The sequence below is a fragment of the Squalius cephalus genome (assembly GCF_949319135.1).
Source record: "Squalius cephalus genome assembly, chromosome: 3".
Taxonomy (NCBI): domain Eukaryota; kingdom Metazoa; phylum Chordata; class Actinopteri; order Cypriniformes; family Leuciscidae; genus Squalius; species Squalius cephalus.
In genome coordinates, this window is record NC_137124.1 from 12,559,174 (window position 1) to 12,840,921 (window position 281,748).

The 281,748-nt window shown below is 36.6% G+C and overlaps 6 protein-coding genes across 19 annotated transcripts in view; 3 read left to right on the top strand and 3 right to left on the bottom strand.

Moving 5' to 3' along the window:
* Positions 1-994: 994 nt before the first annotated feature.
* htatip2 (HIV-1 Tat interactive protein 2) lies at positions 995-37,953 on the bottom strand. Of its 2 annotated transcripts, none has more exons than XM_079867825.1 (6): positions 37,884-37,953; positions 2,672-2,855; positions 2,381-2,488; positions 1,837-1,974; positions 1,642-1,703; positions 995-1,483 (listed from the first exon to the last, which is right to left on the bottom strand). In XM_079867825.1, the coding sequence occupies exons 1-6, from the start codon at positions 37,928-37,930 to the stop codon at positions 1,264-1,266; spliced, it is 759 nt and encodes a 252-aa protein (XP_079723951.1). In that variant the 5' UTR covers positions 37,931-37,953; the 3' UTR covers positions 995-1,263. The 2 variants fall into 2 exon arrangements, with proteins under 2 accessions (XP_079723951.1, XP_079723950.1); XM_079867824.1 differs by lacking the exon at positions 37,884-37,953 and adding an exon at positions 3,528-3,770.
* dbx1a (developing brain homeobox 1a) lies at positions 35,975-39,239 on the top strand. The gene is made up of 4 exons (XM_079867821.1): positions 35,975-36,424; positions 36,531-36,632; positions 37,909-38,111; positions 38,562-39,239. The coding sequence occupies exons 1-4, from the start codon at positions 36,076-36,078 to the stop codon at positions 38,865-38,867; spliced, it is 960 nt and encodes a 319-aa protein (XP_079723947.1). The 5' UTR covers positions 35,975-36,075; the 3' UTR covers positions 38,868-39,239.
* A 4,524-nt stretch (positions 39,240-43,763) lies between these two features.
* nav2a (neuron navigator 2a) lies at positions 43,764-237,694 on the bottom strand. Of its 5 annotated transcripts, XM_079866105.1 has the most exons (39): positions 140,355-140,938; positions 114,227-114,344; positions 111,259-111,311; positions 101,774-101,846; positions 100,416-100,638; positions 99,806-99,859; positions 96,599-96,732; positions 90,542-91,670; positions 89,008-89,120; positions 88,244-88,352; positions 86,677-87,060; positions 79,913-80,035; positions 70,738-70,867; positions 69,379-69,679; positions 67,666-68,362; positions 65,926-66,342; positions 64,330-64,395; positions 63,544-63,594; positions 62,339-62,496; positions 61,939-62,118; positions 59,444-59,496; positions 57,631-57,654; positions 57,186-57,260; positions 53,976-54,059; positions 53,742-53,865; positions 53,275-53,435; positions 50,239-50,411; positions 49,995-50,148; positions 49,735-49,897; positions 49,522-49,622; positions 49,341-49,436; positions 48,735-48,903; positions 48,393-48,628; positions 48,032-48,186; positions 47,262-47,333; positions 46,826-47,022; positions 46,593-46,711; positions 46,267-46,467; positions 43,764-45,276 (listed from the first exon to the last, which is right to left on the bottom strand). In XM_079866105.1, exons 1-39 carry the CDS (start codon positions 140,511-140,513, stop codon positions 45,151-45,153), a joined length of 7,155 nt encoding a protein of 2,384 aa, XP_079722231.1. In that variant the 5' UTR covers positions 140,514-140,938; the 3' UTR covers positions 43,764-45,150. The 5 variants fall into 5 exon arrangements, with proteins under 5 accessions (XP_079722231.1, XP_079722230.1, XP_079722232.1 ...); XM_079866104.1 differs by lacking the exons at positions 99,806-99,859; positions 140,355-140,938 and adding an exon at positions 237,172-237,694; XM_079866106.1 differs by lacking the exons at positions 99,806-99,859; positions 100,416-100,638; positions 101,774-101,846; ... (1 more) ...; positions 114,227-114,344; positions 140,355-140,938 and adding an exon at positions 98,528-98,556.
* Positions 237,695-240,089: 2,395 nt separating this feature from the next.
* On the top strand, positions 240,090-254,550 carry e2f8 (E2F transcription factor 8). Of its 3 annotated transcripts, none has more exons than XM_079867819.1 (14): positions 240,090-240,434; positions 241,436-241,526; positions 241,675-241,926; positions 242,042-242,198; positions 242,296-242,607; positions 243,917-244,081; positions 246,196-246,333; positions 246,990-247,193; positions 248,009-248,093; positions 248,177-248,639; positions 251,053-251,370; positions 251,489-251,624; positions 252,209-252,531; positions 253,752-254,550. In XM_079867819.1, exons 2-14 carry the CDS (start codon positions 241,443-241,445, stop codon positions 253,899-253,901), a joined length of 2,787 nt encoding a protein of 928 aa, XP_079723945.1. In that variant the 5' UTR covers positions 240,090-240,434; positions 241,436-241,442; the 3' UTR covers positions 253,902-254,550. The 3 variants fall into 3 exon arrangements, with proteins under 3 accessions (XP_079723945.1, XP_079723943.1, XP_079723944.1); XM_079867817.1 differs by lacking the exon at positions 240,090-240,434 and adding an exon at positions 241,236-241,345; XM_079867818.1 differs by lacking the exon at positions 240,090-240,434 and adding an exon at positions 241,236-241,345 and having other exon boundaries at positions 243,920-244,081.
* A 3,417-nt stretch (positions 254,551-257,967) lies between these two features.
* Positions 257,968-269,109, top strand: csrp3 (cysteine and glycine-rich protein 3 (cardiac LIM protein)). 7 transcript variants are annotated; one of them, XR_013820719.1, is made up of 8 exons: positions 257,993-258,106; positions 258,945-259,076; positions 261,170-261,338; positions 262,278-262,407; positions 262,523-262,575; positions 262,644-262,737; positions 263,930-264,380; positions 264,556-265,315. XR_013820719.1 is itself a non-coding variant. In XM_079867828.1 (7 exons), the coding sequence occupies exons 2-6, from the start codon at positions 258,965-258,967 to the stop codon at positions 262,705-262,707; spliced, it is 528 nt and encodes a 175-aa protein (XP_079723954.1). In that variant the 5' UTR covers positions 257,993-258,106; positions 258,945-258,964; the 3' UTR covers positions 262,708-262,737; positions 263,930-265,315. The 7 variants fall into 7 exon arrangements, 5 of the variants coding, with proteins under 5 accessions (XP_079723953.1, XP_079723954.1, XP_079723955.1 ...); XR_013820720.1 differs by lacking the exon at positions 262,523-262,575; XM_079867828.1 differs by having other exon boundaries at positions 263,930-265,315.
* Positions 264,948-281,748, bottom strand: part of zdhhc13 (zDHHC palmitoyltransferase 13) — a 17,386-nt gene continuing 585 nt past the window's right edge. Inside the window, exons 2-17 of the mRNA XM_079867820.1 lie at positions 281,277-281,488; positions 279,999-280,121; positions 278,687-278,764; positions 278,306-278,450; positions 278,123-278,187; positions 277,310-277,472; positions 274,390-274,515; positions 273,087-273,220; positions 271,541-271,641; positions 271,038-271,162; positions 270,603-270,665; positions 270,230-270,323; positions 270,047-270,130; positions 269,055-269,212; positions 267,139-267,236; positions 264,948-265,940 (exon numbers count right to left, since the gene is read on the bottom strand). Coding sequence (XP_079723946.1) covers positions 265,796-265,940; positions 267,139-267,236; positions 269,055-269,212; positions 270,047-270,130; positions 270,230-270,323; positions 270,603-270,665; positions 271,038-271,162; positions 271,541-271,641; positions 273,087-273,220; positions 274,390-274,515; positions 277,310-277,472; positions 278,123-278,187; positions 278,306-278,450; positions 278,687-278,764; positions 279,999-280,121; positions 281,277-281,488 — 1,914 coding nt within the window. The 3' untranslated portion in view covers positions 264,948-265,795. The remainder of the gene's footprint in view (positions 265,941-267,138; positions 267,237-269,054; positions 269,213-270,046; positions 270,131-270,229; positions 270,324-270,602; positions 270,666-271,037; positions 271,163-271,540; positions 271,642-273,086; positions 273,221-274,389; positions 274,516-277,309; positions 277,473-278,122; positions 278,188-278,305; positions 278,451-278,686; positions 278,765-279,998; positions 280,122-281,276; positions 281,489-281,748) is intronic.

Here is a 281,748-nt window from a genome sequence, read left to right on the forward strand (position 1 = left end):
AAACTTTGGACTCAGTTGACTTCACATTGTATTATAATTAATATTGTAAGGCTTATAAAAATATAACAATATAATATTTTTATTTTAAGGCTTGTGCTTAAATTGTGCACTAACTTTTGTTTATTTCTTCACATTTTGTGTGTAAATTTTTAACTGATAAGTTAGACAAGAAGGAAAAGCATCAAGTGTCAAGCACACGTGAACTCTTTTATTGTGGTTTAAAATAATCTCAGAATCACAAAGTGAAAAATAATAATAAAAATGTATTAAAAATTGGATCATGGGTTAATAAATAGCAGCTGAAGTTGCCACGTTCAAAAACAGATGTTCTGAATGCAACTAAACTGTATCTGAACAGCTCGTACAGTATGTATAATGCTGTGTCGTACGTTTAATGTCAATCTAAATGCTTGTGAAGTTGTGACTATTAGGGCAAATTATGTTTCATCATGACTAGTGTTGGGTAAGTTACTCTAAAAAGTCATTAATTACTAACTACTAATTACATTTTCAACAGTGTAATCAGATTACTTTACTAATTCCTCTCTCTAAAAAATAATTGCATTACTTATTACTTCCCATATCAACCTGGACCAGTTGAACAACACAAGGATAGACATGAAACAGCTCTTTTAACTCTTTCAAATAAATAATATAAAATTGCAGAAATTATTCTTGTATTTTAACATATTTAAAGGGAGGTTTGATTAAAAACATACATGTTAACAGTAGACAACGTTAAATGTTGATGCGAAATCCAATATTGCTTATGTAGAATTGTTCTATAGTCTATAAAGTACACCAGAAGTAACTAATTAAGCTACTAAGAGTAATCCCTTACTTTACTTTTCACTGGAAAAGTAGTTAAATTACAGTAATTAATTAGTAATGCATTACACCCAAAACTGATCATGACCAACTAAAGTTGAATGTTTTAATCCACTTTTCAGACACAACACACAAAATAATATTAATATATACACAATAGTTGTGATCAAGTATGAATATAATTTATTTTTTCAAGATCCATATACAATTAAATAACAAAAAAAAAAAAAGCACCAGAATCCAAAGCGAATCATAGAAAAGCACATATAACCCTTATTTAGAACAAAGTAGTACTCAACAGTTTTAAATATGTCTTTAAAACACTCAATATGATAATAGAATCCAAGTAAACTGCATTAAAATAATATTTTGGCTTATCTTGCTCACGAATCATGCCAGAATTGCACTTAATTTAAAAATGTGGAAAGGAAAGTGTTATTTTTTGTCTCCAATGTTACCAAGATTGTATATGGCCTTGTTTTCAAGAATTTCCACTTTCTGCTCTCCATCTTGGAGCGTGTTGACAAGCATAGCTCTAGCGACTGATGTGATGGGGATGGACATCGCGGTAGGGAAAACGGAGGAGAACGCACCAAGAAATGTGCGGGCCATCCACTCAGCCGGCCTGCTCTCCTGTCTTTCCACTAGGAGCACCCTAGAAATAAACAAGCAAATATGAGCAACAGAACAAATGATGATTTAAAAATATCTGAACAAGCAGATTTGCACAACATACACAAATATGTATGACCTAAGAAATCACAACAGATTTTAATTCAGAAATTCAGGAACAAAAAAAATAGTAGGACTCACGCTGGTCGGTAGATGGAGAAACGCTCAAAGCCGAGGTCTCCAATTTCTGCTTCAACCTGTCCCTGTAAACACACCAGTGTTACTGCATTGTTCAGTACTTGGATTGAAGTACATTAAAACACAAGATTGTGCTTCTTTAGCCACTAAAAAAGCAAACAAATCTAGGCTGACATGTTGCATTGGGTGTTATAATACCTTAGTTTTCAGGTAGAGAAAGCTGCTGGTTTTATCGGCACCTTTGGAGGATTCTAGGTGAAAATGGGAACAACCTCCTGCTTTGGCAAGTTCTGCGGACTTGAGGACGTAGTCATGATCCACACGAAAAAACCCTTCCTGTAGCCCAATTAAAAATGGAATAAGTAACGTTATTTATCATGAAATTAGCCAAATTTACCACAGGAAAGGAACATGAAATGAACTTGCATTGATACAAAAAAATTATTTTCATGATCTATCACCACAACATTTTTTCTTTTGTCAAATCAACTTAGATCATTTATGTGGTTCAGAAGTTTTTGAGAATTCTATAGAGAAACAGAAAGTTGTGTTTTTCATCTTTACTTACATTGCCAATTTTCAGGTTTTATTCCTAATAATGATCTTTGTTATTATACAAAAGTTTGCTTGTTTAAGAATTACAGCTGAAACAGACCCTAATTTCATGCATTATCAACTAAGGTTCTGGAGAAAAGTCCTTCATGCATTAATACAGTCCATAAAGATGCCATCTGAAACATACAGCTCCTGCTTTGGCTTTGGTTGTTCCTAGACAGCAGTATCCCACATCATGTCCCTGAAAAGCCTCAGCGTACTCCTCCAACTTCTCAAAATCAACCACCTTTTGCACCTGAAGAGAAGAGAAGGCGGCTAATGAATGGTGAGATCCGAATCCATGATAATGTTTACAAAATGACACCAAATGTCATCTGCAAACACAAAGTCTTGTCCCAGATCTTTTATTACGCAATACAATGGTATTCTTTTTGGACTACTGTACATAAACAGAACATTCCCAAACTTGGCACGTTACCAAATGTTCATAGGCTTTATCCTCAAAGGTTAACTGCCTTCGTCCAATGAGAGTGATCTTGGAGAAGATGTTGCGCTCCACTATTTCTTTCAAGAGCGCCTTCCCAGTCTCGCCAGAAGAGCCGAGAATGAAGCACGTTCTGTTCTTCTGCCGGTAATTCTCTTCCATTGCTTTCAGATCCATTCTGTAATGAAGAAATGATTGCATAACCGCTTGAATCTCGCAACATCACAATGACACTGCAAAAATTGCACGTGTGAACTAGAATGAACAGATTTGCTATAAGTTATAATAATTGCTTCGTGAGACAAGGAAGTTGTTCCTCAAAGTGAAATTCGATCAGCAACTCGTTTTTTGTTTTGCTAGTGATATTTGTACAGCAGTTTCAGCAGGGGTGTGGTAAATAAGTTACCTGAATAATAAAGCTGAGAAATATTAATAGCAACTGTGCTGAAATACATATATTATCTGAGAACTCTGAAGCCAGACAGAGAGCTTATTTCATGCATGCAATTTATTTATATTTTCTATTATTGTTCATTACTATCGTTATTTTTCATCATTTTATTGCAATTTTGTTGTTGTTGTTGTTTTTGCACATGCTCTTTATTATTATTACTATCTCTGTTTTGACTATGTTAATGACACAATAATGAAGAAAGAAATGGCATTCTTATTATAAGGTGTGGTTCAATCGGCTACTATATGAGCGAGAATCAGAAAGATCACGCACTGCAGAAAAATATTGGAAATGCAATCAGTACAAAGCAACAATATTGCACCAAAGCAACCAGTATTGCATAGTAACATAATCTAGTTTAGAAGTGATAGTAGTAGTCCGTAATGAACACTTTACCTGGGGATCTCGACAGTCTCTGAATTCTCCAGATACTGAAAAACAGCCGCGAGGGCCACAACAAAAAAAGTGAAGAAGCTTAAGGCTTTACCCCAGTTAAACTGAAGTATATTCATACCAGGCTCGATAAACAGAGGATACACTCATAGGATACACTGAAGCTTCTTCCTTATTACGTTCCCGTTTCACACGGCGCATGCGCAGAACGCGTACATACACAGCATTCAGAGAGCGCTGCAACTGTTTTAAAACGGAAATGCACGAGGACGACTGGACACGAGCGAGACAATTACTTAAAGGGATAGTTCACCTAAAAAAATTGATTCTGTCATTAATTACTCACCCTTATGTCGTTCCAAACTCGTAAGACTTTCGTTCATTTTCGGAACACAAATGAAGATCTTTTTGATGAAATCTGAGAGCTTTTTCTGTGCCTCCATTGACAGCCACGCAACCACCACTTTGATGCTTCAAAAAGTCCATGAAGAGATTGAAAAACTAATCCATATGAATTGAGCGGTTTAGTCTAAATTTTATTAAGAGACACGATCGCTTTATATGATGAACAGATTGAATTTAGGCTTTTTATTGAACTCCTCCTATATTTTTCCTGCAGATGGAACAAATCAAAAAATTGTGTAAACATTAAAATAATGCAAAGAGTTCAAGTAAATAAAAGAATGACAGTATATTATGTAGGTATTATGTTGATTACACATTAAGTCAATAAAATCAATAATTAGGAGTCCAAGTGGTACAAGTGAATGACACCTAATTGCTATTGTTAGTTTTATTCATATAAAATTCATTATTATTATTTTTATATCTGTCAAGGAATACTATGACAAATTTATTTTACATTTTTAAATCACTTATTTTCATATTTACATTTCATATATCACAATTGAAATTTTATTTCTCTTTATTGCAACTTTATCTCTCAATGTGACATTTTTTTTATTTTAATGTTTATCATCTCACAATTAATTTTTTAAAATACTTTTAATACTTACTAACAGTATTTTTTACTAAAACATTAAAAACATTTTACTCATAAAGAAATATATTTTAACAAAATAATTAATGCATTCATTGATAATTAATACATTTGGGGTATATTTAAAAAGTAAAATAACAATATAAAAATAAAATAAAAAGTTTGAAATGTCATATCACTGATTTAAGAAGAAGTTGTATTTTTCATGGAATGCTGGCACACATGTTGAGATCACATAATCAGAAAGATTATACTCACTTTATCACCTTGAATCAAATCATTTATTTCTACAATGCAATCTGTAACCGACACGCTTCTGTGTGATGCCCTCTCCTCACCAGTAGGTGTCAGTATAAGTTTACGATCATTGTCTCGGAGCTCTATTGGGGCCTCTCTTGCCTGCCACTATTATGTTTTGATGGTGAAACAAAAAATGCTTGTCTCCTTCTGTTCAATCTTTTATTTGTGCTTCATGTCTGTAAAGCTGTGGAAAGGCTTTCCTACCAGAAAGCACAATTCAAACATGCACATTCTGCAATATTACTAGGGAAGTGTGATTCAAGTCCTTAAATGGAGTAGCCTAACACCAATACATGCATTTCAAAACTGCATCATACAGTGTCATTAAACATATCAAAATTGTGAATGAGAACATTTTCCTTTATAGCTAACAAGGCCACACCATATGTGCCAATGCTTTAAAGCAGACTGTATTGTCTGTGCACAAGACTCCAACTGTTTAAATTCCACCTCTTGTTCAAACGTTTGTTGGCCGCTAGTATGAATAGACCCATATGTCAGCTGACAATCCTGCTCTTTCAGATGTTACCGAACAAATGTAGTGGAGATTTAAAGGCTATGCATATCAGCTTTCATTATTCCTTCTTTAAATCTTTAAGAAAAACAGAAAATAGCTCTACAGATAGAATCATGTTTTTTGCACGAGTTTGTCATGTTTAATAAACCATATTTGAATGCAGCCATTTCACTCTAAGAAAACAAGGTTCAATGGGGTTTATAGGGTTCTTGGCTCAGTTTTAAAGAACCATTTATGCCAAAAAGGTTATCTGTAAGGAGAAATGTCTTAAACATTATGATACTTTCCTGTTTATTGGGTTATTTCATTTTTTTCCTACTGATAAAGTACACTAAGCTGTCACTGGGGTGTTACCCTTTCAAAAGGTACACCTATTAGTACCTAAATGGTAGCCTGAATGAGAACCTTTTTAAAGGGTAACGTCAGTGACAGCTTTTGTACCATCTTTTCTGAGAGTGCATGTTTAATTCAAATAATGTAATAAAATTAAAACTGAATTAAAATGAATTCATTTTAAACTAAATCCATAATGATCCCATGGTTCCAAAAGGTTCTATACACTGTAAAAAAAATGTATGACAACATATGTTTTTACATTGTTTTAACTCATCAAAATAAGGTAAGTTATACAAGTTTCAACTAATTTTTGAAGAAAGTTGAAAGTAATTTAAGTTGAAATGACTCAAACATCCAAGTTGATTGTACTGAAATTTAAATCTTTTCACGTGTATTTAAAGCGCCTGACAGAACCTTCTATAGAACCTTTTCTTCTAAGAATGAGTTTGTTCAGCAACTATACTTGTAGAACTAAATGACTGTAGAGTACAAGTAAGGAAGTGTTATTCAGAAAGCAACCCACAGTGCATCTGGATCTGCTCATGCAATGAATGAATTTTCCCTGCTGATTTTTTTAACTTAAAGCCTCTCTCTGAAAAGCTGCTCTTTTTCTATTATTGAGCTTAAACCAATCTCGTCGTGGAGAGGGAAGAATGACAAAATGCGTCATGAAGGAATCCACATCCCCCTTGCAGCTTAAGACAAAAGACTTGGTCCTGACAGTAACAGGGCGACCGCGGTGAGCCCCAGAGATGCCAGCGGAGTATAGTCTGTTAATTACCACTGAGTGGAATCAAAATGGCTTCCTATTGTCCAGTCCTGGTGGGGGTTTGTGGCAGCCTGCGGAGGAGAGATGGCTTTGTGCAGGCCGCTGTCAAACACACATGTTGAGTCATTGTGGGCTGACTTCGATCAGATGAACGTATGTAGGAAATGCGATTGAGGCCATGCTGGGGTTCAGGGGAGGGTTGTCATTCACAGTGTCATTAAAAACACTTTTTACAGCCACACTTTTAAATGTCAAAACAGCTTGATATGACTTGAAGTCTTGAAGTCATGCATTTTACTTCTGATTATAACTCAGCAAAACCAGATCTTTCACTACACAGATCGCAGGCGGTAAAGGTTAAGCTTATCAAGCTATCAAGTTTTGTTGAAACTTTCAAAAATATTTTCACTGACACCTTTCTGTACAGGTGACACATTGCATGGCTCATTCAAAAAGGTTAAAGAAACTCAGGAGTGCCAAACATGTAATATTTACAAAAAAATCTATATATGAAGAGTTCAGATGCAAAAGCCTCTAAGTGCCATCTGAAATTTTCTTCTAGAATGATCATTTTTATCAAGCTCGTATAATTAAGTTCAGTAGTTTCACTTAAATGACAATTAATAGGTCATTTTCATTGCTATTTAAGTGAAATTAAATACTTAAATATACAAGCTTGTTAAAAATGATCATTCAAGAAGAAAATTTCAGATGGCACTTAGAGGCTTTTGCATCTGAACTCTTCATATATATATATTGCATTTTTTGTAAATATTTTGGTTTATATATATATATATATATATATAAACTTTGTTGTCAAAATATTTTTCTTACAAATATTTTGTAATTTCAATTTATTCAAATCTCAACAGAAAGTTTGAAAATGTATTATTCAATGGGTAAAAAACACGTACATAAATACAAAATAAAATGGAAAATTAGGTCTATAGGTTTTTGTATGCTTTGTTGTTCAAAAAAAAAAAAATTCCCCTTATTTTAAATATATTACAATTGAAATTAGAATCGTTGAAAAAAACGTAAAGCGTTGTAAAAACATAAAGCGCAGCAAGTGAAAATTTCTTAGTATTTAGTATGTCCCTCTTTTGTTTTAATGATAGCAGCACTTGAGCTGCATAAATTTGTGTAAAACCTAGTGATGTAGAAATGAGTGACCTACAGTGCTATGCATAAGTTTAGACACCCATGCTAAAGTTGACTAAAAAGAGGAATAAAAAATCATCTTTTGGAAATTGACCTTAATGCCTTAATTAAAAAAAATTAGGAGAAATCCAACCTTTAAGGACACCAATTTTCTTTGTGAATGAATAATGTATCGTAAATAAATAAATGTTCTTCCTTAAAATACAGGGTGCATAAGTTTGGACACCCCTATGTTAAATTCCCATAGAGGCAGGCAGATTTTTATTTTTAAAGGCCAGTTACTTCATGGATCCAGGATACTATGCATCCTGATAAAGTTCCCTCGGCCTTTGGAATTAAAATAGCCCCACATCATCACATAGCCTTCACCATACCTAGAGATTGGCATGGTTTTATTTCAGTTAGCCTAATAGCTGGTTTGATTTGCATTGAGAGATGATCTTATGGAAAGTACTCCATGCCAATCTCTAGGTATGGTGAAGGCTATGTGATGATGTGGGGCTATTTTAATTCCAAAGGCCAAGGGAACTTTATCAAGATGCATAGTATCCTAAAATAAAAATAAAAAAAAATACTTAAAAATAAAAATCTGCCTGCCTCTATGGGAATTTAACATAGGGGTGTCCAAACTTATGCACCCTGTATTTTAAGGAAGAACATTTATTTATTTACGATACATTATTCATTCACAAAGAAAATTGGTGTCCTTAAAGGTTGGATTTTTCCTCATTTCTTTAATTACGGCATTAAGGTCAATTTCCAAAATATGATTTTTTATTCCTCTTTTTAGTCAACATTAGCATGGGTGTCTAAAGTTATGCATAGCACTGTATATGTCTTATTCATGTAAATTCATAACATTCATTAGTTTAAAATATTTCAAAACCCCAAAATCTTGTTTATTTCCAGGTTTAAATTAGATTTTAAATCCAAAATATCTATCTCAGACTTATGGACAGAACTGTACATTAAATACCATAATATCCAATGTACCCTTTTCACACAAAAAAAGCCTCCTATACTGTGCTCCAACTAAAAACTAGATGTCTAATCCAGAATACACAGAAACAGGAGGCCTAATGCCCCACTGTAGTGCAATATGTCCCATATCCTGGCCAATTGAAACATGCGCACTGACACAGAGGGCTTAGCCAGCAGAGCCACTGACTCTTGAGTGTGATGCTAATGATGGCCATTAATGGAGCCTGACAGCACAATCTGCTCCTCATTGTAGCACCTTAGCAGGATCTGCAGCTTGCGAGGGGCCAAAGAGGAGGCGGGCGGCTTGGGACGCCAGGACGAATCAAGTGGCAAGTGGTTGCGCGGGGACGGGGAGGTTTCAGGAACAGAACCGGGGACCTGGCACAGAGGGACTGCGGATTGCAGGCCGATCCCAGCTGATCCCCGGGTGAGGATTATCTTAATTAGACCTCAATAGCCTTTATAGTCAAATGCAACTGTCAGTTACTGTCAAAAAAGGACTGTCCAATAATGTGGGCCTAATTCTTCAGTAGTCCCAGAGGTGCAGGCATCACAGGCTTCACAATCCCAGAGCTGAACAGGAGCGACATCATTAGACTTGACTCTTTTGCCTTGTTATATTTTTCATTTGCATGTCAGATAATCTTAACAACGACTGGCCTGGTCACCCTATGACCCATATCAGACTAAAACCTGCAAGGGATCTTAATGTATTTGTCAAAATGAGAAATGTTTCCTATATAGAATAATGGTAAAACATGGTTCATTGTTAGTTAGTTAACTAAACAAATGAGACCCTATTGTAAAGTTTGCACAATGTTTAATTGATGCCATTTAAATGCATCATATTTTAGTCCACGCTATACAACACTAATTTATTATATCACACGAAAAAATAATCGTAAGGAGAAGAAATTATTAAATGAGCATTTGATCATTTTAGTAAAATGAACTAATTTCCTTACATTTATCCTTATTCTTAATTGTATCATCTATTATTCATATGGACATCTATCTATATATATATATATAAGTGAATATATGGCTCTTTTAGAACAGTTTTTGTGCAGTCAATTACATAACTATACTTTACCATAAGTCATTAAATAGATAACTTAGAACTTAGTTTAGGTACTCATGTACTAAAAACTGAAAGGTTTTTGAAAAGTTTCACGTACAGACGACAACATTGTCAAAACGATCCACGTTCACACTGATCCACGAAAACGACTAAAAACGCTGTATTATTCATGCCAGGCCAGTAGTTGGCGACGTCACTTTGTAAAGAAACACTATGTGCCTATAGACTAGACATGTGATGTGCATGACGTCACCGTTTTCACAAATTCACGTTTTTGTAGTTTACACTGAGACGATATAGGTATCGTTTTCAAAAAATGGCATTTTGAAACCCGTTTTCAAAAGTTTGCCTTTTGTCGTGTAAATGAACAGCCAAATGCATAAAAAGCTTCCCGTTTTTAGTTGAAAACGGTGTCGTGTAAACGCCCCCCTGAGTCCCTGGCAGAGCGGCCGACCCAGGCTTAGTATCAATGCGGCTCAGCTCGGCTTTGTGGCCCAAATGCCATCAGCTAAGCTGGTCTCAGACCTGCTTTAACCAGGCTTCCTGCCAGCTCATCCAAAACAATGGCGTAATTAAATGAACAAACAGATTAGATCAGCCCAACACAGAGGGAGATGGGATCGTAGATCAGGCCCCTGCCATGGACACAGCAGGATCACATAATACTTGGAAATGCATTAGCACATCTGTCCGGCCTGCTGTGTAAAGCACAGATACGTTAGCTTACAATGGGAGGAGACAGGTGAAGTGTATTACAGCACAGGGCTGGACATATTTTCTTGTAGGTTCGGCTTCATCAACTGAATTTCCACTGAGTTATTTTCTTCAGTGATGGGGGAGGTACTGAAAACTGTCTGTCTAAAAGAAAGTTTACACAGTTAATTGAAGAAATTACTTACACATGATGACTTAAAAATGTAGAGAGAACGTCATACATATGCATAACGTGCAAATGAATCAAATAGGAATCGAGAGACCTGAGATCCCATTGAGCACTATTCAGGAATGGAGGCTGAATAATACATGGCATTTAATGTGCAAAACAAGCTATTTCTTTAAAAACAGGTTCTTTCACGGTCATTTGTAGACTTAGCAGTATTTTAGGTTTGAGCTTGCTGTGGTTCTTTGGAGAAAAGTTGTTTATGTTACATCAGATCTTCAGTTCTGTTACCGGAAAAGTGAAGCTCGGTAGGTTCTTTGAAACACCAGCAAATACTGTTTAGTAAACTATAACGCTGACTTTTTTCTCAATCGCTTTGGCACATTTGTGCAAAACTGTCACAACTGTTTGCTGGAACATCAGAACTCTATTGCATGTCTGCTAAATGTAGTAACTCACCCAAAACATTTAATTCATGCTTCAAAACCTAGTTATTGTGATGGTACACTGGCCAATGGCACCCAAATAAAAAGTGTTTTTGTCATCGTGTGAGCCACACTGGTCAAGGTGTTTAGATGTTTTGGTTTTTTTACCATGGAAATATTTGTTATATACAAATGTTTTTTTCAAAAAATATTTTTGACTGACTGCATACAATACAAGAATGTCTATCTGAATGTTCTTGTTTGTCACACTGAGCTTTTTAGATACAGTTTTCAACAGCAGGTACAAATTTACTTCGAAAAGTCTGTACACAAAAATAAAAAATATATAATTTATTTATACAGTACATTCATTTTTGCACAAATGTGTTACATGTAAACTGAAAATGTACAGTTGCTTGTTCATTTTTACACACTCTATTATGTCTTCCCTGAACACCAGCACACTATTCTTCCTATTGCTCTTCCATGACAAGCAACTGTGAATTTTCAGTTCTACAAAAATAAATGTACTGAATAAAAAAAATGATTTCTACAGTAATGCTGTACCTGCTGCTGTTTATGGTTGTGATGTTCAAAAATGGTAGTGATTGTGCTGGGCAAACTCCATATGATTACAAACTTTGAACGATCTTTGTTAATCTTTGTATGATCTTCTCATGTCCTCCTGAGGGTTAGGTTTACGGTGGACCGTCATACAAATCATGTTTTTTCTCCAAAAGTCAGATTGAATGAATTCATCTGAAATCACCACCTTGTACAGTACTTACTGTACGAATTCTCATCTGGTTGAAATATACAGAAAACTGATATATAGATGGATGGATGGATGGATGATGTTTTTGGTTTAAAAAAATTATAATAATAAAATGAAATGAAATGAAATAATGAAATAATAAATAAAATTAAATAAAATTAAATAAAATTAAATTAAATTCAGAGAAGTGTAGAATCAACCGTACACTGTTTTATTCTCATCATGGTTTGGGTGATTCCCAGATTTTCCCAAGAGAAAAACTATGTACTGTGTCTTTTGTTTTCTATATCAAATACCATAATAATAGAAAGCTTCTTAGAGGATATCTATGTTTGGTTTAGGTTTTCTCCATCAGTCCTGTTTGCAGACTTCAAATCTCCCTTTTGTTGCACGTCTGGACTATCCTAATGACTCCTTTGAACTGCCGATGTTCTCTGAGGTACAGCTTTGTGTGCAACTCAACCTCTCGTCTGGAAACGTGCTAAGTCGCTAACCTCTACACTCTTTCCCACATCAGATTTGAGCATGAATGGCATCTTAGTTTTCCTTAATACAAAATGTAAGCGTTATTACTGCCTTGCACTGATCTTATCACAATGTCTTCAGCCAAGTATGTTCAAAATTCATACTCAACAAACCTTATAAGAAGGAATTAAGGAAGATTGTTTCAGAATCTGCATCTCTCGCAGTGTCCTCTCAGCAAGACCTGGGCTTTAAAAGCCTCATTAAGAAGATCCAAAGTAGCCCAGAGTGTGGACTCTGAACCAAGCCGAGGATCATATCAGACCCACCACAGAACTGAGAAATCTCCCTGCCAATGAGCAAACACAACTACAAATGGCCCAGACTGCTAGCACAATGCCACAGTGAAAGGAGCCAAATTAGCTGGAGGCTAACAACAATTTACCAACACCTGTATTAGTGTGCTTGCTCGGCAGGGAGCTGAGCTGAACAAGCGCTAATCCCTATAAACCCTACAGGACCCCTCCTACCAAATCAGCATTTGCATCTTCTCCATTTATTGGTTGATGAGGAACCTCTAGCCCAGAAGGTTTGCTGGGATTGGGAACATTTCATTCCTCCACACTCACACTCTCGCTGCCTGGGTGGTTCGATGATTATCTCCAGCCCGTGTTGGTGAGAGCGAGGGCCGTGTGTGTGTTAGAGATTAGCAGGCATTAGAATGACTGTGTGCTACTACATTCTCTCACCCCCCATGACTGCACCTAATTGGAGAGGTGGAGAAGATGGGCAAGTCATTAGGCCCGAGCTGTTTGCTTAGGAGTTGACCGACTGTGATACAAGTCTCACTATGGTTTCTGTTCTCCGGTTCTTTTCAGAGAGGATGATAGAGGGATGCCACAACAAGAATGGGATGGGAAACTTCGAACAAATCTTGTTTGAATTGATTGAATCTTCGAATCAGATAAAAAGAGGAAGATGCTGGGGCCATTCAGTCCAAAAGAGTAGCCTATACATGAATTCATTTGGCAAACACTTTTATTATTTTAGTATTTACTGTATAAGCCTACCGTAATTTGGAAGAAAGTTGTGATTTCAGTAATCTCTGTGAGATCTGCTTGGTTCACCCAAACGTTTTAGTTGGATGTTCATCTGATGTTATACTTGTTACTTGTGTTCTGTGAACATTCTGAAACGTTCCTATAGTGTTTGTACGAGGATCAAATCGAATGAAAAATGACAAATCTGTCATCATTAATTCCATTAATAAAAAAAATTGCTGTCTTTAAAAGGATGAAGGATGCACTTTTTAATAATGAAAGTAAATGGGAACCGAGACTGTCAAGCTACTATAAGGACAAAAAATCAGCATAAAAACATCATTTACGTAATGTGCACTATATTCCACATGAATGTTTGCGGTTCTAGATGGGAATTTTTCAGTGAAAATAATAGTTATTCTCTACAAATCTTCCATTATACAGTAAGTTTGATTGACATACAGGGTTTTTAAAGACATGTGATTGAATAAAAACATATTGGAGATCATAAAAAGTTCTGTAGTTAGTGATCACTGATTTGGTAAGATAACATTGGACCCCATTAGCTTTTATTGTATGGACAATATTTTTTCTAAATATCTCCTTTTGTGTTCCACAGAAGAAAGAAAGTCATACAGGTTTGGAAAGACATGAGTGTGTATAAATGAAGACAGAATTTTCAGCAATCTAATACTGAGAAGATACAAAGAGCATGCAAGGGTCTTACTTTGACAGATAGTACATGCAAACTGCATATACTGTAAGCTACACTACTATTTAAAAGATTGGGGTCAGTACGAGTTTAACAATTAATACTTTTATTCAGCAAAGATGACTTAAATTGATCAAAAGTAACAGTAAATACATTTATAAAGTTTAAAAAGATTTGTATTTCAAATAAATGCTGTTTTTTCAAACTTTCTATCCATCAAAGGATGAATAAAACAAAAAGTATAATGGTTTCCACAAAAATGTTCAACATTGATAATATTCAGAAATCAGCATATTAGCATAATTTCTGAAGGATCATGTGACACTGAAGACTGGAGTAATGATGCTGAAAATTCAGCTTTGCATCACAGGAAAAAAAAAGTACATTTTAAAATATATTCAAATAGAAAACTATTATTCTTCACTGCATTTCAGCCTATACTGAGAGGATTTCTTCCATGCAAGTGGAGGGTAAAAAAACGTGCTGAATCTTTTATACAAGATATGACGGCATTCACATGTTCTTCAAGGTTTCCCCTTTCACTTACTGTACATCATCTGGACACTGATATGCTACTGATATTAAAAGTGAACCTGAGAAAAACTGTCAGTCCACACGCTTTCATCTTTCACGTGCTGTCTGCATTGTTGACATCAGTGTCCCAAACCTTCAAGATCCCCATCCTCACGGGAGCTCAAAAGGCCCGACAGTGCAGTTTAGTCTGATTTTGATTTTAAGTGAGCATCAGATCAGATGTCAATGTCTATTCCCACAGGCTGCAACCCTGTCAGATACCCCTCTGTGCCAATTAGTCGAGAGAAAGGACGGAGACAAGGACAGAAGCTGCACTGCTGGGCCACTAAAGCCCCTCTGGTGCAGGGGCTAATGGCTAATCAGAGACGGACTTACTGTCTTCATAGTGGCTGGATTTGCTAAGTCCTTTTGGGGATATCTGTCCTGGGAGACCGCAAGCGTGGAACATGGTGAGGTGCTAAATGGTGGCTGTTGAATCCAATATTGGCCTGATCTGAGGAGAGAGCGCCCAGAATTTTGACAGAACAAGTAAATATGCTGTATATACAGACAAGGCATTATAAGCATCCTTCAACTTTATGATTTTAATGTACAAAAAGTTAATATCTTAATGGCCCTACAAGTTCGAAAATATTTGGAAAATATTTTACCTTTTTAAAAATATTTTAAATATGAGGGAATATATTGGTAACAATTTACAATAAGGTTGCATTAGTTAACTTAACATGAACTAATAATGAACTGTACTTATACAGCATTTATTAATCTTTGTTAATGCTAATTTCAGAATTTACTAATGCATTATTGAAATCAAAAGTTGTATTTGTTAACATTAGTTAATGCGTTAACAAAGAAAAAAAAAAAATACTGTACTAAATGTATTGCTCATTGTTAGTTCATGTTAGTTAATACATTCAACTTTAAAAAAACTGGAAAACTGGGGGGAAAACATTGACAAAAAAGGCAATGTTTTATGCAAAAATATGCTTATAGAAAAACAAAAAGCTCACAGGAAAAAGCATAATACTGACTACAACATAATCAAATATGAATATTTTATTTGTTCTCTCTTGTTTTTGCATTTGTTCTTTTTTTTCTTGCATAATTTCTTTGCATGAAAGCCTGGTCAGAAATTATGTCTGCACAATTCGGCATGTTTCACTGCATTATCACAACACTGTAAAAAAAAAAAATATTTTCATGATTTGTTATCACAACATTTTTTCTTTAGTCAAATCAACTTAGATAATTTATGTGGTTCAGATAACATACTATTTTGAGTTTCTGTTGATTAAGCCAATTTCCTTCATTGTATTAACTCAATATTTCATTTCAATTAACTAAAAATTTTAAGTTAATAATTATTTTAAGTTAAACCAACAACAATTGTTTACAGTGAAATAAACTCCAAGCCCACATGCAATATGTTTACAAAATCTTTAACCCATTTTTAATAATATATGAATAAAGGGTGGAGATGTACACTTTTGGCCACTACTGTATGTGTATATTATTATAATACATTTATGTATTATATCAATTTGCAGAGAGCCAGCAGAGGTATGTAGAAGTATTAAAATATATATATATATATATATATATATATATATACACACACACACAAACATACTGTCATCAGTCACTCAGGCTCTGTTGGCTGTCATAAAATGAATATGATTCTGTGTCAGATTGGGAAACATTTAATCTTCCTTTGAAACAGAGGTGATGATGTTGAGCTAATAAAGGGTGTTTATTATAACCTGTCATGACAAGGAAACACTAACCATGACGGATGACCCATACGGACTCACACAGACTCACAGACACACACACACACACACACACACACAGACACAGTCCTCTGATCTCAGTATTATTGATCGTTTCATTATGTCTTTTTGCTTTTTCTGTGACGGCCATTCAATCTTCGCTGTCATCTTCTATTGAACCCTGCACTTGGGGAGGAGCGGGATGGAAAGTGATGGGTAAAAACGGGACACAGAGCCGGGGTGCCGGCGGTCGGGGGGAGCGGGACACCGTCTGTCGCTGCCATCGTGGTTGTATATGAGTGTGTATTCGAAAAATGGGTAGAGCAGGTGGTGTGACTAAGCAGAGCCTGGCGCAAATGGGCCGTGTGTGTGTGTTGAGCGATGAGACGGGGGTGTCACCTCTTGCTCTTCCGAATAGAGAGGCCCATCACACCCACCCAACTGTTTGGCATTCAGAAGTGTCCACCTCTTTTTTTGCCTCTCTCCTTTCTTTTAGTCCTCCCTTTCTTGCCTTCATAATGCATTGTTAACAAAACAGTTTACCAGGCTTGGCTGGTACATTATCCAGCGGGCCTCTGGAGACGCTGTGATTTAGGCAAATGGATTCAGAGAGAGGAGTGGCCGTGGAGTCTTAACAAAACGCCACATGAGTCGAGACTGAATCTTCTCTCTTCTTCCCTATTTAGTCTCCTCCATATATTAAATAGCAATTAGGCTCTCTATGTGTGCAGTGTGCTGAAGGGAGCAGAGACACTATGATCTCACTGCATATGCATGAATGAGCCATACTGATCACCTCACATCATCTCCTCTGAGCATTATGAGACTTATATTGGCTTTCATAGAGGGCAGAGGTGGATCATTTCTTTAAATACCAATTTCTCTGGTTCAGCCCAGTGTATGGAATTAAAAATAATGCGTAAGGTAGTCAATGAGATGTTAAACTAGTAAGAGTGGACTTTGGCCTCTATCTGACGTAATTGTTTTAAGTGATTAAATCTCTATAATTTTATTATACTAATGAAAAATTGCACTTTTTATTTATTTATTACTGCCCTAAGCTATTTTACATTGAAGATATTTATATATTTTCCAAAAGACAAAATAATAATTGAATTTACCATTTGAATTTATCAACAGTGATGGAATATATCTAAATATATGTAATGTGGAAAAGCTTACGACAGTACTGAATAAAAAAAAACAGTATAAGAAACTAAATACATACATACATACATACATACAAACACACACACACACACACACACACACACACACACACACACACACACACACACACACACACACACACACATATATATATTCACACATAATACACATAAATACATACCCAGACACACACGTTGTGTTTTCATGTTTTATGGGGACTTTCTATAGACATTATGAATTTTTTACTGCACAAACTGCATAATCTATCCCATAACACTAACCCTAGCCATCACAGAAAACTGTTTGCATTTTTACACTTTCAGAAAACATTACTTAGTATGATTTATAAGCCATTTTCCTCTCTCTCTCTCACACACACACACACACACAAATACACACACACACACACAATATAGATAACATACATTATATACACAACAGGCATATACAAAACTAAGTAATGAAGGTGGATTTAGAATAAAAAGTGTGTTCTCAGAAATGTCAAAAATGTCAAGTTAGGGTAAATTGTCACAAATTTATCAAATGTAATACATTCACAAAATTTTTAATATTTGTTGGTTTTATATTTCTACCCCATATTTGTCAGGTTTTCTGAGATTTTCTGTTGGTTTTCATGGACTTTATGTTAGTTTCATCGTCACGGTCTTCATTTGAGTTCTGTCATCATCGTCATTAGTTCAGTTCTATCACCTGTGTGTTGTTAATTAGTCTATCATCTTGATTTCCATCACCTGTTATTAGTCATTATCTTCTGTGTATTTAAGTTCCTGTCTTTCACCAGTCTATGGTCGGTCAATGTTTGAGCATCAGCTCACTGTGTTGTTCCTGTTCTTTGTATTTTGCCTTTTGAATATTAAACCTTTGAATTTAGCATCCACCTGTTTGCCTCCATCCACCCTGAGCGTTACAATATTGTGTGACAATACAACTTTTGTTATCAGAAAAAAAAGCTTTTTTTGCCAAAACTTTTAGGTATATGCCTATAAAGAAATTGGCTTAAATAAACCTACAGTATTCACAGGAGTAAAAGTGTGACTAAAGTTTTTTGGGGGGGGGGGTTAACTGCAGTTTTTTTAACTGCACACTGATGCATTTCAGGACATATAGCCTTCTTTAAAGTGTGTCAGAAACCTGGCAAAACAGATACATACCAAGTTCTGTCATGAAACTCTAGATGGCACAGACTGATCCTAGATGGCGCAGTCCTTAACTCAACCTGCTTGCAATCATATCTTTCTCTATAGGGCACAGCTGATTGGTTCCTGCATATCAGTAGCCAATGAGCTCGCAGCTCAACCTTCATATATTTGGTCAGCATTTGCTGTAGCGGTAGCGCGCTTTCAGAAATCCTCCACCTTCCCCAGCTCCACCTGTATAGATCTGCTACGGGTAATTCATGTATGCTATATTAGGGGCTTTCACACCAGGTAGTTCTAGGAACTAGACACCAGGGTGGTTCCCCGAGAACTAATGGTTCCCTTAGGAACACTGTCTGGTTGCATTCGCACCGTCAGTAGGAACTCTGAGTAACCCACGCTTTTTGTTGTTGGGACATTTATTTTTGACGGTGCGGCGGACGCCAGCCAGAGCCTGGGCACACAGTTATTCGCATTCTCCGTGTTCATTAGTTTACGATCTGTCTAACAGTCCTGTCTAATACGATAGATAGAACTGTTGTACATAGAAAGTAGAGAGTATATGAAAAGGTATTAGCGTATGCCGTGTGGTTGACGTCCAATGTTGCTAGCAGAGCAGAAATACATGGTCATGTTTCTCTTGGTCTCCTCAAAGTTGTGTTGGATTTTCTCCTCAGCGTAAAAGTTAAGAGGCCCATCTATCACTGTTTCTCATGTTCGTAGAGTTAGTTTCTGGAGTAAATATATAGACTTTAATCTGTGTGTTTACACAGCTTTTTTATTATTTTTTTAAATGGCGGGTACTGGTGTTTCGTGTTTGTTTGGCCAATCAGCAAACACTAATGTCACTGGTACTCTGAAGTAGGAGCTAAATAAGTTCCTCCAAAAAGAGTTCCTAGAACTAAAATCATTCCTAGTTTCTGTGGTGCGAACACGACAAAAAAAACGGGTACTTCTGCTTATAGTTCTAGGAACAGAACATGACAGAAATGATTACAAACTAAACAAAAAATACCTTAAGGAGCCATTCTGAGCATTAAAAATGTTGATTCAGTCGCATTAAATGATATTTCTGACTACATCAAAACCAGTTCATTTAAATGTTACCACATGATTTAAGTTACCTGTTAATGCATTTAGAGCAAAGTTTGTTACTTTAAAAAACAAACTCAACCAGTCCACGTTCTTGAGACAAACATGTACCGGTAATGCTTATAAAGCAGAACTAGTCATGTACAGAGATGTCATAAAAAGTCTTTTAAAATGGCAGGCACAAAACCCTTGAAGACCGACAATGCCTCCAACTGAGCTGCCACCCTCGGCGGACACACTTCACCATAGCCACTGTGCTTTCCACTTCAGTGTGACCTTTTACAATATCATCTCTCTCTGAAGATCTCACTGTGAGGAAAAGGGGCAGACCTAAAGACCGGTGCCGACCCGAGGTGAAAACGGGCATCTTGTCCTGATAAATCATGCCGTAATGAGCCCTTCATTGTGCCTGGCATTGTGCTCCAGCACTCCCGCAGTCTGCCACCTTTTGCCTGTTAAGCTGACAGGAATAATGAACTGGCTGCTTTGAACTGGCCTCACAATATTGACTGGTTGCACACAGCAGATGTCTCCAGCTAAAGCAACTGGTAAATGCACATTAGGTTAACAAAAGGGGCCTTTGCTTTTAGGGGGTGGGAGGTGCGGCCACTGGGGGTGTGTTAAAGTTTTTTTGCAGGGGGTGCTGGGGAGATCGGGGCGTAGGTGCAGTCAACAGACAGACAGGGAGCTTCATTTTAAAACAATTCATTTGTCAAAGTGGCCATTCAGAGCGGCCTCTGCTTTGTGCGACTGAAGCGTTTGTGGGTGTGTGCCGGGCTAAAAGCGGGTGACTGAAGGGAGAAGGAGATGCCAGCATGCAGCACACATGCTAATCCACAAACTTTCGCTTTTCCTGCATTTTGTGAGAACAGCGATTTGCTCTCCTTATTACCATCAAAATTAGAAAGACTGATAAAACATATAGGTTTCAGTAAACCCTTAAAAGGAGGACACTTTGCAGGCAGGATTCGTTACATTATCCTGGATGTTTTAACCAAATAATGTGACCTCAATGGCATTATAATATCCACTAATTTGCTGGACTATAGTATATACAGGATATATCATCAAAAAACATGCACCACTGAAATCTTATTTCACAAATCAGCATCCATTTTTTTGCTACAATAAACTGAATTGTGTTAAAATTATATATAAGATTGCTTCTAAATTAAAGAAATTGTTAGGTAACACTTTACAATAAGGTTTCATTGGTTAACATTAGTTATTAGGTAACATGACCTATAAATGAACAATTCTTCTACAGCATTTATTAATCTTAGCTAATGTTAATCTCAACATTTACTAATACATTTTTAAGATTAAAATGTTTAATTAATGCATTGTGAACTAAACTGAAGAACATTTTTATGAACTAACAATAACAAAGGTTAATAAATTCTGCAAAATATATTCACTAATTGTTAGTTCAAGTTAGTTAATGCATTACAATATGTGTTACTGTTAATAGTCTACTTGACATTTGAAACTAAATAATGCAAAACTGACAATGTGATAATATAATCCATTTTACTATAGAATAAAAAACATGCATCCAAAAACTCATTTTTTCTCAAGGGTATTTAACATTTAGCTTAAAAGCCATGAAAATAATAGAGAAAGCATTGCCAAAAAACATAACATAGAATATTTTAGAGGTGAAAATAGTCTTTCTTAAACATAAAAGTTCCATTAATGCACTTCTAAGCAACTCAACTTTGCAAACTGAAAAACACATGGCATGAAACTAAATGTGACTTTATGCTATCGATTTGTAGGTACCGATACATAAAAAATACATAAATAGGATGTGAAAGCCAAGAACCACTTTAGTAAAAAATCATATTCATTACATACAATTACATTCACTATCGTCCTAATAATGACTATTACCTATCATTACTACATATCATTATCATTAATATGATTTTTAACACAGAGGCTGAAAGCGCTGGTGTCTGCGTGGAGAAAGCCTGATTTAAAGCGTGACCGTGGTAATGGTGCAGTAATAGGCCGTGACTAAACACGCTCACGGGTACCAGCTCAGACACACAGAGAGGCTCACTGCAGCGAGAGGGCTACGGCAGGCCAGCGCTGATTAGCATATAATTGCTGCCATTGTATTTGACATGGAGAATTAAGAACCAGCCTGGTGGCAAGATGTCCATTCGTCCCGAGAACAGGGAACACGACATATGGAGAGGGGACTGAGGCGACTGCACTCTAAAAAGTGCATACTGAGAGTTGTTTACACGTTTTCTACCCGATCTGGGCATTCAAAATGATTTTGTTGGTTAAACCATATGGATTCTGATTGAATTCTGCTTTATTTTTGGGTGAATGTGATTTCACCAAGAACAGCATGATCCTGGAACAACATTCCAATCAACCAATCAGATTTAAGAGACAAGTGTACAGTTTAGTCTTAGAGACAGAATTAAGTGCTTCAGGGTTATTCACCTATCATTTCCCTCTGATTTTACTGATAAGTTATGGGAAGGACAACACATTCGGACAGGAATGTCCAAGATCAACAAAATATGTTAATCCAGGAAAATATCTTACTTGGCAAAATCACGGTGACCATGTTTTTGACAGGAATAAAACCAGTTCATGTATCTTTTACATAAAAACACATTTAGTTAAAGTACAGTCTCAGTTATGCAAGGAATAAATAAAAACATTCATTCAGTTCAATAAAGTATTCCTAGGTACAGATTTAGTAAATATATTAATAAATGTAAAATTAAATTATACATAATTGAGGGTGATACACTATGAAGATGGTTAAAATTTGGAGTTTGGTTAAAAAAAAAAAGTAAAAATGCACATAATGCATATATGAATGCATATAAATAAGTAAAGTTTTGTTTCGATGAACCAGAACTGTGAACTGTGAGACCTTCAGATCACAAACCATGAATTTGAGTTTATAAATATTTGATAAGATTATAACTATCTGCTTCTTGAGACGATATAAATGATAATTCAGCTCCCTCCCCTCTCTCTCTCTCTCACACACACACACACACACACACACTTTTCAACAGTTTCTTTTAAAATCTAAATCTCTTTTAAATCGCACATTTCTTTCTTTCGCTCTTGTCTCGCTGACTCTTTTCGCTGACCCGACTCAAAGGGAGAGAAGCTAGGTCTTTCCCTCCTTTACGTTCCTCTCATGCGACAGCTGAGCGAGCGAGTGTGTGGAAAAAAAGAGAAAGAGAGGGAGAGAGAAATACAGCCCGGCACTGAATGACCTGACCACTGGTGACAAAGCAGGATTGGTCACGCTGGCTTGTGAGTAATGGGGCAAAGAGAAATGCTTGTGTGTGTGTGTGTGTGTGTGTGTGTGTGTGTGTGTAGCTGGTGGTGTGTAATGATTCGCTTGCTTTGACACAGTTAAACCGGTTCAATCTCAACACCAGATGTAACTCAACTGAGAGGAATCAAGCCATTTGCACAGGTGTATTAAACTTTCTCTCACTGTCATCTGTCAAAACTGGATAATCGCAATATTATCAGAATTTCAAGGGACGCCAAATGTTTGCACACATGTATGCATGTAGACGGAATAATACTCAAGAAATAGATTCACGGTTCAGTTTGAGAGATCATATTAATGAAAAAATATTATTACAAAATCATTCAATGTCATTCAGACATTACAGTACTCCCAAAATTCACAAGCAATAAGTGTGAAAACTGTGTAACAGAAGAATGCAGCCTTGATGAGCATAAAACACAAGAGATGCAAACAATATGAACATTTTGGCCAATATGGTAACCAATTATTATTTATATTTTTAAAGGGGATAGCCAATATTAGATATCAATATACATTTTGTGAGAGTGATTACACAAAAAAAGATGCCTATGTGACGTTGTTAAAATTGTACAGGTTCAGAGTAAACATTTAACTTCATTTGTATTTAACAATAAAGTGGGGTCCATGTTCATCTGGCTATAATTTAATGGCTATTTTACTTATAAGGCCGATACCAATAATGCTAAAAAGTCACATGCACCCCTAGATGCACTCTTAGAAGAAAAGGTTCTATATAGAACCTTAAAAGGTTCTGTCAGGCGCTTCATTTATAGAACCTTTTAGGGGTTCCCATCATGGATTTTGTTTTGATTAATTTATTTTATGAATTAAACAGCTCATAAACATTATTTTTTTCACAAAAAATAAATAAATAACCTGTTAAACATGAAAGTATTAAGCAATCATTTATAAAGAACCTTTTTGGAATAAAGAGTTCTTTAAAACTGAGTCAAGAACCCTAGGGTTCTATATAGAAGCCCATTCAACTTTTTTTGTTCAAAGAGTGTCGTTTACTATGTTCAAAATGAACTTAAATTACAATCAGGAAGTGTTTTGCTACACACAATCAGCTTATTTTTATGAATTTAGGCTCTGTTTAGTAATGAGCATATATATGTATTGTGTAAATGTGAGGGAGGTCACATTCTCCACGGACTTCCTTTGAGATAAGCGGCACATAGCAGGATTGTTATTCTCTCTCTTTGTCCTCAGCGACACCACAAGGGTTCAGGAAGGCACATGAGGGCCTGTCACAGGTAGAGCAGAATAGGGATGGCTCCTCTAAAATAACCCTTGCCCCCATGCTTGATTGCCCCCTTATTGACACTCACTCTCAAGTCCACAATAGCGGTCCTCAGACGCTGCTGAATAGACTTACCCCTGACGGCCCGCCTCCCAGCCACTCTCTCCCTAATCCAATCCCCCAACCTGCACGATACAGCCAAAGATGTCCCAGAGACCCCTTGTTCTTCTGTGCTTTGAGGATTGAGCCTATCTGACTTATGAAAGTAAAGCGACATGCACACAAACTGTGATTAGTTATTTCTTTAAAGGCATGTTTCATTCAAAAGGATGTTCTGAGACCAATGTTTTTCAAATCATTATGTACAGTAGGAAGACCTTTGACAGTTTGAGAACAAAATGTTTAACCCTCTGCTACTGTTCGCGTGTCAAAAAGGACCACATTTCTTTTCAATTAAATGATTGTACTATATTTTAGTTTGATAATATTTTATCTATTTAATTATTTTATTGATTTATTTAATTTGGTATTTTTTGGTACTTAATTATATTTATGCAGTAGTTATAATCCATTTATTCACTTTTTGAGCATGGACTTGAAAATTTCAAGTTTGGTCTCTTTTTAAAAACGACACGTGGCAGATGATTGCTGAGGTGAAAAAAAGTTTAAAAAAAGTGAACTTGAAAAATGCACAAAAATACCATTTTCAATTTTTATATGAAATATGTATTTTCCTCTATAAATATGTTACTCTAAAACTGTGAGAAAATCAAAGCCATAAATCTAAACAAGCTGTGTTCCAAATTTGAGGTTGATATCTCAAAAAAGACTTTGTTTGGGCGCAGTACCGAACGTTTCCAATAGATGAAATTCGTCTCCCATTCATTTCAAAGTGGTAATTTTTGACTGCGAACAATACAAGCGTGACCATTTAACCTTTTGAATCATGTCCATGATATATTTTTTGTGTGCGTTTACAAGTTTCGTACCATTCCGATGAAGTCAAAAATTTAAAAAAACATACAAACAACTAAACATAAAAAATGTGGTCAAAAATGACGAACAGCACCAGAAGGTTAAGAGATGACCATAAAATACACCGAGGAGGAAATGTAGAAGATGCATTCTTTAAATTTCCATCCTCAACTCCTAGTTACAGTTCTGGGTCATCTGCATTCTATCACTAAAGGTTTGGAAAAAACAGACTAACGGTGAAAAATATGGCTAAGAAATTAAGGGATTTTTACACCAAACATGAAACGAAGTGGTAGGAGTTCTGTTCAATGCTCTACTTAGACATTACAGGCCACTTACAGTATAGTTACAATTCATAAATATACAGCGCATGCTTAAAACTGCATTCATTTTTAACTGCATTTCAATTAAATTCATAAGTGCAGTGCATGCAAGCTTAAAATAAACAGAACATTATTGTCCGCTGGTGTGGACAGGCACTAATATAGTTATCTTTATAGTTGTCATTCTTGATGTGAACGGGCCTTTACACTGATGGAAGTGCCTGAGCTAGATTTCGAAACCAGAATATCATAAGGACTTAAAAACTCTTAGAATACCCTAACACCCTGGCCACCCTCAACCCCCTTAACTTAAAAATAAAGGTTCCAAAAGGGAGTTTTCGCAGTGATGCTATAGAAGACAGTTTTTGGTTCCCTAAAGAACCTTCCAGTAAACAGTTCTTAAAAGAACCTAGTGTGAAGAACATTAAAAAAATCGAAAGAAACTTTTCACACTATAAATAACCTTGTATGAATGCATGCAATGGAAAGGTTTCATGGATGTTAAAGGTTCTTCATGGAACCATTGATGCCAATATAGAAGCTTTACTTTTAAAAGTGGCTAGACTGTCCAAAATCTGCAGACTGGCTCTGACTTTTGGCAATTATCACCGACTCACAAATCTGGGCAGATATATTTACATGTTTATACATTTACATGTTCAGGTAAGTTTGCTTAAAACCCAACAGTTTATTGGGTGAGGGCACTATTTTTGCACTTTACCCCAATTTCATTCCGCATGTAAACACCTTTATCCTGCCTACATTTTGGCACCAAAATTAGTGAAAAAAAGATTATTTCAAATTATCAGAATTTTAGAAGGATCAGAAGTGATCAGCATATTGTTGCATGTTAACGCACTCAACAGATGTAAGATGCAACTGTCCTACTCTCAGCATCTTGGAATTTTCAATTAGAAGAAGAGGCAAGAAGAACGTTTGCAGTGTCTGTGCTGAATAAAGCCCAACTTCAAATCCATTTTAGCACACTTGTGCAGCACTAAAGCCTGAGAGAGTGTGCATAGAGGTAATGACTGGCTTTAATTAGAAACTTCACTTTCCCATCATGCTCTTCTCCTCCAGATTAACCCCTGAACAATTCCAATCAACAACCTCAGTCTGATGAGGGCCACAATTGACTTGCATGTTGGAAATCCTCTACTCACACTCCTGGTGTCAGTGAAGGGATCCCATTAGACACAATGATGGTGTGCTCTATAATGGGAGAGAGAAGCCAATTTAAAGCCGTCTTCTTTGTCTAATCAGGACCGGCTCACTGTCATTAGTTTCCACTTGAGGGAGAGTCTGTGTGGAAGAATGGCCGGAGTCAGCTGAGGACTCCTCAGGGCTCTGTGTCAGTCTAATGAACTGAGGTTCTTTGTGGCTGTGTTGGGTTTATTATTGGGTTCAGAGGCCAGGGAAAAAGGAGAGTGCTTCAAGAAAAAGGGTTGGCTGGCCAACTGCTCTAAAAACCCCTCCAGTGCTGCTGTTTACATAAGATCTCGCTACTATTACAGCTAGAAGCCACTGGACAAACACAGATCAGCTTTGTGAATAATTATATTAGGTTTTGCCGAATATAAATATCAATATCATTAATTATTTTGTCGATCATTTCATGTTTCTATAAATTTAAAGCATGAACTTCTACATTAAAGGGATAGTTCACCCAAAAAGGAAAATTCTGTCAGCATTTACTCACCCTCAAGTTGTTCCAAACAAAAAAACAAAGGAAGATATTTTGAAGAATGTTTGTAACCAAACAGTTGTGGAGCACCATTGACTTTCATAGTGTTTTCTTCCCATATTATGGAAGTCAATGGTGACAATCAACTGTTTGGTTACAAACATTCTTCAAAATATCTTCCTTTGTTCCTTTCCTTCCTTTTATACAGGTTTGGAACAACTTGAGGGTGAGTAAATGATGACAGAATTTTCATTTTTGGGTGAACTATCCCAACTTCCTGCATTTGTGATTTCAAAATAAATGCTCTCATGTGTAGTAGTAAACCCAAGACACACCTTTTCATGGTATTTTGAGGTATTTCTATGACTATTGCACTTTTGGACCCATGGACATTTAGAAAAATAAATACTCTCACTAGCTATTTAATTTATCCACCAACAATGTCCAAAAGTGTATATATATACTCTAATGTTTTTAAAAGAAGTCTTTTCTGCTCACCAAGGCTGCATTTATTTGATTATTTTGATTATTTTTATTTCAGGATTCTTTGATGAATAGAAAGTTCAAAAGAACAGCATCAAGTTTTTTTTAAAGTTTTTTTTTTTTTTTTTATCAAGTAAATGCAGCCTTGGTGAGCAGAAGAGACTTCTTTTAAAAACATGAAGAATCTTACCGATCTAAAAACTTTTGACCAATTTGTCAAATTTTGAGGTTAGTTTTTATTATTATAATTTTATAATGTTTTTGAAGGAAGTCTCTTATACTCATCAAGGCTGCATTTATTTGTAAAAATCAGTACAACGCTACTAAAATAAAGGTTATTGTTATCGTTATTGTTGAAACTGTGAATGTGCTTTTTTTTTTTTTTAACCAGGATTTTATAATGAATAGAAAGTTCCAAAGAACAGCATTTCTTTGAAATTGGAATAATTTGTAACATTATAAATGTCTTTACTGTTACTTTTGATCAATTTAATGCATCCTTGCTGAATACAAGTATTAATTTCTTTTAAAAACCAAACAAATTTGTGATGGAGATAATGGTGGTGCAAAATGACATTTTAACTTTTTAAAACAATTATAAACTGGCAAACTTTTTTTGCAGGGTAGCATTGTTTATTTTAAATAAAATCAAATAATATCTTTTGCATAATTTAACAAAATTACAGCTCAATTGGAAAATAAATCAAATAAAATTCTGCTCACAAGTGACCTTAATTTTTTGTCGTTTTCGTCACATTCACTAAATAAATAAAAAAATAAAAAAACATTATCAGGGTCAAAATTGCTGTGACAGTCATCATTTTTGTCATCAGTTTATGTGTTTTTCAAAACAAAAAATAAAAATAAATAAATCTGATAAAAATAAATCCCTGGGACATTAAAGCACCCAAGTTGAATATATGCCACGTCAGATGCAGATTGTGTGCCGCTTTTGCTGTGTAAAATGACATAAAGACATATCTGTGTCAAAACATCATGCTGAAGGGAAATCTGCATTCAATCAAGTAAGGTTATAAGTGCAAAGAAACAGAAAGCTCACACCACTCATGCATGCAGGTCTGCACTAAGAAAATCATTTAAAACATGCTTTCATTATAAGAACTGCAATCTAAAAGTGCTCAAAGATGCAGGTTTACAAAGTTTACAAAGGCAATGTGTGTAGCATGTGAGCGCAACAGGTTGTTCTTGTGTAGCACCATTCATCTCCACAGAGAGGCTGTTCTCAATCCTCTCAGTAAATGTGTGAGAACACGCAATGGCCTCAGACGTATTAGAGAATAATTACACTTGCGCTCTGATGCACTGCCATTCAGGCGGGCCGGACAATATTTCAGGGATTAGAAATGTCAGTGCCACGGGCATCTTCAGAGAAATCAGAGGCACCAGGCTCACATTCTTATGCAAAAGGAGGGAAGTGTTTGGATACTTTGATACAACCCCAGGATCCCCCCACGCCACACACACACACACACACACACACACACATACACAGCCTTTAAAATCTGTTCAATGAGGCTGAATACACAAAGAACAGGGAGACAGATGCTCTGTTGAAAGAATCTGCTAGAAATATCATGAGAAAATCATCACTATTACTACAGCTCATTCTTGAGTTGAGGACTTGTGAGAGCTCGTAACACTGTTTAAATGACACCTACTAATGGGATATTTCTCCCAAAAATTAATTCTGTAAATGGTGACAGAATTTTCATATTTGGATGAACTATCCTTCGGGATGTTGAGAGGTGGTGAGAGGTAATATTTTTCTAAACAATAAATAAAATTAAAATCTGGAACACGGGGGTGGCTCTTTTGACTTGGGCCAGTAGGCAACCACCTAACAACCACTCAAAACATCCTAGCATTGTGTTGCAAATTTAGCATTCTTCAGAATAAAAATCTGTTCAAATAATACATTTTTTTTTTTTTTTGGACATATGGACAGGTAGTGGTTGAAATGGGTACTGCAGTCCAAATTAAAATGATCGAAATCTCACGCTTTCTCAATCTCAGTATTTGAACTTAGCATGTTTCCTAAATCTCTGTAAATATTGTGGTATTTTTATGCTTTAGTACACCAAAAAATGACATACAGCACTTTTAAGTATCATGACTATTTTGCCAGAAATCAGATCGTTTAGCATGAAGAAATATTGTTTGCATGGCTTTGGTAAACTGTAATGTTTCTAACAGGCGATCACATCATGAAGTGGTGCAACAGTGCTCTGGCTGGTCCAATGAGAACTCTGGATACACCTCGTAAAGTTAACTAAGTTTGCCTCTCAGACTGAACTGTGACACAACAATCAGATGGCCTGTCTCAGATCAGGGTCGCTCCCTCTCTTTTGCTTCCAAACTTCTGTGCATTTCAAGCTCCATGAAATCTCCTTTCCTGTGTTTTTAGAGATGCCAATGGGAAAGTATTTGGGGTGATTTGAGGTCCAGGAGGTGTTGATTTGGGGAGATTCAGTTCTTTGAATTGGTTCAAAGTGGATAAAAAAAGCCCAGAAAGAGACATTAGAGCAGATATGTCAGAAATTGGAAAACAAAAACAATTAAGCGACTTACTGTATGGAGTGAGTCACAATAACAACCAAATAATTCAACATTCATGAACTGTCTCTAGAGCCAGACATGTTTAGCTCTGAACAAAATACATGGTCCAAAATCAACATCCCAAGTGCTCTTAAGTGACATATGCATGTCAGAAATGTCTGACTTTGGCCCGGGTAAAACCTATTTGAAAGAAAAACAAGAGTTCATCCCTTATTCATGATGATATGTGTGTAGGCCAGGTTTTCTTTCTGACTAGAGGACAGTAAAAATTAAGGTCAACAAAGAACTTTTTTTTTTTTTACACTTTAAACATATTAGGCCTATCCGATATAAACATATGGTAATGATCAGGGATGGTCTTTTAACCCTTGAATCATTTAGGCCAATGACTAAAGCGATGCGTAACCAGATCAGTCAATATAAACTTATGTCAGTGCACATGACCAGTTTCATGAACATGAATGAAGGTTGAGCTTTAAAGCAGGCAGAGCTTTGGTCACACTTGGTTCCTGCCATCGGGGGGCTGCCCACTGCTGTGCCCGAGTGCAAAGTCAGTCAGAGCTCATTAGTACCGTTTGCCTGACTAAAGTACCGTTTGCCTGACTAAAGTACCTGCCCAGGAATCTGATTCAGTGCGATGACCGCAGGGTTCATTACGGCTCACAGCTTTTAACCTGAAATTGCCGGTATCCTGGTTCAAGAGTTCATATCCTCTTCCATTCAAAAAAAGAAAAAAAGAAAACAAAACAAAATAAAAAATATATATAATTTTATAGATAATTTGAAAATAGACTGGCACTTTTATTATCTTGTGGTGCATGTAAATTAAAGTTGATGGCAGATACAGAAAGAATATCTGAAGCTCACTACTTGTAGTGCTATCTTGAAAATTTACTTCATTAAAAAATGTACTTCATTATTAAAATATAGATAGACAGTCAGATAGATAGATAGATAGATAGATAGATAGATAGATAGATTCAGAAAATGCTAAATGATATACTATTAAAGCAACACCAAGGAACTTTTCCTCTTCGGTCGCCCTACAGGTTGGAAGCGGAATTGTCCATTACCGCTGTCGTAAATAATTTCACCGCCCGCAGCTACTGTCGCACGCACGCTCGCTGTTTATCCAGCACCGGCTTTGGAATGAACGATGTCCACAGACAAGGTAGAGTATGTTGCATGATTTCATGAAAGTATGATGTATTGCGACATCAGAAACAAAGAAAAACGAAATAATGACTATTGTAACGCCTGACGTAAAGCAAGCCAAATTTGTAGTTTTCTTATGTCTCATTCGAACTACAGAAACGCGACCCAGTTTGGCAAACTTGCATGGTGTGGTTATAGCAGATATAGGGCTGCAAAGCGAATCCAGAAGTGCCTTTCACCCTGTTACGACTTGATGAACCACTGATACGATTTTGGAAACATTATTTTAAGGTAAAAAATGTTCCTTAGTGTTGCTTTAAGCAGGTATATATTACCTACACCAAACCTTATAAGAGAGGAAGACAAGCACACAATCACAAAAACACTGAAAAGGCAACGTTTTCCTGCTGTTATGCTAATGCGTCAGAGCTTCAGTGAGAATTATATGTGAATTAAATGAGGTTTTCTGGGGGGGTTTTCCTCTAGAAGGTAAAGCAGGGGAGATTAAGGCACTGTGGCCGTCAGTGCTCTGTGGCTGTGACAAAACGCAGACTGACATAAGTACCACACTCGCTCAAAATCCGATTACGCGCACAGAAACGTGTCAGCGCAGAGCGGGCAACAGGCACTGGAGACCCTCTGTCCTCCACTTAAATGACTTTCTATTCCTCCTGGGCCTCATCCATACTGACACATCCACACAAACATTACCACCTACATGGACACACTTCACGAGATAAAATCACAAACTGTTTGAAATGTTTGAAATGAATATGGCAAATGCAGTCTTTTAAATCAATCCTCCAGTTATTCTGCTAAGACACTATAGATATATACATTAGAGGAGAATAAAATATGAATTGCTGAAACCACATTGATCAAGCACATTCAGGTGAAACTCGAAAAATTAGAATATCGTGCAAAAGTTCATTTATTTCAGTAATTCAACTTAAAAGGTGAAATGAATGTATTATATAGACTCATTACATGCAAAGTGAGATATTTCAAGCCTTTATTTGTTATAATTTTGATGATTATGGCTTACAGCTAATGAAAATTTTGAGCTGTAAACCATAATCATGAGTTTATGAGTCTATATAATATATTAGTTTCACCTTTTAAGTTGAATTACTGAAATAAATGAACTTTTGCACGATATTCAAATTTTTCGGGTTTCGCCTGTATGCATTACTTGTGAAAAGATAATTTTCAGTCAAAAAAGGTGTGGTAGCCACTTATAAAATATGTGTTTCTGTGCTTTCTGAGTTGGTCAAATTTATGTTGTTGCATGATGTCAAAAGTAAATCAAAGTCAAACTCTATCAGGGACATTTTGTCATCAACGAGCAATTAAATTTGCATTCAGTCATGGACAAAAGTTATGCACAAAAGATCTGCCTCAGAGAAGGCCTAAACTGTCACTGAAATTTAAAAACTGGCCTGTAGAACAGTGAATAGCTTGGCTTGTTCCTGTTTTTGAGTCTGGAGAACAATAACTCCATGTTAAGAGGATTATAACAGCACCTGTTATGCACCCAGCCAAATAGGAGGGACATCTGAATTTAATAGTCTCAGAAAAATTGTCTCTGCCGTCCCAGTCCTTTCTTCATCTAAACCTGCAGACACGTCGAACGATGACAACCAATGGAGGGTTCAAGACTGAAGGGCAAAGAAAAAACGCTAATCCCCGCTGTGACCAAACGCGGTTTGGCTGCCTGACATATCAAAGAACAGGTGGACCGAGACCAGGCCTTCTAAAGGCTTTGTTCAATGGATGTGTGCTTTTTGTAGGGTTATGTTAAATGCAGAGTTAATATCGATTTAATGCTTGTCAGCACTTCTATATATTTTTCTAGTAATGCAAATCCGCTGAACGTTTCGAAAAATCATGCTTTGGCAGAAATGGCCCATATATCATCTGATTATCTGTGATATATGAAGCATGTATACAACATATGTATCTTAACATTTTATTTCAAAGAACTGAAATTCTACTTCTCCTGCTGGATTTAAAATGGATAACTAAACGGATTTTCTGGAAGACTTCCTGTTTGTCTAAGCCAATGTTTTAACTTCACTAATAAAAAGTGAGTAAACAGTTAACCACCTGCCAGACCCAACACCCAGTAAACTATCCCAAAAGAACCCTTCATGCATGTGTAATATATTTACTCAGCCCTTCTCTTAACTAGGCAATATTGATGCCAGATAATGCGTGAGTTAATCTATTTAGTATATTGTTGTGAAATAAGGGGACTGTGTAAAGAACCTATAGACGGCACCGTAACTGCTCATCTTTCAAGTGTGCACTTAAGTCGAGGTGTTCCGGAGGGGGATAATATCTTGGAAATGTGCATTTAATGGGTTTAATCAAATCCCACCAGCTGTTTTTAGCCTTTGCGAAAAGAAAAAAAATGTGCCAAGCTTCCACAGCTATTAGAAATTAGCTTCGGTCATCGAGACTAAGCCATGTTTCCAGCTAACCATCTGCTAGCCCGCAACAATAGAAGGATTTTCCAGGCAAAGAAATATGGAGTTATAAAAAAATTAAATATAACGGAAAAAAATGCTTTGTTTTGTTAATTTGCCTTATCACTTTTACAGAATGCGTTTGTGTGCGTTTCTAAAAAAACTACGAAAAACAAAACAAAATTACTGGCATTACCACTCCACAAATTTAGCCAACTCACACAAAAACTCTTTTCGGATGTATATACATTAAAGAAACAATTGTTTTGTAAAGAGAGTAAATAATGTCTGTATTCACTTCATAAGATGCTAAAAGTGCTGTTGTAGGGATAAGGTTGGTCTAAAGTAATTATAATTAGCTTAATTTAACTACAATAGAAGTCTATGGGAAGACACTAATTAGATCCAATGTAAACATATGTGTGTGTGTGTGTGTGTGTGTGTGTGTGTGTGTGTGTGTGTGTGTGCGTGCGTGAGCGTGCGTGAGCGTGCATGCGTGCATGCGTGGGGCAAAAAAAAAAATATCCAGAAGTTAACTAAATCTTGCTTTGGACATTCTCACAGAAAATAAAAAAAGATTAATATCCTATACTGATTAAATATGTTATAAATATTACTGCAAGTTATTGAGAAGCTTTATTTTTTTTTATGTCCATTTAGCTGATTTAGTCCATTTGATGTTACGATATATAGGCCTACATGATGAGAATTGCTAAAATGTTATAGTAACAAAATGATGAAAGGATGATAAAGATGAAAAGCAGAGGGTTGTAAATAAATAAAAAGGCCTACATTGAAAATAAGATATGCGATGCATAGGGGCCCACCTCACATGCTTGAGTGCTTCAAAAAGAGTTTATGCTTTAAGGAGTGCAACTTCAACAATAAAGCGTGTTACAAATTCATGAAACTTTCTATAGTTTCCTATATAGGAAAGGGCAAATATACATATATATATATATCACATTCATTTGTCTTAATTACCCAAGGACCAAATCTAACATGTGATCAACTCTGGAGAGACCTTGCGTGTGTCTCTCATTTCAGTTAAATACGACTTTAAATGCACCTCTTACGCATGCGTTTCAAATCACATATGCACTTTTATTCAAGCGGTTAAACTGGCAGAATAAGCCTCGTCGTCTATAGAAACAGAGATCGGTGTGTTTTTGTGTCAGAGATCTTTGTGAGGGTAAAAGAAAGCGAGGCGCGAGCAGCTGAGGGTGACAGTTCACGGTTCAAACGGAGCAGCACACACGTCTCGCGGGCGTGTGTAAAGTGAGGCCCCGGAGAAAGTGAATGAAGACTTGCCCGGTTTCAAACACGGGGGGATATATCTTACACATCTGTCATGGCGATTCAACCACAAATCCATTTAAAGCTGTACTCCGTGACAGAGCCCAGATTGGATTTCAGTAAAAGTATACAGCATAAATGATTATTAAATGGGGATTTTATCGGGAGGCTCCTGACAGGCAAATGGACGGTATAAAACAGGATAAGAACTGTCCAAAGAGCATTAGATTAGCCCGTATTATTTATATTTGAAAGTACATTTCAGACTCTCTATAGAATGCATTATAGATTTATACTTAGTAACGGCTTTGAATGTGACAACAATGCTCCTTTATAAATAAATAAATAATTTTAATCTCATTGTTTGTCGTACATTTTGTAAAATAAAATATAGTTATAGTAAGGTTATTTGTAAAAAGATAACAATAACCTTTTTTAATTATTCTGTTGGCCTACTCGCTTATAATGTAAGCTATGTAAATAAATACCCTAAATAAATAAATAAATGCTTGGTCGATATGCAAAATGTATGACCACATCTTCTTTGTTAAACGGCATGCCCTGGCCATTCAAATCTTATGAAGTCTAATCCAATCATAAATTGCTCTATCGGACCAATCAGGCACCTCCGAGGCTTCATTCAATGGGACTCAAGCGGAGGACTTTATTGAGTCTCATTGTTGTGGCTGTCAGTCCTCAAAGGACCCTTACAGGGGCCTACATATAAAGTGCCCCTTTCCAAACGGAGACCTCCAGAAGCAAATCGCCTTTCGTTCAGTCCAGAGCTTGGCAGAAGAGACTTATCTAATACTAACAGGAGTAACCGTATCGTCTTATTTTCGCTATAAAATAGCCGGGACAATGATGATCCCCAGTGTTATTGCACCTTCTGCAATATATTCAGCATTTATGCGTCCGGCAGCACCGTTGCATTCACCTTTCCCAGCTCACCCGAGCTTTCTAGTGGAGGACCTGCTGCGCATCCACAGACCCAGCGCTTACCTGCACCAAGACGCGCGCTCGCCATGCGCATCTCCTCCTACTTCTACACCTCTCTCCATCCCGGATACCTCCAGGCTTTTGGACAGAGTCAGCCCTAGTATCACGGAGAAACGTGGATCTTGCTCCCCAAAAACGCCCGTTTCTAGCAAGGATCCAACCTACCTCAAGTTTGGGGTGAGTGCCATCCTGGCACCGTCACCAAAGAAAGGTGAGTGTTTAAATAGACCCAACATCTCCACTGATAATGACAAATTAAAGTAAAAAAATAAATAAAATAAAAACAGCACTAACTTCTGTTTGATTCTCTATTTTAGCCACATCTCCCCTCTCCGTTCACGGCATGCATCCCAAAGGATTCCCTGTGCCTTATTTTGATGGTTCATTCTGCCCTTTCGTCCGTTCCTCATACTTCCCCGGTGAGTATTCAGATGTAAATGCTTGTACAGTCCACTTAAGAGGTTTGCATTCAGTCAACACTGTACTAGAGAGATGTACAGTTGTTAGACTTAGGTTAATCGACTGCAACGTGAGGTTCTTCTCATCTTTAAGTTCTCCGCTATTGGCTCAGGTCTTTCCCACAGTGAGGGAACATTTCAGGCCTGCTGACTGCCAACAATGCCGTCAGCACCATGACCAATCTGGTCATCTCCCTCCGGGGCAAACCACCCACAAACCCGCCAAAGATAGACTTTTAACCAGCGACAGAGGGGCGTTCACCAGTCATGGACTAATTTGCCCATTAAGAGACATTGAGCGGTTTCAATATTCTCACAAGACCACATAGAGTGTGATTGGTGTTTGTGGAAAGAGTTGCAAAAGAACAATATCAAGAGATGTGTGTGTAGAATGGAGAGCGAGAAATCAGGAAAAAATCGACAAAATCGCCGACAAAACCCGTTGAAAATGCAGGCTAGTTGAAGATGCCAAACATCAACCTCAGCTCATTGCGCGCGAGTCACACTTCGGCTTGGAAGTGCTCTCTAAATACGGGCTCCTTAAAATACGAGCTTTAAATGCTCTTTTGAGGCAGTAAATATTTAAAGTCTATTCTTTTATAGACGCCATGTGATAATAGAGCACGACTCTTTTCACTGCGCGCGCTGAATACCTTAACAAAACAACTTGAACGCTCTCAATTGCTTTTCGTGTTCATTTAACGAAAATTATTTGAGGGCAAAAAACGTGGTCCCCGGTCATCAGTATTCCGCCATGCAGTTGCGTTCAGTTTGAAAGTGTAAATCTGCTTTTGTGGCAATAATATATGGCCTTAGCCATTTGTCCGGAGTCTTTTCTCTGCCAGTTCATTACTACACAATTACCGTTCACGGTATATTAACTCCTCTGTCCTTCACCGGGGGGCTCGTAGAAAAGGATACCCTGCCTTTTTACCATACCAATGCAGCGTGGATCCGGCCCATGTGCTAATTAGTCACCTCGTGCCATTTCACTCAAAACAGGGAGAGACATTTCAAGAGAATAAATTCTACATAAAGATGATAATGAAGAAAAGATTTCTTTCTCCCTGATCATTCAGCACTTCAGATTGTCCCTGGGAAAAGCAACACCCAATTGCCCTTAGTAACGCAAAGTTAACTTTTAGCCTCACGGGCGAAACAAAATAACACTATTTGAAATCTGGTGAATGTGTCCGTGAATGCGTTATTTACCTTATGCACTTGTCTCTTGTTACAGCTCCTTCATCGGTTGTCCCCATCCCTGGAACTTTTTCCTGGCCTCTTGCTGCGAGAGGGAAGCCCAGAAGAGGGATGCTCCGCCGGGCTGTGTTTTCTGATGTGCAGCGCAAAGCTCTGGAGAAAATGTTCCAAAAGCAGAAATATATCAGCAAGCCAGACAGGAAAAAACTCGCATCAAAACTCGGGCTTAAAGATTCACAGGTGAATATAAGGGCGGGAAAATACTAATCTAATCAAAAAAAAAAAAAAAAAAAATAGCCTATATATTATTTGCATAATTTATGTTTAAACTTGCATTTAAATATATAAAGATTTCAAATCGATTAATCGCGATTAATTGCATCTCATAAAATAGGCTATGTGTGTATATATATTATATTTATATTAGCCTATAGCCTATATATTTCTCTCTCTCTCTCTCTACACACACACACACACACACACACACACACACACACACACACACACACACACACAGATAGATATATTTACACACACATGTATTATATAGGCATACACAAACTTTTATGTTAGTCGCGATTAATCGATTTGACAGCACTAAAAAATATTTATACACATTTCATACATTTATTATTTCAGCTTCTCTGTTGACTTCAGTTGTTAACGATAAAATCTCATCTCTTCAAACAGGTCAAAATTTGGTTCCAGAACCGGAGAATGAAATGGAGAAACTCCAAGGAGAGGGAGCTGCTGTCTTCAGGAGGATGCCGAGAACAAACCCTGCCGACCAAAACCAATCCTCACCCAGATCTCAGCGACGTGGGGAAAAAGTCCTCTGAGGATGAAGATGAGGAAGAGGACGCTTGCGGAGACATTCCTCGCGCGTCACATTTCTGCCTTTCACCGAGACGTGAACTTTCAAACAGCACTGATTCCAGCATTTCATTCAAACACTCGGACTTTTCTGAATCAGATGATGAAATAACAGTGTCATAAGCAGCTTTATCGGCTGTATAATGTCTGTATTCAAGCACAAGTTTACGCAATAACCATGTTGTGGTTTTATTGGCGTATCATTTCACTTTTGTTTGTAGCAAATATTTTCCACATCACTATATATTTACTTATTTGGAAATTCTTCGCAAAGTGATTTTGCTGTGTCGCACAGCTTTTTGGGAGGAACTGTACAGTGTTTTGTACAAATATTTTTGTATGTATATTTTATACCAAGAATTTTGAGTTTTAGATTCTTTATTAAAGTTGTAGACGTATGTATAATTTATACAAATTTATCTCTTTGTGCCACATTGTATGCATATGTATATGTTGAAAATGTTTTGTATGGTTTGCAAATAAATTGTAAATTTCATCTCTCTTTTTTTTTTTTTTTGGGTAGTTGATTACAAAATAATTATGAATAATTTACAAAAGGGGAAAAAAATGAACATGGAATAATATAGGCAAGAGATAGGCTATAGGCCTGCGCAACAGGCCCCTTTGGATTTCAATATTTAATATTTGTGTTTCATATGCGATCTTTGAATAAGGTAGAATATCTTAACTTTATATATGAGCACAGTCTTGTAGTAAAAAAAAAAATCTGATCATCTGTAAAAAAAAAAAAAAAAAAAAAAGAAAAAAAGAAAATTATCCTCTTTTATATTTTTTCATAACACGCAATTCGTTTTGAATATCCTGACCTGGATAAGCGGCCTCAATTTGACCACAATCACAATCAAAATTAACAAGGGACTTTAATACAAATACTAGCCAGACGGTATTTCACTGGATAATTTTTTTAAATAGCCTACATTTTTTAATGACTCATTCAAAAAAAAAAAAAGTTTTTGAATGATTAAATAAATCTAAATTAGAATGTCAGCATCAAACAGACAGAACACATTAAATCACTGCCCATAAACGTTATCTAGATCACTGTATTAAATTCAAAACGAAATAATGTCAATGAATAGGCCTAAGTTAGCTTAAATAGTCTAATTCGGTAAAAGACGCGCGAGGACTCGTGCACAGAGATCCGAATCAGTTCCTTCCGAGCGAACCGATTCACTAAAACGAATCGAACTTTGCAGACTTTTTATTGCTTGTACAGAGTGCTTTAAAACTGCTTAGAGTAGACAATAGCTACAATTGTGACATAAACACGGTAACTAGTATTTTATCTCTACCGTATACTTGTTGCGAAATGTAGCTACTGAAAAGCTACTGTCATATAGGCCTATCACTGAAGAAATATTTATCTAATATTTAGTTAATCTGTTAATGACTACAACAAAACATGGACTAAATGGGCACGCACGTAGGCCATGTTGCATAGTAGAACAAAACCTGTGTTTCTTTGAGAATTAACGTTTGAGCCGGGGATATGGTCATTTAAGTTGTAGCAAAACGTGAATGAATTCAAACCACTGACCTTATTGTCCCCACACATTTAACACTATTATTTACATATCTCCGAGCTCGAGGGAGGGAAGCGTGGCGAATTAGTCTTCCGGGTTGGCCTAAAAGTCACTGACAAGACAGAACAACTAAATACATGAATGGAACTTTTTGTCTTAAAATAGTAAGCTTCCGATTTCATTATCTAATTTTATCCGCAGTTTTGCCAGAGAACAAATCCACATTTTTAACTACACTGGACTTTCTTGTAGGTAAATGCCTATATAGGCATTGCTATATCATTTTTTTTAACATGATTCAACAGTAGGCCTAGGCTTTATAAATTTCTGCATATTGCTGGAGCAGAGAGATGGCAAACCTCATGCTCACCCATATTTCATTGCGTCTCAACTCTGGCCTCATTTTCCACGCAATTTAAACTACCAAATGGAACAAATCACAGATTTGAGGCACTAACACTACTTTTATGATGAGATGCCTACTCTGGAGGAAAAAGGAAAAAGTAATCCTACATTTAAAACATACAATTGGTTTTTGAACAAACCAAGGGATGCTGTTGATTACCCAGAACTGAAAGATTGTTCTGAGGGACAGACTTTCTCTTAAAAAAGGGTAACTTAAATCCTTCAACAGAACCCTTTCAAACAGATGGCTTTAGGGAAGAGTGGTCAAGAGAAGAACATGAAACCACACACAAAGACTTCACCTTAACATACAGAGCATGGCCAACCTGTGAAAGAGTTCCTCAGGTTATTAAAGAGGAAGAGATAATAAGATTTTTTTTTGCCTCCTTTGGGGAAATATGGTGGAAATGTGAATGACAAGGGGAAAAAAGCTGTATTTAATATTACTTATTTATATATATTTATTTTTTATTTGACTGAAAGTTTTTTTTTTTTTTTTTTTCAATCAGGCTCCTCAGAATTACCTTATGTTTGTTGATGAACCCATTTGGAAAAGCTTTTTCTAGGTGAAAATGGTCTGGAAAGAAAACCAACGGATCAATATCCATGGTATGGAATTGCTAAATATGCAAATCAAAGAAAATGATTAAGCGAAGATTAAGTATACATTTGCTCAATTTGGAATTTCCAGCTGTTTAGGAGATGTTGTACTTCTACAAAAGTACACTAAATATGTATCAGAGACTGTGCAGATGAATGATCTCAATGCTCATGTAAACTCTTTCAAGTAATTTATGTACAATCGTCTGTGTTGTTTAATTGTTGTATTGTACAAATCTTAACAAAAGGCAGAATGAAAGATGTTCTTTAAAATGGTCCTAAACATTTTGATGCATCTAAAGAAAATACTTTTATATATATTAACTTATAATGACCTTTGAAGGTTTCACACCCATCCTTAAATTTAATAATAGGCCTACATACAAATATGTAAAATGACTCAAACTCAATGTTCATTTTGTACTTTAGATTAAAACATTTATTATTTTATGGTGTTTACGTGCTGTAAGGTGATGGATGTGTGTTAATGCCATAATTCTCTATAAATCATGTGGTGTGAAAATATGATACTTTGGACAAAAAAGAGTTGTGTTTACTAAAACAATAATTCTTGATACTAAATGTAACACAGTTGGCTTTGAGTCTTGGGTCACTGTAGGCTACGGTGTTCATTACACTGCCCTCGCAACAAAAAAAACAAACATTTGTAGGCGCGTTCTGTGTAAATGGCCCCTTAGATGACTAAAATACTTTAACACATAACAAATTTAAGATTATTAAACACAACGGATCAATAGTGACAGTCTAAATCAATAAACTCCTCCAAACTCTTCTTCACTGTCTCTGAACCTCGAGCTGTATCGCTTCTGAAAGGGTGAATCTGCATCTTTTCAATATGCGATATGTAACTCACTGGATTGGCAAACACGTTATATTCATACTTACCCAATAAACACCAATGGAGTGAACACACAGATCCAACAAAACACAAAGCTGGAATTTGGTGTGTGTGTGTGTGTGTGTGTGTGTGTTGGCGTTTGTTGACAGCATCAAACTAGTCTATATAGTAACAGCGCCATCTTCCATCCAACACGTGCAGTGTTTTCAATAATTTACACATTTAATCATTGAAATACACAGGGGATCATTTTTTGTTTAATTTTTGAACAGGGGATAATTAAAACAGGACAGTAATTATGTAGACCCATCTTAACTGATCAATTAGAGACTGCTTCAGGATTGCAAAGCCATCACCTTTTTGTTTACTTCAATAATATATTTCAAAATGTTTTCTCAGTGATACAGGTGAACATTGGAACAATGCCTGAGACTACTTGAGTAATCATTTGAATAAAGGTCAGTTTGTCGTCCAAACACTGGGAAGAGAATTAGCATGGAATGAATTTGAATTTAGAAGTATAAGGGCAAGTTCTAGATGTTTCAGACAACCACAGTTATATTAATCCCTTAATTTAATCATAAATTAATATATATTTTTTAAAACCTCACAGAAAATTCCAGTGAACTCATGGCAAATCAACCTCCAGGGTTTGCCAACACACTAACGGCATGAAGAAATGAGAGGACCGTGGAGTTTTTAAACTGTTAAATTATTGCTTTTGTTGTATTACTCTTATTTTTTGTTAATGATATGATTTAATGGAACAAGTTGATATCAAAACGAAATGAATAATTTCTTTTTCATCAATGTGCTTGCATGAAGCAATGTAGACATCATAAAACTAATAAACAATTAATAAATAATTATTAGGTTTATTGAATTAGAAATAATTTAAAACTGGTAATGGGATCAGTAAATCTTTGTGGGTCGTCTGCGTTTCACAGATCATCCATGGGAACCTAGACGCCCGTTAAGATGAAAAAGACACTGTACACAAAATATTCCATATTTCCAAGCGCTGTTATAAATGGCTAGAAAAAGATTATTCAGCAAAATGCAGCCTGCAGGGTAGTCAAATATTTACACTGATATATTACAGCAAGAAACAAGGTTTCAGCAAAGTACACATTCAGTGACACGAGTTCCATTCGATTAAAGCCCTCCCATTTCAGTTACAACAATCACACACAACATTTGTGCTTAAAATGACTTCATCATCATCATCATCATCATAATCCATCAAAGAATATTAGGCACATATCCTAAAATTATTCACAAATTATATACACAGTGTACACACGATGTATTGGCAGTGCTGACAGCATTACAGAGCTTGGATATTTGGCTTCCGTTTGAAATCCACGATGATGTTGCATAGGATCGATGACTTACAGGAATCATACACTGGAGTGAAATGGAAGCAATGTTGTAACTAAAAACCCTGTAGTGCCATTCCAACAGCATTAGACAACGTAAAGAAGGTGAAAACACTGAAATAGCCCCATATATATAATGCTTTCCCATGCAAGGAAACTTACTATCCATCCAAATAATGTTCCTTTATAGAGAATCAAAGATAAAATTTTATGTACAAACCCTCCCGAAGCGTCCTTGCATTACGAAGCAGCAAATACAGTATATTACGAATCCAATGTCTATGTGGACTTTGTTACTCTTTCACATTGAATGCAAGATATGTACACGATAAAGGCCAAAATGGTCAATGAGGTAATACTCATACACCAAAGAATGAACGATTTCTCCTGCAGCACACGGTGCTTTTGCCAAGATGTTTTTGTGAAGGTCTTCAAGCACCAAGCAAAGCCTTACAGCTTAACCACTCAAGATGCACTTTGCCAGTAGTGATTATATGCATTTCACGTATATAAAGGCATCATCTGTCTCATATGCAATGTTTGAAAGTTTTCAAGAAATTGTAAAACGTCCCTTTTAACTGCGCCTGTGTAGTCAGTTTCGAAACAGATGGAGGCTCCCTTTATCCACTTCCAAACCTCACATTGTTGACATGATGACCATGAGGCTGTTTATTATAGGCCAACTCAAAGAGTAGCGCAGAGCCCTGTAGCTCAATTACGAAACGTAATCAAATCAGCATTTTTCGCAAGTATAAAACAGTGCCGTTTTCTTTACAAAATGGAGTAAGGCACCAGATTCCACTCAGCACCAAAAAACAGAGAGCGATCGAGTGTAAAAAATAGATAGATAGGCTTTGTGCTACAGTACAACACTGGATCATGCTGAAAGCAGGTGCTTTTAAAAAAAGACATTATGCGGAAGGGCAAACAAAAGCACTTCCCAGATGATAAATGAGTTTTTTTTCCCCAATCGTCACAATAAATAAGTCTAAACTCAAAAGTGTAGCACCATGCTATTTCATCCATATCTTTATCACGTTAAACATGAAGCGATGGTCAGCATTCGATCAAGCTGGTTTCGTAAAGTCGTGAGCAAATCCATCAATAGAGGGAAAGTCGATGAAGGTGGTGGTCTAATGATGTAACTCCTCCATTTCACCAGTAGAGGGTAGTAAAGAAAGTTTCTCCAACTGTTAAGGTGCGGTCACATTTATACAAGTTCGGCGAATTTTTGCAGGCGAAATCCACGCGATCTGTAATTTCGAGTGAGGGCGAAAGATTTAGCAACGGGTAGAAGTTGGTCACATGGATTCATACGTCGCTACACTATTGACAATCCGCAGAATTTCGCTAACGTGACCGCACTTTTACTTTTGAGGTAAAAATTGGGACAAAGCACTTTCTTCAGATTTTGCCGATGTAAAATTTCTTAAAAAGTGGTTCTCAAGAGGCAGCTTGAAGTGCCGTTGAGTTTTGCCGTTTATATATTTCTTTATATATATATATATATATCTTTTTATATATGAAGCGTCTTTATTTGGGTTACCAGCACCCGTTGTGGTTTCATGTAGACTTGATTTGGCTGCCGCAGCGGGAGTAACGTAAGGGATCAGGCTGGATCAGAGTGTGGACTCCAGGGAAGAGTCCAGGATATCGTCATGATGGCTGTTGCTGTTGGAGTCGCTGTCGTAACTCTGCGGGTTGGAGCAGCCGGCCGCCTCTTTCAGACGCAGGAGCATGTTCATCTGTTCACACGACACACACACGAATAACAGTCAGGACAGATGTCATGTGTTTGAGAAGAAATATGAGATATGTATGGTGTTGTATTTCAAGTAAAGAAATGACTAAATCTAAAATATAAGACTACTTTGTGTTTTACCAGTTTTTGTAGGTTACCCTGCCAAATGTCAATGTATATCATTGTCAACATACATGCATTTTTGTCATAAATAATGTGGTGTCACTGACTGACATACTGACACCTTCTGGTGTGGATGTGTAATAACACAGAAGTGACCAATGCCATTATAGTGACATCAGTGTTATTGTGAATTGAAACTTTTAAAAATCATTTTCGTTAATTTAAATCAAGTGAAAAAAAAAAAAAAAAACCTTAAATGAAATATAAATTTATATATAAATTTTAGATGATGTTAAGTACTACAATTACTATCTAAAACAATTACAAATAAAGCTAAATAGAAATATTGAAGAAAAAACACTAATAAAAATGACAAAAGCACTTAGCAAAATTAATAAAAACTTAAACTAAAATTTTTATAATTAAAATATAAAGAAAAATACTTAATAAATAATTCATAATATATAATACATACATTAATAATACTAAAATAACACTGAGTGGCATACTCTATTTGCTGACATATTTGTTGCCCATGATTAATTTATTCTTATCATTAATTCACATTAATTCATAAATGAATATGTTGTATTCGGCAGGACATGGTGATCATGATGAGGTGGGTCCCAGCCTTATGTAAACCACATGATATACATCTTTTGAGAATTTACACAAATTATTATGTTTATCAATTATTTTCAATCATTGATTTTCTTGAGCAATCCTTCCAAGACCATTTTTCTACTTTATAATGTCCCCAACTTGAAGAATTATTTTTTTTTTTTTCTAATATTTTTATTTTGATATGTAAACATAAAAGCATTAGAGAGCAGTAAGAGTTCATGGGTTCACTGCTGTTTGTGTTACTCACCAGTGGGTCGGCGTCACTGTCACTCTGAGTGCTCTGTTTGTTAAGGCCCTCTCTGGAGGCGGAGTATCCATCAAAGCCCACGTCCTCTGGGCGGAGCTGCAACAATGCTGGCCAATCAGGATGCTGATGAGAAGCTGCCCAGGGAAAAGTTTCCAGAACCCACAGCGCAGGATCCTCCCATGCTGCCCTGCGACCATACAGCTAAACAAATGCAAACAAACAGAGATTGAATGAACGCTTTGTGTCCATGGACTTTCACAGTTACATTTAATAAAACATATTAGTCAGAATAGGTGGATTTTCCTATAAAAGAGGGCAGATGTTACCTGTAAACCTTCTCTCACAGCCTCCAGCATGTAGGGGATGATGGAGTAGTTCCACAGGTCAGTGAACCAAACACGAGAACCGTCCACATCCATCGGACATGACAGGAACAAACGTGGACCTGGACGAAGACACGTGACGCTCGAATTCAACACTTGTGATTTAGACTGATTTAGACTAATTCAGCAAATTAGTAACACTGAGAACGTCTGTTAATATTGGTTTATCTCCGTACCAATGGTCACATCAGAGGAGCTGTGAGCCTCCAGGAAGCGGTTGAGGTGGTGCCAGACTTGAGGGATCCAGTCGATGATCTTCACCAGCTCCAGGGTCCGTGTTCGGCTGCCGATCTCAGTCTCGATCAGCTTCCTCCTCAGAAACCGGCCCAGGAAACCTTTCACCGGCTCCATGTGATTAGCACACAGCACCCATCTGGAACGGAAAACACACATTGCTCATGTTAACATCATCACTGCCTTAGAAGATGTTAAGTAAAAAGTTACAATCAATAAAAAATAATATCATCTATCTATCTATCTATTCTACTGTTCATTTAGATGTTAATGAAAAGGACTTATCGAATCTTTCAACAATAACGCAATGGCGCCACCTAGAGGTCACTCCATTGCAGTTTTTTCCCCATTAAGGTCAAGTTTTGAACAGTTTTGTACCTGAAGTTATGATGAAGCTGCAGGTTTGGAGCAGAAGATGTCGCCTGACTCATCGTGCCGATTATATACGGGCTGCAAATACAGAGAGACAAAATAAAACCTTTAATTGTACACTCACTTGTTGTTGTGTTCGTGTGAATGTTTGTTTGTTACACTGACTGTAGTGTAATTTTGTATATTGTATACACTGAATATATAGTGTGTACATAAACACATGATATTTTGATTTATACAAATTATATAAATACACACTTCTGTTCAAAAGTTTGGGGATGGTACGAATTTTTTTATGATTTTGAAAGACTATTGTTTATCAAGGCTACATTTATTAGCTAAAAATATAGTAAGAACAGACATATTGTGAATTGTTATTACTATTTAAAATAACTGTTTTCTATTTGAATATATTTTAAATTGTAATTTATTCCTGTGATGCAAAGCTGAATTTTCATCATCATTACTCCAGTCTTCAGTGTCACATGACCTTCAGAAATCATTTCCATATGCTGATTTGCATCTCAAGAAACATTTCAGATTATCATCAATTATTAACAGTTGTGCTGCTTAATATTTTTGGGGAAATTGTGATAAAAAAAAAAAAGTCAGGATTGTTTGATGAACAGGAATATCAAAAGAACAGCAAATGTTTTGTAACATTATAAATGTCTTCCACTTTAGATCACTTTAAGGTGTCCCTACTGAACAAAAGTATTCATTTCTTTCAGACTCCAATCTATGGACGTGTATTTCTAAAAGAAAGGCAGACTGACCAGCGCTGGTATTTGCAGTTCAGCAGGCCGTTGAACATCTCTCCCAGTGAGCTGACGTGATGAAGGTTGTCCAGAATGAGCACAAGAGGGGCTTCAGTCTCCGGTCCGTCAGCGCTGCACTGATCCACTATATTTGCCAAGTACTGACGCAACTCCTAGTAAATACATATATACATCTTTACTTTTTAATGCTCAAAGATTTGTAGTCTTCGGCTCATATCTTGTTAGCTAATCATTTTTATTTTTCGTTTTGGAGAAAAAAAGCTTTGTTTCTAAAGAGCCTTGCTCTTTTAGAAACTAGAGAGAGCTGATTTAAAAAGCATTTTTGATTTAAAAAAAAGAAAAAAACAACAACTCTCACTTTGCTGGATTTATGGTCCACATTGAAGGTGACGATGTTGCTCTCACTGGGCAGTTTTCCCTCTCGCAGTGCCAGATGCTCTGCCAGTCTGTGGGCCAGGTAGGATTTCCCAGTGCCACTGGGGCCTGAGAGGATGATCCTGCGATGTTCCTGGAGCAAAGACACGTAGCGCTGGAGCATGGGTTTGGGAATCAACGTCTCGAAGACCAGGGAATCCTGGGACTGAGAGTGCACACCTGAATTGAGAGAAACACGCACAGGCGCAATGTTAACAACAACAGAAATGTGGAACAACTATACCAAATACCGATAACAAATAAAACATTTTCTGATTGTGTTAACCTTTCAGCGAGATGTTGATCGTGTCATTCTCTCCCACGAGGTATCCACACGGCAGGAGTTCAGGTGTGTCTGTCCCGCTGGACCGGATCACGTCTCCAATACGATAGCCCTCAACACTGTCTGAACCCAGACCCAGATGACTGACCGGATCAACATGCCTGATGTACTCCTGCAGATAATCAAACCCAACACTTATCCACTAATACCTGGATGCTCTGTAATACACTGTTATACAGTGTGGTTGGATAATACTGTATGTTGATTCCACATCTTTCTCAAATTAAACTAGAGCACTTTTTGCAAACCACTTCAAGTTAAATACCTCGATAAAAAAGTCTTTCTGAAGTAAAAAGAGACTATTAAAAAAGTTGAATGAATCAGTGTTGTATATTTAAGAGTAACGAACTTCAGAGAGAGCTCAAGTAGTCAGTCTACACACTTTTTAGCATACACTTCTTCATGTCATCTCTGAGCCTTCTAGGCAACTGGTATGTTAGCGACACCTACTGTTCATACATGTATTTTAATATACCACAATCAGTCTAATGTTTCTGAATGTAAAGCACTCATCATCAACAAATGATTACAGTGATGTATGTGCATTACCTTAAACAAGCGCCGTACAACTCCATCAAGAACATCCCACTTGGTTTTTCCACTGACACCAATGCAGCCGATCAGGAAATCTCGATTCCTGCTGTCCTGTGGGAGACAGAAGACACAACATTAAAGCATTTTTTTTAAATCGTCCAGCAAAAAAAAAAAAAAAAAAAGCGGGAGAACTGACCTCTTTCCACATGACGTCCTCTTGAAGACTGACAACTATTTTCACATGTCTGCTCTCTTTCCGAGAGCTTCCGTCTCCACCGGAGTCATCCAGCAACATGTCTAAAAGAAGACGGACTTTTATGGTTTTCCCTCACATACAGCTACAAAAACAACCTTTAGGGAGCAACACAATAAGTATTTTCACAAAAAAACAACAACAACATTATCGTACCGAAGCTGGTGGACTCTGTGAGATTGAGGCTGTGTTGAGACAGGCCAGGCGTGGGGGTCGGAGTTGGGTTGTAGACGGACACTTGAGAGGACGCCCTGCTTCCACTGGCTTGGCTTTCCAACTTAAGACGATCATTTTCCGTCTTCAGCTTCTCGATCTCCACCTATCAGACCACCCACATGGGGATAAAACATGTAACATTCCTTTTTCTACTTAACAATCCAATGAATCTGATTGGTGGGACAGCAAGTCTCACACACCTGCATGCGGTTCATAGCCTCGCGCAGCTGGTCCAGCTGGTGGGCGGAGCTTAGGGCTTCCAGTCGAATATCCGTCAACTTCATCTCCTTCTCTCGCAGCTCATTACGCAACTGCATCACAGTCTCTGCCTCCCCATCCAGACAGTCCGACAGTCTAAATCACAGCATACATGTCCTGATTAATACGTGATTTCACCTTTGGTTTTAGTTAACAATGATCAGGTCAAGACACGAGCACACTCACATTGAGCTGGAGTGTGTGTTGCGGAGCAGCAGCGCTGAGGTGCCGGTGCCGTTGTGAGGGAGTTTGGGAGAGGAAGGGAGAGAGGAATCCGTCATCTCCTCAATGTCTGAGTGGGACGAGGCCGACTTGGGGGATTTCTTCTTACTGAAGGCCTGTTTGAAGGAGCTCCGCAGCTGCAATGACAGCAAACAGAACAAAGAGGAGATCATGAGGCTGAGAGTTACTGGAAAACGACCAGCAGGAGAAGCAGTACTGTGAGAACAGGGGAGGAAAACAGAGAGAGAAAGAAAGAAAGAAGGGAGAAACAGCCTAAAATAAAAAAAGGTAAGGTTGGGCATCATCCATATCAAAGTTTGAAGATAAAGCAGCCTTTTTATCTGGGATGTTTTATGTATAGATTTGAATGTGCTGTTATTTTGACAGTTTTAAACAATTACATCTATTTCGGGATAGTTGCAAAACCAAGAAGTTCATTATCAGCAAGTAAAAAAAATTATAATATCATAATCGAGATGTTTAAAGTCAAAAATTCAAAACAAAGAAGTTTATAATCAAGAAGTTAAAAAATAAATAAAGAAGTTCATAATCAAGAAGGGTAAAATAAGAATAAAAATTCTAAAAAGTTCATAATCAAGAAAAAAAAAATCTAAAAGACGTTTACATTCATTTACATTCAAAAGGAAGTTAATAATAAAGAAATGTGAATAATAGAATAAAGAAGTTTATAATTAAAAAGTTTAAATCAAGAAATATAAAATCAAGTTTAAAATGAAAATGAAAAACAAATAAATTCAAAATCAAGAAATTGATTATCAAGAAGTTCAACATTTAGGAATTTAAGCATTCAAAATCTAAAACTAAAAGTCAAGAAGTTCATGATAAAATCAAGAATTCAAATATCAAGAACCCATGACTTGAAGGTCAGGAAAAAAGTGGAAAAAACTCAGACTTTGCAGTTGTACTAAAATAAATATTAGCTTAATTGTATAAATCACGATTAATGGCATCTAACATAACGCTTGTGTTTATATATGTATGTTTGTGTGTGTGTGCGCGCATGTCTGTCTATACACATACAGTACACACTGTATACACATACGTTGATTATATAAACAAACTTTTATGTAAGATGCGATTAATCACGATGAATTGATTTGACAGCACTAAAATAAATATAATGACTCAAGAAGGAAATTATTTTGAATATAGGGGGAATAAGGGGAAAAAGAGGGAGAAGAGAAGGACAGTGTGAAGGAGACAAAGGAGCAGTGCATCTAACGGTTAGCAGGGTTAGGAGTGAAGCTGGGTTAACTAACACACTCTCTTACCTCATACACCTGCCATATGAAGCGACAGCACAGCGAAAAAACAGAGAGAGAGAGACACAGAAAAGCACATTCAGCCGTGTGTGTTTGTGTCCCGTCACATGACACTATCAGATCACCGTCTACAATCTCTACCACTAAATCTGCGGGAAGAACAACTGAGCTGAGAGTCTTGCTGAACTACATCACCATGTTTCACCTGAAAACCCATCAAGACCAACACAAACCCCTCAGTGATGCGACCACGAGGACCAATGCACAAGCAATAACACAAATCCATTGCAGGAAGAGTTGATAGGGACCTAGTTAAGCTGGTTACCCTTCTCCAAAACACCAGGACAGTGATGCATCTACAAAGCTGAATATTACATTTAAACAACTAAAATCAATCTAAGAATAACAACACAAACTGGGACACTAAACATTTAAAACTCAAACTGTTGGTGTATCGTTCAAAAGTTTGGGATCGGTACGTTTTTTTTTTCATGTTTTTGAAAAAAAAATAAAAAAAATAAAAGTCTGTAATTTATGCTCACAAGGATGCATTTATTTGATAAAAAATACAGTAAAAACCGTAATATTGTGAAATATGATTACAATTCAAAATAACAGTTTTCTATTTTAATATATGTTAAAATGTAATTCATTCCTGTGATGTCAAAGCTGAATTTTTTAGCATAATTACAGTACTCATCTTCAGTCACATGATCCTTCAGAAATTAATGTAAAATGCTGATTTACTGCTCAAGACACATTTAATATTATTATCAATGCTGAAAACAGTTGTGCTGCTTAATATTTTTTGTCAGAAACCAGATCATTTTTTTCAGTATTCTTTGACAAAAGGAAAGTTCAAAGGAACAGCATTTATTTTATTTTATTTTTTATTTCATGTATCAATTTAAAATCCTTGCAGAATAAAATTATTTATTTATTTAAAAAACTAACCCCAAACTTTTGAACAGTAGTGTATATAAATCTACAAGACTGCTAGCCTATCAATGTCACACTTGTCCAAACATAACAGGGTAACTGTAGTCATCATTATTTAACATACGTATTCATATTCATATTCATCATCTGACACGTCACCTCCAGCACAGGACACCAGCTACAGCCAGCATGACACAGCAAAACAGGAAGTACAATATATTAAACTCTTTTGCACTTCCACTACAAAAAGGCAGGTCCTTCAATTTCGCATTTAATACAGTTTTCAGGAAAAGCATCAGCATTTAGTTACATATCACGGTAGCTGTTTCTTAGTAGTATTTATAATAATATTTTAAGTTTAAGCAACTTCAGACAAAAACATAAAAGACAAACGTTAGACACAAACAAAAGATAGAATGAAGATGCACACAGATTTGCAACGGTTAAACAGTTGTTAGGACAATAAAGGGATAGCTCACCCAAAAATGACAAATCTGTCATCATTTAGTTGTTCCAAAAAAGATATTTTGAAGAATATGGGTAACCAGACAGTTGATGAACAACATTGACTTCCATAGTATGAAAAAAAAAAATACAAAGGAAGTCATTGTGGCACATCACCTGTCTGGTTACCCATATTATTCGAAACATCTAGTGTTCAACAGAAGAAAGAAACTCATACAAGCTTGGAACAACTTGAGGGTGAGAAAATGATGACAAAATGACATTTTTGAGTGAACTACCCTTTTAAATGTTGCTGAGAGGAGTGTGGACTCACCCAGTTCTTCTTCTTCTTCTTGCTGTTGGAGTCGGGGTTGTCCATGTTGGAGCCCAGGCTGGAGTGGCTGGTGGCACTGGTGATACTGGAGACGCTGTCAGACGAGTGCTGTCTGCGCATGCGCAGGTCCGGCTGCGCTCCGGGGGACGAACCGTTTTTACCTGACAAATGGACTTTAAGATTTTAGTCGACATCAAGTGTGCCATTAATGTAAAAAACTGCAAAACTAACCAGTCAGAACACAACGATGTCTGAAAAGCATCTACACATGAATGACAGATTTGACATTTTTGGGTGAACTATCCCTTTAAAAGTAGAAGAGTATTTTTAACACATTAAAGGGAATGATAGATGCTCATTTAGCACATTTAAAACTTCATATATTTTGTGTAAACGTATAGTTGTAGTGGTTTGTTTGTAATACATTTCTTTAAGTGTGGATTGATTGATTATTTTGTCTGCCTCACCTGTGCGTTCACTCTTGCAGGAGAGTTCTGGAGTGTTGATGACACCGTTGATGGCTGCTTGAGCTACTGCGTTTTGCTTCTTTAGCAGCTCGATGGTTTTCCTCAACTCGTTCAGCTCAGAGTCCTGACACACACGCATATATTTATTGGCAATGCATCTGCAAAATCATTTTCTCTCTATGTCTAATAATGAACAAGTGTGATAAATCCAAATGAAAGCGTGCTGATGTTTACTTTCTGTTCTGCGGTCATGGTGAGGCTCTTCAGGCGGATGGTCATGTTGCCTAAACTCTGCTCAAACGCTGCCACCAGGTGGGCCTAATAAAGAACAACAGGGGAGAAGAGGTAAAGTAAAGAAAGAGGGTTCACTGAAGTTAAAATGACGTCTTTGTTGCACGCATGCATCTCAGCTACACAATAATACACCATTCATATAATACATGGACATTGTGCAATCTGCCTTCAAGGGAGTACAATAAAATGTCTAAGCTAAGCTTTCTCCTTTGCCATGATAACAAGAAAAGCAAAGAAGCATTTTGCTCAAAGCTGCATGAACTGCATGACCTGTGCATGAGCCACCTGTTTATTGAAACGTAACTGAAGCAGCAAAGCTCAAACTTACTAAATAACAATCTTTACCTTTAAACAAACACTTAGATGTGCAATCTAAACTCTGGCCCGTATCCCAGACTAACAAGCAACAACAAAAACCTTCTTTACCCTCTCATTACAATTTACCTTTCCCTCTAAATCTAATTTTCCCTGTTACAGGAATAAAAAAAATTAAAAAATTAAAAATACAAATGATCTTTTTAACATTTCAACTGTTTCTCCTATTCCACAATGAGATTAAATGGAGATAAAATTGAGACTTTTTCTAAAGTCTCTTGATGCTCAGACTTTTCCCTTAGAAAACAACCTCAATATTCACACATGCACCCTCTAGAGTTTTAAAACAGATCTCAACAATGTCTCAAACTGTGACTTGAAATCTCAGAAAGTTCAACTCTAAACTAATTTTACAGCTCCTTTTATATACTCACAATTGTCTCATTGGTTTCAGTGTCATTTCTCATGAGATATTTGAAAGAAAATATCAGAGAATATTAAAACTTTTAAAGCCAATACTCATAAACTATGAAAGAGCAACCACTAAGCATAAACGTATCTTCTGGGTCATCGCCTCACCTTACATCCAACAGGGTCTTGGGAGCAGTCAGTTGTCTCCGTAAAGCCTCCCTGTCTATATGTTTCTGTCTGAGAGGGAGCGTGTTTCTCTGTGCACCCATGAGAAGGGTAGCGGTTCAAAGGGAGCCATATCAGAGAGCTGTTCCCGTCAGAACAAACATCACAAGAGCTCCTCTGCTGTTCCATAGATAGCTCAGCTTCAGATAACTCAACTACAGCGTTATATTATGAAGAAGTGAAGCTCCTCCTAGCATTGATAACTGAGACAGACAAAGCAGAGAGGCCGCCCGGGGCCTTGACATGTTTTACTGGAGTCTCAAGGGCCCATTTGTGTTTTTAATTCTTTTTTTCCCAATCTTTTTTCTTTCTATTGGGATATTCTCACTGTTCCATAGCTGAACACCCCAAAAAGAGTTGTGTCTGCATTACCGAATATAATCATCAAACCAAAGCAAAGTGCTGCATACGTCAAAACTAATCCTTCACTTCATTCCATGGCAGTCAAAAATCGACTTTTTCAACAAGTCGACGAGTTCATATTTATGTTACGTCAGAGACTGTACACACACGTGTTTACAATGGAAAACATGGCAATGCACCAAAAATAGCAAATCTAGTCTTTAGAACACAACTCCTCTTTTGTTAGTACCTCTAAAACATCTTGTCTGGTTAGTACTTAAAAGACAGGATACCTTTGCCTTGGGCATAATACACATGTCTTTATGATTTACACATGCATTTATCTTCAGAAGGACATATCAAAAACACTAAACACGGTCTGTACCGTACCATTTGTCCTTAGTCATAAAATATCAAATCAAACACAGTCTGTTTCTCTGGTGGAAATGGCACATACCTGTTCTGACAAGTCTGTTCTGCATAGTCTTGCTTTTAATTTAGTTTATTATATTTTATAAATATACACTGGCTGCCAATAGTATTTATTTTTCATAATTGTGGCTATCAGTGTTGGGGAAAGTTACTTTTAAAAGTAATGTGTTACAATATTGTGTTACTCCCTAAAAAAGTAACTAATTCCGCTACTTAGTTACTTTAATGTACAGTAATGCGTTACGTTTGTGTTATTATTTCTCACCTGGGCTGGGCTTGCTTGTTTGTTTTTTAATAACACAAAAAGTTGTATTTTTTGTAATTGTCCTTCTACACCAAAAGTGAAATGGATAAGCCTCTGGGTGACGAAGGTCAGCAGCAAAGACGCTGGCCAATAAAGTGAGATTAAATACAAGTATATATGTGTAATGTAACATATTTAATTACTGCAGATTTGCATTTCACTGTTTTCATTCACTTTTAGGAATACTGAATCTGTTTTTGTACAAGGGAGATGAGTAAACACTCATATTTAGTCTAAAACTACCAATACCCATCATGTTTACACAGCGCACACAACACCTCTGCACTTACTCATGTGTTCTCTCATAATGGCGACAGAAGAGTCAATAAATGGGAAAAAAGTAACTTGCGTGACTTAAAAAAGTAATCTGATTACATAACTAACGTTACCCCGACACTGTTGACTATATCTCACAAAGCGACTTTTGCGACCTTTTAATTGACCTGGTAATGGCAATTTTTCTTCTCATTATTTTAACTTTTACCTCAAAACTGTAACTATTTCTCATTTTATATCTCGCAGTATGACTTCACATCTCGCAGTTGTGACATTTTCAGATAATCTCGACTTTATACCTCAAAGTGACAAATTTTGTACCTCAAAATTATGACAATTTGTTAAAATTGCAATTTTAAATCTCATAGTATGTCTTTAGACCTCAAAATTGTGACTATCTCTCACAATTTCTACTTCATTGCTTCAACAGCGTCACACATTTATAACTGTACAACTGTGACTTTATTTTTTCGCAATTGCAAATCTCATATAAGTAGAGTAATCACTAAAGACTTAAAAAACAGGTTTAATTTCTTAACAGGTTTAAATACATGGGTAAGAACAGGCTAAGTGCAGGAAAAAGTATTACAAAAATACAATAGACTGTGTTTCTGAAGATATAGCCCTATTGAATAAAGATAAAGACAACTGGAAACTCCAATGAGGTCATGATCGACGCTGACATTAATCAACCACACAACCCACACAGGCGTCACTGGGATTACGATAACACCATTCATATGACGCCTCAGGTTGACAACTGACACTAGATACGGAATTGGGAATTAATTATGCCCCACAGATATAATAAAAGAATAAAGAACTATGTATCTGTGTCCACCTACATTGGCACTGAGTTGTGTCGTCAGGGCGGACACCTTTTCCTGGGAGGAGTCCAGTTCTCGACGCAGCTTGCGGATCTGGAGAGAAAAAAATGCAGAACAGAAACAAGTTGAAAAGGGGAAGAAAAAAAGCCGCAGATGAAAAGAAGAGGAAAAGGAGGCACACACAAGGGATCCAGGTGTGTCGTGGAAAGAGAACTTTGTGATTTGGTATCAAAGGGGGGAAACAGTTTGCAGGTGTATGTACAGAATAGAGGAGTGTTGCACAGGTGGACGTAAAGATCACAGAGATGTGCGGTGAAATGAGATCCGACCGTGAATCCACCCACAGTTTGTGTTCACAACAGGTCAATGGTGGTGAATAAACACGCTACTGACGGCAATGTGCTTCACAGGCATGTGGGGGGCCGTGTGTGTTGTTGTTGCGAAAGGAAAAACATGTCCTCACCTCTGAATGTGATTTCTCCTCCGTCTGTTGAAATAAAAAGACATAGTAATTAGCATGTTTAAACAGCATATTTGCACAGCTTTTCTTGAATAGCAGTTGAAAAATGAGCTGCTTTCTCTCCCGAGGGTATAAAACGAACACCACAGACAGCAACACACACCTGAAAATGAACAGTATGATATCCTAAAGCTCTAGAGAGGGAATTTTCCTTTTCCTGTGATTTATGAGCTCATATGGGTACACTCGCAGACGAACAGGAAGTTGGACACATTTGAATATCACTGAGAGTGATTCACTGTTTGGAAGTTGGTTACTAGATAACACCAGGCATCACCCACAGCTGAACTGAAAAGTTTCTGTAAAACCTGATGATCATGTGATCCAGCATGATATGAAAATGACCTAAAGAGCATTTTGAGCTTCAATGGAAGCAAGAACAACTGACCTTTGGTACAAAAGGAGTCAAACCTTTTCAGAAATGAGCCTCTTTGATTAGTGATCTAGAAATAATGTGCATTATGAAATATTTCTCATTCATATTATTTCATTACATTTCTTCATTTTTTCAAAATCATTCAAACATTTTTGAAAACATGCTTGGTGACACATGAAAGCTCAAGACAACAATAGCAAACCAGTGCTCTTTGTGTGGCGTCTGGCATGTAATGACATCCAAAAGGTGTGTTACGACATCACACTATAATGATTTTCAATGCTGTCGACACTAGTCCGACAGCTAGACTGACAGTGACATTAAAACAGCAGCGTTATCTGTCCGTCACAGCATTATATGACATGTGGGACAAACCCGCCGGCGTCTAGCTGGTTTCGATTGAATCAAATCTCGCTTTTTGTACATGTGTTTGATGATACAGACTCAACAATGTGACTTTATCAATGCAACTCTGATCAGAAGAGCTTCTGTTTGACTTCTCTGATCTTTTGTTGACTCTGAGACTGAAGATTGTCCTGTCATTATATCTGGCTTTTGATGAACGTTCAGTACTCTGCAGTGCAGAATGAATCAGTGCTTTCAAAAGCAGCACAGAGTTTTTTGTTTTTTGTATGTCTGTTTCTAAGGAACATTGTGTTTCTGCATGACAGCTGTCACCCACATACACAAACACTTTACAGCCTCAACCTACAGTACAGACAAAACACAACCAGGAGGAGGATCTGCTTGAATCTGTTCCTGGATCAGCATTAATACAGACTGTGGAATCAATTAACTCCAGCAGGTTTCAGTCCAGCAAGATACAAATACACATTTCAAGTCAACATTACACACCATAAGTTTCCTGTTTACTGGTACTTAATTGAGAATGAATGTTAATAATATGCAGCATAAATATAGAATAGAAAAATATATATATGTAAATAGAGAATGAGAGTAATCTAAAAGTTAAGGCTCCTACCGTATATCCCCAAGCACTCACAGCTCTCCCCATAGAGAGAGTCGCCATCATCATGTCTTTCCAGTCTTTATACTTTAGTAAATCTGATCCTTTCTAGATAAATCTCTACTACATAAGTGCGTAACTAACTAACTCCTCTGCTCCTGAAGTCAAGCTCATCTGAACTGAAGACTCACTACACGTGTGCCAGAGAGAGAAGTGTTGCTAAAACACTGCAGGTGAAAGGAGCCGCCCATATGGAGGTGTGGCACTCGACCTGAGATACTATACAATCACTGAGTGAAATATCTATCTATCGTACATTTGCATAACAATTTTTGACAATTTGGTCTTTGTACGAACCAAAGAGAGAAAAACTTTTGTTTTAATAAAAACTTTAAAAGGGCTTGAAAACTCACCGTTGAATAGACGGATGAGGTACTGGACACCAGAGAGAGGGACGATCCATGAACTAAAGGGATAAACATACATTTATAGAAATTAAGACTTGTTCTAGTATGAAACGCTTGCAATTCTACTGTGTTGGGGTGTAACAAACTGTTGCCACTTGCCAGGCAACGTAACAAAAACCCCAGATCATAAGAACATCATATGTTACGCAGCAGAGAAAGTTTTAACACTAAAATCAATACTTAATGGAAATTGTAGATTGTAAAGTACACAATACAGATTACATCCAGCAAAAATAACGAATGCTCATTTCTCATAAAAGCAATGATAACCCCCAGTTAACCTACACAGACAAACACACCCAGACAAAAGCATCGACCCACACACAACCGTCTAACAACTAAAACCTCTAATTAAACTTTCACCTGCCCCGACAAGATGTGACTCATCAGGGGTAATAACAGCGTCAGTCAGAGATTGCACCGCTGATCCTGAATGTGAGTCCAGAGGTGTGACTTCAAATCATTTCCCAAACAAATCACAGACATCAGCCTAAACACAGTCCACCCACGGGTCGCTTGGCACTTCCTGATGATGCCAGATCAGCCAAACGCCTGCCTGGGCGTGATGTGGGCGGGGTTACAGATGTGAGAATGAAAGACCAGCGGCGCTTATGAACTTGGCTGAGGACCACCCAGAAAACCAAAACATCATCTGTAATGTGTGTGTGTGTGTGTGCGTGTGCGTGTGTGTGTGTGTGTGTGAGAGAGAGAGCTTCAGACAGACAAATAGACAAGACAGACAGACAGACAGACAGATAGATAGATAGATAGATAGATAGATAGATAGATAGAGAGACAGATGATAGATAAATAGACAGACAGACAGACAGATGATAGTTAGATAGATGGATGCAAGACAGATAGACAGACAGACAGACAGACAGATAGATAGATAGATAGATAGATAGAGAGACAGATGATAGATAGATAGATAGATAGATAGATAGATAGATAGATAGATAGATAGATAGATAGATAGATAGATAGATAGATAGATAGATAGATAGATAGATAGATAGATAGATAGATAGATAGATAGATGCAAGACAGATAGATATATAAACAGCTGGCTGGATAGATAGATAGATAGATAGATAGATAGATAGATAGATAGATAGATAGATAGATAGATAGATAGATAGATAGATAGATAGATAGATAGATAGACAGACAGACAGATGATAGATAGATAGATAGATAGATAGATAGATAGATAGATAGATAGATAGATAGATAGATGCAAGCCAGATAGACAGAAAGATAAATATATAGATAGATGAAAGACAGACAGATGATAGATAGACAGATGCAAGATAGATAGATATACAGATAGATAGATAGATAGATAGATAGATAGATAGATAGATAGATAGATAGATGATAGATAGATAGATAGATAGATAGATAGATAGATAGATAGATAGATGATAGATAAACAGATAGACAGACGCTAGATAGACAGACAGACAGGCAGACAAACAGATAGATAGATAGATGGATAGATGGATAGATGGATAGATGATAGATAGATAGATAGATAGATAGATAGATAGATAGATAGATAGATAGATAGATAGATAGATAGATAGATAGATAGATAGATAGATAGACAAAGGCTGAGGATATGAAATGTATCTTCTTTACTTCCTGTGTGTGGATCAAGTCCTTTCTTAAACCTGTTCCTCAGGGACTTTTACAACACTCATGTTTCAGAGTCACAGAGTTCAGACCCATATTAGTGGAACATATACCGTATCATATTCTGATTCTGAACAGAATGTACATGGCTTTAAACCTGTATTTTGTTTCAGAAGTGACACTAAATACTCAGTTGTGCAATACTGGGTTACTGTGCCACGAGTGGCAGTTTATGGCTTAACTGTCTTTGGCTGCTTTGTCAATCATCTTGTAGAAAAGACTCACAACAGGTAAATGAGCGAACGGGAGATTCGGGCTGAGCAGAAAAAGAGAGAAAAAAAGACTTAAAATGTAACAAAGCGTTATGTACACAATGATAATTCAAAAAGACTCAATGTCTGTTACAGCAAGTAAAGAGATTGTTGGTTTAGTGTAATGGGTGAATAGACTGAGGGTAGACAGATGGGCTTATGCTGGATTCAGATGTCTGTGAGTGTTTTTCAACATGGAGTTCAAGCTGACGAGCTTATTCTCAAGCATTCCTTTTATCATCTTTAAGAACAACAGTGAATGAGCTCCTGATGCATAGACTTCCAAACGATAGGCCACAACATCATGCTGCCTTCCAAGATACTTTGTTTTGGTCAAATTATAAGGCACTGGATTTATCATTTGTGGATATGGTAATCCCAGAATGCAAAGCAATGGAAAAATTAAATCAAGATGGTTCACTACTGAAAAGTGTTGAAGAATATGAACGTATTGAACTCAGTGCAACATTTCCAAAGTCCAACATTTCTCACCTTCCTCAAACCCGTCCCTGAAAGATCCCGACCGGCTCATGGTGCGGGTCTTCTCATCCAGCGACATGCAGGAGTTGCGCAGACGGGAATCACCATGGCTGTCCAGCGGGACGTCCTGATTGGTCAGGCTGTTGTTGCGAAGGCTGGCCAGGTTTATCTGAGCACCTGTTGTGGGGCTTCCTGTAAAAAACACACAATGGCACGTAATCATATTAGATAAGTCAAATAATAATAGTAAAGTGCACACTTAGTTAAAGTCTATTTTTGTATTATTTCTGATATACTGGCACACATTTATACAGTGCATTCCAGAAATATTAAATCAAATTATCTTGACAGACTACGGACAGAAAATGTTATATCAAGTATTATATATTCATTCATAGTATATGCATTTTACCAAGTTGAGCAAAGTTGAATCTTGTTCCAGAGGGTGACGTCAAGCTGGAACCGGTGGAGAAGGGAGAGTTACTGGCTGATTCCTGCAATCCACCAGCCGAATGTGAGCGCAGCCAATCACGCGCCTCTTCCTGACGCAGCTGTGGTGAAGGGGCGTACCTGCAAGAGCATCATCCAATCAGACACCAGCATTCAAATGTCACTATTACAAATACTGTGATCTGAAACCTGACCAATGCATAAGGAAACAAAGACACTTTAGTATATATAAGGTCATTTTATATTTCTAATTGTATAGTATTGTATTTTAAATATTATGCCATAATACACTATTGTTCAAAAGTTTTTATGAAAGAAATTATTACTTATATATTCAGCAAGGATGTATTAATTGATAGTGACAGTAAAGACATTTATAAAGGATTTCTGTTTCAAATAAATGCTGATCTTTTTAACTTAGTTTCTATTCAATCAATGAGAATCCTGAAAATATGTATTAAGGTTTACACAAAAAGTATTTATTTGCACAATTTGCAGCATTGATAAAAATGTGAAATATTTCTTTGATTTCTGAAGGATCACGTGACACTGAAGACTGGAGTAATGATTCTGAAAATTCAGCTTTGCCATCACAGAAATCAATTACATCTTAAAATACATTAAAATAAGATGGTTATTTTAAATTGCAATAATATTTAAAAATATTACTGTTTTTACTGCATTTATTAATAAAAAATGCAGCCTTGGTAAACATAAGATAACTTTTGAACGGTAGTGTATATGAAAATATATGTATATTTTACATTTTAGGATATCTATAACTAAAATTAATGTGTAATATATACTTTGCATTCACACACACACAAAAAAATATTATTCAGAATTCACCAGTAAATTGCAAAAAGAGAAGATTACGAATAAAAATTGTGCTACAACTTTAAAGTAATAAAACTGTGGAAAGAAAAACAGAAATTTTCCCAAAAAGCTGCTAATTCACATACAGTACGTTATGTGATACGAACTCTGTACAAAAAGTGACAAGTGCCATGCGCTCACACCAAAACTGCAACAGAAAACAGTGCTCAAAAATAAAACTGTGGCCACACTGCATATTAAAACATGGAAGCATGTGCGAGAGATCAGAGAACAGAAAGAAGGAGAGCGTGAGTGTCATTGCAGTAAGATCAGCATATTCCCACAATGCACCTGTGCTTGAGTCCCCTCTTGGGAAGCGTGCTTCTATCACTGCAGGAATCGCTGAGAGATGGATAAAATGAATCAGCGAGGGAGGAGAGGAACTTAATCATGAGGGATGGTTTTCCAGACAGATAATAAGGCATAATTCAATTATAATTGCACTATTAAAGGTGATCATCCTTTGATTAATCTAGAACAAAGAATAAAAAATAATCTTGACTGTGCGGTCACATTAATTTTAAGGCAAATAAATCATATTTGTAATGAAGGCTTTGATTGAGCAAAGTTATGGATTTCAACACTAGACGTGGTTAGTGTAACAATTGCCAGCAGTTATGACAAAATGTTAAGGGTGCGCTTAAAGGTAGGGTAAAGGCAATGTTTTTCATAAACACTTTTTGCTATACTGTGTTAGCAATAAAGAATAGAAGAGGTCTAAATCAGAGCTGAGGGACAAGTTTACGGTTTATGTCAAGTTTAGGCTTACAACCAGGGTTAGATGCTTCTACATCAGTGTTATTCACCTATCATTTCCCTCTGATTTTAGGGATAACTTAAGGATAGGGTTAGGACTTAATTTCTGGAAAAGAATGTTGTTTCAGGATCAACAAAATATGTTTTACTTGGCAAAATTGTGGTGACCTCACTTGGCATAGATGGCCTCAAAACTAAGAACAAAACCCCAATTTAGAGTCTTTAAAACTACAGTATAAAATTACGCAAACACAAAGACACAAAGCCATGTCAGTATTAAAAAGCAGCAGAAGTGGACCCAGAAGCTATGGGACATTTTACCTGTCTTGCTTCCGTGGCAATGTGTTACGGCTGAATTTAGGACTCGCAGAGGGAGAGGAGAGGGGACTTGGGGAATGTAGAGGGGAGAGGAGAGGGTTGATAGAGAAAAAGATCATTGGAGAAGAGATGAATACAGAATTAGAGACACCCAAAGAGGCTTCCACACTGCAGTATCACAACTTTAAAGTGAGTTAAAGGAATAGTTTTCCTTTAAACATTTAAATTCTGTCATCATTTGTCGTTTCAAAGTTGTTTCAAACCTGTAAAAAATGTCTTTCTTCTGCTGAACACAAAAGAAGATATTTTGTTCCTATTATGAAAGTCTATGGGGTCCAACAACTGTCTGGTTACTGACATTCTTCAAAATATCTTCCTTTGTGTTGAGCAGAAGAAAGACATTCATACAGGTTTGGAACAACTCGAGGGTGAGCAATGCTGACAGAATTTTATTTTTTAAGTGAACTATTCCTTTAAATAGGTTTTTATGAGCACTGTGATAGAACGATGATTGATTAATTTAAATTTGAAATCCTAAAGTTTATTCATCATTTGGGTTTTTCAACAAACACCAACTAACTTAGTATGACCTGAATCATAGTATGAACCAGAAATGTAGGGGATTCACAGCATTTAAATGCGGTTGTCACTCCTAAAACTTTGCAGTGTGTATGTGGATATTCGGAATTTTTAATCAGAACTAAATTATAATTTACAATTTACCGTAATTGAGCTAATTATAATTACAACAATTAAATAACTTGGTGTGACCAGAATCTGAATCGAAATACGTTATCCATTTTCAATCTGAACTCAAATCTAATTTACATGACTTTTCCCAGAGTTCAGAAAATCACACTTATATATAACCTCATTTATCCAGGTGGAACCACTGATATATGTGGCGTTTCAACAAACTCAATAGAAAATACGAACTGAATAGTAATTCCAAATCAGAATGCAAATCAAAAACAGAATTCTAATTTGGATTTGCATTCCGATTTCGAATTCTGATTCTCGAAGACCACACACACACTGCAGCTGTCATATCTCTTCTTCTATTGCCATTACTATGCCAGTGTGAGTTCAGGAGTGACTCCTGGATTCCGTACACACAGGAAATAATCATTTAGAAGATTCATTCCCACATATAATTGTGGTTACCCCCTAAAACTTTGCAGTACAAATGTGACATTTCAGAATCAAACATACTGTAATTCTGATTAGAACTATAGGTCACATTTTAGTCAAATTCTCACTATTAACTAATTATTAACTACGGCTTTTGCCTCAATAAACTCCTAATTACGGCTTATTAATAGTTAGTAAGGTAGTTGTTAAGTTTAAGTATTGGGTTGTATAAGGGATGTAGGATATGTTCATGCAGAATAAACCATTAATATGTGCTTTATAAGTACTAATAAACAGCCAATATCCTAGTAATATGCATGCTAATAAGCAACTAGTTAATAGTGAGAACTGGACCCTAAACTAAAGTCTTACCAAACTATAAATTCTGAATATACATCACAATATTTCAATATTCCAGACCAGTATTAGAGATAAAACAAGTTTTTTCTTACTCTCTTCCAGACTCACCTCTCTGACATGCCCGTCTTGGCACTACCCGTTCTCATCAGTGCCGGGTGAACATCCTCACGGTGATGCCCGCTGCCTACAGACATGTCAATGGACTCGCTGCTGGTGTGCATGCTGCTCACAGAGGGGTACCCGAGAGCCGAAGAGCTGCTGATGGTGGTTCCCCAGGTCCCTGTGCCCGTGGAGTACACCGAGCCAGGGCTCGAAGCTTGTTCGCTGCCCCCTACGCTGGCGCCGCGACCCCCGTACAGGGGACTGCTGCTGCCACTACCTGGCACTGTGGAGGGGGAGTCCAAGGGCCCGCCAGAGGACTGGGTGTGCCCAAGGGTAGCGTGGGGGTTGGAGATGACCACCGAGTTTTTCATGCTCTCTGCAGTGGTGACTGGGGCTTGCTTGGCAGCCTTACCTCCAAAAAGTCTGAGAGAACAGAGAATTTATTAAAATCCAATTACAGTCAAGCCAAAATTTATTCAGACACCTTCAACATTTCTCACATTATCACAGTTTATTCGCTATAGTTTAGAAAATGGTAATAAAATATGACAAGAACTCAGAGTTATCAAAAGTGACCCTGGATCACAAAACCAGTCACATGTCGCACAGGCGTTTGTGGCAATAGCAAAAAATACATAGTTGTATCTCGGCCAAATATTGTCCTATCCTAACAAGCCATACATCAATGGAAAGCTTATTTATTCAACTCTCAGATGATCTCAATTTCAATGATCAAACCCTTGTGACTGGTTTTGTGATCCAGGGTCACAAATCAGTTGATATTTCACTGGTTTTGGCCATCCTTCTGTTAGACTGTCACAAATGAATTAGGTTGAATAGCTAAGTACACAATTAGATAATACCACTTTAGGTCAATACATTACTAAGCAATGCTTAATTTTGTTCAGTCTGTGGTGTAAAAAGGTCGCATTAGCAATTAAAGAAAAAACACTTAAGAAAACATGGTCAGGTCAAAGTGTCTGAATAATTTTTGGGTATAATATGTCACAGTTTACTTTATTTTGCTATCCTCACTTACATAAATGAACTATCGTGTCTTGCACCCACTATTAAAAAATATTATTCATGAAAATAAAATAAAAATTATATCGGGTGTCTGAATAATTTTTGGTTTGACTGTATATTAACAAAATACTTTTTTTATACAAAAAATATGAATGGTGTTGTGTATCGGAGTCTATAATTTTCTGGTCTCTATATGGCTTTCCTTCAGTGTAAGTCTATGAGAATTCCCCCTCTATTTATCATCCATAAAAAAAAATAAAAAAAATTCTGAAGGAGTTAAACACCAAAGTATGAGCAATGTGCAAGTATACTAAATATGATTGATACTTTCAAAGCCATAATTCTCTTTATTTCCAACCTTTAATGTTCACTATGTCCCTTTCAACCCATGAAGCTGAAGAGAAAAAAAGCATGTTTCTATCCTTAAATAATAGTGAGAAAAGATTAAAATAATCAATAACACGAGCAGCAAAAAACGTGAGCCCCCCCGAACAGTCGTGATCTATGACTGTCATAAAGCAGGTTAAGTAAACAGCTTCAGAAAGACGCTAACTATGGAACTGGAGGAGGTTACAAAAACTCATTCCTTCTTTCACATGTTTGGCAATGTAAGTGTGGCCTGAGAAGATGAATAGAGCCATTAATTGAGGAAGCGTCAATGAAAACTCAGATTTATAAGGGTGAAATTCTGTGTGGTATGTTAAACCACCCTGTCTGTACCTTCGCAATGTAGGGGACGAGACCTCACTGTACTTGTTCCCCTGCCTCGCTGTCTGTGGAATAGTAGCAGCCCCTCCTCCCGAAACAATCGGACTGGATCTCAGGTTGTCCATCTCTGAAGTCACGCCCTTCTCTTTGTCCGTCTGATTGGCTTGGATTGCGTGCCCGTTGGTTTTAGGAGCAGAATCTCTCGGCTTATTGGCTGTGATGGTAGTAAGGACGGGCGTTCGGGAACTCAGGCTTGACTCGATGCTGCTTGTGGACGATCGGTTCCCGTTGCGGGCCGCGGCCCCGGAGCGGGACGGTCGAGGTAGACTACGGTACTGCAGCGTTGAACGAGCACTGGGGGACAGGTATCCGTCCTCCTGAGGGGGTAATAAACCATCAACAGCCCCTTTTAAAGACCCTCTCCCACCAACCAGAAGTGCGGAGGATTTGGGAATCTTGCCCAGGGTGGCGGAGCCGCTGGTAATGGTGGCGCCGCTCGCTGTGACCAGTGTGATGCTGGAGGTGGTTACCACAGTGTGGACGCCGTTGGGCTTCTTGAAACCGAATGTGCTTGTGGGGACTCGACCTGCTGGGGTTTTCTTGGCTTCGTCTCCGCTGCTTCGACCGGCGTCTGAGGAAGAATGCTGGACGATGTTGGAAGAGGGAGACATACGGCCTTTTTCTGAGACCTTAGCGTCATCTGTTTTACCTATTGGAGAAAAGAACACTACAGCTGGAAGAGCTGATAATGCACAAAACTTGCAGATAATGTCAACACTGTGTGTGGGATTTCACTGTGTATTAAATTAAACTAGGGCTGCATGATCGAATTGTGATTTAAAAATGCGCAAAAAATAAAAGAGCTCAAGGTTTGCTGTGCTTGTTTGTAGGGCAGCACAATTTTGGCATTTTATTATTATTATTATTATTATTATTTTATATTATGATTATTATTACTAAATAAAAATATTAAACAAAATAAAAAATATTACGATTGTAATATTTCGGTGCAAATAAAAAAATTAAGAAAAAATAAGAATATTTTTATTTTACTGTACAACTGATAAAAATTGCAGACAAAAAATATTTTAAAAAGAATGCTTTTATTTAGGGCTGCAAAATCTAGCTATTTTTTATTATATATAAATAACACTAAATAATAATACTAATTATTATTTTCTATTATGATTTTTATTATTACTAAATAAAAATATTAAACATATGAAATATTGGTATTGTAATATTTCACAGCAAATAAAAGTAACAGTATTTAAGAAAACAGTACAACTGTAATATAATAATAATTGCAGTACTTTCTTCATTTTCAAAAGTTAAACTCTCATGCTTTTATTTTGGTGGAAAGGCCTTAAAGCTACTCATTTGTTGACAACAGTCGGTTTATAAGTGCTCCTCATTACAAGTTTGGTGCATGCTGCATTCCCAAATGTATGTTACAAGCATTTCAAACTCAAGACCATATGAATGGATGGACTTCGTGTGGAGATTTTATTGTGAATAGAGACACTGAAAACTCTGGATCATGTATATAAAAAAAAAAAACCACACACCGCTGCGATTCACTCTGAAACAAGCAGTGCTTATATTTATTTGATTAAATCGTGAAGCCGCAAATGAAACTTTTCTGAATTCCACGATAAAAAAAAACACCACTGACCAGTTACAGCTGAAATATTTTAAGAACGCTCTAGGAAACACAACACCTACCTGTCCCTTGCGTCTTAATCGCGCCGGTTCCCGTTGTTCCGGTTGAACTTTTGGTCCGGGGTACGGTCACGCCCACCTGTGCACTCATGCCCCTCCTCCAAGAGCCGGTCTGAGAGATGGGTGCAGCTTTCCTTCCAGAGCTGCTCTTATCGGACTCCTCCGACACATCTGAAGGGTTCCTCCGCCACTTCAGACCTCCATCCATTTTGATGCCACAATCCAAACCCCCATCCGACTTCTTGACCTCTTCACTGGACCAAGCAGTGTTGCGTTCGCCTGCTGAATGCTTCTCTGTGTCTGTCTGAGGATATGGAAAACAATACCCAATTCAAATCAACATTATAAATACATCAATATTAGAAAGTACTCACATATTATATGGTAATTAGACTCAAAATTTCAGAATTGAGTTATCAGTTATCAATACATTTCCCTATGATTACCTGTATAATTTTACATCAAAATGTATTACAATGTCAATAAAACAACAAATGCATCACAACTTCCAGTAGATTTGGTGGTTTTAGAGTTTGCAGGTTTTTATTCCACACACACTTACCAAACTTAGCATTTCAATATAATGAGAAATTATAGTCCTGAAGTCAAACTTGTTTGCTCTTAACCGCTTATTTGTTCCACTGCTTTATTGCAAAGAGGCATGTCAATTGCTTTGGCTTAAATATTGACACAACTCCACCTATTTAGCACTTTATGAGGGTCTTAAGCAGGGGAATGTGAGAGTTAGGTTCAAGTAAACAGAAAAAGAAGGGGGTTTTACCAGAAGAAAGAAAGGGGGTGGACAGACAGAGCACCGGAGGACAACCTCTTTGTGTTTAAGATGTAGTTGGATCACAAATAAATGCTATATAGCGGGGGGATTAAGAAATAAAAAATGGCTGAAAACTAATAAAAAAAAACATTGTTTTTGCAGTCCAGTTACACTACAGCTCAAAAGTTTAGGGTTGGTAAGATACTATAATGTTTTATACTCTTATGCTCACCAAGGCTTCCTTTATTTGGTCAAAAATACAGTAAAAAGTAATACTATGAAATACTATTGCAATTTTGTAAATAACTTTTTTCTTGATGAACTTGATGTTTCTAGTTTCAACAGGGACTGAGAGTTTATGCTTTTGACATCATTGTACAGCTGTATCTCTAACAAAGCCAGAAGATTTTCTATACACTACTTTTATAGAGTTGAGCTGAGTAATTAACTGAAAAATGGCAGTTTGGTGCTTATAAGATCTAAAACTTTCAGGTTTTACACAAAGGCGCATGCACAGATATGTAATGTTAATATTCATAAATAAATGCGTACTGTAATGGCATGTGTGTGTAAATGTGCGCGGGTCATACCTGTCCATTCAGGGCCTTACGGGACGCGGCGGGGGTGTTGGCATAAGAGCTTATGGAGGAGCTGGTGTTGATGTCATCAGTATCAATCGCATCACTGATCCCACTGCTGACTGAACTGCTGTCATCCCAACTGAAAGAGAGATAAAAAAAGAGGTTTAGACATTATATGAGCCTTTGTTTCCAAAGATATGAATGTTATGGAATGATGAAGTTCTGTTCATCAGCAGAAACATTATATAGAAACACATCTTTGGACTGGGAAAAAACAGCATTAGTGGTGATTTTTGAACCACATCAGAGCAATAAACCCACACTATATGATGGGCTTTTAATATTGCACATGACTGTTCATTTTTGGATCTGATGAGGGTCACAGTGGCTAACCAGAGTAACTGATCGCTGTGTTTAACAGCATCCCTCGCTCTCGGGTGGCCACCATCATTCAGACCGTACTATGACAACAAAAGAAAACACAAACAAACACACACTAGCTCAATATCTATCTATCAATCCATCCATCCATCCATCCATCCATCCATCATGAGAGTGCAACAACATACTTCCTTTTGTTATCCTTTTCTCGTTTTTTGCTGCATAGACGTATAAATGCTTTTATCATGTAAACTTTCTCTTTAACATGACTGCAGACACACATAAAGAGTAGGAGACAGAAATCTCAAGTCTCAAAAAGCAGCGCTGATGTCTCCAAAGATCCCATATAGACTGGCTTTGATTGAAAGAAATCCTTTAAACCAAAATCTGCCTTGAGTAAGTCTTAACAGATGCCCGCACAACCTCCTATAAACCCTAAAGAGCTTGTTTCAGAAGATCAATCTACAACTCCTTTTGCTCTACAAAAAGGTTTTGTAAATAAGCTGTTAAAGAACACACACTGTTTTTCCTGAAATCTCACACATAACACACTCTACCTGACTCGATGTCCGTGACTGCCGGTAGCCGGGGAGGGAATAAGGAGATTGATTTCAGGGAAAAGATGCCTCATGATATTAAATGTTCAAAAAGCAAACTAATACAAAAGTTCCTTCTTGCTGTATTTATTCCTCGCTCCTTTCTTAACTTGCACGACAATCCATGTGTTCCCTGAAACCTCCTGTCACTCTCTCTCTCGGTCTGTTTCTCTCTGGTAATCTGATCCTTGAGAGGGACGTTTTAACCCTGCAGATCGCTGGATTCGCAATGGATCGGGAACCCAGAGAAACGCTCACTCACATTCACACACTTCGACACACAGACAAACAGAGCGTGAGAAGGACAAAGAGACAGTGATAATGGAGGCCAAAAAGACAAAAAACCGCACACATTTACACAAACACACACTCTTTCTCGCTTTCACACACACATGCAGATGCAGGAACCACCCTACTGGGTCTAGGATGCTAATTAGAGATCAGCGTTTTGAGTGAGCTTGAATGAGGGCTTCTCTCTGGCTCACTACCCTGCCATTACTGTGTCCAGCAAGCACACAGGCTAACCAGCAGACCTGCGTTAAACAGCACCTCCACTAAAACCTGCAGGGTGACGTCACTTACTTCAGCACGCACACACACAAATCTTGATGGTTATCAAAGAAACTGTATAACTGAGAATCACAACAGCCATCATTCACACACTGTACCTCTCACGCATTGAGAGTATTTTGCTAAATAATTGTGTTATTATGCTTTCACCTACCAATATGAGTTGGTAGCCATATTTCTTTTTTACCATATTTAAATGAATTCTACAGAAATCTACAGATTTTCCCATAAAAATAATTAAATAAAAAATAGAAAATACAAATTCTGCATGTTCTGTCTGGGTCTAGTGAAGTTATCCAAAATACCCTTTGCAGTTTTTAGAAGGGTTTTCAAAAATGTGACAGACGATAGATAGAACGATAGATAGAACGATAGATAGATTTCCAACTAGTATTTAAATGAATTAGTAATGTCAGATTTAAAAGTTTATTTATTTGAATAATAATAATTATAATAAAAAAAAAATATACAAACATTTTATACAGTTTTTTATATTGTTCCATAGACCTTCAATTATCTGGAAATAGAAAAAAAATATATTGACAGATAGCAGAAAAAGCTAGCAGAAAAATAACTAAATAAAAATAAAGATACTGTGTGTGTGTGTGTATATATATATATATATTCTGTACTTGTGGAGCAAAATCTCTACTAAAATATACATTAAGATTCTGATTATACAGCTTTTAACCACTTCTCAAAACCCCCCTCACACAATCTGGTATCAATGCAATAAACCTTAGTGCAGGGAAGGAGGGAGTCGGGGTTAAACCAGGCGAGTGTGTGTGTGTGTGTGGGGTGGAGTAGGTTAACTGGCAGGCTTTTAAGAAGACCGTTACGTCCCAAACAGTTTGGGGCATTCCAGACCTTTCCATGCTCAGCTCTGCGGTCGGAGAATGACAAAGCTCTCTCTGACCACAAAACGATGAGAGGTCAAACAGGCTTTTTATTCTTTCGTCTGTGGTTATCGTTTTTCCCCCTTTTTACATGCACTATTTCACCAATTTGTTTCATAAATAAAGGTCTCTTTTACCATCAGACATTGATTTAGAGTTGGTCCAATTCATTCAAACAAATTCGTTTTAATTAAACGGTTCATTTGAACTGATTCGCTGATTCGTTTAAATATTCACCTCAAAATGTTTCCAGAAATGTAACGCCTGTTTTGTTGAAGTTCTATTTCTATGAAGAAATATTTGCTATGTTTTGAGGCGTTCCACATGACTTGTGCATTAGCAATCCATATGAGAGAGCCATGTGAGGAACAGATTGGAATTTAAGTCCTTATTTGCTGAAAATCTTCCCTCTCAAATGTCATTCATGTTCTCCTACATGCAAAAATGGCACCTCTAGACGTGTTGTGCCAGGTTTGTTCATGCTTGTAATCAGATTACTTTTTCAAGTAATGCATTACTTTTAAAATGACCACAACATATCTGCTTTACTTTTTCAAATAAGTAAAGCAATTTACTCTGTTTTCTCATTTATTGACTGACACCTCTCCTGTCCCCATGTTGAGGAAAGTGCAGAGGCGTTGTTGTGTTCGCTGTGTTAACATTGTAATTGTAGTTGTAGCCTAATGTGAACAGGCATTTGCCCATCTCATTTACACAAAAACAGATTTAGTATTCCTCAAAATGAATAAAAACAGTGAATATGAAAACTCTGAATATTATGTAAACCTGCAATATTTGATGTTAAATAACTCAAATATACTTTATGTACTTAATCTCAATTTATTAACCAATACCTTTGCTGCTGACTTTCGATGATATAATTATATATAAGCAGAGAATATAAATATAAGCAGAAATTACTTTAGATAAACATGGTGAGAATTCACATTTCCTTCACTCGAGGCTTATTCATTTCTCTTTTGGTGAAAAACAAACAAGCAAGCCCAGCCCCGGTGAGGAAAAAGTAACGCAAAAGTAATGTAAAATTACTTTCCACAAAAAGTAACTAAGTAACGCAATTAGTTACTTTTTTAGGGAGTAACACAATATTGTAACGCATGGCTTTTAAAAATAAATTTCCCCAACACTGAATGGCATTGACCATAATTGGTTTTCATGTCTCATCGTTGACATTACATATGGTATGACATGTCAAGCTATAGAAACCTTGAAATATAGCCTGAATGGAAAAGAGCAACAAGGACACAAAAAAGTTGGAAATGACAAGATGAGTGCGAGTCCATACAAGTAATGTACTTGAATGTAAAATATTTTAATGTAATGACAGAACTATTACTTACACATAGATATATAAAGTCCTAAAAAAGTTACAGTTAAGGGAGTCAATTTTGATCAAGAAATTAATAAGAGCCAGTTCAAAAAATTTATTCACAGTTTTGAATGATTTGATGATTCTCTGAAGTCCAGCACCTACACACAAACACATATGTATTGAATTTAGCACTCACATCCCCCCATCTCTCTCTCCCGCTCACACACACACACACACACACACACACACACACACACACACACACACACACACACACACACACACACACACACACACACACACACACACACACACACACACACACACACACACACACACACACACACACACACACACACACACACACACACACACACACACACAGACTCTCATCTGCCCGACTCTCCTTAGCAACAGAGCTTCCCTCATGGCCTGAAGGAATCGTGTGTATTTCTGTATGTGAGATGCTTAGCGTTTCTCTGTATCTGGTCATGAGGTCTGCCTGCTTTGAATGCTTAAGCATGATCATCATGTTGATCCAGTTACCTGTGGTGTGTGTGTGTAATCACACTTAAAATGTGCAGACTAATGCATATAAACAGCGACACACACACACACATGAAATACTACTGCGATGAAGATCCCCATAAGTGGAGTTTATGTTCCACCATATCAATTTACCCTGAGAAGAACAGATCCATCTGTTAAATGTATCTCATACAATCTCTCTATCAGCATATACTTAGAAGGAATCTTCTCTGTACATTACTACCAGCTCTATTTCTTTTAACTAATTCTAAAAACAACTGATAACATGCAAATAAACCTTGATATATCCAGTTTGAGTATTACATAAAAGTCACTCATCAATTTTACTTCGCTGCTCTGCTTTCTAAACGCTGCAAATCCTAAACTTAAAGCTCCAGATTCCTTGTTTCCCAGGGCATTGTGTTCATTCTGAACACCAAAGTTTTTCTCAGGCACTAGGAAACTTGACAGATGCGAGCAAGGAGGAAATTTGGGTAAGGAAGAATTTCTCTTTTTCAGGGCCAGATCAGAAAAGTTTTCTTGCAAATAAAAGCTTATCATTAAAATGTCTCCTTTCAAAAGTTTGGAGTAAATGGGATTTTTCTCTAAGGCATTGTGTCCACCAAAGCGTTTTTAGCCACTGCGATTGGACGGCTGGGTAAAAAGTGACAGTGATGAGTGCTGTGATTTACACAAAGCTGAACATTTTTCAACCCTTGGCATCTGAAAAAAAAAAAAAAAAAAACTCAGCTCATCACCATGTGTATATCAGAGGCCCCAGTCAGGACACCCACATCAACACACATACAGATGAGAGAGATTGGAGGCCCTAAATACCCAGGTGTCTTCCGGCTGCACAGGTGTGCTGTGGACAGATCAGACTGATGGTTGGAGGAAAGAAGGATCGTACAACATCACACATGTGATCCACTGCACCTGCCCAGGAAAATGTAAGACACTCTTGTCTCTCTCTTTCCTACGCTTCAATCTTCTCACAGTCTGAGAAGTGTTCACTACAGTTTGGCTGCTCTCTGTCGTTTGAATGCCTCTCCAGAGGTCAGAACGGGGTCATCTGAAGTGCTCTGACCTTAAAAACCTCTTACACTCAAACATGTGGCAGAGAAGCACGGCTGTGTTATTCCCAGGGCCTCTCTCATGTTATCTCTCTCCCTTTTATCTCCACTCCTGCCAGAAGAAGTGTTATTTAAAACAGGAGACGCCAGGGACTTGTGAAATGTTTCCCCCTCATTAGTGAGCTACAAAATATCGTGATGATTCATAGTTAATTATATGAGCTTTAAATAATATATCATCGTGAGGAGTATCACGTGGTGTGAGTGTCTCCTCCAAGAATATAACAAACAAAAGAGAGAAGTGACTTGTTTGATTAACTGATGGCAATATTTATTATTTCCATATAGGGCCATATATTGGAAAAGGGGATTTTTCATTTTCTGATCCTTCTTCGTAACTTTTACGTTAGCTATGTTTCTAACCCATGTTGCAGATAATGTAGCCTATACGTCAAAAATGCAGGTTATTTTCACAATTTTTTTTGGTCATGCAACTAATCCATATGAATCCATACAGTTTAGTCAAAAAGACACAATCTATATGACACAAATATATGACGAGCAGATTTAATTTAGGCTTTTCAATTCATTTGGATTAGTTTTACGATCTCTTTATGAACTTTTTGAAGCATCAAAGTGGTAGTTGTGTAGCTGTCAATGGAGAGACAGAAAGCTCTCAGATTTAGTTAAAAATATCCTCACTTGGGTTTTGAAGAGGTACAAAAGTCCCACAGGTTTAGAATGACATGAGGGTGAGTAAAGGAATTTTAATTTTTGGGTGAACTATCCCTTTAATGGGGTTTTACAAGAAGCATGTATTAACAGAGAAGAATGGGGATACAGATGTATTGTGAAGCTGTACATAGTACAGTCATATAATATAATTATTTAATTTGCATTTGTTTTAAATACTAAAACAGTGTTAAGCAATGATCAAGAAAAAAGAAATTACATGTCCAATTTAAATGCACTGAATCAAGTCATCAACATAAATTCCTGTGCATCTCTCTAATGCAAACAGTGAAAACAAAGTAATTTCATGCAATACATGCCATATGACCTGCTTGCTTTAACAACTAACTATTTTGTCCCATTTACTTCCCCATATCATAAATTAGGAAAAAACAACAACTTCTGATACTGAATTCACAGAGAAGCTTTCATAATCTAATGTGCACTGAGGGAAAAGACTAAACGGACTAATGTGGTGTGTGGTAAAAGGGTGGTGGAAATAAGGAAGGATGATTGGGTTGGAGAACAAAAAGGAAGAAGATAACAAATAGATCTGGCTGAAAGAGAGAAACAAAGAGAGACGGAGAGATGGATGAGTTTCAGGGCAGCAGAGACAGTGGTAGATGTTTAGAGCCTGGAGGTTAACCACAACATCCTCAGCGCAGTGGAGGGGACTTGTTCTCAGAAAAGACGGAGGGGAAGCGTCCAAAATAGAGGGAGGCTATTTATGGTGCAAGAAACACACATATTATATCATTTCATCATCGTGCTGTACATTTCCTCTTATGTGCGGAGTCTGAGGGGGACAGAGAGAAAATGAGGGGACGGGACTATAAAGAGACGGGAAAGATAGAGAGGAATTCCCCCATGTGCTCGTCCTGTGGTGAAGTTCTAACAAGACACACTGTAGTGTGGGTGAAGGGTGGATATATGAATCTGTATATGGGGTAACCCTAAAGGTAAACGCTGCCCAGTGTCCTCCCAAATATTGAACAATAAACACAATAATTTAGTGTGAAATGGTCAAACGCAATTATATGTAACACAATAGGTTGATGTCTCTGAACAGTCTTGATCGTATTCAAAAGCAGCATGAGTCAGCATCAGATCCATGCAAATGGTCCAACACAGAAACAAGATCTTTTGTTCTGGTGCGGAGAAGGGAATTCAAATCAATTCAGTAATTTACATTACTAAATTATGCCATGATGTATACTGTATATATATATATTAAAACAAGTACTACAAAAAAGTATTGCAAACAACAGAAAAAAAAAATATATATATATATATATTACATTTTATATATATATATATATGAACAACGTATATATTACATGTGAACAATAATAATTTTAATTTACTCACTGCAGCAATGATTTTGATTTGCTAATGTGCGTTCAACAAAATTCTGTACATGGTATAACAGCCGCATCTAAATGAGCATGTAATTTGGGAAGCAGCTAAATGCTGGTTTGCCTCTGGATGTGCAATATATTCAATAGTAGAATGAAAAGACTTATCCAACAAAACACACACAGAAAGCATTAGACCTGATATGATTTTAAAAAGGAGAGCAATAAAAAAGCACAATCTTCCAATTTTTTCAACAATCTAAAACTTACTTTCCCATCTAGCTGAAAAACTAAATGTGGTGACGTAATACCAGAATGAATGGCATCTCATCTGGTTCACGCACCCATCTGTCTTTCTGCCAGCTAATGACTCAAATACATATAAATACACATGCTAATTAAATATCATCGTTTAAAAGGGGGCAGTTGTACCCACTCTGCAGGGTTACACCCACAGACTACAACATAGATCTGCAGCAGAGAGGGATGTGGTGACAAGCAATCATTTCAGTTGTTTTCTTTCCTTTTGAAAGCTAGTGGTGTGTGCAAGCTCAACTCAATAGAAGACCTATTTTCTTTTCTTTTCTGTAATGGAGCGTGCCATCAGCCATCAACAACCAGAGCCACCTCCAGTACAGGATTTGCCCCAGTGAACTTAATATAGACCTCGAGCAGCCTATAAAACCAATGCAGCTGTGATAGGACTGGATTCAGACAAAGCAGTTAAACATTGATTGATTTGCTACAGAAGCTGATATTATGATTATGCATTTTTTAAATAATCTTCTCTGATGATGTTTACTGGTGCGAGGGCAGGGCAACCTGTTACTCATGGCATCACAGCAATAGCAAACCACAACCATCCAATCAATTCCCCATAGACAAAATCAAGAGCCGCTTTACAGTCTCTCTTATTCGAGAAGCCGTTTCACTCAGATATACAGTATGTCACAACAGGAGAGAAAAGACTCTCAACTTCCATTTCATGCAGACTTTAAAAGGTACACTATGCAACTTTTGGCCCCCTGGTGGTAAAAAAAACAAAAAATGCATGCATTTTATGGAAGAACATTGTTTTGGTTGTGCTTCGGCTCTGTGTGACAGTGTGGATGAATATGGTTATCCACTGTTCATAAAACATTATTAAGAGATATAGTTTAGACTAGTTTAACTAGTTTAGACAGAAAAGAACTCAAACTGACGACACGATACTTCCAGCACAGCTACAACAAACAATCCTGTGGAAACCATCCCGCTAGATCTAAAATATACTTAAAATATAACACTTATAATAAGCTTATCATAGTGAATCAATCAGTGCAAGACAAAAGGAAGTGGAAGAAGGATTGATGATGTATTGACAAAGTTACATATTGTACCTTCAGGGAAAGACAAGGACATTTAAAGGCACACTATGCAGTTTCTGTTTTTCTCAAACAGCGACCCCTAGAGTCGCTGTGGAGTAAATACCACTCACGCAGAGCCGTCTCTGCACTCTTCCGACCGCGCTTTCTTCGTTTTCTTCGTCAACTCTGCCATAATTCACGTCAGAAATGCTTTGCTATCGGGATGATTCACCCTACTACGAGTTCGTTTACCATCTAAATGATTTTGAAGCTGTTATATTAAGGTACAAATCTTGCATAGTGTGCCTTTAAATGTAGAAGTGAATCCAGATTTTGTGTATGTAAAGAATACAAGAGAAAGAAGGATAAGGTACCTGTCGGCGTCTCCCTGGCCGGTGGAGGCATTACGCTGCAGACTTTCCCGTACCATTGCCATTCCATCCGGCATCCGGTTCAATCGCCGCGTGTACAGACTCAATCCCCCATCCGTCATGTACCTGAGAAAACACACAGAGACAGATATTACATTAAGTAATTAAAAGAATAGGAAATAAAGAACATTAAAATGCAATGAAACCACTCACTGAAACGCGTCACAGGTTTGGAGGTCACACATCTTGAAATAAATTAACCACTAAATAAATAATAGATAGCGATAACATTCGATAATGATGATTTATGCTTTCTGTACACCTAAAGACTTTGAAAAGATTTAGAAAAGACTTTATAAGATTATCAGCTCACATCTAAAGACTTGGGGTTCACAGTTTTTAGTCTCAGACTAAAGATTTTACAAACATTGAATCTTGTAGTGACACTATTTACAAGACTACAACTAGATTATTTTAGCTTTTTATTCCCACCAAATTCCTCCTATCATGCTCAGCAGTGATTTAACAAAAATGGAGGAGAAGCAGCTAAAGTTAGATATCAACATGTATCACATTATGTTGCATGATCCAAAATATTTCTGAAGGTAGGCCTACAGTGGTGGTATATAAGATAAGATCTCTCCTTCACACATTTGGGGTGAAGGAGTCTATCGCTAAAGGAGCTGCTCAGTGCAGTGATGGTGTTCTGCAGGGGGTGGGAGTCACTGTCCAAATTATGTGATTATCATCATTAAATAATAATTAAAATAATAATATTAATAATAAATTATCATCATTATTAAATTATATAAAGGCAACCATACAGTCATGTGAAAAAAAATAGGACACCACGAAAGCCTGTCTATTTTTCAACATATGGACATGTAATAACAATTTGAACAATACTGAAGGACCCAGTGATTTAACTAAACTATTTAAAAATAAGGAAGGCCTTTTTAAGACTCTGTGAAATGTAATTTTAAAAGAATGCAATTTGAGGAATAAATTAGGACAAATAATAAATTTGAGGGTACATAACCCCCATATATTTCCCCCACACTGCTTATGAGTGTGGAAAAGGATTTAAAAAGATATCAAAGGACTTTGACATCAGCCATTCCACAATTTAATGGTGATTTGTTTGATGGTATTGTTTAATTACAATAAATCACTTTCTTTTCCAGGAATGAAAAAAAAATCAAATTAGACATTGTTATGTGAACATTTCTTAATAAAGAGTTGACTATTTAATGGGATGACCTAACTTTTTCACATGACTGTATATGGGGGTTATGAATCTATATCATTATATGATGAGAACAATAGTTTGAACTAAATATCTTGAAAGGGTATAATTTTAAATGCTGTGTTGAAATTATGAACAAGTGTTTCACAGTGAATATTCGAGGGTACATAATACAAGAAAAGATACATATTATCTACTATAGAATACAGAGAATGGACAATACTCACAGCAAGGGTAGCGAATTTATTGGTTGTTGATTGTTTTACGTCACTATGACTACGCTAAGACTTGCGATAATATCAAACATGTTTGATATGAAAGACTAGAGAAAGACGGGCATAAATCGGGTCGCCGACTGCAGATTATCACCTCACATTTAAAGATCGAGACGACGGGAGCGCGCCGAGACTCCAGTAAGATTCCTAAAAAATGCCGGTCTTTAGTCTGGGACTGTGAAAATCCTTTGGCGTACGCCCGGCATTAGATAATGCAGAGATCCACTCTGACATATTAACTGCTTTGTTAATTAGTTCCAGATAATAGAGTGGAGGGGAAAAGTGCAAAGAGTTCCTGTAGGCTGCAATGAAGTCAATTTGAAATACAAATGGTGACCACACAAAATCACTGCAGTATTTTGGGCCACTAAATATTTTCTAATAATGCTAGTCATCAGACTTTACAGATAAATAAACACATCAATACAGAGAATGATATTCTATATTATCAGTCTAAGTAAAACGCATCTTAGTTTTCAGACAGTCTAGCTTTTTATGGCAAATAGGATGTTTGACTAGTTTCGTTAGAACTAGAACCTTAATCAGCTAAACTAAACAGTGTTTCATTTAATACAGCCCTCATGACTAATGACATCCAACCCTCAACTGGTTTAAATCAGGCAACAGGAAGTGCGTGTGTGTGTGTGTGTGTGAGAGAGAGAGAGAGAGACATGAGGTTATTAGGGCCAATGATTCACAATCACTCCGAAAAAAAGACAAGAAAATCCTACCTTCATCAATCTTGAACTAACTGTTACCATCTAATAATACCAGATGTGTGCATGTAAAACTCAACAGTTTCACTCAAGCAACATCACTCATTTCTTTATCCATTCATTCACATACGCCTATGAGGTTTAGGTGGGAGAAAGGACCACTTGGTGAAAAACAAACCCTCACATAACTAAAACACAATCGGATACTCTTCCAAATATTTGCCCTGTCAATTAATTCCTGGCTGCTCGCCGTCACTCACTCTCCTATAGCTCCCACCGGACACTGGAATAAAACACCTTCTTCATGCTCAAGCAGACTCACTCAAGGTAAGACAGTTGTGCGTCTGTTAGCGTGTGGTTGTGTGTCGGTACAGTGGCTCTTTGTGTAAAATACTGTTACATCATATTGAGAAAATTCTGCTGAAATAGATGGAGCTGTTGGGTTTATACGGCCAACAGTTCATCAACATCTCTAATCAAATCACCTCCTCATACCTCCGATTCTCAATTTCACTCTAAATTTCTGAGCGCATGGGTGAATCTCACAAAAAATATCAAGAAATATAGGTTATATTTCACCATAAAATCTTAATTCTCATGAAAACAATGCTTAATATATATATATGTTTCCCTTACTTTTTGTAACGTGACTTTTTCTCAGACAGTTTTCATAACACTTGCAATCATATTTACAATCCAACTTCAAGCATCAATAGAGAACAGCATCATACTTTTCTGTACTTATTTGTAAGAAAAAATACATTTTGATGCTGCAAGTAAAATCTAGATTACACTAAACAGAAACAGTCTAAAAACGATCAATAAATGTTAATAAAATGTCTTTAATTTTTACAGTCTCTAAAAGCATTAACGGTCACATTACGCATACAGATTGACAACAATGACTGACATACCTTTCAGTCTTAAACATCCATCAGATGAGATGAGATCTCCTCTCAGTACACGCTTTCTGGACTCTCTGATGAATTTGTTTGCAATAGTGTGTGAGGTTATGAATAGGTTTTGTATTTGTAGGTATGTGTATTCTCTAGTGCTGGACTATATTCTATGTCTCTACTCTTGTGTGTGTGTGTGAATGGCTGAAATTTGTGCCGGTGAGCTGGACTGTTTGGTGAAGAGGGAGGAGGCTAAACCAACCACCACCTTCCCCAAAACACACACACACACACACACACACACGCACGCCCTCACATAAACACAACCCCCACCCCATGAGCAGACCGGGCCAAGACAGCCTGAAGGGGTTTTTGGAGAGGGGCAACGCATGAGGAGAAAGAGAGGGAAGAGAAAGAGAGTGAATAGGAAAGAGTTCAGAGAGGAAAAGTAAGACTAAAGTGGTGCCATAGATTAATGTTTGAGTCTGACATCTGAAGAGCAAAATGGATATTTCAAGGAGGAATTGCTGTACACAACATACATTTATTTCTATTTCTATTTATTTTTGAGGAGATAAATGAAAAGACACACACACACACACACACACACACACACACATATATATATATATATATATATATATATATATATATATATATATATATATATATATATATATATATATATATATATATATATATATATATATATATAAACACTTGCAAAGTGTTTGCTTAATTGTCATGAAATCAATATATAAAAATCAATTCATTATTTTAAATTATTTTAATGAAAATTAAGCACACTTTTCAAATTCTCATTACTGTCAGAATGCAATATATCTTTAATGATCAGGCTTCATTGCCTTTATGCTAAATATTATGAATCTTTTTTTGTGTGTGTGTGAAATTTGGGTAATATTCTACCTAGACATGTTCTTTGGGAGGTTTTGAAGGAATAAAAAAAATACTATTTTTTTTTTTAAATCCCAAAAGCCATAAATCTTCTAATTGTCTCAAGATTGTATATGCATACATTTACACACATACACACACACACACACACACACACACACACACACACACGTAAATCAATCAATCCTGGAACATTGAGATAATTGAGAAAATTAAGCATATTGCTCATATACTAAAAAAAGAGATATATTTAGAAAATACAAATGCAAAAACACCAGCATATATTAAATATCCTACAATAATGTACTTTTTTTTTTTTACTAAAGAAACCCAAACATTAAACAATCAATCTCGCAACAATCTTACACTTTAAAAACCAATTTATGTGTGAAACAACACAAACGCACAGCCTAAACAAACTAAAGCTCTAAATCCCATGCAAGACTATCCTATATGGTCAAACTTTAACCAGTGTTCACCTCCACAGATGGCACAATTCCCAGCATTTCCATCTCATTCCAGATGATTATTTGTTTTGTGGAAATGTCAGTAGCCTCAGAGACAGCGTAACCACAATGTCAGTAATAAAAGCCTCTTTTAAGTAAAGAACATTTTCATTTCAGCACGATACACATGATGTAATGTGACAAACCTGTCGCTCCATTATCAAAGCGCTGTCATGAATAGAGGAAGGAGATCATATTAGCTCAACCTATATGTGTTCATACATCCAGCAGCCTGGGGTGCATTTCTACAGTAAAGCTTTTAACCCGTCAGCCCAGATTGGACTGTGAAAACAACCACTTTGAGACTTGGGAAATCAGATCCAACAGCGGTATTATAGAGCCTCCTTTCCGTGAGGGATCTGGTTCAAACATGTTAGTGAACTTTGAGATCTATAAAGCCTCCCAATACCGATTTCACTTGCCTCAATGCTCATGACATCATCTATTGTGCAGGGTGTCCTCAAGTTTAAGAGACATTTACTAAAGCACATAAGAGACTCCTTTGGGTCTGTATTGGCCTTTCAGTTAAGTGTCAGTGTTAAGGGCTTCACGTTCAAAATGTCAAAATTACAATAGCACCCCTACGACGTGCAGTAAAAGTGAGCAAAATGTGACAGGATTTTGTCAGACGTTTAAATTTGATATTAATTAACATCTTAGTGATATTTTGCACCCAGAAGTCAGGCTCACGGCCAGGTGTAATTGCAGCCTGTCTGTCTCCTGGCCCGTTCTCTATAATCTGGTTATGTTACAGGCACTAGAACGGTTTGTAGTGCTTAAACCTCACAGGAAGACTGTGATTGTGAGGAAATAATAACACGAGAGGTTTAAATTGCACATTATCACAGTCAAGGTATGCACAGAGCTTGTTTTAGCATGAAGTGGGAGTTAAATCCCAGTCTGTACACTCAGTACAGGGGATGCAAATGCACCAAAGACGCTTTTATTCCTGCCCAAAGGGCCAGTGCAAGGTGAGAGTATTTATTGCATTTAATGTGCTCACTTCCGTCATTAGATGTCATAAGTGTTTTCTAACAAACACCTGAATTAAAACCTACAAGTGAGAATTGAACCAGTGAATCAGGGCAACACTGATATAAATAAAAAACACACACAATCCCAAACCCTTCACTAGCGTCTCTCCTGAGCTCTGATGCAAAGGCAGTAGAGAGGGAAAAATAAATCCATTTCAGCTTTTAAGAGCGTCCCCCAAAAAATGTCAAAACAAGGATGCATTAAATTGATAAAGACATTTATAATGTTACACAAATGTTCTTTTGAATCCTGAAAAAAAGTGTATCACAGTTTCCACAAAAATATTAAGCTTCACAACTGTTTTCAACATTGATAGTAATAAGAAATCAGCATATTAGAATGATTTCTGAACTATCATGTGACACCTATGACAGGAGTAATGATGCTGAAAATTCAACTTTGCCATCACAGCAATAAATTACATTTAAAAATATGGTTATTTTAAATTGTAATAATATTTTACAACATTGTTTACTGTATTTATGATCAAACTTTTAAACGGTAAATCTTTTACTGATTTAGCACATATCCTAAACCAATGCCCAAATGTAAAATTTGGCTCTTAGTTAACACTATCCATTAGATTTAATAAGGTAATCATAAAACTTGCCCTTACAAAGGTAAAAAAATGCCCCTGGAAATTAATTCCAGGAGGTGAATATTGCCCTTTAATGGAAAAGTTCATTTCTGACTGTGATAGTCACACACTGACTTACGATCTCAATAAGAAAATGCATTAGCCCTGAGTAAAAAACATATAAATTCATATTTAGAGAGCTATCTCACCCTCTAGTGGCTACACTGCAATAAAACAACACTAAAATGCCCACATGGATAAGTTCACAGGTCTTCACAGAAAGCATGATTCATTTGATTATCTTTATGCCACATGGTAATGTGCAAATTTATGAACTGTAATGAAAATCTCATTACAGTAAATAGAAACGAGATATATTTACGTCAACCCACTCCCTTAAGCGAAGGCACTTAACAGAATCACTTCTCAGGAAGGGTTAGCAATGCTGAATATCTTCTAGGACCAACAAAGAATTATCACTTGTGTAAATGTAGTTGTGCACCCTTTAAACTGCCTTTTAATTTTCCTTTTATCTTCACTAAACTACATGAAGACAACACCTTTACTTATCAGCCATTGAAAAACCACGTTTCACACTCACCCGCTGGTCAGCTCATCAGTGCGGGCGTTCTTAGCCAGCACGTCTCCATCACTCATATATCCACTCATTTCCAGCCCCACTCCCGCCAGCTCCAGATCCTCCACCCTGTCCCCCAGCTCCAGACCACAGAGGGCACTGCCACGCGCTGCCAGCTGCTTCCGGAGAGGACCCGGGTACAGATACCGGCCTTGGCCGGACGCCACCCCTCCGCTCCGGGACTGATACCCGTTACCGACCGAGGGAGCATCTCCTGCTTGCAGACGGGGACTGGACGGGCCCATGCGACTGGCCCAGGACAGCGGCGCAGGTCGTGATGCCATGCTGAGGATGCTGCGACCGCTCATTTCAGTGGTCACGCTACCATCAAAAGTGGTTTCCAGTGTACTGAGAGAAAGAGAGAGAGAGAAAAAAACATTTTCATTCAATATGAAATCAAACTTAACTTGCTCCTTGTTTTAACAACTTCCCTTTTCATTTGAGTATCTGTGTCCTTAAAGATAACACTTTAGTTTAGGGTACAATTCTCACTATTATTGCTTATTAGCATGCATATTACTTGGCTGTTTATTAATTCTGCATGACCGTTTTCTACATCCCTTCTACAACCCAATACTTAAACTCAACAACTACCTTACAAACTCTTAATAAGCAGTAATTAGGAGTTTACTGAGGAAAAAGTCGTAGTTAATAATCAGTTAATAGTGAGAATTGGACCCTAATCTAAAGTGTGTGTGTATACACTCACACACATACCTTATTAATACGTAAATGGAAACACGTGGTTCATATGAACTTCTAAAATAAAATGTACTATGGTTATTATTATTATTTTTACATTGGTAGCTCATACCAAGTTTTACCAACAGCTGTAGGCTGTTGTAGTATAGTTTAGTCCTCAAAACTACAGTTACTATGGTAATTTCACCAAACAGCATTCAATTACAACATTTCCTTTTAATTTGAGAATTTTTTTATAAATAGTACTGAGGAATTGTAACACCTCAGGAAACAAAAATGCCTTGCTGCTCTCATTTTGCCCTAAAATGGACTTTTTCAGCAGTTCACAATTACTGCATTATGCCATCATAGCAATGCAGTCTGGGTCAATTAGATGAATAATCAAAAAGAGGAACAAAAACGGTTTTAAGAATAGACCGAGATGGAAAAAAACACCAAGGAGCCAGTGGACACCCTTTATTCATTTAGAAAAAAAGAGTCACTTACAGTAAAAAGAGTCAAGCTGAGGAACGAATAGGTACGTGCTACTGTTTTAAATGAGAAAATAGAGCTAAAAAAAAAAAAAGTGTCCTTTTATGGCAGCCTGTGTTTTCACCAGTTTGACTGGGATGGAGGATAGAAGAATAATGTGCTCTCCATCATAGTTCACCAAATAACCGTCTTCTTCTCCATCTTAGCCACTAGATGTGGTTCTTGAGATGGATATATGGTTCATTGCAGGTTCTTCATATAGGAAGGATTCTGGGTTCTTTAACACCAGATTATAGTTGCATTCTTTATGAAAGTTCTCCAGGCTGTGATAAGAAATAAATACTGTAGATGCGTCTACCTGTGTGTGATTTGCGTCCCCCGCAAACTTGACATGGTCTCTTCTAAATTTTGTCTCAGGTCAGCAATGTTTTTGACTGTCCTCAGGCGTCTGGACTCTGGATCTTCACCTGAAAATAGGACATTCATTTTCACACTTTATATCATATATCAGTATTTAAACACTGCTGTTTAAAATGTTGGGGTCAGTAAGAATTTGTTTTTAAAGAAATCAATACTTTTATTTTGCAAGGACACATTGAATTGAATAAAAGTTACAGTAAAGAAATGTATAAATGTTATACAACTTTTCTGTTTTAAATAAATGCTGTTCACCTTTCTATTCATCAAAGAATCCTGAATCACAGTTTCCACAAAAAATATTAAGCAGCACAACTGTTTTCAACACTGACATTAATAAGAAATGTTTCTTGAGCAGCAAATCAGCATATTAGAAAATTCAGCTTTGATCACAGGAATAAATTACATTTTAAAATATATTAAAAAGAAAACACTTATTTTAAATTGTAATATTATTTCACAATTTTACTGTGTTTCTGTATTTTTCATTAAATAAATGCAGGCATGGCGAGCAGAAGAGACTTCTTTCAAAAATATTAAGAAAAAAATCTTACCGATCCCAAACTTAAACTGTGTAAATATTCTAATCATAATTTCTTACTGGAATAAACTTCAGAACATAATCCTATATATATATGATATGATATGTAGATTTATATTATTACCAACAGAAAATGGTCTTCTGATGTAAATTGAACAGGTTACCTGACAGGTCCTCAGTTGAAGACTGGCTGATCTTACTGAAGCTACAGGAGTCACTACTGAGGCATCCAGAGCTTGGGTTTGAGCCAATGTTTCCATCTATCTCATTCTGAGACCTAAACACACAGGGGTTAAAAATAAAAAAGTGATCATTCATGTAGATAAGCATGCACACATTTTCTATGACATCGTTGTCAGCAGAAGTCATGGCCTGACTAATGGAATCCTTTATGGAAAACAAACACAAGGCAAAGAGTGTTTCGGAGGAAATACCAGTCAAACGCTTCACAGCTGAGCCTGACGGGGAGTCATACGCATGTGAACATGCATGCACACTTACTAGAGCCATATGCAATGAGGTCTCATAAACTATATACAAATGAGCAATGCTGTTCTCCTGTTTTGGAATTAATCCATTTTATTCATCTGTCAATCTAATATGTATTACATGCGTAACAGTAGGATTCTGCACTTGATGTAAAAAAAAATTCACACTCATGTCAATTTTAAACTTATTTTATTTCAATAAAAATTTTATTTCAAAGTTGGACTGCATGTGTAGGAAATGGAAAATATGTATTTTTTGGAGTTTGCATTTTAGTTCACAGCAAAATACAAATCAAATCTGATTTTTACAAACCCAATTCAAACCACATTCATATTTGTTCCACATTTCTACATGGTCTGAAATCCAAATTTGAACAAAAATCAGATTTTTATTTCCAATTAATATCATAAATGCGTTTTATTGTTATTTTAGTATAATTCATGTACAAGTATTTTCTTTATTAAAGTTTAACTTTTAATAAAGTTTAAGCTTTTGTCATTTTTATTAAATTTTTAAATACTTCTGTTTAGATTTAATTTATTTCTATTCCAGTTTTAGTAATTTTAGTACTTTAACTATACTTTAAAATAAAGTTAAAAAAGTTTAAGTTTATCAGTATTTTTATTTTATTTTATTTCAGCTATATTTCAATTAACGGAAACAATTTTAATAGTTTAAGGGTACGTTTACATGACAAAAAATGGAAAAGTTTTTCCTTCGTGTTTTTCGCGTACAGGCGACAACGTTGTCAAAACGATCGCCGTTCACATGGGTGCGAGAAAACAACTATAAACGCTGTATTATTCAAGCCAGGCCAGTAGTTGGCGATGTCACTTTATAAAGACACAATAAGCGCCTATAGACTGAACACGTGATGCGCATGCACATGACGTCGCTGTTTTCACAAATTTATGGAGATGATAACGGTATCGTTTTTTTAAAAACTTGCACTCTGAAAAGCCCCCAAAACACCATTGTCGTATAAATGAACGTCCAAAATGCATAAATTTTTTTAGCTGAAAACGCTGTTTTGTAAACGGCCCCTTAGTTTCAGTTAACAATAACAACACTGGTTGCTAGACGGCTGCATACTTGCCCAAGTTTTAAGACCCCCTATGATCTCTGGATATGGCTCAAGTCCGTACTTCAATCTAATTCTACGGTATTTTTAGACCCGTTTTCAGCTGAAAATCGCAACAACAGTCTCACCTGTACATGAAGGGTGCTACGGTGGCTGTGTTGGGGTGGTTGTACTGCTGCTGGGGTTGAGGCAGCTGCACGCTGACCGTGTTGCAGGCCGTGGATTGTGTTCCGTTGGCCACTGGGGCACCACTGTGCGTTTGGTGTCCTTTGCCCTCGGTGGAAGCCAGGCTGGAAGAAGACGAGGAATGCCGACTGTCCCTATGAAGTCCCAGACCCCCTCCCAGACGCATACTGCGTGGCCTCTCATTATCTTTACCACCGAGAGGCAGCGCTGAGCTTTTTACCGCTCCATTTCCTGTGCTTTTACTTCCTGGTTTTGGAATTCCGCTATGTGCAGGGGCGGAGCTATCTTTCTTGGTAACGCCCACCTTGCCACCTTTGGGTATAAAGATGCCGATCTTGGAGGCTTTCCTGGGCTCTGCCTCTGAGAGAGCAACTCCGCTTGAGGGAACAACTTCCTCCTTAACCTCTTCTTTGGTCTCTACCTTTTCCAAGGCAGGGACACGCTTGGACTCCTTCCCGTTTTTGTCCTTGTCCTTAGCTTTTTCCTTCTCTTTCTCTACAGCTTTAGTTGAGGCTTTTTTTGCCGTGAGCGCCCGGCTAAATGTCCGCTGCGCAATGCCCTTCAGTGCAATCTTTGGGCTGCTGGTCGTCATGTTAAAAGAACTCGATGCGTTCGTGGGTCTGACATTACCATCCGTTTCCTCAAAGGGTTCTGTATTGGAACCAGCCTCGACTCTTTCCGAACCCAAGCCGGCATCTTTTCCTCCTGTCGGCGTAACAGCGCCCTCTGTTTGCGCGGATGATTTGGAACCGCTTTTGCTATTGAAAAGTTTGAGTTTCTCCAGCATGGACTTCTGAGGCACAGCTTTCGGTGTCGGATCTGCAGGCACGGGCTGCTTGGCTTGGAGATCTGGCTTGATGGAAAGCACCGTTGAGGAAGCGGAGGAGGTAGCAGTGTGCTTGGTGCTCTGAGATTTGATTCTCCAGGGTTTGCTACTCGAGTTGGGATGGGGGATGGCTGATGACGAAGATGAAGATGCCACAGTGCTGGTACTAACAGAGGTGCAGGCGGACACCAGGGATGACAGAGCGTGCTCAGTCACGCCTTGTGAGGTGATACTCTCTGATGATTCTGGAGAGGAAACCACATGAGAGGTGAGGGTGAAACACAAAAAACGGTAAATAATGGACATTGAGTTGGACTGCAAATGTTGGAGAAGGAGTTCAATTCAAAACACATTCATATGTGTACCACATTTGGACGAAATTTAAATTCAAATTCAAATCTGATTTAGAATCCACTTAAAATCAGAACCGTTTCAGTTTGAATAGTCCAGTGTTATTTAAAGCCCCCCTGTAGTCAATAATTGTATCCCTTAAAACTCATCTTTGATCACCAAATTGTCATATTTAAACATTTTTTTTCTTGAAAAAAAATGATTCATGCCTTAAAATAGCTTGAATGTAACTCTACACCCTTGCTCATTTAGTGTACGAGGTTCTATGAATATGCAAATTAGCCCCGCCTCCACTCACACACACCAGCTCAGAGATCCACTCGTTGATGATCCCACTTTGACGTGATTGGTCACAAGGTAGTTTGTGACGTCAGAAACACCAGCGATTTCAAACCGTGTTTTTGAGACTGTCTTTGGTTCACTGCAGTTTTAAGAAGAAAATACTGAGCAATGGTGCTGACTTATGAATTTGAACATGGTTTGTCTTAAAGCATATTTCAAACACCACATAGACATAAACAACCATCAAAACTTGATTAGATTTTAAGATTATTTATGTACTACTATAGCATTTATTAATATTTTGAATTGACTTATTTTTATACCTTCAGTTTTCATTTTAGTTTATATTTTAGTAATTCTGTTATGTGCTGTTTTCATGTTTAGTTTTTGTTTTAATATTTTTACGTAGCTTTAATTAATTTTATTTCAGTTTTAGTCATCTTAGTTCATCAACTTCTTCAGTGAAAAGTTTTTAAAGTTTAAGGATCTCATCTAATATTTCAGCTTCTTTCAATTACCCAAAATTGTAGTTATAGTTAACAATAACAACACTGGAACGGTCAGATCAGATTTCACATCTTTTTCCTCCATCTAGGAATAGCAATCTGATGGATACAAACCCGATCCAATTTGTGCTTTGAAATCCAATTAAAATCTCATTTTTGCAAATGAGTCAAACAGAATGATCAGATTTCAAGTGATTTTTCATCAAAGGAAACATAACATCAAATAATGTATGAGAAAGTATCTTGGAACTGCACTGACATCATTACTATAGAAACAGATACAACAATAACAATCAGTGATACTAAAGATCAGATCTGAAAACCAAATTGGACTTTAGTCCAGTGCAGTGTTGTGGAAGAAGAACCTATGAGGGAAATAAAGCGATAATTAAAGTAGATTAAATCAAATGCTAAGAAAAACAGAAGAAAAAGCTTGAAAGTTTAACCAGAGATGCATACTGAAACCGGTCTCCTTGGCCATAAAAGGTTAGTTACTCTTGAGCTAATGTTATTCTAATAGTGAGCAGCAGACAGCCAACTGAGATCCACTCTAAACTGTTTACACTAAAACAGCGAGTAAGACTTCAATGCCCATTCAAACGCTAGAGGCCAAGTTTAGCTATTGTGTTCTGTGTGACATACACAATCAAAACTTCCTTTAAACAACTGACATAATACAAAAAAACTGTTTGCAAAAAGAAAAATATCAAATTTAAATCAGCAAGTTATCGGTCTCCCATTCACCTGAGAAGTCCATTTGTTAAAGTGTGCTGGTTTCACAGTCAGTCCAGCCTGTAGAGTCTCAGTAGTGGAGTTCACTCGCAGGAGTTACACTGCAAATAAAACGCTAACCGCAAACACCCCGCTGTCCCTCTTTCCAGCCCCCTCCCTCCGAGCCTGTAGATCACGCTGAACACACTCGCTCTGTCAGACGGCTGGTGGTCCAAAAGACCTCATGTGTCCAAAAGCAGCCAAGCATACAATATACTAATGCTGCACTAATGCTGAGATCTAGCAGAAGAGATATATACTCTATAAACTATAGATTCCCTGAGTGCCGAATGTTTCTCATAGATGAATGAAGTGTTGTTTATTGAGATATATTTCACACTGAAATGTTATGCACTTAAGTTAAGATTGACTGCACTGCTAAAGAAAAAGCTCAAATGTTTCTTTATTTTTCAGGTTCAGCATTTGTTTTTTGTTTTTATTTGCATATTTTATTCAGTGATCTGACATGGGGAGAAACACTGTTCCCATCTCATTCAGTTTAGCATTTAATGAGCGGCAAAGAAACAAAGCGGCAATTAGGAAGTGATTAAGGTCCAATTAGCCATGCAAGCCAGAGAGAAGTGGGTCAGACCACTAATGACTTCCAATAGGTAGAGAGAGGAAAGAGAGGGGCCGAGAGGGGGATAGGTCAAAAAAAAAAAAAAAAAAAAAACCCTGGCTTAGTTATAGAGATTAAAGTTGAGAGAGAGAAAAAGATCTTTTACTACAAAACAAATTATACAACAATGAACAGCAAAACTAACTATGCACAATGAAAAGGCAGAAATAATCTAGCTGTCACCTCCATATCTTCAGGAATCTCTACAGCAACTTTGTGCCCTCAGGGTTGTGGCCTCTCTCAGTTCCTCTTAAAGTCCATATTTAAGTGATTATTTCTCCACGGCAGAATAACAGCTATCATTAGACTCAGATGACCACCCCACGAGGGCTGACCAACCCTCTCAGAAAAAAAAGGGGACCCTTTCAAAAGATGCTAATATGTACCATTTAGGCACTAATATGTACACTTTAGGTACTAATGTTTAAGGTACGGCACTCTTTAGGTGTATAAAATAGTACTTTTATGAAAGGATACTGCCCCAGTGACAGCTTTTGTTCCATATTGCAGCTTGTCAGTGTTTCTTCCTCTGTTGAATATAGTCATCATGTTTACATGTACAAGAAAATTTCAATTCACCCTCTGGGGTCTGAGGTGTTTTCTGGGCCCTGTAGGTGTTTTGACGTGCCCTGACATTTGTGCTTATTTCTGTCTAAAATTACAACTCTACAAATACATCTGTTACAAATGTACTGCAGTTTGTGCGACAACTTTGAATTTACTTAAAGGGATAGTTGTTTAGTTGACAAAATTCTGTCATCATTTACTCATCCTCAAGTTGTTCCAAACCTGTGTGAGTTTCTTTCTTCTGCTGAACACAAAAGAAGATATTTTGAAGAATGTTGGTAATCAAATGGTTGATGGTGGCCATTGACTTCCATAGTAGAAAAAAAAAAAAAAAACATTAATACAATGGCGACTTTCAACTGTCAACGGTCTGTTTACCAACAATTATAAAACATATATTCTTTTGTGTTCAAAAGAAGCTCATACAGGTTTGAAACCACTTGAGGGAGAGTAAATCATGACAAAATATATATTTTTTTGGTGAACTATCCCTTTAATTATTTCAAACTCTGAAAACACATAAAATGCTAAATTGCTTTCTAGCCAGCTTTAAAAATGTTCAACTGTAAATCTCCTTCCGACCCTTTCTGGACTCTTATCTTATATGTTTCAATAGTCTCTCTCTCTCTCTCTCTCTCTCTCTCTCCTTTGCTCTGTAATTCACATTCTCACAGTCATAATAACAGAGCTAAATGTAATATGGGAGAATCAGTCGGCTGACACCATTTACTAACTTTCACTGTCACAAGACCAACACATCTGAACTCTTCAACTGCACACAAGATATTGCAGACAGGAGATTCACCAAAATACTGTTAAAAAGAGAGTCCATGTAAACATGGGCATATAATACTTTAAGCAAACTGTCAAAGTCTGCCATTAGAAGAATCTGCTTTAAAAAATACCTAGGAATTTCAATACCTAGCAATATCTAAACAAACATACAGTAGAAAAACAGGATAGTGCCTAAAACATGACACTGTGGAAACCTCCTCCTCTCTCTGCCTCTCTTTCACTGTCGCCACATTCTCATGCCCAAAAAAACACTAATTGGAGCTCAATTAATGCAGAAACACTCCATTCACTCAGCTTTCAAAGCCTGTCACACACACACACACACACTTGCAACATCTTTCAAACATCTCAGCTAGGGTTTGTGTGACTAGCTTCACTCAAGGTCATTATAAGCAGTTATTTCCAGCACTGACTGCTACATTAACTGCTGCAAACACATCACACTCCGTCGGCGAACACAGAGATGTGGTTGGCCCATTTTAACACAGTGACCGCTTAAAGTCAACATGAACTCTAAATTGACCCGCTTTATATTATTGTGCATAAATCATCAGCGCATGTTATTCCAGAAAATGTTTATAATGTTTTCTGCTGAGGCCACGTAGGCTACTGGATAATGTTAACCAAGATGCAAGTTTTACATTTAGATATTGTTTTAGTGAATACACTAATTCAGAATACAATTGTCACATGATCCTTCAGAAATCATTCTAATATGCTGATTTAGTGCTCAAGACACATTTCTTATTACTATCAAAAAACTTTTTTATGGAAACCATGATCCTTTTTTTTTTTTCATGATTCCTTGATGAATAAAAAGTTTAAAAAAAGAAAAAAGTCTACAAGTAAAATATGTTGTGACAATGTAAAAAATACAATACTTAATGGATACAAAAAAATATATATATTTATATTAAAAAAATTCTATAAATTGCATGTACACTACACACAACCTACAGGGTAAATATAGATTAGCCCCATAACTTGGAATACTTAATTAGTCTTTAAAATACAAATAACAGAAGATATTTCATTTTTTTATTTTTAATTAATAAACAAACCTCATGCGTGTCACGAATTTTGCCCTACATAGTTAAAACATGAGAATCTTTCTTTATTCAATTTGTGAAAAAACACGTTGCCAGGGGGTGTAGCTAGTCAGCATTATTTAAATAAATAAATAAATAAAATACAGACAACTGACTAATTTTTCCAAGGCATGATCAAATCACAGATCAAATAAACTGGAAGGACCCTGTAGACTCTGTAGAAGTTGTGTTACCTTTGGCCTGAGCTGCTGCAGGTTTGGCTTTATCGCTGAACACCTGACTGCGGCGATTCCCTGCTGAACTGATGGACCCTCGAGGAGAACTCTCACTGCCCGCAGTGGACATCCTCGAGGTGGGCCCAGGTAATCTGTGACGGCAAGAGAACCAGGACATTCACAACCAGATTTGTACAATTTATGAAGAAAATGGACATGCTTCTTGCCAGCACAGAACTCACTGTCACATTACTCAGGTGTTGTTGGAGTGTTTTTTTTGTTTTTTTGATATAGTCTTCTGAATATTTGTGCCTTTCTTGCCCCAGTCTTATTCAATTCATTACCAGTTAATGATGATATGAAAATAAAAACTACTCTCTCCAACAGTAAAAACTACGGAAGCTTGTTTCCGACACGTAACAAAGAAAAGTTAATTGCGACATTTTATCTCACAATTCTGCCTTTTTTTTTTCTCTGAATTGAGAGATATAAACTCACAATTGCGAGTTATAAAGTCAGAATTGTGATGTAAACGCAATTCTGAGAAAAAAAAGTTTTCTTGCAATTCTGGTATTATAACTCACAATAATTTTGAAAAAAAAAAAAAAAGTCTGAATTGTGTAAAAGTCACAATTATCTTTTTATTTTATTTTTTTATTCTGTGGCGGAAACAAGCTTCCATTAAAAAACACTCTAAATTGCTTTGGTGTGTATTTTTATTTAAAGTGACAGAGGATCTGCCCAATGCCTCCAGCATAAACACAAAGTTAGCAAATAATTTATTGTGTTTCTGAATAATTCAACAATTTACAAATCTTAATCAACAATGCATTTATTTCCCCAAAATGATGCATATATATATATATATATATATATATATATATATATATATATATATATATATATATATATATATGCAAAACAATGCTTAATGCATAACAATCATATAAGGCAAACAATGCTTGAAAAAAACACACACACACACACACACACACACACACACACACACACACACACACATATATATATATATATATATATATATATATATATAAATAAATCTTTTTCAACATTGTTTGCCTGTGGTTAAGGGTTTAGTGAATTAGTTCAACTCCACAGCTTTGTGCTGATGCTGCCCAGGGTAGAATAGAAGCTAAATATTTAGCTTTAACATAAAAATAAAAAAAATTAAAAAACTGAAATGTACAGGGATCTAAACAAATCATAAACTACAGTATATATTCAAAAAAGATATGCCATATGTCATATATTGACATATAACAAACATAGCAGTAAATACCACCTCTATGAGGGAGATTTGTGATTATAATGTGGCATTTCTCCATCAGTCCTAGCCTTAAAGATGATTGACAGACAAATAGACTAATCTCCCCTAACAATCAAGTCTAGGTAAATGTCATGTCAATGTCATGTAAAATACAGGAACATCTGTAGTGACCTATGCTAATCACATTGCTGTCAATTGTGTGGCCTTGACATTTGTCTCATAAGTATGTAAAATAGCAATGCTTTAGGGAGATTTTCCTCTATATTTATTTCCCTGCTCAGCTAAAATACATCTCTCATCTGTGGAAGGCTGAACTGCAATTACAACTATCCACCATTAGATGACAACATTGTTCCACGTGTTGCCCAAAAATGAATGGTGGTATACTAAAGCCTGGGACAGTATTCAAACTGGGGAGTGTATTTTTCAAATGCATTACACATGTGAGTGAAATGCATTTACATCACTTGGTGACTGAGTGCATGAACACATTCATTCAAAGCAAAATTACAACCTCAACCTTTCTGTCACACACCACAAACCACTATTAATAATTAATCTCATACTCAAGCAGGGCATCACACAGAGAGGTTATTTTAAAGTTATCACAGCTCACTGAGCAGACATTTCCACAGGGACATGTTTTTGGGTAACATCACCTGACAGAACACATATTCTGCCTGGCCGAATTTATTCAAGGAAATCTTCACCAGAATTGGACACTATTTCTTGCGCCATTGCTTTGGCAAAGTATCTGTGAAATGAACCAAGATCGAAAGAGCAATATGGCTTTGTGCCCTAATTAAATCACAAAAGACTTTGATTTAATCAAATATGTATATAGTATATGTGTTTTCACAGTGAATGAATGCAGTGAACTCCATCTCTGTATGTGCTGTGTGTTTAGCATGCATTTGGGAACGTAGCAGGGACCAGTTATGCATTATTTTTACATTAGCATAATTTCCAGCATTTTTGTGGAAAGATGATTACAGCATTTCACTAGATTTGTAATGAGATGCGTTTGTAAAACGGTTTTCAAAAAAAAAAAAAACTCAATTGCAGTTTCCATCAAAATAAAAGCTTAAGAGTTTATCTCTTGAAAGTGGAGAAAAAGTATTGTAATTTCCCTAATGTACCATAAGTAAAATAATATACTTACGAATATTTCATTTTACAGTGCATTTGTTTTACTATATATGCTATAATAGGAATAATAATATAAAATTATTATTAGTAGTATTATATTCTTATTGTTTGGCTTCCTAAAACACCAGTGTGAATGTAATATAGATTGAGACACTATATCAAAACTAAAATGAAGGTTGAGTCCCCTTTAAATAATTTAGCTTTTCTTGGAGCTCTTCATTTTGGGATGCCCCCGAACACCCCTTGAGGATTTGCCTCACAAAATCATGTGAGAAACAATGCAATGTTACATATTTTCTTAAATAACTCTAATCACAGATAAAATACTTCATAAAACTTTGCTTAATAACACCCATAAAAACTTTACAAAACAATTGACCGGCACATGCTTTAAATAGTGTAATTAACTATAACAACACATGATAAAACACCTGTAATATTGTGTTGGTCGTGTTTTAATGCAGAATACTCGTTAGTTATAACGGCGTTTACATTTATGACAAGATAGCACAATTATAACTGTAAAGTAAGGCATTATTGATGTAAGAATAAACTAATTTTATAATGAATTATATACAAGGCAAATAATAAGTACTGGTCAATGCTTGTTGTAATGAATACATTGTGGCCAGTTCTAATATTTGCGTTAGTTTAACAGAACAACCCTGTTCATACATGGGCAGAATTAGACCACATTATAACATGCAGAGAGTAAGTGAGGAAGAGGAGGGTGATGACAAGCAGGTTGACAGAGGAGGAAAGAGGGAGGATGGGAGTGAAAGCGCTACCTAGAAGACTTTTTCTGACCAATGGAAAACTTGAGTTTACTCTGAGAGCCATCCCTAGAATGAAAGAAGAAGAGAAACAAGAGAAGAACGAGAGAGAGAGAGAGAGAGAGAGAGAGAGAGAGAGAGAGAGAGAGAGAGAGAGAGAGAGAAGAGAGAGAGAGAGAGACAGACAGACAGTGATGACTAACAACATCACAAAGCTAAGAGAATGAAAACACATTCAGATAGATTGCCATCAATCCACAAACAATCCATATAACATATGTACATTAGACAGAACCACAGATAGAATGATAGAACGATAGACAGATAGATAGATAGATAGAACGATAGATACTGTGTAGATAGAATGCTAGACAGACAGACAGACAGACAGACAGACAGACAGAAAGATAGATAAATAGATATAATTACAGACATTCAGACAGACAGACAGACAGACAGACAGACAGTTAGACAGATATAGATAGATAGATAGATAGATAGATAGATAGATAGATAGATAGATAGATAGATAGATAGATAGATAGATAGATAGATAGATAGATAGATAGATAGATAGATAGATAGATAGATAGATAGATTAGATTAGATTAGATGGATATTTTACCTGGACTGCATCTCTGCCTGTGTTCTGTGTGTGTGAGAGGTTGAGGTGTGTGTCCCATGCGAGGTGGAGATCAGCTGGGCCGGAGCGCTGCTCTGCTGGCTTAAGGGAGTGTGTGAATGTGTGTGTTGCGTGTGTGTCTGTCTGAACGCCTGCTGCTGCTGCTTGTATCGAGACAGGCTAAAGAAAAGTCCCAAAATGGCTTTCAGATTTCCATTCCGGATCTCTGTGAGGGAGAGACGTTCAACAAGAGATTGCTGTTCAGTTTATCATTCTGCAGGCACTTTCACTCAAAGTAATTAGAAGGGCGCTAATTGCAAGCACTGTTAAATATTAATATGCTTTGTATAGTCAAATAAACTGTTATGGCCTTTATTTAGTGCAGCGTCTGAGGGAATAAGGCCCTGTTTACACCTGGTATTACGATGCGTTTTGGTCGATCGGATCACAAGTAGACGAGGGAGACACATTCCTGTTTACACCTGGTGTTTTAATCTGTCTCTTTCGTCCACTTTCAACCACTTCTGTCCTGATTTCTTCGAGGGGAAAGTCTATGGGTGGGTAAATGTACAGTATGTTTTTTTTTTCAGATCTCTCGATCTAATAGAAGAAATAAGCTCACGCAATTTACATATGAACGCGACCAGAGACAACAGAAAAAGATACGAAGAGCATCAGCTTTTGTTTCCGCTCTGACAGCCGCAAGACCAGCCGAACGCTGTGAGTGTGTGTTAGAAATCAGGAATGGTGAGAGAACATTGAGCTTGGTACATTTTTCATCTTCAAACCAAACTTGGGTCTCCAGCCGACAAAGTTTAAATCCCGTCTGGCTAGTGCGCTAGTTTCCGCATTAGGTCAGTAGACGGAGAGTAGACGGCCTTTTGTGGTTGTTTGAACACATTCGACCACATGAGCATTTACATTCGAAATCAATCCGGTCGAATGCGTTTTCAACTACCTCTGGAAGTGGTCAAAAGTGGACAAACTCAAAACATTTTAGACCCCGTTTACACCTGTATTTAGCGTCGTCCACTTGTGATCCGAAGACAAAAGTGAAGGGAAACACATTAAGTGATAAATTGTGTGCTGTAATTGTCCAATCAATGTTTTCCACCACATAAATATGCAAATAAAAACATTAACCCAGGAAACTACCCAAATTACTAAATGACTAACCCTGGGTGAAGTATGAACAGTGTCAAACTTGTAACAACATAACCCAGTTTAAAATAACCCCAGCATTTACATTGTTAAAAAAGGCCCATATTTTGTAAAGTAATTGACTTAGCAACTAACTGAGATTAAATTGTTATGAAATTTTACTTCCAATTTTACCATATTTCATACTTAGGCTTTTTTACCTTCAGCTGATAGTCCCTGTATGTTCACACCTTTGGCTGCTAGGAAGCTCAGACAGGCATCAATGTTCTCAATCTAAAGAGAGACAGAGAGAGAAATTAATAGAGAATATTTTGATAAGCACTGTAACGATCATTTGAAAAGATAATGAAAAAACCCACACACATACACAGTTCAAAACAGATGCTGTGTCCTTGTTAACTAGATTCAGGTTACTTCACATCTGCTCTGTCTGAATACGTGACTGGACGTTCACTCACTCTAGGAGGAGTAGTGTTATCAGAGAGCATAGATTGGCTGCTCAGTCAAAGCAGTATGCAAAGCCTTTGCTCCCAATCATCAAGGGCATCACATGTGCCCTGTTGCTAGGAGACGCCGTCGAGGCCACGACGCTGACCCAGCCGTATCCTAGTGCCACTCAATTGGCTGAGAGGACAGTGATGTAATAGGCTATACTTAAAGGTGTCACACTAGGAATATGTTAATGATATTTACCATACTCAAGGGTCGAGGTTATTCATAATTGGTAATCGCAATTTAAGTAATGCAAGTTATGTAATCAGATTACTTTTTCAAGTAACTAGTAAAGTAACACATACTACAATGTTACTTTTTCAAATAAGTAATGCAAGTTACTTTGTTTTCTTATTTATTGACTGACAGGTGAGTGTTTTGTTACTCAATAACGAATAACGATTATCTGAATAACGAATCGGTTGAATGAATGACTCCTACTGGCGGTTTAATTTCATGATTTAAAGTATGATTGCATTTTTTCACAACATTTCTTATTTGTAAAAATGTATTAAAGTCCCCCTATAGTGAAAATCTAGTTTTTAATGTTGTTTATATGTCTTTGTGGTGTTTTTAATATGGTTTAAGACAAACCATGTTCAAATTCATAAGTCAGCACCATTGCTGAGTATTTTCTCTTTAAAACTGCAGTGAACCAAAGACAGTCTCAAAAACACGGTTTGAAATCGCTGGTGTTTCTGACGTCACAAACTACCTTGTAACCAATCACGTCAAAGTGGGATCATCAACGAGTGGATCTCTGAGCTGGTGTGAGTGAGTGGAGGCGGGGCTAATTTGCATATTCATAGAACCGCGTATACAAAATGAGGCAAGGGAGTAGAGTTACATTCAAGCTATTTTATGGCATAAAGAAATGTTTTTCAAGGAAAAAAAAAACCACTTAAATATGTCATTTTGGTGATCAAAGATGAGTTTTGAGGGATAGGCTACAATTATTGTACAATTATCAATTAATTGTACATATACAATTATCAATTAATATACAATTATTTAATTTGATTGGTAACAGCCCTATAAGTGTCTTATCATAATTTATTGATCAAATGTAAGAATTTGACATGAAAAGGTTTTTTTTTTTTTTTAAAAAAGGTAAATAACACCCTGGGGGTAAATATAAAAACATATGCAGATTTAAGTATGTAAAATCTGTAAAAGCAATATTTTTGAGGCCACCACATAATTAAGAGCATCACTTTGATTTAATGCCAGTGTTCTGTATTAAAAAACTGGTCATCTGCCATGGGTTAGTCAGCACACGCGTCAGTTATGTCAGCTATAGCAACACATTTCAGCCTCGCTGACTATATCCCAGTTGCTGTCAGTTAACAGTTGCTGGCCTGAAGGGTCAAGGGAGATATAGAAACGTGAGTGAAGAATCTGCTCTAGATTCCACTGAACCTTTGAAGGAACCACATTCCAGACATCCTGGACTAAAAATAACTTTTCTAAATAAAAATACCTCAGAGAGAGGGGTGAAATGGAATCTATCATTTGTTTCTCTCTGTAAATTGAATTACAAGGCATAATATTCTATCAAGTCAATATGAATGCATTAAAAAATGGGGTGTGAGGCAATTTAGCTCTAATATTACAACATTGTCTTCTGTGATTGTTGGTCTGCAGGTCATGCATGACAGCAAACGCAACTCTGAATGACACTCATAATAGCAGCATTAAAAACTCACTGGGTCAATAGAAATCAGAACCTACTGGAATAAAAGCAAACAACTGATCATAAAGCATAAAAAGCACTTAAACCGAAAGCAAACACATGCTAGTATTTATAAGCCACAGACATTTACTAATGCGTAATGTATGGGAGAATCGACTTCCACGGTTGGTTTCTATAATGTGGATGTTAGAATGTTACTAACCGAATCTTACAATACTCTAATAAGCAAAAAATATTCACAGTATGATGTTGGGAAATGACAAAAGGAAGTCAAACCTCTGTAAAAATAGCCAAGCATTCGATCGATGCTGATAATCTCAAAACGGCCAAATATCATTCAATACATTTCATTCTATCAAAAAAACAGTAATAATGATAAAAATGCACTTTTGTTAAAGCTTTTTCCAAATACATTTACGGCCTAAAATACTCCATCAAAATGTTTGACTGGCCAAAGATCTTAAATGTATGTTAAAAACTTTCCGAACATGCCATGTAAGTTCTTTCCCTAACACTGAAACAATGAAAACACAAAGAAGCTTTGTACTTAGAAAAGAATCTATTTGTTTTCCCATTTACAGACTATACGCAGCTTACATGTCTATATCATGAATAACAATATAAAAGCATTTTGAATTCTCTCGTACTCCACGTATCGTAAGTATCCTATGTCAATAAGCAATCCAGGAAGCCCTTAAAGCAATACGACGCCGTACCTGAAAGAGTGTTTTATTTGCTTCTCAGCTCGCTGCATGTTACCTGTGAGAGACTGTAGGAGTGTATCTGTTCCTCAGCGGCTCTATAGTGTCTAACACAACAGGGCAGAGACGGCCTGCTAAACAAACACCTTCACACACACACACACACACACACACACACAGAGAGAACTATTGTCTGTCTCAAACACATAAACATGCTTAAACGCACACATGTGAACATACACCGGATACATTCCTTCTATATGAGACTCCCTCCACACTAACTCTCTCTTATTATGTGTCTCCATCTCTCCCTCTGGTTGTTTTTCCCCCCTCTCTGTCATTATATTTTTCATCACCACTGGTTTTCTAATAAACTCCTCCTTGTGTGTAAGTGTGTTTATGTGTAAGTGAGTTAGAGTTGAGGAGAGAGAGAGAATGTGTGTATTTAAAGGTGATGACTGACAGGGGAACTGGTCATGTGATGTTCTTTATATAATGGCAGTAACTACTGTATAAATAATAAACTTGTGCATTAATTGAATTAGAATAAAATCAATTAAACTAACATATCTGATGCCATCAATATTATGGACGCTAACCTTTAAAGTTGTCATATTATGCTTTTTAATGTGAAAATTATATTAAAATAATTTTGTCTGATAAACTTTAGCCTCTCAGATAAAATTGTGGGATCCTTTCCAAAATCCTCGTTCCTCCTTATAACTTCATAATATATGTGTTGTTGGTGTGTAAATGTGTGTGGTGTCAAAAAGATGTGTTATGCATTTTTCAGTTCTGAAAGTTACTTTATATTTTCATACAATGAACTATTTTATTGCGAAACATCAAAGAAAAAAATTCAAACACATAATTTAGAGTCACTATGACCCAGAAACACATTAGTTTTATGCACTGAAGAAAAAAAGGAAAATGTCACCCTACATTTAAATGATTATATCTCAGCTTGTAGTAAAAACATAATAATATCATTAAAAAGCTGAAGGCTTATTTTTTTAATCTCAAAATAGGCAAATAAGGTCAAAGCAACTGATGGAGGAGGTACTGTAACATTTGACTGTTTTATGATAAGACCCTAGTAAAGTATAATAAAGCAAAATTAAAATGTGTCCTGTGCAAAAAATACTTTCAGTGTAAAATAATGTTAAAATTATTTAAAAACGTAATTTATTCCTGTGATAACAAAGCCAAATTTTCAGCAGACATTACTCCAGTTTTCAATGTTGCCAGTGAATTTTAAGCATTTTTGCTAAATAAGAATATTGATTTCTATGGAGCCCCTAAAGGGACCTCTCGCGTGCTCACGAGAAACTATCGCGTGAGCACGTGAGAAACTATCGCGTGAGCACGCGAAACTATCGCGCGAGCACGAGAAACTATCGCGCGAGCACGAGAAACTATCGCGCGAGCACGAGAAACTATCGCGCGGGCACGAGAAACTATCGCGCGGGCACGAGAAACTATCGCGCGAGCACGAGAAACTATCGCGTGAGCACGTGAGAAACTATCGCGTGAGCACGCGAAACTATCGCGTGCGCACGAGAAACTATCGCGTGAGCACGTGAGAAACTATCGCGTGCGCACGAGAAACTATCGCGTGAGCACGAGAAACTATCGCGTGCGCACGAGAAACTATCGCGTGAGCACGAGAAACTATCGCGTGCTCACGAGAAACTATCGCGTGCTCACGAGAAACTATCGCGTGCGCACGAGAAACTATCGCGTGCTCACGAGAAACTATCGCGTGCTCACGAGAAACTATCGCGTGCTCACGAGAAACTATCGCGTGCTCACGAGAAACTATCGCGTGCGCACGAGAAACTATCGCGTGCTCACGAGAAACTATCGCGTGCTCACGAGAAACTATCGCGTGCTCACGAGAAACTATCGCGTGCTCACGAGAAACTATCGCGTGCTCACGAGAAACTATCGCGTGCTCACGAGAAACTATCGCGTGCGCACGAGAAACTATCGCGTGAGCACGTGAAAGTCTGTATATTTTTATTTTTGAAAAGTTCCCTTTAGTGGCTCTGTAAATTTCTTTTAAAAATATTTAAAAAAATATAATAATTCTAACTCTAATTATATATATATATATATATATATATATATATATATATATATATATATATATATATACTTTTTTTTTACGGTAGTTCACATTCACAATTACTCAACACAAACGATGAATTTTGTCCAACTTTTATCACTTATGAAAAGAAAAAGAAGAGGGAAACACAAGCAGTGATGGACGCCTCCTCAAAAGAATGTGGCCTGAGTTTTGATTCCTTCCACATCCTGAGCACAAATCCCACACAAACAACCTCCTGTGATGACTGACAGACAACCAAATTGGATTAGCGTGCCAATCATTCCCCTTATAATTCATTCCCCTTAACTAACAAAACAAAAGACAAGAGAGTTCAGAAAAGTGGTCATGCTATAAAAGCCTATTGTATATTCAACGCTCTCCTCTCCCATCATTTTCTGTCCTTAAAAAGTCATTTCTCCCACTTCAAAGTGCTCTGCTCTGCTTTGCTAACATCCACCTGACATGTGAGCAGAGAATGACTCAGCTGAAGCAACCATCTTTGTGTCAATATGCACCAGCAGTAAAGTTACAACACTGAGATTTCCTGTGTGTTTTAGCAGTCCTGTGTAAACAGCCCTGGACATAAAACGCAGTGTATCTAGCGAGCAGCTTGCTTTGCTTTGGCTGCACTGCTGGGTGGTTTAAAGGGGAGGAGGAGATGGTCTAAAAGGGATCAGACGGAATAAACAGGTGTAAAAACAATCCCAAAGGTGAACGAGAGAATCTGATGCCATAGCAAAGACTGATAAAATGGCTATCGGATGAACACCAAATATCCAGGGGTAACAGATATATTGTTTGAATAGAAACTAACACTCCATGTTTATTTAGAAAAGGTTTTAAGCAGTTGATAGTACAGCGATAAGTACATAGCTCAAAAACTGCTCACATAAATGGTAGTTTGTAAATACAATGAACTAAGAATGGCTATTTCTTACACACACACGTTTGTTTCACTACACTGAGGACATAGACTTCCATTGTTTTTATATCTGGTAAATTATATTTTCTATTACCTAACCCCACCCCTACCCCAAAACCTACCCATCAAAGAAACATGTGCAAAACACTAGATTTAAATAAAAACATGTTTTGGCTGATTTATATGCCAAGGTCCAGTAAAATGTCTTCACTAGTCAGTTGTCATAATATTTCACTATACAAGTGAGACCATTGGGTATAAGCCAAACCTACACACACACACACACACACACACACACACACACACACACACACACTGTTTGAACTTAAAATATCAATTACAGCAAAAAAAAAAAATAAAAAAAAAAAAAAATAAAAAACTTTGGGGTAACACAATTTTTTCTTTTTTTTTATATTATTTGTATTCAGCGATGCATTAAACTGATGAAAAAGTCAGAGTAAAGACCTTTACAAAAGATATTCAAAAAGATAGCGATTTCAAATGAATACTGTTATTTTGATCTTTCTCTTCATCAAAGAATCTTGAAAAAAAAATGATCACAGTTTCCACAAAAATATGAAGCAGCACGACTGTTTTTAACATTGATAATAAATAGGATATTTTTGAGCACCAAATCAGCATATTAGAATGATTAATGAATGATCATGTGACACTGAAGACTGGAGCTGGAGTAATGATGCTGAAAATTCAGCTTTGCATCACAGGAATCAATTACACTTTAAAATGTATTAATATAGGAAACAGTTATTTCAAATTGTAATAATATTTCAGAATATTCTAGCTTTTACGGTATCTTGGATCAAATAAATGCAGAGTATTCTTTCAAAAACATAAAATCATTACCATTCAGTTTGTTTGGCTTGTAAACTGGTCTTATTGTGCATGACTCACCAGTAAATCCTTTTTTTTTTTTCTTTTTTTTTTGTAAGAATCTTATCGCCTCATCTTTCATCAAACTGTAATGAATTGTTCAACCTTAGAAACAACTTTCTTAAACCAAGCCCTCTTAAAGCCCTACTATAACACCCATTCCTGATGCATTATGGAAGTAAAATGGCTTGCCTGGCACATTTCATGCTAAGCACTCAAAACTGTTCCATAAAAGTTAACATATGCTGAGCTGCATCAAATACTATGGTCCTCCAAAGCAAGTGAGACAAATGCATTCAAATTCCCTAGTTTACAATATGAGCCCAAATACCTCCATTGATTAGTTTAATGTGTTTACATATTTACCCATCTGAATGCTGAGGTTAAGTATCATGTCAGCAATTAGCGTTTGCAGAGATATTCCTCAACCGAATGGATCTTTATGCTAATCAACACAAGTGCCTGTATGTCCAGTGTAAGCTGTTGCCAGAGGCCCATTCACTGAGCGATTGTGCAATTCCCGCTCTTGATAAAAACACACAATGATGATATTTGCATAATGGCTTTGCTTGCACCTGCTTCCAGCAGTGTTTTGCTTCCTAGCTAAAGACACACAAGCACATAAACAAATACACACACTTGAATTTAAACAGCTTCAGATTGACTCACATACAGGAAAACTGCATTGAGATGCAGAATGCCTGCTGAGACATCCAAAAAAAAGTGCATATACGCACATGCTTATACAGTTACCACCGGCTGAGATATAGAAGACGACCAAATTCAAAAGACCAGAGTATTCACGCAGCTACAGAACGAGAGAAAGCTGTGAGCAAAGAAAAGGAAAAGAGAGAGAAAATGGGAACACAAAGGCTGTGTGTGTCTAAATGTAGTAAATTATGGTGCGATTTGCTGCTAAGGGGACGGAGCTAATTGATGGAGCCAGAGAAAGGGGAAGTCAGTGAGAGAGACGGGTAAAAGAGATCAGACCCCAGCCATTCAAGACTCCTAATCTACTTCAACACATCTGTTTACCAGCAAACGTTCTTTGTAAAGCTGGTCATCCATTAGGGCTGGGAGATGAGTACTAGCACTTAATCTGACCAGTTTTATTTTAAAACAGGGATGCACGATATATCGGCCACCATAACGGTATCGGCTGATATATGTTAATTTTTAATGTTATTGTTATAGACCCAATAAGAAAAATCGGCCAAAATTTTCATATGGGTGCATCCCTAATAAAAAAAATATCTTGATTTTCAAAATATTAGGTTCCAAAAATGCATTAGTTTTCTAACTATTCGGTCGCATTTGCAATAGCTATGTTTCCATCCAAAGTTGCGAATTTAACATATGGGCAAAATTTGAATATCGCATAAAACATTTGCGAATAAAGCACCATTTCCATCCCATGTGTTCTAGTAAACAAAAGCGTCACTTCCTGGGAAGTTGGCGAAAAGATTTGTAATAAAAATGGAAGTTGCAGCTTTTTTCCTACATCATGAATGACTTCGTTCGGATGCCTGGTGTTTGTGAGCGCAGTCACGTGAGTCGCTCCGTGAGGGAATTAAACCAAATCACACTGAGGACAGACTTTGGGATGCTGTGCAATGAAACTGATCCGCTGGTTAGTCCGGGTATCCAATCAATCACATCCTCCGTTGAGGAAAAATTTGACTCCGTTGAGTTTTTTGGTGCTCATCGAGGGATTTATTCGGTAAATGTGTTTCCTTCGTAATCTATGTGCATGTCTTCTTATCGGATAAAATAATGATCAGATTCAACCGATTTTTAATGCAAATTTTTTTGAATTTATGCGCATCTTGGCCTTTCCATCCAGCGTTTTTTATGCGATATCCCAACATTTGCATAAATATAGGTGGATGGAAACATAGCTATTGGGAAACATAGAGTGACCAGTGTGGACTGACTGCTAAAAGACTCTTAGGAGTCCATTCATTTTAATGAATCAAAAACATACAGTGCAACCAGTGAAGCCAAAATTCTTTTTTAGCCATTGACTTCCACAGCATTTCATTTCCTCCTATGGAAGTCAATGGCAACCGTCAACCGTCTGGTTACCAACAATCTTTTAAAATATCTTCTTGTGTTCAACAGAAGAAAGAAACTCAAACAGGTTTGGAACAACATGAGGGTGAGTAAACGATCATTCATGGGTGAACTACAGAATCCTTACGTTCTTGGCGATTCCCATCCTTATCAACTAAAGGAGCATTGTCTTTCTAGTGAAGCTAGTTGGCCAAAGATCGCAGCACACCAGCCTCCAAACCCAACATCCGCTGATTTCAGCTGGGTTCCATCACTGTCAAAACAAGAGCAATGCCTCAACGGAGGCATTACTATCCAAAACCTCTAGAAATAACAAAACGCACGTATGGATCAATCTGCCATAAAAAAGCCCTTTGAAAATGATTCCTTGGTTGCGTCCAATCAGGCTTGACAGCTGCCTTTGTAATGGAGACATGTCAAAAGCAACCGCTGCTTCTCTGCTCATGTGTGATACCAGTGATCCTAAGACTTCTACAGTTTGTTTTGCTTAGCTAGGCTTGGCTAAAATAGCTCTTTATGTCTATAATCGGGCTTGTGCTTCCTCCAAACCTATACATTTACTGATGGTTTCGGGAGTTTTTTAAGTTTCTGCCAAACTACCCCCAGATGTTTATAAAGAAAGACCGCAAGAGAAGCAAAAATAACAGTATTAAAGTGCAAGTCCATACTGTACGCCAAGCATGCTGTGAGAAAGTGATTCTGAACGTGTTTCCCTGGACAGACATACCATTGCCTTTTAAAGCACATATACTCCAATTATCAAAAAATTACACCAACCAGAAGACAATAAAACGAGTCCTTACCATCTGAGAACGACTCTTAGGGCATCCATTAATATCCTCAATCTTCTCGTTTGCTGCAGTATCCGGGGGAAAAAAAAGAGAGAAATACGGACAAATTAAATTTACAAAAGAACACAAGTTGGCAGGTTTCCTTAATTGTAAGCCTGAAGTGCAGTATGTCCTTTATGAGTTTTGACCCCTAATGTGGAAACTAGATCCAGCTTGAGCAACTGTGTGGCAGGGCCTGCTGGGATGCGACTGCTTTGGGGTTTTCCTGAGGGTGACTGACTGCATCCCGATGGGCCCAGCCCAAACCCCCCCCTCACCCCACGGCAGCTGAAACTGGGCCGTTCGCTCACAGATGACAACTGCACACATGCCTACAATGACAGCTACATGCCTGCCGGAATCCTTTTACCTCCTGGGCTGTGGGAAAATGTGTTGGGAATGTGTAAGATGTCAGGTGAGTAAGCATGGAAGACAGAGACATCTGAGACGCTCTGTCTCGGTGGAGGGACTCTGTGACTACAGGAGAACCATTTGGGTGGCCATCTTTGAAATGATTTGTTATTTAATCATTATTTTATAATGTTGTTGAATTAGTATTTTATATACAATATTTTAACCACATTCAAGAATGCATTGATTTTGCATATAGATATCAAAAATAGATAAAAGGTGACATCAGCAAACAAATTAATTAATTAATCATTCTTTAAAAAAAAAAAGTATAATTTATAAAAAAATTTACATATACCATGATATTTTTGACCAACATGTAAATGCAATGATTTTTTCCAATTTCACTTTAATATCACAATTTAAAATAAAATAACAATATATAACGTCACAATTGACCACTTGGGTTGCCATTACTTCTAAACAATTTGTTATTTGATCCTTATTTTAAAATGTTATTTGATTATTATTTTATATAAAATATGTAGCCACAAATTTCATTGCTTGAGATATCAAAATTAGATATAAAAAATATCAAGATGCCATCTGAAAACATTCTAGACCTCAGAATGAATTTATATTATTCTTTAACTAAATATATATATTTTATTTAAAAAAAACTTTTTACATATACCATGATATTTTTTTGCGAACATGCAAATACCATGGTATTTTCTAATTTCACTTTAATATCACAATTTGAAATAAAAATAATAATATATAACATCACATGAACATCAACATTAACATTTACCACTTGGGTTGCCATGTCTTCTAAACAATTTGTTATATAATCATTATTTGACATGAAACACTTAAGCTACAATTAAAAAACGCATTAATTAATTTAATTGCATAAGATATCAAATTAGAAATATTTAAAAAAATATATCAAGGTGGCATCTACAAACATATTTTAGACCTCAGATTTAATTTCTATCATTCTTTAAAACTTTTTTTTTTTTTTTTTTTTTTTACATATACCAATATCACAATTTGAAATAATAATAATAATATATAACATCAAATAAACATCACAATTTCCCCCATTTTTTATGGCCGTGTTTTCTGAATAATTTCTTATTTAATCACTATTTTATCAGTATATAGGTCAGCATTAGAGGTCTAAACTATACACTGGTCCTCAAAATACTTAAAGAGTGCATTCATTTCATTGCATATCAAAGTGGCATCTGCAAATAAATTCTAGACCTCCTCTTTAAAACAAATCACATTGATGATTCTATACATTTTAAATGTCCAAATACTTTTTGGGGGCCCTGTAAACTGGCGTGAGCTCTAAATATCTTTACTGTCACCATTACAAACATTTTCTTATTTTAAAATTTCCTTTTGAAACTTTTTTTGGTCGAAAGCCATCAGCTCTTTTTAATATGAAAAAGTAAATATGTGAAGCATCGTGTCATTGGTCGCCTGCAGCATTTGTGTCTGTCAGACCGGGTCGGGTTTCAGCTTCAACTGGCCAGTGTGTCATTCCCATGAGATATAGAGAAGACAAGAGGACAAAGTGGGATGACCACAATGATGAGTCATATAACACCACTTTACCCCACAACACTGCACTTTCTGCTGTTGAGAAATCAAATGCTTTCCGGCTCTTACAACATATTTTTAGAGGACAGAGGTAAAGAAAAACTCTATTTTTGTCCATGGCAAGAATCGCAAGGATCAATTTTCTTACTGAGCACTCAGAAGTATCCAAATAGTATTAAAGCAATAAAAACTCCTATTACAACTGGTGGATCTACTGCGTGCCATGACAGTTTGATCAAACTTAAAATATTAGTGACTGAAAAAGTTGAAAGCATTGCTGATAATACAAATAAATAAAAACAAATTTATTCTTAAGGATAAACCCCTTGAGATCAATCATCTCGTTTTCAAGGGGGAACAAACAAACAAATAGTTTGAAATGCATTTCAAATATAATTTAATAAAAAAATTATGTGAGTGAAAAATGCATGTATATATAATACGTCACAAATTACGTATTTATATTACTCTGTATTTTTTATTTTAAATAGTTTGATTATGTAATATTATTCCAATATTATTTAATTTTAGTCTAATCTAATAAATCGATAAACTGAACAGAAGAAAATCTAAATAAATAAATAAATGAAGGAAGCAAAATATCATCCTTTATATAATAATAATAATAATAATAATAAATGTATGCTTTAAACTCGAGAGTACTGATCAAATATAGCCTACATGCATAAATATATAATCACAAGTCACAGTTTATTTATTTATAATACTCTGTGATGTATTTTTTTTTAATAATTAGTCTACGTAACATTAATGCATTAAGCTTACAAAAAATAATATAATAAACATGATTAAATAAAAAGTAATTTTTAGCGAACAAATTATACTAATTATAGCATTTTATGTTCTTAAAACAAATGACTGAAATATATTTTATGCAGTTTATGTAGGCTACATCTTACACAGAAATTCTTTGCTCAATTGTTTTTGCCTGTTTTAGAGAAAGTGAATCGCTCACCGATAACCTGGATGATCTCCGCCAGCAGCACCCCATCGCTCACATCCTGCTGCAGGTCTTTAATCAAACGCTTGTGTCCAGACCTGGCCAAGTAGTGATTCGCCCAGTCCGTGTAGATCTGTCAAGACGAGAAGAGAAACCTCGCTTATAAATCTATCCATCAAAAAAGTTTCAAACAACTTGGATTGACGACATACGCAACCGCCGCTTGGTGAAGACAGAGCGCCTCGCCTCGCCGCGTCAGTCCGCTCTATTCAAACCAACTCCATTGTGTCTTATTCAAGTTATTCAGCGCTAATAATGCTCGAATTCTCCCGTCTGACATCACAGAAAAGCCCCTTCACTGGGACAGGAGGAGGGAGACCCCGAGGGAGCTTAAATTAAACCTCTGAATGGGTTTGAAAGGAGTCATGTGTTGTTTGCTGTCCAAAAAACATTCCCGCGTCCCGTTACAAGATAAGGAAAGCGGAAAACACGTAATGCGACGAGCATTAAAACTCACGGAAAATAAAGGAAAAGCTGACATGTAACACGTCTTTAGTTTTTGGTCTTTTTTACATGTTCTTTTGGGTATGTAAATGTGTGTTTTTCACTTAAAAATCACAATTCACTTCAATATCACAATTTCAATGAACTAATAATAATACTATAGGCTATATACCCCACTAAACAACACAACTGACAGTACTTAAATGATTCAGAGAGTTGTATTGTTGTAGAGGTGCAGGCTTTCCACACACAATCAAAGGCCTGGCAGTATTCAAACACATTCCCACATGGGGGTTGTAAAGCATGTGTGGTGTGTTTCATGAGTAAATAAAGACTGCTGGTATTATTGCAGTGTTACTCATGTGAGGAATCAGTTTCCTAGATGGGAAATAACAGGTGCACCCTTAGTCCCTGTACCATCAAAATAAACACGCTCTCGCTGGAGTCATCTATACTCAAACAACCCGCAAAGCCCATATAATTACAGAGAGCAATGACCAATGCAGTGGAGAAATGTACATATCTATCTGATGCTTTGAAGTTTAGTGGGCTAAGTGAGTCAGATGTGATTAAAGCTGAGGAAGACAGTGAAGTGAAGGTAAGGGTAAACATGCCTCCAAGCAACAAAAGAGAAGTAATGCTGAGGAAATTACAGATGACACTCGTCTGTCAGACTGAACCAGGTCACCGCCATGTAAACACTACCTTTCATGTCAAAAGAAATGGGTACCAGTATTGAATCTAGTTTATCTGTTGTCAATGTCTTAAAGTTGCAGTATCATTTTTGATGTTTCACTGGCTGAAAGGTCAGTGATCTTGGATCTTGGCATGTAATGCATAATCACATGAAATCAAAAGTGTTCGGATCCCGATTTCTATTGTATTCCCAGGCATATTCGCATTTCCACAACAGAAAGTACCTAATTATTAAATGCCTTTTCTTGGCCACTGCAACAAATTATTAGCATATTAGAATTATTTCTGAATGTACATTTATTTATTTACTTAAATTACATTTGAAAAGCTATAAAAAGAGAACACATTTCACATTATTCCACAATATTAGTTTTTTATAGTTTGTTCAATAATAAATAAATGCAGCCTTGCTGACCAGAATAGACTTTTTTTTTATCTTACCGACCCCAAAGTGCATTTCTTTATGTGTAAAATTAAAAAAAAAACGACTTTTGAAGTTAACATATCTGTATGAAACATCTCCATTGAGATATTTTCCTCCATACTGAAAGCCATTAATAACAACAAACCTCCATATACTGTACTGTATGCCATCTGAATCAGCACTTATGATGACATTACATTCTGAGTTACTGAGGCAGGACACTTCAGTCCCACTGCTGTAAGAATATTGTGTTAATCACACACACTTGACCCGAGCATGAGCTGTTCTCGGAGTTCACAGACGTTCCTGAGGGGTGATTTGTTGACAAACGAACAGGTGGCTCTTGCACGCATTTGCTGATGAGTGTGTTTATACCTGTGTGAGTAAGACGGGGAATATCAAACGCGGGCTTCCTCAGTGTGTAAGTTTTCAACGATTTACCAACAGCTGTCAATTGGACTCATCTTTAAACTCGAAGCGGGGAGGTCGAACACTGTTCCACTACAAAGGCTCTCATGTCAAACACTAATAACAGGGCGGCCCGTGTTAGTCACAGACACTGAATTGTTCCCACAGGCACGACATGCAGAAGCTACAGAGCTTACATTCAGGTGCACAAGAGAGAGGCCTTTAAATAATATAGTACTTTAAAGTAATTACAATAGATCATTTACTGAGGTGAACATTAGGTCAGATAACTGTCCTTAGACCAGCATGCATTTCAATGCTGATTCTGGCTGGTTTGCTACTAGTTTATCTTGTGGACTAACACTACAATTCAAAGGTTTGGGATCAGTAAGATTTTATTGTAATTTTTTTTTTTAAAGTATACCGCAAGGATGAATTACATTAAGCAAAAATGACATTTAAGATTTCTATTTCAAATACTAAATGCTGTTCTTGTGCACTTTCTGTGAAAAACTCAAAATTCATCATGGTTTACACAAACATATAAATCAGCACAACTGTTTTCAACATTGACTTTTATAATAAATGTTTCTTGAGCAGTAAATCAGCATATAAGAATGATTTCTGAAGGATCATGTGACACTGAAGACTGGAGTAATGATGCTGAAAAGTAAATATTCAAATAGTAAAGTTATTTAAACTGTAATAATGTTTGACAATATTTACTGTAGATTAAATAAATGCAGCCTTATATGAAACTTCCAAAAACATTCAATCTTCCTGACCCTCAACTTTTGAACAGTAGTGTAACTCTGCTGTTCAGCAAAATCTTTAACACCAGCATTCATATTTTAAAACATTTTAGGAACAGCATTTGGAAAATAAATAAATAACATGAATTATGAATAATACCTTCAAGAGTAAAGTAAACAAGCACTTTCTACCTAATCTGACCCCTAAACATTACTTTCATCTGTAAAATCCAATGTATTCTTGTTGATTCAATCCCATCAGGTGAGGAATGACATGAGACCAGAATGATTTACAAATTGTATAGGCTAATATAAGTAAATGCCAATGAAATGATACAGAACACACAGAACTTGACCAGTCATATTTGCCACTTGATGCTTTTTATATTTTACTGACCTGTCTGAAATGTACTAACTTTAGATGCAACCTCCAGTCCTAATCTTAACCCACAAACATCTTAAAAGTCCTTCGGCTCAGCTTGCAGTAACTTGCGCGGTAAGTCTGGACTGTATCTACAGTAAATATATCCCCCGCTGACTGCCTACAGATATCTCCACAGCAGTGAGGTCTTACCGTTCTGTAGTGATGGCCGGACGACCTGCTGTGGCGTCTCTCTGGGACGTACATCCTCACATTAATGCTTTCACAGGTGAAGCGCGCTCATAAACACTGAAGCCCAGAGGACGTCCTGCGACACTCACGCCTGTAATCAAGTCAGCGATGTGGGGGGGGGGGATAATTTTAGCTGTGAGGTGCATTCTGGAGCATCGTTTGCTTAAGATATACCTCACTCTACATGTCAACATGTCACACTTAGTGTCGAATGCTGAGGCAGAGACATCTCAGATTATTACTGTTTTACCTAGTCCAAAAAAACCCAATTTAATATAATTTAAATAATAGTTAGCAAATAATCCTAAAGGATCCTAATGGAATAAACAGAGAATACGAATAGTACCTGTTTCAATTGAATAAACTTAATAAAATATCTAAATAATCCTAAATAAATAATACAGTAGGAGTCCCGTATCTGTTTTACTCTTGATGACTGCAAATGACTTTCATTTCCTAATTGTTTTCAAAAATATATTTTTAAGTTGTGATCTTATGACTGACCCAAATATCAAGAAATGCAAAGTTTTATGCAACAAAAACACAGACGACATGTTTCCATCTATTTTTTTGCGCATTTTGGCATATAAAAAATAAATAAAAAAAAACGATGATTGGAAATGCCAAGATGTGCAACAATACTAAAAAATACACATAAAAACGTATTCCACTCAACTGAGGCGGATACATTATTTAGATATGCGCATAGACTATGAAGGAAACATTCCTCGATGCGCAACAAAAAAACTCTTTTATTCAAAAGAGGATGTGATTGGATAACTGGACTAACCAGCGGACCAATCGCATCGCACAGCATCTCAAGCATTGGTTTGATCATTTTGAAATGCCTGAGCCAAAGTCTGTCACCAGAATGATTTGGTTTAATTTCCTCTCATTGTCAAATTTGCACAAAAGTTAAATTCACAGCTTTGGATGGAAACCTAGCTGTGGTAGCCAAGACTAATGCTTCTTTTCCTGCTTCAGTCACTAAAAACACATCTAGCTGATATTGGCCTCTAAAGGTTTACTGTTGTCAAGTAGAGCTTTAAAACTGTCTTTTCACACACACATACAGAATGTATATGTACACAAACATCTGCAAACACACATGCACATCGGCTCTACAAGCACAGAGAGAAGCAGAGCACGTGGGAGGTCTGACGGCTACTCGAGAGGTGCTGACAACTACCAGGAATGTGTGTAGGGGTGGTGAGAAGGGTGATGGACGGTCCAAACACCCCCTCTGCACCACATCCCCCCAAAAACCAAACATAACCCTCAGCAAGTTTCAAATGCAAAGATCAAGGCTAGTGCTAAATCATACAAGACCATCGAATCAAAACCTGCAACTCACTCACAAAACATAAATAGGTTGAACAGCAGCACAAACGGTGGTCTTCATCTCGAGAACAGCATTGAGTAGATATGATCTCAAGCAAAATCCCTTTCAGTTTCCTCCTATTAAAATACGAAGTTAAGCCAGTCTTCTCTTCTGCCATCTGTGTTGCGTCCCAGAGTGGTGTAAAGTGTGTAATTCTCCTCTGGAGTGTCTTGATTAGAGCTCTAATCTAATAATGCACACGGCCAGACACACAGATCACAGATGCCTCATTTATTTATGCTCCTCTACTCTAACCGGCCTACAAATTCAATTTCTAAAGCAAATGTAATCTTTCCTTTGGCTGAGCTTTCCGGGTCACTCCAACTTGACCCTAATGTTCATTATCTTGCAGTCTCCACTTGCTGATATACCATACACCTTGGTATTTCATCATGAACTATCGATCTGAAATCCATCTGCATGTAAATATCCTGGATATTTCGTTAAATAAAATTAAATACGCACAATCGTTCAAAAGTTTGGGATCAGGAGCCCAGCTAACAAGAATATGATCGAAGAACATTTTCTAATGTTCCCATTAAGTTATGGAACAAATATTTCTAAATGTCCCCCAGAATGTTCATTCAATTCATAGTAATAAGGGTTCCACTTGTGTCCCAGCACATCTGCATGATGTATCTTTTTACATTATAATAAGTACGTAGTATGTACATCTGGAACAGGACTGTAAAATAAAGTGCTACAGAAGTAAGTAATAACATAAAAAAAATAAAAATTGATGAATGCCTAACTAAAACGTTTCATGAAAGATGTATAAAAAAGGTTGTGCTAATGTTTTGAGAACCTTATTCAAGACAACATTCTATTAATAAAGTTTGTTTATAACTTTGAGAGAACCTTGAACGTTAGCAAGAGAACGAGAACGTTTCCTCTTAGCTGCAGATGTTTCTAAAAAGAAATGAATGCTTTTATTCAGCAATGATGCATTAAATCTAAAGGGACAGTGAAAACGTTTAACAATGATTCCTATTTCAAATAAATTTAACCTTTCGATCAAATAATCTTATTCTTTGAATACTATTCATCAAAGAATCCTGAAAATGCTTCACAGTTTCTACAAACAATATTAAGCAGCACAAAGTATAATGATGCTGAAAATTCAGCTTTGCATCACAGGAAAAAAATTACATTTAATTATTTTTTTTAATTGCAGAGACTTCTTTTAAAAAACATGAAAACATCTTACTGTTTTACTGTTGTTCATCTTACAACTCCCAAACTTTTGAACAATAGACTTTATTATTATTAAATAATAATATTTTTTTATTAGTATACTGGTTTGCCAGACCACAAACATGATTAAGTTATTTCTAAGTTCTGCAAAAACACATGTTTTCTATGTAATATTTTGAGATATGGAGAAATAATGAGCTGCTTTGCTGAGAGCTGTCCAGAGGATTGAAGGACACATGAAGACCCCTCTGGTTCATGAAGGTGAGGGCTGTAGTGAAAGTGAACGAGCAGTGATTGATTCTTGAGGTTAAAGGGAGTCAATTTGAGCCGGAGAGTGTAATCAATGAGGATGTCATGGGAACAGAGAGCGCCCCCTTCATTTGGCTGATGTGAATGCATTATGTATTTGATGTTTAATGGTGATTCATCATTTGAAGTGGAAATGTTTGCTATATTAAGAATAAATAAAAATAGAGATCTTGTTTGCCATACCCATACTGTATTTTTCTGTCAGTTCTCTGCTGTACTGCACAATAAAGGCCAAAAAGCATATTAGTAAATTAGCAAATATTAGTAAATTTAATGAATTATTTAAATAAAATAAATGGAGGATTTTGTATTGCATTGTGGTCAGAGGTTTGATGCCGTATATTAATCACACGGTGTTGTGTGTAAAGCCGTTAAAGTACAAAGCAATGTTAAAGGTTTATCCATAACTAGGACAGTCATTGTTACTAGGCTGAATAGATGGAAAACCACTCAAGAGAGATGCTCTATGGGAAAATAATATCCACCTCTTTGCTTTTGTCCTGCTTATTAGCATTGTGTCAAAGGGGTCCTATTATGCTTTTTTACATTTTCAACTTCCTATAGTGTGTAATGTTGCTGTTTGAGTATAAAAAATGTTTTCTAAGTTACAAAGTCACTCCAAAGGGAGTTATTCTCTATATCAGTGCGCAGTGTTTCTGAACTCCGACAAACACCTCGCTTGTAGTCTTGAGTTTTCCTCTGGGAATAAACACGTCACAATAATCCTCATTGAAATCATTCCCGCCCAAGGCATGAGTTGCGTTAGTAGTGTGTTAAAACTCGTGGTTATGGTGAGGGGCGTGACATTTACAAAACACACTCGAAGCAGCTGACCAATCACAACACACTGGTCCAGCCGACCAATCAGAGCACACTGTCCTTTTCAGAAGGAGTGGCTTCTTAGAGATAGGAACTAAACAGAGTGATACTGACAGACTGGGATGAGAGGTGCTGCAACAATGTCAAAAATGTGAAAATGCTGTGTTGAATGAAACATGAAAACCTATTCGAGTAGACCCCAAAAAAAAAATCAAAACTTTGTAAAAGGGCTTAAAAAGTGCTCTTTAAAATCTAGTTACATAGTTATGTGATTAAAACGAGAATGTGAAATTGACCACAATAATAATACATTGACAGTTGAATAAGAAACACGCACACACAGGGTCAAACTGAGACCGGAGTATGAAACAGATACACTATAGGACACGGCCATGATCACAGATCTTTTCCCCCCTAAATGAAAGAAACAGTGCACAATTAAAGCTTCTCAGACAGACAGGGAAAATAAAGAAGCATCTTCTGAGCACCCAAGACAAAGATGTGCATTTACCCACATTACTATTCAAACAGACGTAGTTCATCACATTTAGTCACACACACTGGATGCTTTTGTAAAGGTCTGTCCTTAGTTTTCTCATGCCCCGCTCTCTGCATCTCTGCCATGACCCCGAAACCGTAATTATACTCCCCGTGTGACCTAAAAGTGCCCTGCTTTTAAGTGTTTTCCCTCAGCCTGTGATCAGATTTCGGCATAGTTAAATTAGCCGTCCTGTCAGCCATCGGGGAAAGGAAACCTCAATTCCTGGAGGAGAACTGACCGTTTTAGACAGTTACCACACAAAAGCATCAAGATGACAGAGGAAAAAAGCGTTGCCTCTCAGTCAGAGAGATTGCAGAGATAAAAAAAGCAGCCATTTAATAGACACTCCACTAAAAGTGCTAACCTCTACTAGGTAACCTAAAGTATTATCATTTAAAAAATGGTTGTTAGCTGGCTATATTAAAAAGATCTGGTCGGTAAAACACAGTCATAGTAGCTGAGATGGTAACCTTAATTTATACATGTGATTCTCACACGTATATCACATCAATTCTGCTTAGGGATGCCTGACATATATATCAGCAAAAGTATTTTGGTTTTTATCAGTATCGGCTATAGGTTTAACTGTGGATACATGGTTTATGTTACTTATGTTACAGCTAATTTACAGCATTAGCACCAGATTACATAAAAGAGTTAACTCTTTTAGAACAATATTATATAATATAGAACAATATATACAGTATATATAATTGTTGTTATAATATATACTAATTCAGAATCATTACACTACAGAAAATTCGTAAAAAGCCCGGCAGGAAATCAATCAAATGAATCAGTGATTTCAACTAGTGCATTAAAACAAACCATTCAAATAATCAAATTCGCTAAAATTAAAGGGGGGGTGAATTACTGTTTCATGCATACTGAGTTTTTTACACTGTTAAAGAGTTGGATTCCCATGCTAAACATGTTCAAAGTTTCAAAAGTTAAGTTGTACGTTTGAAGGAGTATTTTTGTTCCAAAAATTGTCCTTCCGGTTTGTCACAAGTTTCGGAAAGTTTTTTTCGAGTATGGCTCTGTCTTACGTAAGATAGGGCGGAATTTCCTTATATGGGTCCTAAGGGCACTTCTCCGGTAAGATCGCGGCCGCGCGCGCACTCGTAGACTAGAGCAAGAGAGTGAAAGCAGTTCGCCATCAAAGCGCCCTGCCCGGCTTTTGGGAAGTCAGTGTCACCAAAGAAGTGTGTTTTTGGTTGCCAGGGCAAGACAACCCTGCACAGATTCCCAAAGAACCCGGCGTTAAGGCACCAGTGGATGGAGTTTGTTTTCCTGAGCATAAACGGTGTTGTGCAAGACTGTTGTTCCCTGCATTTCGACGATGATTGTTTTATAAACAAAGCCCAGATCGTCTAATGCTTAAGGATCGAGCAGTCACAATGATAAAGGTTCGCGGTCGTGCGTTGGAACGGTGAGTAAAACTGTTGAACAAATGTCTCTGTGTGTTGTTAGCTCGGCGCGTTAGCACAGCTTTAGCTTCGCCCACACGGCCCGCCCCCAGCCGCTCGTTTTTTTCCGGAAAGACTCGGTACAGTCAATCTTTCAATTAAAAATATAATAAAACAAAAGACTTTTTGGAGATATGAAGGATGCAATATTACTCTATAGATACTCAAGATTAACAGGAGATTGAGTGAAAATGAGCATTTCACCCCCCCTTTAAGCTAAACTCAATCCAAAATTGGATGTGGGACATTCCTACTTGATAACTCCAATTCCTTAAACACGCAGGATAAATCAAATTAAAAAGTAATATAAAATAAAAAGGGTAAATACAATAAGTAAATCATTATATAAAAAATAAATAAAAAAATTAAAAATAAATAAATAATAAATTATATATATATATATATATATATATATATATAATTTTAGTTTCTAATTTTAACTTTAGTTTTTTCCATTTTTCATCTTTATTCATTATATTTTAATACATTTTTTAATTGTATTTACAAAAAATGCTGATATTAATTAATTATTTATTTAATTACATACACATACATATATATATATATATATATACATATAATTAATATCAGTGTATTTTGTGAATAAAATGTAAAATTAAATTAAAATATGGTGAATAATGATGAAATAAAATGATAAAATAAAAAAAAATAAAAAATATTAAGTTAAAATTAGAAACTCAAGTAGAGTCCACATGTTTTGCACGAGTGGCTTTCCAAGCACCACAAGCACTTCAAGTGGCTTTGGCCTTGTGCTAACATGACAAGCTCCAAGAGCAGCTCTTGACTGCTGAGATGTCTGTGGTTTCCAGATGAAAGCGCGAGAACTAGATTAATGTGAGCGCCGCCAAACGCCACCTCTGGGACTGTGAGAGTTCAATCAGGATTAAGAGCCACATTCAGACCAAACAGAAAGCAGGAAATGTTTCGCCGTTCGCACAAGTGCTGCTTTCAAGATGAAGAACTCAACCCGTTTCTCCAATGAGGGCTCCGACAGTTCAGCGCCATCTGCGCGAAAACAAGAACGCACCACTTGATGACACTCGAGCTGTGCTTCTCAAAATAAACAGTTCACTTTTAGTTTCAACATATTCACACAATCTGCCATCTGCAGGGACGGGGCCACGAGACTCATCCAGGCCGTCAGCTCCAACAGACGGGGTGATGCGGGTCTGGCTTCTCAGCGGGACGCTAAACACCATTAACTACTCCTCACCTTCACCAGACAGCTGTCCGCTCAGCCTGTGCTGTATGAATGCGTGATCATCTGACCCTCCTGCTCTGCTGAAATATGAAGAATTACATTTGTAGACTTCTGCTTCAACCCTAAACACAATGGAATATAACCTCTCAGAGTACTAGAACCTCTACAATCTCCATTATACCAGTGTATTCAGCAGTTACCATGTGCTCCAAATGAAGGTTCAAATCTAGGCCAGTCCTGATCCAGTTCCCTTACAACAGGGCTTTCCAAACTGAGGCTTGGAAGAGAACTTCAGGGGGTTTGTGAGATGATGAAAAACTAATAATTCATCAAATCATTCAAATGTAAAATTAAAACAAATATTTTAAAAATAATCAAATATAAATAAAAAACTTGCTAAAAATATGTTATATTTAAAATATTTGATTTATTTACCTGAATGTCATGTGACCATTAACCAACATCAGAGAACCGTGAACATTCTTGATGAATATTTAAATATTTAAAGTGACAGTGGACACTATTTTTCTTGGGGGCTTGGTGACCATAGAACTACTATGATATTATTAGATGTACTATGAATTCAATATAAATACCATGGTACGTGAATTTTAGTACCATGCATGGTATATAAGAAAGTACCATAGTTTTATACCAAAAGATTTCATCATTGTATCATTATACTAAAAAGTGCTGTGGTGGTAGTAGTACCATGGTAAAGTCAAATGGCACTACTATGGTACTAAAATTCTTGAACCATGGTATTTACATACAATAGTACTCCAGAATGCAATGGTACTATCATAGCATGTCTAAAAACATGAAAGCACCAAGGCATATGTCCCAAAACCATGAATTATCATGTAAAATATGGTCATACCATAGTACTATTTTGTTTAGTGTCCTGAATCCTGATCACTCTCAATAAACAGTCATTTAAAAAGGCATAGGCTATGTTTGATACTGATGTTAAACTGACCCAAGGTCATGGGTTCAACTCCCAGGGAAAATACATACAACACAATTTGCGTCTGGCAAATTCGTAAATGTAAACAATAAACGCTAAAATAAAAAAATACTGTTAAAATGAGCAAGGTGACAAAAAAAGTCAAAGGAAAACAGAGATGATTTAGGAATGACCTCTGAGGTCAATGTTTGATGACCCTCGATAGTAAATCAGGAGCTCTTTTTAAAAATCTCCCATATTGCAATTCACATAACAGTTCATAAGGTTTTAAAAATCAATAAACAATGAAGCGGTAAAATAACTGAAGTAAAAGTCCTTGGATGTGGTCAATTTAATTTGCACAAATGGACCATACCGCAGAGTATATGAAATGAAGTCTGGATTAGATTGGACATCACTAATTAAACGTAGACGAGATGTGCATCTCACTCTCCTTCGGGTTTGAAAAGCCGCACAGACCAGGATATTTAAACGTCCAATGATGAAGCGAATGAACGAATGCGAGGTGCGAGGTGTCACTGCAATATTCCCTGCTGATATTATCGGGTCACGCTGACACGTTTCAGCCTCCATCTCCTTCCCTTCCTTCTCTCATACACACATCCGACCTTAAACATATTCAGTGCACTGCCACTTGTGCTGGGCTCCACATGTAATACATAATTAAACAGCTCCCCTTATCACCTCATCTCCAGACAAGCAATAAGCGGCCTGCCTTTGTGGCTTTGACGTGCAGAGGATAAGACCAGGACACAAGCTAGAGAAAAGACTGTGTTGGGTGTGCGGGGGGAGAACATATGAAAGGTGTTTTCAGAAATAAAACTGAATTCTTCATAAGCTGAACTGTTGCTTTATTATAACCTGTCAGAAAGTCTAATGTAAACACTGTATCATAGCACATAAAAATGAAAACCCTGCATTATAACCAACAACAAACAAGAGACTTCTGCATTAAAGGATTTGTTCACTTCTAAATGAAAATACTGTCAGCAGCATTGACTCAACCTCAAGTTGTTCCAAACCTGTGTGAATTTCTATTGAACACAAAAGAAGATATTTTGAAGAATGTGTGTAGCCAAACAGTGGATGGACCCCATTGACTTCCATAGTAAATTTTTCCTACTATGGAAGTCTATGGGGTCCATTAACTGTCTGGTTACCGACATTCTTCAAAATATCTTCCTTTGTGTTCAACAGAAGAAAGAAATTCACACAGGTTTGGAACAACTTGAGGTTGAGTCAATGCTGACAGTATTTTCATTTTGAAGTGAACTATACCTTTAATGTGATTCTAAACAGGTCTTAAATCCACAATAAGTGAAACCTTGCAGTCTAGGTTTTCTAGTAATAGAAAACATCATATGCAACAACAACGATTATGCTTTCTAGCACAACGTATGTGAATATAAACAACAAGTCATGAATCCCAAATAAGTTTAAATGCAATAAAGACACGGTTAAACCTAAAAAAAACCTGGTTCAATCAGAAGAGACAAAATATGTCCAGAAGCTAAGAATTTTTTGACCTACAACAAGTATATTAAGTCACTGGAAATATGCAAAATATGCAAAACTTTTTTTTTGTTGTTTTATTTTTTTTAAACACAAGCGCAACGTTTGCATAGAAAATGCATGGTTTGCAAAGGGTCAGATTGAAAGATTCAAATAACTAAAGAACAATCTAAACAACATAAATAATGTAATATGTATTAGTAAAATATTACAAAAATTAATAATAAAATAAACAAATAAAATAAAAATGTTGTTAAAAGTAGTACATCAAGTGACAGTTTACTAAACATTTAACATTTTTATTTTATTATTTACCATTATTATTACTATTTACATATTGCTCTTTTTCAGTTTATATATATATATATATATATATATATATATATATATATAATATATATACACAAAAAATAATTCATGGTTTTCTGATGCAATAAATGATTGATAAAGTTTAGATCAAAGCTTGAATAAAAAAAACAAATCAATAGTCCACCCAACAGATACTGAAGTCCACAACCAAAGGAAGTATTTTACCAGTTTCATGCTGTGATTGTTTTGATCCCTGCGCCACAGCATCACACTCATCTTCCTCTACCCTTTATCTTCCTCACTTCACCTGCCGGCCGTCCAGACACACGGATCCCATTTACAATCCATCAGAGCAGCATCCATCACAACCATCCACAGAGAGAGAGAGCTTTAGAGGAGGAGGAGGATGGAAGATCCATGCTAAAGGAAGAAGTTTAAATGAAGCAGGGTTGAAGGAGAGTTTGAGAAGAGCGATGGAGTGGATGGTGGAACCAGAGATTGAGAGAAAGAGAAAGTAAAGCAGACAGAGCTCTCACCGCTAGTGTTGTGCCACGCTGAGGGCAGCTGCCTCCGGTCTGAAACACACACACACACACACACCAGCTGAAGGGGGTGGGGAGGAGACACCAGCTGGATAGGCAGTTCTCCGTCAGCAGTGGATGAGGGAATCCCTCTTTACCTCCCCCATACCACCCCTCCATTACACCCTCTCCCTCCAAACATCCCTCCACTGAAACTATTAACCAACTCACAATCATCAACAAGTGAACTCAACTGCATCACCTAAACACGTTACCTTTCTGATATAACCTTCAGCTCAAAGAATCTTCTTCAATATGTCATCAATAATTAAACAGAAGTTGCGAATTGCGATAGTCTTTCTTCCGTATTGTGATACAAATACGAGTGAAAAGGCTTTTCGAACAAGAAAAAACGTAGGGCGGGACTTGATTATGTCAGTCAGGAATTGATTGGATGATTGTGGTTTGCTAAACTAAACTAAACAAACGTCATTTGTCAACTGTAAGTCTGATTTGTGAGTCTTTTTGATTGATTCATTAAAAAGAATTGGTTCAAGAGTCATTTATACACAATCAAAAAACACTGGCCAAACAATAGAAAGATGTGCTTTCTATGCAAGTGTCTATGAAGTATGACTTTGTATTATTGTGTCAGTCGGCATTGGCAAAATGCAAACTTTCTAAAACTGTTAAAAGGACCGAACATCATGAATATAATTTGGTTCCATATTTTGAAAAATGTCTGTGCATCGTCCATACAATGAAAGTCAATGTCAAAATCCAAAACAACATTCATTGCATTAATATCTTTTGCGTTCCACGGGGGAAAAAAAATCCCTTTATGATATTTTCTCTGTATTATGTGAATAAGATATGTTTACAAGTACTGGTGTTGCTTCATGCTTACAAGCACATACTTTTCATATGAGTATGCAAATTTGGTTCAGCTTAAGGTGAAATGTGCTAAGCAGAAAATAAATCATCTAAATTCAATACATTTAACAAACACATAAGAATACAAGTACCTCTTACTACTATAACTATACACTGTATACAGTTAAAACAACTAAACATATAGATATGATCTAGGTTTGAATATTTAAAAGTCTGTCATTTACAGGGCGATTGTAAGAAGGTGAGCGAGTTTCATTAAACAAACCGTCACCAGACATCTAGTGTGCAAACACAGCGAAGTAACGGACAGTTATTCATAACATGAATAAGAAAACGTGACAAGATGATGAATTAGTCCAGTGTGAGAAGGGCTGATCTCTCTAATGACGATCCACACTTCAGATCTGTCTGCTGTTGCGCAGCATTTGTGAAGCACACCCTTCTGTAGACCCCGAGGGTCTGAAAACACACAGGTCAGAACCTCTTTTCCTCTTTTCCACAGTTGTGGTGGAGTGTGTGGTACAGACTGCTGGCATGAGCTGCGGTGTGGAGACACGAGGTGTTCCCCATGTTCAAGCTCTCGCCAAAACCCATGCCAAACCACAAATTACAAGCCAAATTTCAGTTTCTGGGGATCGCCCAAGTTTCTGCCCTCGTTCCCACATTAAAGAACCCTAGAGGCTGCAAAACCAAGCATGTTTTTAATATACACAACACACACAGGGCTTCTTACTCCAGCAGATGTTTTGAAACTGTGACAGAGCGGATCTACTAGAGCTTGAAGAGATTTTAGCAGTGTTGGCAAAGCTACAGTGAAACTAAAGTTTGCAATGCAGCGAGCTGTACTTAATATAGAGTTCAATTAAGTCATAAAGTCATTATAAATAAAGTTGGGAAAAAAGCTAGACTAAAATTACTAACAAAACCTAATTACATTGGATAAAAAGAAAATGAAAATATAAAAATAAAATTATATTTTGTAAAAATATATTTGATTTAATACAATTTTTATCTATTTTATTATTTTAATTATGTATGAAAGAATTTATTTTAACAGAGCCATGTATTTAAACTAAATACAACTAATAAAACTAAAACCATTTAGTGTATAGTATTATTTATACCAGTATCTAAATATATTTTGAATACGCTTCTTTGTTCATATTTTCAGTTTTCATTTGAATTTAATTTGGCATTTAGTCATTTTTATGTGATTTTGTCCTTTTTATTAGTTTTGTTTCCTAATATTTTGATTTATTTGTTTATTTATCTGTCAGTTTTAGTTTTAAGTGCTTCAACTTGGTTGCCAAGCAGCATTTAAATGTTTTTTTTATATATATTTCAGTTTTCACCTAATATATATATATATATATATAATTTGAGCTTTATTTGAATGAACAAAAATGTATCAGGATAAATGGATAATGGATAAACATTACCGTATATCAATCCTACAACAGTTGAGTCGCATCTCAAATGACGTATCTAACCGTTTTCTCCCTAAATAAGGCTCATCTAAAGCTAATTGCCTCTTTACAACTCAATCAAAGTCTGAGGAAATCACATTGAAGATTTCAACAGATTTATTGTGCTGTAGTGGCGAGTGATATGTGGCGGACGCTACATGTGTCGGGCAATAGTGAACAAGCTCATTAAAAAAACAACAGCTTTGAATCACAGGCTATGCTCGCCATTCATTCTGCCAAAGGATGGTAAAATAAATCCGAGTATGTGTGGACAATGCAGGGGCCTCACCCCGTGGAGAGCGCTCTTTGTTTTGGGAGACCCCCATCATCTGCTTTTCGGGAGGTTAGGGGGTGGATAGGTCCCCACTGCCAGGCTGTTAGGGGGTGGGTGGGACATATGGGCTTTCTGGGGCTGTGACACAAAATCACGAGGGATTCAGAGGCACCCTGGGTCTCCTGAAAGAGAACAGAGCCTGTGGGGGGGGGGGGGGGGGGGGGATGTCCAACTGCTGATGTCATGATTCTGATGGCTAGAATTTTAGCATTTCCTTTTGCTTCCTTACAGACTATACCATGGTAATGCTTTAGGTTTTGTTTAAATACCATAAGGAAACTTCAAACAAAAATTAAAATGCAAAAATGATTCTTAAAGCTTCTTAGAAAGTTTGAATTATTATTAAGATTAATGTATAATATTTGGTTGTGGTAATATATGTAATACATATATTAATATTTAAATACAATCTATTCATATAATTGTATAATATATTAATTAAAATAAATTAAAAATAAAATCTTACAATATACAAATACATATTCAACATAATATAATATTGTGGTATTTTACGCTGTTTTGTAATTGTTGTTATGGTAACATATTTGATATCTATAATAGTAATATATTTTGCAATATATTGTATAATTATATGAATAGATAGTTTAAATATTAATATATGTATTAAATATATTTTTTCAGCAATATTTTTGTAAATGTTTAAAATATTCTATCTATCTATCTATCTATCTATCTATCTATCTATCTATCTATCTATCTATCTATCTATCTATCTATCTATCTATCTATCTATCTATCTATCTATCTATCTATCCATCCATCTGTTGTTCCATCCATCCCTCCATCCCTAGAGATCCAGTTAATTCATATATAAAAATGTATCATACATAAAATTGACTCATTTGCCAAGCTTTAAGACAAAAAACGATGCAGTCAAGATACAAATGTAACTGTGATGTTAGACATCCTACATACACAACACCACAGTAACATCTGTGGGTGGTTGCCATAGTTACCACCCAGCTAATGAAGGAGTGTTTTATCAAGAACTCCTGATGTTAACATGCTGCTCGAATAAGTTCCTCCTGCAGTGTTTCCACTGCATGTTGATGAGCTTCTTTTGCTACATTTCATGTAAAATTAACCACAACACCGCCAGCAGTAACAGTAATAATTCCAAATAATTATTCCTTGCATATAACATAGTATGTCAGAATGTATTATATACTGTATACATGCAGGGATGATCTTAAGATATTTGGACATGTGCTTAATTTTTTTTTTATAAATAATTTTAAATAGTACTTCAATCCAATTGGTTATTAAGATTTTTTTGGCTTATAATTGTTTATCCAGAAAAGCTATTGGTTTATCAGTGATGTTATTGTAGCATCCATCATTTTGAATATAATCAGGCCAAAACGATATTTGATGTGGCTCATTTGAATAAGTGTGAACGTTGCCATCTGAACATGACCAAAGACATCTAAATGAACCAAAAACAGGATGTGATGTAACAAGATGCAAACCTGAAAAGGACAGAATGCTCAAGCATACCTGGTTCTTCTCATTATAGGAGTTACGTTGCCCATTACAGTTCGGTACCAAGTGAACCACAACTTTAAATGTATCATTTTGTTTTTGGTCTGGACCAAAAGAACCAAGAGAACCAAACTAAAAGGGTAAATACAACCTAAATGCAAGGAAACTAATCCTACCCAGAATCCACCTGCTCAAACTAAGGACCTGAATCATTTCAGTCAAAATCAAAGCCAATGACCAATAACCTATATCCCAGCAAACATCACATCTCACGCTTTCAACAGGCAAAATGAACAGACAAAGGTCAAGCACTCAAAGCTTCATCAGCTGTGACCTTTCACCTTGACCTGTACACAAATGCATGTTGACCTTTATACTGTTCACATCGCCCACGTCACGCCAGATCAGCGGTCAAATTACCAAGCAGCATCCGGACACATAACCACACGTTTCTCTGCGTGGTAGTGGCGTTTCTATGATGGAGTACCATAAAGAGAAGACAAAAGGGTGAGACTTAAACACACACACTCAGGACCACAGATGTCTTGATTGACATGTCCAAGGACAGATGGAGGAAGTACAACTAAACATATGCAGGTCACAAAAAGACAGACACTCAGTCTAGAAACATAAGATCTAATGAATGTCTCTCAAGTTAGTTATTCTTTACATTACATTTAAAGCCAAGATGAAATCAAAATTGACCTCAATTTCTTTCTTCAAAGTGTAACTTTGTCGATTTTCAACCTGCTTTGTATTGTTAGAAATGTCCATAGTATATGTAAATGAACAATGTTTACTCGTTCTCCGTGTTACCCTGGACCGAGACATTCACGTTTATTTGTCAGCAAAAGTCAGATGTTCATGTTTGTGAAAACTACTGATTGTACTTCCGCATTTTTGTATCCCCGCCCACAGACAGTCGGATCAACAGAGGGTTATTACAGAACAGTTACTGAAAGGGTAGGTTTATCACTGGAAATTGTATCATATTTTGTCTACTCTTTAAACATCATTATGGTAAAAATGGAGCACTGTGGCAGTAGCTTTCTCACCTGTACGCGACACCGTTTAGCTTTCTTTCTTTCAGTTTTTCCCCTTCCATTTGGCCCACACTATAGTCATCCAGTTTAATGTATCAGTTATAAACACTTTTCAGATTTTACAGCATTCTCTCATTTATGATTCTTTGCAGCCTTCAGCCGCTGATCCTTCACTGAAAACTGAAAGTAACTCACTCCCGCTAATAGTTTACTATTTCAATTTCTACACCGGGAAATATACACGTCGACACCATTATGACTAAAAGTTTGCTACTAAAGCAAGGCAGGATTTGACTGGTCAAAGCCGACTGGTGGAAGAGGCCTTGGATGGCAACATGCCCAGTGCATTATCGGTGTTGAAGTTTTCCTACCTATTTCGAAAACGGGAAGACAACAGCCTTTTGTTCTGTTTTCTCTAGTCAGGTAACACCAATTAAAAAAAAAAAAAAATTCTCTCGCTTTTCTTCTGTAGGTAGCCAAGTTTTATTGAAAGCCCATTTTGCCCCTTTAAGGGACAGTTGAGCCAAAAAAGAGAATTTCATCATTTCCTCACCCCCATGTCGTTCCAAACCGGTTTAACTTTCTTTCTTCTGTAAAACATGCAAAAACATGGGAAATCAAACAACATTAGACCCAGTTGACTTTTACTCTATGGGCAAAAAAGCACTGAAATAACCTTCAAAATGTCTCCTTTTGTGTTCCACAGAACAAAGAAAGCCATGTAGTTTTGAAATGAAATGAGAGTGAGTAAATGATGACAGAATTTTCCTTTTTGGTTTGAATTCCCAACTTTATTTATTTATGTATTTACTTACTGTATTTCAGATGGATATTACTATCCATGTTGGATGTTGTTTTTTCATTCTTTATTGTATGTAATTGTACGTTTTTGCATAAATAATTTAAAAATATATAATTAGAAAGCCTTTATTTTGTGCAATTCAAAATAAAAATATTTAAACAACGAAAACAAATCTGTCTTCATCATCAAAATAACTTACTCTGCCTCTAAAATGCATCTAAACCTGACTCACTTTTCATGATCCAATCAGTTCCTAATTGATCAAATCAAGTCCCAGAATATTGGGTGGGTTGCACTTGCAAAAATCATTTCATTGTGACTTCAAGTTGTATACAATTTGTTTTTTATAAATATGATATCAAATATGACAAATATTATTATTAAATATTTAACATGCATGTAATTGTGGTTATTAAATATATTAAATGTACAACATAATCAATATTTACAATAATATTATGATGCTTTTGTTACCACATAAAAAAAGTAAGAAATAATAAATGAATGTCAGTAAAACAATCCTTTGGGTTGCATGCAATTCTGTAAAACTATGAACATCTTCAATATTTGTGCTGTAAATGTCCTCAGAGGAATCCAATATCTAAATAAAAGCTTTCAAATCTTCTCTTCAATCTGAGATGCACAAATATCCGCACATCTAAACCATCTTCTCCTTTAATCTATTTCAGTCTCTGCCAGTCCCGTTATGCCCAACATCATCTATTTCATATGCAAATTCTTGCAAGACACTTTAAGGAGAAGGAAAAAAAAAGAAACTTTATTTGATCCACTGAGATTGGATGTTTGTTGAGTTTTATCGAGCAGGACGGGTTGCAGTTTTTCTTTTGAATTTCTGATAAGAGGCCTCAAAGGAAGCTCTCGCGCGCGCAATCTCACACACACTAACGCAGGCAGTTTGTCATGCCTTTAGGACACCTGCTGTTCACACATCACCAAAAACAAGCTTCCAAAGTGTTTAAAAGTGCTCTCACACAGAGATCTGCTCAGTATCGTTCCTGCCATTAGGGAACAGTGGTGTGTTAAAGTAGTAGAAACAGATGGTGACAGAAACACTTGCGCTCTTTAGCTGACTCTCTGCATATTCTGACAGTACTAGGATGCTGGCTGTGTACATGTTACGGAAGTAGAAGCTCAAAAATTCAGGGTTTATTCAGGGTCAAAAATGGTTTTCGGTGGTGGCGGACGAACACGGTCATCAGAATACCCCACACATGTAAACTGAGAGCCCAGTACTGACAATAAATTTGTAATTTTAAGAAGCCGTTTGTAATATTAACTTGTCCTATTTATTCATGAAATAAAAAAAAAAATCTGTCAGGACAGATCATAAAACAAATCACTATTTTATATTTAATCTGTAAATGTAGCCTACATGTAAAAAGTCACGGAGTGACTGATTTGAAAAGTTAGTAATAAAATGAACTATAAAGTGGCACATTACACATTAGATAGAAAAGTGACAGGTCTATTATTTTACATTTACACATTTACAAGACTTAATGCACAGATCATTTAACAAGTATTAGATTTTTTTTTTTTTGGTTATCACAATCAATCGGATTCAATCACGTATTTAAATGCGGTTGTATTAATATTAAGTTAACCCAGAAACTTTGCAATGTGTTCTTAGCAGCATGAAAAAATTTACATTGTATACAGAAAGCAAGCAAAGATCGCTGCTATTATAATCACTGAAGCTGTCAAGCACTTCACACAGTTCAATGCGAGGCACACAAAGCTGCACTCCATTATAATCAATGAAGCTGTCTACACCGTGCAATGAATCTCCTATTGATGTTGTGTCTATACTTTGTTGGCTAAAACTCCACTGTTTTGAGCGATGTTGAGTGGATTCTGACTAACTTAAACACATCTGATTGGTCACTGCGTTCAAGCGCTCAACAGATATGTCTGTGATTGGCTACAAAGCTCAATGCTTCAACAGAAGTTCACAGAGCGCTTACACAAAAACTCACGGGAGCGTTTTAAAGAGAACGGCAGATATCGTCACATTTAATGATCACATAAATCTCTGGCGGAACAAAGATTAATTTACCAATGCAGGAAAAACCCTGGCAATGGCCAAGAGCAATGCATTCTGGATAACACTACGGAGATCCTCAAAGGAAAAGTTCGCCCAAAACGTTTACTCAACGACATGGGTTGTATCAATCAAAACCCATCTTATTTTCTTTCATTCATGAAACACAAAAGAAAATATATTGCAGGCTGTACAAGCTGTTTTTACTCTCTGTTCAACTACAGTGAATGACTTTAAACCATGCGGTGATGAGACTGAGACGGCATCCTCTGAAATGCATAAAGACTCACATTTTTTCCAACCTTTGTGGTGATATATTTAGAATGTATAAATTCAAGTGACCATCAGAAAGCCGTGCAAACGCATGGCTCTATTGTTATGTTAATATCCTTTATCTTATTCAGTGCTCTAGTGCAGACAGCCAGTCCACTATATTAGCAAATTAAAACCACTATCACCAGCAAATCAATGTGGAGAAAGAGGCAAAGCCAGAGCCTCCAGGGCAAAGAGCATTAAAGTCAATGAGCAGGAGCACAAAGGCACAGGTTTCAGTCACGGGACAAGTGTGTGCAAGTGTGATACTGGAGAGAAAATAAATAAATACAGAAGAATAAAGAAGGTGCTCAACATGCCGACTGTAAAAAGTAAAACGCTACAAACAAAACAGGAGATAAAATGCTACATTAAAGAACAGGACCACACAAAAAAAAATACAACTACAATATAAATATTAAATAAATAAATATGAGGCTTAAACATAATAAAGGTGTGTCAGAGCTGTGTTAGTAGAAGAGTATATATATAAAACGCATTAAAAATAAATATGTTAACGGTTTAAAGTGATCAAAAGTGACAGTAAAGACATTTACAGTGTTACAACAGATTTGTATTTTAAATATATGCTGTTGTTCTATTCAAAAGCTCCTCTTATCCTGAAAAAAATTAATAAAAATGCCTCATGGTTTCTACAAAAACAACTGTTTTCATCAATAAGAAATGTGTGCGATTTTTTTGGAGCACCAAATCAGCATATTAAAATGATTTCTGAAGGATCATGTGACACTGAAGAGTAATGATGCTGAAAATTCAGCTTTGCATCACAGCAAATCACATTTTTAAATATATTCAAATAGATATGAATATATTCATTTTAAATTGCAATAATGTTTCACATGTTATTAATAACGCTGTGCATATTTCAAGTAAATTAGCTATTCATTTTGTTTAAAATTGTGAAACATCTACTAATTTGAAAAAGAGTAATAAATTGTCTTGTGTAGAAGGTATAATTCTTATCAGTTCATTAAATGGATGACAGCGGCAAGAGTCAGTGAAGTTTAATAACATGCTTCAGACGTAATGCAGAGATGCTCATGTATGAGAGTTCTAACATCTTTAATGAAGGGATCTAATCTCTTTACCAGATGGCCACAAATGGTGAAAATATGCAGTGTTTTTATGTGTTTATTTTATATACACAATCTCACTTACAGTGTTTATTTGACGCATACAATGATGTCCACAAACCAGACATGACCTCTTTTTTGGCTGTATACTTGTTTTAAAGATCTTGTTAAAACTGTGAAATCAAGCTCATCATAATAAATTAAATCAGTGATATCATTACGGGTAGTTACTTCCATGTGAATGAAACGGAGGGAGAGAAAGAGAGAGAGACTGAGTGCAGTACATATTTACAGCACTAGAGAGCGCTGTTGACTTCATCATCACTCACAGATCTTCTCCTCATGGATTGAGTGTGCCTTCTGCCCTGACTTTCTTTCATCCATTCTTTCCCTCAGCATAATCCCTTTAATCTACAGTATGAACTCAAAAACCTCATGAGTTAATTGCGTGGATTAGTTTCATACTTTGACTAGCATTTTACACTAGTCTTGATCTTAAAGTCACCATGAAGCAATTTCTTTTTTTAAATCCATGTGCCCTCATAATCTTTCACTAAAATAGCTTCCCCTCCCTCTTACAGAGACTTCTCTTCTCTTCTCTTCTCTTCTCTGATGATGTGTTTACTGGCGTGAGGGCGGGACAACCTGTCACTCATATGACATCGACCAATAGCAAACCACAACCATCCAATCAATTCCTGATGGACAAGATCAAGTCCCGCCCAACATTTTTTCTTGTTCAAGAAAATAAACGTCACAACAGGGGGGGGGGGAAAAGACTATCGCAACTTCTGTTTCATGCAGACTTTAATCCTTGATGCAATATTTATGAAAAAAGTGATATAGTTGTATCTTTCTAATATGCTAATTTGGTGCTCAAGAAACCTTTCTTATTATTATCAATGTTGAAAACAGTTGTGCTGCATGATATTTTTGTGGAAACCGTGATGCTTATTATTCAGGATTCAGGATAGGAAGTTCAAAAGAACCGCATTTCTTTCTTTCTTCCTGGAATGCCAAAGCAAATAAAAATCTCTAGAAAGCAGGAGAGGTACACATTCAGCTACTATGTTGGCTGTATCTCACACACACATACTATCTATCCTCACACATACATCATCTACTATCTCTAAACACAGACGGCCAGCGCAGCTGATCGACACACACGGCTAAATTTACTGTTTCTCAGTATAACACTCGGTTCTGCTAAAGCCTGTGTCAATGAGCCAGAGCTGCAGATTTGAATGTGCATCGTCAACAAAATGATTGTGCAATGGTGTGCAGTGAATAATAACATTAACCACAGTCAGATTATGTGTCTGTAACACACATACACACTCGAAATCATGCAGGTTTTTGGTTTTGTTTTCATTACGTTCACATACCCAAAGGTTAAGCTATGGTTCATGGGTTCTTTCAGATCAGTTTGTGTTCAATCTGTACCCTTCTATCAGACACACACACACACACACACACACACACTCCTTTTCATTTGACAAAGCCTTAAATGGCATTTGAACGTGTTTGCAGGGAGAGGGAGAGAGAGAGAGAGAGAGAGAGAGAGAGAGAGAGAGAGAGAGAGAGAGAGAGAGAGAGAGAGAGAGAGAGAGAGAGAGAGAGAGAGAGAGAGAGAGAGAGAGAGAGAGAGAGAGAGAGGGAGATGTCTCCTGGGTTGCCTAGCAGACTTACTAACTCAAAAATAAACCGAGCCACCCTGGCTTGCTTAGATTTGACTGGAGAACAAACACACACACACACACACACACACACACACACTAGTTCAACGCCAGCAGGCTGCTAAAACAAAAACTTTTCAAATAGCCTTTCAAAACAAGCGCCATGGTATTACCATAAAATATATCATGGAAATACCACGGTTTCTGGAAGTACCTTACAGTAAAATGGTAACAGAATATAGTAATTGATCAGTGTCATGGTGTGTATCAAAGTACCATGGTATTACCATCACTGAACCATGGTATAACCACAGTCTTATTTTGTAAGAGAAATATACACAGATTTACTGCTGATCTATCTTGAGCATCTGCATATAGCCATATAAGGCAAAGACGTCCTTGACACTAGGGATGCACAATACATTATATTGGTATCATTAACCAATATTACTGCGGATGTTTTCAATTGATCAGTATCGATCAATATTGGCTCACTTAAAGTTAATCTGTAAAAACACTAATAATTTAATACCTTCAGCAAATCAAGATTTAGACAAAATAATATAGACGTAATTTGTTACAATTATATAATTTGATAAAATCGTATCAGGCACAAATGTAATATTGGTGCATGCTGACTTTTATGCAATAGTACAGTAACTGACCAAGTTTTAATCTAAAACATTAATAATAAAAAAAACCATGTTTTACCATTATTTTAGATATGACATCATAACAATATACTTATGGTACTAAAAACAACTACAAAAAGTAGCATGTAAATATCACTGTAGATGAATTCCTGTATTATAATACATATCATAATACCATGGTACTGTATTACTATCTGATACTATATCACCGTACCATGGTACTACCACAGTACTTTATTTTTTTTTACCATGATTTCTCAGGACATGTATCATGCTATTCTTTGAAGATCCATAGAAAATAGTTGTAGTAGTAATAGTATATATTTAGTAATTTGCATTACTACATTACTATTATTACATATTTTTTATATATATGTATATACAATCACTTTACTGCAAGAAAATAAAAAAGAATAAAATATCTCACACCATTAAACACACACACACATCATTATATATGTATGAATATATACATATATATATATATATATATATATATATATAAATGTACATTTAAACTATATGTGCATAAACTAACCAAATATATATATATATATATATATATATATATATATATATATATATATATTTTTATGTATATATGTACATAAAAAAGACCCTAAACGCCTCACAGCACTAAACACACACACACATCAGTCTAACCTGTGTGTCCTCTCCACTGTCAGTGGGCTGGTGGTTTTTGCTGGTGAAGCAGGGCCGGGGGGCCACAGCACGGGTGGGCACCTGAGGGATGGGGAGGGCGCTGTGGATCGGCTTCGGCAGTCCAGACTTCATGTTAGTGACCACCAGGATAGCAGGCATCTTCCCCTGGACCCACAACCAGTCCAGTATATCTAGCCACACACTGTAGCATCAAAAACCTTATTCCCAATACAGTCCGAACGGCCTTATTCTGGTCTTCTTCTTCTTCAAAAAAGAAGCGATCCACCTGTATGTTGACCAGTCCAAGACGCCAAATGTAAAGCAGTTTAGCTCTCGATTCAATTTTATCCCAGTTGTTCCTGAAGTAGCGCAGAAAATCCACAGCAGGAAAAAGATGACAGTATCATGGAAAGGGCAGGAATATAGAAGAGCAGCAAACGTATGACAGCAGCCCACTCGCAGCGAATGGGGCTCAGCTGGTGACTGCAGGGATTTCAATACACTTGTCCATGATCTCTCTCTCTCTCTCTCTCTCTCTCTCTCTCTCTCGGTTTAAACTCAAGCAGGTGTGGCTTTAAGTCGGCAGCACTAACTAGTGGCTCATGCCTGACACCAGTGTATAAGCACTAGTTTTCTCTCAGCTGTGTGGTGCACACTCCCATAAACACACACACACCTCCCATCTAGGACGTCAGAGCAAATGAGCGGTATGAAGCAGCAGAGGCTGGATATGATTAGCTTGGGTGTGTGTGTGTTGAGCATGGAAGGAACTATGCATGTCTTACATGTGCGAATACTGTAGATTAGAATTGACAGCTTGTGTGTGTAACTCTCTCTGCATCGTGTGTGTGTGTATGTGAGAGGGAGAGAGAGACGCAGTGTTCTCCATGTTGTGGGCTTTCCTCCAGGCACTCTGCACGCAGTGGAAGTCAAATGAGGCGAAGGTTACTTGAAGGGATTAGAAGATCTCATATTTCTGTGTTTTTTATTCATTATTTCTTCCTCATAGACACTCATTAATCACTGCAGAGATCCACCTCTATTTCTCTGTCTTTGTTTTTAATGCATTATAGAATGATAAAGCAGTTTAGAGAGACATTGGAAGAACATAAATCCTGCATATAAGAGGTTTTCATTTACATTTGTTCATTTAGCAGATGCTTTTATCCCAAGCGAATTATACATGTGAATAATACAAGCACACATGGTTATTCACCTAATGGGCGCCAAAGCTATGAAATATATATTGATAACATTTGGTTACTAAACTTTCTATTAATCAAAGAATCCTGAAAAGATGTATCAGTTTCCACAAAATAAGCAACACAACTGTTTCAGAAATGTTTCTTGAGCAGCAAATCAGCATATTAGAATGATTTCTGAAGGATCATGTGAAGACTGGAGTAATTAAAATATATTCAAATAGAAAACACTGATTTTAAATAGTAATAATATTTTTAAAATATTACTGTTTTACTGTATTTTTTAAATCAAATTATGCAGTATTGGTAAGCATAATAGACTTCTTTTAAAAACATTAAAATAAATCTTACTGACCTCAAACTTTTTAAACACAGAGATTAAAAATAAATAAATAATTCATTCAATTTCTGGAGTTTGCACCTTGCACCGCCCCTTTATTAACGTTTGGCTAATAAATACATTACAGGGTCTGGTTCAGAGCCTTCAGTATTGATATTGCAATGTTATGAGCCTTGCTGTTTGAAACATAAAAGACAGAATGACACCATTGTTTGAAAACACCAGTTATATATGCATTGACTATACTCTATATGCATCGACCAATTGCAATATAATACTCAACTAATGTCTATAATGACTTCTGGATCAATATCCCACCATCTGTAGCGTATATCATGTCATTTTATGATCTTAGGGCTGTTGGCGGGTGAGTAAGAGAGGCATTAGGGATAGTTCACCTAAAAAGGAAAACTCTTTTCCACATTCTCATGTTGTTCAAAACAAAAGAAACAAAATAAATTAAATGTATTTAATGTTTTTTGTCCACACAATGAAAGTCAATGGGTCCAATGCTGTTTTGGATCCCATAGATTTTATTGTATAGACAAAAATGGTTAAAACGTTCTTCAGAATATCCTCCTTTATGTTCACAGGTTTCGAAAATTTCTGGGGCCTAAAGTCCCAACCTGATCTCAAATTATATAACCATCACTAATCATAAAGGATCTTGGCATCTTTAATTTAATTTCCAAGACTTCCCACCATCGACAAACCTAGTTTTTTGCCACCACACCCATATGAAAACAGTTGACCAGAGGAAACTATGACCAGAGACAATGGATGCTACCCGAGAATGATGAAGCTGTCGATTTTAGCATACTGACAGAGTCCAATTCAACTCAACATTTCAAACTCAGGTTAATGGATTGGTTGAGATGCTCACTCATAATCACAGCGACAGAGTTCAGTCATTTGTGAAATGAAAGGGAGAAGTAATAAGAAGATTTGGGGTCTCAAGAGTCTTGAAGTATTCCCAGATCAACACACTGTGTGCCTCCTAAAGCCAACACGCACATAATCCTGTTACCCATAATGCAAATGTGTGTATTTTGCATCTCTGTGTTTATGCAATTATACAAATTTGAATACATAATCTTACTAGGTGTATGAAATGCAAAGAGAAGTGCAACTAGAAGAACAAAAGGCAAAATGCAGATCTGATATAACTGACATCAAAACATAGAATCATCTTCCATCGGTGGTCTCATTTGAAGGCCATACTTTTGAGTCATTGCCAAGGCAACCTCTGTTACCATTCTGCTAGAAAACTCAAGAGCAGATCACCGTTATTTTACCACATCTATCAGTGAGGCACAAGAATAATACCAATAATTCCTGAGACAGTGTGGATGGCTTGAGATTGAGGTATATGGTGAAAATGTATTTAGTTTTTGGGGTCTACAAGAATGCCTGAATGTTCGACATTGTTGCAGCACCTCTTCTCCCAGTCTGTTAGTAACGCTCTGTTTAGTTCCTATCTCTATGAAGCCCCTCCTTCTGAACACCACAATGTGCTCTGATTGGTCGGCTGGACTAGTGTGTTTCGGAAATGTCAGGTCCCTTACATTACAAGTAATGTAATCGGTGTATGGCTGAACACCAAGTAACACTGACTACCGCAGCAAGTCCAACCATGTCCCTTTAGGGACTCCGTAGAAAGCGTAATTTATTTTCTGTGCCTTTCCGAATAAGGTATGGCTTTGGACAAATCTCTAATGGTAACGTCACACTTCTAACACAACTCACCCAGGCCCCTTTTATTTTGCGTATGCCTTTGCAGGGAATTATTTAAATGGGGAATATTGTGAAGTGTTCGTTCCCGGAAGAAAACTCAAGACTACAATGTTTCAGGGAGTTCAAAAACAGTGTTTACTGATAAAGTGAATAACTCCCTTTGGAGTGACTTTGTGCTTTATGACATTTTCATGCTCAAACAGCAAAATTACACACTAAGAAAGCATAGTAGGTCCTCTTTAAAACAGTTGCAGGTGTGTAATATCATGGGCTGGTTGACTAGAGTCTGTTGAGACCAGAATGAAGCACACATACACACACTACATCATTAGAGCAACCTTTGCTTTGGCTATGTAGTTGCAGGTTGACATTTTCAGTCTATTTTTGGACCCTGAAAATCACTTGAGACTATACCAAACCATGGAGATCTGCAGCGTTTTAATTACAATAAAATCCTCAAGCTAATCAAGATACTGTAGGACATTCCTAAAAAGGAAAAAAAACAAACAGCTTAGAGTAAGAGTAAAGCCAAAATAAACACACTATTTAATCTATTCTCATTAGATTGAGAAGTAACCATACTTCTTTTAATGACATAAGATGTGCACAAACACTCATCCGTGCTACTTTTATATTATACATCTTTATTATTTTTTATTTAAAGTGTAAAAATAACTTGTTTAAAACTAGATTCTTTTTTTATTAAAACTGATTGTAGAATTACAAAAAATAAAGGAAAAATCTTCCTGGTGTGCAAAAAAAAATATCATATTTTATATGTAAATCTATCCCAACAATTTAAGTACAACCTTGTGCAGCAAAAAACAACTAAATTTTCCGCAAATATTGGTTGATTCATTATTCACATAACTAAAAAAAACGTACTTCATTAATGCCATGAAAAAGGAATGGATTGGGAAATCCAAGATGTCATGTGACCGCAGCATGTTGCTTTAATGAAGCGTGCTTAATTACCTCATAATTAGCTTCCATTTGCCTCCTGCGCTCTGTCTTCTCCACCCCATGCTGCAAAATGACTATTTTAATATAATTCACATCTTAATGTCCCTGTATTACAATTAGAATTTTAATTTTATACACACTAATGCTCTCATACTTTATTATTAAGATGCTAATAAGCATTCATTATGATTAGTGATGCTATTCTGAGATCTCAACTAATGTCTCCTCATAAGACATGGCATCAGTTAGCTAGGCATAAGGAAACTTAAAACTCCGAAACCTTCAAAATAAGCAGCTTTAAAATGTTTTGAAGGAGAAATTTTGCTGTGGTTGTTGTTGCTACAGCGAAAAAGACGAGACACGACTATGCTAATGATCAGTAGTGAGCCGTGAGGCACTTAACTACTGATCAAACATTTCCATCTGCTACCATTAATGTTCACTACTGAAAGTTAAATTCAAATCATTTCATATCAGTACAAGCTGCAAACAGAGAGGAAGAGTGAAAACAGTATCAGTTTTCACTCTCTTTCCATTGGACATTGCTCTAGATCAGGGGTTTTCAAACTCCAGGGACCCCCAGGGGCCACAAGGGAGTGCTAGGGGGTCTGTGGAAACGTTTATAGAAAAACAGTGTTAAAAATAAAAATGGATGATTATTTGGTGGTACGTGGCCTCAAAAAGTTTGAAAACCCCAGCACTAGATAATGCAGCAAATAAATTGTACCTATAAATCATTCATAAAGTTTTTGTAAAACTACACGAAACATATATGACATATCTTATGTAGGTTACTATCACAGGTACTGTATGCTGGAAACAATTTGACAACAAGGTAACAGCAAAAGATTTAGCAACTGTAATTTACTTGAAATGATGGACTGTCATTGACTGGGACAGATCACATTTGCTTTAATTTTCATACCGCTTCATACCCATTCAGTTCTCCCACACGAGAGCAGAGGTTAAAATCTCTACGCCAACAAAAGCTATTAGTCCTTACAAGCTCAAGAAATCCTGAAGCAAAGTGATGTATCACTAGTCAAGAGCAAGAGGGATCTCATAGTTGTGTTGTTTGGCCATGTGAACGTTGTGTTCTCGAAAACCAGAGGATGACGGTTACACAGGAAGGCGAGTGCTTTATGAAATGTTTATTTTCGAAAGAGCAGTCAAGGAGAATTAAGCACATCATTCATCAAAACAATACATAGCGTACATTTGTATTCACATAATGTTGGAAAGCAAAGCAACATCCTATTTTATTTCCAACTGCTTTCTGGTTCTAACTTCAGGACAATGAATAAACAAACACCACATATTATTTTATTCAGCCTTGTCTATTTCAACACGTATTAACAAGATATGTGTCCAATAAATATACACTGCTGATACTGCTGCTGTATGAGCGAAGGCTACTGCCGAAAGTGCACATAAATACACTTAATAGAATGTGAGCTGCTGCAAGGAAAGTAGGGGGAATCAAATCCTCTAGCAGATCTAGACAGGTGGTGCTGGGGAAGGAGGAGGGCTAGGAAAATTTAAATGGAGCGTTGCACTGAGTTGAGCCGGTTTTGGGCGGAAATAAATAGGTTACATAGAAACAGATCGATTGGCCAAAGCCGTTGACTTTAAGAGAATCATCAGCTGCTCGGAAGAGTTTCATGACTAAACTATATATATATACAGTATATATATATATATATATATATATACAATACCAGTCAAAAGTTTGGAAACACTACTATTTTTAATGCTTTTGAAAGAAGTCTCTTATGCTCATCAAGCCTGCAGTTAAAAAAAAAAAAAAAAAACAGTAATATTATGAAATATTATTACCATTTAAAATAATGGTTCTCTTTTTTAATATACTTTAAAATGTAATTTATTTTTGTGATGCAAAGCTGAATTTTCATCAGCAAGTACTCCAGTCTTTGGTGTCTTATGATCCTTCAGAAATCACTCTAATATGATAATTTGATACTCAGTTATTATCAATGACGGAAACAGTTGTGCTGTTTAATATATTTTTTTTGGAATACTTTTTTCAGGATTCATTGATGAGTAAAACGTTAACAGCATTTATTCATAAAAACAGCATTTATTCAAAATAAAAACATTTCTAACAATATAAATCGTTACCATCACCTTTTATCAATTTAACGCATTCTTGTTGAATTAAAGTACTAATTTCTTTAAAAAAAAAAAGTTATTGTTCCCAAACTTTTGAACGGTAGTGTATATTGTTACAAAAGATTTCTATTCTAAATAAATACAGTTCTTTTTAACTTTTTATTCATCAAATAATCCTGAAAAAAGTATCTCAGGTTATAAAAAAATATTAAGCAGCACAACTGTTTCCAACATTGATCATAAATCAGCATATTAGAATGATTTCTGAAGGATCATAAGACACCAAAGACTGGAGTACTTGCTGATGAAAATTCAGCTTTGCATCACAAAAACAAATTACATTTTAAAGTATATTAAAAAAGAGAACCATTATTTTAAATTGTAATAATATTTCATAATATTACTGTTTTTTTGTTGTTGTTTTTTTTTAACTGCAGGCTTGATGAGCATAAGAGACTTCTTTCAAAAGCATTAAAAATAGTAGTGTTTCCAAACTTTTGACTGGTACTGTATATATATATAAAATGTGATGGATAGACTGCCAATCCCTCCCACCCTGTCCCTTAATCCACCGCCCTTCGCCAGGTTCCCGACTGGAGTGGGTGTGACTGGAGAGGAGAATTGGCGGCGTGTGATGAGGCACACCTGAAGAGAATGAAGCCTCATCACCGCCGCTGTTAAATACTGAGCACGCCTCTCCTCGAGAGACCAGTCTCTTTCCCCGTGCATGCACACTGATGTCCTTGTGGGTCCGGGAAGGGAGCGCGGAGGGATTCCGCGGTCTGGAATGGTGAATCATGCGTGATGCCGATGACAGGCTAGGATACAGGGCCGCTTTTCTCCTCAAGTTGTCATGGCTAAAGAGGACAAGCTGCCATGCCAAAGCTGCCATCCCTCGCGCCTCAGACCCGAGAGAGAGAGAAACGCATGCGACCGCTGGACACTGCCCCCTTACCTGGACCCATCCCATCTCTTCACTACACGTTCTTCACAATTCCCTGGCACAACGAGGACACCAGATCCCCTTTTATTTTAACAATTTATTTCCCCATTTTTGGACATTTTATGTTTATTTATGTTAATAAAATGCCATATCACTGATTGACACCACTCCCACTGTGTCTGTCGTTTGCTCTTCCCGCCACAATATATATATATATTAGGGCTGTCAAACGATTAGTCGCGATTAATCGCATCCAAAATAAAAGTTTGTTTTTACATAATATATGTGTGTGTCTGGTGTATAATTATTTTCTATATATAAATACACATACATGCATATACATTTAAGAAAAATTTGTTATTTATATATAAAATATTTATATATAATATAAATGATATATAATATAAATATATATACACAGTATATACATGCAAATATTTCTTAAATATATACATGAATGTGTGTGTATTTATATATAGAAAATAATTATACACCAGACACACACATTATGTAAAACAAACTTTTATTAATTTTATTTATAAAATTAATCGCGATTAATCGTTTGACAGCCCTAATATATATATATATATATATATATATATATATATATATACACATATAGATAGATATGTATGTTGTATATACATACAACATAGTTAGAATCCAGTATTTACAGACACGTATGTTGGAAAGCAAAAACAACATTTAACTTTTTCCAAGCGATTCCCAGTTCTAACTTCAGGACAATGAATAAACAACACCACATATTTTTTTATCACGCTTCATCTAAACTTGTCCTGCTGGGTTTGTTGTGTGTGAGCGCTTAAGCAGTGAGCCATACAACTCAGCTTGACCCAGAATAACAGGAGTGGAGGTCACCCAAACACATTCAACACTCAGCCGACTGGCTGGACTCCACTCTTCAAAATAACACACTATCATCGGGGAATATTTGAACAAGGACGGCCAAGTGCGGACTGCCGACTGGTTATGTGCAGGGAAAATTAACAGACACAAGCGCTGATATAAAGCAAGGCATGCATGTAGAGTCGACACATACGCAACAAAAACAGTGACATCCCGCTGTGAGGTTTCCCAAAAATAATCTCTTCAGGAGCTGCTGTGACCCTAAGCTGTCAAAAGCAGTCACTCCAGAGATAAAAGAACACATCTTCCTGAAACCTGAACTCATTTATCTTCATCTCAGCTGACACTGCCACATCTAGAGCAGTACCGCAGAAAGACTTTCAGATCAGCTCCTGTGAGTCAGGAGTGAGGGCGTGTGTGTGTGTGTGTGTGTGATCTGCTTTGTGGGCGGCACTGGCAACAGACACACAAACATGCACAAAAAAAGTACTGCGGCAGTACAGTACTATAGTATATTGAGAGTATGAGAAGGGAATACCATGGTACTTTGATATACCATGGTACTGAAAGAATAGTAGTACATACAGTAGTATAGTAAAATACAGTGCAATACAGTATTATTTCTATAGTATAGTACAGTAGACAGTGTCAAGACCAAGACCAGAAACGCACTCCTTGAATTAATCTAAAAGATCTGCATCTACTCTGAGAAATATTTTGTATTTAATAAATAAATACAATCAGAATATTAAGACACTATACAGAGCTGCTACCGAACAAATTAAATCACTAACATCTAAATTCATGTTTGTACCAATTCAGATACAATTTCTTCTGCCTTAGTGCAATTGCTCAACTGATGTGGAGATTAATGTTTTAAAAATAGACCTACATCCTACATATTTAATATTTGAGTTGCAGCACCTCTATTCCCAGTCTGTCAGTATCGCTCTGTTTAGTTGCTGTCTCTATGAATCCCCAAACTTAAAAGTGGTGTTTCCATTCTAATTATGCTTTTAAACGAAAGTTTGCCTCGGGTAGATTAACAAAAAGACCCTAGGTTGCATTTTGGCGACAGTTATCCTTTAAATCACAGGTGTCAAACTCAGTTCCTGGAGGGCCACAGCCCTACACAGTTTTGTTCCAACCCTGCTTCAACACACACACACCTGCAGTTTTCAAATAAGCCTGAAGGACTTGATTAGCTGATCAGGTGTGTTTAATTAGGGTTGAAGCTAAACTCTGAAGGGCTGTGGCCCTCCAGGAACTGAGTTTGACACCCCTGCTTTAAATGCTGAATACTGTGACATGTTCGTTCCCGGAGGAAAACTCAAGACTACATTGGAGTTCAGAAACAGTGACACTGATATAGAGAATAACTGTCTTTGGAATGACTTTGTGCTTTGTAACTTTACAGACATTTTCATGCTCAAACAGCAACATTACACACTAAAGAAAGCTGAACATGTAAAGTACAGTACAGTACAGTACAGTACAGTACAAAACCCTATAGTACAGTGTAACACATGGTAGTACAATGTTGTACATTATTGTGCAGTACAGTATAATTTAGTACAATACAGTACTGTATTACAGTGCCATATTGTACAGTACAGTATAATTTATTACAATACAAAGTTGTAGAGTATAGTGTTGTTTGATAAAGTACAGTATATAATAGTATTGTGTTATGCAATGTAGTATAGCCTATATAGTACAATGCAGTGATGAATAGTACAAACTAGTATATTATTTTTAGCCGAATAATAATTGGTAATGTAGTGTGGTAAAGTACAGTTCTGTATAGTACAGTGTAGTATGATACAGCATGATTCAACATTCAATAACCCTAACAACATAACATCAAACTTTAAGACCATCTGTTGTCACAACAAACTGTACCGTAAAGCATACGGCAGTGCTTCATGTGGTAGAGCTTCACCCGATCCAAACGCTTCGCTCTGATCTGGAGCAGAACCAATGTTGATTCTGACCACCAACCACACACGGAGGAAATGTTCCCGAACACACGACTACTGCTCTCATTTCCTGCCCTGATGCTTCAGGGAGACTAGAATCAGTGTTTTTAATTTAACAACACATTATAAAGAGCAGTAAAGAGGAAGCACACTGCTCGGAAAATAATCAGACCCTGCGTGTCAGGGATAATCCAAATACAGAACAGGAGGGAAAACTGGGAGAACCGCATAATACGGGACTAATTAAATTCTTTCATTGTGAGTACACTTTGTTTCACTTTGCTAGGAGACATAAAATCGAGGCAAACATTCAAAGAGTTTTTAACGGGAGGCTTTTGTGAAGATTTGTGATATGGAAATAATGAATTGAGGATGAAAGCAAGCAGTGGCTCAAGCCAAACATCCTTCGGTGCCATCTCTCTATAAATAATTAAGTAATTGCTTTGTTAAATGGAGTCAAAACTGGTAGATAATTCCAGCAAAAAGAAAAAAAGATGCAAAAACAAGACAAATCCCCCCTTGGAATTGACTTCAGGCATCTTGGTCCAATGCAACAAGCTGGGCAATTTTACAAGACAATGGTTTTAATATAAAAACCACCCACGTGGACCTAGTTCACCTACGTCTGATGAGTGAATATACGCTCAGTTCTTGGTGGAAACAACTAAAATTCAACCGTTTTCCTCACAAGCTCCAAATTTGTCAAGTGGGTCCTTAAAATAGCTTTCATTTGTACTTCTGAGCATCTCTGTGATGCCCAACCTGAAAAACCTACTTAGCCATCTGTGCTGTCCTTTCAGTTTTGTAGCAGGGGACAACGGGTGTCTGCAATTTACTGTATTGGGACAGGCCTAAAGGAAAAGTACAATGAGTTGATTTAACATCAAGCCAATATGGACCACGGTTATGGTTTTTGATGGTTCTGCTTCTTGACGTACTGTAAGATACAATATTAACTTACTAGCTGATTATGTCCGAAATGTCCAGAGGTCTTTAAGGTCTTTGACTGACCTGCTGCAGATGGGTTATAGAGGTCCAGTCTAGCAGTAATGACAATCCTTCTTAACCAGATTAGATTTAAAGGCAGAGATGAATCCATTAAACAGCTTAAAGGATGCCGGTGGCGGGTGTCTTGGCATACGATAAAACCGACATCTCCTCTCTAATGATAATCCTGTCTTCTTCTAATTGTGCAGCTTGCAAAAGTCTAGCAATAAGGCTGTGTACATATGAAGGACATATTAAAAGCCATTACATTTTCATTTATATCTGCAAAATAGTTCACAATAATGTGAAAAATAGTTTGCTTTACCATTTGATCTTGAGCTTGTATTTTTGAAATGGTAAATAAGATTATTGGAGTACATTTTACAAGAATATACTATTTCAGTCTTTCTACTTCTAAATTCCACATTTAATACAATGTGTTACTTCTCGTTTCTGTGAAATATACTAGTAATTTCTGTCTATGAGTTCTGTCTAGTAGTGTCTATTTACGCCTTGTTGGCAGAAGCTATTTACACTAGCTCCGCCCACTGACGTCAGGTTGGGCCAAACAAAATTACGAAAGCCGCTACATAGTCAATAGTAGCAATAGGGGTAAGACACGTGGCAGAAAGTTTTGATGCAAATGCACCCGAGTTCATGTCCACCTTTTGCCGAACTCGCTCTACTTCCTTTTCCCAACACATTTCAGATCGGAAAGGCATTTATTATCAGTAAAAATGAAGAAAATGTACGAAAAGTGGAAATAAAGTGTCTAACGTGTGTTTAATAATAAAGTGTTTATTTGTTAGGGTTAGGGGTAAGTGTATTGTCCCAATAAGGCAGCACCCATTTAATAATTGTAATAAATATAATCATTTACACTGTTATTATTGCATACCGTTTAATGTACAATAACACTGAGGTGCAAATAGTATCTGCCACAATAAATAAAAATAGCATCTAACTACTATTTACAATTATTGCAAAGAAACAGTGCTATTTTTACATAGTGTAATTACAATCTATGGCTTAAAGCATATCACTAAGAAAATGCTGCTATTTTCACTTAGTGTAAATAGATTCTAGTTGCTATTTACACAGTGTAATTAGCATCCATCTATTGCTATTCGCACTTAGTGCAAATAGCCGCTGCCTAAAAAAATCCCCTAGACTCTAGAGCTAGATCAGAGAGGGAATCTGAGCCATAGATGCTAGAGTTTTCATTTAGATATAGTTTCTGTAATTAAATTTAGATAATTGAACTTCAGTAAGTATGCTGTTCAGGGCGTCGTGTTCTCAGGTAATAAATTAGGCCCAAACCAATCATAGTAAAGGTTAGAAACGAGTCGCTTCTCGGAGTTTTTCGGTTCCTTGCCACTGTTGCCTTTGGCTTGCTCAGTTGGGGATATTTGGGGATATTTAATTGAATTAATCAATCAACGATACCATTGATCAGCATTACCAAACGTGGACGTTCCACTAGAAACAAACATTGATGTATTGTTTTAATTTATTACTGTGAAGCTGCTTTGATACAACCTATGTTGTGAAAAGCGCTATATAAATAAACTTGACTTGACTTGACTTGGCTTCTTGATATTTCAGCTAGACGAAATTTACATATTGCTACGCTATCAACATTTTTGCATCCACACTGCTAACATGTTTACCTGTGTAGCTTATCCACATTGTGTGCATGAAACAAACACTGTTAGTCAAATCACATCATCAGAGACAGATATGCATACATAGATCCCAGCACATTCGACCACTCAGGACATGTCGATGTGTCTGCCATCTTGGAACAGTCAACATTTCAGATGCTGTCGTCACACACATTAAAAAATAAATTATGAGCTCTCCAAGATACCACAATATTGCGCAGCCTCTGAGATTTAAATTCCTGAAGAAAGATGATGTTTTGAGAATGTGGTGGTTTGTGCTTTTATGTGTATTTATATCTATGCACCCATTACAAGTTTTTAAACTACGGTAATTAATATTTTTTAGCATATGCCAAATGATCTAACATAAATGATCAACTAAATCCTATGGATATCATCTGCTGAAGTCTATTGCAGATATAGATATTAATACAATTGTGTAACTACGGTTGCAGACGCATAGTCAGCTTGCTCTCGAATGTTCACGGCTTTGGCCGTTCCAATATGGCGGACAGCTTACGTATAGCGGCCCATGGAAACAGCCGCCAATGAGGCATTTGTGTACATTTATCTATGATCGGAGAAGTGTTCATTTAACATCACTGCATGGTCAATGATTTCGGCACCCAAAACTATTTCAGCTGAAAGTGGTTTTATTTTTTTTTATTTTTCGGATGAATATTTGGGTATAGTGGAATATTTAGGCCATCACTACGTGCAAAAAAGCAGCTAATGCTAAACACCAAGACAATTTGCCTGTTATGGAGGCTAACAACCGCTGATAGAGAATGAAATATGTGCATTGACGTGAAATGACTCTAATTTGGGGAGAAGCAAGCCAAATGAGACGACAGGAAAAGCATGGAGTGTTGTTTTGGAAGAGCGGGGGTCCTTTATGTGGTACGCCCTAAATCTCTAGCGGCATCCTCTGCTAGCCCCAACTGTGTCACATCGCATCACTGCTGTGGCCGGATTTTTTAGTCTCAAACATAAAAGCCAGACAGAAGTACAGAAGAGCCTTGGGCTCACAGAACAGGCGAGAGAGTTTGAGAGTTGTTGAATACGGGGTCTTATCCTTAAGAATGGCAACACAACCTTTCGTAAACCCGAAACAGCTTAACGTGAAACCCATAGGTGTAAAATCTAAACTCCCTGCACTTCCCACAGGATCTTACCGGCTTACAGCACCACTGAACATGGTCAGTGGGTTATGATAAGGGAAAAAAGCTTTGCTTGGGTACAGTACTTTGCTGCATGTTTTCCTGCAGATCTGCTCGAAATGCCATCAGTGAATCTACCATCCTTCTTCTGGTGTCACATGTGACCCAATTCAGAGCTCTTTTCTCTATGTTCACCACTTCTCCACCTACAGCTACAGATAAACTTTAGACTTGAATTAAAACGCTGCAGCAGGAGAAGTCGGCTTTGACAGCCCCCCTACCCTTCTACCGCCCAATCACTCGCACATCCCTAAGGGCCGCGCGGCAGACGCAAGCTGACTGTTCACAAAGTGACAGCAAAGCATGGGCTTCCCTTCTTTCTTCTGTGAGCCGGAATATAAACGGCCGGGCTCAAAGGGCCAAGAAATTCAGCTCATAAGGCTTTTGACACGAGCTCAGTAGTGGTAATTTACATGGACTCGGGGTAAAAAGCCTGACTTAATGGTGTCATAATGCTGCTATGGTTTCAGCTGTCATTTTAGGTCAAGAAAAAAAGTATTAGCGTTTCATAAGCCAAACTTACTATATGGAAACTGGGATTTGACGGCTGCTATCCGACACAAACTGAGTGCGTCTGATAAACTGTTGGGTTTTAGTCCAGGTTTAGAGTTGCATCAGGTTCAGATTTGTATAATTAATGAAAATAATGTATTATTATGTAAGTGAGTATAAAATATAATACTAATTTATATTATAACAAATTATATAGTCAATTATTTATCCAAAAGAGTGTTTCCAGACAGGTTTCCCTAAACGCTTACACAATGAGTCACTATTCGGAAGGTCACCTGGATTTAATGGACAAGACAGGAATGTTTACAAACAGCATTTCATAGGACATAATGTAAAGGATGTAATTTACAACAGTCAATTATATTAATTACACACACTACCATTTGGTAATGTTTTTGTAAAACGTCTTTTATGGTCACCAAGACTGCATTTGTTTGATACAGTAAAAACAGTAATGTTGAGAAATATTATTACAATTCAAAATAACTGTTTTCTATTTTAAAATATAAAAAAAAAAAAATTTATTCCTGTGAGGCAAAGCTGAATTTTCAGCATCATTACTCAAGTCTTCAGTGTCAAATCATTATAATATGCTGATTTGATGCTTAGAATAATTTATTATTATTATCAATATACTGTATAGAAGACAGTATAATATAGCACACAATACAAAGAATTAGAAAATATAACCCTGATACATTTTATTCAGGATTCTTTGGTGGACATAAATATTTGAAATAGAAATATTCTATAATAATGTAAAATCATTTACTGTCAGTATAGTATATTAATTAATATCAATTTGACAGATGGTTGCATTACTGCACCCCTAACCATAACTTGGGCTGTAAACCAGCACTATGTTAAATTGTGGCGTAGACTTTTTGTCTCAATATATTATAATTATAAATTATAACTCGGTGTGATTCTGTCTAACAGCAAGCAGTTGATTAATTAAGTAGCAGAAAATTGTTACATTTTAATAGTTTCTTTCTTAAAGCATAAACGACTGAGCGGAGCCACAGACATCTCAAGACCAGCTGTTTGAGTCAAATTCAGTCGGTTATGAAGATCCCATCTGCTCATGTTCATTTGGAAACTCAATCAAACCGCTTGGGTGATGCATGCAAACATGCTGGGTCCCATTGCAGTAATCCACTGGAAAAAGTAGAAGTGCGCAGTTTCTGTCACTACCTCCACCAATCAAAATAGCAAAAATATGATGAGTGTTTCCAGACAGGTTTCCCTAAACACTCCCACTATGAGCCACAATTCAGAAGGTTTGGATTGAATGTTTACAACCAGCAATTCACAGCATTTCAAAGGACAAGTCTGCGTCATGTGCCAGCCTGAGGGACAACGCGATATATCTGTCTGAACTGCTCCTTTAAGAAGAAGCAGACAGAAGAAGAGAGTCTGTGACCTTCTGAATGTGACTCACGCCTCATACTCATGGCAAACATGACACAAACACAGGCATCTATGACTGCTGACTCCTCCACACCAAGGTTTTCATAGTCTAATTGGGAACAAATCCCAATGAACAGTGTAAGAATATTTGGAAAGTGCTAACCTTTTCCTATATGACATTTCCAACAAATTAGGTCAGAATTATGTAACGGAGGTTAGCATCTGGCTAAAATTACACACTGTAACATCAGCTAGATGCACTAAATATTACGACTAAAAGAAAATGAGTTTAGTATTTAATAAATTTTAGGGGCGGCAGTGGCTCAGTGGTTCATGTAGGTTGTCTACAAACTGGAAGGTTGGTGGTTCAATCCCCAGTTCCACCTGACCAAGTGTCGAGGTGTCCATGAGCAAGACACCTAACCCCAGCTGCTCCCGTAAAGCGATTTGGTGGCCATGGGTCTGTTGAAAGTGCTATATAAATGCAGTCCATTTACCAATAATAATAATAAATAGAAATAATATATCATAAAAAAACACACACACATATATATATATATATATATATATATATATATATATATATATATATCATAATTAAAATATAATTGTAACAGTTCACCAAAAAAAGATAGTAACCAATAATTATTTATTTCAAATAATAATAATAAGTGTATTATTGTTTACATTAAATTAAAAACTATATATATAAAAAAAGATAATTCTTGCTTAATTTTGTGTCTCAGCTAATTTTCTTGTTAACTGTTACCATTTCATGTAAGAGATTGGAATGAAAATATACATATGATATTATATAAAAATATATTTTTATTATTATTTATTATTTTAAAAATATATTAAACTAATGAAACTGAATAGAACTAATTAACAATAACTGCATAGTATTAATATCTATGATCTTTCTATTGACGTGAATATTACTGTCCCTTCAAACTTTAAAGCTACTGTAGAAAACATATGCAATCTTGTTTTCCTGCATAAATACTGAAACATATTTTTTTTATAACTGCAAAAATGAAGCAAAGTGCAGATTTTACCTTGATCTACAGTACCTGATATGACCCTTGAAATTCACTTTAGACCAAAAAAACTGTGTTGACAACATTATGTCCTGCTCTGGAGGAACCGTAAATCACACCATTAAATCTACTGGTATCCTTTTATGTGAAGAGCATAGTGAGGAACGTTCTGGAAGAGCTGTCTCTTTCCAGGAGCTGTCTCCTCATGAACCAGGAGAAAGTCAGAGACTTTGGGAAGAGAGATAAGCGTGTGGGATTAAACTCCTTCTGGATCTGGCTCATCCCAAACATGACTCACTCCACCGGTAAAGCCTGTGACCGCAGTGGGACGAGCCCACCATCCGCTGCTCCACGCTTCCTACCACGGATGTTGTGTGAGGGAAGATCAGAAAGGACAAATTTGCTCATTCATCGTGGGGGCTGTATTGACGGAATCCCACACATAATGTCAACTATATTTTAGCTATACATAAATGAATGTAATACCAAATTGTCTCAGAACTGAGAGCGGTACACCATCCATTTCAGACAATGACTTAAAAATTTACATCAGTGACACTTTACAAAAACTTTCAGTATAAATGTAACTGACATACATTATATTAGCATAATGCTTACATATTGTTTTGTTTTTTTACAAAAAAAGTTATTAACCTTCAACATATTAATGTTATATGATTAATATCATATATTACCTAATTACATATTAAAGGGTTAGTTCAGCCTAAAATACAAATTCTGTCATTAATTACTCACACTCGTGTCATTCCAAACCAGTAAGACTCGTTTAAAACTGGATTAGTTTTACGATCTCTTTATGAATTTTTTGATGCATCAAAGTGTCAGTTGCGTATCTGTCAATGGAGTGACAGAAAGCTCTCAGATTTCATCAAAAATATCTTTATTTGTGTTACGAAGAAGAAAGTCTTATGAGTTTGGAACGTCATCAGGGTGAGTAATTAATGAAAGAACTATCTCTTTCATATTTTGCATAAAATAAATTAAATATTAAGTAAATATATAAAATGATTAACATATTTCCATATATATTCATATATGTACATGAAATGCTGATCTGTTAAGCATTATAATGTCCCCAATGATCGAATGAAAGTTGTTATAAAATGATAGGGTAAGAGGAACGGAAAATGTCACAGGTCGGACTCAAACTTGAGTTACTACATAAGAACCACGGCTATAACCACTGTACCATGGCACATATTCATCAATGATGAAACCAAATAGTCAAGCCTTGAGAGGGGAGGGTTGGGAAACCAATAGGAAACATTTAAAATAATTGATAAAAACACTTTTGATCAACCACTGGTGAAATGCAAAATGAAATGCACGATCAGTTAGTCATTACTGTAAAATGAACCCTTAAAGAATGATCAGAACCTGTGAAGGAATCACAGCAAACTCAACAATACACAAATGTGTAGAATCAAGAGTCATTTTCTGTGATCCAAGATGTCCTGTAGGAGCAGGACAGGACAAACACAGAAAAACAACCAGAACAATTAGGTCACCTCAGATGTTCCAGGCAGAATCACACACACACACACACACACACACACACACACACACACACACACACACACACACACAGGACTCTTCCTCTCCTAAACACTTGGTTCCTTGTTCTCCTGTTTCCATGGAAACACACCTCTCAATTCTCTAAGGATGAATGGAAAATATGAGGCTGTGATAATGGGCTATTTTAGTCTATTAGACAATCAATTTGACAACAGTGCTAAAAAAAGCATGTAATCTGAATCCACAAATACACAAAATAACACACACACACTTCTGTTTTTGTGACTATTAACTTGAATAGGTATTGTAACCTATGCTATCTATCTATCTATCTATCTATCTATCTATCTATCTATCTATCTATCTATCTATCTATCTATCTATCTATCCCATCATCCATCCCATCATCTATCCATCCACCCATCCATCCATCCCATCATCCATCCATCCATCTTTGTTTTCTGTTTCTGTCATTAGCAGCCAAATTTCTGTTTCTCACACAGATTCACAATTATTCACAGACACTCAAACACACACCCCGTCAGAGTCTTAATTTGCCAGTACCACACATTTGCTCGTTCACACGTAATTGCATGTGTGTGAGGCTGCAGGCTGCATTTAAAAACTGTCAGACCGGTGCGCTGCAAGAGGAATGGCTCTCTCATTTACTCACCACACATAAACCCACCCATCAACACACACACACACACACACACACACACAGAAAACACTAGAGCAGCTATAATCAAGAGAGGTCAAATAATGAAAAACAAATGCTGTTCTTTCTCCTCAAAGAAACATTAAGCAGCATAACTGTTTTCATTGATAGTATTATCAACATTGATGGGATCATGGATCATGTGACCGGAGTAATGATGCTGAAAATTCAGCATTGCGGCACAGTAATAAATTAGCTGCATTGTTAAATACATTAAAATCATAATAAGACATTTTTTTTTTTTTAAATGCGACCTTGGTGAGCATAAGAGACTTCACATGTGATGGCTTGTCATTGAAATAACTGTTTCTTCTTAGATTTTATGTTACATCCTATGTAGTTAAATTATTTTTTTAACTGCCATTTGTGTTACCATGATGGTATAAAACCTAAAATTATGCTACCGGCAGCCACAGTTTAAAAAAAATAAAATTAAAGTGTAATTGCATTAAACATTTGCATTTGTGTTGTCTTTATGGTCTTTGAGGAATAAAGAACAATCACACTGCTCTCTCCACAATGACGTAATACTTCATAAAAGTAGTTAAAACTTCTGCCTTTTTCATATCTGAAATGTGAAAATCAGTACTGAAAGAAGGGGTTTCAAGATCCTTTAAAAAGGGGCTAAATATCCTGAGACACATTCACGTGTAAACACACACTCCACCCAATCCCACGGTCTGCTATGAACACCTCACTTTTCTTACAGCTATGACGCAATTAAACACACACACACACACACACAGGTTTCCATCTCACTGAAGGGTGTGTTTTAATGATTGACCTTTCCATAGCTAACATGGAAACTTGTGCCATGACGAGAACCTATTAAACTTTTCTTCAATTCACCAGAATGTTAAACTCTTGAATAGAAATTAGTGCCATAGATGAGCTATAGCAGTTATACATATCTTCTTGTATAGTGACTCTTGTATAGTTATATAAGAGTCTGTGATTGGATTTGGGTCATTATTGCAGTGATTATTATGTTTCTAGCATGTTATATGTTTGGCAACAGTTCTTCTAACCCTAAATGATGGAGTGGATGACAGTGTCAAGATTCATCAGACTCAAATTGTGAAAGAATGGGAGCGTGAAGAATCATTTTCACAATTCATTGAAAGTCTTTGGGATGTGCTGGAGGAGACTTTACAGAGTGCTGGACTCTTGCTTTGTCAATACAAGATTTTGACCACAAATGTACACATCTTGATGGAAATAAATATTGTGATGTTATTTCCATCAAGAGGTGCATCAATTTTTGGTCAGGATCTCCTGGAATACGGCCATGATGTGTCTTTCTACATGGTTGTTTAAGACATGAAAAGCTACACACTTCATCAATTAGGGTTAGAAGAACAGTTGCCAAACTTATAACATGTTAGAAACATAATCACTGCAATAATGATCCAATACTCTTAAGCATTTCCTATTTAAATCTAAACAGCGACTTTTTGGGGGGGCGGGGCATTATAATGTTAATAGCATGTATTAACCTTTGTTAATATTGGTTTATTAAAATGGTCATGTTCCTGTTGGTTCACAGTGCATTAACTTTAATGTTATCATGCTAACTAAAATGTAGTAGTAAATGTTGAGATGAACACACTGTTAACTAATGTTAACAAATTAACCATACTTTACCATACCATCTATATAAATGTATACAATATCTGGGAAAATTTATATTTAAAAAAATTGGATACTTTGTATCATTTGATGCACCAAGAGTCCCTGAAAGATTTACCATCATCTTCTATTACATATTAGATAGTAACTATGAATATAGAAAACAGCTATTTTAAATTGTAATAGTATTTCAATATTATCAATATCACCATTTTACTCTAGTTTTTATTAAAAAAATGCATCTTTAGTGAGTATATGAGACCTCTTTCAAAAAATGTTTCCAAAATCTTACTGACCTCAAACTTTTGAATAGTACAGTAGTATAGTTTCTTTATTTGAAAATTCATGCATCCGAGGATTAAAATGTAGTGGGCAGTGAACGAAGAATAAAGACATGGACAACATCAAGACTAGAACAGACTTGCTGCTTTGTGTTTAAATATAGTTTTGTTTTACAAGCTTCTTTTGAATTGTGTGTGTGTGTGTGTGTTACACAACTAGCTGCTGTCTTCAACTTCATGTGGGCGGATCATAAGTTCAGAGACGTTAGTGACGTAAAGGAGAGGAAGAGGAATTTCCACACCTCCCAAAACCGTTGACAGGATTTAACGGCAAACCCTCAGAGGCACGGCAGTGTTTCTCCGTAAATGCTTTTAACATTCTTACTTCAGGATAAATGGAGGATAAGCTCCAGAATTTTAAACGTCTCTTACACAAACACACGAAGCGTCGCCCTCTTTCTGTTACCATTCCTCAATCTGACCGAAATGAATACAGACGTTTCACTCAACACAAGCTCCAGGCATAAACACAGACACACACACAGACACACACACACCAGGAGAGCAGGTGCCAATATCAGGTCAAGCCTAAAGCTCTGACCGGTGAATAATAAAAATAACAAAGGAAAAAAATACAGTAAATACTAATGAGGTCCAGCAAAGAATTCAAATAGTACTTTCATACTTAAAGGTATAAGGAGTATCTGAAATAGACTTATAAAACTGTTCTCAATCTTACAATGAAAATCTAAAACATTTTACACACACCGGCCACTTTATTTGGTACAACTTGCTAGTACCGGGTTGGACCCCCTTGTGCCTTCAGAACTGCCTCAATTCTTTGCGAGAGATTTTGGTCTATATTGATATGATAGCATCATGCAATTCCTGCAGATTTGTCAGCATTGCTACAAAGGGCCGCAAAGTGTGCCAAGAAAATATCCACCACAACATTAAGTGAAAGTGACATGTGAAGGCCAAGTATGGTAACCCATACTCAGAATGTGTCCTCTGCATTTAACCCTTCCATGTTAGAGCACACACACAGTGGATATGTTTACATGTACAACTTGTGTTTCAATCTGAATTAATTCAGTCCGATTGATGAATCTGAATGAAGTGTTTACATGAACATGTGATCGGGTTGATGTGCACGCACAAATATGCAGTTTCCCGCTGTTTGCACATAGTAACCATTCTCTTACATTGGTTCTTTATTTGTTTTAAACAGCAGACTTAATATTTATTCATTTCTGGTCATAATTTGGAGACTTACAGGTAAGCAGCACGGCACACCGGTTCATATGTACATTGTTTATCACCCCTTTCAATCCGATCGAAATTTCATTCGGATCGAGCTCAATTGGATCGATTAAGGTGTTTACATGAAGGCTTTCAGTCCGATTGAGCCGTCAATCCGATTACTAACGGATTATTTGGTTGCATGTAAATGTAGCCAGTGAGTAGTGAACACACACACTACAAACCGTGGACAGCCATTTTGCTGTGGTGCCCGGGAGTGATAGTGGGTTAGGAGCCTTGCTCAAGGGAACCTCAGTCATATCCTGCTGGTAATGAGACTCGAATCCGCAACCTTTGGGTTACCAGCCTGACTCTCTAACCATTAGGCCACTACTATACCACCAGCAGCAGCCTGAACAGTTGATACAAGGCAGGATGGGTCCATGCTTTCATGATGTTTACGCCAAATTCTGACCCTACCATCTGAATGTCGCAGCAGATTTTGAGACTCATCAAACCAGGCAATGTTTTTCCAATCTTCTATTGTCCAGTTTTGGTGAGCCTGTGTGAATTATAGCCTCAGTTTCCTGTTCACAGCTGACAGGAGTGTCACCGGTGTGTGTCTTCTGCTGCTGTAGCTCGTCTGCTTTTGGTTTGACGTGTTGTGTGTTCAGAGATGCTCTTCCGCAGACCTCAGATTGTAACGAGTGCTTATTTGAGTTACTGTTGCCTTTCTATCAGCTGGAACCAGTTTAGCCGTTCTCCTCTGACTTCTGCAATCAACAAGACATTTTTGCACACAGAACTGCCGCTCACTAGATATTTTATCTTTTCCAGATAATTCTTCTTTTTTTCTGATTTACTTAGACCAGCCTGGCTGGCACTAACAACCATGCCACGTTCGAAGTCACTTAAATCAGCTTTCTTCCCCGTTTCGATGCTCAGTTTGAACTTCAGCAGATCGTCTTGACCATGTCTACATGCATTGATCAGATATTTGCGTTAATGAGCAGTTGAACAGGTGTAACTAATAAAGTAGCCAATGAGTGTATATAACACTTCCCCTGAAAACATGTAATCATTTATTTATTTATTTTTTTGCTGAAAGATAGAGTTTGACCAGTCATTCTGTAAGCAAACAGTGTCTGGTCTTTCAGACATCTGTGACAGATGCTGTGCATTAGTCTCTGTGGCTGAAGGTTTTATGGTTCTTTTCAAATGAGTTATTAAAAGGCTTGTCTTGATGTATCTTTATAAATGCGTATGGGAACGCAGACGGATAAATGAGGCTCACTCATCATCTGGGACCAATTTTCTGTCATAGGCTTCAAATTGGATTCTATGACGATGTTGATTCATCGTGAAAAGGTTAAGTTTGTCACAAATATTATTCAGTTCAGACAACTGACAATTCTTTTGAGTATCAATTATTAGGTGAAAATATGAACAAACCTTTTGAGGACAGACAAAAGTCTGTGCTGACATGCATGACTTTTACCTATTTAAACACTGAAGTCACAGTTGTACAGCAGATAACAAAATAAATCACACAAACGAATGATAATGATGAAATCTAATGATTAGCTATGAACATGATCCAAACCAGGGGGAAAATGACTTCTTAATGGGTTTTTAATTACCCTTCTTTAACTTTTTCCAGTAAAAAGCAAACATTCATAAGATTATAGACTGTATCTTGAATATGAGCACTTTTTTCCACTTTTTAACTTATATTTGTTGAATTAAAGATGTGATGTCTTAGTATGAATTGTTAAATTATATTTTAACTAGAGTATTAGCCAAACACAAGAGTGCTAAGTGCAGTAACATTTCATCACAAGTCTTTATATTCTTATTTTTATATCTTTTGTTTCGCCACTTAAAACCAAACAAAATTGTCTAATCCAATGATATTCATGCATTTTTATAAATATGTGAATATCATTGCATTAGAAGTTTGAGAATTTGGAACTTAATAGTTCAAATACTTTTTTAGCCACTTTATATCTCAATTTGTAGTGTGAACATTTAAGAGCAACAGACACACGTAGTGTTCAACCAGTCACTTCAGAGCTTTGAGTTTGACGAGGCAACATGTGGCTGGTGGTTTTTTTTTAATTTTCATAAACTGACGCAGTTTAACAGTCTCAACCTTGCAGCTCGCCCATCTTCTTTGATGTTGCTCTGCTTTTACGTAAAAGCCTGAGGAAATACGCATGACCACACAACAGTCTATATTACATGACACATGTGCCACATGGAAAATAGAGAATCACGGTTTATTAAAGGCCAAACCTTAAATGACAGCGTGTTCGGCAGATGTCTTGTATATTGTCTTATATATATAAAGGTGATTTATTCCTGTGCTGCAGCATTTTCAGCATCATTACTTCAGTCTTCAGTGTCACATGATCTTCAGAAATCATTCTAATATGAAGATTTGCTACTCAAGAAACATATTATTATCATCAATGTTGAAAACTATGAAGCTTGTTTCTGCCACTGAATAAAAAAAGAAAAAAGTTATTTTGCCACTTCTCATAATTCGGACTTTTTTTCTCTCAGTTGCGAGATATAAACTCGCTATTGTGACTTTATTTCAAAGAATTGCAAGTTTATATCTCGCAATTGTGAGAAAAAAAAGTATGAATTGCGAGATAAAAAGTCTCAATTATATTTTAAATGGTTTTATTCCGTGGCGGAAACAAGCCTCTATAGTAAACAGTTGTGCAGTGCTAAATAATATTTTGGGGAACTTTTTCAGGATTCTTGATGAAAAGAAAGTTCAAATGAACAACATTTATCTAAAAGCGGTGTAGACACAAACACACACACACACACATGTATATATATATATATATATATATATATATACATATGTGTGTGTGTGTGATTGATTAACAGTATTAGATAAACAACTTTTCTTTATAAGTTAATTTTATAAATAATTATATTTTACCATATTAACATGTTCATTTCTGAATTCATTTCCTCTCAGTTCTGTCCAACAGATGGAGGTGTATTTTTTTTACAGCAGGCTCAAAAATATCTTTACTTGTATTATATCACGAAACAAGACGAAAGTGACGCACGTGTAAAAGCTTGGATGTAATGTACTGCAGCTCCTGCAGGCTGAATGGAGTGTGATCTAGTGAGAAATATTCATACATCACACACACACACACTCGTGCGCGGCTGCCGTGCTGCAGGAGATGATGGTGTTGCTATGGTGACATGTCTGGATGCAGCAGGCTATGCCACATGGCAGAGAAGTGAGTGACCGGAGAGAGAGAGAGAGAGAGAGAGAGAGAGAGAGAGAGAGAGAGAGAACGAAGAGAGAGAGAGAGAGAGAGAGAGAGAGAGAGAGAGAGAGAGAGAGAGATGTCACAGTGGCTTATCATCACACACTTTCGTGTCGACACACACAATGACAAATCACAGAGAGAGTGAAAACACAATGCCCACTCACATAAACACAGCTGAGCAAGCAAAAGGAAAGCATAGAAGCATTCTTAATTTAGTATTTTAAACTACAGAACTTTTGAGGAACATTTCCTTATGAGACTTTTGAACATTGTGAGGCTTTGGAAATGCTACACCCCCTAGTGGTGTAATCTATTCTACACGAATTACAATAAATCCAATCTACATCAACTATACCATATGGATCAGTGACACTTAATTTTATCTTCCATCTGAATCTATTAGATGACTCAAAAATACATTACAAAAAGCTTTTTGATTTGTGAATTATTACTCTTTTTATTTTTTGCTTTTGTGGGGCTTAATGGAAAAGAATAGGTTAATAATTTGATTGTTTAGTAAATAACCATGCATTTATTTGATCAAAAATTCAGCAAAAGCAGTAATATTGGCAAATATGGCCACGATTCAAAACAACCATTGTCTACTTTAATATATATTAAAATTGCATGTATTCCTTTGACACAACGCTGAATTTTCAGCGTCATTACTCCAGTCTTCAGTGTCACATGATCCTTCAGAAATCATTCTAATATGAAGATTTGCTGCTCATTTGAAATATATATTTTTGTAACATTATAAATGCCTTTACAGTCACTTTTGATCAATTAAATAAATCCCTCCTGAATAAAAGTATTCATTTGTTTTGTTTTTTAAAAACTCTTACTGACCCCCAAATTTTGTATATGGTATCTGGATTCAGAACAAAGCTAATTAAACTGACCTATGACCGACCTCTTCTCAATACTGACTCGGATAGAAAACTGTTATTTTCATCATGATGGTGAACACTCTTCATTTACTAGTAGCTTTCTTATTCAAAGTGACTTACAGTAGACTTACTACAGGTACAGTGTGGGGTCAAAGTTTCAACGAGCTGCTCGGGTCCAAGACCACTATACGTCACATCATGCTAAGAATTACTCTGCATCTGTGATCATAGCCAATATTCACAGTCTGCTGTGTGTCGTGCAGTGTCTGGGTGGGCCTGAAACGCTTTAGGCAAAAACAACATAACTCTCATTTGTTCGTGTGTGTGAAAACGTGTCAGAGGAATTACAGCCATCGTACCAACCGTATCATCTCCCGTCGGGCTAAAGAGATAAAACTGCAGTTGAAGAACGAGCAGGGAAGCCAAATCTCTGGATGAGAACGAGATAAACCTCAGGAAAAGCCTCACCACAATAGAGAGGAGAAAAATACAGTCTGGTTAGCGTTTAAAATCCCTTGTAATTAAAACATTATGATTATTACACTGGCTTTCGCTCTACATATTTAATGAGATTAAGCGCTGCCTCTAGACAATTTGGCGATGATATAATTTCACAGGCTTTTTTCACAGCTGCAGACTGTGAAAACTGAATTTAACGGCATTCCTGAAACTCAACACAAACAGAGTGACCCGGAATACACAGAATACTGCTCTGGGATCAGCAGCGTGTGAATGGAAACACACTTCTGAACAAACAGAGTTCAAACTTTGGATATCTAAGACAGTTATACTCTAAAACATGGCTTCCAAAAGGGGGTTATTGCAGAGATGCCATAGAAGAGCCATTTATTGGTCCTTTTAAAGAACCTTTCAGCGATAAGTAAAAAAAAAAAAAAAAAAAAAATTTATTTGTTCTTGGAATGTTTTTCCACTTTTTGTGTGATGGAAAGGATGTTAAAGGTGCTTCATGGAACCACTGATGCCAATACAGAACCTTTATTTTTAAGAGTGAACAAGCTGTTTAATTCAATATAGGCAGATTAATCTTTCTAAAAAAATGTAGATGTAATATGACATTTAGCTGACAAATAATTGATTTAAGTGCTTTAAATGGATAGTTCACCGAAAAATGAAAATTCTGTCGTCATTTACTCTCCCTCAAGTTGTTCCAAACCTGTATGAGTTTCTTTCTTCTGCTGAACACAAAAGAAGGTATTTGAAAGACTGCTGATAACAAGACAGTTGACAAAAGATGATATTGACGGCACCCATTGACTTGAAAAAAAATACTATGGAAGTCAATGGGTGTCGTTAATATCATCTTTTGTGCTCAACAGGACAAAGAAACTCATTCAGGTTTGGAACAACATGAGGGTGAGTGGATGATGACAGAATTCCCTTTAATTAATAATAATTAATCACTATATTTAGAGTTTCAATAGTTTAAAAAAAAAATCCTTCAGGCTGTCTGATACAAAGCTCAATTCAACAGTGAAAGAGTTTTAATCTTTTTTTTCATCCAGACACTGTGAATTAATTATTGATCAGTCAGGTTCATATCAGTATTGATCAGTTATTTAGGCAGGTGCTGATGTCAAAGCGCCACCTGCAGTTACACTGCTGAACTACATCCACCTCTGAAGCATTTTATACATTAATATGAATTAATATGTCAGATTCTTTTGTCAGAAGTAAAGTACGTGTTACCAGTATGTGTGTTCCCTGAAAACCAAACCGATGACTTTACTGTCGCTTGCTCACTTTCAATTAAATAACTGTTTGATTTTTTTATTAATAACTGGCTGTCATATTTGATTTTTATTATTATTAATATAATCAGCTGTCATCTGAATGTAATAACTGCATAGCTGTGGAAATGTGAAATTGGAAAGATTAAATTATGTCTAAGATAGGAACATAATCTCAGAATAATGCCTTGAGTAGATGTTTCAGATGAGGTCTACCTTAATTAATTTCAGAATCAAATTAAAGTTCAAAACAGCAAGATAAAAAAAATGAAAGAACATCTAATAAGATGCAAATTAAATGCAGTGGGGTTCCAAGCGCAAAGATGTTGTGAGAGATCTACTATAAACCACCAGGGGGCAGCACACAAATGCGGTATATACCTCAAACATCTCAACACTAACTCCATCGATTAAAATAAACATAAATGTGAAATGAGCAATATAATAATTACATTATGTCCTGATTATGTGGACAGAGTTCAGCTAGATTGTTCAAACGCAGACTGAGTGTTAGAAACCAGATTTTTAGAGTGAATGTAAAAGAACTAGAAGCACCATGTCTGATATACTATGATCAATAAACAGTAAATTAATAAACAAATCTTTACTCTCAGCGCAAACAGACTGTTATGTCATTATTCAAATCAAAGACTAAGAGAGGAACACATATAATTCTTCTTCTTTTAATTATAAAAAAGAAGAAAAAAACAACATTTGCTCCATGTCCTCACGTCTCTATGATCTTAGTCTCTAGCGTCCCTCCTTCATTCATGCACTATGTACTCATCCATGTAGTGTATGATTTTTTTAAGAATATTTTGTCATTCAACATTGGAGTCTGAAAGCCGGTCCGCTACGTAATTAAAGCTGCGACAGATGAGGACATGAGGTGTCCAATATTCCTCACTTAATTTTTTCGGTTATTTATTTAAAGTACACATTTTCCATTTTCTTTTTGGAGTTTATTTGAGGTATCATTCATGTATGTAGCACAAACAGTGTGAGATGAATTACGCTAACCCCAAGAACGAGCAATAGCGATGTCTGCCATTCAGGTGGTGTGGAGGGGGATCCTTACACCCTACGAAAATCCCAACTTCTCCACTTCTTTTCCACCTTTGAAAACCAAGATGCATTTAAAAGAGTGCAGTTTATCTATCTTCCTTTCTCTCGTTCTTCCCATCTCTCTTTTTCAGACCAGCTTTCTTTTCACTGCGATTCAAGCAGAGAGGAAACATTGAGAGGGAGACGAGAGCCAGAGGAAGAGGTGGGGTGAAACCAATTAAAAGACAACAAGTCATGCTCGAGCAGGATCGGTGCTTGATCGGTGGTGCGAGCCGGAGACGTGGCCTAGGAAACCCTTCTAACGCAGGGGAGGAAAAGTTGCGTAAAGGAGGGGAGAGTGTGTGTGTTTGGCGAAGGGGAAACTCATTAAGCCAGGCAGCAGATAAGAGCCTGTCACAGTCAATGAGTCTGTATACAAAGGAGTGGATAAAGAGCATATAGAGGTTTTCAAGGAAAAAAATGATGAAAAGGCGTTCAGTGAAGGGGTAACGCAGGAGGAGAGATGTGCGAGGAGAGGACAGCTGTGGTTGAGGGGAACAAATGTCCTGAAAAACCACATGTCATTAATAACAAAGAGGAAATAAAAAGACCAAATAATGTCTTATTTCACTTGTAAAAATGCTAAAAGGGATAGTTCACCCAAAACTAAAATGCTGTCGTCATTTACTCACCCTCTCAATGAACATCTTTCTTCTGCTGAACACAAAATAAGATATTATGAAGAAAATGAGTAACAAAACAAATGATGGGCCGCATTGACTTCCATGGAAAGTCAATGGGGTCCATCATCTGTTTGGTTACCGACATTCTTCATAATATCTTCTTTTGTGTTCAGCAGAAGAAATAAATGCATACAGGTTTGGAACAACTTGAGAGTGCGTAAATGATGACAACATTTTCATTTTGGGGTGAGCCATCCATTTAATTAGATAAATAAATGGGCTGCAAGTTTCATAGTGAAGTGCAGCACTGTGTTCATTTACACACGAGCAGTTTATGATACAGTGTTATCAGTTTCTCAAGTTCACAGTAAATGCTGCTTCACACAAACTCTATCTCCACATCTGCTTTTGAGTTTGGGTCGCATATTATTAATAAGACGAAGAAGAAGAAGAAGAAGAAGAGGGAGAAGAAGAATGGCCAACTTATGTAGCCCTACAAAAAGCAATCCTGAAAGTCTTTTAAAAATTCCATTTTAATTCACAATTTTTATCAGAAAAATTGCAATTAGATCGTTCAGCCCAGCCACATACTCTAATTTTTGATAAATGGTCAAGAATAATTGTCAAAAATGATTTATTCTTTGAATGATTAGTGTGTGGGTTAATTATACTAAGCTTGATTTAAAAAAAAGGCTAATATAAGGACCTCAATGTGATATAAAAATAGTTTGTGTGTGTGCGTGTGCTTAATGACACTAGAACTTTTGCTCAAGGCAATAGACGTGGGAGAGAGAGATGTGTGCCTCTGTCATCACCATTAGAGAGAGAGAGAGTGTGTGTGTGTGTGTGTGTGTGTGTGTGTGTGTGTGTGTGTGTGTGTGTGTGTGTGTGTGTGTGTGTGTGTGTGTGTGTGTGTGTGTGTGTGTGTGTGTGTGTGTGTGTAGCTATAATAATGTCATTAGGGTTGATACAGAATATATCAGGGTGAATTGCAGTATGATTGAGTGGCAGAGAGAAAAAAAAGATGCACAAATTCATGCAGTGTAATAACTGTGACGGCTAGGTGTGGCTTAGAGCAGACGGGGTGATCCATTTGTGTGTGTAACATTATGGGAAAATGAGACTGAATGAAAATGAATGAATCTTTGTTTGATTCTCTTTCTCCTGCTCTCTAATGTGTGATGGAGAGATCTTTCAGGAGCTCAGTATGAGACACACACACCACAGGAGCTGAGATTTCCTGCAGATCATCACAGCAATGTGTCCAGAAACACACACACACACACACAAAGATGGGTTTGGGTTTATTCATATTCTTCTCTCATGTTATCCTTTTTAACAACCAGAAAATGACCACAAACAACCAGTTGCGACCAGTCTTTAAACATGCAGCGTCAAACAGCTAAAGACTAAAACTAGCTAGTCTAAACTATAGATACAAGTAAACAAATAACTAGACTCAAACCAGCAAATGACTATAAATGACTAGATTCCAACAGCTAATGACCAAAAAAAATTGCCATAAATTAATAGTTTCAACTTTAATGACCATAACTGACCAAGTCGTAACCTAATAACCATATACATTACATGTTCACACAAGCTAATAACCAAAAACAACCTGCTTCAAACAGCTAATGACTAGAAATGACCAGTTTCAACAGTTAATGGCCATAACTGAGCTGCTTAAACCATAACTGTACAGCTACAACCAGCTAATTATCACAAATCACTAGCTTATGACCATTAAATTAAGAGATGCAACCTGATAATGACCATAAATTTCTACCTAAAACCTGCAAATGAGTCTAAATCACCAGTTTCAACCAGCTAATGACCATAACTGACCTTCTGAAATAAGCTAATGACCAAAACAACTCTTTTAATCAAATGTCCAGTTAATAACCATAACTGATCAGCTTAACCCAGAAAATGACCGTAACAGCAGATTCATAGATTCATAGAGTATCAGCAGATTCATATAGGCTAGTCTATGACCATGCATGTATAGTTTCAACCTGATAATGACCATAAAGGGAGGAGTGAAGACAGTGAAGGATGAAAGGACCAGGGCTGGGACTTTATGTTGTTGTTTTGTTTTAATTTATGCAGCTGTTGTCCGTGAGGGACGCTTTACTTTCATTTTGTTGTTTATTTCATGATCGTGAACTTTACATTGATCGTTTGCCGGATCCCGCATCCTTCTTCCCTGAGCTTGAACATTGTTACAAAGATTTACATCATGTGTTCATGCAACCCAGAGTTTTTTTTAGTCAGCTATTGCTAACTCTATAAAGCTGAATTAGCATGCGCGGCGTGTTGCCTCTCCTGCACAAACCTTCAAAGTCCAGCAGCTGATGCTGGCATAAAGGCGACCATTTCCGCAAACTTTCGGGGGCACAGATGGAACAAAAAACACGCACTGTGTTTGACAAGGCACCGGAATGATGCAAGGTGACACTGTGTTGGCAATAACTTGGCAGTTAAAATGGCAAAGGTGGGGAGAAAAACATGTTAGGGTTGCTTGGCTAACACGTGGCTGTTGTTTGAGATGAGAACGGACAATTTGGAGCTATATGAGGTCATGAGGTGAGACTGGCTGTTTACTGCAGCAAGAAAAGGACACCGAGGCTAGCAGAAGGGTGAGACAGGGCAGGTGGGCTGAATCACAGATGGAATCACACAGGGAATGATTTTGAGGGAGAAACATGATTGGTGAGGGTCAATATAGCATTTAAAGGTGAATTTCGAAGGTTGCCAGGTCATCTGAAAGTGTAGATGGTGAAATACAATTTCTGAAAGAGATTATGTGGACATATGTAGGATTTTCCACCTTTTTTTTTTTTTTACTTGACAGAAAATTAGGTGAGTAACAAGAAACTATTGGGGAGGAATAGAGAAAATGGCACATGCTTAAACCTGCATTTCCCACAGCACAATGTGACACAAACCACTGCATCACAGCTGATTGCAAATGTAGCTAATAATAATAATAATAATAATAATAATAATTCAATTAGTTATTCTTAGAGTTTCAATTTTCCCAATATTTGTGACATTGTTTTGCCCTCTATTTACCCCCTTATCCCTCCCTCTCTCCCATTCCCTCTTCCATTCTTGCTCTCTGTCTCTCCTCCTGACAAAGATGATCCAATCCTCTCATTCATTATTTACAGAGGCAGAAAAAGAGCGCTTCACCACACAAACACACACACACATACACACATATTTACTTCCACAATCACGGATGCTTAGAAATGCAATAGGTCTAGACCTCTTTGTTTCTTTGATTCAAAATGCATCAACATTACTACAGTTATCTAGCCTGCAGTCAGCTCTGAAACTAATTTCTGAACAACACTTGATACTGGTGAGACTCATAAAGTCATATTCATTACCATATAAATTGCAAAACACTGATCAGAGATCAGCTTTCTTTTGGCTACAGTATGGATAGTAAAATAAAAATAGGTTAATATTTCTAGAAAATTCTTCAACAAGAAAATACCAGAACTTGCATGTATTTGCAAGATTAGATAGATAGATAGATAGATAGATAGATAGATAGATAGATAGATAGATAGATAGATAGATAGATAGATAGATAGATAGATAGATAGATAGATAGATAGATAGATAGATAGATAGATAGATAGATAGATAGATAGATAGATAGATAGATAGATAGATAGGAAGAGAAGAGAAGAGAAGAGAAGAGAAGAGAAGAGAAGAGAAGAGAAGAGAAGAGAAGAGAAGAGAAGAGAAGAGAAGAGAAGAGAAGAGAAGAGAAGAGAAGATTCCTCTTTAGTTCATCTAGTGCAATAAAGTATAGATTTTTTTTAAATTGGAAATCCATTTTAATCTGCCTGTCATGTATTGGTAAGAAAATGAAAGCTGAAACACAATTTGTTCAAATTAAATGTCATTCCTCCACCCAGCAGGTCTCTCATGTCACCTCTCAACCTCCAGTTCCTCTAATGGAGAGAGAATTGATCAACGCTCTGCAGTTAATGACATGAGCGCCTAATAAATGTGGGTCTCCTGGGCGCCTGATGTCAGATATACGACACCATCATCAAGATATTTGGGCCTAGGCAGAATGGCATTATAAAAATGGCATTTATGTTTTGTAGTTTAATAAAAATGAATATACATTGGAGAAATAATAAAAAATAATGCAAGGCCTATGCACATCAAGTACAAAGCAAAAAAAAGTTCGGTGTGAATAGGCATTAAAGAGGTCCTATTATGCCTTTTCACTTTTTTCAATTTGAGTTATTCTGTAATGTTGCTGTTTGAGCATAAAAAAGAACTGCAAGGTTACAAAGCTCAAAGTTCACTCCAAAGGGAAATATTTAATCTAACAGATTTCACTTTTCAAGAACTACAACGAACGGCTCGTTTGGACTACAGCGCACTTTTTCCGGATCTTATGAAGTCATAATGTTCCTCATTTAAATAATCCCCGCCGAAGGAATACGCAAAAAAGTTGGCGAGGCTAGTGAAGATGAAGAGTGTTGTAGCTGTTTTTTCCAACCCAGAAAAAGTTTGCCCTAAGGCTGACGAACTTCGAGAGGTTAAAATGTATTTTTAACACAGTTTCAGAACTTTACAAACTCAACGTTTGTCTGAGCACTCCACATTTTACGTAGAACAGCAGACAGAGTACAATGCAGGCTATATACACAAAAGCTTCTCCTGAAAGACATACAATAGGGACAATCTGTTGTTTATGGATCACAACTTGGGCAAAGCTTTGCCTACGCTAGCCTGCTAACTAACATTATAGTATTGATGTAGTGTTTACTGTAGCTTTTGTAAGCTCTCGCTTTTGTAAGACTGTTCATCGCCCCTTAGGAAAATTATCCATGATTTTGTGATCGATTACTGTTTGTATTGCCATAGTTTTCTGACAAATATGATTAAATGGTGGATAACATCGTATCTATAAGAAAATTATGAAAAAAAACATACCACTCTGAAACGTCTTGTGAAATCCGTGCTTGCAAAGTCCGTGCTTGAAATCCATTCTGAACGATCCGTTAACATTGTCAGGGTCTCGAAATGGTTTGAAATTGACGCCATTTACATCTGTGTAGAGCTCGCGGTTATGAAGGGGCGGGACATTTCCCGAACACGCGCTGCCAATCACAACACACTGGGCCAGCTAACCAATCACAGCACATTTTGTATTTCTGAAGGAGGGGCTTCATCGAAAACAACGCGTTCATCCAGACTGGGGAGAGAGGAGCTGTAATAATGTATATGTGGAAAAATAATGCATTTTTTGAACAATCAAGCATGAAAACATTCTTGTACAGCCCAAAAACAAAATCAAGACTTCGTAATTGGGCATAATAGGACCCCTTTAAGATTGCTGGAGAAAAACAAAAGAAAAAGGGAACAATGGAAAGAGAGAGGCATGTCCTTGCTTCCATGCATCTGCAGCTCAGTGATGAGGACAGATGAGGTCATTAGAATGGGATTACAGCACCCACCTGTGCAAGGACCTAATGATCCATAAACACACACACACACACACACACACCAGGACAGAGTCAAAAGAGGCTAATGACCCTTCAACCCCATTCAGGCATCATACACCAGGCATGAAACTTTCCAAGGAAAACAACTTTTTCTACACTACAATTAAAATACAATAAAACCAATATTTTGTTTCACCCCTAATTAGCATTGGGAAAGAACAAAAAGACTCTTATGAGGTGGTTGTTTTTAGAGGATTAAAAACGTACAGAGTGACTAGTAGCAAGATTCCCAAATAAATTACTCTTATGTGTCATGGGCTCATGACTCTTATGAGCCAGTTCAGTTTAGTGAATCAAAAACATAAAGCACAACCAGTGTAGTGCAAAGCATGATTTCTGTGAGTTAGTTCTTTTTTTCAAAAACATAAAGCTTCACCAGTGTAGTCAGATTCACTTTCAAATGACTCTTATGAGCCAGTTCAATTTAGTGAATCAAAAACATACAGCATGGCCAGTGTAGTGAGATTCACTAACAAATGACTCTTATGAGCTGGTTCAATTTAGTGCATCAATAACATAGCGTATGACCAGTGTAGTTCAAATCACAATACATATGGCTCTTATAAATCAGTTATTTTTTAGTGAATCAAAAGCATACAGCTCCACCAGTGTAGTCAGGTTCACTAACAAATGACTCTTATAAGCCGGTTCAATTTAGTGAATCAAAAACAGACAGTATGACAACAAGTGTAGATCGATTGCTGAAACAAATGTTTCTTATAAGCTTGTTGCTTTAATTAATGATTAAAAAAAAAATGTAATTGTTCTGAAACAATTCTAATGCTGTATAATGCATAATTTAATGCATTAGCAGAGAGATAAATTCTTTCAAATGTAAACAAAATGGACATTATATGTTCTTCCTAAAATATATAAAAGACAAAAACCTATGATAAATCTGCAGCAAACCTTTCTATTCTTTTTTCATTATTGAATGATACAATATTATGATTCTAAACTATCATTTAGTGTTTTTCTTTTTCCTGCACACTAGTACTGCAGAAGCAGGGCATGGGCTGTGAAATATCATTTCAGATATGAGAACGGAAACTGACAGCTGCTTACTTCAGAGAGACAGCTTTTGTTGAACACTGTCAAACTTCAAAACCATTTCAAAGCCAATTCATAAAGCGCACTGTGTGCGTGTTGACGAGAGGGAGAAACACTTCTGCTCTCTCCCAAGCATCTTTAGTAGAACTCTACTACATGAGGATGAGAATAAATCTGTCATTTGTTTATAAGGAAACATGAAAGATTATGAACCACATTATTACATATGTATACATTTATTTTAAAAGCTGCTGCTCTGTTTAAAGTGCCCCTATTATGCTTTATCGAATATTCCCTTTAATGCAGTGTGTAATATAGTTGTTTGTGAATGTAAAAAGTCTGCAAAGTTTTAAAGATCAAAGTGCATGAAGCAAAAGAAACAAGTCATCAGCAATTGCAGTCTCATTCCTACGCAACAATGTAATAAATTTGCATAATGCCAGTCTATGGTTTTCATTGGCTGCCCACGAACAACATCTACTTTGACCCTCAAACACTTTTGCTGTAGCTGAGAGCAGTTTGGTCCGTGATGTCCACATGTTGAGAAGACGCTGTTTTCAGCACTGCGAATCCACTTCAAAAGGATGAGGACTCGCACTGGAACTGATAGGGAAAAACTGACGCCATTGTTCATATCACTGTGTATCAAGCGCTAAGGAAGCCTTCGGCGTTGAAATTCAGATATGGTAAAGCGCGTTTTGTTTCAGACACATGCTGAAAGTGGTAGACCAATCACAACAGACTGGGCCGTCTGACCAATCAGAGACGATTAGGCTCGCGGAAAGGAGGGATTTAGAGAGACTGAATCTTCGAAATTAATATTATGAGAAAATTTGTGTTTTTGACATTGGATGAATGTAAACCTATTGTAGGAGACTCCAAAACAAAAGTAGGAACCTTTAAAACAGCATAATAGGGGAACTTTAAATGATATTGAAATGGAAACCTTGAATGCTTGAGAACTCGGCTGGTTAAAGTCTACATAGCAACGTACTAAACAAGCATGATAATGCACTTATAATTTATTTCAGTTAGAAAGCCCCTTCTTGTCAAACTTTGCAGTTTCCCAGTTGCTTTTCCCATCCATCTTCCTGTCTATGTGGGAGATGACCTATATCAATGGATTGAGTTTCATGAATCATCAGTCTCCTAGACAGCTGTTAAAGAGGAAGTCACCTTGGACTGCCGTCTCAGAAGACTCATCAACAGAAATTCGCATATAAAGAGCACTGGGTGTTCATGGTACCATTTACAAGCAAAAAACAACTATAAATTGTACAGGGGTTTTCAAACTGTGGGTCGCAGAATGGTGAAAGGTGGGTTGTGCTAAGTCACTTGGCTGCAGCTAAATTTGCGTTTCAGTGAATGACCCCAATAGTGAATGATATAATATTGACATTTACAAGACAAGTAGTCAATCGTTTTCTAATCTTAAATATTTCTGTGGGTTTTGAGATTATACTTGTCTAGAAAAAGCAGCCAACCGCGTGTTCAGTACAACGACATTAATATCATGTCTTGTAGCATTTCTTCACATCAGTCTTTTGCACTCACTTTCTCTCTGATACTATCAGATCAAACCTCTTGTTTGTCATGAAGCTGTTCTTTCAAGCTCCCTGTAAATATGCATACACTCAGTCAACCTGCACAATCCTCTAGCAAATGAAATTCCCATCTCCCTCACCAGCCCATAAACTTGCTGAGGTGTGCAAGCTGATTCCTCTGCGCTCAGCGGCTATCCCACTGAACACAGGCTGAAGTGTCTCTCTTTATTACACTCATGACGTGAAAGCCTTCAGCAAAGAGGAACCATACTGTACATCATGACTCGCTGCGCCCCGCTGATCTATTATTACAGTCTCTGAGTGCTGGACTACAGCAGACTGTACCAAGAGGACAATGTTATTGCTAGTCCACGTTGACTCAGATGCTTCTCCTAAAGTCTCATATGAGGAATAAAAGTAAATTGCAGAATTGTTGACATACAGTTAGAGAATAAAGCTTTAAAATTTGGAAGAATTTGATGGGGTAAATTGGCAGTAGGCGGGATCACACAGACCAGAACAAAAACAGACATTTTGACAAGGAACACAAACAAGTATTTGAACTTAGCATGTGTCCTAAATATCACATATTATGGTATTTTTATGCTTTAGTACAGTCAAAAAAAGGAGACTGTTTAGGAGACACAACAGAGATATCAAGGATATCTCAACTGTGATTTTCCTTTCCTATGGTTATAAACATGGAACCATCTCGAGAGATTTGATAGGCTGTGCCAGTGTCTTCTTACTAGGGGTGGGCGATATCTCGATATTTAAAATATATCGAGATATTTTTTAAACACGATATGGATTTTGACATATCGTATATATCGATATATTGTTTATATTTATAAAAATGTCGTTATTTCAAATGTAGGCGCGTTGCTCGTGGCAAGCGCGCTCATAATGTAAGAGACGCCGGCGCGACCACAACATTGCCCAACATCAAATGGCAAACTTAATGCAAGCGGAACGAAACTGCTCGTTATTATGTGGTTGAAGGACCGTTTATCAGTTTGGACCAAAGCAGCGCGAGCCAATCGTGATCATGCGACACTGTTACTACACGGCGCTAATAAGAGATCCAGTGAAGAAAGCATTTGAATTCACCACAGAAGTAATAACATCGCTGCGAGATCTAGTGAGAAACATTCACATTTCTCCGTTATTAACAGATCAAACAGCGCTGACGTGGAAACCAGGAGAAACATTGTGCCATGAATGAACTATAGTGTCCACAGATCAGCAACATTCACCATGGATTTACTGTAGTAACACTCACTGCAACCATGGAGGTTTGGCAGGAATAGTAGGCTATAATGCCTTCAAGTAACATTACCTCGGTTTTATTTTGACATTATGAATACAATTGCCTCAAATGTTAATCTGAACTAAAATAAACCTTTATTTATAACTACTACAATATTACATTAAATTTTTTCCAAGGAGCTGTTTTGTTTTATATGCTCCTAGAGTCAATTATAGCTCCAGAATTGCTCAAAGTAAAAAAATATCATACTTGATGATGTTAGTTTTAATTATAAAAAAAAAAGAATAAAAAAAAAATATTATTTAAAAATGTTGCAGAAGCACTTGTTCCTATGTGAACTGCCTACCTCTTTGCACTTCCTTCAATAAAAAAGACTTTGTGGTATTTGGCATATTTGTTTTTGCAGTAGTTTTTGGGGGGTTCTTTTTCTTGTAAAGATATCGAGATATCGTATATTGAGATATAGCAAAATATATTGAGATATATTTTTTGCTCCATATCGCCCAGCCCTACTTCTTACCCAATCAAACGCCCCATTTGTGTCTTTATAATGAGGTTAAATCCAATAATGAGCTTGTTTGCTGCTTAGTTTAACCTTTGTGCTGTGTTGAAATCCCTGTAATACCTTTTGTGTTCCGGGACAAAAATGACCGGCCTGCAAAAAAACGCTCTTAAATCGCTCATTATCACCAAATATTGCATTCAATCTTTTTGCCAACTTGTTCTCTCTCAATTAGGACAGGTTTTGTATTTATTTTTAAAACTGATTGATCATAGACCTCATTAATCTGAGCTTATGCACCTCAGTTTTTGAGTGAAAAAGCATTATTTGTGGATAGTTTTGTCAATATTCAACAAAATATGGTATGATATTTTGAATATGATCAAATATGTTTATCACACTAGTGTGCTGTAATATTTAACCAGGAAGTATGTTTTGAAATTTTAAAGGAAGGTTTGCCTAAGTTGGTTCAGGCTGCAGGATTGGTGAAGGAATGTTATGAGCAAGATGTTAGAAAACTGTACATTTCTTGTCTATCACCACCCACTGCTACTTATACCAATGATGGAAATAAGCGAAGTTATAATAGCAAAATATGTGGGAGAGCATTGCTATAGTATGACTATATTGTATTGCAATAGGTAGCACTTCAAAGTTAATACCAAATCAAAACTAGTTAGCACATTATTTGTAATTAAAAGGGTTTAATGTCAATATGGTTATGGTTACACTTAAAATAGTTACAAAATAAATGAGATGATAAAAAATGATACCATTAATCATACACAGCATATATGTAGAATACTACCTGAGAGATTGGAAGAGAGAGAGAGAGAAAGAGAGTGGCTTTAGAAAAGACAAGAGAGAAAGAGCCAGAGCAAAGTACATACATCGAAAAATGAAGCCGAGGGAAGAAGAGAGACAAGTGCAACAGTTCAGTCTTATTTTATCCCTTCCTTGACCATGTGACTGAAACCAAAATGTGAGACATTCAAACTGAACAATCAGATAACTTCCCCCACCGAACTAAAGGTGTGACAATTAGAAGACACACAATGTACACACATCTTGGCCAACAGGCCTTGAGCACTATCAACACCTCTTTGCCTTTAGAATTTCCAAATGGCTCTTTTGGTAAGAAAGATGGGCTTGAAACAGTAAAGCAATTGTCTTTGTTCATTTTCAAATATCTTTGATTATTTTCAATCCTACAAAATGGCACAATGTCACACATGGTGTTCTCGGGCAAAAATAAACCTATAAAATAGTAGCTTTTAAATCTCCTGTTATGCTATATTATCACCACCACCAAAATATTGGGTTCAATCTTTTTGTCAACTTGTTTTCTTTCAGTTAGGACAGGTTTGTATTTATTTTTAATACTGATTGATCTTAGGCATCACTTGGGCCAAATACAGGAAATACATCATGTAAGTAGAGAAGTGGTCAAGTGTAAAAACCATAAGTGTGAGTATTTGGACAGACCCAAAATATAAAGTCCAAAGTATGCTTCGTCTGCATAAGGCTTCATATGCACACGTCCACGTGCAACCCAATTTTTGTATCCGTGCGGACTATGCGCATACAACAGCGAATGTGTGAATGACTTAAGAGCTTGAAAACATAGTCCACTAGACAGTATGCACGTGCCAAATGCGTCTTTCCATGCTCACGGCCAAAGCAGTATACTTTAAAAAAGGCTTGCGCACTCAACAGTGAGTGGAACGGCGCGAATTGTGAAAAATTTGGTTTACCGGAGCCTTAAAGGTGGAAACAACTGCATAAATGGGCTGTTTTGTGTCATGATAAACTAGAATATATACCAGACTTCATGTAAATAGTCAAAACTCTCATACCACACACAAACACACAATTGAGCTGAATTTCATGTCAAGCATATGGTCCAAAACACCACTTACACATTCCCTTATGAGACCACCAACAAAAGACTAAATATGAAAGCAGCCATCCATGTGCCTGATGAAGCATGTCTGGAAAGCGTGTATTCCTCACCAGTTTCACTGGGAAATGTCTTACAAACAAACATATGATTGACACAGGTGAACTCAGAGTCACCCTTCATGGCTGAGAGGACAGGAGAGGATCTCATGAAGGAAAAATAGAAATGACACATCTGGTGTAACATGTCAATCAGTGAACTTAAAGGGCAAAAGATTGCTGGGATAGACCCCCCTCTTCCCTTGGGATTAAGCATAATGAATAATTCCAGACGATGTACATGACAGTTGTGTGTGTATTATGCCATTTCAATCCTTCTTGTTTAAGTTTTTTTTAGGTCAATTCTCAGCTTTCATAAAGAAATAAGCCACAGGTTATGCACTGCAGTGATTTCACCAAGGTTCATGAGGAACAACAAAAAAATAACAAAATTGACATTATTTACTGCACATTTCCAGCTCTTATTTTGAACAATACATCAGTTCAGATTATAAAAAAATTAAAAAAGTGTCTTCAAAACATCAAAAGCCTCTGAAATGACTACTTTTCCTCTAATATCATTTAGGCTGCACTGGTTATTTAATAATGTTAACCAATAGCAAAATAGCTATTTAATACAGTAACCAGTGGCACTGATTTAGCAAACTCACACTCAGACGGGCTCCATTTTTCTGATTCAATTCTACATTTTTCCTTGATAAATATCCTTTTTTAAAAGGAAATATCACATTACAAATGCAAAGTACCTGCTAACTGCAATTCACACAAAATTTAACTAACTTAAAGTGGATTTTAATAAATAATGATTGATAAAAAAAAAAAGATTTCAATATATATCAATGTAAAAATTCTGCAGATATAAATCACCTGAAACTACAGCTAGCAAGACTCCTGCCCGACTCTCTCCTCCTCAGCTCTCAGTGGAGATAGGAGAGTGCACATCGCACAAAAATCACATAAAAAAACTCTAATCGCCTTCCCGCCGTGCCGCCGCTGCGCCTCTAACTCTCTCTAATGAGCCCCTGCGGACCCAGACGTCAGGCCTCAGTCAAACCAGCGTCCTCAGAGCCAATCAGAGCAGGGAGAAAGAGAATGGGACGGAGATGTCAAGCCAGTGGTGTGGGTGCTGATGCCTGTTATGCAATTAAACCTGCGCATGAGACCAATTCCATTGTTCATTAATATTGTGTGGTGTAAAGTGACTCTAAGCCAATTTTCCCCATTTGCACATGGATAAGCAGGACCAGACAGCAGAATCTGTGCATTTTCTGCACTGATTTTAAAGGCAATAAAAAAAAAAAATGTATAGAAACATAAATATGTCATTAAAAATGTATTATAACATTTTATTTAAAAAAAACTTACGTATGTGTAATTTAAATGTTCCCTACACAAATAAGTTCATTTTAACCTTTATGTACCAACTGGGGTTCCCTGAATATTTTACAGCATTAGTTGAGAAATATGTTTTTCCTTGAGAAAATTTGCCGTGTAATGTTGCTCAACTGATCAATATTGAATTGGATATTTAATCGAATTGTGAATCAAAATCGAATCGAATCGTGAAATCAAGACTTATTTCAAAAACAAAAACAAATCCCAACCCCAAACTTTTGAACACTGGTGTACATCCATTAAGACAGTGAAAAATTCGATGCATTTTTAGAAACTGACACCACATACTTTCTGGCAACCCATGTGGAAAAAGCTTGGCGTTTTGGCCCTAAAAAGTCCTAATCACATTTGGTTTCTAAACCTTTCTGTCATGCCATGTTTAGGCTAAAATGTTTTCCCCTCAAATCAATAGCAGTAATGCTGGGAATGAGACGGTCAGCCGTTTCCCCGTCAGCCGTTTCCCGGAGTCTCTCAAGGGAAACTCACCAGCTTATAGAGGAATTACACTGCTTCTAATGCAATGCATATGATACCAGCCAGCATGTTAAATCATTTATACATAACCTGTATGTGCATGTTTAAAAACCACCATTACAATAAACGATTGCTATTAGTGTAACTTATCCTGTACCGTTTGTGCTACAGACATGAATGACAGCTATTACTCTAGTAATCAGACTTTCCTTACGAAAAAATCTGGGGGAAAAAACACCCAGTAAAAATCTATAGCACCCTAGCAACCACATCACAATTTTTTTTTTAAATCTAATTAAAATTTTTCTTAATTGAAATGCAGCACACGACTAATCATACTAAGTTTCATAATGAAATTTTTCATTAAAATCTGCCCTTAGGCAACCTGTCTTAATATAACAATATTCACAACAGCTGTCAAAATTATGACATGTATTGTCACATTTTAAGCTATATCAGGAATATCATGAAACTTTGCTCTTAAAACCCCCCCAGAAATGACAAAAAACAATGGAGATGAGTGTTGTTATGAGATTCTCCCGCGCACGAGCTTGAGAGGTATCACTATCTTTCACTGACTTCGTGAACAAAGTATGACAGCCAAACAAAACCAGAACGTGAAGAAGAAAAAGAAGAAATGGAAATTTTACATAGACGAACGTGCAAGGTTCGCAGTGTAATAATAGTAGTATCTTCTTTATTAGCGAAACATGTCCTGATATAAGATCCTTCCAAAAGCACAAAGCCTCCTGCCGGAATTGAGCTTTGAAGTCGACATGCATGCTAAATTTGTTGAACTGAAAAAATACAGAGGTTCAATTCCCTTCACACCCCAAACGGAGGGAAGCAATACAGCACTGAGTTAAGCAGATGTCAGGGGAAGGAGGTGTGTATAAAGAAACACATACACACACACACAGCAGGTGGATAGTGAGAAAGAAGGGCGAGGATGATGTTAACCCTGCAGCTCCTGGAACAGGTGTCTCATAATCAATTTAGATGAATCGCTTATGTTGCATTTCCTCATTTGTAAGTTGCTTTGCTTGTGCTAAATGAATAAATGTAAATGTGATGCAAATTGCTTGGTGGTTGAAACCTGAAAATTAAAAAAATATACAAAGGGTATCAATGCACGCCCTAATTCAACGTCTGTAGAACATCCTGTCAACTGCAACGTCAGGTTTTTACAACAAATTTACAACAACATGCATGTCGACTTCAAAGCTGAATTTGAAAAATAGCCTTCATCTGGTCACTTTTCGAAAGCAGCACAGATGTATCCTTCGCTGCTTACGATTTCCCACAATCCTGTGCTGTTCGGCGGATGGATGCAATCCATTTTTAACAATAAATTGTGATTAAATATTTGATTGGTCATGTCTTAAGTAGGGTCATCAAATGAATACATTTATTTAGAGCAATTAATTATTAAACACTTTCAAAACAATTCAGAACATTGAGGGCCCTATTTTAACGATCTAAGCGCATGGTCTAAAGCGCACAGCGCAAGTTCACTTAGGGCGTGTCCGAATACACTTTTGCTATTTTAACAACTGGAAAAATGGTCGGCATGCCAGGCGCATGGTTTAAAAGGGTTGTCCCTATTCTCTTAATGAGTAATGGGAGTGTTTTGGGATTTACGTGCGTTAAACCAATCAGAGTCTCATCTCCCATTCCCTTTAAATGCCAGTTGCACTCACGCCATGGCAGATTCGCTATTTACATGACGGAATTTGATAGTGGAAAGACCGAAGCCGTCTCCAGAGCGCAAACGGATCTGCTCGTGCGTGAGGTTAAAGTGCGCAAGCAGACCATCTACGGGACAAGCCGGATTCCATCATATCTTTATGTACACAATATTAATCTTTTACATTTCAATCCTTTTAATTTTAATGTTTGTGTGCTGCTTGGCATCCCTGTGTGTGTAATAAGCAGAGTGTATGCGCGTTGTGGACCCGCCCAGGCGCATATTACTATTGCGCTCTTTAAATAACAAAATAAAATATTGCGCCATTGACTTTAGACCAGGTTTCAGTTGGTCAATGGCACAGTCTATTTCTGTTGCCTCAAAATAGCAACGCGCCATCAATGCACCTGAGCACACCTCGTTTTCAGACCAGCACGCCCATGGGCGCACAGATGGGCGCAAATGCATTTGCTATTTAAACAACATGGCGCAGGACGTGAAAATGATAACTGTGTCGGGCTGAAACTAGCAAAAAACACTTGCGTCACGCTTGACGCTGCATTGCGCCAGGTGTAAGATAGGGCCTTTAGAGTACAATGTAAATGAAGGGGTCTTGAGATGTGTTTTTCAAATTTTTATTGTTTTTAATTTGACAAAATGTCTTCAAAAGTATGATTTTACTTTTTTCAGTGCAACTTAAAAATTATTCAGCAAGAATGCATTAAATTGATCAAAAGTGACTCTTGAAATATTAAGGGTTAGTAAGATTTTTTTTTTTTTTAAGAAATTTGTCATTTTATTCAGCAAGGATGCATTAAATTGATCAAAATTGACAGTAAAGACATTTATAATGTTACAAAAGGCTTATATTTCAAATAAATGCTGTTCTTTTTAATTCTCTGCTCAAGGAATCCTGATTTTCTTTTAATATAATATGAAGCAGCACAACTGTTTTCAACATTAACAATAATATGAAATGTTTCTTGAGCAGAAAATCAGCATATCAGAATGATTTCTGAAGGATCATGTGACACTGAAGACAGGCTGAAAATTCAGCATTGCCATCGCAGGAATAAATTACATTTTAAAATATATAAAATGGTTATTATTTCAAATGAACATTTCACGATATTCCTGTATTTACTGTTTTTTGATCAAATAAATGAGCCTTGATGAGCAGAAGAGACTGTGTGAAATCCTTAGACATGAACTCATGGTGCTGTGGAAGCCTGAGCCGCATACAGTCTTTTACTGTAAGTCACTGACTGACTAGCCCTGTCGCAGCTGTCTTTGGTTTCCGATATCTCTGCCTCCTAATCAGATGTGTCTCAAAGGTTAAAAGTAGCAGGTCCTAATGAAAAGTCTGAAGTGAACACCTTGATCTCACTGCGCGCTTTGCCTTTTCATTTATTCATTTATTCATGTCTACCTCCCTCGTCGTTTGCAAGGAGAGATTGTCTCGTTAAAAGAGCAACACTGAGCTACGGTACGGCCATTAACGTCTAATGTAATGGGTGAACAAGAACTTCATCAGCATTTAACCAATGTCTCTGCATTTCTCATGCTCTGAATGTGTGATTGTATTGTGTAATCTCTGTTCTTTCTCTCTTTCTTCTGTCTCTCTCTCTCTCTCTCCCCAGGGTCTCTGTGACACATAATTAAAAGTGAAAGGGGCTCTCAGGGCATGGAGTCCCGGCCTGACGGGTACACAAGAGGCAAGTTGTTGGTTACACTTTGTTGTGACCCTGTAAAGAAGCATGCACACATACACCCGTAACCACGCCGCATGTCAGCTCACACACACACTGAGCTAATGCAGAGAGACGTAGTGGACACAGCCTAAACTGAGCTAAAAAATGAAGCACTGATGATGAGGACAATTTTGAGATGTAAGAATGAGTGACTACTGTGCTGAAAATAAATAACCTAATAAATAATGTGTATACATACATTCACACATACATCAAGTATATATAAATATATACAGCAATTTTGTGATAATTTTGCATCTTGATAATATTCAAACTGAATTTTCAATCCTAAAGACCTTAAGTTGTCACACCAAAGATTTTACATACAATGCTCTCCCATAAAACTATTAACACAGCGAGACAAAATAAAGATATTTTGTTAAGTTTTTCCTGCTGACCAGTAATAACAACTTGCAGACCATTAAGTTATAATCTTAAAGTGCAACTGCTCCTTAAATATGAGCACAGGCGATACAACAACTATTGTAAGCATCTAATTTAAATATTTAAGATTATTGTGGCCAGCACAGACAAAAAAAAATAGAAAAGTTCATGCTTTAAAAACTTGATAGATGGACAATAGAAGGAGAATTGCTAAAGCAAACATTGGCTTACCTATGATCAAAATCTCCAGGATATGTAGCGGATGTACGGATTAGATTTCTTCAGAGAGAGAATACACAGCGTACACAGATGAGGTCATCGATGATGTCTACTGTAAATTTATCACCTCTGAGTTTGAATTGCAACACTGAACCAATAACACTGAAGACGGGTGAACTTTGAACGCTTTTGAAAAGAAACTGACGGTTGCTTCCTTGTGACTTCTAACTTTATCACTACTGTAATCACACCCAAGTTAATGATAATCCATACGTACGAGGGTCAGTCCAATATGACATCATGTAAAGTCACTTTTATTTATCTGACAACTTCTCTTAATTTGCTGAAAATGGTATACTACCATAATAATCCTACAGGGAATAACGTGTTTATAATCGCACTAATGCAAGTGAATTTTCTGTATGCATGATAACTATATCCCATAATGCACCGTGAACTTGAACTTCCAAGAGTCACTGAATTGTGAATAAACGGAGGAAGTAGAAGCCATGGCAAACGGTATCCTAATGGCATTATCTCATTTGTATTTTATACATTTTTGCAAAAATTAAAACTTGCAAAGTGTTATTTGCCATTTATTTGATATGATCAATGGTACAGCAATGAATCTTATTATTAAAAATGGTATTTTATGCATTCATATTGAATACTTATGTTTATTATTTTGTTAATATGTTAATTCATTAAATTGTAATAATTACAATTAATGATATTATGAATGGTACAACCATTACCAATTAATTAATAATATTTCTCAAAATTAAATAGCATATTCATATTTAATATTTATTATTTTATTGTATATTTTATTGATAACAATAATGCAATTATTATATATAAATATTTACGTATAAAATGTAATATTTCATTCCATTAATAATATTAATAATTTAATTAAGGATAACAAAAAAATATTGTTGTATTAATGTAAACTAATAATTAATAATACTTTATGCTTATAAAATAGTATTATACTTGTTTATACTTATAAAATAGTACAGTAGAATGTTAGAATCACATTCTGAACACGCCCTCACTCTATCATTCAGACATTAAAGAAATTATTAAATTAAATTGTAAATCTGCCTTCACGTGCTATCGGAATTATCGTAAATACAAGTTTACTATTTTGCCCATGAATGAATGCCCTCTCCAGTCGTATTTACTACTGAGAAGCTCAGGGATCATTTTGACACTCGAGTTCCCGAGTTGGACGTGCCATAAACTTTAAACATGGCGGAGGGGAGAACGATAGTGCTGTGGCTCAACAGCGACATCACCTTGTCTTGCCATTAAAGTAGCGCATATTATATAAATAACCATTTAAAAAGTGTATTCAGAAGTGGGAAGTAGGAAATGTCTGATAGCACGTGAAGACAGCATTATTCCCAACTCTACACGATGAGCACACAATCCTATCAGGTGTTTCAGTGACTGCGCTGTGACTAGCGATAGTCGTGACACAATAGCAGCGGTTCGGGACTCAATTAAACCCTATGCGCGATTTCATTCGCTGCCTCACAATGACTGAAGGGAACAAATTTCACAAAACAAAATCTCAGAAGAGCTATTCTGCATAAATTACTCCAGGAAAATAAATGCTGCTTTCATTTCTGCAACTGGATGATACTTGTGGATCGTTATGAACAATGTGATTGAAGGACCCTATTCATCACACGCATTTTCTGCCTTTCTTTCTCTCATTCACTCTCTCCTGCAGTAATACATGCTAATTAAATTACTGTTGACTGATTAAACGGCAGGGCAGAAGAGACAAGAGCAATCCAGCATGTCCTCCTGGCCTCTCATTTGCACTACGGTTCTCTCTCCTACTTTATATGCTACCACATTATAGTAAAGAAAAGGAGAGTATAATGTCCGTGTTGGCATCCATCTACTTTACGTTGTGGAGTATTGCATGGAAAGCCTTTCACATCAACAATGAAAAATACAGTAATACATTTTCACACCAAATAGTGTTAATTTCTTTAACGAAAACTATGATGAAGAATGTTCATCAACGACCTTTTTTTTTTCCAATGACTAAAACGAGACGATGACGTGACGACACCAAGGTCATTAAACGATAACTTTGACTATATTAACATGCAATATCATTGACAAAAAAGATGAGACTAAAATGTAGTTAAAAAATAAAAACTTTACCAAAATGTATTAATGAAAATGTATACATTTAATTTAAATATTTATTGTTCAAGAATGTTCTCACTTTTATGGGAAACTTCTTAGCTTCACTGTTTATCCAGAAGAAGATGAGAAATCCTTTTATTTAATTATTATTTACTTGTACTTTTGACCCAATTTCACATTCATGAATGCAAAATGTATGGTTTTGTGAATTGAAGTACATAGACAAATAGACAGAGACTTTGCTACTTTGCTTTACAAAGTATTTATTTGATATTTTTATACCCAAATGTACCATTATTCAGATTTTTATATTTATATTATTTGATGTGTTTTTGTAGCTGGTTTTCTCTTATTTATTTTGATTTTGTATGCATAATTGTACGTTTAATATTTGCATTTGAATGAAAGTGCGTGTGTAATTTTAATGTTTGTTTTAAAAAAAGGTAAAAAAAAAAAAGCTTTAACAGGACTGAAAGACACTTTTCAGATAGAGTTTGACCTTGTAAACCTTCAAACAATTGTTAACAAGCTAACAAAAGCTAATACCAAACCTTAAATATACAAGAAAAAAAAAACCTAGTCAAACTAGATAACCTCATTAATCATCTATTGGGTTGTTATATGACTAGCCGAGCATTATGATCCGGCACTCCTCTACTCTTCTCTAGACTGAGGAGCTTGTTGGGGAAGGACGAGAAAAGGGAAGGACATGATTTGAATTTAAACTATAACCGCAGACCCAATATACTGCCAGCATTTAATGCTGACTATAAGAATCACAAACATTTTAAACAGTCAGCAGAACACTTTTGAATTTCCACAAGTAAAACTCTGCGCAAAGGTCAAGTGACCTTGTCCCATAAAAACTGGGCACGTCCCTCATCCAAAACAGAGGCTGTTGTTGCCAGCTAGCTGTTACAGCCATGGGAGAAACAAATGAAAATGTCCTTCACTGCTCCTTTAGTATAATCACCACATTATTGAACGGGGCCGATGGCTAAAATTAGAGAGTGTGAGGCAGTAGCGAGGGGTGCTAATGAATGCTAATTGGGCTCATGAGTTCACGAGGTGGAGTTGCTCTTTTACAGCTCAACACGGATCCGCACTCCCTCTGCCTCTCCCCCTTTCCATTAACCCAATTTTATTCTTGCACTTGTTAGAATCAACACATTCCTAGTGCAAAAAAGCTCAAGATTGAAGGCTGAGGGGGGGGGGGGGGGGGTGTCTAGCATCTGTTGGCGGTGCGTTACCGTGGCAACTGCGCTCTTGGCAACAAAAGTCTCCGCAGCAGGTAGCATGAGGGCAAGCGAGAAAGAGCCAACTAATAATGTTTTAGACGGGAAACCGAGAGGGGAGAAAGTTCACAGAGAAAGCAGTGCCATTTCAAAAGGAAGCATACGAAATGAAGGAGTTCCGCGGGGAGCTGCATATCACGCAGAGACCAGCGAGTCTGAACACAGAACCAGTCGGTCTCACTTGCCCCGCAGTAAGCAGATCACCCAGGGGCTTTTCACAACTCACAAAGACAAACAATACTGTTTAAAGCTGCCGGTCACAATTAGGAACGTAGCAAAGATGTTTCTTAAAGAGGGTTGAGGTACAGGAAAAGACCATTGACTGCAAAAAAAAGATGGACGACGTGCGTTCACTCTCTTCCATTGTAGAAAAGTGAAGCCGCCAAAGTCCTAATATGGCGCTGACATCTTGCACTGATTACTGGAGCCGCGATATCAAGGCCCCGCACACACTCCTGCAGAATCGGTTAGTTAACTGCAGAACAACTCGTTGTGATGTCGGTGTGAAATAAACAGGAAACACAGAAATGTAAGTCACAGCTTCAATCTCCTCCTGAAGATCCCGGAAAAAGTCAGTGACTACTTCGCTCAGAGAAGCTGTCAATCATGACGACACCCCCCCGATTTTATAGCATCAAATAACTAACTAAAACCAAACTTATTTTAAAAAACAAACACTTGAACTTACAGCAGCGTGATAAAAAAAAAAAACGTCCTAAAATGACAGAAACCATCTTTGGAAAAAAATGATTTGAAGAGTAATTCGATTTTTTTAGTTTGTCTCACGTCCCATGAGAGGGCGGGGTTTATGACCTAAACTGCAGACGTTCTGGCTTCACTTTTCAGGACTTGTGTGACACACTTGGAAAATACCAAGATAAGAGAGAGTGTCTGTGAATGCAAAGTATAAATTATAATTAAGTATATTATCTATTCATCCATCAATCCATTAAAATCAATAATTAAGTATTATAAACTATTGTAGGTTTTTAATGGCTGGAATACTAAGGTCTATCTGCTCACTATTGGCCAGCATCACACACGACCAGCGTCGGCCAATAGTGAGCCTACGTTCTGACGTACAACCCAGAAGCGCTGCGCTGTTACACTACGTGAACTCACTCAGAGGCCCACACAGAAGAAAATGAATAGTTGAATAAAGTCGTTATTTTTGTTTGTTTTTTGCGCATAAAAAGTATTCTCGTCGCTGTTCTTCGGCCAATCAGAATCAAGAATTCAACATATCCATGGTAAAATACGACACTCTGAATGTTTTGTACTTCCATCCTCTACATAGTACATACTAACCTTCATTTGTGTCAAATTAAATATGAAATCTATATTCCATAACTCTAAATCTAAATTATATCATTCACAAAACCAATCAAGGTTACCAATCACAATTAGGGTTGGGCCGATAGACGACGATACCATCGTCCGTCGCGAATTGCTGACAGACATCACGATGTTGAGCCGCAGTTCAGAGATTACAGTCTGTTGGATTTATTACAGCATGTGAATTCATGCGTTTCTCCCGAAATACATGAAAGTAAGTGGCGGGTGAACTGGGAGAAGAATAGAGTTAACTTTATAGTTACTTACACTGTCTATCTGATATGAATAAAACATGTCGGCAAATATATTTGAATGGATTGTTATTGCTGCTTCCATAGACATCATTGTGTATTATTTAACAAACTATAAAAGTATTGTTTTGCTATAAACTATATGTATTTAAATGTTTGAAACCTAATATTAACATTATGTGGTTAAACACTGAATAGTTGTGATATATGACGTCTTTGGCTCAGCGCCAGCCATAGAGCGAAAGCACAGTTTGTCACGTCACTGTACATTCGCTCCTTAGTGGTCAGCTCCTGCAGAGCGTGCCAAAATCGAAATTGCTGATGAGATGTAGAGGAAAATATCTAGTGGAAAATGAGAATGCTACGTTACCTCCCCCCCTCCCCCCTCCATCGCAATGTTTCACTGTAGACATCGTCTGATGCCAAATTGGTAGACATGGCCCAACCCTAATCACAATATAAACTTCAGCACAAAGATACCACACAAAAAGCTCAGTGTTGATACAATACAGAAACAGGGTCCTTGTTTAATCTGTCATTCACATCTCGACACTTACCACTAGCTCAGCTGTTCTGCTGTCAGCAGTGGTGATATAAGCTCCATGAGACGCTAATGATTAACCATGGCCAAATTACCGAGCCAAAGCCAAATTACCACAACCTAGCCAAATCACGACACGGCGACTAGCCAAATTAATGTTTTATTGTCAAACGAAGAACAACCGTCAAGCCAAAATGCTAATGATGGCCAATTTTCTCCCCATACCTAAATGGCCACAGCCAAAGATAAACACCTTGGTTAGTTGGCGCAGTCCCACAGCAGAAAATAGCAAATAATATGTTTCTCAGTCTATTCAATATTCATAAAAAATGCCTTATATTTTTCATTTATGCTGCTTTTTGGATGAGGCCTAATTATTATTATTTTTTATTCTAACCAATTATCTACTAAACTTTCAAGCACACATATATTATCTCGCATTTCAAAATTCATAGCAATAGAAACAACCTGGATTCTGTACATGCCTCACCTTTGACCCTTGAATGCAATCCACATTGGAATCCCATTATATTACATTACCAGCATGGATTCAACAAGAGAATCCAAAGTCAGAGTCATCGCTTCATAGTCTGTTAATCCTGCCCGGGTTCTTGGCAGGTGGGAGCTCTGCTTGTAAACAGGCCAGCTGGTCTTAGCTTTCTTAGTAAGAAACACTGCTCTTGGTCTCCGGCCTGGGAAAGATTACACCTGTAATCCAGCATTTGTCTGACACCAAATGTCTTTTAAACCAGATCGTAGCCTTTAAGACTAGCCAGACAGACTATGCAAGAAGCAAGACACGTATGAACAGAAGACCAGGCCGGGTGTCTGCAACTCATTACACAAATTATACCAGCAGAGAACATTGAGTCATTGAAACATTGAGTCGCTCATGAGGACAATCAAATTGTCTGAAGAAACTGCTTCTCATAGACGGCAATGAGGCTAGTTAGAAAGCAAATGGAGACTTTTGTTTAAGTCTCCTCAAGAGATGCATCGATATTCAAATTCTAGCCGTTACTGCTACGCTGGGGCGCGTTTCCCGTACAACAATGTAGCTCGCTGCTTAACTACCATAGACGATGAATCGTTGGAGAAATTAACCAACTATCACTAATTCACTATCATGACTGTTTCATTAACCACATTGGCTCAACAATATAGTAGTAACCAAAGTAATAACCAAAGCTCAAAAGCTGTAATTCCAAAAACATAATTTTGCGATGCTGTTTGCGAATGTTGGTTGGAAATATGGTCTCTTTTCAGGAAATGCCACATCTACCAACTGTGTTGGTAACGGCGGAAATTGCGACCATAGTTGGTAAATGATGCTTTCGGGAAATTAGTATTATTTTCATGTTACGGATAATAACTGATAAATGGAAGATGGTAAATGATATACTACTGTCCAAATATAGAATGGGAAAAAATTAAATCATTCATTTGAAATGCTACAAGTGAATTTAAGCATCTCAACATTATACACATCATTAACATTATAATCATTCACCCTTTTTAAGTCCCCTATTACTGATTTGTTTCCTGACAAAAAATGCATAAATATATTAAGTAGCATCAACAAGCACTGCTGAATGTCACTTAACAAAAAAAGGATGCATCAATATTGAAATTCTGCTGACTGATAAGTCAATAATAATGACCAATATATGGCTGATATTATATTTTTTTATAGAATTACTTTAATTAAAAAGAAAATTAAGACAAAGGCTAAAATTAAAAACTAAAATAAACAAGAGAATTTACACATAAAAGCATACAATTAAAATATATAAAATAAATATATAAAAATCTACAAATATATAAAATCTTTAAATTATTAAATAATTTTTAATGAAAATTAAAATATTATTTATGATATAAAAAAATCATACAAAAATTAGGGACCTCTTGATTTTTGAAAAATAGCTCAGAGTGATAATCAATGTATTCAATCAAATAGGTATTTGAATATATAATAGAACATATGATATTATTATAAGTTTCTCCTGTAGAAGAGAAAAAAATCTCAACAGTGTCTCAAACTGTGCTCAGATTTGCTAAGATACCGAAGTCTGAAATTGCCCAAATGATGGACTTTAAAGCTGATATCCACATTTTACAGCTCTATACTCTTGTCAGATGTCTCACTTAAGTCTATATTGATTTCAAAGACATCACAAAGTTGATAATTATGTAATTAGGAGTCTAAAAGAGCAAGTGAGTGAATGAACATTAACTAAATATTATATGGACCTAAAACAGCTAACAATCTGTCAAAAATACTTATTATATACTTATACTTATAATATGTAAGTAGCAGGGGCTCTCTGAGAAATTCAATCAAACAGAGAGAACCTCGATGAAATCAGACAACCAGACACACACACATGCAGCGTCGCCTGTCAGCTGAGCCCAAACATAGATACTACATAACAACCCAGAACATAGGACATCATTCACACCAGCACTTACAAACACACATACACAATCCGTTTTGCAAGACCATTGGCAACCTAGAATGGGTATTTTAGAGAGACACACACCCTGCCAGTTCATTTTAAAAGAAGAAAAGAAGCAAGTCACAGACAGATAAATGAAAAGTGGAGTAGCACAGTGGGACTTCTGGACAGTGTTGACTAAAAACTGTACCGCTGGGCAATGAATGTGACATGCTACACTAAGCACAGCTCGACCAACTCCACACACTGACTGTTCCAGGCCCCTAAAGCACCCGACAACCCATGGCAATGACATGCAAAAGCAGAGCAATGACAAATCTGTTGATGTGTACAAGGCTTTCGTTTAGTTTTATAGTGCGATTTATAATGTAATTAATGCAAATGCGATTTATAGTGTAATTGAGAACAAAATGTGCTGTCAAGAGACTGTATACAAACGTTTACTTCACTTGAGGAGAAACAATTTATGTATTTTGTTAAACCTTCATGACTGAAGATTACCACCCAGTTCACAATATATTTGTCTAAGTGACTTCTGTCATGTTGCCAAGTCTGAGATCTCATACAAACTAAATTTATGCTGTCTAAACTAAACATATGCATGACATGTAAAACAGACATACATTGTTTATATGCATCGTCTGAGACCCCCCCACACACACATCGGTCTCTGAAGCATAAATCTGGCCAAATATGTAGCTCATTCAGGCACTTATAATGCAGCTTCTTCACGTCATTAATTAAAACCACTGGTCACATGTTACTGATCTGTGCACTGAATGTAGAGAGCCGTGTCAGGTAAAGGTGTAATGCTGGAACTCAGTCTCAGTGCCTTCAGACTCTGGAATGTTCCATTGAGAAAAGAATTAGCAATAGATAAATTAGATTAAAATAAAATAAAATGATTTTTATTTTATTTTATTAAAATAAAATAAAATGATTTTTATTTTATTTTATTCAAATAAAAAACATTAGTTATTAAATCTATAAAATAGATATTTTTGTGATTGATATAAATAAACAAAAATAGATGAAAATAAAATCAATAAACAAAAAATGCATTTAAGAGTACATTACTATAGTGAGTAGAAAAAAATAAATATGATCACTCATATTCGGGGGTCCGTGGCATCAAAGACCACTTGGGTGTTTGCAAACAGCGATGACATGATTTGTGGGCGGAGCCTCCCTGGTGGCAGAAAGTGGCAATTGTGCAGTTGCATTCTATATATAATCCACAGAATTTTTCTTTTCTTTTTTTATTAGAGTTTAAATTTCACAATTTTTTTTCACAGAATGGTGATGTAAACTCGCAATTGCACGAAAACAGAATTGTGAGATAATGTTACTGGTTTAAATGTAATCCATGAACATTTTTATAGGTTTAAATATTATTTCATGCTGTAACTGTAGGGCTAATACATCATGCCCCCTATGAACTGCTTATATGAATATAATGTAAAACTACTTTGTCAAATGAATGCTTTAATGGTAGGCTAATCATCGCAGATTTGATCAGTCTAGTCTGTCAGTTTAATGGCTTGAAACCATAAAAGTCTGTTTCTCACTTTAAAAGGCGGCTTTGATGACCGTATTCTGTACCAGTGAAGACCATCACAGTTTTTACTAGACATTTTTTTCCTCTAAATCCGTGGATCTCACCCGTTTTCCTCCACTTATTACCTCTGTTTTTCTGCCACCACCACAATGCGCGCACAACTGCAGTGACGTAACTGTGACGTCCGCTCCCAAACGGTTTATTGACACTCTACATTTCCAACCGAACGCCTCTCGCTCGCACGGCAGGACTTTAACTTGTCAGAGCCATCAAAAACCATTCTGCCCAACGCTAAAAGAAAAATATTTTACAATTTCCAAAATTAAGACAGCAAAAATATAATAAGCATCCAGTGCCAAACTGAGTCTAAAGCAGCGGCTGTGCCCTGTAAGGACCTCAGTTTAAGTACTGGAAAACTGCTCAATTTATGCAAGGACAATTCCCTTATTAAGCGTTAAGCTCGTGTCTGGATCAAAGACAGACTTTGCACTTGTTTTATGGGGTCTCAGGTTTGAATCCCAGAGGCACAGCGCTCTCTGCGTGCTTCTACTGCACGGATATCGATTGCAAACACATGAGAGCGGCGCTGTGTTTATACAACAGATTAAGCACTGCAGCGTGAATGGGGATATTTGTCCCCCTTTACATCAAAACTCATAAATAAAAAGAAACACACACAGTGGGAGACCTCACACTGCACCACAGTGTGTTTTCTCAGCCAAAGAGGCTGAGAACGCGTGTGTGTGTCCTGTGTGACAGAAGAAAATGGTTATAATTGGTGAGCTAAAACACAAATAGCTTTATTAGTCATGCTCTGGTTGAGTGTATTTCTGTGTGTGATGTATCAGTGACACTTGCAATCTTTCCCTGAGGTTAGACACCTGCCTCCATACACAGCTGAGCCCAAACACACACCACACACACACACACACACACACAAACATGCACAGAAGCAGCTGGTCCGAGGCTATAAGAAAATCAGACTTATTTACATGACAAGAGGTTAAGGGTTAGAAAAAGGAAATGGAGAGAAAGAGAGACAGATGGTTCATGCTGTAAACTGTACTCTGCTGTAACGGTATCGGTTTCAAAAACTTGCACTTTGAAACCCCATTTTCAAAAGATTTGCATTTTCAGGCCCACAAAACGGCATTGTAATGTAAATGAACGGCCAAAATACATTTAAAAAATCAGATTTTAATTGAAAATGGTGCAGTGTAAACGTGGGGAAATAAACCTGCAGCATATACATTAATGTTTAAAAGTCTGAGGTTGACAATTTTTTTAAGAAATAAATACTAAATACCAAGAATGCGTTAAATTGATACTTTAGACAGTAAAGAGCATCACATTCTTACAGAAAAAAAAAAAATTGTCAAAAAAGAAAGCTGCTTATTTTGAACTTTCTAATCATTAAAAAAAATCTTGAAAAAATGTATCACGGTTTCCACAAAAACATTAAGCAGCACAAACATTTTCCACTCTGACAATAATAATGTTTCTAGAGCAGCAAATCATCATATTAGAATGATTTCTGAAGGATCATGTGACACTGAAGACTGGAGTAATGATGCTGAAAATTCAGCTTTGCATCACAGGAATAAATCAAATTTAAAAATATATTCAAATAGAAAACAGTTATTTTAATATTTCCCAAAATTATGGTTTGTTACTGTATTTTTCTGATCAAATAAATGCAGCTTTGGAGAGAATAAGAGACATCTTTCAAAAACATTAAAAAAAAAATCTCTTTTGAACTGTAGTGTTAAAGGCACACTATGCAAGATTTGTACCTTAATATAACAGCATCGAAATCAGTAGGGTGAATCATCCCGATCGCAAAGCCTCAATGGAAGACACTAGCACGCATTTCAGACGTGAATCATGGCAGAGTCGACGAAGAAAACGAAGAAACCGTGGTCGGAAGAATGCAGAGACGGCTCTACTACTAACGCTAAAAACAAGTACTCCACAGTGACTCTAGGGGTCGCTGTTTGACAAAAACGGAAACTGCATAGTGTGCCTTTATACACTACAAAATATAACTTAATTTGCATTTCCAGATGGAAATAGCAGTGCTTGCAAGCAATTTGAGGAGTATCAATAGAATCATGCTTGAAACTGTAATAACTGAAAAATAATTGTCTTCGCTTCATAACTTTGAATGTGTATTCCACAAACACACACTGACTCACAATGTGGAGTAGAAGGTTCATCTTTCATTCTCAGCGTGTCTCAGGACAATAGCACAACGTTCCACAGCTGCAGGAGGTAAACGAAATTAAAGCGAATACAGAAAAGTAAAGTTTAAATGGAAAATGGTCTTCACATAATTTACCTCACAACCATTCAGTTTCAAGGTTTCTACTAGGCGGTGGAGGGTGGAAATAAAACCTTCTTTTATATTCATCTCCAGTTCTGCCCTACCTACCCATTAAATTCATAAAAAGACCAATAGAAGTGTGCACGTCTCTAGTGTATGACAATACTAAATCAAATTTACAGCCTCAGGTGAGAAACTAATCGTTCAAGGACTGACAGAGAGAGAGACCTTCATTTCAAAGGCAGAGATGAGAGTTTACTGCAGGTCAACATATGCAGCGCAGCTTCAGACTGCCAGAAAGAAGAAAAAGAGCAGATGTATTCACAAGTATTTATAAGGAAAGTGCAGTTCTGGCACATATACTGTACGTGTCTTTATTTTTGGATGCGTACAATATCGGTGTAAGGATGACCTCTAAAACATTAATATTTTAATATCTGCACAATTCTAGAGATCTACAAAACTTTAAGATTGTTCTGGTTAGGTTCATATTGAAATAAGAGATTGGTTTTAATATATTTAAAGGGTACATAACATGCACAGTTTCACCTAATCTCATGTTAATCTTGAGTACCTATAGAGTAGTAGTGCATCCTTAATATCTCAAAAAAGTGTTTAGTTTTATTAAATTTATAAAAGAAAAATACAGCTTTCCGATTCTCTCCGGAAAAAGCCGAGGTCCTGGAGGCGGAGCTATAGAGTCAAGCGGTAGTGCTTGATTTCCAGCAAAAGACAGAAATCTGATCCAGTTGTACTTACATGAATGGGGTCTTTTATCACTGGGACCGCTCCACGTTTTAATAGCAAACGATTTGCAAATCCAGCGTCGACCTGAGCCTTGTTAATAAAACATTCGTCACTGAAACGACCAGAACACACAACCGCACTTCCTACACTCCGTTGCTGCCCCGGAAAAACAAACGGCATCCACTGTTCCTGTAACACTGGGTTCTTTGGAAAGCTGGACACGGTAAGCTTTCCCTCACATCCAAAAACACACTTTTTTGGAGACATTCTTGAACAAATCCTATGCAGCGCTGGCTGCCGATGATTTCCTGTTGAAGCGCGTTGATGTGCGCGGTCTCGTTCTCCTCTGGTCGATGTGCGCGCGGGCGCGCTTTTCCGAGAGAAATGCTCATATAAGGAGTTCCACTCTTATCTACGTCATTAGATCCACGATAAAAAAAAACCCAGCCGAAACTTGTACCAACCCGGAAGTAAGATTTTCAGCACAGAAATTCTCCGTTATTCGTCCAAAATATTTTTTTAAAACTTTGCCCATGTTTAACATGAGAATCCATCTCTTTAACACTGTAAACAACTCTGAATACATGAAACACCATGGTACCCCCCCTTTAAATTGAATGAGGTTCATTTTATTATAAAGGAGTACGATTTTATAAAATAATATTTTAAAAAAGTAAACCTAATATTTACTGATAAACAAGATCAAATGTGAGTAATACACTTAAATTTGTCTAATTTATAAATATACATTTTAAACAATTTTTTTTTTTTTTTTTTTTTTTTTAAAGTTAAAATGTTTTTTAAATCTATTTTCAAAAAAGTTAATATAATATTTTCAGACTCACTAGAATAAATATGCTTAATGGCTTTAATAGCTCATATTATAAATAAATATGTTATTTTTAATCTTTTAAAAATTGAAAAAGTTGTTTAAACCATTTTAAAGCTATTTTAAAAAGTAAACCTAATACTTACTGATAAAGAAGATCAAATATAATTTTAATTGAGCTCATGTATACATTTGATGTAAAAATAATAAAATAATTTAAAATGTAAAAAATATAAAAAAAAAATTTTTTGACAAAAAAATATAATTTTATATATATATATATATATATATATATATATATATATATATATATATATATACTCAAACTGCTGAATATTCATATATATACTTATATATATATATATATATATATATATATATATATTTTTTTTTTTTTTTATATATATATATACATATATGCTTAGTGGCTAAACATTTTATTCATATTATTTATTTAAAAAAAAAATACAAATAAAAAAACTTAAAATAAATATTTAAATTGCCATTTAAAAATAAATAAAATAATACTATGGGCTTGTGTCTTGAAGCACTGAACTCTCTCATGTATGACGGGACCCTTAAAACGGTTTCCAGTATTTCCAGTTCAATCCAGTCTCAAGAAAAAGGGAAAAACTTTTGAAGCTTTTACACATTAATACTGTATATCTAAACCTTAAAAAAATATATGTACACTACACATAAGAATGCACAAGAATACTAATGAAGCTAAGCAGATTTAAATTACAACATACACACACTTAGTGAGATTACTGAACATTTCCTCAATAGCACACCAATGAAAAAAGAGGAAAGCTCTGTGCAACACACACAATGAATTTCCATATGACATTCTTCACCGTTATTGGACAGATCTGCAGGCAGGGGTGTGTGGCGCATGTGCTTTATTGGGTAGAGCTACAGGACTGTGTGTGTGTGTGTGTGTGTGTGTGTGTGTGTGTGTGTGTGTGTGTGTGTGTGTGTGTGTGTGTGTGTGTGTGTGTGTGTGTGTGTAAAACTATGCAGCAGCAGCATCTTCAAAGAGCCTCCACACCTGGAGAAAGACACACTTCCTGTCAGGCTGCCGTCGCCGTCCTATCCATCTCTTCACTCCTTTCCTCTTTTCTTCCCTCTTCTCCACCCACCCCCCCTCCCTCCCTCCCTCCCTCCATCCATCCAATATACACCCTACAACTCTGGCTTGTTTTTCAGTGCCGAAATGTATCTTTCTGCCAGCGTTACCCTCTGAATAAGTCTGTGTCTATGTGACATCTCTCGACAGTTCTCGCAGAGATGACTGGCCACCGCTGTCTAATGAATGATGCCTCCCCTCAGGCTCATGGCTGTCTGGCCATCATAAATGTCACCCCTATAAAATGGCCCCGTTCATTGAAATCTCATAAAGCTGCTCTGGGGCACGAGGTGTGTGTGTGTAGGTGGCTGGGTGTGTAGTATGCCGTGCTGCACAGATGTGGCATCTGATTTGCAACTTAATGTGGGACTGTGTTCCAAAATGTGCTGAGCTGCCTTTTAAGACAGCATCATAAATACACACAAAATCTGTTCATTTTGGACAAAGTGTAAGGCAGCACTGCATGTATCCTTAAAGTCGGCACGAAACGGAAGTCTTTTTTTCACTATTGTGAAGTATATCTGATTGAAACGGCTTTGCAAACAAGAAAAAAATGTAGGGCGGGGCTTGATTTTGTCCATCAGGAATTGATTGGATGGTTGTGGTTTGCTATTGGTCGATCTCATGTGAGTGACAGGTTGCCCCGCCCTCATGCCAGTAAACACATCATCAGAGAAGTTCATCTCCAAGAGGGAGGGTAAGTTATTTTGATTGAAGATTACGAGGGCACATTAATTGAAAAATAATAATAATGATAACGATGTGCAGGAATATAGATGTTAAAACCCTGCTATCGGGATGCTTGGTGCTTTTTTAATTGCCTTTTTTTTTTCATATCACATGTTTTAGTAATCATAAAATCGGACATTGCTTTACCATGAAAACAATACTTAAAAACCTTTAAGCTGGCTCCTCCCTCTAGTGGGCGGTGTCATGTTTCATTTTACATTTAGTTTATAATTACATATTTTTTCTAATCTTGACAAAACACATATCGTCGGAAAGGTATGAGACTCAAGGTTCCACTTTTGCAGACTGTTTTGTTATTTATTACTTATTACTTAAAAAATATAGAAGCACAAATATGCCATCCAGTAATACTGAGAACAGTGTCACAGTATTTTTAGGGTGAATATTTTATCAACCACAGCTGCCAGTTTTTTTTTTTACCATAAAATTTGACAGGATGTTTTACAGTGTAGATAAAATGGCAGTCAAATTAACACATGAACTATTAACAAAAACAAACATGATAAAAAGATAAATAAAAAGTAGACATGAATATTCCTGATGGAGATGAAAATGCAAAAGGGCCAAAAATCATCGATTACAGACCAAAAATTTGAAAACATTAATAAAAAATAATATAGTAACCTCAAAAGCCACTCTTTGTAATGTCTATTCAATATTTTTATCCTCCAAAATAATGTAATATTATAGAATTTCGCATTACTTTTCACAGCAAATATGGAAAACAAATGTGATAATTCATTTAAATAATCAGCTTATGTACTTAACTTTTAAAATGTAACAATTTGTATGCGGGCTGTCGATTAATATAATTAATAATGCAATATTTCACTTAATATTTGAATTTGTATACTTATGCTTCTTTGGTGTATCATGTTGTTAGCTTAGCAACATGCTAATAACAAACTCCATTTGAATCAATTGAATATTTCATTTCAGTTATGACTTATGATGCTGCCTATATAAACAGTAGGCAACAAGGCAGCTCACTAGGTTTTGGAACAGAGATTACATGTGTGCGTCTATATAACCTTCACCAAGGATAATATAATCATGAAACCAACAATTCAATTTACAACACTCACTGCTGCACAAACTAAGGCATTATCTGAGTCAATTGTATAGGCTTAGTGTTTGGGATTCTCTGCACTGGTTGATCGCGGCTCTAGAGGTTAATTAACTCAATTAGCTTAATAGCACCAACAACACAGGATAAGAATGCTGTGCAAATGGTCTCTCCCATGTGAATGTATTCATGTTGTGCTATGGCGTCGTTTGTGTCCACACTGTGGAAGCATTTGCGGATGAATAGACAAACAAAAGAGGGCTTAATGAAAGAGCTGTTTTATTTGTTCACTTGAATTTGTCTTTTCATGGCTGAGTAATTGATCGCAATTCGCAGCTCAGAGCAGTCAGGCAAACACTTCTACATGGGAAAGACAAGACAAATAGAAACAGCATACCTGGTCCTAGTGAGGGTATTAGTAATTGGCCACGTGTTTGGCAAAGCAGATAAACCAATCTGAATTTCTCTGAAAAGATCAATACTACGAAAAGTCTAAAGACAACAAATAAAACTTGTAAATAAAGCGCAATAAAAATAAATTATTACTACAAAATATATAATCACTAGGCGCGTTTCCATTAGAGATTTGCGCAAACATTTTGCGATTTTTTCTAAATGTCGACAAAAAACTATTGCGAAATGACGGCGTTTCCATTGGGCGTATTTTCAATTCGCAATTTCAATTTGCGCAATTTGTAGGGTAATGGAAACGCGGCTACTGTCACAGAACAGAAGAATGTGAACACATGTAACGTCTGAACAGAATTTCTCGAATAACACCCAGGGAGATTGCAGGTGTAGATTTACGAAGGTAGGTAGTGGTTTAGTGTTGAACGACGAGACCAGACAACTGTGATGTGGAGTTTGACTGATTAAATGGAGTGAAGCTGATGATGAATGATGGCAGGTGTGGATGATTGTGAAGTGTGTGCAGGTGTGCCAGGAGGGATTATGGGAAATGTAGTGTGGAGGTGACCGGTGATGGTGAAGTGACTGGACTGGTGAATGAGGATTGTGAGTGACAATCATCACAAAACAAATAAAACTGTATTAATTACATACATGAATAAATAAATTACATATTAAAGGTGCTGTATGTAACTTTTTTTTAAGCATAAAAATCTAATTATATGTTTTCAGATATTTAGGAAACATGCAGAGCTCACATACTCGTTTTTCTGAAACACTTCTACATCCAGTTATTTTACTATAAAAATGCGCGTTCCGTGTTGGAATGTCTGTTTTTGTTTTGGTGTGTGTGATCTCGCCCACTGCCAGTTCACCCAATAGTATTTCAACACCCCGGGATGCCAGTTGGCCGGAAACACAGCGTATTACAGCAGTGGAAATGAGCAAACAAACTGGGTCAGCGATTGCAGATTCAACTACAACCTAAAAAGCTTCTGTATCCATCTAAAAATCTCTATGAATGAGAGCATATTAAAACGTGGATAAATAAATGTATCAATTTACTTTTGTGTAAGTCTCCTAGGCTTTCAATGTCAATTGCGCTCATTCCTGTTGTGTGTTGCAACCTGAGTGAGCGTCGAGTCTGAGGAGGAGGGGGCGGGGCAAACAACGATCTCCGATATTTAGAATTTGGATTGTAGTACCTATTTCGACCACTAGCTGTCATTCTTACAGACTGCACCTTTAAGGTATGTGTGTGTGTGTGTGTGTGTGTGTGTGTGTGTGTGTGTGTGTGTGTGTGTGTATACATATATATAAATTATATGATATAATAAATTAACAATACAAATTCAATAAATTATACATTTTACACACACACTATATATATATATACAGTATATATATATACAGTATATATATATATATATATATATATATATATATATATATATATATATTCACACACATATATACGGTGTATATATATAAATCCTTACAATACATATACAACATTAATATTTTTTTAAGATTTAAGATTTAACTTTTTTCTATTTGTAAATAAAATCTATTTTTACATTTTCATATTAATAAGGAACAATTATTAAATCATTTTATATTAAAAATATTAACATTCAGATGTTAGAAGAGGATCTGGTCCAAATTTCAACAGGCCTTCTTTACAGTCAATACTTGTCTATTACCTTGATGTAACCCTCCAGCCCAATTCCCATTACCTCTGAGAGGTGTACAAATCCAATTATGCCACAGTGTCAAAGCTAAAAAATACAATAACCTGTAGCGTGCAATGAAGGCTGATTTGACAGGTGGCGAATTAAAATTGCAACACAGCAGGTTTGTGCGGTTTTGTGATATTCTACGAGTGTGGCCAACTGTGGCTATACATGAGGCACGGCTGATTCTGAGTGCGGGTAACAGGTCTGGTGAACGACTGGTGGAGATGGCAATTACAGCGCTCCCATGAGGTCTCATCAGGCTGCGGGAACACAACACACAAACCCACACACAATGTTATTCACAACAAGCTCTCAGATACAAATCGCACAGACTACGACTATTTACAGACCTACACGGCATTCAGTGAAAGCGAATTCAAGAGAAGCTGAGGTCTGGTTGTGTCTTTTCAGCTCAGAGTCCTTGTATTTAGTGGAAAGGAAGTTAAGGACATTGTTCCACAGCTTAATGAATTGTGTATACACACACACACACACACACACACAGATATACACACACCTCCGTAGCACATCTCCCTGAGAGCCTCTTCATGGACAGAAGAAGAATGCCGGGAGGGAATGAGTGAGGAGAGAGACGAACAGAGAAGTGAGTGTGAGGAAAACATAGAGAGAGAGTAACATTGGTTGAAAATCATTATAATGAGCTCATATAATAGGTTACTGAAAGGGCATAAAGACCCAATGCTGTTTGCTAAAGCAAACATGACTTTTACTACTGCTCATACATAAGGTTAGTATTAAACTTTAGAGAGTAAATCATCGCCAAACAAAATTGCATGACGCCAACAACGCCAAGGTCATGGGTTTGATTCCCAGGACATACATGAACTGATCAAAAGCATACCTTGAATGTAATGCAAACTGCTTTGGTTGAAAGCATCTTCTAATTGCATAAATGTAAATGTATTACTTTTCCAAGCCATCAAACTTTGTTTTTTTTAGGCTAAACAATCCCAAAAACTAAAATTAAAAGAAAGATCTGAGACTTATCAGAGATGTATAAGGCAGAGACTAACTATACATGTATAATATATTGAGGAATCATTATACACAATATATCAGCTATAGTCTTGCCTTACAGTTAAAAAAGTCAATGAATTTTTTACTCCAGTACTCTGGACAATCTGAAAATTAAAATTTTTGAGCTTATGAATTTTATTCCTAATCTGAAATATGTTATTGAAACAATTTTAACAAAGTATTATGCTTCCATTCGAGAGAGAAAAAATGGGGTCGGCAAGATATTTTTATGTTTTTGAAAGAGCTGAGTGTTCACCAAGGCTGCATTTATTTGATCAAAAAATATACAGTAAAAACAGTAATATTGTAAAATATTATTACAATTTAAAATAACTGTTTTCTATTTGAATATATTTCAACATGTCATTTATTTTCTGAATTTCTACATCATTTACTTCAGTCTTCAGTGTCAGATGGTCCTTCAGAAATCATTTTCAATGTTGAAAACAGCTGTGCTGCTTAATGTTTTTCTGGAAGTCATGATCAGGATTCGATTCTTTCATGAAAAGAAGGTTAATTTCTTAAAAAATAATAAAAAATAATAATAATCGTACTGACCACAAATGGGTAATGTATGTAGATTTTGGTCTTTTCCCTTCAAGTAGATAAGAGCTGTACTTGCATAGCTGAAAAAATCTGCCTGGAGCCATTACCAATATTGTCACAAAGTAAACCGACTTGACTTTGGCTATATGGGGATAAGAATAGCATAGAAACTTGTGCGTGAAATCTTTTGACTTGTTAGTAAGCAACCATCTAGCACACCCTATCAACCACATGGCAATGTGCTAAAAACAGAACTCATTAGCAACTGTATGGCAAAAGCCTTGAAAAAACACTCGCATTTTAGCACTTTATTTTTCCACAGGCAAGGCACAAATTACTTTATTTATTTTTTATTTTTTCAGAAAATGACAAAATCTAGATTGTATTACATTGTACGCATATGTGGGAAACAACAAGAGACTGTGGACAAAAGACTACAACAAGCAAAAAGAACAAGAGAGAGTGAGAGTGAAATAAAAAAAGAGAGATATCTGGTTGTAATCAGGCTAAAATATGAAACCCAGGGGCGCGAGGACGAACAGAGGTGAGAGTGATGGATGAAATCAAGACAAGCTGAAGATACTTTACTCTTCCATATGTTCTCTCTATCTCTCTCTTGCCCCGTTTACACCTGGTGTTTTAATCCATCTCTTTTGTACACTTTCAACTACTTCTGTCCTGATTTTTTCGAGGGGAGGGTCTATGAACATATCAATTAACATATTAACATGCCAGAGGATGATGGAAAAACATACAGAGAGCATCAGCTTTCATTTCTGCTCTGACAGCCGCAAGACCAGCCGAACGATGTGAGTGTGTGTTAGAAATCAGGAATGGTGAGAGAACATTGAGCTTGGTACATTTTTCATCTTCAAACCAAACTTGGGTCATCAGTCGACAAAGTTTAAATCCCGTCTGGCTAGCCGCTTCTCATAATGTTTACACATTAGGTCAGTAGACAGAGAGTAGACGGTCTTTTGTGGCTGTTTGAATGTACAAACATGAGAGTTTACACTACGAAAACAATCCGGTCGAATGCGTTTTCGACTACCTCTGGAAGTGTTCAAAAGTGGACAAGTTCAAAATGTTTTAAACCCCGTTTACACTTGCATTTAACGTCGTCCACTTGTGATCCGATCAACCAAAACGCATCTTAATACCAGGTGTAAACAGGGCCTCTCTCTCTCCTCTCTCTCTCCTCTCTCTCTCTCTCACTATAGCCTTGAATGAACCCAACACAAGACAACCAGCCTTTAATTCTCTCTCTCTCACTCTATCTCCTGTTTGATGCCTCCAACCAGTTTTCTCTTTCCTCTCCCAACCCTCCAATCTTCTCTGTCTATCTCCCATGGGAATCTGCAATATTCTGTAATTAAATCCCAAACTGTCACCCTCCTAAAGCTACTTTTGAGGAAATACTATCATGATATCGAGTAAAGACAAAATACATTTATAGCAGGAACAAAAGATCTTGTGATGCTCTCTGATCTCACTGAATCCCACAGACATTTGTATTCACGGCGGCTTACATCAAAACGCACTGCATGTACTTAAAACAGAATAGACCTGCCACTTCAGATCTGCAGACCACATGCAGGTCTCAGAAGAAGATACCGGTTCTGCTCGAATGAACACATGCACTAACAAGACCAGCCAACCTGAGACTGGTGAGCTACTCGGGTATAAGATACTGTAGTTTGGGACAGAACCAATTCTTGAATCTTCGGGCAATTTAGTCTATTCTGTATGCTTATATAGTCAAATGATCAAGTGTAACACTCTCGATCATATCCACTTGAACTCTAACACCTGCAGCACAGACTTGCATGAAATATTTATAAAGACTACTTTTTATTTCTGTTTCTACCGTTTCTCCAACAGGCAGTCTCTTTTCTTTTAGATTTCGGTAGCCATATTTATGATTTATACAAGGTTGGGATTTGAACACAAGCCCGCTCGCAACTTAAACAAAAGCTTCACAGCTAGACCAAAGGCCTGTCTGCATCAAAAACATTAATATCGATAACTATAATGATATTATTACCATCAACACTAAGTAATTTTTAATAGTTTTGGTTTTAGTTAACAGTAACAGCACTGCACATCCTGGATTCTTGCCGGGTAGAGTAAAAATTGTATTCAAATTATGGCAAAAAAAAAATTCTGGGTTGCAATGCCCACTTCAGCCCCAAACATATACTCACATAAACACCTCCATCAGAGTCTCTAGGGGTTTAATATTCTTTTACTTCCCACTGCATTGTGACCCACAATCATGGCTTGACATACGCCTTTGCAACAGCAATCATGTCTGTATCCCGGCCTTTACACTCTTAGCTTTTCTATAAGCAGGAGGCAGAGGGACAGTGGGAAAGCAATTATGGGCTCTGCTCAGGAGAACAGGCAAGACAGAGCAGAACACAAAGCCTGGAGAGAATACACACTTTTATATACTTTTATACACACATAAATTTATTCAACACATAAATATGAGATCAGACGGCAATGCACTTTTAATTAAGTTTTGCAGGTTTGCACGAAGCAGAGGGTGAAAATCAATTACCAGCAACTGTTATCCCGCACCTTATCCAGGACTCTATTTATTCATAGACAAGCGTCGCTAAAACCATGGATCGCGGAAGCCACCAGCCTGACAACCACCTCGGCACCTCATATTATCTTCAGAAAAAGTAAAAATATAATTTATTTATCCATTTGCACATTATCGCCTAGAACCACAGTTAGACTTTAATCTAATATTCATACATGCATATTTTATGAAGTCATGTTGACGATATGACGATCATTTCCACTAAAATGTGTTATTAAAGTGTAGCCTATATTTTTGGTGACAACATTTGATGGCTTACAACATGAAGAATAGTCCCAATGTGCAGCAGTAAAACCTTGCAAAGATTTATATGCCTATATAACTCATAAATGCCTAATAAACAGAGATAAAAATAAAAAAAAGTTCACCATTTAATGTGCCTTTGACAATTACATTTTCATTTAGTTCATTTATCATAAAATATTTGTTATATACAATAAATAAAACTAGAAAGAAGCCATCTTATATAACTATAAATCAAAAATAATGAACACCACTAGCATATGACTAAATCTTTCCCTTTAGGCACAGGGATTTCATTATTCACTATGATTGGAACTTCCTTAAATTATATAGGAGGACTTAACTCTTATCCCCTGTTTTCATTCTTTTTTTTTTTAATCAACACTTGAATGTAGGTAAGTTTCAATAAATAAATAAATAAATAAATAAATAAATAAATATAGGTCTGATTTTTTCACATCTGTTCTGAGCCACTTCCAAATGTGGTTTTAAATCAGATACCTATGCAATACCTGGACATCTGACCTACGTTTAAACAGGTACATACGATTCCCCTTGGAATTCCAAGCCATCACAAGGCGAGAGCAGCACGTTTGGCCACAAAAATAGCTTTTTAATGCCGTATTATGAAGCAGACGTGCCTGTATGCGCTCGCACTGAAACTCTTTACGGTGGAGACTTAAGAAATTGTGTGCACACAGAAACATTCAGGAGCATAGAAGCTGGTTTTCAACCTCTGCTCCATGAATTAAAAAAATAAAACAGCTTCACTAAGCTACATTATAGGCTCAGCAATGAGGTGAGAACTTTGCTGTTTTAGAAAATAAACTAACAAGGTTCGCTATTAAATAGACACACGCAGTTAATTCACACTCACAATCTCTCTATCTCTCTCTCATTAATTCCTCATTATGACAATAATTTTAGTACGGCCATTCAAAACCTGAGGATCAACCATGTTGCAAAGTATAGCGATCACCAACAGAATATTTTTGGATGGGGATACATTTAAACACAGATGTCGGATAACAGTCGTGTCCAAAGACAATGTAAACAGGCGGGACAAATAAAAATTGGATATGGTGAAAAGATCAGATCTGTGCATTAAGACTTGCAAGGTAAACGCAGCCACACTCGTCAATGGCGGGAAAACGTTTTGTCATAAATTACGTAAAATCTCGTCAACGATGGGGAAAGAGGTAATTAGCTCGCTTTGCTATAGAGCAATTTGACATAAAAATAGTGATATTGCATTTTATAATGCTTCACCAAGATTTGATGCAAAGTGACATCTAAGCTTTAAAGAAAGATGAGCGAAACCCCAAGTGTTGCTCTCTCTCACACACACCACAGGACTGATGGTTGCTCTGTCAACACAGGTCTGAAGGATGGCGTGATGTGTCCAGAGACTGCGCGCTAATCAGCCCATGCGATGATAAACGTTCCTCCCTGCACCATGCATCACCAAAAAGCGACAACATATCACTCAGAAAAAACTCCATAACCGTACAAGCCATATAGAGAGAGGGGGAGCAAAAATCGTAAAGAGACAGATAGCGTAAAATCGTACTTCCTCCAACAGACCTGTTTTCAATTACAATACGCTATGGATGCAATATGACGTTGACCTCAAATCCACACAGATGAACGTTACAGCCACGCCATTCATCATCCGGTGAAACTGAGAAATACCTAGTAACACATGATCCTATAAGGAATACGCATACAGCCTGCACAGGGAGGCAAATGCCTGCAAGCAAGACAGAGCAATACGACCTCCATCAAACTTTACGTTGTAACTTGTGAGGTCATGTTAAAACTGCAGGGTAGGCAAATAGCATATTTTTCTACTTCCTTCATTTATACACTCCATCAGCCTCAAGGTAAAAGTAGGTTGCACCCACCCATATAAAGCTCACTTTACTAACCTGGAAAGTAACTCAAGATGAAATGTAAAAGAAATGCAGGAGATGATAGTGTATTATTATTCTAAAGGACTGCGGCGGCAAGACGACACTAGGCTTTCATTTAGACTTATGACCTAAGTATAATTTTCACAGCGCTTGCTTTAACAGATCTGTATTCATATTCTTCAAACATATTCTTTTAATGGTACTTGCTAAGGAAAGCATAAAACTGGCAAAATAAATCTAATTGACTATAGTGTGAAACCAAGCTATAAAATTATAGATAGAGGCCTGTTTTTTTTGTTAGTTTTTTCAGACAGGGCTTAGGGCTAAGCCAGGATTAGGCCTTAGTTTAATTAGGAAATTTAAGTAGCTTTTATAAATAAAATAAAACACATTACTGGTGTGCATTTTGAGACTAAACAATGGCACTGACATATTTTAAGATATGCCAGTGAAAGTCGCTTTCAGTTAAAACAGCTCAAACATGCATTATAAAACGGATAGTTGATTCTGATTGGTTGAGCCACGTTCGAATCAGATGTAAATGTAAATTCGGTCAGATAGCCGCGTCGTCTACTCCGCTCCGCGACGTGCCTAACAACGCCCCTTAGCTGTTCTAAATCCACTGTAAATCACGGCTTCAAGGGGCTTATTGCTTTATTTTAGTCTAGGACTAAATATAACCAGGGAAAAATGTTGAAGTGATAATCAATACGTAAAACATTAAAATAATAGATAAGTAGAAAGTTAAAGCTATAAAATGATAGATAGGTAGAAACGCTAGAATGTTAAAGTGACAAAATTACAAATATACTGTACACTGAAAAAAAGATTCGCTGAATTTAATAAAAAATCTTATAAACAAATGCATTAAGTTGAACTAAAATTGATTAAGTTCAACTTAATGCATTTGTTTAAATGTAGCTAAAATCAATTGTGTGAAACCACTTAAGATCATTTTTTTAAATTAAATTCAATGAATCATTTTCTTCAGTGTATATAACATAAAAGCGATAGATGGACGGATGGACGGACAAACAGACAGAACTTTATATAAAATGATAGCCAGTGGCGGCTCATCAGGGAGGCACAGCATACCCAAAATTTTAAGGAGAAAATGGGAGAAGGACGATATAATTGTAATAAAATTCCAAGTTATTGTGTAATGTAAACAGTAAACACCATAAAATATTACTGAAGACGGAACCACGGATGAAAACGGTGCTAATGCGAGTCTGAGGGAATAGAACAGGATGGGGAGGCAAAGAAGACTTTTGGTTAAAAAAAATAAATAGCCAATCACCATTGAGTATTTCACTTTCAACAGCTGGAGTGTTGAGAAGAAAAAAAAAATACAATCGCAGAGGAGGCTAGACTCCTCTGGTATATCAACCAATCATCGTTGAGAGGTAAATTACGCTATATTCGTTTGAACTGTTACCGCTAATAATGTAGCAACTACCTTACTTATGGAGAGTTCAATCTATAGAATGTTAAACCAATAGATAGACAGCAAGACAGACAGACAGAGCGTTAAAGTGATAAAATTCAGACTGACAGTACATTAAAGTGATTTAAAAAGCCTCTTGTTGAGTATATGCATTTACGCCACATGCTAGGACAGTTAACTTCTTGAGATGTGCACTCATTTCATCTTCAGCTGTGCATTTATAAAAGCAAAATACAAAAGCAGCTGTAATTTTAAAACAAGCTTATATATGCTGAGAAATGTTGACAGAGGGAAAGCCTGTTATCCTCCTGTCCTGGTTCTGGGCTACGCACACAGCGCTACATCAAACACTTTCATCATATGAAAAACGGTTAAGGCCTAAACATATTAGATTCTCCTGCAGCTCTGAGAACGATATGATCTCCAATATAAAGTTATAAACGACAAAGTGTGGTGAGCTTTCACACTGGTACACTGCTGTCATCAATCCTGCTCCCTACACGAGCCTCCTGATTGGCCGGCTGCGAGGGTGCCCCAGTAAACAAGCGTTCCTATTGGCTGCAGGAATGTTCTTCATTAAAAGATTCTGTGAACAGGGGGTCTGACCTTAAATGGGCTGCAGAGCATTCTTATGATAAATGAGTATGAAAATGTAAGTTCACCTTCCCCCTGATATTCCTTCTTCATAAACACAAAGAAAAACAATGCAAGGAGAAAAATAGCTCGCATATTTTGCATTAAATGTGGGTTAGACACAAATCTGAGTGTCATTTTAAAGGGATAGTTCCCCAAAAAATGAAAACTGTCATCATTAACTCAACCTTTCTTTCTTCAGTGCAACACTAAAGAAGATATTACATTTCATTGCAAGGACAAAAACAGAAAGTCATACATGTATAAAAACAACATGAAGGTGAATAAATAATGACTTTTGCTTAAATTAAACGTTGACATCCATTTATAATTTAATAATATATAAAATATATCATATTAATATTGTTATTTGAAATCAAATTTAATGTTAATAGAGTGGTAACTTGACAGTCTCATCAAATAAAGAGTCCGAAATAAATCCAAATGCTTTATATTGCCAATAGGACCAAAATATCGCAACCTGCACCTGACAACTTTAATAACTCAATAAACTTGATCTCTTTAAGTGACACAAAATCAAGAAGCCCAAAAAAGCTTGTAATAAGTGGACATGGCAGCAGCATGTATATGAATTAAGCATGCAGCATGTACAGAAAATGTACATTTTACACTTGTGCCTCCACTGAAGGTCTCACACTCAAGAGATTCCCAATCCAATGGGAAAGTGTAAATAACAGAACGTATCTGTGAGGTTTTGAGTGTCTCTGGAGGGAGGAAGTCACACCTGGAGGGTATTGAAGCTTTAGGAAATGATGCTGCACTTGTGCCAGAAGACTGCAGGGGCATCGAGACCCCATGTGGTGTCATCTCCATTTCACAATCACTCCCACACACATTCACAGAGCTGGTGTTTTCTTGCATGTTGTACACTGTGTGAAGCACTGTAAGGGGCGGAAGATAAAACAGTAGGAGGAAATCCCATTCATTCCTGGTCTTGCACGAAACGCTAGAGTCGGCAGGTTTCGCGAATGCTTTAAAACACCTGTGAAATTTGTCACAGTGTTTAGAGGTGGCAATTAAACCTCAGTAGATGCTCAGTTAGTACTCACAAAACATGATTGTAGAAAAGTTCATTTAGACATAAAAGGGAAATTCATGAAGCATATCAAGAACAGTTCAGGTCACATTTCAGAACAAAACCAAAAGAAAAAAATATATTAAAAAAAAAGAGACAAAAAACATATTTTATTATATTAATATTTCATTTTATTATTATTATCATAATTATATGATATTAAGACCCTTACAAATTTACAGACATAAAACATAGTATTATTTAATATAAAATATATAAGAAAATAGTATCATTAGTAAATAAGTAATTTTTGAAAACAACTTAATACTTTTTCCTTAATACATATTTTTTTTCTTTAAACTGCTCAATTTATAATCAAGTAGACACACAGTACTAAAAATACTATATTTACAGTATACTTTTTTTATTATGCACAATAATATTTCGAACAGTTTTATTATGCATACCATAATAAATTCTAATATTATCCTAATAGTAGACTCTATTTATAGTTCACTTTAATTTCAAATTTCAAATATTTTGCTATTAGGCGAAATATATGTATTTAATGTTAAAATGTATTTTGCATTTCATGTAAAATGCGACCTAGAGATTCATCCAAAAGGAGCTGATCTTTTCTAAGAGGACTGAGTAAGAGATAAGTGCAGTAAAGATTGTGAGAGTTCATATATTTACTTACAGTCCCATAAAAATTAAACAAATATTATGAATAAAGAGAATGATGTCAGTAATATCAACATAAGCAGTCCAGTGGTTTGAGGAATATGACAAGATATGAAACGTAATAGAAACTGTATAATCTAAACTACATAAAAGCCACTTTTCATCTACTTGTGTGGGCTGACTGTGACTGGCTTAAAGTTTCAGTCACAGATACAGATAACATTTCAGTAAAGGTTTAGTTAACTATTGGATAACATTACATGCACCACACAAGATCATTTATGCCATATTTGAACTATCCGGAGCTAAACCTGCTTTAAAACTAATGATAATAAGAACAAGAATGAGAAACATAGATTAGCCCCGACCACAGCAAAATCACAAGGTTCAAAATTTAAATATTAATAAACAAAGCACATCCTGGCACCATCAGTGCTCACGTTAGCAGTGACTGTGTTCGATAACTCAATATTTTCACTTTCAGCACTGACTGACAAATTACTCATCAAGAGAGAGCCAGAAGAGGAGTGTAATATTGTATACCGTGGTATCCAGTGATGTCCTGAGGTAACCTCTGTGGTTCGTGTGCTGTTTCTGCATTTAGATGGAGCAGGATGTGTGTCTGCAGACACACTGACTCACTGAACCTCAGCGTGTAAGTGTGTTGAGGGCCTCTGTAATAAATCACGCACAGAGGAGCATTCCCACACTACAGGAGGTTACTTTTCAGAGATAATGTGTCTGTATCAGAGCGAATGTGTGTGTGGAGGAGAGAACGAGGGGACGTATCGCTTTCAAAGATCACAGTCTCAGATTGGCGAGCCTGAAGGTGACCTCCAAGCTCTAATAACCACACACACTCTCAGCATCAGAGACTGTGAGGTCTGACAGCATCCTGTATATATTCACAACACAGCATGGCCTCAAGTGTCATGATTTTTTTAAAGCTACACAAGTTGATTCTTAGCAAAAAACACTTTGTTCTTTCAAAATGATCTGTGCTCATTCATGTGTAATTACTTCCACCAACTAATCAAGTATTCTCATAAGCGTAGAATCTGCCATTCAGAATACATACGAGCGAGTCGCTTGAATGGCGGTAGCCATGTTGCGCCTCCATCTTGAAAATACATTAGCCAAAGAGGGACATACCTGGAAATTCAAGCTTCGCCTTTCACGCTTTTGAATTGAAGTCGCCAAGGAAGCGACTTTTAGCTTTACCTCGCATCAGCTGATCTCTGACTCTGCTCACGGAGAAAATTATATGATGTTTCATTAACAAAGTTCGGGAGGAGCAAATAATCAATCAATCAATCACTCAATCAATCAACTCATCAAACAATTACCATGTCTACCCTATCAGCATGAGAGGAAGCATATATATATATTCACTCTGTCAACTCACCTAACTTCCTTGACAGTTTTCAGCATCCCTCCACCACCCCAACTCCTCACTCTTGGCTTGTTCTTTCACAGCCAGGAATACGGGGGGGGGGTACTCTGGGTTCGGGCCGAATACCGAGCCCGGAGCCCTCTCCTCGGACAGCACGCCAAATACGCATTTATTCTATCTGACTTATTTATAAGTGTGAACTCGTGAAGTAGCCTACGCTGTAAACATTACCTTGCACTATTAATCTCGTACAATATACAGAATAACGATAGCACTGATACTTTACTAAGATTAGGTTGCATTCGTTTGGGAACCTGATAGCTGATGTTACACTCTCAGAAAAAAAGGTACAAAAGCTGTCACTGGGACAGTACCCTTCAAAAGGGTTCTAATATATACCATTTAGGTACGAATATGTACCTTTGATGGACTAATATGCACTGTTTAGGTACAAAGGTCTACCTTTTGAAAAGGTACCGCCACATTGACAGCTTTTGTACCTTTTTTTCAGAGAGTGTAGCAATGAAATGGTACCAAAATAACAAAAACGTAAAACTATTATTCGTTTTACATAGAGGTCATAACCTACATGTTAACTGACTAAATAACTAAATGCAATTTGTAATAGTTTTCTAAAGTAACCTCATCACTTGAAGGAACACTCCTGGATGAAGTCGAACTGAAAGCCATGTTAATCTTGGAATAATACGCCCACCGTAGGAGTTAAAACGCCCTCGGAATGGGAGGGGCTAGAAAGTAATATTCAGTTGGTAGTCATATACAATTTCACCGCAGATGGGAGAAAATCTTACACAGTCTAGCTTTAAAACAGAACATAAATAATATAAAAATATACAGTATGTTCGTGTGTGTTAATGCCTTAGAATTTGGTCAAAAGGTATCTAGAAAGCAGCATAACAATCCTTTCACATCCATAAATGTTGTCTAGGTAGGCAGCTCATTAGGTTTTACACACAGACCTACAGGGAGAGAGAAAGTTAACCTGTCTCTTATCTGTCTGTTGCAGACACTATCATTTCCTTGGGTTTGGGTTCGGAATTGGGTTCTCCCAGAAGACAAGAACCTTATACACACACACACACGCACACACACACAAGCATGCACAGTGCCAGTACGATGAGCGTGTTTGAAATGGTTATATCCATGCACATGAATGGAAACTCGATGAGAGAGAAAAGTGGTTGAAAAGCATTTTAGCATCAAGTTCACTGGCACTGGAAGATATGACCATCCCTAATCGTGCAGATAAACATTCATAACTAGACAAACAGTACAAACACACACAAATGTTTTCCAAATTACAAGGTAATTAAGTCAAATTTATTTTCTAATGCAGCAATCTCCAACAATTCAATCTGATCAGAATGAAGCGCTCTGTAAAACATCTCCGTATGAATTTCTGTCACCTCTGATTATAACACAATCGTTCACATGTCTCTTACAGGATGGGTGAGAACTCCTAACAGCCAATAAATTAACATAATTTTACATTCAATTACCAAGAACAATTTATAGCATTTACCAAGAGCATCCACCCCTTGATATTTGATTCAGAAGAATCTCCCTGTTATTTCTTCTCTCAGAGTGCAGAAAAAGCTTTGTCTAATTTTTAAAAGTCTTAGTTCGCCCCCATTAAATCCAACAGAGACGCTGATCTACAACGCAGAGACAGACCCTTTAAGACATCACTCGGTTCCGTCTGTCTTGATTAATATTTGATCAGCGGAACAGGCCGGTCCTGATGCTTATTGATCTCCACTATTACCCCACGGTTATAATATCGATCAACGTTTGCAGGCGACTGCAGACACCTTCTCTCCATCTTGGAAGTAACCGTCAGTTAAAAATCTCATCCGAGCTCTGGAAAATCCCAGTAAAAGATCAGAAAACATTGTGTAGAGATGAGACTCCAATTTTCCAATTAATATTCCAATAATAATGTTGCCACTTGAAGTGAAGGCTTCAAACGCGGCTCACCCAATTTAGAACTATCCGTTTTATAATAAAGAATTCATCATGGATAAATAACATGAGCAAATGTTAACCAATGCATCATGGAATCAATTTGGCCTTTAAAGCACCATTAAGGTCTGTGGTGGATTAAATCTAAGTGCATCAGAGCAGAGATAACATCTGTCATATGAGTTTTTAATTAAGCATTGTTTTCGGTTGTATTTGCAGCTAATGTTGTTGGGTATTCGTACGGATCGAAAAACCAGGCTCCCCCATTCCTAGTTCGGGTGTCTTTCTGCTGTGGAGGGCTATTAACGGTTAAGATTACAGCACCGCATCGTCCTTGAGCTCCCGGCAGGACAGCCCCTCCTTTCTGTGCTAAGACAAGCACTTCTCAGCAAGAAAATGGCCTGGATTAAGACAAGGACATGACAAACCTGTTCTGCAGATCGGTGAGGCTAAAGCCCATTGTTAAAAACTCAGAAGAGGCGTTAAGAGAACAGAAAACCCATTTGAACCCTAACCCTGAAAGGGTTTTCTATTACGGACTTAAAGGTAATACAGGCTTGGGCCATACCATGATCATGTAAACTGGTGTAAACTGCTCTGGAGATTGTGAGTGGGTGGTAAGGCTTCATTTCTCAAAGGTCTTTGAGTTCAACAGGGATGTCAACATTAATACAGCATACTAGCATTAGATTTAAAAGTGGGTGTTGAGAGCAAACATATATGTGCTCTTGTTCGCCCTAAGCAACATCCCACGCATGCACACATATATCACATATATAGCATAATCATAATCATGCATGCAGTCAATAAAACTAATCTCCACTGACCACGCAACAACACTAAGGTCACGTGAATCCACACTTTCTGAAAACAAGTTCTGTACATTTTCTGACTACAAAAATGATGAGGGGTGGATGATTGGCAAGGAGTCTATCTATCTATCTATCTATATATCTATCTATATATCTATCTATGGCCCTGTTTACACCTGGTATTAAGATGTGTTTTGGTCGAAGGGATCAAAAGTAGACATACTTCTAAGTAAAAATACTTCTTAATACCAGGTGTAAACAGGCCCTATCTGTTACAGTGTTGTTATTGTAAACTAAAACATAAAATTTGTTTTCGGTAATTGAAATGAAGCTAAAACAAAACATAAATATTAGATGAAAAACTTTAGAAAAAAAATTCGAAATGCTGCCTTGGCAACTAAACGAAATAAATAAATTTAAGTTGAAGTAGCACAATTACTAAAACTAAACCTGAAATAAAAATGTAAGGTACATAGAAAAAAAACAATTTGTAAAAATGACAAAAATACATTACAAAATTACTAATTGTTAAACTTAACGAAAACTGAACTATAAAAAAATTAAAAGCTAATTTAAAAAATAATATATACTACAATTGTAAACAGTACTAAAAAACACAGATCTGTAAGGCCTTCAAACTTTAGGCTTTGTCAAACCAATATTTTATGTTTGTCTAATTTCTTTGAAATTCAATTAATTTCAATGCTACTACATTCATCTTCAAACTGCAATTCGGCATCCTGTTTGCAATTCAATTGAATTCAAATTCAGTAATTTTAAAAGGCATTCTCAATTCAATTCTGAATGGCGCACAACCCTGAATGCTGTACGGTTGCTAAGGTGTCCTGGGTGGTTGCTAGGGTATTCTCTATGATGTCTCTAGATATGGCTTGGGTCTATGGGAAATGCAACTCAGTTAAGATCTCAAAAGAATTATCAATTAGAAATGAATACACTTGATTCCCAGTGGTAAACAAATGGGTTTGTTTGTGCATGTCATGACAAATGACATAATATCAAATCTGCAATTAATTAGAATCATTAGCATTCATCCCACCAGCACAAACAAAATGTAGATGGAGGAACAGATAAATTAGCCCCATGAATCCAGAGAAACGCTCATTTATCCCTGAAAACAACAGTTACTGGAATCTGTAAATGTATAAAAGTTTAAGTATCCTGCTAATGCATTCAATAAACCATATGGTCAAGAAACCAACTGTGGACATGTTGGGCGGAAATCAAGGGTCTTCAGGCGACAGCACCAATGGCGCTCATGGTTGTGTGATCAATATTAGCAGCAGAATGTGAATATTGATTATGTGTGTGTTTTATGAGGAGGAGGGTTACAGGGCGTTGGGGGTTGGAGGTAATGAGAATAGAATGGAGCTCATGTGAAGGCAGTAAGGGGGTTACTGTAGCTAATTAATCCCCCGTGTGTTGTCTTTTGACTGCTCCATATGTGATACTTTCAGTTACTCGCTCTCATCTGGGGAAATTCCATCAATTACGGGATTTGGGTGAGGGAGAAATCCCCAGGGAAAGGGATTCTGGGTGAAGCATGCCAGAGGAGATCACATATACACGCACAGATGCTCTACAGGAGTAATGGACCGGATGAAAGTAGGTGAACAGGGAACACCTGCCAAGAGGCAACTGGAATTTGGATCAGGTTAGAGAGATCACAGGTGCTTTATGAAGGAAAACTCAATCTCAAGCTCTGACTTCATGCAAAGCTTGCATGCAACAATCTTGACCAATTCACAAAAGACTTGAAAGACATGAATTGGTATTCACAATGCATTTACCTTCTTTAACATGACATATATCAAAGTGAAGAAACAAACTGAATATTCAGCAAGAAATTATGTGTCAGCCATTCAAAAACAGCTTAACAACATTTTAAAAGTGCTACTCAGGGTGTTTGAAAAAATTCAAGGCAATTTGAAAATATATATCGTTCAAAAGTTTGGGGTCAGTAAGATTTAAAAAAAAAAAAACAGACAGAAATTAATATGCTTATACAGCAAGGATGCATTAAATTGATCAAATGTGATAGTAAAGACATTTATAATGATACAAAAGATTTATTTATTTTCAAATAAATGCTGCTCTTATAATCAACAACAAAATCCTGAAAAAATTGCATCACCCTTTCTACAAAAGTATTAAGGAGAAACACAACTGTTTTTAATATTGATAATAATACAAAGAGTAATGACTGTTGAAAATTCAGCCTTGCCATTATAAGAAAAAAAAATCTATTTTATAATGCATTAAAATAGAAAACAGCTATTTAAAATTCCAATAATATTGGATAATATATAAACCCTATATAATAATATATAATATCTACCCTGTATTACTACCAACACAGGAGGGGCAGCTTTAACAGAAGGATTTTAATGGATTTACCCATAAATGCTTCTTTCTAGACACAGGAATCAATGAGTGCTTTTCAAGCCCGTCTGCAACATGAGTATCTGGCCCACAGGTACGACCTCTCAAGGTTCCCACTCATTCACATTCAAACAAATACACACTCCCACTCCAGCAGAGGTGCATTATAATGCTGCACGTCTCTCAGGTAGAACAGAGGTCAATGGGTGACGGGAAATCATTCAGTGATTCATTCCACCTCTTTCTCTGTAGATTACATGGTGGAGGGAGCTCACACAAACGGCTGTGATAGGGGTGAACAGGGATGAAAACCAACATCTGAAATGGAAAATCTAGGAAAAGCAGAACAGAAAATTCTACAGATGGGTAGATGCTCATAGAAGAGTAAATGCTCATATCCAATGCTTTGGTAATACAGACCTAAGGCTGGTTTCTGTTTTAAAGAAGACACTCAACAGATTATTGAAGAAGGGAAAGCAGCTTCAAAAATAGTGTGAATTTCATTAGGAGATATATGACGAAAAAAAGCTTTTTTCCCCATGAGAAAGATGACACTAAACGATCATTAAATTATCATTAACGGTCATTAAACGATAACTGTGACTATATCAACAGGCAATATCGTTAATGAAAAAAGACAAGACTAAAACGTAGTAAAAAAAGAAAAACTTTCCAAATTCTCACTTTGGGAAAAAAAAAGAGGACAAAATATTACAGACTGTTTTTAACAAGCCCCAACTATGAGCTTTCATTCTTGTGGTTGCCAGATGTCAAGAGTTTAAATACCCAAACAGAGTGTTTCTCTTAAAATGATACATGTTCTGCCCTGTGTTTTACTTAACCTTTGTAATCTGGCAACCATGCGCACCTGCTCTCTCTACACCGTGGAATCTGAAATGGATAATCTGAAAACACTGACAAACAACTAAACTGGAGTTTAGTGATCTCCACTGAGATATTCTGGTGTCATTCAGTCAGTCTGTTCCTTCACAAGCCGCTTGTGCTGTTTGCTGCCACTAAATCTATGATCAAACCTTCTGTGATAAACTGTAATAAATCTAAACATGAATCTCGACTAAGCCTTGTTTGCGATTGTGGTTGATGAATAAATGCACTTACGCAGCTCTGTGTGACAATACAAAGTCTTTAATCTTGTTTTAATAGAAAAACATGAATGTAATTTAGAATTATTGGAATTACTAATAGGAATTTTTTCACTGTTTTAATTCTTGAGAGAAGTTTCTTGCTTTACCAGTTTTCATAATGTAGAGGGTATGTTAATTTTTATGATAAATAGCCTATAATAAACCAGGAAACTAGATGAGGTAAAATAAATCATGCGTATATTCTCTTGATTTCTGCTTATATGTGATTAATTCTGATGAGATGTAAAAAATAAATGTCCTTAAATGACAACAATCGTTAGTTACAATTGTAATTTTGAGCAAAATAATCACGATTATCAATTTAACCATTATGCAGCATGATGAAAATGTGACCCAAGTTTTCATTAACTAAAACTAGACTAAAATTGCCAGACATTTAGTCGACTGAAACTTGACTAAACAAAAACAGGACAAGTTTGACTAAATATGATAAAGACTATAAGTATATTTGACACAGGACTAAGTCTAAATTAAAAATAGCTGACAAAATTAATACTATTCAAAAAAAATTAAATTGTGGAAAGGTTATAGAAAAAAATATATACAAAATTTTTATTGTACAAAATAATTTGGGCTCTAAAGATGCTACAAAGCTATATGTCTAACCAAACTGTGTTCCAAATTTGAAGTTGGTATCACAAAAATGTAGGTTTTAAGTTACCATTTTCATGGTAACGCAATGCTAAATTTCAAAATGTTTTTGCAGGATGAATTTTGAGTGTTTAAGCTTTCGAATGATACCTAATTTATGATGATTACTAAAATATCAGAGAGAGAAAGAAGATAATAAAGCATCAGGTCACTGACAGTTAACAGGTTAAATAGATAGAAAACGCTATCATAATTCACTCACCCTCATGTCATTCCAAACCTGTATGCATTTTTCTATTATGTGGAACACAAAAGAAGATGTTTTTGTGTTTTTGTTCCCTTTCCCTTAAAATTTTAAGCATCTAGTTTTGAACAAGACAAGAGTGATAAATGTTGCTAAAAGAACCAAAGTAAACATCAAGAGAGATTTATGTTATTCCAGCATAAGAATCGATATATGTAACTACGCAGAAAATCTATAAGGATTTCATACAATGGAGAGAAAACATGTAACCGCTTTTCCATTTGGCTTGAAAAAGGCCAGCAAAGCCTGTGCCATTGCTCATTGTCACCTCGGCAAACCCATTTCCCAGCAGCCCTGAAGGAAACTGCGGTTCGACATTTTTTACAGAACACATGTCACATCGCGCACGGACACACGCCCTGACCTAGAGCAACAACTTTTGCTCAAGGGTTTTCCGTGAAGTGCCTTCCCGTGTTCTCCTTCACCACCCCTCTCTCCCCACCCCTCTTTGTCCCTGTGCTTGTCTGTAGCTTTTCCGATTAGGATTCAGTACTCAAACCCGCTCTTCCAAACGGTGGCAGAAACGGGATTCTCCAGCTTCACACTCCAGGTTACACATGGCTAGAGAGGGAAAAGACGCCTTTATCCTTCGTTATCACTGGGAAAGCTCCCAGAGTGTAAAATTGAATTTTGATGAGATCATGTGCCGTGCCACAGCCGAGGGGAGACATTAGGGAAGAGTTTGGGAAGTGGATGAGGGCTTAAAGGAGAATACTGAAGCAGGTACCGTATATCAGCAGCGTCGCAGCCCCCTGCGCTAGAGACTGAAGATAACAGCCTCAAAAACAGCTTCCAGGGACTCTGGGAAGGCAGTCCATCCTTGTGCTGATGTGGAGAGAACTGTTAGTGGAGATCAGCAGGAGAGTCTCGCCTCGGGCTTGTTTGGGCGGATGTGCTGTGATGAATGACAGAATACATGGCTTTTTGTCTCCGTGCACAAAATCTCATTTACCATTAACATTGTGTTTACCGGAGCCTGGATGCCAGTAACAAAGACCCTTTGAAAGGTCACACAATAAATTAAAATTGGGAATAACACTCCTGCCTATACTATGACGGGAATTTCATAAGCCGATGAAACACCCCAGATACGCACAAAAACGTGAAATGTCTGTCAACCAACAGTCCATACACAGTATCTCTCAGAAAATCTACATGAATTACAGTTCATGCCATCTTAAGGGGATTGCAATGTTTTTGCGAATACAGATGGCATATAATAATCTGATTAATCCTGTAAGAACATGCATGGCTTGTCAAGTCCATTACGTGTCTCCGATATCCAGAATGTCCAACTGATGGCTCAAATCTGTGGTTTATAGCAGCAGCACAGTGAGACTCTTGAAGGTTGTATCCAAGACCTAAGCACTAGTGTAGTTTAATTAAAAGACGTAGATGAGACCTACAGATTCAAGACTGGTCATGCTCAGCTTCAACCTTCCAACTGGGCCTGACCACCTGTCCCTCCGTGAGGAAGAAGAGGGGACTGACAGATGGTGTCAGAGAGTCAGAAGCCGGTTTTTCCACTCTCCACCCTCACGTCACATTCAGCGGCTCATCAGTGCCACCTGCCCTGACCGACAAAAACACTTTCCCCTCACTGACATTGTTCATGGAGAATCCAACAGACCAGGATGAAAAGAGGTCTCCTGCACTTCAAAATTTAAGACATGGGGGCAAAAATCCCACATATATGTTTTTGTTTTATGAGTTTAAGCAATATTACACAAGCAAGAATTCTATTCGCCCCAAACTGATTGCAATTGCAAATGTGATATTGATTTTATAAAACAGTTCAGTAAACAAGAAGTTAATATTGAACCTTTTAGACAAAATATAGTCAGTATTGTCTGTTTTTGCTCCATTTTGCTGACTAAAATGGTTTTAAACAGATCCACAACAGAACTGTAGTGCATCTACAGTGCAAAGATGGCTTTTCTTGATACCGATTTAATTTGACTGGTAACAACCCTGTGTCTTATTATTTTAATTGAATTTATTGATTAAATGTAAGAATCTCACATAAAGGTTGATGCATATAACTAAGTGGCAAAATATCACCTCTTAATGGAAAAGTTAAATTAACTGTACAGATATGAAAAATAGGAAAAGCTTTTGGACAGCTTAGATGGCACAACCAGCCAAGGTACTAGCACTAAAACACACTCAGCAAAATACAGTCTAATTATCTTTATTGCTAAAATCCAAGAAGATAGATATACTTGCATTAGCAGTGGTGATTCACAACATGTTTCATGTGGCGGACCACTTCAACAGTAAAACAGAAAATGTGGACCAGCAAAAATCAAAACAATTACTTAGGCTATTTTAAGAAGAACAGCCTCCGATTTACTGATTTATATATATTTTTTTACCAGACTGCTGTTTTGCTCTCATTTCACTCAAATGAACTAGAATACTTTTAGCTGACGAACCTGCTGTAAGTAAGCCAACTTTTCATTAGCTTATAGATGTTGGACCTAACACTTATGTTCACAGTTACATCACTGAACTGACACGAATGAGACTCCTTTTTTACAAATTAAAATGTTACACAATCCGTGTATTAATTGCAACCGGTTGATTAATCATTGGTGTTTTTGGTCAATTATAATGATTTATCTAGTTTTTAAAATCAGTCATTCAACTAGATGACTACTTGAAATCCTTCACGGACCACAGTTTGAGAACCAATGGTGTTATAATACCTTGTTCTGTGCTGTACTTTAACATACTACAAGACAGCACTTAACCATACTAAAGTATACTATACTGCACTTTGTAGCTTTAATACAATACTGTGCAAAACTAATGCAAACAGCAAGCTAGGACAAAATAATCAGAAAAACATTCACACAAAAATCTGTTAAGACTAAAATATGCTGTATGATGTTAAATTATACAATAGACTGTAGCATCCTAAACAACGTTGTAATGTAACTGTATACAAAAATACACTATAATACAATAGACATCATTGCACTAGGCCTGTCACGATTATGAATTGTGTACTGACGATTAATTGTCATACAAATTATTGTAATTAACGATTTAATTCAGTTTTGCTCATCACAGTGCAAGTATGTAATTTTTTGTGTGTTTTTCTTGAAATTGTATGTAATATAATACAATTTACTTCAATGCAAATGTATGTTTAAATAACTAGTTAATATAATATAATGTACGATAATATGATATAATATAAAGTCTCATGTCTCATTAAACCCATAATAAGGAAGAACTTTTAATGTCTTTGTGTTCTTAAGAACAGTGTTTTTTATTTTGTTTATTCTTTACTACTACCAGATTGTGACTATCTCCACACCGGAAAAGCAGACACAATATCACACATTAACCGCTTAAATTTCCCTTTATGACAGCATGAAATTGAAATAAAAGTGAAACTGCACAATTATCGCAATCTTGTATAATTGCAATAAGATCAAATAACCATGATCAGATTAATCAATAATTGTCACAGGCCTACATTGCACTACAGTACAAACACTCATAGTGCGCACTATCATCATACTATAGCATCAGTCAGAAACCTTATGTCTCGTCTCACATCTCTGCTGGCAGGGAGCAAGACCTTCCTCTACGGATGAAGAGTTCCACGCAGGAGTTATTGAGATGAATTGTCAAAGAGGTGTAAAGAAAGAGCGCAGCACACACTTCTCATCTCCAGTGGAGAAACTCTGGCAGGGGGAAGGGGAAGAAAACCTGATTACGGTGATAATGGCTGGCTGTAAATAAAGAGGCTGCGACAGTCATTTTTCAATGTGCTTTCCAGCCTCGCTGATATTATGTTCAATTAGGCTCAGATATTTCTATCATGGGCCAGTGGAAAACGATCAATCAAGGCTGTCAGCAGTCTCTCTCGCTCGCTTTGCATCTCTGGGAAGGAAGCCAACATTACTAAATAAAGGTGCACACACAGAGATATACTGTTCAAAATGGCAATTACTGTCTTTGATGCAGTTTTAGCACTCCAGTTAAATCTGCAATAGTCAGAACATTACAGTAAGGAAAGAGATATGGCTTGCTCGGCATATCCCATGCAAAAGTAACAGGAAGTAAAAAAGGCGATATGTCTAAATAAATAAAAATGTTTTCAGGATAAATAATCAGCGGGGCAAATAGCACGATGATTATTTTTGATTAATCGAAAGAAGCAGAAATCGTATCACGATTAAAATACAATTAATCGTGCAGCCCTATACCCAAGGTCAATATACAAAGTAAATATTTTCCAGATAACATTTTAATAATTTATCACAACAAAAGCAAATAATAATATTTAAAAAAATAGGCTATAATATTCATATTTAAAGGTACACTATGGAACTTTTTTTGTTCAAAATTAACTACATTTAAACAATGAGTTAATAAATTATTAATCCTTCTTCCAAAACATGTTAAAACAATTTGTCTTACCCTGATTCACTATGGTAATATTATAAGCAGTGTTGGGGAAAGTTACTTTAAAAAGTAATGCATTACAATATTGCATTACTCCCAAAAAAGTAACTAAATGCGTTACATTACTTTAGCGTTACTCTTTCTCACCTGGGATAGGTTTGCTTGTTTGTTTTTTAATAATAACAAAAAAAGTTTCATTTTTGGCAAATGTTAAGGCCCTTTCATACCAAAAGTGAAATAATAAACGTCAGGCTGAAGGAAATGCATATTTACGCCTGTACAGTAGAGGGCGCCGCTCAAACAAACCTTTCAGCTGTACTGTCATTCTGGATTAAAGAACAATAGGAAACAGGAGAAGGAAGTTCAACACTCTTATTCTAATTTTTGCATAATTATAGTCATTTTTGCTTATTAGTATGGTTGAATTGGATCATTGAGGGTCAGCAGCAAATACATTGGTTAATAAAGTGAGATTAAATACATAAAATATATTTGTGCAATTTAATATAGTTAATTATAAAAGTTTTGCCTAAAATTCTGAGATTGCATTTGACTGTTTTTATTCATTTTGAAGAATAATGAATGTTTTTCTGCAAGTGAAATGAGTAAATGCATGTTCACATTTATTCTAAAACTAAAATAACCATCATGTTCACACAGCGCACACAACACCTCCTCACTTTATTTCTCTCAACATGGGGACAGGAGAGCTGTCAGTCAATAAATGTGAAAAAGTAACAAGCGTTACTTATTTGAACAAGCTTAATAGCTTATTAAAGCTCTCTTAAAGCTTAGATATTTTGTTGTAAATTGAAAAAGTAATGCGTTACTTTACTAGTTACTTGAAAAAGTAATCTGATTACGTAACTCAAGTTACTTGTAACGAGTTACCCCAACACTGATTATAAGTGTTTATATTTTAGATTTTCGCAGGAAACTGTGTACATATGTCGCTAGAGAAAAGTTGCTCCAGCTACTTTGACGCGTGTATGGTGTTGGAGTGGAATAAGTTAGTTGTCACAACGAACGAGAAAGGTTGACATGGAGCCGCTAAATCTCCAACTCCCGGGGAGTCACCCGTTTAAAACAAAAAACGTGCAGATCAGAGGAGAGTCTACTGGCCAACAGAGAACAAGACAGAGCTCCGCAGACGTAATAAAACAAAAATTGAGGGATTTGAAATGTTGTAAAAGCGAAGCGGAGAGGTGTTTTTATTACTCAACAGGTGAGTAATGTATTTTATTGAACGATAAATTGCCATATGTTGCTATCTGTTGTGAAGGGTCATTTTGGTTGTTGTAGCGCAATGCTGGAATTGATTTTCAAGGAAGTACCGTGTCTATTAATGGGTAAAGCTACCTTCTACATCTTCAGCCAGTCAGCTTGAGATCCTTTCCATCTAAACTGGTTATATCTCTGAAGTCTAGTAATGAATAACCATATTCATCCACAGTCACACAGAGCCGAAGCACAACCAAAACAATCTTCTGTAAAATGCATGCAGTTTTGTTTTTTTAAACACGCTGGAGGGCCAAAAGTTGCAACTGTACCTTTAATTAGAAAAAAAACGGTATAAATGAGTTAAAAATACATAGCTGCATTTACATATGGAAGGGAGATCATCATAGTTGGGGTTATTTGGCATCAAAAACATTGAAAACACCATTAGATCTCTTTACTGTCAACATTATCCCAAAGACTATCAATATCAAAGAAATGGCAGAGGCCTTAATAAGTCAAAACACATATGCACTTTAACACTTCACACAATATGACTCAAAGTGAAGACGATCAAAACAAACAGTCATGTCAACAGCTCAGGCACAAACACACAGGTTTCTCATCCTCCTAATGAGAGCGATCTGATGTCCAAGATGTCACAGCCAAGCAGTTTGATGTGCAATTAGTGTCACTCTTCCATTCCCATTAGCACAGGGAATCTCTCCCAACTCCCAAGCATGATTCAGAAGAAAAACACAAGCAACTTTTCAATCTGTCAAAGCTTTTGTCCAGTTCTATCTAGAACCTTAGTTCCTAAAAATCAATATTTGAAATTTTGAACATTTATTTGTTCATAATTTTTTCACCTGTTAACTCTCCTAAAATTTTTAATAAGCCGTAAGATATTGAAGGGATAGTTCACTCAAAAATGAAAATTCTGCCATTAATTACTCACCCTAATGTTGTTCCAAACCCGTCAGACTTTGGTTCATCTTTAGAACACAAATGAAGAACTTTTTGATGAAATATGAGAGCTTTCTGTCCCTCCATCGACAGCTACGCAACTGACACTTCGATGCTTCAAAAAGTTTATAAAGAGATTGCAAAAATTATCCATATGAATTTAGTTTCAATATTTGAAGAGAAATGTTTTGTCCCCCCATTGCTGCCAATGGAGGGACAAAAATCTCTCAGATTTCAACAAAAAGATCCTCATTTGTGTTCCGAAGATGAACACAATGTCGTCTTACAGGTTTGGAACGACATGAGGGTGAGTAAATGATGACAGAATTTTCATTTTTGGGTGAACTATCCCTTTAAACAGAGTCTTCAGGCAAAACTACTCAAAATAGTGAAGGAAAGATAACAGCACTTGTTGGCTCAGTCAGTTTTCACTGTGTGTGGCCTCAACAAACACAGCCTTTCGTCTAGTGTACACTACTGACACAGTAGCCATGTCAACCAAAGAGGGGTTACAATTAAAAAAATAGGCAAATTCAATAAGATTAAATTCTGCTCTTTTATGCAAACATTAGTGTAAAACATTACCCGTTTCATGTTAGCTTAGGGTGTATTAACACTGGGAAAATCCTCTAGTTCACTTGCTTTGGTCTGGACCAAATACAATGTTGATTTTTTTTTTTTTTTTTTTTTGGTGTGGTTCGCTTTCACACTGCCCTTTTTGCAAGTGAACCAAAATTTGTCAACAAAACCACACGTGTGCTGCTAAGGTCATCCATTCATTGGACAGAAATTCAAATCGTACCAGAGTTCGTTTGGAACCGGACCGAGACACCTCTTCAGCTGGGTCTCAGTACGGTTGTTTGGTCCGCACCCGAGTGCGATTGCTGTATTCCAACCTGTCCAAAAGATCCGCACCAAGGGGGGAAACGAACTTGAGTTCCATTCAATTGAACCAAACCAGAAGGTGTGAACACACCCTTAGTTTCAAAAGGTTCAGGTTATGAATCAAAAAGCAAAAAAAAAGTTTGTCTAAGTACTGACTGTTTGTGAAATTAACCATTGCAAAAGGAAAGAGCTAAGGTTCTTCAGCAATCAGAAAGTCAGTAGGTTTCAGTGGTTGATGAAACAAGCAAAAGATGAACCTGAGAGTCTGAAAAAATCTATAATTTAACAGATTGTTCCTAATATTATAATCAAATTATAATTACAATTATTTAAGTACAAGTACGTTTTAAAAAAGTTTTCAAACAACATTTTAAAATTCCATCAAATTTAATTGGAAAATCCTTACATATTTTAAGATTTTTAAATGAGTAAAAAAACTAGAGCTTAATAAAATATTTTGAATTAATCTTAATGGAACAAGGGAATGGACCATTTAGTTCACGTGATTCCTATTCATAAATTGAAAAAATTTTTTTTATGAATACGAATCACATAAACTGAAATGGTCCATTCCCTTGTTCCATCAAGATTTATACAAATGTTTTATTAAGCTCTAGTTTTTTTACTCATTTAAAAATCTTAAAATATGTAAGGATTTTCCAATTAAATTTGATGGAATTTTACTATGTAGCAATTGATATTCGTAAATCTTAAAAAAAAAAAATTGAGTGTACTTACTGCTTTTTGTCCTAAGGAACTGTATACAACAACAAAACACACGTAGACTACTTGTCCCTTCATTACAGATTTACATATCACGAAAACATGATTGAACCCTTAAAATTACAGACAAAAACCAATATTGCACAACAAAACAATCAAGAGAAACCTTTTTTGGGACCAAAAAAATAATTTCCTGCCATAATGGACATTCAAAAGTAGCCAGTAATTTAGACAAATAAATGCAGGGCTGCATAAAGCAGCGAAGCATTGAGACAAATGGAAATGCAATAGCTAACCATTAGAATACCATTGTGTTTTTGCAGTGAGAATTGAAGAACATGCAGAAAACACATTCGTTTCACCAAGCAAAACAAAGCAATGAAACATTCATGAGAATATATGAAGACGCCACTCAATATAAGCCACTATGCTTTTTCAATTATACCTATTTCATTAATGTATTTCATCCTCTTCATTGATTCACCCCTCGTGCTGTCAATGAATGGAGGACTGGAGTTCACTGGCTCTTTGTCATTACTAGGCCCTAATCTAAAATTCATAGCTTCACATTGAAAAAAATGATGTAAGCTTCACCTCAGCGAGCAATTCAAGAATGAAGTGCATTACCTGCGACTCTCCCAGGAAAAGTCATTTGATGAACACACGTAATCAAAAAATCAGGGCCAATAGTAGAGAGAAAATCCAATTAACCAAAGCAGGAGCAGCTCTCTCAGGAAAATCTATATAGCATGAGGTAATTGGGAAACACCTAGCGTCAGATCCAGGGAGACCCCTGTTATTCCACAAACAATAGATCGTATATAGCACATGGATAGACCTATTCATAACCACTGGTTTCAATTAACAGAAACTATTGTGCAATACAAAATATCATGTCACGTTCATACCGAACAAATTTCTGATTCATATCATCCTTTGGATAACTTGAATATGCAATTAGTTACTTGATTTTTGGTCTTTATGCCAACGATCTTCTTGATGTCACGGTGTGTGTTCGACTCAGTGAAGGCGTAGTGTCCTGACAAGAGTTCATCATGCTGGAAAATTGGAAAACAGCAGCTGTGCTTTTTGCTACTTTAATTAATTCATGTTCTACTAGAATCCCAGGTGATCAATTTTGCATATCTAATCGAGTCAAACCAAAGAGGACGATAGAAAAAAAGCCATCCACCACCAAGCATTTCAGTCAAATTAGTCTGTATACTTTAATAGTCCTTCAAGACTCTCCTTTAAGTCTGGGCGAGAAACCAAAATGCCCCTAAAGGATCCAGCTGGGCAACCAGGAAGCTCAAGCCTCATCTCTTCGCTTCACGCTAGGATTTACACCAAGCAAAACATGTCATACTTGGAGAGGCAAGCAAACGGGTATCCGTTTACATGTAAAATCAGATTCCCAAAGACGGAAGTGAAACATGGGCCTTGAGGAATCTCAAAGCCAATTAGCTCAGCTCTTGAGAGCACAATGTAAGGGGCGAATCTGGATCGGATCGGATGCAAAGCACACTCAGGTTTGTGAGGACTGCCCTAAAGTTATTGTGCATTACTAGCTGTTTATTAGTTTCGTTTATCATACAACTTGCATGACTGGTAATCTGCACTGAGACAAAACAAAGCAAATTACACTCTTACATTAACACCGAAACTCTGGCATCGTTTTTCTCACGCTTCACTGCTATAAAGCCTCAAATTTTCCATACGCTTTGTGGTCAGCACATGCATTTGCAAGCAGTCATAAAGTAGACACACAAATCTCAACACAAGTCAATTAAGCGGCCATTGCACCTGGTGCTATGCTATTGGGCCATATGCCAAGGGACGTGCACGGCCTCAGCTGACCATAAATCACCGGATAATGTGCAGCATGGCCAAGGTGAAAGTGTTCCAAGTTTCTCCCTTAGCATTCAAATAAAACTGTATTGCCAGGTTTCACAGACAAGGCTTAGATTAAGCCGGGATTAGGCCTTAGTTTAATAAGGACATTAAAGTAGCTTTTATAAACGTGCCTTAGCGTCTTACTGTCAAACATGCACTGAACTCTCGGTTGATAAAAGGGATAGTTCACCCAAAAATGAAAATTAGCCCATGATTTACTCACCCTGAAGTCATCCTAGGTGTATATGACTTTCTTCTTTCAGACGAATTCAATCGGAGTTATAAAAAAAAATGTCCTGGCTCTTCCAAGCTTCATAATGGCAGTGAATGGCTGTAATGGATGGCTTCAGGGTGAGTAAATCATGAGCTAATTTAAATTTTTGGGTGAACTATCCCTTTAAACCAAACCTTGCTTACTCGAGGTATGCTGGTTCCAAGAACGTGTCTGGGAGAAAGTTCATCCAACCCAGAATATGTTAACGGTTAACACACCAGGCATTCTCAACAGAGCGACGAATCGACGAGTCGCCATGGAAACGGACGCTAAGAAAAAGTGCGCCATACTACTTTCTTCTTCTTTTGTTAAATGCAGATTTACACAGTGCATATCGCCACCTATTTGCTGGTTGTGAAATCATTTTTCAATCTTTTCGTTTAATAATCTTCAATCACCATGAATAGAACTATAACGTTTATTTGTTGCTAATTATATAATAAAAAGAAAGACTGATTTAACTAAATAACAGTCTGTGATTGCAAAGATAACATGGCTGTATAAGTTAATTTTTTTGTCATTTTGCTTCCAGATTGCTTGAAAGGTAAGATATACCGTATATCATATCATATGTCTTTTATTATAGAAAAATATTATAGCATAGAAAACGTCCTGTTGCACAAAAAAAAGAGAAAACGTCTGAATGCAGATCAAAGATGTGTGAGATGAGAATTATATAGCTATATATTATAATAAAACTAACATTACCTTAACATTACCTGAACAGAAGAACAGAACAGAAGCTGCTCTGGAGTAGGTTATGTTCAGAGAGTAAGTGCTATGGCTACTTATACCCTGAAAGTTGAGGTTATCCGCTTCCTACCTTAAACATACCGGGTATGTCACATAACCTGCTTTCTGGAATACCCCCCAGGTGTGCATCTTGAGACAAGACAATGGCACTGACATATTTTTAGATATGCCAGTGCAAGTTGCGTTCAGTTAAAACAGCTCAAACATGCATTTTAGTCAAAGACTAGGCTTAAGGCTTGTCTGTGAAACCAGGAGTAAATGATTGAAATGCTGCAAACAGCGACTGAAGAATCAAATCCAGGCACAATCCTAGTATCTGGAAGCTGAATATACAAAAGCATATTAGGGGCATTTAGGAAAATAGGCAGCTTTGGGAGTGGGAGTTTTGCTCTCCTCGAAAAGTAAGACAGGAGTATCTCAAATCAAAACACTCACCTTTTTCTGATCATCCAGACCATGGACTACCTGCTTCCGCTTTTGAGGCTGAGATGTAGACGCCTCGGCTCCCGACTCAGACATCTTCCTAAAACACTCCTTGAAGTATCCACGGCACTTCTTCAAATAAAAATCCAACGCTCTCAGACCTGCTCCAGTGTTCCCGAATCCAAAGTCCCTATGCAACCGAGCTAATTCCCTTTGCCACAGTAGTGTCCATTCATTCGTGCGATTCATTGAGTCTGGGGCAGGACAGACGTGCGATCACACCATGGTGCATCCCTTCAGATGAAGCCCAGCACGGCTGCTCTGTGACAGGCATCGGGAAGGGGGGAAGGGCCCCTGTGACCAGCAACCCCAACTTCATAATTACACATTTCGGTATTCACAAAGTCATTTTCCCGATGAGCTGAAATCTTTCAAATGACATAGTGTCATAATCTTGCAGCTTTACATCACAGTCGGTTCTTGTAAAATCCTCCAAATCCAGAGATCGAGGTACTTTTGCTCCAGACTTGGTCTTCTTTACATAATCAGGTGCATGTGTGACAGAAGAAAACAAGACAAAGCAAACTTAATTTTAAGTGAGGGCAAAATAACTGTTAAACTTCAAGAGTATTGAATAAATGTTTAAACTAAATACAGTACAAGCAATTTGATATTTTATTAGATGTGCACGTGCAAGTGCATTATATTGTGTTCTGCTGAACAACGCGAGCTTGCAAACGTTGACATTTATTTTATATAATTATATTACATCACAATTCATATTAGGGCATCCAATAAACAACAAACGTGTCTTGATAAACTTTCTAACCCTAGAATTGACATATTGGGCAAGTTGGATTTAGGGAATAATACGTAAGCCGCGACACACAAACAAATATGTATTTGAACAATAGTTTTTAAAATACTTATTCTGACTTATGACATTTTTTCACAATCCATGCATATGGATAAAGACTCTTAATTTAAGAAATCATATCTCTGCCATCATCAAGCAACCCCTCCTTCACAGCGCTCGCATTGTAGTCGAGATCCTTTGGTTTTTAAGTGATTTAATATAAAAATGTAACATTGCACAACAATTCAAACCGCGAATCTTATAGATGAGGTTTGATTAAACATATTTTACACCGAGCATCTACTTAATAACGATAGAACAGAAGATAAAAGAGACAACTCACCCCAAACAGGAGCGCTGGGTGTCCGCTGAGGGATGCGGAGCAGCAGTGAGTGTGTGTGTGAGTGAGTGCACGCGGGACCAGCGCGCGCTACAGCAGCTTCAATCCATCACATTACGTCATTCCGCGCACACTAGGCTTTTCTCGCCGCTTCATACCGCTGAACGTCTCCATGGAAACGTCAACAGCGAATACGCACAGTGTCACCTAGCGGCAAACAAAGGCGGTGTTGGTAGCGATATATCAACAACATAAACAATAGCATGATAATTCTAGATTAGTTTAATATTTAAAAGTTAGATTTCATACTGTTGACTGGGAAAAGACAATTTTTAATTATATATAAAAATATATATTATTAATAATAATAACAGATAATTATCTCACAACCAGAGCCTAAAACTAACTTTTTGCCCCACCTGCCAATGGCCGTTGACTTTAGAAAATGTACCGGCCATAAATATATATTTACCGCCTATGAAACTGTTTTTGCAAAAACAGGCAGATATGACACCAACATTTTAGATGCCAGTGAAAAAAAATCACAATTATCTATTCCAATTTCGAGACCACCGCTAAAACCACCACTACCCAATGTAAACAGAAAACATTCAAGTAAACAGTCAGCAATAAAATAATAACAAGAAATCAAATTACAAACACAAATAAATACAATATAACAAAGATACAAATGAAATAAACAGTGCTTTTCAGGTTTTTCGGGTAGGTCTAACAAGTTTTCAGGTAACGTTACAGAATTTTAATAAATTAAACAAATGTAAAATAACAAGGCATAGTCTTCACTGTATAAATTAAACATCCTTAATAAAGTTACAAAAGGTATTCAGTCAAGAGCAGTGATTTTTTTCTTTGTCCTTTGTTGTTTGATTAAACAGCAGGAATATTATTAGGCTGCTGTCACTTTAAGAGCGAATGCACGGATCTAATATACCGATACTGATACACATGCATTTACTTTCTCAACTGTTTATAGACATAACCGACTATGGTTCCTAGGATACTCGCTAATTTTGTTAACAATTGTGTGTGAATTTGTCCGCTCAAGTGCAAGAAGAAGAAGAAGCTCAATTCAGTATTTGCAAGCTGTTTGAGACACACACGCACGAATAACGAAATGAGCTCCATTTTGCATCTCCTTGCGCTTAAATTTCAAGTTTTCATGTCAAGGCTTAAACTTTCATGACGATGCAGCGCTGGCCCGTAAACTGTCCCGAGTATCATTGTTTTTGAAAATGCATAGTTAGAATTCATAAAAATGTTACCGGCCAACTGGCGAGTAACACCGTTTCATACACTCGCCAACGCCGATTTGTACTCGCATTTGGCGCTTGCCAAGTGTTAATTTTAGGCCCTGATTACAACTGAAAGAAAATGTGTTTTGAAGAATTACAAATACAGCCAATAATTGAATAAACATAAAAACAAAACAAACAAATGAATAAACAAATGAAAAGATATAAAGTTAAATAAAAATATTAACATGTTTACAAATAGAAACACATTTTTCAGCTCTTATTTCTCCAAACATATTATTATTTTTAGGTAATGTTGAACTTCTGACTTTAAAATTAAAAACAAAGGCTTATTTCCCCCAACAAGTAACAACCAGGTTCACTGAGTTTTTTACCCCCATGACCTGCTGTCGAAGTAGCAGCCGGAAGTCTGACTCCGCCTCCAGTCTGGGTTCCTCTACTGTGATTGGCGGAGAGCGGTGTGGAGGCGGGGCGGAGTGTAGCGCGCTGTGTGTCCAGTATCTAGGCGGGACAAATGGTCAGACTGATCAAATAAACTTTTTTACTCACTAGGAAACGGACACATTCAACTTTTCCTCAGCTATGCATCAAAGGCAGTTTGTTTCCTCTTTTTATTTATTCACGGTTACTTTATTGTGACTTGGGTTAACTTACAGAAGTGTTGGATCCGATATTCTTGGAAACCAGGAACTGTAAACGTGTGATACTTACAGTAACGTTATCTGTAAAGTAACGTTATTCCTACGGATTTATGGGCACGACCGATGCCGAGTAGTATGTGAGAGAGGTACATTTCTCTTTTTGGGTGAGTAGCTTTTTATATTTTGTCATGTTTTTGTAGTTTTACTCTATGGAGAGTAGTGTAATGTGAGGTAACGTTAGTTGGCTGTAAGCTTGCGGATAAGTTTCAGGATTGTTTGGCTTAGCCTAACTAACATCTGTTTTAGATACTAAAATTAATCGAAAACAATGTTTTGTTCTATAATGCGTACGTTCATTTCATTATATTATCATACATTTACCCTTAGGACACCAATCACACTGGCGGCTCTCTGGATTTTTAACCCGCGCTAACTGACTGTGAAACCTCTAGTTTTGTAGTGTTATGAGCCAACATGACTACAATGTTGATGTAATAATACGAACGTATATATGTACATAATTCATTCCCGAGCGCTTATTATATACCATATTCTAATTTAAATTCAATATATAGCAGATAAGTAAATGAGTTGTTAGCTACCTATGCTAGTAATCTTTAAAAAACTCAGGAATATTAATAGTTTATCTAAACTGTTAAATTATTAAAAGCGCAAGACAATCGGGCAGCTAAACGATTTCTTTAGAGTTGTAGGAAAGTTAGTAACTTCCGGACTAAGTATTTTGCAATCTGCTAGATTCCGCGCCAAGATTTCAAAAAGTGTGGAGGCGCGCGGGACGTGGTGAAGTCCCGCCTCCTCGCGCCCTCTCATTGGCCGCTGTCAGTTGGGGGTGTGTTTTCGTTTAAGGTCTGCGTAGCCATTCGTTGGAACGCTTGTCAGTTATTGCTAAGCGCAAAAATATCAACACTAATTTGAAATCAAAATACTTTTTGATTTATGCACATTTATTCATATCTGTTACATTTTTTAAATTAGTTTTAGCTGTGTGTGAGTTATACCCGTGACTGATCTTAACAATGTTGTCTCCAAGACTGTATAATGCTGTGAAGAAACGGTAGGATTGATTTATTGATTGTAATTTAAACTGTGTAAGTGAACGTTGATTATTGAAACGTTGCCTCGTGTGTTCGTTTTTTTTTTTTAGGTGGAAAATGTCCAGTACATTATCAGAAGGTCAAACATTAATCAAGAAGCCTTTAAGAAGTCCATTGAAGGCAACATCAACAAATGACAAGGTCAGTTACAAGTATTTTGGTGTAACAAATGTCAACAAAATAGTGACTTGAAGAACCAGTACAAATTATTGTCCTACTTCATAAAATAAGCATTTTTTGAAAAATAAAAAAGTGTGATTATGATCATGATGACCTATTGTGTTTTCAGGGGCATGTTTTTGTCGAACCACAAACACCACTAAAAAACTCAAATAAGGCTTCAGCATCTGAAGCTTCATCACTTGAGAGCCATAATAACATGGGGCCACTGACAACACCTACTAAGGGCCTTGAGGCACCGTCTAGCGAGCCCTGGACACCCACCTCCAACCTGAAGATGCTCATCAGTGCGGCCAGTCCTGAGATTCGCAACCGCGAGAAAGAACAAGCCGTGGACAGTGGCGAATCGGAGAACTCACAGGTATCATCAGTGCAAGTCTGTGTGTGTAACAGTACTCAGAGTCTCACTATTTGTTGCAGTTCTGCCTCTGTATTGCTAAAATGCTTTGTGTGTTTTCCATTGTCGTGCCACACAGGAGCCAGAGCAAGGGGAAGAAGTAGAAAAGCTCCAGATAAGTCGTAAAGACAAAAGCCTGGGTTTGCTGTGTTACAAATTTCTTGCAAGGTACCCAAACTACCCCAATCCTGCTGTAAACAACAAAATCAGCCTCGACGATGTGGCATCAGAACTGAGTAAGTCACTCACTGATCAAACAAAACTACTCATTTCAGTCATCAATCATGTTTGTTTCATCAATCCTAATGGCTTCCATTCTCACTATCCTCTCAGAAGTGGAACGACGACGTATTTACGACATCATGAACGTTCTCGAGAGCCTAAACATGGTCAGCCGGCTGGCCAAGAACTGCTACACGTGGCACGGCCGGGTGAAACTTGCGCAGACACTTGCCGTGCTGAAGCGGGCTGGCAGAGAGAACCGCTACGAGCAACTGATACACCAGATCCGTCAAAGGAACCTAGAGCGAGAAGAGAGAGAGTTCGACTTGGAGGGAGAGGAGAAGGAGAATGAAGAAATGTCCAGTTTTGATATGGATGGAGACTCTGCTCCAGCAGAGCTTTCAGGATCAGATCCTAAAGCAGGTAACTATGTCACAGCCTCACATTGGGTCTCATTTCATTATTTTGTATTCGTACACACAGGAGAACTGTGTGTTCTTCTCATGAAAAACGTCCACCTAATTCACAACACATACGTACGCACATAAATTTGTTCTTAATTTTGTTCTAATGTTAATATGGAGTATTTTTCCAGAAAATAAGTTAAACTTGACTATAAGTCACTCCGGGTCAAAATTCCATTGTTGAGAGAAACAAAATACACAGATGGAGTCGCTTAAAAGTTCAGAAACACATTCAGTTTCTCTCCATCCACAACCAATATTTATATTTGATGGTATTTAGAACAGAATAGGAATTAAAAAATAATATAAGTGTAAAACAATCAAATTATAGTGGCACTTATGATTTAAAATTTATTTACAGCAAAGATTAAACTACTGGCTTGTGGGAAATGCTATACAAATAAACTTGGCCTCATATATCTCTCATCCGGCACAACTTTGCCTATGTTTTGCATGCGAGGTGAATCTGTGTTTTTATACAGTGAAACCTCACAGCTGCTATAATGCATTTTTTCTTACTGTATATGATGAAATATATTTAAAGGTGTAGATTGTAAAATTTCTGTACTAAAGCAAAAATCTACCATAATATGTTTGCAGAGATTTAGGAAACATGCTAAGTTCACATACTTGTTTCTCCGAAAAGCAATTCTAGCCAGTTATTCTACTTCGAGATGTTAGTTCTGTGTGGGAATGTCTGTTTTTGTTTTGGTGTGTGTGGTTCCTCACACTGCCAATTTACCCAATAGTATTTCAACACACCTAGTTTCCAGTGGGCAGAAAACGCAGCATATTGCAGCCATGGAAGCCAGCAAACAAACTAGGTCAGAGATTGCAGATTATACCCGACCTAAAAAGCCTCAGCATCCATCTAAAAAACTCTAGAGGCATATTAAAAGTCATCATCTCAGTGTAAGGCTCTCTGTTGTCAATTGCGTTCATTCCTGTTGCGCAGGGTTCCTCAAACTCGGTCCTGGAGGGCCACTGTTCTTAATCTGGCAGCCCACATAAGCGTTGAGTCTTGACTGCTGTAACGTTAACCATTTCAACCGCTACCTGTCAATTTTACATACTGCACATTTAAGATGAAATATATATGTCTAACATTTCATCTCAACACGGTTATAATACCAGTCTTCGTACATTTAGAATGCATTTTAGTACAAAAGTAACAAATCAAATCATGATTTGTTCGTTAAAACTTTCAAACACAGATTCGTGCTATGCATACTCCGTGAATAAAACCTGTTAACTTTGCTTTTTCCCAGCAGCTTCAGCGAATAGTCGAAAAGACAAATCTCTGAGAGTGATGAGTCAGAAATTCGTCATGTTGTTCCTGGTGTCCAGCCCTCCTGTGGTTAGTCTCGAAATAGCTGCCAAGATCCTCATCGGTGAAGATCATGTGGTGGATCAGGACAAAAACAAGTTCAAAAGTGAGTGCTGTTCTCATCGTACATATAAAATACACTCTGATCATTGTGATAGTGGAGGGCACTTATGTTTTTCGTTTCATTTGGTGGTTGAAAACAGATACAAATCTTTTACACATGAGGATGCTGCACACTGGTGGTGGTTGAGGAGAGACCCCTGATATGATTGTAAAGCGCTTTGGGTGTACAGTAGTACATATGAAAGCGCTATATAAATGCCTCATTCTATTCTATTCTATTCTATTCTTTTAAAAAGTGCATAATCAAATGTACTCGACCAATAAAAACTGCTTTGAAGAAACTGATTTATTAAAACTTGAGTCTATGGCCGTGTGTGTCCACCAAAGCGTTTTTTTCCTGCGGCTAGTGTATTTTTCCAATTGTCGTTTTATACCAGTCGCCTAGTGTTGAAGAATGTTCAACTTTGGGTAAAACACAGTGCTCATCACTGTCACTTTTTACCCAACCGTCCAATCACAGTGGAGGAGGGGCGGGACAAATACAACACTGATCAACCACCACATTCTGCTTGTACTACATCAACAGATGACAACAACAAGCATAATAACGGAACAAAATAATTTAAAACAAAAGCCAGAGCAAATACATTACATTGTATCGACATTTTTAGATAGAACCAATACAGAAACAAACTATCTTTGAAATGAGATACTAGTAACACCCCCACGGATATTCCATATCATAGCAAGCAAAGCGTCTCAACTGAAAAAAAAAAAGCTGCATTGCCAAAACGCTCTCAAGCGCTCACAGCGAAGCGGTTTCATTTGGCCAAAAATGCTTTGGTGGTTTACATGACACCGTTTTAAACTAAAAGCAGAAAACTTTTTACGCGTTTTAGCCATTCATTTACATGACAACTAGCCTGGCAAGCCAGACCTACATCAAGATGTTAGGTCTGGCAACTCACCATAGACACGGCTCAATCCGAGGGGCGGGATAAACGGCTGTCTTTCAAATTCCCTCTGCACGCAATAGGACAGCGCTTCAACCAACCAGAGCGTTTTCCCAACAGCGGAGCTAACGTTAGTTGATAGATTCAACTTTTGAATCTGGCCGGCAAAACTACGAACACATCTTCCTTTTTTAAGAATGACTTAAGTGCCGTTCTTTGCTCTTTTCTCAAAGAAAAACTTAACTCCAAGTCCTCCAGAGTCGCGGACAAAGCCGATTTGAAAGACTGTTCGCCAGCAGCAGCAGCCATTCTTTGTTTTCAAGTAGCAGCAACCGTTGCAACTCTGTCGTCATTATGTTAAGCCCGCCCCGCCTACTCTATACACGATGTGATTGGCCTGACCCAATTTAGGTTTTTACAGCTCCGAAAGTCAACGGAGAGTTGCTAGACTACCCTGGCTGCAAAATACATTTAGCTGCCGCTACTAGGGTGCGTCTAGATTTCTAGGCTACATGACAACAGCTTTTTGGGGGCCTGTAAACGGGGTTCAAAGTGCACTTTTTAAAAAAAGATACTGTTATCATCTGTAAACTACAAAAAGTTGATGTCATGCGTATTACGTGTTCAGTCTATAGACCTTATGCTCCAGAGAAATAAGCGCGCAGCCATCTTTATAAAATTGTCTTTTAACTTCCGGTTTTGCGGTAGCTCTGTATATTTCTATGGCATCGCTGTCCAAGAGTAATTGGCTGTTGAAGTGGATTTACTTATTGTAGAGTTAACAAAAGTTATATGTTTAAAGCATGTCTTAACAAATGTCAGTAAACCAGGAAGATTTTAAAACGAGAAGTTAATTTATAAATATACGTAAGATCGCTGTGGGAAATACAAACCGGAAGACAAAAGACAAACGCAGTGCTAAAAAGGGGCGGGGCTACATAAGGTCTATAGGTGCGTAATGTTTCTTTACGAAGTGACATCGTCAACCACTGGCCTGGCATGAATATTACAGCGTTTTTAGTCGTTTTCGTAGATCCGTGCGAACAGGGATCATTTTGACAATGGTGTCATCTGTACGCGGAAAACGCTAAGGAAAAACTTTCCGTTTTAGTACATCGTTGTCATGTAAACTTACCCTAAAACTCTGTCATTTTCCTGTCATTGTAGTGTAGATGGAACTGACTATTCCTTTTTCTGTTTGTAGCTAAGATCCGCAGACTTTATGACATTGCAAATGTTCTCAGCAGCCTAGAGCTGATAAAGAAAGTGCATGTGACTGAGGATAGAGGAAGAAAGCCTGCTTTCAAGTGGACTGGACCAGAAGACTTACCATCTCCAAAGGGTGAGTGTGACCTGTCTGAATTGACCCTTCGCAAAGACCCGCCCCCCTTAGTTACTGTCGCTATGCCCGACAAGCTACGCTGCTCTCACGCCACACCATGTTCTCACGCAGTGAAAAATACATCGCGGAGCAGAGAGGAGACTGACAACACGCTGACAGTCAGGACAGACCAGGTTACTTTTCGGTTACTTTTGATATTAGACATATTAAACAAAGTCTCACCTTTCAAATTTGGTCATTTTTTAAAAGAAATTTAAACGATACATACCGTTTTGTGGCTCTTAAATGTGTCTGACAGATCGCTGTAGAGCATCAGTTAAAGCTGCTCGTGAACCGATCATCTCTTCCTTCTAGTTAATTTATAGCATCAAATAAACATGAATGAACATAAGAAGGAATGTTGTTTTAACCGCGGAAAGGCGTCAGTACATTCCGTTTTTCAAGTTCAAATTCTCCCATGTTAATCTGCTATCTCTCCTGACTGCTTTGTCGGACAAAATGGCGGATGGCGGATTATGATTGGTTAGATCGCCTGTCAATCAAGCTCCCTGCGAAGGGTCAATTGATTATGAACTTATTCAGACTTACGGTGTTTATGAAGTAATGTGCATGCTTTCACTTCTTAGATAATTTATTGTTGTTGGTTATGTTTACAGATCTGGGGACCTCTCCTACATCATCATCATCACGGCCTCTGGAGTCTCGTTCCTCTGTTGATAACTGTGCTAAAAATCTCTTTTCCTCTCCCGGAACAAAGCGAGGTTTTACACGCCACAATTCCTTAGTCAAGCTGGTTAAGAGCATACAGAGCGACCGCAGGAAAATAAACTCTGCACCTTCTAGTCCTGTTAAAATGACAGGTGAGCCTTTCAAATAAATGTTGTTTATTGAACTTTCTATTTCTCTAATCATTGGGAGGGGGGAGTATCACAGTTTCCTCAAAAATATTAAGCAGCACGTCCGTTTTCAACATTGACAATAATAAGAAATGTTTCTTGTGCAGCAAATCAGCATATTAGAATAATTTCTGAAGGATCATGTGACACTGAAGACTGGAGTAATGATGCTGAAAATTTAGCTTTTGCATCACATGAATAATTAACATTTTAAAATATACTATTTAAAATATCACAATTTTACCGTTTCAACACTGAACTGACTTCAGCTGAACAACAGCCGAAATGCATCATTTTCCTGGCAACACTGTGAAGCTGCTTTGAAAAAATCTGTAATGTTTAAAGCACTATATAAATAAAGGTGACTTGACTATACTGTATTTTGGATTAAAAAAAAAAATGCAGCCTTGATGAGTGTGTTTTTGAATTCTTTCAAAAACATAAAAAGTGGTAACACATTAAGGTCTCATTTCTTAACATTAGTTAATGCATTAACTAACAATGAACAATATATTTTAAGCAGCCTGTATTGACTAATGTTAGTCAATATAAATGTTCATGTTAGTTCACAGTGCATGAGACAACTTTTGCTCTTAAAAATGTATTAGTAAATGCTGAAATTAACATTAACTAAGATTAATAAACGCTGTAGAAATATTCTTCATTGTAAGCTCATGTTAACAAATGAAACCTTACAGTTAAATATTACCACAAAAATCTTACAGAGCCAAATAATGTTCTGATAATGATGAACTAATGATCCATCTCTTGTCTGATAGGTGATTCTGCAAACAGTGAGTTCTACACAAACAAAATGGCTCATCTGGCTGCTATCTGCAAAAAGCAACTAGATGAACAATCGACGTAAGTAAACATAACTTCTTAGAACAGAAAAAAGACAGTGAACTACCAATTTCAGACATAACACCTATGGATTTGGCTTGCAGGGTCCATCATATTCAACCGAACAATGAGGTGACGGACGCTGTGAATGGAAGCCCTTCAACCTCATCAGAATCCTCGTCCTCTAGCAATCATCAGCCTTATGGGCCTTCAGGAATGCAGATCCCAGTTCTGCCCGCTGGGGCGATCTCATACCTTTCGACTAAGTGTTCCCCAATCATCCCGGTTCTGATTCCTCAGCACCAGGCAGGCGGGTCATATGCTGTTTACATGCACCCCACCTCTCTAAGACCACAGCCCACCAGCCTAGCGGTCCGTTCAATGACATTTGAGAGCCCAGGGAGTGCCAACGCAAAGACATCACCGGCTGCCACGACTAACAGTAACCAAACCAACCACCAGTCATCACACGGTAAAGAGCCGACAAGTCCCTCAACCCTTAAACGAGCATGTGGAGAAAAGAGCTTAGTGGGAAGTCCATCCAAACTGCAGCGGATAGAGCCAAAGGTGAGGTTACTTCATGTGTTCGCTAAAGAATATATAGATATAGAATATATTGGAAATGGTAACACACGAGAATGAACCCCATTGGTACTTGCTGAAGCTCAAACGTGCTGCGTAACACAAGAATGAACCTCATTGGTTCCTGAGAACTTCTTGCACATCAAGCGAACCTACTTGAGTTACGTTTACCACGACTGATGTGTGAGATTATGAATGTTTAGATGTGAATAAAAGCCTAAATTCAATCTGTTCATCATATAAAGTGACTGTCTCTTCAGTAATATTGGACTAAACAGCTCGATTCAAATTGATTAGTTTTATGATCTCTTTATGAACCTTTTGAAGCGTCAAAGTGGTAGTTGCGTAGCTGTCAATGGAGGGACAGAGAGCTCAGATTTCATTCAAATATCTTCTTTTTTGTTTAGAAGATGAATGAAAGTCTTGCAGGTTTGGAACGACATTAGGGTGAAAAATTCATTTCATTTTTGGATGAACAATTCATTCTGTATAAAATAGGTTTTTACTAAATATTGCACTTTATTGCTGCGTTTTTATTTAAATGCTGTCCATATAAATAAATATGATTACATATTCTTCCTTCTATCTGATTTTTTTTTTTAGCTAGCTTTGCAGTCTGAACTGTTAAATTAACTGCATTTCTTGTTAGTGTTGTCAAAAGTAACGACTTCTATACCAATTCGGTACTGAAATAAAAAAAATGTGACGATACCAGCATTTCCCTCTAGCATTTTGAGTGCTGTTGAACGGATTCTTAAACATTTCTAATAGGCCATTGCGTTCACGTGCTTAACATGTATCTCTGATTGGCCATTGTGTTCACACGCTCAACAGATATGTCTTCGATTGGCTAGCCTACAATGATCAACAATAGGGGTGGGAATCTCTAGGCACCTCACGATTCGATTCGATTACGATTCAGAGGGTAACGATTATCGATTATTAACGATTTTTTTTTTTTTTTACTTACTTGGTACTTTTAAAGCAAAGTATTTATGATGACCCATAACGAACTTACTTCCATCTTCCTATATTAATTTTATTAATAAAACAAATGGAAGTGATTTGAACATTGCAAAGAACCAACAGGAAAATAAATGTGTGCCTGTACTAGCAGCGTACTTGTAGTAAATTAATACAAACTTCAGCATATTCTGAATCTCTTGCATTTAATAATAGACTTCTAACCAACATCCTCTTGTTATTTCCAATGAGCAATATAATCCTTCAGACAAAAAACATTTTGCTGTAGCAAAATCACAAACAGTTTTTGTTCAAAAATATAGAATGATGTACCGGCAGCTCTCATATAATGCTTGTGGACTTACGCATATTCTGAATAATTAGTAACATACAAAGCTGCTCTTATACACAACAAAATAATAAATAGTAATGACTTGAAATGTTTGCTGTATACCACAATCAAAAACAGCTTATACAAAAAAAGTGAATGAACATCTGCAGAATGCACAGTCAAAAAATGCAACTTTTTGTGACTGGCATTGCACATATTGCAGGGCAGTATAACAGATCGGTTTACAGTATATTGATGTGAAAACTAAACAATACAGAAAGCAGCTCTCATACAAAAAATACTAAATACTGTGTAGCCTCCTATGGACAAGTGTTGCAAATTAGCAGTTTTTGCTATAACACTAAAAACAATGTATCTGGTTTGTCCAATGCTGTTGTTATGTCCATATCAAATAAATAAAATAAAAAAAATAAAAAAATAAAAATAGGTAACAATGAAATTGCCAATTTTCCATACGTTAGCTTTTAACGAAGCGGGTGCCGTTCGAATTTGGCGCTCAGCCATCATGCGTCTGTTATGTGCGCGCCACAGACTGCACGCGCACTGCACGTCCGTTTAGAGTTCCGCCTTTTGCGTTCCGTCAATATTACGTTATTAGAAAAGAAAAAACAATTTTTTTAGAGAATCGATTTTTTGACATTTGTGAATCGATTCAGAATCGTCCACGTCAGCATCGCGATGCATCTAAGAATCGATTTTTTCTCCCACCCCTAATCAACAATGACATGTTTGACGCTCTTCATCGAGCGCTTACACAGGGGAGCGTTTAAAAGCAGGTGTCTATCAGCGGATCCGACTATCGGCCGATATATTTGGGATTCATTGATAGGCACCTGCTTTCAAATGCTCCTGTGTGTATCTGTAAGCGCTCGGTGAAGACAACATGTTGTCTTTACAACCAGAGCTGTTTAAGAATCCGTTCAACAGTGCTCAAAATGCTAGAGGGAAATGTTGGTATCGTCACATTTTTAAAATGTCAGTACCGACTTGGTACTGAAGTCGGTACTTTTGACAACACTATTTCTTGTACTGACATTACATTTAGTAACAATTTCAACCTTCTGGTGTTTGTTTCCTATTAAGAGCGGTTCTCCAAAGCTGTGTGAGATTCTGCAAGCTCGTCTAAAGGCCCGTAGAGGGTCTTTTGTCTCCCACCGGCCTTCCCCGAGAGCCCTGCATCTGGAGTTCACCAAGCCCTGTGAGAACCAGCCTCCCTCAGTACCCACGAGCACAGCGCCTCTGGAGCACAGCGTGGAGACCTTCCTGGAGAAGGAGGAGAAGGTTCAGACCTCAGACAACGAGGCAGGACTGACCCCTGTCAGACCACCTCAGTCGCAGGCCCAGAAGATCAGCGTTCCCTTTCAGGACATGGGGCTGCCATCTGGAGCCATGCATACAGAGGTGGGAATCACACATCTTCAAAAATTCCTCATGTAGGAATTATCCTAATTGTTTTAGGTGTGTTTTGCTTTTTGCTTTGAGTTACAATCTTGACTGTAATTTCTTTTGTTTGCCTCAGACTTTGATCCCTGCAGGTTATTTGATTCCGATCCCTCAGCAGTCCATCCTCAACTTCAGGGATCCACAGTATTCCAATGGAGAAATCTCCAGAGCCTCCACACCAACATATAACATCTACCACACCCCAAACGCAGGTATGCTAGTACCCAAGATAAGTACTTATCCAGATTCCAGTAATCAAACAGATAGAATCAACATGGATATTCAGTGCTCAAGAAGTGGAACCTAGATGAGAACCCAAATTTGTCATATAGTCCAGAATGTTTCACAGTAAACATCAGGGAGCATTAGACTAGCCAGGTGAACTTGATTTCACAAAGAACAACGTGTTACTGGATCAACATCTTTGTTGATCCTGGAACAATAATCCAATCAACCAATCAGATTAAAGGGAAACGTTTACAGTTTATGCCAGGTTTAGACTTACAACGAGGGTTAGATGCTTCTACATCAGTGTTATTCATCTATCATTTCCCTCTGATTTTAGGGATAAGTTATTGGTAGGGTTGGGTTTAGAGGTAGGGATAGGGTTAGACTAAATTTTGAGACAGGAATGTTGTATCAGGATCAACACAATATCCAGGAACATGTCTTACTTGGCAAAATCACGGTGACTAACCAAGCCATATGGGTTCTTGTCCAGAGCGGTATTTATACAGTTAAACTTACATGTAATGAATTGAACAATCACTGATACAGCCATTCCCATTCTTTCCAGGTTCCAGACCCCATCTTCCTCAAGAAGTTACCCCCACCCGGCTCCCTCTCCACCGGATACCGCACATGTCCCCCTTTCCTTCTCACGGCCATCGCATCCACAGCCCCAGTCCTGCTATTCTCAACTTCACACTGCAGAACCTGGGCCTTATCCCCGGCACCACCACACCAAACTCCACTCCTGAGGCGTCCAGCACACTGCCATCTCCCCACCCAGGGCTCCCTCACCAGGGCATGATCTTTGTAAAGCCCCTGTCTCCTGCCCGAGCTCTGCAGCCGGCCTCAATACACGGACAGCCCGTCACCCTCATCAGCATACCACAGGTACAATAGCATTTAGTGTAAGAGATCATGTACTGTACATGGAAGTCACTGTTGCAAAAAAAAAATAATAATTGTGAAATTATATTATGTAAATTAGCATTACCATATATATTAACAATTCATTATATAATGAGTTAAAATATTATAATCTACATTAGACTAGATGGAAAACTGTTGAAAACCTTATTTTGCTTCCAATTAATAAAAACTAAAAAAAAACTGGCCAATAACAAAATATCAAATTGTGTTGTGCCTGTAGTATTTTCCTGTTTGAGGTCAGTAAGATTTTATTTTAAAGAAATAAATCATTTTGTTCGGCAAGGATGGATGCGTTAAAGTGACAACTACAAAAGAGTTTCATTTCAAATAAATGTTTTCCTTTTGAATTTCCTAATGACCAAAAAAAAAAAATATTGTTTCCACATAAATATGTTAAGCAGTGTGTGTGTGTGTGTGTGTGTGTGTGTGTGTGTGTGTGTGTGTGTGTGTGTGTGTGTGTGTGTGTGTGTGTGTGTGTGTGTGTGTGTGTGTGTGAACTATTGCTCATATATGTTTAGAATGTCATGGAAAATTGAGAGGCCACACAGCATAAACAAATAAAATATTTCATCTTTTTGTTAGTGTTTTAATTGTATTGTTTTTATTTTTTACTTTTCATCATTTGGGAAACCCTGACGTAATATAATGTTTAATGCACTTCATGTTGTTGATAACAAAAATATTTTTTATCGATATGGTACAAGATTATACTATTTGTTTTAAACAAGTCACATCAAAAGTAATCTAAAAGCAATCAAAAAGTAATCAAATGTGTAACAATAGATTACAATACTAACTACAATTTTAATAATGTAATTGGTATTCAGTAACATACTACAACTTGTAAGTAATCTACCCAGCACTGCGCTGAAGACTGGAGTAATAGCTGCTGAAAATTCAGTTTGCCATCACAAATAAATTACATTTCAAAATATATTCAATAGAAAACTTTTTTTAAAATTGTAATAATATTTCAGATTTTTACTGGATTTCTGATCAAATAAATGCAGCCTTGCTGAGCATAAGAGACTTATTTTGAAAACATTAAAAATCTTACAGACTTCTAGCTTTTGGGCTATAGTGTAATTTCCATATCAGTAACTTTGAGCCTTCCTTGGTTTGTGTGAATAGTCCTCTGTTGTTTAAGACAGTCATTTGCATATTTGCTCTCTCTCCTGCAGGCTTTAGTAACCACACCTAAAGGCGGTCAAGCCCTCCAGCAGAGTTTCTTTCACACACCCGTCTCATTCCCTACTGTAACCAGCACCACAGTTCCCAAAAACTTCTACATCCCTCAGAGAAAGCTTGATGTGAGTCCAGAGGACACCTAAGACCTCCACACTTGCAGTCCTTATGCTGCTAAAAAACACTGTTCTGTTTGAGCCATTGTGTGTGCTTGCTATTTGTCTTTGAGTGTTTTGATGTTTTTGCCTATTTTATATTGTTACTTTACTGTAGGGTCTGCATTAACTACACATAAATCTGCGGTTCTTGGTGCTTTTCACTGCCGAGACTGAGGAAGGCAGGACAGCAATGCAAACATGGTGCTACGCTATTTGACAGGAAGATAGTTAAGGGTTTATTTGCTAAATGAAAATATAAGTCAGGTTGCTCTTTCTAAAATGCTGTAAATGTAGGGTTTAAAAAGTAAGAATGGAAAAAGAAATTCAATAATTGTATGAAATGTTAAAAGGAAATCTAATTTCAGGGATTCTAGAAATTGCCAAAATTTTAAGATTTTGTTGCGAGTGCATTGACTTAAAGTGTTAAAGTACCACAGTTTATTAAATAGCCATAACTTGGCCATTGTGATATGCTGTATTGACATGGGAGAATGTTAGATTAAGGGTGTTATAAAGTATTGTAGATGTATTGTATTTTATGTTAATGAACTATAGTAATATTACAATATGCACATCATTTATTTGAACTGCCTTTACAGTTGGATCTATGTGTAATAAAGATAAATGAATGTGCTCTACTTTTGTGTTTATGTTAATTGTTGGTGAAAAGAAGCCACGCCCCAAACGCACGCTATTGGTTGAGCTGGAAGAGATTGACGGATCTGAGCGGACCGATCTCATGTTTTGAGGGAGATAATAAACCCTTGAATGGCAGACTAATAGTAGTCAATGAACATTAAACTAGGTTAAGAGAATGTACTTTTAAAGTAACCTTAACGTTAACATTTGAGCATAAGTCAAGACACATTTTATTTATTTTCACAATGCACATTGTTTCAAGGCAGCATTACAGAAAAAAAAGGTCAATGTTTATAATATTTCATTAAGATCATGCATTATAATCGCATTTAGCAGATTAGAGCTGGGCATTAAAATATAGTTAACATTTTACACTGATACAAGCAGTTGAGATATGCTAGTATATATCGCCCTTCGCTACTATACTTCTACCGATAAAGTTGGACATACTTATATATCCACCTTTATACTATATAAGAACATTTTGATGAAATAAAAAAAAAAATGCATTTGATAGAGTTTTTCATTTCACTATAGGCTAAACTACATATATATTATAGGTCAGTGGATGCTAGATCCATCACTGCCAATTACATTCATATGACTTGAGTGAAGGATGCTGAAATACCCTTTTTAATTTAGTGTACGCATATTAGTACACTTCACTGGTTTACCATATAATTGCAAAGCACTTTCTCTGCTTCTCACCACATACACATTGGACTCGGAGTTGTAGCTAAACTCGTCAGTAATTTAGTTCCCCAGTTATTATAACAATTCCTAAAGATGTTTTACTAAAGATACGACCCCGGCAGGACTCGAACCTGCAATCTTCTGATTCGAAGTCAGACGCCTTATCCATTAGGCCACGAGGCCGGTCGGGGAGACTGGTACCCACATCAGTTACATCTTTGATCTGTTCTACTGACGAAACACTGCAAAAAAGATCTTTCCAAGTAGACAAAGAAAAGTAGACAAAAAAAAAAAAAAAACTCCAGACAATATGAGCTGTGGAAAATTATAAGTGATCTAGGAGCTTTTTACAGCGGACGCCATTGAAAACACGGTGAGTTTATAGTCTCGCTGTCATGGCGCTGCTCTGAATAAGGTCAGTGATTACTTGCCCAAAGCATTTCAGTCTCGTAATTTAAATCATAATTTAAAAAAGCAGGTAAGCAGGTAACACAATTTAATAATAACAACAATTAAAAGAAATGTGTTTACCATCAGCCATGTTAAGAGCAAAATAGAATTGGTTAACACATGGGGTTATCTTTGGGCAATTTAACCCTTTACCAATGTAATCAACCGACAGGGCATGTTGTTCAAAGTCATCTGTCTTTTTATAATGTTCTCAAAACAGCACAAAAAAGATAGGATAATTAAACATCATTAATGTGACGTTTTTCTGTAACATTTTAGTCTGTTTTTACTAGTTTTTTATACTAGTAGTTGTTATTACTACTTGGGTAGAGTGGGAAAAAAAATCTGTGAAACAAAAACTTAAATGTGTCTAGAAGTTATCCTAGTTTTCAGTGACAATGACATAAATTATAAACCAAGTGTAAAAAATGTCCAAAGTTTTCATGTTATTAGATTTGATTAGATTTTTTTAAATAGGCTACATTTGTACCAATGGGGCATTGTCCCCATTCTGGAAAAAAAGCTATTTGCTTTATACATTTACATCAAAATCAGAGTACAAGCAATTTTAGCTTAAAATTAAAGACATGTTAAAATAACAATAGATAAATATGAATATTTATTAATGAACCATGCTGAAAATCAGCCAATGTGGAAAAATATTGTTAGTTGATGCTAACTGGCTTGCTAGCTGATGCTAACTTGAGGTAATTTTTAAATATAAAGTCCAAATATTTTTATTCAACCACCTTGTTAGATTACATTTGATGGAAAAACAAAGGTTTTGATTGTTTCAGGTCGCTATGATTTGCCGGTTGCCTCCTTTCACCCCCACCCAGCACATCCACGTCAACTCCCTGCTCTCCCTTGGCCTCTGTGCATCATGGCCTCCTAATCATCCCCATATAAACTGATTGGCTGCATCACTCTGTCTGGAGTGTGGTGGGCGTTTTGGCACAACATGGCTGCCATCACATCATCCAGGTGGATGCTGCACATTGGTGGTGGTTGAGGAGATTCCCCCTTCCATATGTAAAGCGCTGTGAGTACCCAGAAAAGCACTAACCTAAATAAATGTAACAAATTATTATGAATGAATGAGGCATTTATATAGCACTTTCATATGTACTACTTTACCCCACAGGCTAGGTTTTAATTTTTTTATGTCATTCTAAAAATATAATTAGCCTATATTTTCCTTAAATTACACGTACTCCCTAACTACAGGCCTTACTAAACTTATATAATATATAACTGATGTTCTGCAAAGCAACACTTTATTTCATACTGCTGAAAATTAGATCACTTACCGTGAAATCTGTTTTCTCTCAGGTACGTCGCCAGTGTAAGCTTCACAGTGAATACTTCACTACATCACTCTTGTCAGCTTAGGGCATAGCAACAACAAAAAATGTATCATGACTTAATCTATTGGTTATTTTGGGGAAAATAGTAGGGGGGCGTTTTACACCAATGAGGCCTTTTCCCCCACATACCCTACTACTTCTTTTCAGATGGTTCAGAGAACATTTAGCAGTAACTACCTCATAACAAGTGCAAAATGATAAAATATACAAAACGTTCAAGGAGTGGTCTGGTTATGTGAACGTTAACTTTTTTGGGGGTGGCAGGTAAGACCCAGTGATTTTATTGGGGTGGCAAAAAAAATAAAAAATCCTGCTTAAAATCTAGAGAAAATCTACAAGTGTAAACGTACCAAAACGGTGAAGTGAGAACTTAGTTCAGCTGGAGTGTGAATGTGGCCTTTGTGCCAGAGCCATAGTTCTTTGAACTGAGAAAAGTCAGCTGTTAAAGCCGTTAAAATGCTTTCGCAACAGGGGTGGCCAAGCTTCTGTCCGAGGTGGCACTGGCACCACAACACATAGGCTAGCAACACCCCTGCACAAAACCACATAACCAAGAAATGCAATGCACTGACTCCAGCGTTAGAAGTAGCATAGAAATGATGCTAGTCAAGGACAGACTTTCCTTTTATATAATCATCCTAAACTTGAATTAATATTATAGAGAATATGACAGTTACAAGTCGTTTGTCATCATCAGTTTTAATATTCAGCCATACAGACCGATTCAATGCATTTGTGCAGCCGAACACCCACGCCTTTAAAATGGGGAACAAATGTTGTGGTGTTTGTAGAATATTTGCTCTCAGGACTGGAGACCATGCAGCTACATTGCATTTGTGTGTTGTCAGCTGTTAATTTAGGAGGAGGAGGATGGACTAATCTGAATGTCAGCACACCCTTTGGTCCTCTTGAAATGATGAGTGTGTGTTTGGAGCTGAGGGAGTGACGTCCAGGAGCCTATATAAAGACCTACCATAGAGGGCCAGAAATGGACATCATCAGGGACAGACGAGAAAACATTATTTCCAGAAAAAAAAAGATTGTGTAAGTAGAATTTGAAGATTTCTATTTGAATGGCTTCATCATTTGTGCTGTACTGACAATGTAGGGGAGAACTCATGTTAATTGGGACACTTTTTGCCATTGGGATGACTGGGGAAAAGTGTCCCAATCAACATGAATTCACCCCTATTGATATTTATTTAATTAAGCCTGTGAAGTGATTTTGCAAGAATTCAGGTTTAAAGTGATCAGATTATTATTACACGATCGCTTATCAGATAGCAATAGTACCCTACATTAGTATAGTTTGAAAGATCATGAAACAAATGTATTAATTCATTATTCGATATGCATTGTATAATGACTTTTTTTAACAAGTGTTACTGATTAATATTTTGGTCTTAAAGTATCCGTAATGTTTTCTCTCTTACAAAGCAAAGTGATCCAATTATGTTTTGATTTTGAAATGCATATAAAATACATATAAAATAATAACGTAATGTAAATAAATAATAAAAAAATAAATGCCATGTATTCCTTTAGCCGCACTTCTTTTAATCTGGCAGTGCCATTAATAAAAGACCTATTTCTGGACTCTTATCGTGGCATTCCACACTAGTGAGGTGATATTCTGCCTGCTTAAAGAGATGAGATAGAGACTAAATGACATATTCCTTTGAGATAGATACGATACATCTATTTTTATATCTGACCTATCACATATCACATAAATGAAGGTAGTCAATTTTTCTCCTTGTTTTCAAAAAATGGTGATACATTTTCACAGTTAGTAAACTGATTGTAACACTCATCCCTTTAAGTTGATGGTTTTTTGGCAGTTTTGGTTGATTGTCTCTCTTCCCCTCCCTGTAAATGTCAGAATCTTTGCCAGAGCCGAGGATGCCAAATTGGGGAGGAGGAGCCAAATGTTCGGCCTGTGAGAAGACGGTTTACCATGCTGAGGAGATCCAGTGCAACAGCCGGAGCTTCCACAAAACCTGCTTCATTTGCAGTAAGTCCACAATACAATTCAGGCATTAATTGTTACTCTTACTTACTAAAGTAAAAATTAAAGGTATATTAGATATCAGAATCAAAAAGTTTAAGCTCCGAGGGAGTCGGCATGAACGGAAGTTGTGATACACTTTTTTTCCCTATTGTGACATATATCGTGAATCGGCTTCTGTAACATGAAAAAATGTAGGGCGGGACTTGATTTTGTCCATTAAGAATTGATTGGATGGTTGTGGTTTGCCATTGGTCGATCTCTTGTGAGTGACAGGTTGCCCCGCCCTAATGCCAGTAAACACGTCATCAGAGAAGTCGCTGCAAGAGGGAGGGGAAGTTATTTTGATTAAAGATTATGAGGGTACCTGAAATAATGATATGCACTGATAAATCATTTATATACTAAAATATTCCATAAAAAAATTAAAATAATTTTCCTTGTTGGTTTAAGACATTTTGAAATTGCATGCGTCTCTCAGGTAAAAACATAATAATAACAAAAATATTTCCCATAGCAATTTTAGCCAGTTTGATGAATTTTAAAAAGCACAGATATTTTAGAGCAAAATAAGGATAATAGATGACTGAAAATGCAATTCTTTCACTATAGATCAAAACATCAACTAGTTCATTAGTGTGTCCAAAGTTATCGCTTGTCTGAGCAAATGTGCATTTTCTTTCCACTGAGTCTATTACACTTGAAAACAGATTTACCTTTTACTAAAATACTTACTTCAATAGCAACAATACATATTTGGATAGAGCAATAAACTTTCAGTCAGCATTCTTTTATGAATTTATCTAGTTATGTCAGAATAAGTTAGTTAATAAATCTTGATGAGGTGAAAAACCCCCCGAAAAAAACGAAACTAACTCCCATCAATATCAAGAGTGCTCTTTGAAATGTTTCCCAGTGAGCAGACAGCTTTCAGTGGCACAGCATTAATTCTTAAACGCTCGAGTCGTGCCAGGAGGGGTGTTGAGACTGGTAACACTGGTAGAGCTGACACCCCTGCAGTTCAACCATTCAAGGGCCTGTTTCCATCTGCTGTGGACGACAGCGGCCGCCATACTCTCAGCTCTCTCACAGCCTCTTGTTCATCCAGCCCAAAATTAGACACAAAGCCAAGCTCCCATGAGCCTCTTGAGCCGTCCTGGCTGAAAGTGCAGCAGCTGAGGAACACAGACAGGAGATGACAGCCCTCTGGAGGAGCTGGGAGATCACGGGACAACTCTAAACTCTCTCTCTCATATCAAATTCAAAAATCTGAGATTCTGTGTTGAATGTAGTATACTGTATTTTTTTGTTTTGCTGGTCTCAATACAACTAGTTATATATATTAACACCACTGTTCAAAACAGTTTTAATTTGATTTTTTTTACTTCAGCAAGAATTCACTAAACAAAAGTGACGGTAAAGATATTAAGAATGTTACAAAAGATTTCGATTTCAAATAAAAGCTGTTCTTTTGAACTTTCTATTCATCAAAAAATCATGAAAAAATGTATCAATGATATTAATAAGAAATGTCTCTTGAGCAGCAAATCAGCATTTTAGAATGATTTCTGAAAGATCATGTGACACTGAAGACTGGAGTAATGATGCTGAAAAATCATTTTCTAACTATTTTATGTTTTGGTGAATTGCATGCTAATTCATATGAATCCGTAAAATATCATTTCTTTTTAAAAAAAGAATTGTATGATCTTCTGACGCCCCAGAGACTCTCACTTTTTTTCTAAAAACTGTACATTTTCATACGATTTACTTTGTATACATTCTTATGAAATTGCCACCTTGTAAAATAGTTTGCTATTAGCATGAGATCAGGTTGGAAAATTCAGCTTGCCATTGCAGGAATAAATTAAGTTTGAAAATATATTAAAAGAGAAAACAGCTATTTTAAATTGTAAGAATATTTCACAATATTAATGTTTATATTGTATATTTTGGACAAATAAATGCAGCCTTGGTAAGCATAAAAGACTTTCAGAAATATTTGAATGTTAGTGTATATTTTTAATTCTCATATACATATTTATATTTGATATGGTATTTATGCCATATTTTAACACAGATTTGTTTGTGTTTTTTAGTGGTTTGTCGTAAAGGTTTGGACAGCACAACAGTTGCAGCACACGAGTCTGAGATTTACTGCAAATCCTGCTACGGCAAGAAATACGGTCCCAAAGGTTACGGGTACGGCCAGGGTGCCGGAGCGCTGAGTTCTGACCCGGTGAATAATGAAGAACTTCAGCCTCAAGAGTACGTCCTGAAAATAGCTTTCACATGATTCTTGTAGAGACAGCAGCAGTGCAGTTTCCAAGACAATGATGTAATTAGCCTAAAAACTAATTATTTAAATCATGGTGAGGTGAGGGAGTGACACAAAACCTTGTCAATTACACAACAGTTTTCAATTAAAAACAGCATGTTTTGGCCGTTCATTTACATGACAACTGGGCCTGAAAACAAAAACTTTTGAAAACGGGTTCAGAGTGATTTGAAAACAATACCGTTATCGTCTCTATGTAAACTACAAAAACGCAAATTTGTGAAAAAAACATGTTCAGTCTAGTGTTTCTTTACAAAGTGACGTCGCCAACTACTGGCCTGACATGAATAATACAGCGTTTTTTAATCGTTTCTGCAGATCCGTATGAACGGGGAACATTTTTGACAACATTTACATTTGCATTTGACAACATTTTGACAAAAACGTTTCTGTTTTTAGTGCATCGTTGTCGTGCAAATGTATCCTGAATTACGCTGTGATTTTCATTTACTGCTAATGTTGAAAATTTAAACCGACTTACTTAGGGTACGTTTACAAGACAACGATGTAGGAAAAGTTTTTAGTTCACACGGATCCGCGAAATCTACTAAAAACGCTGTATTATTAATGCCAGGCCACTAGTTGGCGGTCACTTTATAAAGAAACACCATGACGAATGCGTATCACCGTTTTCGGAGATCATAACAGTATCGTTTTCAAAAACTTGCACGGAAACCAATTTTCGAAATGTTGCCTTTTCACGCCATCAAAAGGCTGTTGTCGTGTAAATGAACGGCCAAAAAACGTTCCGTCTTTAGTTAAAAGTGGTGTCGTGTAAACGGCCCCGAAGAATTTAGACAGTTTTATTTACACTTGAATTTAGAATATTGTTGTTTTGTGTTTCTTATGTGTGTGTTTAACACATTAAGGTCTAAAGCTCGTCCGACATCTGCGAACTCGAACCCAAGCAAGTTTGCGCAGAAATTTGGGAGTACGGATCGATGTCCCCGCTGCTCCAAAGCAGTCTATGCAGCGGAGAAAGTCATGGGCGCTGGAAAGGTAAAACTGCAGTTACGATGAAAGCCAGAAGCTGGCTCAGAGTTTTTGCTACTATATGCTGTGTTATGATATGAAATGTATTAATATTAAACCATTTAACCGCCGGTATAAGCAGATTTTGAGGAACTGTTCCATTCTCAGCACTCCTGCAATCTGCTGCTGTCACAGGTCAGTGCTGTGTGAAGCAGATTTTACCGTAGTACTTTATCAGTCTGTCACTGGTTCTGATCCAACAGCCCTGGCACAAAACCTGCTTCCGCTGTTTATTGTGTGGGAAGAGCCTGGAGTCCACCACGGTGACGGATAAAGACGGAGAGCTCTACTGTAAAGGTACGATCAATCAAATAATCTAATATCACTTAACCAATCAATAGATGGTCAGTTTGATAGACCTAGTTATTGTTCAGCAGCCATTACAGGCCAATCGATGCAATCAAGAGAACAAATACTGTAGCAGTGATTAAAGCCTGAGTGATGTGTGTTAGTTGCATCATGATGACTGTTTTTGATCATGCTAACACAAATTTGCATTGAATATTGAGATAGAATGAGAACAACATTTTAAGGTCCCATTAGTTAACAACGTTGTTGTTGCAGTGTTTATCCTTCTTTGTTAACCTTAGTTAATAAAAATGTATCTGTTTATTGTTAGTTCGGGTCCATTAAATATCATTAACAGATACAACTTTTAATTTTAATAATGTACAGCACCTGTCAAAAGTTTGGAAACTTTACAATTTTTTTATGTTTTTGAAAGAATGTCTCTTATGTTCACCGAGGCTGTATTTATTTGATCAAAAAAACAGTAATGTTGTGAGATATTGTTCCAATTTAAAATAAGCATTTTGTATTTTAATACATTTAAAAATGTAATTTATTGCTGTGATGCAAAGCTGAATTTTCAGCATCATTACTCCAGTCTTCAGTGTCACATGATCCTTCAGAAATTATTACAGAAATTATAATTAATTACATTTCTGATTATTGAAAACAGCTGCTTAACATTTTTGTGGAAACAATGAAACCATTCAAATATTTGTGGTAAGAATGAAAAAAGAAAGAGGGAAATTAATACTTTTATTCATCAAGGATGCATTAAATTGTTCAAACGTGATGCCATTTATGTTACACATTCTATTTTTATTTATATTTCAAATAACTGCTTTAATAAATGTAATGACTGTTCATTGAACTTTCTATTCATCAAAGATTCCTGAAAAAAAGTATAATTTCCACAAAAATATTAAGCAGCACAATTATTAATTGACATTAATAATACACGTTTCATCATATTAGAATGATTTCTGAAAGATCATGTGACACTGAAGACTGGAGTAATGATGCTGAAAATTCAGCTTTGATACCACAGGTATCATAAATTACTTTATTGTAAAGTGTTTCTAAAAAATATTGGTAATTATGGAATATTGCTGAATACCAGTTGAACCTTAGCCAAGATTTATTTTATTATTCTTAAAGTTTTTGTCATCTGATTTCTCCATTTCCTTTTTTTTTCTTTCAGTTTGCTATGCCAAAAACTTTGGTCCAAAGGGGCGTGGCCTTGGGAACATGGGCGTGGTCGAGGACACTGATTGACAAGTTTAAACCAACCCAGTCCAGCCTCCTTTTCACTGCACACAACATTTGAATACAACTGTGGGAAATCGCCTACTAGTGGCAGTCGTAATAGTAAAGGAAGGAGAGCAACAACAAGGGCATTCACCATGGTGGAATGAATAAATTAGTACAAAAACACACATTATATAATATATATCTCCTGTGATTAGACCATATGCTGCGTGTTGCATAGGCTATCATCCAGTCTCTTACGTTGACATTTATAATGCATCTAAAGCTCAATTCGGATCCAAACATTACGCACCTGCATGACGCATTGCCCCTGCGCGATTTTCCATGGGAAATTAATGACTTCCGTCGAATTAACGAGGAATGTCGTGTGCAATAAAAAGGTGGCTTTATACTTGAAGCTGAAGTGTGTGATTTCTGCCATTACCAAACAGAACTGCACAAATATATGGGGACGCTTAAGCAGTGTAATGCTGTGATGGTGCCAAATGTTTACACTTTTGGGAAACTTATCTTACCAATAGCAAAGTATTTTAACAAACATTTTTTTACACACTTCAGCTTTAAACATCTCATGTTGATGCTATGCACACAGACTGCGGCATAAATCAAATGTATTACAATCATTTTACTCCTGTCTACTGTAACTGTTTTTAATGCTATGACATGGGATACAAAGAATAAATAAAGTCATCCAACATTGATTAAACGACGATCTGTAACCAAGAAAAAGCACTTTAAATATAGTAATCTTATAAATCAACTAACGCACATTCACACCATTTAATACAGTAATCAGTTCAGGGTAATAAAGTATCTCCAAAATTCTTCGTTATTAGATAATATGTGGTTATAATGGAAGTTACTCAATATTAACTTGTTATTTTAGCCCAACAACCAATAATAAACATCAAAATATACCGTGACCTGGAGAAACACTCTTGAGCCGCAAATTATGAAAGTGATTTATTCCAAAGCACAGGATTCAGCACATTTCCCTTATAATGACATACTGCGTGATAAAGTATAATGAATATTATTGATAACTGCAGCAAACAGCATGATGATGCCATCAGACATGAGCCTGTACTACATAGTGGTTATTAAAGGCTAAAAAATAATATCAACTGCCACAGAAAATATGACTGATTACTCAGAAAATGTACAAAGGGCAATGTGATTCTAATAACTAAATGAAATATATTAAATTATGTGATTAATCTTGTATGTATAATGCTATAAATGCTGTGGTAGCTCAGGGGAGTGGTGGCGCATCTGATCATATCATTTAAAGTCATTTCAAATGCATTTTGATGCATCAAGGGATGTACGTTTCTCAAAATTACAAGAAATCAGATTTTCAGCCAATAATCAATTATCAGCAACTGAATTTGTAATTTGGTGCATTTTTAGTAATTATTTGTTTTGTAGAAATAAAATTGCTCTGATTTACAAATCTGTTCACAAAGAGGATAGTGGTCACTTCCTGTAAAAGGACTTGGAGTAAAACCCAAAACAATGTGATCTTACCGTACCTTACAAAATATTTCAGTTCAAAATATATCAGTATGCTTATAAACATTATAATGTATAACTTAAGCTGTAAGGCAAAATCTTTCCATCATTACCATGAATGCACATCACATATATATTTCGCTCAAATATAAAAGGTGAATGTTCTTGCAAATAGAACAAAAGATTATCTAAATTAGCATTCAGTCTATTCTTCCTTTTCATCTTTAAAAAGGCATTAAAAATCAAACCAATGGCTCTCCCTGAGTGGGTGACTGGCCTCTGGTGGTCAAACCGCATCGGGACCGCTGAACATGGGATGGTCTCTGCTGAGACCCATGGGATACTGTTGAGTCCAGTCCAGCACCATTGGCTTACAGAGACCGCAGCACCGCCACTGGAAGAAGTTCACCAGGTTCTTCACCACTCCAAGACTATGAGAGAAGAAACCACATTAAATATAAAACTCACACATTTATGAGTGTTATCACTGGAAGCTTGTTTCCGTCACAGAATAAAGCAATAAACAAAGGTAATTGTGAGTTTATATATCACAATTCTGAGAAAAACAGAATATAAAACCTCACAATTGTGAATTATAAAGGGAGAATTGCAAGATATAAACTTGAAATAAAGTCAGAATTGCGGAGATATAAACTGGCAATTGCAAGTAATAAAGTCAGAATTGTGAGATAAAAAGTTGATATTACTTTTTTTAATTGTGATTTTATATCCCACAATTCTGACTTTTTTTTTTAGTTTCTCACAACTGTGAGGGAAAAGTCATAATTGCGGGAAAAAGTCAGAATTACGAGTTTATATCTCGCAATTCACATTGTGAAATACAAACTCACAGTTGAATTGCAAGATATAAACTTGTAATTGCAAGAAAACAAGTATTTGCAAATTTTTATCTCACAATTCATACTTGATTACTCGAAATTTCGAGTTTATATCTCACAATTCTGAGAAAAAAACACAATTGCGATTTGTAACATCAGAATTACGAGAAATAAAGCCATAATTGCAAGATTAATAAACTCGTAATTGCAAGAAAACAAGTATTTGCACATTTTTATCTCACATTTCGGATTTTTATAACTTGCAATTTTGAGGGAAAAAGTCAGAATTGCGAGTTATAAATTCAAAATAAAGTCAGAATTGTGAAATATAAACTCGCATTTGTGAGACAAAGTAAGAATTGCGAGAGATATAAACTTGTAATTGCAAGAAAACAAGTAAAGTAATCGCGACTTTTTATAACCTCGAAATAGTCCGAATTGCGAGATATAAACTGGCAATAGCATGTTATAAAGTCCAAATTGTGAGGTATAAACTCACCATCGCAAGGAAAAGACAAAATTTGGAGATAAAAAGTCAACTACCTTCATTATTGCAAAATTTTATTTAAGTTTCTATTTAACAATTGTGAGGGAAAAGTCCGAATTGCAGGAAAAATCTCGCAATTCAAATTTATTTTCTTAACTTTCTAAAGTTCGAATTGCGAAATGTAAACTTGCAAGTCAGAGCGAAAAAAGTCAGAGTGGTGAGGAAAAAAAGTCACTAATACCTTATTCCAAGGCAGAAACAAGCCTCTATTTATGAGCCTTAAACTAGCTAAACTATGCTTACTTGAATGGGTTTTGTCTGAGAGAAGAGGCTTGAGGGAGTTTTCTCTGCCTGTGTGTCAGGTTAGCTCTCTCGACCGTCGTCAGTCCGAGGAACGCAACCTGTGAGGAAACAAAGCAAAGTATAAAGAGTGTGTCCATGCATCACAGGACAAAATTAACACTTTACACTATTGACCAGTATTAACTCCCAACAGGAAGTCAGGGCATGAGAACAGGTTCCTAATGCCTCTGCAGGGGGAACCTCTTTAGGCTAATCATGTGAGAACAACTTGAGAAATTCAGTCTTCTGCTGAAACACTACAGACATATGAGAAAATCATTAGTTACACCTTTTAAAAGACTTACACACCTTTATTTGTTCATTTTAATTCAATTATACAATTTAAAAAAAAGATATATATATATATTATTAATCAGTGTTATTTTAGTATCACTTATATACTATTATAATATTTATTAATATTTTGAATTTAATTTTAGTAATTTTGTTATGTGCATTTTTTTTTCTAGCTTTATTTTTATTTCAGTTTCAGTAATTTTGTACTTCAGCTTAAACTTATTTATTTCAGTTATTTTATTTAGTTAGTATTTCATTTTATTTCGGCTTTATTTCAATTATCGAAAAATGATTTTTAATAGTTTCAGTTAACAATAACAACAGAGGAATTAGTAATGGAAATATAACTTCATTAATAAGACCGCTAAGCAATGTTTACTCTCTACAAAAATGTAACAGCAGCTTTGAACAAAGAGCCACAAAATACCATAGCTTTCTAAAGTAGTGAATTTAACTTATGGGCAAAATTGCAATATTGCACAAATCATTTTGTTTCCATCCCATGTGTTCAAGAGAACAAAATCGTCAACTGGAACAAAATATCTAATAAAAATGGAAGTTGCAGCAATGGGGGAAGAAACTGTGGCTCTTTTTTCCAACATCAAATGACTTGCGTCTCAGAGAGCGCAGACAAAACACAATAAACGCTGTCATATTATGTAGCGTTCAGATGTTTAGGAACTCATTAATGTCAGACACTTCTGAGAGGGAATTAAACCAAATCATTCTGATGACAGACTTTGGCTCAGGCATTTCAAAATGATCAGACCAACGCTTGAGATGCTGTGCGATGTGATTGGTCCACTGGTTATTCCAGTTATTCAATCACATCCTCTTTTGAAGTAAAGTCACGTGAGATTTTTGGTACTCCTTCAGGGATTTATATGGTAAATGCGTTTCCATCGTAGTTTATTCACATGTCTTCCTATCGGATAAAAAAAATGTATCTGCCTAAACATGCGATATCCCAAAATGCCCATAAAAATAGGTGGACGGAAACACAGCTAATAAATATTGGTCTGAGGTCAATATTAGACTGATATAATATAAGTGCATAATTTAAATATGAAACTATTAATTTATTCTAGGTTGTAAAAGTATTAACAGTTTCTATTATATTTTATTCTGTGAAGAATTCTATTCGATTTTATTTTATTCGATTTTATTTCACATGACGTATATAAATACAGGTGAAACCCAAAAAATGTGAATATCGTGCAAAAGTTTGTGTATTTCAGTCATTCAAATTAAAAGGTGAAACTAATATATTTAGTATATATATAAAACTGCATACATATGCATGATTATACTTTTCAGAGGGCCGACATTTCTGCATTTAAAATCTTTTTTTTATTGATTTCATGTAATATTCTAATTTTCTGAGATTTTGAATTTGGGGTTTTCATAAGCTGTAAGCCATAATAACTTTTGCACGATATTCGAATTTTTCGAGTTTCACCTGTACTAGCCAAAAATATATGCCATTGTATCAGCTATATCACAAAAATAATGACATAGCTGTTCTCTCTGGTCCTTATATCCTAACTTGTATCTTAAAGCACATGATCTTCATCACTGACCTGGTAGAGCTGTAACAGCAGCAGGATGGAGGCCCAGCACGTGTGGAAGAAAGCGAAGCAGAAGATGTAAAGCACCCAAGGAGAGCATCCCATCAGAGCAGTCACCGCCCCCCACACACCCTCCTCCGTGTAGTGCAGCGGGCAGTGATTCGACCAGTCTACACACAGAGAAACACACATTATTATCATCCTCCTCTAGAGCATAATGTGACAGTGGTGAAAAGTTAGCGCTATGAATGGCTCATTACACTAACACTAGTCCGCAAATCACCCTGTATGGAAACATATGTTGAATGTAATGCAATGTAGATGAATTTGAAGATAAATTAAATGTGTTTTTACAGTATCTTTGTAGTTTATTTTATTTTAAAGCAGTAAAGAATATTTAAAACTGCATAAACTTTAAAACTTTGTTGCAACTTGGCTTTAATAAATAACGCAATTACTAAGATCAGTAAGATTTTTTTTTAAATAAATTAATACTTTTATTCAAAAAGGACACTTTCAATTGATCTAAAGTGACTGCAAATATATTTATAATTTCATGAAAATTTTCTATTTTAAATAAAAGCTGTTCTTTTGAACTTTCTATCATCAAAGAATCCTGAAAAACAAAATGTTTCACTGTTTCCACAAAAAATATTAAGCAGCACAACGGTTTTCAATATTGATAACAATAATCAGAAATGTTTCTTGAGCAGCAAATTATAATATTAGAATGATTTCTGAAGGATCATGTGACACTGAAGACTGGAGTAATGATGCTGAAAATTCAGCTTTGATCACAGTAATAAATTACATTTTAAAATGCTTAAAACAAGTTTATTTTAAATTGTAATAACATTTCACAACATTACTGTTTTACTGAATCAAATAAATGTATAAAATTTCAAATCAAATTTTTGTCAGCAGCACAATCTTTCAAAACTCATACTGACCACAAACTTCAGAACGGTAGTTTACTGTACATCTGAGTTGAAGTGGTGACTTACACTTAATACTGCCGTAGAACGTCCAAATGCAGAGGAAGTTCAGAGCCACCAGGAAAAGCACAAAGAACGGGTGATTTCTGGCGCCTGTGGAACAAGTTAGCATGAATAATACATAATGAGAGAGGAAAAAAATGAAAGAAAAAGACATACGTGTCATTAAACATCTTAGTTTGTGCATGTTACCTATGCAGCCATTGATCCAGATGGAGTGGTGGTCCTGTTTAGCAACACAGGCATTACAGTAAAAGCAGTGATTGGCTCTCATTGGCTTCCTCATCTGTAAAAACAAGGTTTTTAAATAACCTGGCATCAGACTTTGTAGAATGTTAACAATATGTGTTCCAGTCAGGAGAATATTACACAATATTACAGTAAAAATGTGCATGTTTTTTAAAACCATGACCTGACGGTTAGTGCACATGCTTGGACTCAATCAGTCTTAACACTTTTAGTAGGCAACAAGTGTGAATTGATCTGGTTTCATTTCCCAATCTGGTTTTCTTCTCATCATTGCCTGTCCTTTATATATTATAAATTAATAGACATAATAACTTACCATACATGAAGTACAAAATATCCTGGGATCCAGACAGCCCGCTTCTGCCAGAACCACAATATTCTACAGAGAGACAAGACGCATGAGACTAGAAAGAGCTTCACAGAACACTAAATGAATCATTAGGCCAACATGTATATTATTCTTGTTATGAAATCAAATGAGGCGGCAATGTCCTCATAGTTTCAAACGTAAATTTATGTCCCAGTTACACTTAATGTGCAAACAAGAAGATCATATCCAACGCCCCTGATACATATAACACTTGAATATACTGTACGTCTGTGTAATAAGAAGTTCTTTAAGAACTACCTAAAATGACAGAAACCATCTTTGGAAAAAAATAATTTGATGTGTTTTTTGTTTTGTTTTGTTTTTTGGCTCACGTTCCATCAGAGTGTGGCAACACACCAGCCAATCGCAGCCAGTCCTTACCTTCTTCTTCTCCTCCTCGGTTGCCTTGACGATCCCAGGGTCTGTCCTGCAGGAGCGGAGGTAGTAGTACAGTAAGGCTGTGATGTTGACTGTGAACAGTATCTGGACTGTAGCGCTGGGGTCATGTGAATGCACGTTAAGGCCTTTACGAGATATCACTTGTATTTCCCTCAAACAATGAATTTGTCATTCTCACATTTAGATTTATTCGTAAAGCATTTAGTCCTATCAATGAGAGAATAGCAGAAATCCAATTCTTCTGTGGAATATCTTTTGATTATTTATTAATCTTAATTAGTCTTATTTTTTCATTATTATTTGTATTATTATTAATTAAATTATTTATATTATATATATTTTTACCCCCCATTTCTATATAACATTTCTATGGACCTCCTAACACTTCCTTGCGGCCCCCAGTTTGAAAACAGAAAATCACATTTACAAGTGTGTGTGTGTGTGTGTGTGAGAGAGAGTGTTGTATGTGTATTATACAAGGATATCAGGTAGAAACCACAAGCCCCATGTGACCACCATCCAGAAGATAGAAGCCATGAGACTGGCCGAGGGAATCAAAGACCGCACCGCCACAGTCGCCAGCTGCCTACAGACACAAACAGGACAGCATTGTTAAGACACTTTCAAGAGTGGAAACAACCGCTCAACTTCTTTTCCTGATCTTTTTGTTCTGACCTCTAATGGTCTCTGTAACATTTAAAGGGATAGTTCACCCAAAACTGAAAATTCTGTCATCATTTACTCACCCTCAAGTTGTTCCAAACCTGCATGAATTTCTTTCTTCTGCTGAACACAAAAGAAGATATTTTGAAGAATGTCGGTAACCAAACATTTGACAGCAGCCATTGACTTCCATAGTATTTTTATTTCCATACTATGGAAGTCAATAGCATTGACTGTTTGGTTACCGACATTCTTTAAAATATCTTCCTTTGTGTTAAGCAGAAGAAAAAAACTCATACGTGTTTGGAACAACTTGAGGGTGAGTAAATGATGACAGAATTTAAATGTTTGGGTGAACTATCCCTGCAAGTAGCACTCTCAGGCTAAACAGAGCAGCTCTACTGAGCTTCCAGTGCCCTCGTGAGGAACTAAATATTATTGCACACTCGTACTTGACCAGTTCACATATTTGCATTTGCTTAAATGGGGGGGGGGGGGCCTCCTTTCTCTCTATACAGACGTACATCAGAGTAAAACGGCTTCTCAAACGAGAAAACATGTAGGGTGGGACATGATTTTGTCCATCAGGAATTGATTGGATGTTTGTGGTTTGCTATTGGTCGATATCATGTGAGTGACAGGTTGTCCCGCCCTCGCACCAGTAAACACGTCATCAGAGAAGAGATGTTGTTGATCTTTAATGACCTTTATCTGGATCATTTATAAAAATGCTGCACTATTTCATAAAAAAATCAAAGAATTGTCCATTTTGCTTTAATGTTTACTTTAATCATCTGTTTCAATCTGTTCTTTCATCTGAATCTTTAAAAAATAATTTGCTTAATTATCTGATGTATGTGCAATGGCATCACAAATTATATAAACAGATTCAATAAGACATAATATTTAATAATCAATACAATTTAAATACATTTTAATAAAATCAAAATGTAATACTAAACCAGTTGTTATGTTATTCTGGGTAGCTGCTTATTAAATTATTCTTTAATTTGTCTGTTGTTGTTTTGTTTTGACCTGCTTTGCCATCGAGACAGACAAAATGAGGCAATAATTACAAAATTAACCAACAAAGACCATTCACATCTTTTCTTTTCTGCCAAAAACATGCAATTGATTTTAAACTATCAATAGATTTTAAACTATCAATATGGTGTGCATAGTTTTAGTGAACAAAATGTTAGTGAATATGTTATATGAGCAATTTGTGTTTAGTCATTTAAGACATACAATCAGTCACATCATATCCAACGCAAATGCGTCTGTTGTGAAAATGGTAAATATTGTAGCTACAGGGCATTTTAAATCTAAATGAAAAATGAATGAATAAAGGCAGTGTGTTTGTTGCACCTTGATGTGAGGTTGATCACAGCCATGATGCAGGCCAGCAGAACACCCTTCAGTAACCAGGACTCGCTCTTCATGTCTAATATGGCACCGATGGCTCCGACCGCAACAACACTGAACACAGACTGTAGACATACCTGAAACAGACAAGCACACACACACACACACACACACACACACACACACACACACTCACACTCTGAATAATGAACTCTTTTCAACAGCAATGAAAAATCAGGGTTACAGCAGAGGAATGTGGGTCAGAGAATAAGTGGAATGTTATTTTCTTGTTTAATAAAAACCTAAAAATGGAGAATTCTCCAGGGCCAAACACACATTATGAGAGAAATTGGCTGCTTTTGTTTCTGAAAGCTTAATTCAAGGTTAAATACAGCCCTGGGATTTCAAATAATCGCCTTGCGTCTTCCTTAATAAGGTTAGTGAGAGTGGTGTGTGTGGGAATGTGTGTGTGTGTTTGCCTGAAGCGGTTGTAACAAATAAAACTGGGATCCACATGCAATGAAACACTTTTTTTTTTTTACCATTAAACTTTATGCTTTACATTTTCTTAAGAAAATGTTATTTACTATTATGAATGTGAATTATTATTATGATAATTTATATTTATACATTTATTCATATTTTTAACATTCATTAGCTTTTTGAAACAATATCTAAAACATTACACTTTTAAATTAATAAAAACCTTCATGTTTTTGTTAATAATAATAATAATAATAATAATAATAATAATAATAAATGTGAAGACACATTTTATAGATAACATTTTTACAAAACAATTCAGTAATAATAATAATAATAATAATAGTTATTTTTAACTATTAAAGTTATTTTATTTAGAGTTATTATTTTTTTTAATTATCCACAATAACACAGCATCCACATCATATTCAATAATAATAATACGTTTATAAATTAAATATTCTAATCTATGAAATTTACTGTAATATTATTAAATTAATATAATATAATTAAATTAATATAATTAAGATCATATCCATATATTATAACATTCACATCATATCCAATAATAATGAGTATATTAAAATAGACAATTTTACCATTTATTTTTATTAAAAAAATAAAAATAATTATCTAATACATTCTGAGTTCTATCTATAGCACAAATGCTTAATACTACGTTAAAATTAGAGGTTTGTTCAAATCCAAAATACCTACATTTTTAGAGCATCAAATCTACATCACAAAGTGAAACCTGATTTCTAAATATTTTAAACATAAATGGGTTTAAACTTGGCATGAGTGTGTGTGAGCATGAGGTTACCTTGTATCTATTGAGCAGTTTAAAACATGTGGAGTTGGCTTTGATTCGTTCCGCCTTCGTCGCACTGAGTGTGTGAATGAGCAGAGGGCTGTGCACCTGGTGTGCCAGGTCAATGGGAGTGTGACCCTGAAAATAACACAACCACATCAGCAACACAAGCTAATGCTCAATTTACAAACTGAACGGCCAGGTGAGTGAAGAGCACTGCTTCAGAACCAGTTTACAGCTATTGTTCTGCTGGTTTAAACGGCATCATAACAGCTTTGGATTTAGTTATGGACATGTAATAACTAACAATAACACATTTAAGATGTATGTGGAACGAATGCAAGTACTTTCACATAGGAATAACTGTTAAAGGTCCCATTGCATGGATTATTTTATTATTTTAGAATGTTTCCTGGGGTGCCCTTATAATGTTAGTATGTTTTTTAGATCTAAAGTTGTTATAATTTAGAAATAAAAGGCATATTTCCTAGCCTGATTTTAGCCTCTGATTTGAACGCTCTGTTTGAAGGGGCGTGTCTGTGTGAGACTTCAGTGTAAACGCCCACTGCTGTTATTGGCTGACATGCTTGCATATGAAATATTTAGCATTACATGTGGAACTCTCTCGAAAACTTTTACTATTGCAGCTATTATACGTTTTTACTATTACAGCTATCGGGATTAACGAATCGTGAGAAGTTTTTTAAGTATTTAGATCTATTCCCATCACATAAAAGGTTGCAGTGATGAGCATTGAGCAGATGACAGCCTGTTGATCGCGTGAATGAAGATCTTATCATTGCAACGCAGTTTCTGCACTCTCACTAATGATTTCACATAATGCAAACATGAGGTAAGTACAGTAAGAGCTTCGTTGTGCAGTGTAACAGCGTCACTGATTTCATAACGAGTTTTGGCAAGTGCCCAGTTAAACTCGCGCTGTGTGATTGACAGCTTGGGCGATTGGAAAGGGATTGTTCTTTGATCACTTTCTGTATATTAATCAAAGTTTAAGTAAGATTATTTTCATCCTACTAAGTAGGGGTGTAACGGTACGTGTATTCGTACCGAACCGTTTCGGTACAGGGCTTTCGGTTCGGTGCACGTGTGTACCGAATGACTGAATGCAATATTTTGTGTGCGGAACATAGGTACATTTTCGTGTTTCCACACGAACATATTAAGTGGCGGAAGTCTCCGCGTTCAGCGCAAATCCCGCCCTGCAGCTGATTCTAATGTTTTTTCCTATTAGACATTCTCTGGTTTTACCCGTCGTCACTGTAACAATGAAATAGACTGCAGGGCGAAAAAAAGCTTTTCCGCTTCGTGTGCGCCGCCGCACTCTCCGTTCCGTGGCGTGCGCGCGCGCGCGTGTGTGTGTGTGTGTGTCGGCCCGCTGCGCTCTCTGCTCAATGTTCGAGTCCGTGTTTGCGCTGCGCGTTCTGCTCTGTCGTTAACGGCCCAAACACTCCAATCATGTACCAATCATGTACCGATCACGCACTGGAAAAGCAAAGTCCGCTCAAATAAGGTGAAATTTCTCAGTAGTAACTTAGATTTCTGTTTGCTGAGCTGGTATAGTTATGCTGGCAACAATGGTAAAATGACCTGCTCTGATCACATGCTCTGGTAATAATAGCTTTGTACTATAGCTTTGGACTACATTTTATTTTGATAATTATTAAAAAAGTGGAAAAAAAAATCGTAAATTGATTGTTGATTGATTATTGAAAAATAATAATACATTAATATATTTGTTTAATATTATTTTAATATAGGGCTATTTTCTGTTCCTGCACTGTAATCATAGTTATTTATTTATATTTTTCATTATATTTTATTATGTGATATTGGTTTGAGACTGAGAGTATTTTATTTAGTGGAGAACTTTGCAGCAGTATTTTATTTCTTATTCTTTTTTTATTTTATATCTATTTTATTATATTTTATTAAAAAGTGTTTAAAAAAGTGTAAACAACTTGTTAAAAAAAGTTTATAGTAATAAACAACCTGCAGTTTAATGTTTGCATTTCTTTCCCTTACTGTACCGAAAATAAACCGAACCGTGACTTTAAAACCGAGGTACGTACCGAACCGTGATTTTTGTGTACCGTTACACCCCTACTACTAAGAGAAACGACGTGAAGTTGATCGTTTAGTCACTGGCTTGATTTACTGATGCATAAACAGTATTGAACGACTTTGAGAGAAAGATTATCTGTCTGAACTTGAACAATTACACATCAGAAATTCACATAACCCACTGGTTCTTCAGAGGCTCGGATGAAGGAACTAAAAAAATACTTTTGTGTTCATTTGTACATCCAAACACTGAGCAACTGCCATGCTTCGCTCGTTTGCAAGCCATGATGTCTCTCAAGGAAAAAACAATATCGTGCTCGCGCAGCTCATTTTCTCCTGGGCGGGACAAATTCTTTTTGCGGGCAAAGAAGAGAAAGGGGAGGTAACCTTTCCCCTTATGACGACATAAGGGGAAGATTTCTAGATTCGCCCGTCTGAGCTTTCATTTTCTTAAAAATACCCAGGGCTTGGTTTACACCCATCAAAACATCTAGCCACTGGGGGATCATAGGCAGGCTAGGGGAAATTCATATTAAGGTTAAAAAACCTCATAAAGTGAAATTTTCATGCAATGGGACCTTTAAACAGAGAGTTACTGACAGACTGGGAAGAAAGGTGCTGCAATGTAAAATATGTGAAAAATGATAAAAGGCCATAATAGGTCCTCTTCAAGGCCAGCCTGTAACTGCTGTTATCTTATTCGCACAGATAACGTGACATACTTAAAACATAAAATCAAAGTTGACCCGATTTAATTTCTTAATAAATAATAAATCAACCAAAAAATGTAATAACGTTATTCTCCCTCCATGAAATGTAAGCAAGCTGAAGGGTGTGTGTGGACACTTACATTGGTATTCTCCAGGTCCACGCTGGCTCCAGCCTCCAGCAGGATGTGGGCCGCATCCACATTGCCGGCCAGTACAGCACAGTGTAGAGGAGAGTTTCTGTTCACTTTATCCACCGCGTTCACTGAAGCGTTGCACTTTATCAGGAAGTTTGTGGGTTCAGGTCTGTGTTTCAGCAAACCACAGCAACAAGGTGTGAAAAGAGAGAAACACCAGCACTGGAAAGAGTTTAACTACAGCCTATATCAAGACACACATTGTCAGCCAGGCCACATCTGATATACATGATAGATGTTCTGAGTGAAGGTTCTAAAATTAACACTAGCTAAGTGCCAAATGTCAGTAAAAGATAAAAAGAGGACTATAAAACATGAAAATACAAAGAAAATTTTAATTTTGTGAAATATTATGACAAATAATACTGACATTATTAAACTGTTTTCTATTTTAATATTTTAAAATGTAATTTATTCCTGTGATGCAAAGCTGAATTTTCAGCATTTCCAGTCTTCAGTGTCACATGATCCTTCAGAAATCATTCTAATATGCTGATTTAGTGCTCAAGAAACATTTCTGATTATTATCAGTGTTGAAACCATTTCGGAAACCGTGACACGCTAAATATATGCTATATACGCTAAAATAAAAATTTTCGATTAAAGATCTTTTAATCAAATTGTGATATTACATGATGAAAAATGAAATAACTGACTTTTAGAATTGACTATGTTACTCTACTAAAGCCAAAGGAAATATTTTAATATAATACAGGAAAACATTGACTTTGTATTGTGTCTTTTTTCAACTGGTCTTACCCAATTATTTTTTGTGCCCCCAACATCAGTGGGGTTTGTCCATTTATGTCCGGTGTATCCACTTCCTGCAACAACACAGGAACAAGAAGTGTATTCAGCGGCATTACTCAATATTCAAACCCTTTATCGTCATTTAAAATGTCACTGTGTGTGTGTGTGTGTGTGTGTGTGTGTGTGTCACACCTGTCCTTTGGCCATGAGGTAGGCAGCAATGGGCATATGCTGGAAGAGCACAGCCAGATGGAGACTGCGATACCCTTCACCATCTGCTAATGATGGATCAGCTCCATAACGCATCAGCTGAATGACCATAGACAAATGACCCTGCCTGTTCAGAGGTGACAAAGAACACCATCGGGAGATATCAAACACTGTCAAGAGCAAGCAAACGCGGCAAGAATCAACATTTTTCAAAGCCATTTTTGCAATGACATTTAACCAACTGGAATTTTAGTGACTTGTATGATGTATGAATGCGGATGTCAGCTCTTCTATCATTACATTAAAGAGGACATTATGTGTCATTGCAAAATGATCTCTATTTCAGCTGGGAATGTATCTCACCGTATGGCCCAGTGGAGTGGTGTAGAATTCAGGTCACCGCCTAACTGGTCTATGACAGCACCTTTAGATATGTAGTATCTATGAAATACAGCAGAACATATGCATACAAATAAGAACAGGTTTAATAAACTCCAGTGAATTGATGTGAAGTGTTACAACATTTAAAAGTAGGAATGCACTGATATTAACGTTTTGGCTGGAACGATAACTGATAATTCTACATTTGAAAGCCATTAACAGATATATTGGCTGATAAATCTAAATCCAATCAAAATTTTTGAGAGCCTGATTACAAAAACCAAAAAGTCTCACCATTAAAAGCCCCAAGCGCACAATTATAATGTTGCACTTCACCGATTTTTTCTTTTTGAAGTGATTTCAATCATATTTCAAGCAATACAAAACTATCACGGTGAACAGTGCGCATCTGAAGGAAATAATCCATTATTTATCGGCTTCAAGACATCGGACAAATTTACTCATCGGGCTGATAACGGTAACATTAAAAATGAACGTATTTTGGCCGATATCTACATGATAGCCGATATATAGTACATCCCTATTTTAAAGTGATCTATAACCTTGAACTAGAGCTGCACGATTAATCATTAAAGGATCACAATCTCAATTAAAACAGCCACGCAATCTTATTCCTAAATGACAATGATTCATCTATGTCTATTAAACCTTTGAGAAGAACGATCACACTGCAACCTTCAAATCTGCATTAGTGCTGTTGCTGACTCAGAGAGAGCAGTTATCATGTATAGGTGTCAAACAGCTTCACAAAAAGCCTTTTTAACCACAAACATTCAAATTATCACAGAAATACTTGGATAAATGATTATAGTTCAGAAGATATTAACACTAATGTCTACACAATCTATTAAAACAGAGTAAAACACTTTGAAAGTAACTTACGCTTCAAATAAAGATTGTTTATCTAAATTGTAGGTGGTGACAAGTGACTTAAATTTGATTTGCCATTGAATCATTCATTCAAGAGATTCGTAAAAAAAAAAAGAAGCAGATTAATTTAGTAATGAAACATGTCATTGAATAATTCACTCAAACCAATTAAAAAAAAATCGAATTAATTAAATATCTTTAAAATGGACTGCAGCAATTCAATTAGTCCGAACCTATAGTAAATCACGTTATTTTGTTTAGTTGTCTATTCAAAATCGTGGGAGAATAACGATCCCTAGATCAAATTGTGATCAATTTATCCAGAATCATGCAGTTCTACCTTGAACCTTAAACTAAATCAACTTATAACTCCATGAAAAAGGCATGAAACAACAAATCTTACTTGACAATATCTGCTCGATTGTTGATGGCAGCCCAATGGAGCAGCGTAACATTCTCTTTGTCAGGCTGCCTGACGTCATAACCAGCCTCTATAAGTTCTTTACACCTCTCAAGAGCACCAAACCTGCAATTTAAAACAAATAATGGAAAAACTTTGTTTATTTCTGCATCATACACACATACACATCAGGTTCTCTGCTGGAACAAGTGATAAAACAGATATGCACCCTCTAATGGAAATGAAGTATTTGAGCAGTGTGTGAAGCATGCAGGTGAGACAACACATATGGACACCGCTTGAGTTAGAAAACCAGATAAAACATGTCCTGAACTAGTGTTGTCACAATACTGGAATTTCTAACCTCGATACGATACCTTGAAAAGTATCGATATTCGATACCATTTCCAGTACAACAGGGAAAAAAACACTGTGTATACTGTCATACAGATATTTTTAATACGATTTCTTTTTTTGTCCATAGAAGTCTAGGCAATCAAAAATTTCTTCTGAAGAGATCACTTTATATTATAAAGCTTTTAAGCTTTTTTCATATATAAACATTGATCAATTACCATTACAATTATCTCACAAATATTTGCTAACTCAATGTATTTGTTTTTACAGTGTGGTAATTATGTTGCAATAGCTTACAGCACAAGGAAGCTCCGTTTCAAATGGTAAATTGAATTTTAAAAAGACAAGTAAAAAGTAATAAAATAATAATACTCACCAAGTAGGCATTATTGACCATGAATTTGACCATTAATAAGGTGCGAAAAATAGCTAATTTTTGGCACTTGTATTTAAGAGGCGGCTTTATTATGTGCGCGCTGCGGATGTGAGTGCAAAATCTGCGGGAATGAGTAGAATTATGCGCAATCCCGTGCCGAAATTCAGACCCAGTCACATCAACACTATTTAACCGGAGTGAATGAGAGGAGGCGGATGTGTGTCAACTCACTGCCGGAGAGCAAGAGAGCGCAGCTGGTATCGGTGTATCAATTCGATACTGCAGAAAGGAGTATTGGAATCGTCTCAGATATTTCAGAATCGATACATATCGAAATATCGATATTTTTGACAAGACTATCCTGACTTGAACATCATTTTTTTTCATGAGATTTATGCTTTAATTCACAGAATTGCACAAATACTTTCACAGCTGTGCCCAAAATTCTCCAGGGTATTTTAATAACATCACCAGCTGTTAAGCATTCCCAGTGATGCGAAAGTGTAATCCCATTAATGTTTATTGCATTTCAAGGGAATAAGTCTTACTGTGTTGCTTTGACGATATCCCAGGAACTGCTGTCCTCAGGGTGCGAGAACTTCCTCGGCTGCTGCGTGGAATCAAGAGGTCCCGGGCCCTGGAAGCTGCCGGGCATGAAACCACCAAAGCCAGGACCTCCATGACCTCCATGACCGTGGCTGTGGGAGTGGCCACCGCCGTGTCCATGGCAACTGTCACCCATGTGACCATGGGAGTGGCACTGTAAATCAAAACATTACAGGCTATTTCTGACTGATGTTAAAAATTAACACAAAATGCAAATGGTTTGTGATAATTAACCAATTGAATAATTGATAGAAAGGGCAAACTTATTTTTATTATTGATAAGTGCATGACAAGGCTGGTCATGTGATGACAACATGGCAGCACCCATGAGGGAGAGACCCTCTCAATGGAAAATAAAACACATATTTTTCTATAAGACTGATAGGTCTGGAGTCTTTATGTCAAGTATGTATC

What these genes read in the sequence shown, in the direction of transcription:
- htatip2 (XM_079867824.1), bottom strand. Translation starts at nt 3,643, where the DNA reads ATGAATATACTTCAGTTTAACTGGGGTAAAGCCTTAAGCTTCTTCACT. An exon ending in GAGACTGTCGAGATCCCCAG is followed by an intron (nt 2,856 to 3,527) that starts GTAAAGTGTTCA and finishes TCTTCATTACAG; the next exon opens with AATGGATCTGAAAGCAATGG. An exon ending in CCAAAGCCAAAGCAGGAGCT is followed by an intron (nt 1,975 to 2,380) that starts GTATGTTTCAGA and finishes ATTGGGCTACAG; the next exon opens with GAAGGGTTTTTTCGTGTGGA.
- dbx1a (XM_079867821.1), top strand. Translation starts at nt 36,076, where the DNA reads ATGATGATCCCCAGTGTTATTGCACCTTCTGCAATATATTCAGCATTT. An exon ending in CCGTTCCTCATACTTCCCCG is followed by an intron (nt 36,633 to 37,908) that starts GTGAGTATTCAG and finishes CTCTTGTTACAG; the next exon opens with CTCCTTCATCGGTTGTCCCC. An exon ending in TCGGGCTTAAAGATTCACAG is followed by an intron (nt 38,112 to 38,561) that starts GTGAATATAAGG and finishes CTCTTCAAACAG; the next exon opens with GTCAAAATTTGGTTCCAGAA.
- nav2a (XM_079866104.1), bottom strand. Translation starts at nt 237,408, where the DNA reads ATGAATCGCACGAATGAATGGACACTACTGTGGCAAAGGGAATTAGCT. An exon ending in GGAGATCATCCAGGTTATCG is followed by an intron (nt 111,312 to 114,226) that starts GTGAGCGATTCA and finishes CGGATACTGCAG; the next exon opens with CAAACGAGAAGATTGAGGAT. An exon ending in TTCAACTGAGGACCTGTCAG is followed by an intron (nt 88,353 to 89,007) that starts GTAACCTGTTCA and finishes TCCTATTTTCAG; the next exon opens with GTGAAGATCCAGAGTCCAGA.
- e2f8 (XM_079867817.1), top strand. Translation starts at nt 241,308, where the DNA reads ATGTTGTCTCCAAGACTGTATAATGCTGTGAAGAAACG. An exon ending in CTGGAGCCATGCATACAGAG is followed by an intron (nt 251,371 to 251,488) that starts GTGGGAATCACA and finishes TGTTTGCCTCAG; the next exon opens with ACTTTGATCCCTGCAGGTTA. An exon ending in CTACCACACCCCAAACGCAG is followed by an intron (nt 251,625 to 252,208) that starts GTATGCTAGTAC and finishes CATTCTTTCCAG; the next exon opens with GTTCCAGACCCCATCTTCCT.
- csrp3 (XM_079867826.1), top strand. Translation starts at nt 258,965, where the DNA reads ATGCCAAATTGGGGAGGAGGAGCCAAATGTTCGGCCTGTGAGAAGACG. An exon ending in CAAAACCTGCTTCATTTGCA is followed by an intron (nt 259,077 to 261,169) that starts GTAAGTCCACAA and finishes TGTGTTTTTTAG; the next exon opens with TGGTTTGTCGTAAAGGTTTG. An exon ending in AAGTCATGGGCGCTGGAAAG is followed by an intron (nt 262,408 to 262,522) that starts GTAAAACTGCAG and finishes CGGTATAAGCAG; the next exon opens with ATTTTGAGGAACTGTTCCAT.